Source organism: Dendropsophus ebraccatus, chromosome 13 (assembly GCF_027789765.1).
Source record: "Dendropsophus ebraccatus isolate aDenEbr1 chromosome 13, aDenEbr1.pat, whole genome shotgun sequence".
Lineage (NCBI taxonomy): Eukaryota > Metazoa > Chordata > Amphibia > Anura > Hylidae > Dendropsophus > Dendropsophus ebraccatus.
Window position 1 is genome coordinate 36,778,787 of NC_091466.1, and position 288,358 is coordinate 37,067,144.

At 44.8% G+C, this 288,358-nt stretch overlaps 3 protein-coding genes and 1 pseudogene across 8 annotated transcripts; 3 read left to right on the top strand and 1 right to left on the bottom strand.

Moving 5' to 3' along the window:
- The first annotated feature begins 5,400 nt into the window (after window positions 1–5,400).
- HDGF (heparin binding growth factor) lies at window positions 5,401–21,676 on the top strand. Its single transcript, XM_069949794.1, has 7 exons — window positions 5,401–5,866; window positions 13,781–13,857; window positions 13,974–14,112; window positions 14,245–14,310; window positions 14,637–14,843; window positions 15,616–15,818; window positions 17,896–21,676. Exons 1-7 carry the CDS (start codon window positions 5,780–5,782, stop codon window positions 17,897–17,899), a joined length of 783 nt encoding a protein of 260 aa, XP_069805895.1. The 5' UTR covers window positions 5,401–5,779; the 3' UTR covers window positions 17,900–21,676.
- A 17,458-nt stretch (window positions 21,677–39,134) lies between these two features.
- MRPL24 (mitochondrial ribosomal protein L24) lies at window positions 39,135–60,150 on the top strand. Of its 3 annotated transcripts, none has more exons than XM_069949332.1 (6): window positions 39,135–39,298; window positions 40,679–40,866; window positions 45,162–45,257; window positions 48,536–48,639; window positions 58,007–58,137; window positions 59,281–60,150. In XM_069949332.1, exons 2-6 carry the CDS (start codon window positions 40,681–40,683, stop codon window positions 59,415–59,417), a joined length of 654 nt encoding a protein of 217 aa, XP_069805433.1. In that variant the 5' UTR covers window positions 39,135–39,298; window positions 40,679–40,680; the 3' UTR covers window positions 59,418–60,150. The 3 variants fall into 3 exon arrangements, with proteins under 3 accessions (XP_069805433.1, XP_069805432.1, XP_069805434.1); XM_069949331.1 differs by lacking the exon at window positions 39,135–39,298 and adding an exon at window positions 39,307–39,646; XM_069949333.1 differs by lacking the exon at window positions 39,135–39,298 and adding an exon at window positions 39,584–39,675.
- A 14,300-nt stretch (window positions 60,151–74,450) lies between these two features.
- On the top strand, window positions 74,451–217,476 carry NTRK1 (neurotrophic receptor tyrosine kinase 1). 4 transcript variants are annotated; one of them, XM_069951318.1, is made up of 17 exons: window positions 74,451–74,540; window positions 128,084–128,158; window positions 132,310–132,381; window positions 147,201–147,269; window positions 149,532–149,686; window positions 149,802–149,944; window positions 153,916–154,051; window positions 171,509–171,838; window positions 173,013–173,030; window positions 174,063–174,121; window positions 175,767–175,869; window positions 182,729–182,875; window positions 183,332–183,462; window positions 183,856–184,028; window positions 188,405–188,645; window positions 198,390–198,548; window positions 215,986–217,476. In XM_069951318.1, the coding sequence occupies exons 2-17, from the start codon at window positions 128,124–128,126 to the stop codon at window positions 216,169–216,171; spliced, it is 2,157 nt and encodes a 718-aa protein (XP_069807419.1). In that variant the 5' UTR covers window positions 74,451–74,540; window positions 128,084–128,123; the 3' UTR covers window positions 216,172–217,476. The 4 variants fall into 4 exon arrangements, with proteins under 4 accessions (XP_069807419.1, XP_069807417.1, XP_069807416.1 ...); XM_069951316.1 differs by lacking the exon at window positions 74,451–74,540 and adding an exon at window positions 84,413–84,633; XM_069951315.1 differs by lacking the exon at window positions 74,451–74,540 and adding an exon at window positions 102,398–102,750.
- Window positions 111,290–111,421, bottom strand: LOC138771599 (U2 spliceosomal RNA; annotated as a pseudogene).
- Window positions 217,477–288,358: the final 70,882 nt, after the last annotated feature.

Genomic DNA, 288,358 nt, shown 5'->3' on the forward strand with positions numbered 1-288,358 from the left:
ATCTGTAAAGGACAATGGCAGAAAATTCCAAAATCCTGATGCAAGATTTTAGATTTCCCCCTTCAATCACTGTGCCATTATGGGGTATGGAGTGCTTTGCACCCCACTGAACTTATACCAAAATATACCACAACACCATGACCATATGCTGACTATGTTTCATTACTATATTGTTACTGAATAAAAAATTTAAATATAAAAAAAAAAAAAAAAAACAGTACAGTGGTACTTTGGTTTAAGAGTAACTTTGTTTAAGAGCTCACAGTTTTTCAAAATTGTGACTTGGTTTAAGAGCATTGCTTTGGTTTAAGAGCTCCCTGTACTGGGTGGGAGCGGGAGTAGGGGAGGGTCATGGCCTGCACAGGGTGGTCTACAGCCTTGTACTCTGACCCAGGAAGTCCCTTTTACCTTCCAAATCATAGGAGATCCACCTCAGGCTGGGGCTTACATCAGGGGACAGGACTGTGGAGGTAATCCATAGCTGTAACCCCTCTCTCTCCAGACATAGATTAATTTATGTGCCCACATCTGCCCTGCTTATTCTTTCATGCTCCCTGTAGTCTCTGTCAGCCCATGTGTTTCCCATCCTCACCATTATAGGGATCTGCAGTTCCATCCTGTATCTACAAACTGCTGCTGTGTTATCAGGTTTATGCACTTACTATACATTATACACCACATGCTGTTTGCTATACTGTACAGTAACTTATAATATCACATATTTTGCTGTTTCTAAATGTTTGTTTCATTTGTTTTACATGTTATTCAGAATAATAAATCATTATTTTTGGGGGTGTGGAACCAATTGTCTGCATTTCTATGATTTCTTATGGGAAGTTTTTTTTTTTATTGTATTTTTATTGAAAGGATTTTTTCTTTTCTATACAACAGTCAACATGTCATACAACGTGTGCATCAACCAGTAGGCTACATACAAGCTTACACAACCCAATACAAAGAAACAGTCAAAGCCTACGATCAGGCGCATGTGCAGGTAAAAACGTTGCCCACGTCACATCAAATAGTAAAATAAAATAAAAAAGAGAAAGAGAAAAAGAAAAACCAAACCCAAAATAAGGCATAATAAATGAACAGCCTCATACCAAACAATCCCAGGGGGAAAGGGAGGGGGTAGACAAGACAAAAGACACAGGGGAAAGGCTACAGGGAGGGATTCCCGTCATTCGGGGGACAAGCATTACGGTGGGGTCTGGTACTTGCGGACTCCTTTTCGGCCCAAAAAACATCCCACAGGTTCCAGACCTGCTTAAGATGATCTAAACTATTGTTAAGCATGGCTGTTAACTGTTCCATGTTCCTCAAATCAAGGATACGGGCATATAGGTCGTCTCGTGTAGGGAAGACCGTCCGCTTCCAAAACCTCGCTATGAGGCAGCGTGCGGCTGTAAGGATGTGAAAAAGCAATTTCATGGTCCTGCGCCCCAATTTCACAGACGGTACATTAAAAAGATAGAAAACTGGGTCAGGCGCGATCTCAACACCCACAACTTCCTTGATCAGATCTTTCACCATCGCCCAGAAAGAGGTAATTAGGGGGCAGGACCAGTAAATGTGCTGAAGGGAGCCTACACCCCCCTGGCATCTCCAGCAAACATTAGGTAGCGTGGGATTTATAGCATGAAGGAATTCGGGTGTGTAATACCAGAACAACATCAGTTTGTATTGATTCTCTTTATAGGTTGTGCATATAGAGGTTTTAGCAGCTCTATCCCATATCACATGCCATACAGATTGCGGTAGCTGTCTACCAAACAATGCTTCCCAGCGCGCCATATAGGGGTATCTCATTTCCTCGTCTGGAGGGGGACTCTTTAAAATACGATATATATCAGAGATAAGGCCCTTAGTGGACACTCCTGCCTTGCACAGCCTCTCAAAATCCGTGGGAGAGGAAACCGTAGTAGTAGAAAAAAGGGTAAGCATGAAGTGCTTTATCTGGAGATATTGATACCGCGCTATGGGAGGTAGACCATACTCGGCAGCCAAAGAAGAGTAAGATAGAAGGGACCTATTGTCACGGCCGCGGCGGCTTCCCGCGTTCCGGGTCGCCGCCGCGACCGCCTCCTGTCCCATGCAGCCGCTGGGGTCCTTGTGTAGGGACCCGGCGCTGCTGCTAGTTCGGCCCCTGGGGCGCCTCACCTCTCCTCCGTTCCTGTCTCGGTCTGTGCCGGCCGGCGCGCGCGTCCCCGCCTCCTAGGGCGCGCGCGCGCTGGCTGTCTCAGATTTAAAGGGCCAGTCCGCCCTTAATTGGTTAGTTGCACCAATCACTCCCCTATAAATCCCAGCATGCCCTGTCCCTTGGGTTGGAGCCTCTACATGCTTCCCATAGCGTTTGGCCCAGCTCCCTGTTGTTCCTGATTCCTGTCCGCTACCTGGTCCCTAGTCCTTGTTCCTGATTCCTGTCCGCTACCTGGTCCCCACTCCTTGTTCCTGGTTCCTGCTTCCCCGTTACACCTTGGTTCCTGTGTTCAGCCTGTCACGTGCGGTCTCACCTACAGACCATTGCCAGTACCATCTCCTGCCTACTGCTCCTGCCACGCCTCGCCTGCCGTCACTAGCAACCAAGCCAGGGGTAGCGACCTGGGGGTCGCCTGCCGCAGCAAGTCCATCCCGCCTTGCGGCGGGCTCTGGTGAAAACCAGCGGCCCCTTAGACTCCGCTCCCTGGTGAGGTTAGTGCCATCGCTAGTGACGGTCCAGTGGATCCACTACTCCAGGCGTTACACCTATCAATGTCAGCAAAACAAAATAGTTTATTGGGGTGCCACACTCTAGACATACCACTCGTCAAGCTATCCGGAAGGCCTGGGTGGAAGAGAAAGAAGGTCATTGGGGAGCATTTGGAAACTAAGGAGAATTTTTTGATGCAGGTACGCCAGATTTGTCTCGTGTGAATCATAGGGCCTAAGGCCGGTCTCTGAAGGGGGGTATCAGAGGTGGACCACAAGAAGGAGTTGGGGTGTACAGGCGCCATCCACAGTTTCTCAAGTAGCATCCATTTCGTGTAGGCTAAATGCGCCGACCAGGCAGGAATGTGGCGGAGATGTGCCGCCCAGTAATAACAAACCAAGTCAGGGAGGGCTAACCCCCCTAAGGACTTGGGGGCTTGCAGGATACTTTTTGCTATTCTGTGGCGTTTATGAGCCCACACGAAACGTAAGATGGAGGCCTGCATTGCTTTAAGGGCACTCATAGGGACTTGGATCGGAAGAGTCTTAAAGTAATACAGAATTTTAGGCAGAACCGTCATCTTGACTGCGGCTATCCTCCCTAGTAGAGAAATGGGCAGTGAATTCCATTTATCCAGCAGGGTTCGGATTTCTGCAAATAGTTTTGGAAAATTGTGGGTATAGAGGGAGGAGTAAGAGTTTGTGATTTGAACCCCCAGGTATTTGAGCGAGTCGGTTCTCCAATTATAAGTGAAATTACTCTTCAAGGTAGTAAGTAACGGGCTGGGGATATTAATAGGCAGGGCTTCTGTTTTGGATGCGTTCACCTTATACCCCGATAAGTGACCGAAGTGAGTCAAGAGAGTATGGAGGTTGGGGAGGGAGATATGTGGTCGAGTCAGGGTAAGCATGAATATCCGGGTGGTTCCTAATGGCAGCCGCCAGGGGCTCAATACACATTACAAAAATGAGCGGTGAGAGCGGGCAACCCTGGCGGGTGCCATTGTGGATCGAGATCGTCCCGGACATAGCATGTGGAAATTTTATGGAGGCCGTGGGAGAGGAGTACAGGCCGTCGACCGTTCTGAGAAAGGCTCCACATATGCCAAACGTTTCCAAGACCCGTGTCATAAATGGCCAACTCAGGCGGTCGAAGGCCTTCTCTGCATCAAGGCCTAAAAGCAAGGCCGATCCATCTTCCCTATTGACCGCGTCTATCAGGTTGAAGACTCTCCTGGTGTTGTCACCCCCCCTGTCGACATGGAACGAACCCAACCTGGTCCTTGTCAATGAGCTGTGGCAGCCAAGTCGACAGGCGGGTAGCAAGAACCTTAGTGAACAACTTGAGATCAGCATTTAGAAGGGCAATTGGGCGGTAGCTAGCGCAATCAGCGGGATCTTTGCCCGGTTTGGGGATTAGAGATATGTAAGCATGAGTCAGTGTCGTGGGAAGGGGAGTCCCTGACAGGAACGCATTGAAGAGGTTTAGCAAGTGGGGAGTCAGAATCGGAGCAAAGGTGCGGTAGTATAGGTATGTGAGACCATCAGGTCCAGAAGATTTACCGGTGGGAAGTTCTTTCATTATGTCTCCCAGTTCCTCCGCGGACACCTCTGCGTTTAGGGCTTCCTGAGCCTCTGGTGGCAGCCTGGGCAGGCGACACCCCGCAAGAAACTCATCAAAAAGCCTTATGCGCTCTGCGGAGTCCCCAGACAGCGCGGAAGGCAAGTGATAAAGGCGGGCAAAGTAGTCCCGGAACTTTTCAGCTATGGCTGAGGGGTCCTTATGGGAAGTTTTGCTTTGGATTACAAGCACAGTCCCAGAACGAATTATGCTCGTAATCCAAGGCACCACTGTATATGAAACTTAATTTTACCGCTGATACTCCTATACAAGAGACACATAACATTGCCACATCCTGAATGCATATTACCACAGCCTAAAACCCACCGCATACAGTGCAGTTACATGCAGTGACTATAACTGGGGATACCATCGCCATCAGCCCCAGACCATCATGATGATTTCTCCACTCTACTCTGTAGAATCTGACAGAAAATGTTAGGTTCCACACTTTTCTAACATCATCCTCAACTACAGTGTCCCAACAGTAATAATGTCCCCCTTGGTAGTTGCTCCCCAGTAGGTAGATGCCCCCCAGCAGGTAGGTAGTTGTCCCCCTATTAAGTAGAGTGTTGTTCCCCTCTTGATAGTTGCCCTCACTACCCCTCCAAGATTGAAAGCCGGACTGGGAGTGAGTGGCCGGCAGACTGAATGCAATGTCCCAGTCCCACACAAAGGATTCCTATAATAATATGGCCATGGGGATGAGACCTCCATTTAGATGATTCTGAAAAATTAACTCTGAAGGACACACTCACTTACACACTCACACACAAACTATGACACTAGTACTGATGGGGCCTCTGGCTAAAACCTATTGGCGCTCCTAATGCAGAGCATAGGAGAAATCATGGCGAACAGAAATTAGCACGGAGTCTCCACTACAATGCCATAGGCGCATGCGCGGGCTAGCGGCGCCAGGTTTGCACGTACATTTCAATTAGTTTTATCTTACGTCAGTGAATTCAAGTGTGGAGCATTAAGTACTGCGCATGCGCAAGCACGCCTCCGTACGCCATTATTTCCTACTAACCCGTTTCCGAGGCAACAATCCATGCCTTCTGCGCTCCTAGTGGTCGCCTGAGGACGACGTCACGAGTGGGCGAGAACTAGAGTTCCAGCCCCGGATTTTTCAAAAGGGGCCAGGCGTAAGTAGTCGATTACTACATGAAAGAAAGAGGAGGAGAGTGAAGGGGGTGGGCAGCGGAGGAGGGAGCAAATCAACGCCAGAGAGGAGAGATTCAAACACAAACAACTGGATGGGCACCTACCCATCGGCTCCGGACACCGACTCTTCGCCCGCCCAACACTAGGTCCAGGTCGCAGCGCCGCGTCCTTGAGTAGGCTCAGCAGCCGCCGTCAGCGCTTCTACCTTGGGCCTGCTCCGTGCTCCGGCCCGCCTCACCTCTGGGTGTCTCCTGCGTTTCCCGCTCTTTCCTGTGACTCTTCACTAAGGCCTGAACCCTCGCCATGTCCCGCTCCAACCGGCAGAAGGAGTACAAGTGCGGGGACCTGGTCTTCGCCAAAATGAAGGGCTACCCCCACTGGCCTGCCCGGGTAAGTCGTCCTCCGTGTGTCTGCTGTGACTTATGTAATGGCTGGAACGCGTCCTGAGCAACTGGTGTGTGTGGGCCCGCCTCAGCCGCCCGCACCAGGCCTGTGCACGGCCCGCGTGGCTCTAGTCAGGCTTATTTATACCCAGAATCACGTCATGGGCCGCCATTAGGAGGGCGCTGCTGCTCCGTGTCTGCACGAATAATCCACTCCGTCAGTCCCGGGGCAGGCACTAGCTGCGGGTTATGGCACATGGCAGCCTCTGTGCGCCTCAGGTAGTCACCCTGGACCACGGCCGCCATCTTTATTCCCTCTATTCAGAGTTAGTAGGGGGCTGTGGGACTTAACCATCCTATTGCTGAGAAAGTAAGGGGTTTTCCCTGTAGTCTCCTAAATAAGTTTGTGTAAGCTGTGCTAAACCTTAAAGGGGTGATCCAGTATTAGAAAAGCACCTGCCTTCCAGCACCAATAGCGTCCCTCTTGTTGTCAGGCCATGTGTGGTATTGCAGCTCAGTGCCATAAACGTTGATAGGGCCGGGTTGTATTATGACCTGAACCAAAGTGATGTTGTAACCCTGGATGATCCCCTGTATAACTAGGTTGGGAAGATGTTAGCTATAGTCTATTGTTTCCATGTGATGTATACTCTTGAAGATAGGAAACAAAGTATACATTAACACTTAGTAGAATTGCTTGCTGCGGTATATCATAGAGCAGGAACATGTATCTTTGCGTGTTTTTATGTAATCGTATTGTTACAGAAATATGGAGTGAACATAGCCCAAGGCCGGCTTCACACTGTGTTTTTGCGGTTCGTTTTAACGTATCCGTTTTATGGAGAGAAAAAGTCGGATGCAGTTGTGTGAGTCGTTTTTGTGTTGATTTTCATTTTATAAAAAAAAAACGTACACAAAAACATTGACCACATTTTTCTGTATGTTAAATGGTTACATTTAAGAGTGGATCTGTTAAATGGACTGCAAAAATGCAGTGTGAACCCAGCCTAAGTCACAGCACAAATATAGCATTAAGTCTGGCTTTTTAGGCACATGGGGGGAGATGTATCAAACATGGTGTACAGTAAAACTGTCTCAGTTGCCCCTAGCAACCAATCAGATTCCACGTTTCATTTTCCAGTCTATGAGGAATGAAAGGTGGAATCTGATTGGTTGCTAGGGGCTACTGAGCCAGTTTCACTTTACACCATGTTAGATAAATCTCCCCCATTGTGGTTAAAAGGTTCCTCCATAATGTAGCAGCCATGTTTCAATTGGTTTGAAGCAATTTTTTTTGTGTGTGTACACAGTGCAGCATAGGATATTAAGAGATGACGGGCTTTTGGATATGCCACAAGCATGCCCATCTGAGTTGATGGGGAATGCATGGGCTTCTTTGTCCTTCTGATACAGTTGTCCTAATGCAGCCCACATTTCCCATGATAGCTTTGACTTCATGTGAGTGGTAATCACAGGGTTAGAGAACGTGTTTTTTTTTTTCCTTTACAATAATTATGGCTATGGTGCGTTTACACAGACAGATTTATCTGGCAGATTTTGGAAGACAAAGCCAGGAATGGATTAAAGAAGAGGAGAAATCTCAGTCTTTCCTGTATGACCTGATCTCTGTTTTGCTGTTTTGGCTTCAAAAATCCGTCAGATGGATCTCTGTGTAAACGCACCATTATCCAGTGGAAATCTTTCTTTCAAATCAACTGGTTTCAGAAAGTCCCATACTTATCAGCTGCTGCATGTCCTGCAGGAAATGTTTTCTTTTCAGTCTGACACAGTGCTCTCTGCTGCCACCCCTGTCCAAGACAGGAACTGTCCAGAGCAGTAGCAAATTCACATAGAAAACCTCTCCAGCAGAGAGCGCTGTGTCAGACTGAAAAGAATACACCACTTCCTGCAGGACATGCCACAGCTAATAGTTACTGGAAGACTGGAAACTTTTAAATAGAAGTAAATTCCAAATCTATAGAACTTTCTAAAACCAGATTTAAAAGAAAAAGATTTTTGCTGGATAACTCCTTTTTAAGGGTCTGTTCACACGTAGAGACTCGCTGCGTATTTATCGCTGTGAGTTTCTTGCACATAAATCCACAGCGATACTGATTACTATCAAGCCAATGTATGTGTATTCTCGCTGCGTGTTTGGTGCGATTTTTACAGGCAAGTTCAACACCACAAAAAAACGCAGCTACTTTCATGCGAGTTTGATGCGAGTTCTGTGCAAGTTTTACGCAGCGAGTCTGTACGTGTGAACAGACCCTAAATAATATTAATAGTCAATGAACTTTTTGATACAACTTCACCACCATGCAATAAAATCTAATACAGAATAGTTTGTAATCCCCATGAGGCTGGCCAATAACTATTACCTACATTGATTATTGTACGTTTTGGGCATCCTCACATGGATTTTTACAACACTCAACATGTTGGTAAATTTGTCAGTCACAACTCAGGCTGATGGCATCATGTGATGGAAGGAAGGTGGGCGCTGTGGGCGGGCGAAGACCTGTGATGTGTGGGCAGTACTAGATGTATCGGTTATAAAACCTGGGGCAGATGCTTGGCCATTGGCATATATAAGTGATAGATGCCCTGAAAACCTTTCATCATAGCAGATCCTACCGTACTGTTCAGCGTCTTGTGATGAGCGGCTTGTACTGGCATTAGAAGCGCCCTGTTTGCTCCCTTGTGTTTGCATGTGTGAGTATTTTACATACCCTCATGACATTGAGGGTACAAACACACACACCGTATATGCAGCGTATTTACTGCTGCGATACGCAGCAGATTAGATCTACATAACTGAACACAGCATCAAATCTGCAGCATATACGGTGTGTGTGTTTGCACCCTGAGGCACAGGGGTTAGACTTCCTCAGTATTGTGTAGCTGTGCTTTAAAACATGAAAGGTAAGAAATAGTGACGATCGGCTTTAAATTAAAGGTGCTAATTTGTACCTAATTTTAAAGGCCGCATGGTATGTATTCTGGGGTGTAGGAGTGCATGCTGGGCAATCCACACTACTGGCCTATTGTTGGCAGAGCAGACTGTTGATCCATATACACCCTAAGTATCTCCTTTGCAGCAACTTCATTTCTTGTTAGTTGTGTTCCATGACTGCTTGCTATGGACGGGATATCCCAGCATGCCCTGGTAGCTGCTTATGTTGCCAATAGAATGAGACCTGTTCATTATGGGAAGATAAATAAATGTCACCACATATTGATATAAATGGGAGTGTGTGCTGTGCATTAGGTCTAAACTGGTGTTCATGTTAATTATCTATTACGGTAAAGAACATCCCACACCCTTTTGTGCCCCTGCCACGCCAATTACATTTAAAATAATTGATTATGCAGTAAAATAGGCCACACCCTATCACACCTAGGCCACACCCCTTCACTGATGCAACCCAATGTATCCGCTGGTATAAGCAGTATTCTGCAGAGGTTTTTGCTGTCTTTCAGGGCTCCGTCATGAAACTGCTCCATTCTAAACTGGGCATTGTGTAAACTTAGGAAAACACGCCTGTCTTTACCAGTATGCAGCAATTCTACTTAGTGACTTCTCATTCCAAACAAACATTGTACCTTTTAGAAGAAAAGACTTATAAAAAATCCCTCCCCCCCTCACCCGCCTCAGTGAGGTACAAAGTTCTGTAGCTTTTTGCTCTATTTGGAAAGGGTCATTAAGCTGCCGGCTGTAGTAAAACAGGGCAGTGTGTGTTGGTGTGGCACTAATTTGTACGCTTCCCTGGCAGGTTATGTGGCACGCCCCCATGTTCTAACAAGCAGCTTTATTCGCATCCGCCTCATGGTTAGGCCCCTTCTTGGAGTAGTATTTCTTCATATAATCATGAGCTTACTCCTTCCAGGTGAAGCAGCAATTCCCAGCACCTATATTAATCTTAGGACTGGGAGATATGGCCAAACATTTTTTTTAACATTATTTAAAGAGGTTGTCCAGAAAAGTGGTGATAAATTCCCCCCCATGCTCTGTGTAGTTCCTAGAGGTGCTTCTCAGGTCATCATTATGCAGTGGCCGATTAGTCATGTCCCCCACCCCCCTGCTTACTGATAGAAAGTAACCCAGCCTGTGATAGTGAGGGTCACGTTCCTGGCCTGGCTGGGTTATGTTTTGTGGATGTAAAAAGCTTAGAGGATTCCCAGGAATGCACAATGGAGCTGCTCTCCGGAGCTGTTCTCTGTGACCCCTGATGCATATACAGCCAGACTGACAGCTCACTATGGTGTATGTGCAGTGTGTCAGAATAACATGTATTGAGCACAGTCATCCTGGATTATCTGCTCCTGGCTGCTCTCAACTCTTATCTCTATGGAAGCACAACTTTAGTCTGTTGTATAATGGCTGCAACCCGAGCTCTGGGAAAGCAGACATGTCGTATCCACTTGTAAAAATGCTCTAATCCGCCAAGTAACACGCCACAGTTGAGCCCTTAAAATAACTTTGCTATTTGTCTGACTTCTGGGGAATACAGTGTACAGGACTACAGGCCAGTACATGTCCGTTTACTTTTTCTGCTTTCATTTTGTCACATCAGCAATAATCCCACTTTGTCATTATGTAAATCTACCACTGGACATTTTGGAAACACAAATCTTATAGGTTGCGAATAAATTTCTGTTCACCATGATCTACTTTAGTCAGTTTAATTCCAGCTCACAGGATATTGACTGTAGGTGCACCAGTGTCTGACATAAGGTGCCAGTCTGTTGTAAATCTGTGTCAGATATGTGTAAAAGGACCAAAAAGTATTGCATCATGCTGTGGCCGTTAATGACTCCTCACTATGCTGTGTTCCTCTTCCTGCATGTGGTTTTTATTGTTCCTTTATATTAGGTTCTTTTTTATTATAATGTGCAGTCCTCTCTCTGTGTCATATAAGTTCGGCTCATAATGTAAGTCTATGGAGTGCGATCCTCTCCAGCTCGTTTTGGCGACTAGTATAGGTCTGAACACTCACACTGAACATTCTGACATGTAGAAAAACAAACAAAAAAAAAACATGTTTATTCTTTGAGCAGAGAAGAGGCACAAGAGAAATCCCATTGAAGAAATAGGACAGGCAGGCACCGTGTGGGCTCCACTCATAAATTCTGCCTCTTTTACTCATTGTGCAGGGACCCTAATGGTCCTTTTAGACGGAACGGTTATCGTTCGAATTTGCACGATAACTATCGCATTTGAGCGATAATTGTTCAGTGTAAACACAGCAAACGATCAACCGACGAGCGAGAAATCGTTCATTTTGATCTTTCAACATGTTCTCAAACCGTCGTTGATCGTTCGCAAAAAATTCGCAGATCGTTCAGTGTAAACATTCTTTCAACGATTTCACCTAGGTGTGTGAGAGGCTTAAGCGATCGCAAAACGATTTTTCCGTACGATGTATCGTTCCGTCTAAACGCTGATCGTTTACATCGTTCATTCAAAATCGTTGATTGGGCGAATTATTGCTCCATCTAAAAGGATCATGGAGTCAAGGATCATGGATCAAGGAGTAGGGATTGTTGACAAATGGATGTGGTTTACATGGACAAAACTTTAAGGGTAGCTTCACACGTACCTTAACGCTGCGTGTTTGGTGCGATTTTTACATGTCAGTTTTGATTTTCACATAAAAATCATGTGAAAATCAAAACTCGCATGTAAAAATCGCACCAAACACACAGCGATAAAAACGCAGCGTTAAATAGGCAGCGATACGGTACGTGTGAAGCTACCCTAAGAGGGACAGGAAGGCTTGTTGTGGTAGTGAATTTGAAGTTCAGGTTTCCATTTAAAGGGAATCTGTAATTCATGTTAAAAACTGCTGACCCTGTTTGATAGCGGTTATGTCCCCCCTCCCTAACTCTGGCCCTGTACCAGCAATGATCACTGTCTGGGCCTCCCCTGTGGCAGCAGCACATAGCTTCTTGCAGTATGGTTGCATAAGCAAGTGTGTCAATCCCTGGGGTAGAGAAGGCCATAGAAGACAGAGGCTATATGAGTCGGATGATATTAGAGTAAAAAGGTGCTTTAAAGAGATCTAAGAATGAATCTCTGTCCTCCCTAAGGTCATTATACTGTGGAGAGACCAGTCAGGATACAGGTGCGAACAGGGCCCGACATCCTAGCTTTCCAGTAATGAAACTGACAATTGACCTGAAACCTCTTTGGAGGCTTATTGCTTGGGTCTATGGTTTTTAAGTCTGCTCAGGTTACAGGTATAGGCTGGGTTCACACTATGTATATTTCAGGCAGTATTTGGTCCTCATGTCAGGTCCTCATAGCAACCAAAACCAGGAGTGGATTGAAAACACAGGATCTGTTCACACAATGTTGAAATTGAGTGGATGGCCGCCATATAACAGTAAATAACGGCCATTATTTCAATACCACAGCCGTTGTTTTAAAATAACAGCAAATATTTGCCATTAAATGATGGCCATCCACTCAATTACAACATTATGTGAACAGAGCCTTTCTGTGTTTTCAATCCACTCCTGGTTTTGGTTGCTATACAGCCTCACAAATACAGCCTCAAATATACATAGTGTGAACCCAGCTATAATCTCTGCTATGGAGAGTACACAGGACAGTGGTGGCCTTGCTTAGGTCCACATTACATTACATGACCTGCACAGTAAAGGAGCGCTGAAATCCTAGACTGGCTCTCATATTCAGAGCCTTTACACTGCTGGAGGGGAGGGCGTTCATGTGGGCCTTTGCTGCAAATATTAGAAGCAAGAGTTCTTAGACTGTACTTAAAGGTGGATCTATAAATGTGTGCACCTACCCCTTAGCAGTGCTAGTATTGCAGGATTATCGCCAACCTGACAGTAAGGTGCTTAAGAGTTTAAAACCCTGTAACATGTCAGCACTGGTTAATGAACAGGAGCGATGACACACAGATCTTTACAGCAGCCAATGTGACTGAGCACTGCTGCCTGCTGCAACGTCTACATAGAATCTGCTGTTCCTGTAAGGAAGGCAGAAGTATATTTGTTACATAACTCAGCAAATGTTGTCTTTCATTTTACTGCCTGTATTGAGTTCTGTGGTTCATAGTTCTCGGGGATCAGAGGCATGTCTGACACACTGGTTATTGGAGATTTGCTGCATAACAACTTGGCAGTCTGTGCAATGGCTGACCATGTTCCTAGTAACCAGTGTCTCAGGTCACCTGGGTTTTATGTGTGACAGTCTGTTATGCCCCCCCCCCCCCCTCCCACACACACACCCAAAAAAAAAAGAGAGAAATGTAAGTCAATGGGAAATGGATTTAGCTTTAATTATGAAGCCAGCATGGTTTTTTGTTGTCCCTTAGTTCTCTTTAAGCAGCTGTCAGTTATTTAAATGGATGGTGGTAATTTCTTCCCTGCCTATTCATATGTAGCTGGGTGGGTGGCTAGTGGCACATGTGGCCTTCATGACATGCACCCACATGCTGTTGAGGTCCTCACAGAATGAGCTTTGTGTTCTGCTTTTCCTGAAGACATTTACTTTGTGATTGTTCAGGCTTTTAGCAGATTGGTCAGGTCTGTGCAGCTGAGCTTGCAGAATCTCGCCCACAACCAGGGTACTTAGGGGTGACAATCACTGCCTTATTAACACCACCTCCCCTTCCTAGCAGTACCACTGTAGTAAAAGAGTTGGGACAGGCATGACATATCAGATGTCATTACTATGTTAAAAAGTTAAACAGGTAGGGACTGTGATTTAGGCACCTAGACTGGCTCATTGTTTGGGGCTAACAGTAATAGCTTTCAGTCAGAGTAAAGATAGTTTTAGCCCTAAATGTCTGTATAGCCAATTCGGGCACCTATAATAAGTGAATACTTATTTTTCTTTGAAAGCTGATTTTATTTTTTAGTCTTAACAGTTGGTGTCTCTATCTTCCAGATTGATGAAGTCCCAGAACCTGCTGCAAAGTCCTCTTCTAATAAGTACCAAGTCTTCTTCTTTGGGACGCATGAAACGTAAGTATTGGTGTGAGGGGGGCATGGACAGTGATGCGATCAGGGAAGAAACTTAACTACAGGCACAGCCAAGCAGTCATTTACGTGTCTTTTTTTTTTTTTTTCTCATCACACAGCGCATACCTTGGTCCTAAAGACATATTCCCATATGAAGAAACCAAGGAGAAGTTTGGAAAAGCAAACAAAAGGAAAGGCTTCAGCGAAGGTCTGTGGGAAATTGAGAATAATCCTACAGTAAAAGCTTCAGGATATCAGGTAGGTAGTAGAACTGCACGTGGGTAGTATTTGCTGACAGCTTGTCAGTAACAATTAGACCATTTCTGTCTTAGGTGGGGCTGCTATTTTTTTCCCCATTTTTGTAGTAACATACACTTTTTATTCCTTCAGCCTTCTCGGAAAAGAGGTTCCAAAGGTGCTGGACGTGGTGGTGATGCAGATAAGGATGGAGAGAAGGTAAAACCTGTAGTTCTTGTACATAAACAAGAATGTGCCTAGTGCCACTAAAAAAAAAATAAATGTTGGGGCAGAAGCGCGAAGTTTAGCACTGTGACTCTTCATTTCTGCCCAGCTCTTCTTTAGAAAGCAAAACATATGGTGTACAGCTTCAATGAAAGTCTGTCTGCTAGAGGTACATTATGACCTGTATAGTGCATAGATCTACAAACTCATCATACTCAAGTCAGTACAGCCCTCTTTTTTAAATGTACTAGGGATAGTTATAGTAACAGAATCATGTGCTAGGCTGCACCTATTCTTACATCCTTCTAACATTTTACAAGGCAACACCAAAGAAAAGCTCAGAAGACGCTGCTGCAGAAGAAGAGGAGGAGGAGGATGATGACGATGAAGAAAAGCCAGAGGGTGACGGAGAGAAAAAAGGGAATGATGGCAGCAGCGATGAAGAGGGGAAGTTAGTGATTGATGAGCAATCTAAGGAGAAAGGAGAGAAGGCAGCAGCCAAACGGAAAGCTAAGGACACTGCAGAGGTGCGTTATAAGCTTTGTTTCTGTGCATTTTGTGCACAGTAAGTGAAGACCTATTGTTTTGTATTGGAATTAGTCAGGGCTTATACATAACCTATTCTACAAGTTAGCGACCTGTTAAAGGGGTTTTCTGGGACGTGTGGCCTCTCCAGGTGTGTTTGTAGTGGTAAAAACGTCTATTTTTCGTCAGAAAACACTTCTCGATCATCTTTTCTTATAGTATTGCTCCGTACTTATTAGAAATGTACGTTTTCAACTGGGTCATACCAGTTGCGGTATCTTCCTACATTGGCTTACACTGTTTAGTCAAAACTGGCAGGTCAGGAGAGCTACAGATCTTTAACTTTTTCCGAACTTGAGTTTAGAAATTGAGTCTGCTACCTGCAGCGCACACACACACACACACGCGCGCGCGCACACACATGCACACAAGCGCGCACACACTCAGTGATTCAGTCCAATGCTGTCCATTTAACTGTTTATCCACCCATTTATCTTTGTTGAACTTGATGGACATTTGTCTTTATTCAAGGTGCAGCTTAGGGCGCATTTCCATATTGCAGTGAAAGGTGACAATTTAGCCTGTACCGATTAAATCCTTTAAAACTCCTATAAATTGCATCTAATCTGTGTTATTGGAATAGGGCATGGCTTATAAGAAAGCACAAATTATAAAATTTTCTTAAAATATCCTTCTTTCCATTCTGGACCAGTGACATGATATGCATTAGAATTCTGATTATCAATAGTGACTTTTCTGTTATTCCTTCTTCAGAGTTCTCCCAAAAGAGTCAAGGCAGATGAAGAGCAGGAAGATGAAAAATCCGAGAGCAAGGAACCTGCAAAAGAAGAGGCAGAGAAGACGTCGGAGACGAAAAAAGATGACAATAGTGAACCTGCTGCAACAGAGGATTTAAAAGTGGAGGAAAAGACAGAAGAGAAAACGCTCATAGAAGAAACCAGTAACAAGGAGACAAGGTAAAAAAAAAAAAAAAAAAGCCACGATATAGTCTGCGGTAGGCACAACATTTTTGCACCTGCCAAAAATGCCCTTTCTTTATCCTGTGCTTGCCTGAGTGGATGGAGTTGTATGTAAAGTGAGCATATCACAATGCTGTATAGGTAGCTTAAAAGTGGTTGTTGAAAGAAATATTTTCTTTCAAATCAACTGTTGCCAGAAAGTGCTAGAGATTTGTAATTGATTCTATTAAAATTTTTCCCAGTACTTATCAGCTGCTGTATGTCCTGCAGAAAGTGGTGTATTCTTAAAGGGGTAGTGCAGCGGTAAAGAATTATTGACAGAATAACACACATTGCAAAGTTATACAACTTTGTAATGTATGTTATGTCTGTGAATGGCACCCTTCCCCGTGTCCCCCCCCCCCCCACACCCGTGTACCCGGAAGTGTGGTGCGCTATACATACCTGTCACGTGCCGACTCGTCTCCGAACTTCAGTCTGTGATGTCGTCTTCGGACGGCCGGGCCAAATCCCTCCGAGCGTCCTGAGTGCCGGCCGCCCTCTTCAGCGTCATTGGCTGCTCAGCCGCGATTGGCTGAGCACAGTTATGCTTAGCCAATCACGGCTGAGCAGCCGATGACGCTGAAGGTATGTATACGTATGTATAGCGCACCACACTTCCGGGTACACGGGTGGGGGTGGTGGGACACGGGGAAGGGGACCATTCACAGACATAACATACATTACAAAGTTGTATAACTTTGTAATGTGTGTTGTTCTGTCAATAATTCTTTACCGCCGCACTACCCCTTTAACATTCTGGAGAGCAGGTGAGGTTTTTAATGGGGATTTGCAACTGCTCTGGACAGGTCCCGACATGGACTGAGGAGGCTGCAGAGAGCACTTTGTTAGATTGGAGAGAATACATCACTTCCTGCAGAACATACTGCAGCTGATAAGTACTGAAAGACTTGATTTTTTAATAGAAGTAAATTATACCTATGGACTTAAAAAGAAAAAAAAATTGGCGACAACCCCTTTGATTTATAGATAAAATGTATGCAAGTTTAGAAATAGCCTTGATTTATCTGGTGGTCATCTTCATGAGGCAGACTGGCTTAGCTTGCAGGTAGACAGGTCAGGCTTTCCCCTACTGTCCTTCACATAGCACATGTTAAACACCACCCTAACGTCTGTAAATTGTCCTAATCTAGCTCTTAATAGATTTCCCCTGAAATTGTCGCTAATTTGGCACCCTACAGCTGTGGTAAACATCTCACATGGTAAACAGCGTAAGTGCAAAAAAACAAACTAACACCAAATTGCTGTTTTGTTTTTTTTGTTTTTTTTTGCCACATCAAATCCAGAAAAATTGTTATAAGAAGTGATGAAAGTTGCATATACGCAAGCTACCTGTAGAAAGTACAGATCATGGAGCAAAAAATTTATACTTTACACAGCCCCATTGGCCAAAAACTAAAGGATCAGGATAGATTATAAAGGATCAGAATAAAGCAATTTAAACTTTTTTTTTTTTTTTTTAAAAGAGGAAATAAAATAAGTTTTATACAAGTTGCCTATCGTAATCATCTTGGCAAGTGCTATGGCCAAAATGAGTGCAAAATTAAAAATTGTCTGTTCTTAAAGGAGACCTGTCACCCCCCCCGTGCCGGAGTGACAGGCTCCCGACCCCCCCCCCCCCCCGTTACAGCCCCCTATACTCACCTGATCCCGCCAGGTCCTGCTTCCTGATCCGGTCGGGTTACGGAGATACGAGCGCCTGAAGCCCGGCGCGCCCGCTCACAGGACAGTCTGACGCTCATAGAGAATGAATGGGGAGTCCGATGCTCGGTCATTCTCTATGGGCATCGGACTCTCCTGTGAGCGCGCGCACGCCGGGCTTCGGGCGCTCATATCTCCGTGACCTGACCGGATCAGGAAGCGGGATCAGGTGAGTATAGGGGGCTGTAACGGGGGGTCGGGAGCCTGTCACAGCTCAGGGGTGACAGGTCCTCTTTAAAGGGTTAAAAAAAACTCAGAATCGACCATAAGAATAAGACTTTACTTATTATATTTTATTTCTCTTTTTTTGCAGCTAAAATGAATTTCCTGTTCCTGACTGGGCAGAATCCTAACTACCTTTTCCTATATGGGGAGATGTGGGTGCTTTAAAGAAAAATACTTTGAAAAGAGAAAAAAAATGGGGAATGAACACTTCATCATCAACATCAATTTGGTTACATCTGCAACCCGATCCAGAAAATGTCATTGATTTTATTTTAGAAGAGATCAGGCGCTTAAGTAATATTCTGCCAACTGAGAAACTATTTCTTCACATCTTAAGCCAGTAGTGCTGATTCTGTTGTGTTACATACTGTTATATGGTGCCAGCTTCAAGGAGCTAATGTCTCTAAAAGGTTCCATCTTCATTATGGCTGGGCAGATCGCTTTAGATATATATTTTTTCCTGCTATTTCACACGATCAGATCATTAATATTTTGTATTAATCTCAACTGAATGACTGTTTAATACAGTCCATTGATGCATTTATACTTTTTACCCCAGGTCCATGTTAACATCTAGATGGTGTCCCCATTGGCCTAGACAAAAATTCAAATACCAGTAATTGCCCCAACAGTGGCCTATGTGAGACATAACTTTTTGATTTGACACCTCCTTCCTACTGGCTGCACCAAAGATGTCTCATCCAATTAAAGGGGTCCTCTAATTTCTTATATTGATGTCCTTCTGTCAGTATGGGCTAGGTGCCAATAACAGGCGTCCTCACTGTTCAGCTGTGACTGCCGGATTCACTCACACAGAGCTGGAAGCCTTGGCTCCATGTACTGTGTAGTGGTTGTGTTGGTCTACTGCAGCGTAGCTCCGATTGATAGGTCATCAATATGCGCAACTGGAGAACCCATTTGAGCGGTAGCCTGTAAAGTGCTTCTGACAATTCATTTAGAGTTAAAAAAAATTTTTATGTATATTAGAGTGGACAGTACCACTATTTTATCCTCCCTCCTCCACTGTAGAAGATGCTTTTCTCTACTTTTTGCTAGATTTGCGCTAGATCCCACAGTGTAAAAAGGAGACCCTTTTAACCTATGTGTTTTTCTTTTCTCTTTTTTTTATTGTTTGAATCTTATAACTGGATATTTGTCTGTACTCTATTTGCTTTTTATGTTTTTCTCTCATTTCCCATCTTATTGCAACATTGGGAATGCAGAGGAAATTATGAAAAAATGTCAAATCTGGGCTTGCATAGTATAATGTGTACACTGTGTGTATATATTTACTTTCCTGTTGGCATTTGTCGGATTTATAAAAAAAAAAAAGTCCTGTTTCAATTTAATTGCTGTAGCATAATAAACACTAAATGTAGACTGTTCCTTAGGCTTTGCTTGAAACCTGTAGTAGCCAGTGGCATAATGTTAGGATTAGTCACCACAGCCTTTGACCTTAAGGGCCCTGTTGCCTTTGCCTCTTTGGCTCATTACTGCTGCTTCGATTATAGGGATGTACAGGGACTTTTTTTTGTGTGTGTGTGTGTAAATTTAGCCAAGCTGTGCTTCAGACTAAATTGTGTCTCCCAGTCCCTGCTGATCTAACGGAGCCTGATCCTGCTGCTAAGCTGTTCCTGGTCTTAACACACAGAAGTGTCCACTTAGTAACTGTCCACTTCCTTCCATTACGACAGTGCTATGCGGTTTGGCTGGGCACCATTGTGGTGGTGTGGGATCAGGGCAGGTTATTTCTGTAGACCAGCCAGGCCACATTTACATATAACATACATATGTTAGTCCCCAGGCAACCCTTTTACCTTTTAGGTTACTTTGCTCATTAAAGGGGTTATCAAGCATTAGAAAAACATGGGCACTTTCTGCAGAGACAACACAGCTCTTGTCTCCAGCTTGGGGTTTGCAGCACGGTTCCATTGAAGTGAAGGAGCTTTATTGCAATCCACACCTGAACTTGGAGCCGAGTTGTGTTGTCTCTAGGAAGAAGTGGCCATGGTGTTCTAACGCTCGATAAGCCCTTTAAGAAATGATCTGGGTCTTGTAACACTGAAACTAAAGTCTGCAATGAAAGCAAATGTTGCATATGTCTAGTATGCTTGAATTATGTGTTGTTGTGTTGTGAGAGTTCTTAACAGGTATTTGCATTTCAAAGACTTGTGGCATATTTACAGGATACCCATGTCAAGAATGTGGGTCCTGTGACGAGTGAAGAATGGAGAGGTGGCTGTACTTAGGGTGACTGTCTCCAGTCTGCTCTATGGAAGTTATGGAAACACCCATGCAAGTATGGAGTGTGTCTTAAAAGTCACAGCAAAGCTCACAATCTTGTCGCTTTTTCATGGCCATGTAGAGTTGACATGTCACTTTCTAACACAACCCCCATGTAACACTGTGTCACTGTTACAGCTGCAGCCACTGATCTAAGCTAGTGGTTTCCTTTCTAGCAGTGCATTGCCTTACTCCTTACCTAGTCTGCTAGGTGATATATTTATCCTGTCCTGGCCTATTACAGCAATAATTTCAGCTTGACAATGAGTTAAAAACTCAGATCCATGGCATGACTGTCAGGGTGCTCCTACAGCAACTTCAGTTTATGTATGACTGTACTTGCGTAGCTGCAGTATTAGCCTTGCTATCAAAATATTCTCTTTGAATAATAAAAAAAAATACTCCCTTCCAAAAACGACACCGTTCTAGTCCATGTACTGTGTCTTTTATTGCAACTTCACTAGGGCTGACTTATTGACTGCTGCCCTGTTTAAGTAAGCAGCCATGTTTGTTTCTCTCCTACAATCTGTTTATGCTCTGTGTTCTGTCCTTTTAGCTTGTATATAGCTGTCCAGTGATGTCAAAATTGTGTGTGGCCTGTTTGGTACATGCCCTGTGTATCTGATACAGCCGCCTTCTCAAAGTCCTTTCTCTTCTGCTGTGACAGTGGAAGCCACTTTTTAAGGCTGAATAAAGGGTTGGCCACTTTCTTATCAGAAATGAGATGGATGAAAAGTCATTAGTTTTAAAGTGCATACTGTAGTCCTGCTCTGCCCCACTGCCCAGATAGGTGTCCTGCCCCCTTATCACTGCCATCCAGTCCATAAGTTAATAGAGCATAGAGGAGCATGACATACATGTAACTGTTCTTATTAGAAATACACTGCACAAACTAGCTAGACCCAATGAAAGACTCCAAGCAAAGTCACATGCTCCTTCATGCCCTGCCATCTAATAGACATGATCGCAGTCTATAGGACTTATGCTTAAATAATATAATTCATGCTTTTTCATTCATTTCTTATGTTTAATAAGAGTGGCCAACTCTTTTATATTTGGTTTAGTTGATAAGGTCACTGAGCCCAAAACATTTGCAGTAAGTCAGCGGCATCTCTCATCCCATCCTTATTTTATAAAGGGTTGCAACCCACAATCCGACTTGTCACATGACTGCTTGTGTTACGGAATTGAAAAGTAATTTTCTACCTAATGTTTGTAATAAAATAAAAAGTGGCAAAAAAATTCCAAATTACTATTTACCTGAAAGAGTAATTTCTAGTTCATTTTATAGGTAGTTTTATATTTTCTCCCCCTCCCCCTTGCCCATGTCAGTATCCTCCTTCCTTCCCATTCTCATCTTGCTTATGTCATGTAATCATTAAATTTGTAACATATGCAGAGAAATACTTTTTCCTCAGCTTTTATTTTTTATTTTCCTATGTTTTTTTCCCCCTTCCTGGTTTTGCGGTTGTGATGGAAGCGATTGTTGAAATTTAGCTTTTGGTATAGTTCTAAAAAAAAAAATGTAGACTGCAGATCTTTTGGACAAACAGATTATTATTAAAGAATAAAAAAGCGAAACCTGTCATTGATGTATTTATTTTCTTGTGTGAGTCTTGTAAGGAGTTGGAATGTCAATGATATTTTGAAAGAAACCAATACAAGCGTGAGAATCATGTTCTGAGTAGAGATCAGCGAACCTGGAGCATGCTCGAGTCCATCCGAGCCCGAACTTTCGGCATTTGATTAGCAGTGGCTGCTGAAGTTGGATAAAGCCCTAAGGCTATGAGGAAAACATGGATATAATCATTGGCTGTATCCATGTTTTCCAGACAACCTTGCGGCTTTATCAAAGTTCAGCAGCCCCCGCTAATCAAATGCCGAACGTTCGGGTTTGGATGGACTCTAACCCGGTTCGCTCATCTCTAGTTCTGAGGACTTGTGGCCATTACAAAGCATCTCTGACCCCAATACAAGTATGTGAACCATGATCATGGAATAAAATCAGGCTGGCAAAGCTATTTACATAGTACATGTGCGGACTGTTTAATTGAGGATAATATAATATAATATCTACCTGGAGCAAAGCTGAGATCCAACACTGGTTTATCCAGAATAAATCCACAAACATTGCTGATGGCCACAGTAATAATAGTCAGCACCAGCAGACAGACTGAACATCTTTACTGTGTGGTATTGGATAAAAATCTGTCCAAAGCAGCTCATGATGGGGCTATATCTGGGCACGCTGCTAAAAGGAGCATAGCCGCTCTACAGCAAGCCCAAAAGTGCTGCGGAATCTGCGCTATACAAATAAAAGCATTATTAGTACTAACATAGACATAAGCAACAACTTTGTCATTGTCACCTTTTATTGTAATTCTGTACAGATTCCTTCCCAGTAGCCACCACCTCCTCACAAATGAAACATGAAGTGTTAGTTTTAGGCCTTTTATGAAAAGGGGTCCTCCAGCATTATAAAGTATTTTAAATCCACTGGTGTTAGTTTTAATTTACTTCTGTTTAAAAAAAATCTCAAGTCTTCCAGTACTTATCAGCTGCTGAGCATTGTTATATACTAATGACTGAAATGGACAGTGAGCACCACTTCATTACTGGCTGATGCCTTTATGTATTCTATGAAGGACTCTGACACACATGCAATAGTAACAGGTTATATCACTTGGTGGAGATTGCTGGATATTTAATAAAGGACTAAATTTGATTCTGCAAGCTTCTACTGACATAATAGTGGAACTGTTCTGCCGTATCCAGGACGGTTGAGATATATGTAAGCCCCTGGGGTCACATACAGGGGACCACACGTGGGGTTAGTGATGTCATAAAGATGCTAGACATGGGAGTGGAGATAGGTAACTACTGAGTTTCCTTACCTCTGGATGCACTGATTGGCGCTATTTAAGGGGAACTCCAGGTAGAGGTTAAAAAAAAATGAAACTTCTGCAGAAGTTCCAGTTTTGAAACAACAAAAAAATCCATTTGTTTTTTTTTTTTTTTTTTGGGGGGGGGGGGGGGGGGGGTTCTGTTTTTTGCACTTCCTGGTTGAGCAATTGTACACAGTACTACAGGTTCCAGAGTGCAATGCTTTCCCTCAGCTGTTCCATTACAGTCCCTCACCCTGCGCATTCCCCGCCCAAATCTGTTGCGGAACATCTAGGCTGTGTTCACACATTGCAGTTTCATTGTGTTGCTGAATTATTTGCAGTACTTTATCATTTTATTGTTGTCCCACCCACCCACACAGAACGCTGTATTCTCTACCTGTGACACCACACAGCATGCTGTATTCTCTACCTGTAACACTGATATTGGAATAAAGTAAATAACTTTTTGAATTTTGTTTTCATTTCCACGCACATATTATGATCAAATATCTTTTATCTTTGAAAATAAGGCTCTGATCCTCTCTGCCGTTTAGCATCATTTACTTGTGTTACTGCATCATTTTTTGTGAATACGCTGCAGTACTGCAATGACACTCCAACATGTGTGAACACAGCCCTAATTTCACTGCACCCTTCTGCACAATCAGCATAATCTGTGCAACACCTGCTTCCCTATCGTCCCATTGGCATCACAACATATGGGGTATTATCGCCCCTGCGAGCCCCTGGGACGAAGGAATATTTTAATGAAATGATAAAAGTAAACTTTTATTCCCCTCCTCCAGGAAGTATAAATAAGCCCCACCTCCCCACACACCTCAAGTCTTTTTTTCTTCGTTTCCTTGCAGCCCCATGGGACCCTGTCCCTCCTTAGGCTGCAGACAGATCATTGCTGGAGCCTTTCTCAGGCCAGTATTCGGAGGCATTAACCCCTTAGCGACCCATGACGTATCTAATACGTCATGGCGCCACGGGGGGTGTTCAGAGCGGGGTCCCGCCGGGACCCCGCTCTGAACGGCGCTGATCCCGGCTGACACGTGCAGCCGGGCAGTGCCTCTGTTAGCCGGCGCGGGTCCCGTTGCCGCGCCGGCTAATTAAGCACTTCAATGCAGCTGTCAAACCTGACAGCTGCATTGAAGTGCTTTGTATTGCACATCCCTGGTGTCTAGTGGGTCGGATCTCCCCCCCCACGATGCGATCACGGGGGGGAGATCCGTTCTTCTGGCCGTGCCGGGCCTCAGCGTCGGAATGACGCTGATCCCGGCTCGGCAGTAGATTGCTATGGCCTGCAGCAGGCCATAGCAATCTATGACTGATCTCATGGATCTTTGCTGTGTATATACACAGCATTGATCTCTATGAGAGATCATTGCTGTGTATATACAAGCCCCCCAGGGGGGCTTCTAGTCCATGTAAAAAAAAAAGTAAAAAAGTGTTTTTATTAATAAAAAATCCCCTCCCCTAATAAAAGTCCAAATCACCCCCCTTTTCCCATTTTATAAATATAAATTAATAAATAAATAAACATATTTAGTATCGCCGCGCGCGTAATCGCCCGAACTATTAATTAATCACATTCCTGATCTCGCACGGTAAACGGCGTAAGCGCAAAAAAATTCCAAAGTGCTAAATTGCGCATTTTTGGTCGCATCAAATCCAGAAAAAATGTAATAAAAAGCAATCAAAAAGTCGTATATGCGCAATCAAGGTACCGGTAGAAAGAACGCATCATGGCGCAAAAACTGACACCTCACACAGCCCCATAGACCAAAGGATAAAAGCGCTATAAGCCTGGGAATGGAGCGATTTTAAGTGACATATATTTGTTAACAATGGTTTGAATTTTTTACAGGCCATCCGATACAATATAAGTTATACATGTTATATATCATAGTAATCGTAACGACTTGAGGAACATGCATAACAAGTCAGTTTTACCATAGGGCGAACGGCGTAAATGCAAATCTCCCCGAAATCAAAACAAATTCGTTTTTTTTTTCAATTTGACAGCGCAAATGATTTTTTTCCGGTTTCACAACATATTTTATGGAAAAATTATGCCTGTAATTGCAAAGTACAATTGGTTTCGCAAAAAATAAGCACTCATATAAGTCTCTAGGTGAAAAAATGCAAGCGCTATGGACTTTTAAACATAAAATGGAAAAAGCAAAAGCGCAAAAACGAAAATTGGCTTGGACCTTAAGGGGTTAACTTGTGCCTCAGCCTCTTTAGACGTGGAGCACTGTTCCACGTCTATTTTAACATTTAAAGACCGCATCCCGGCTCGGCCGGGCGGTGGAGCGCAGATGCGTTCCACCAAGCTGAACGTCACTTCCGGTCGCGGCCCTCTGGGCGGAGGTGACGCGCCGTGGAGCGCAGATGCGTTCCACGGCATTCTGACGTGTTTCCGGCGGCGTGGGGGCGCATGCTTGCCTCCAGCAGTTTAAAAAGGTCTGCTGTACTGGCAGCATGTAGGTCTCTCAGCTTGGGAGATCTAGGATTGCTGCCTTCTGTGTTGGAATCCTGCATTTGCCTTGATTAGCAAACCTGTGTATACAGACCTGTTAAAAGCATTACCAAAGTAAGTGGAACTTCGCTGCCATCTAGTGGTGTATTAACACACTGCATTCCTATAGACTAGGTCTATTGGATTAATGGAAAATTTTATTTCAGATGTCTGAAATGGATACTAGCCCTGCTAGCAAAAAATCTACAAAGAGGAAACACTTCATCTGCGCTGAATGTGAAACTCCTCTTCCAGATGGATATGAATATCTTACGTGGAACGTCTGAATCAGATAATCTAAATTTTCCCTATTTTTACATATTTGTGTAAATATGTGTTACAGTTCTCATGTCGCCCTAAACCTAATGAGGGGGAGCCTGACGTACAGGACGTAGTAATTTGGGTAAAGGACTATGTCCAAAAGACCCTTGCTGAAAAAGAGAGCCGCCATGTTAGCAAGAAAAAGTGTAAACGAAGTATCTCTCCTTCCACTTCTCAGCCTGTAAGTAAAACTCCTATAGTGGAAAGAGCACTATAAAGCAGTGGTTAAATAAACTATTTATATTAAACCCTAGGGGTCTGAATTGAAGATAGTCAGTGGAAGAAAGTCTTCATCATCATCCTCTGAGTCATCTTCCACCTCGGAAGATGAAAAGGAGTTATTTAAGGGTTATTTCACTCAGGATAGAATTTACAAACTCCGTAAGGCGGTACAGGCGGAGATTCATCCAAGCCTAGGGCTTTTTATGTTGGAGAGACTTCTATGGAGATGTTACATACAGAATGGAAAAAAACGGAAAAGGCTCCGGTTTTAAGTAAGAGGTTCAAAACCTTATATATTCTTAATGAGGAACAATGTAAGGATTTGATAGAACCTCCCAAGGTGGACACTGCCATAGCCAAGTTGTCCAAGCGCACGGTTTTACCTGCGGAGGATGGGTCAAATCTTAAGGACCCTATGGACAGGAGAGTTGAGGTTGCCCTTAAAAGAGCATATACTGCGGGCGCTGCCCAGGGGGCAGTTTCAATCTTCTAATTCGAGGTTTCTAGAAGCCTCAGGCGATGGCTGGCCAAAGTCCAGGAAAACCTGGAATCTGGAGTGAGCAGGGACAAGGTCCTTCGCTCCTTCAAAAAGGTGAACATGGCAATCTATTTCCTCTGTGATGCAGCATCCCAGGAAACTAGATTGGCGTCCAAAACTATGGCCCTCTCTACCGCTGGTAGAAGGGCTTTGTGGCTGAAGCCTTGGTTTGGCAACGCAAACTCAAAATTCCAGTTATGCAACATGGAGTTCCAACCTGGGAGGCTGTTCGGACCAGAATTAGATAAATTGATTGAAGAATTATCGGACAAAAAAGGGAAATCCTTGCCACTGTCACATAAGTCCCGTGAGTCCTTTCGGAAGACCAGATCGCCTCAGCGTGGTAGAGGCAGATACCAATATAGGGGGAAAGGAAGAGGTTATAATAGAAGAACATCCAGCAAGCAGAAAAAAGATACAAAAAAGCCTGACTTCTGACGCCAGAAGTGTCCCGGTAGGGGGGAGACTAAGTCTGTTTCTTCCAGCCTGGGAAAATCTAATAAAAGATCTCTGGATTGTAAATATTATTCGCCAGGGTTATGCGCTTCATTTTTCTTCTCTTCCTCCCCCAAGGTTTCTCCAATCAAGAAGTGTAAAACCAGAAAAACAAATCATTCTAGAAAGAGAAATTCTTCACCTTCTGTCCATAGAGGCTCTGGAGGAGGTTCCTCTGGCAGAGAGAGGGCTGGGAGTGTACTTATATATAGTATTTATCGTGCCCAAGCCATCAGGAAAGTGGAGGCTTATTATAGATCTGCGGTATCTAAACAGATATATAATAAAGACAAAATTTCGCATGGAGAATATAAGAGCGGTAAGGTCTGTCCTTCAAGAGAAGGATTTCATGGCATCCATAGACTTGCAGGATGCATATCTCCATGTCCCGATCCTTCAAGGTCACAGAAAATACCTAAGGATCTCTATACACCTCCAAGGGAGAGTAAGACACTTACAATTCAAGGTGCTCCCGTTCGGAGTAACCTCTGCTCCCTTTATCTTCACGAAGATAGTGTCCTCCATGATGGTGTTATTCCGTTTACAGGGAATAAAAATCATTCCGTACCTCGACGACTGGTTGATTATGGCTCAGACTCAGAATCTTCTGAGCCTGCAGTTGAGTTATGTCCAGGACATACTTCAACAGCTGGGATGGCTCATCAACCACGAGAAGTCGGACCTAGTTCCTTCCAGGACCAAGGTTTTTCTAGGATTTCTCATAGACTTCACACAAATGAAACTGTTTCTGTTGTCCCCCAGAGTTGAACGTATCCAGGCAGGAGCACAATTCCTTATTCCTCCTCGACAGGTCACAATAAGAACTTTGATGAGATTCCTGGGCCTTCTGACCTCAACAGCAGAAGCCGTTCCATGGGCACTATGGCACATGAGATTCCTCCATACGGAAGTTTTGGCAGCCTGGAATCGGAGGTTAGAAGATCTAGATGCAACACATGTCCTGTCTACTCAAACAAGACAGTCCCTAATGTGGTGGAGACAAGTGAATCATGGAGCATCAATTTCAGAGCCGCAATGGGTGACCATTACGACAGACGCCTCAGGTACAGGATGGGGGGCTCACCTTTTAGACAATACAGTCTCAGGAGTGTGGAGTCCACAAGAATGTCACCTTCCTTCAAATCTCCGAGAGCTCAGAGCAATCTATCTAGCTCTGCTACATTTCACCCCTGTGTTAATTCACAGAGCGGTGAGAATCAGAACAGACAATATGGCATGTGTAGCCTACCTGAACAAGCAGGGAGGTACCAGATCTCCTTTGCTTCTTAAAGAGGTGGAGAAGATATTCAGATGGGCAGAAACCAGGATTTCCAGGTTGTCTGCAATTCATATCCGAGGTATACACAACACTCTAGCGGATCGACTGAGTCGAGGTCTTACAGTCCCGGGAGAATGGTCACTCTCAAGGAGAGTGTTCACTCAGATAACATTCAGGTGGGGACTTCCTCAGATAGATCTCATGGCGTCAGCAAGCAATGCCAAACTGAGGCAGTTTTGCTCCCTGTATACGTCGGACAACCCGACGGTGGTAGACGCTATGACAATTCAGTGGAATTTTCAACTAGCGTACATTTTTCCTCCAATCACCATGATTCCCAGAGTTCTGACGAAGATCCGGATGGATCAATCTTCAGTAATCATGATAGCGCCATTCTGGCCCAAGAGGTCATGGTTTGCCCTGCTCATGAACATGAGCAGGGGGAACCTTTGGAAGCTTCCGCAGGAGGTGGATCTAATATCCCAGGGCCATCATCTCTGCAGGGACTTAGCCAGTCTCAACCTAACAGCCTGGAGACTGGAGGGCCCTTATTAGAATCCGAACTGTCAGAAAAAGTATTACAAACTCTTTCCCATGCACGCAGTTCTGCCACAAATAAATCATATTTGAGAATATGGAGGATTTTTTGTGCTTGGTGTTCCTCAAAGCAAATTAATCCATCTAAACCATCTACTCCACAGATCCTGGATTTTCTTTAGGAGGGGTTTGATAGGGGTCTCAAACCTGCTTCTTTAAAGGTGCAAATAGCTGCCCTTTCGGCACACCTAAATTGGCGCCTTTTTCAGGTGATGGAAATCAAGAATTTTGTTAAAGCAGTAACCAGGTTAAAACCCAACTTGGTTAGACAAGTAGATACTTGGGACCTGTCTTTGGTGTTGAGACGCCTATGCCTCCCTCCATTTGAACCTCTGGAAGAAGTAGATTATAAATACCTTTCTTTTAAGGTTGCCTTTTTATTGGCAATTACATCTGCCAAGAGGGTGGGGGAGCTTCAAGCATTAGGATCCTCCCCCCCTTATGTGATTTTCACTCAAGATAGGGTTATTTTACGGTTTCTTCCAGGGTTCCTTCCTAAAGTAGCAACCTTTGCTAATATGAATCAGCAGATCATATTACCTGTTTTTTCTCCTGTCGGAGCAGATGAAGAAAATCTGGATCTTTCCAGCCTGGACGTGTCAAGATCTATCAGGATCTATCTGAACAGAGTGGCTGCCTTCCGCAAGCAGGAAAACTTTTTTGTTCTCTTCGCAGGACAGAACAAAGGGAAGAGGGCTTCCAAACCAACCATATCAAGATGGATCTGTGATACCATCGATTTATGTTACTCTTTGGCCAACCTAACTCCTCCGGAGTTCACTAAGGCCCATTCAACTAGGGCAGTAGCTTCTAGTTGGGCCGAGCGTGCCTCGGTACCTTTAGAGGATATATGCCAGGCGGCAACCTGGTCGTCTCTCTCAACGTTTGTAAACCATTACAGATTGGAATCTATACTGTCAACCAGAACAGCTTTCGCAAGATCAGTGCTATCTGCAGCTATGATTGAAAACCCACCCAATGAGGAGCATTCGTGCTAATTCCCCATAAGTTGTGATGCCAATGGGACGATAGGGAAGCAAAAATTATTATGTTAATTTGTTTTCCCTGAGACCCATTGGCATCACAAGACACCCTCCCTGTTTATGTTCGTTATAACTGACTGAGGTGTGTGGGGAGGTGGGGCTTATTTATACTTCCTGGAGGAGGGGAATAAAAGTTTACTTTTATCATTTCATTAAAATATTCCTTCGTCGCAGGGGCGATAATACCCCATATGTTGTGATGCCAATGGGTCTCAGGGAAAACAAATTAACATAATAATTTTTGCTTCTGGCTGGTTAGGTGAATCACTCGGGGGATTGGGGGATCCAGCCCTGCCTCCTGTAAGATCACGCCCTTTCCCCTGTCTGCATCATCAGCCTGATCTCAGCAAACACACACAATGTGAGACAAGCATGGAAGATTTGTCTCCTAAGGGGGGAAAGCAGAAGGAGCAGGAGACAATGTGAATTGGCACAGGGGCCATTTTTTTCACTTCCTGGATTTCTATCAGCTACCAGTGGGGCAGAACCGCACAGATACGGTAACACATTGTATAGACACATCTATATAACTTTTAACCCCTAGACGACCCTGGACGTACAGTTACGCCATGGAAAACTGTCACCAGACGACCCTGGACGTAACTACGTCCTGGGTGTTTCTCCTGCTACGAAACGCGCTCCGGAGTGGAGCGCGCTTCATAGCAGGTGGGGGCCGGCTGCAGTGAACAGCCGGAACCTCACCGTTAAGTGTAAGTGACAGGGGGAGTTCCCTGTCACTTACCGATCGGGAAAAAAGTTAAAAACACCAATACATTACCCCAAAGCCCCTCCCCCAATAAAAGTTTAAATGACCCCCCTTTTCCATTATATAAATAAAACATATAAATAAATAAACATATAATATACTGTAGCGTGCGTAATTGTCCGATCTATTAAAATATAACAAGCGTCATTGCGAACGGCGTACACGAAAAAAAAGAGGGAAAAAGTGCGCGGATTACCCACTTGATGTTAAATTATATATTAAAAAAAGTTATCAAAACGTCCGATCTTCACAAATATGGTATTAATAAAAACTAGAGATCATGGTGGAAAAAATTACACCCCATACAGCTCTGTAGGTGAAAAAATAAAACCGTTATAAGCGTCACAATAGGCCCATTTTATTAATAACTAATTGCCATAAAAAAGGATTTCATAAAAAAAATATATAACATTAGAGAATCTGTGTAAACCTGCATATGGTTGTCTTTGGACTGACCTATAGAATAGTGATATCACGTCGCTTTTACCATATAGTGCATTAGGTAGACACAGGGACCCCCCAAACTTTACAATATTGCATTCTTTTTTACGATTTCACCTATTTATATCTCCATTAATAATCATTTTGGAATTCTGTCATACATGTTATGGTAAAATGAAAGACGCAATTCCAAAGTACAACTATTCCTGTAAAAAAACAAGCACTTACATGGCCCTGTAGATAGAAAACTGAAAGTCTAGAGCTCTTAGAAGGGGAGGAGGAAAAAACGAAAACACTAAGATGAAAATTTGCGCGGTCTACTGGGTCATTTTGGGCCTGGTCCTCAAAGGGTTAATGTACTTTTAATAGAAAACAAGTTTTCCTTATCCAGAGTTCCCCTTTAACCCTTAGGCGACCCTGGATGTACCCGTACGTCCAGGGCCGCCTCCCCGCGTTCAGAGCGGGGGCCGCGTGGCGGCCACGCTCTGAACCGCCGCAGTCCCGGGTGTCGCTCGTAGCCCCGGACCGTGGGTATTAGCGGGCATGGTCCAATCGCCGTGCCCGCTAATACAGTAATCGGATGCAGCTGCCAGAGTTGACAGCTGCATCCAATTACTGAATGCAGCCGTTCCCTGGTGTCTAGTAGGGAGCGATCCTTACATCTTACCCCGTCCGGGGTCAGTGCCGTAATGGTGCTGGTCCCAGCTCGGCAATCGACTGCAGCCTATCTCATCGATCTGTGCTGCATATAGAGAGATCAGTGCACTTATGCTAGAAGTCCCCCAGGGGGGCTTGTAGTATAAGTGTAAAAGTTAAAATAAAAGTGTTGTAAAAAATTTGTAAAAACACCCCTACCCTAATAAAAGTCAGAATCACCCCACTTTTCCCATGTTATAAATAAAAATAAAATAAACAAACATGTTTGGTATCACCATGTGCATAATCGCCAGAACTATTAATTTATCCCATTCCCGATCTCGCACAGTAAATGGCGCAAGCGCCCAAAAATCCCAAAGTGCAAAATTGCGCATATTTGGTCGCATCAAATCCAGAAAAATTGTAATAAAAAGCAATCAAAAAGTCGCATATGCGCAATCAAGGTACCGATAGAACACATCATTGCGTAAAAAATGACACCTGACACAGCCCCATAGACCAAAGGATAAAATTGCTATAAGCCTGGGAATGGAGCAATTTTAAGGAACATATTTATGTTAAAAATGGTTTGAATTTTTTACAGGCCAACAGATACAATTAAAGTTATACATGTTACATATCATTGTAATCGTAACAACTTGAGGAACATATATAACAAGTCAGTTTTACCCCAGGGCGAACGGCGTAAAAACGAAAAAAACCCAAATAAAAGAAATGCGTTTTTGGTTTTTTTTCAATTTCACCACACTTTGAATTTTTTTTTTTGGTTTCAGTGTACTTTATGCAAAAATTCAGCCTGTCATTGCAAAGTACAATTAGTGGCGCAAAAAATAAGGGCTCATGTGGGTCTCTAGGTGGAAAAATGCAAGTGCTATGCCCTTTTAAGCACAAGGAGGAAAAAACGAAAACGCAAAAATTGAAATTGGCCGGGTCCTCTAAGGGTTAATGTGTGAGGGACACCAGGGGAAAACTGAGAAAGTTAATTCATGGGCAAAGGATTACTATGGGGGACAATGAGGATGTTATTTAAAGAAGTGTTCCCAATATCTTGTCCCAGCAATTGTCTACACATCGAGGACCCCCCAGTGGACTGAAAACGGTGTAATCCTTTACCTCAGGAGTTATGGACACACACGGGGTATCAACACTACTACACAGGTGGGCACATAGGTGGTGATCAGTTTGGGGGAAGTATGGATATTTGTACCTTCAGTCCTGATACTTTAAAGTGACACTGTCACCCCCTATTTGCATTTTGACTGCTCTCTACAGGTGTAAAGGGTAAATGTTACAGCTTTCATTACTTATTTTATATCACACCTCATGGTGCTTGTTCTGGTAAAAAGTTGTTTTTATCACCTGTGGATTGGTATATGTGGGCGGGGATTTGCAACCTTTGTGCCACATCGTCGCCATCACCCCATAGGCTTCGCCACTTCAGCAGCCATTGGAAGGGCCAGCCTAAAGCTCTAGGCCTCACCCCCCTAGATTGTCCCACACCAATGGCCACTGAGGGGGCAGGGCTTATGCGGCGATGACGTCAGGGATGGGGCAGGGCTAAATTGCACAAAGGCTGCGATGCCCCGCCCACATATACCAATCCACAGGTGATAAAAACGACTTTTCACCAGAACAAGCACCATGAGGTGTGATATAAAATAAGCTGTAACATTTACCCTTTACACCTGTGGAGAGCAGTCAAAATGCAAATAGGGGGTGACAGTGTCACTTTAATAGCTTCTCACACTGCAGAATTTGTCACACTGCAGCGGATTTCACACCGCGAGTTTCACAGCGAAGTGCGCTGCGATTCCTAGCACTGTCATTTTGAATAGGTTTACATACTGTGTAAGGTGCCATCCCCCTTAACCCGCCGCAACCCAGTGAATACTTACCTTACTTGCTTCTGTGGCTCCTTGTTCCCTGGCGTCCTGCTCAGCCTCATCTGGCTGCAGGGGGACAGCGCACTGATTGGCTGAGTGGGATGTCAGTTAGCTGGGAGCCCCAGAGGCAAGCCGGAATGTGGACGGCTAAAGCATTCACTGGGCTGCAGCGTGTTAAGTGGGGCTGGGTTTACATACATGCAGCGGAATTGAAATTCCCCTGCGAGTATGTAAACCTTTTCAAAATGCCTGCTGGGAGTCGCAGCGAATATGCAGACAGTCAGGAGATAGACACATCGCCTTCTGGGACTTGTAGTTCCCAATGACAAAGAGGCAGCTAAGTATCTTATCTACAAAGTGCAGCATCACAGCCTGAACCATAAAATGAGGGCACTGAGGTATCGTTGTTGATGACGCCGCTGTTCTGTGAGTGGTTTCTGTTAAAGGAGAAGTCCGGCAAAAATTTTTATTATAGTATTGTATTGCCCCCAAAAGTTATACAAATCACAAATATATACTTATTATGGGAAATGCTTATAAAGTGTTTTTTTCCCTGCACTTATTACTGCATCAAGGCTTCATTTCCTGGATAAAATGGTGATGTCACGACCTGACTCCCAGAGCTGCGCGGACTGTGGCTGCTGGAGAGGATGATGGTGAAGGGATGCTTAGTGTCCCTCCAGTGCCCTGTGTCCCTCAGTGTCCCCCTGCCATCATCCTCCCCAGCAGCCACAGCCCACACAGCACTGGGAGTTGGGTCGTGACTAGAGATGAGCAAACCGGGTTCGAGTCGATCCGAACCCGAACGTTCGGTATTTGATTAGCTGGGGCTGCTGAACTTGCATAAAGCTCTAAGGTTGTCTGGAAAACATAGATACAGCCAATGACTATATCCATGTTTTCCACATAGCCTTAGGGCTTTATCCAACTTCAGCAGCCACCGCTAATCAAATGCCAAAAGTTCGGGCTCGGATGGACTCGAGCATGCTCGAAGTTCGCTCATCTCTAGTCGTGACATCACCATATTATCCAGGAAGTGAAGCCTTGATGCAGTATAATGCTTTATAAGCTTTTCCCGTAATAAGTGTATATTGGTGATTTGTTTAACTTTTTTTTGGGGGGGGGGGGGCAGTACAATACTTTAATACATTTTTTTGCTGGACTTCTCCTTTAAAGCGCCACTATCAGCGGGTTCTTCCCAGAAAACCTGCTGATATGCCGCATTACCAGAGGAGTAGATAGTAGATTGCTGTTAATTACATTCCTTTGCTCCCCTGCATTGTTTCTTAAATCGCTAATTGCCCCTCTGGCGGCCCAGAGGAATCATGCATGCGACGGGACATCTTCCCTGCGGTACATAGAGCAGGTACAAATATGAATATGCATAGTGTGCGGAATGAGAGGGGGTCTGCCGGCAATGCCCCAAATGCTCCTAAGCAGCGAATTAGCGTAGGGGCAATTAGCGATTTAATAAACAATCCGGGGGAGACGAGGAATGTAATTAACAGCAATCTACTACTGAGGTCCTCTGCTAATGCGGCATATCAGCAGGTTATCTGGGAAGAACCTGCTAATAGTGGTGCTTTAAAGGGAACCTGTCACCCGGCATTACAGCGCAGACCCCCCCCCCCCCCGAGCCCCTGGTGGAGCCCTGGATACTTACCCTTTCCTGCAAGTCCCAGAGACTCATCTCTGGTAATTATAATAGAGCGCGCACTCACCTTCCGGCACCCATATCTCCGTCCGGGGCCCGGGTCCAGGAGCGGGACTTGCAGGAAAGGGTAAGTATCTAGGGCTCCACCGGGGGCTCGGGCAGGCTCTGCGCCATAATGCCGGGTGACAGGTTTCCTTTAAGGCCCATGGTGTCTCTGGTAATGCAGCTGCTGTGATCAGACTCCCCTGAATTGATGAGGAAGTCGGCAGAGTATTGGCAGAGCAGGTAGCCTCTGGCTCTTGCTCTGTTACTGTGTGTGTGTGATGGGGGATTAGTGGGACACATGGCAGCCGTCCCAGAATGGCGGGACATCACCCCAAAATTGGGACTGTCTTGCCGTATCTGGGACGGTTGGGAGGTATGCTTATACAATATATACTGTATAACACAAAGTATATATAGCCATCGCTTCCATATGTTTGCCAGTATAATGTGTTGGCAGGAACACAAAATCCTTACAGTTCCATAAATAGCCAGCAGCATATGTCTTCAGCAAAGAAGCCAGGGAAGTAGGCAGCATCAGAGCACACCCACAGCCCCCCACCATAAATTAAAAAATAACTCCATCTTTTCCACTGCCATACAGACCAGCATGTCATTATGTATAGCTGCACTTGTGACAGGGCAAAGACTGTGCTGTCTATCACTCCCATAGACTGCAGGCAGCTGTCAGACCTGTGGCCTACAAGAGGCTAGAAGCAGGTTGTAACCTTTAGGCCTGTAGCTCAGGTGTATGAAATGACGCTACTCATCGTATATACCCGTCGCATTAAAATGAAGGAGGAATAGGACATGCCAAGCAATGACCAAGAAAACAAAAACTGCTGTAATCTGCCCATAGCAGCCAATCAAAGGTCAGCTTTTATATCCTAGCGAGCCCTGGTAAAATAAAACCTGAGCTGTAGTTTACAGTGATTTTCCATAACACTCAACCTCAGTAGGGAAAGCCCCATAGACTTAAAACGGTGGCTGAACCCGCCACAAGTGGTATGAAGCCAACAATAGTAGGGAGACCTTTAGGCTTTGCCCTACCCTCAGTGCCCCAAATAATGCCACAGGTAGTTAATTTTACCCCTATTTCCAGAAAGATGCCCCCAGTAGGTATCTTTGCCCCTTCAAATAACCTACAGTAATGGGTACCACAACACCAAGTTTCCATTTGCCAAGCACCTGCTGTGAACGGGCCATAAAACTGAATGATATTTTATTCTCTAGGTCAGACTAAATAAAATTATATCCATGTTTTACAAATAATTAATATCAAAATGGCCCTATTGTGACTGTTATAATATTTTTCTCATTTATGGTCCTGGTTTTTATTAGTATTGGAGATTTTTTTTATGTTTTTTGTTTATGCCGCTCACAGCGAGGGACTTCAAAGCCCACAGCCTGATGAACAGAATGCAGATAGGAAGTTTGGGGCTTTGCTCCATTTCTACTGTAAATTTGCTCATCTCTAGTCAGTACCTTAAAGTGATTGTACCACCAGGCCCAGGCTGAAGCACTGGAGGCGGGCCGACCCACCCTTAGTGGGAAGAAACCCCAGCCCCTCCATGACATGACTCCATTAGAATCAATGGAACCCTATCATAGAGGGGCAGGGGTTTCCTCCCACTGTGGGGGGGGTCGGCCCGCCTCCAGTGCTTCTGCCTGGACCTGGTGGTACAATCACTTTAATATGAAAGCTAATGTAGCATAGAAAATTAAATATAGTAGAACAGTGTATTTTAATGGTGACAACCTCCCTTTAAATTTTTGGTTTGCCCAACTTTGCTTGAACATTGCTCTTGTCAGTGGCGGAGGTTCTAAGGGAACATTAGGGTAGAGGAGGATACATATGGGAGAACATACAAGGAAAGGATAGAACAGGATACATATAGGAAGAGGGCACGTATGGGGGCAAAACCAGGATACATATAAGAAGAAGGCACGTAAGGGAGAAAACCAGGATACATATGAGGTGGGCACATAAGGGGGAAACCAGGATACATATGAGGTGGGCACATAAGGGGGAAACCAGGATACATGAGGTGGGCACATAAGGGGGAAACCAGGATACATATAAGAGGAGGGCACATATGGGGTAAACCAGGAAACATAAGAGGAGGGCACATATGGGGGAAACCAGGAAACATATTAGAGGAGGGCACATATGGGGGAAACCAGGATACATATAAGAGGAGGGCACATATGGGGGAAACCAGGATACATATAAGAGGAGGGCACATATAAGGGGAACCAGGATACATATAAGATGAGGGCACATATAAGGGGAATCAGGATACATATAAGAAGAGGGCACATATGGGGTAAACCAGGATACATATAAGAGGAGGGCACATAAGGGGGAAACCAGGATACATATGAGGTGGGCACATAAGGGGGAAACCAGGATACATATAAGAGGAGGGCACATATAAGGGGAACCAGGATACATATAAGATGAGGGCACATATAAGGGGAATCAGGATACATATAAGAAGAGGGCACATATGGGGTAAACCAGGATACATATAAGAGGAGGGCACATAAGGGGGAAACCAGGATACATATGAGGTGGGCACATATGGGGTAAACCAGGATACATATAAGAGGAAGGCACATATGGGGGGAACCAAGATACATATAAGAAGAGGGCACATATGGGGGGAACCAGGATACATATAAGAAGAGGGCACATATGGGGGGAACCAGGATACATATAAGAAGAGGGCACATATGGGGTAAACCAGGATACATATAAGAGGGGGCACATATAAGGGGAACCAGGATACATATAAGAGGAGGGCATATATGGGGGGAACCAGGATACATATAAGAAGAGGGCACATATGGGGGGAACCAGGATACATATAAGAGGAGGGCACATATGGGGGAAACCAGGATACATATAAGAGGAGGGCACATATGGGGGGAACCAGGATACATATAAGAATAAGGCACATATGGGGGGAACCAAGATACATATAAGAAGAGGGCACATATGGGGGGAACCAGGATACATATAAGAGGAGGGCACATATGGGGGGAACCAGGATACATATAAGAGGAGGGCACATATGGGGGGAACCAGGATACATATAAGAGGAGGGCACATATGGGGGGAACCAGGATACATATGAGGTGGGCACATATGGGGGGAACCAGGATACATATGAGGTGGGCACATATGGGGGGAACCAGGATACATATAAGAAGAGGGCACATATGGGGTAGAGCAAGTCACATTTGAGGGGAGGGAACCTATATGGGGGAGGACACATGGAGTGGTAAGGCAGGTCACATATACGGAATGACATATACAGGAGGACACATATAGGGAATAACAAAGCAGGTGGAAGTGGCACACAACACAAGCATACAGGACCACCCTACCCCTCCTCCTTGAAGAGCTCTCAGGCTGGTCGCTGATTGGCTGCAGTGACCTGCAGGATTCCCGCCTTTCCCTGTTACACAGGCTGATTATGTAGGAGAGGAGCTGCTGCTGTACTGCACACAGGACGACTCCCAGTATTCTACTCTATGGATAACAGTATTTGTTTTGCAGTTTCGAAAATAATTTGCGAATAAAATAAATGCATGATTCTTACACGGAGGAATAGTGTTCATTTACCGGTTTTAAAAATAAAGTTTTGAAAAAAAAAAAAAAAAAAAAAAGGCGGTCTTAAAACTACAACTCCCATGATGCTTTGCGGCACTGACAATTTACCCTAAAGTCAGCATTTGCGAGCGTTAAACGTGTGGGATTTGATAGGGGTCCGGCCTTAGAGGAAGGCGGGGGGATTAGTACCATTGTGTGCAGGGACGCTTCCTGTTCCCGGCGGAGCATCCGCACCCGAGGTGAGAGCCGGGGATAATGTCATATCTGGGAGCGAAGAGACCCGTAGTCAAGGTCACAGCCACATGGCGGCCTAGCGACCACTATATATGGGATATATATATACACATGTGATCAGGGAGGTTACTGTTCTCATCACCAGCACGTGGTGGAGGGCAGGGAGCACGGCTTATACCTCTGAGAAGGGTCCAGAGGGACTGCACATACTACTGCTCTCCATCTGTACCTGAGGACCCCAGAAAAAGGGGGGACCCCCAAGACTACAGAGGCTTCCACAATATGGCAGGCCATGGCATTGCCTCCAGTTGTCGGTGTCTGGACTTTCCCATTTAAAGGGAAACTATCAGCAGGTTGGATGAATGTACACTGTTTTAAACTAGTGAGTTATTTACCATTAAATGGCGACCATTCAATTTCAGCCGTGTATAAACATTAGTCTTTCTGTGTTTTCAATCCACTCCTGTTTGCAGAATACTGAGCAAAAAAACTGTGTGTGTGTGAACATAGCCTAGAATTGTATCGCAGCTTTTTTCCAGTGAATAGGGCTGTATTGTAGCAGATTTAGTTGGGGGGGGGGGGGGGTCCCCCTACAGTTGGGCCCCCCTACAGTTGGGCCCCCACCAGTAAGTAACTGCTAGCATATTCTGCTGAAACACCATCACACACTATATCAATAAGGCCATTTAAAGTGACTGTACCACCAGGCCCAGGCTGAAGCACTGGAGGCGGGTTGACCCACCCTTATTGGGAGGAAACCCCAGCCCCTCTATAATGTGACTCCATAAGCATCAATGGAACCCTGTCATGGAGGGGCTTCGGTTTCTACCCACTAAGGGTGGGTCGGCCGGCCTCTAATGCTTCAGCCTGGGCCTGGTGGTACAGTCACTTTAATCGCAAAATTAAAACTTTTAATTTATCACCACTTTAAAAAGTGACAAGTTGCAGTCATGTCATAAATGTTGGTTGAACACTCAGACCCCCACCAAACATTAGAAGTCCCTGTATGACTTATCAGTCTCACTGCAAACATAAGCTACATTAAAAGCCAATGAAGCTTGTCTTGTCCAGCGAGCCGGGGAATGAAACGCATAACCTTGTCAGCATTTCTGTTCACTGACAACAAGCTAGCATCTTTCATTTGATAAGGAATATGTAAAATGAGGGCGTGTTCACACTATGGAATCTGCACGGATTCCGTGTGCGCTCCCGCTTGAACATCTGACCAACCCATAGGCTCCATTCTATGGTTGGGTGGACAGCGGAATCTGCCCGAATAGAATGGAGCCTATGGGACGGGCAGGTTATCCGCACGGATTCTGTAGTTTGAACGCCTCTAACACTGCAGACCCCGTTTACTTTTTTGTAAATTTGTTCTTTTCCAGAAATGCGTCTGACAGCCCTCCTTGCCTTGCCCTCCAAGGTGATTAAGTTACCCAGGGATTACCGCTTTGGCACCAGCCGACCGCCTACTGTGGCCGCTCAGAGGAGAAACCCTCCCGGAAAGAGAAGGTCTATTATATTTGTAGAGCCTATTACTAATGCGGAATGGTCGTATTTCCGGGGTGACACAGTAAGTACAGGGTGGTTTTCATGTGGCTCAAGTACTACTCAGAGACATGTCATATAATAGGTAGTTGACGTCTCTAGGCTGTGTTCACACATGGCATTTCTGATGCTTTTTTAGGGTAGCTTCAAATGTACCGTATCGTAGCGGATTTTCTGCTATGGATCCGCAGCAGATTTGACTAAATGAATGAACACAGCATCAAATCTACTGCGGATCCGCAGCAGATTTGACAGTGCGGATTTAATGTTGTGTTCATTCATACGTGTGAAGCTGCCCTAAGGCCCTTGCTCCCCATCAGCCAATCCGTTCACGGCAGCACTGATTCGCTGATGGGGAGCGAGGGCAGCAAGGAACCCCACACACAGCTGCGGCACCAAGCAGGTAATGTATGCTGCGGGCCGGAAGCTGATTACTGTGGGATGCGGGGGATTAAAGGGGCCGGGTAACATACTGGCAACCGAATGAAAATTCCGCTGCGGGTATGTGACCTTTTCACTTAACACTACCAGGATCCGCAGTGGATTTTGCTGCAAATTCGCAGCGTGAAATCCACTGCAGATCTGGTACGTGTGAACACTGATTTTTGTGCAGCCTGCACTTAGGGTACGTTCACACTGAGTAAACAGGGGATGCCGCACAGATTCCGCGCGGAATCCTGTCTGCCTCAGTGTCTCAATGTAATCTATTGCCCTCTGCTGCTCTCCATTTAAAGGATTGACTTAAAGGAGAAGTCTGGCAAAAATTTTTACTAAAGATTTGTATTGCCCCCCAAAAGTTATACAAATTACCAATATACACTTATTATGGGAAATGCTTATAAAGTGCTTTTCTCCCTGCACTTACTACTGCATCAAGGCTTCACTTCCTGGATCAAAATGGTGATGTCACGACCCGACTCCCATAGCTTTGCGGGCTCTGGCTGCTGGAGAGGATGATGGCGGAGGAAAGCTCAGTGTCCCTCCCATGCCCTGTGTCCCTCAGTGTCCCCCTGCCATCTCCTTTAATTCTTTGAGTGGAGAGGCATGTAACAGATTACATTGAGACACTGAGGCAGGGGTTCCGCCTGGAATTTCTGCCTATTTTACTCAGTGTGAACGTACCCTAATGCAGTAAAATAGTGCTATTTTTTGCTGCGATTTTACAGCATATATGCAACTTTTTGAAAATAACGGCAGAGTTTCAATAATTTTGACACTTCAACATATCCTGGATCGTACAAGAAAATGGAGGGCCACAATTATTAAAGTGAAGCTATCGGCAGGTTAAAAGTGACCTGTGGTTACCAATTCTCAAGAGTAAAGATAAATGTAAACAGGTATTTATTTACAGGTATACTTACAAGGCATATTGCATAAACCAATAAACAATAATAACAGGAACCTTTTGTTAAAGGTAAATGCATCTGGGTTAAATAGAATGAGAGCGCTCAGCCCAGTTATGAATCCTCTGACTTTTCTGTTAGACAATGCACAATGTTACAATCTGTGTGAAACAAGTCCCTGCTGAGATCTCAAAACGTATATGGAGAATGTCACCACTCTCCAACTCTGTGTTAGGGTGTTCATCAACAAAATATGTAGTTAGTCTCCTGGTGTTTCTCCTTGTTACATGAATTGATAGCAAGATAGAATGAATATTTGGTGCACTGCTCTCTTTTGGATCTACCTCAGGCAACTGGTGGCAGTCCCTGATCGCTGGACTCGGCGATGCACTGCAGTGTGTCCGCGCTTACTGGAGTTGGCAGGTGATTCTTTTTGCGGGCAAATCCAGGTGTAATGTCCAGTAGGTGGCTTTGCCCAGCTCTTGTGCTTTTACTGGTAGAGTAAGGGTGCCTTTACACAGAGAGATTTATATGACAGGTTTTTGAAGCCAAAGCCTGGAACAGACTATAAACAGAGAAAAGGTCATAAAGGAAAGACTGAGATTCCTCCTCTTTTCAAATCCATTCCTAGCTTTGGCTTAAAAAATCTGCCAGATAAATCTCTGTGTAAAGGCACCCTTAGGGTTCCGATCCTCTGCTGAGTGGGATATTGGGAGATGTGCACGTCAAAGTAATTAATATGGAGACAAATTAGGAGTGGTATATGGTCACAGATGCTAGATATCCAAAAAGGATCACCCGCCAATTCCAGTACACGTTGCCACACTGCAGTGCATTACTAGGTGCAGCGATCGGAGACAGCGACTAGCAGCCTGAGGGCGACCCAAAAGAAGGGGTACCCCGCATGGTGAGAGCAGTGCACCAAATATTCATTCTATCTTGCTATTCATTTAACAACAAAGAGAAGAAATTTCAGAAGACTAACTGCATATTCTGTATATGAACACCCTAACATAGAGTTGGAGAGAGGTTACATTCTCCATATACTGTGTTTTGAGATCTCAGCAGGGACTAGTTAAACAGATTGTAACACTGTGCATTATTTAACAAAGAAGTCTAGGGAAAGTTTTTTTTATTAAAGTATTGTATTGCCCCCCAAAAGTTATACAAATCACCAATATACATTATTATGGGAAATGCACATGAAGTGTTTTCACTGGACTTCTCTTTTAGGGTATCTTCACACATACCGTATCGCAGCTGATTTTCTGCTGCGGATCCACAGCAGATTTGACTAAATGAATGAACGCAGCATTAAATCCGCACTGTAAAATCTGCTGCAGATCCGGATTTAATGCTGTGTTCATTAATTTAGTCAAATCTGCTGCGGATCCGCAGCAGAAAATCAGCTGCGGTCCGGTGCATGTGAAGCTACCCTCAAAGTGATATTGCCCCCCCTTTCCATAGAAAGAGTTCTCAGCACCATTCTTAAGCTTCCTATGGGCGGGGCTTCACAGCTGTCATGCCCCATATCGCAGCCTATGTCCGCGCTGTATGCCCCACCCCTCCGTAATGTTGATACTTATAAGGGGTAAACCTAAGGGCTGATGACTTAACGTAGGGGGTAGGGCCTATGGCGCCTATGTAAGCGGGGATATGGGGCATGATGGTGTGAAGCCCCACCCATACTGCACTGTCCACCAACAATAACATAAACTTTTGAGGGGAGAGACCACGAAGAAAATGGTGAGATATGAAATTTCCAAGACATAAGCCTGAGAACGGGGGTGACAATACTAACCCCGGCCAGGCCATCCCTCCTAATAAATATCAGCACAATGGATCGGCAAGGGGCTGATCTGTGCACTAGAACGCCTAATTAGCATAAGATAAACTGCTAAACAGCGCAGAGGATGAAGGTAAGAATCTTACACTCATCTTCGGCGCCCCATGCACTATAGGGAGTTACCAGCAGGTTAGGTACTGCCCTTAAACTCACTCAGGCCATTCTATATATTTATACAGTTTCTGAGCTCCTAGCATTAGGAATCATAATGCTGCAACCTCCACATTCTGCTAGGTAGTACATTTTCAATGCACAGACTGTAATCACGGAACCTGTTAAATATATAATTTTTTTTTTTTTCATATCAGCTGGTATAATAGTGCATATACGATGTATGTTCGCTACACCCTACTATGGATATTGGAAGATGTTGGGGGATGTGTACTCCGAGTGCACTACTATTCTGACGCCCAGGAATAATGCAAAATGTAAATAGTACGTAGGCTCTCTAGGAGTAAGTCAGATATATAGGACTTACTCCTAGAGAGCCTATGTACTATTGACATGGTTTAATAGTGCATTTACACAGAGAGCTTTATCTGACAGATTTTTTAAGCCAAAACCAGGAATGTATTTGAAAAGAGCATAGGTCCCAGTCTTTCCTTTGTGACATGTTCCCTGTTTATAGTCTGTTCCTGGCTTTGGCTTCAAAGATCTGTCAGATAAATCTGTCTGGGAACACGCACCATTAGAAAGTTATGCACGTTTGTAAATTACTTCTAATTAAAAATCAGCTGCTATATGTTCTGCAGGAAGTGGTGTATTCTTTTCAGTATGACACAGTGCTCTCAGCTGCCACTTCTGCCTTTGACAGCAACTGTCCAGAGCAGTAGCAAATCCCCATAAAAAAACCTCTCCTGTCCTGGAGAGTTCCTATATGTGTCAGACTGTAAAGGATACATCACTTCCTGCAGAACATACAGCAGCTGATAAGTACAGGAAGACTGGAAATTTTAAATAAAAGTAATTTACTATCAGTATAACTTTCTGACACCAGATGATTTGAAAACCATTTTGATTTTTCACCGGAGTACCCCTTTTAAATATCTGCAGTTTCCTTGCTTGGGACATAGTTTTATCTAAAGCATTGCTGTTTCAGGTTTTTATTGAGTTATCTTCTCTATTTTCCAGGTTGAAGTACTTGCTGGTAAAGACAAAGGAAAACAGGGGAAGGTATCACAGGTTATAAGAGCCCGCAACTGGGTGGTGGTAGAGAATCTGAACACGGTGAGAGTTATTAAGAAAACAATGGCTATGTTGTATATGTGGGTGTTTAATATGATGTGTACACCACAAGGCCTCCATACTTGAATCTAGCAGTTGTCGGATGCTTAAAGTGACACTGTCACCCCCTTTTTGCATTATGACTTCTCTACACAGGTGTAAAGGGTAAATTTTGCAGTTTTTAAAACTTATTTTATATGTTGCATCATGGTGCTTGTTCCAGTAAAAAGTGATTTTATCATCTGCGGATTGTGCTACCTGGGCGGTGCTTCACGGTCAAAGCGCCACTTAGCCACGCCCACATTGACACTGTAGGCCCTGTCCCCTGATGTCATTGGTGCATAGGCCCCTGCCTATGTACATTGCTGGGCTGTGCGCGCTATCGCTAATGTCTGTATTAATAAGTGATATAGGACAATATCACTCAACATACCAAGGATCAGTCTTACAAAAAACAGAAGGTGCAGCAGCAACCCACAGGTGCAAGGGCTTATATATACTCCTCCCAGCATACACACGGTAAACACCTGCTCTGTAGATATTAAAAAGTGAGGATCTTAGCAAACTATTTGATCAAACAGTGTACCATGTTGCCAACGTTAAGTCGTCCCTACTCTAGCATTTTCACGCTAGCAATGGCCTCTCCTGGGCTGAATAAGCCTACAACTGGGTAGATAGGAGCCAAATGATCTCTTTTATAGCACCCTTAGGACATGGGTGGAGTGCAGGCCAACAGGAGGTAGCCACACCCCCCACATACAACAGAAAAAAAGGAAAAATTGGCCGCACATCTATGACTCTATTCACACTGCAGGTTGCACGCTGCTCGTGGCTTAAGTACAGACAAAAACCAGAAGGTGCAGCAGCAACCCACAGGTGCAAGGGCTTACCGTATATACTCCTCCCAGGGTACACACTGTAAACACCTGCTCTGTACATATTAAAAAATGAGGATCTTAGCAAACTATTTGATCAAACGTTTTTTTAATATGTACAGAGCAGGTGTTTACCGTGTGTATGCTGGGAGGAGTATATACGGTAAGCCCTTGCACCTGTGGGTTGCTGCTGCACCTTCTGTTTTTTGTCTGTACTTAAGCCACGAGCAGCGTGCAACCTGCAGTGTGAATAGAGTCTTAGATGTGCGGCCAATTTTTCCTTTTTTTAAGGATCAGTATTACTTTTTATTATCAGTATAATCACTGCTTCTCTGGTAAACTTATGCCATCCCCCAATGTTGCTTTTTATATGCTTACTATCTCCCCTCCTCTGAATTATCTGTAGCCCTTAAAAGTTAACCTATACATAACTTCCCAAGCACAGATGCAGCCAAAGCCCTTTCCTACTCCAGAAAACATAGGGAATTCATCTCTTTCCTTTGTTCTCTTGTCAGTCTAAGCAGGTGCAGTATGTCTTGTACTTAGTCCTCTTCAACTTCGATTTATACACATTTTGATAATAAAAGCTTATTGCAATGCCTATGTGATATCAGCAACCACTTTCCCCTCCAGGGAATTTATTGCTGTTAGGGTAAATTCACACGGGCGGATCCGCTGGGAGTCTCACGCATGAAATCAGCAGCTAATCCGCAATACATGTATTCTTATTATTATTAATACGTGTATTGCGGAAAAGCTGCGGATTTCGTGCGTGAGACTCCCGGCGGATCCGCCCGTGTGAATTTACCCTTATGCCGTTTTTATACACATGATTGTACCTTTATCATGCTATATCCTCCTAATAGGGGTATCTGTAATTTACCACTTGCTGCTGTTTTAGGCCTGAAAAGAGTATTCCCATCTCAGCTTGTAGATATATGGTATGGTGAATATCAAAAAAGCTGTAAAAATGCAATGTGGCATCCATATTAAGCATCTTATTAAAGTTAAATGAAAACTTATGTTATGGTCACTATTGCTTAGGTGACCCCCTCCCACTCTATTTTTATATCCTGCCTGGCCTACTGGTTAAAATCCGACCTCAACGATCCCGCGCAGATGCAAGAACTTTAATAGTAGAGAATCCTGCAGTGTACATGATCAAAGACTTAGTCCCTAATTCACAGCGCACTAAATCTAAGGTGCGCATGTCTACAGACTGAGGCTGGGGCCACACTACGTTTTTCCTATCCGTTCAACATATCTGTTTAACATATCCGTTTTTATTTGGTTACTTTTAACGGACAGAAAAACGTAGTCAACCTTATTTTTGTGTACGTTAAAAAAACGCATCCATGTTTTGTTTTGTTTTTTATAATGCAAGTCAGTGGAAAAACGGATACAAACGGATGGCATACAATTGCATCCGTTTTTTTCATAAAACGTATACGTAAAACGGATAGGAAAAACGTGTGGATCCAGCCATAGTCCTGAAGTCACATTGTTGGGGCCTGATCAATGCATGACTCAGGACTTGGTTGTAAAGAATAAAGTTCTATGTATAACAAAGGTTACCATCATCAGTGTCCTCAGATTAGTAAGCAGATATTGGTTGTCTCCCATTGTGTAGCTGTACATACTTTTCCGGCATGATTTCTTTTGTTTTTTTTTCCCTTTTTCTTTTAATGTAGATTACTAATGGTCTCATGTTTATACATAAAGTAGTTTGATTTAAGTATTTTACAGCTGTCCTCTAATATCGCTGTTCAGAACTACAATCTAGGGATACAGTCAGAAGAGTACAATCAAACCATGAAACAATAAACATGTTTTTTTAAGAGTTTTTATTTACATTAGCAGCATTATAGTGGCTCTGACTACAAGGGGGTAAATGCGGCTGCTGGTTTTTTTTTTCTGATTTGCTCTCTGAGAACTGTTAACTCATTAAAAGGAGAAGTCCGCCGAAAAATTTTATTTAGGTATAGCCCCCCCCAAAAGATATACAAATCACCAATATACACTTATTACAGGAAATGCTTATAAAGTGCTTTATTCCCTGCACTTACTACTGCATCAATACTTCAGCTGTGGCTGCTGGAGAGGATGATGGCAGAGGGATGCTCAGTGTCCCTCCAGTGCCCTGTGTCCCCCAGTGTCCCCCTGCCATCATCCTCTTCAGCAGCCACAGCCCACACAGCTCAGGGAGTTGGGTCGAGACATCACTATTTTATCCAGGAATTGAAGCCTTGATGCAGTAGTAAGTGCAGGGAAAAAATCACTTTATAAGAATTTCCCATAAAAAGTGTATAATGGAGATCTGTATAACTTATGGGGAGCTATACAATACTTCAATAAAAAGTTTTGCCGCACTTCTCCTTTAACACATTTTGTTTTCTAAATATTCAGCATTTTCGCTATGTTGGAAAGTCTGGTGATTACAGAGGGACCTATGTGGCCAGTGAAGGTCCTCTTCTGGTTAACCACGTAGCCCTTGTGGATCCTGAAGACAGGTGAGTAGCCTGTTCTACTTCCCAATAGCCTCTTGTATTTTCTGCCTCTACAAGCAGAACTTGTCTAATAAGAAATGTGGTAGTGATCTGATTGATACAAGCTGGTAAAGATGCGTATGGCGGATCCTCTCCTCTTTCTGAAACATTGTAGTTCTTTACAGTAATTAGTGAAAAAAATGTGCACACATTAAGAATTTTACCCCCAAATCTATATTTTCCGACTATGAAGACCGAGAAAGTAAAGTACTATGCTGTATGATACTTTGCACTTTAGCGTTGTTTAAATCTGTGTCCTAAAGAATATTGGTAAACCTGGTGACCAGGGCTATAATTGTAGATAAATCAGCACTCTCCATGACATTTAAAGGAGTTGTCTACATACATCCCCTATATTTTCTTAAATCCATGTATGTAACTCCTATGTGACAGGCACCCATGGGGTTAGAGCAATTTTCCAAGTATTCTTAGCATTGTGATAGCATAGACTCAGCTGACACTGTGCTGTTCCTAAATATGTATGGAGTAGCTTAGCCAACACTACTGCAACAGCTGAGATCAGAAATATTTCCAATCCCGACCATTTAACATTAGATGCCGCAGTCGATACGTCTGTGGCATCCAAGTTCTTACCTCTTTTAGTATAGAGCAGGGTACTGTCTGGTAGAAAAAGCCTTTGGCACCGGACACATTGGCCTCTTTTGTGAGGTTATCCATTATTAATGTTGTGTGTTATTTTTTTTTTTTTATACCATCTTCCCTAAAAACAATAACAATTAATCAAAAAGTCGTATGTACCCCATAATGATACCACATCATTGTCTACTAAAACTCATAGCTATTATGGATGAAAAAAGACACAAATCCATCACGTTCAACCAAGGGACGGGAGAAGATGTAGTTAAAAGGGTATGGAAAACCTTAGATGAATTCTATATTTCTATATATGCATTAAAGGACAAGTCCGGCGAAAAATTTTATTATTGTATTGCCCCCCCAAAAGTTTAACAAATTACCAATATACACTTATTACAGGAAATGTACATAAATGTTTTTTTTTTCCCTGCAGTTACTACTGCATCAAGGCTTCACTTCCTGGATAACATGGTGATGTCACGACCCAACTCCCAGAGCTGTGTGGGCTTTGGCTGCTGGAGAGGATGATGGCAGGGGGACACTATAGGACACAGGGCACTGGAGGGACACTGAGCATCCCTCTGCCATCATCCTCTCCAGCAGCCACAGCCCACACAACTCTGGGAGTCGGGTCGTGACATCACCATTTTATCCAGGAAGTGAAGCCTTGATACAGTAGTAAGAGCAGGGAAAAAAGCACTTTATAAGCATTTCCCGTAATAAGTGTATATTGGTAATTTGTATAACTTTTGGGGGACAATACAATACTTTTAATAAAAATTTTCACCGGACTTCTCCTTTAGCATTATTTTGCTCCAAGAACTTGTCTAAGCCTTTTTTTTTAAATGTTTGTGTTGTGATCAGCTCCCAAGGTAAACGGTCCACTGATTCACAGTTCTCAGATAAAAGCTTGTCTCCTCTGGAGACTGAACCTTTCTTTCTTGTGCCTCAGTGCTTTATTTACACAATTTTTTTTTTTTTTTGTGTCCCCACAATTCAGTTACAATACAAAATGTTGGTTGGCGCTCCGTGGCCTGGTGATCACCAGGTCCCGAAATGGAAACACAAGTAGAACATCTTGTGAAGTCACAATTACATTAGGCTCTTTTGTGCCCGTACACTTTAGTTAGGCCTTCATATTGTCCTTACCACATTGTAGTCAGGCCTCCATATTGTCCTTCCCACATTGTATTTAGGCCGTCTTGTGCACCCTCACATTGTAGGTTAATTAATCTAGACCAGGGGTGGGGAACCTTTTCCATGTCGAGGGCCGGTCGGGCATTAATAAAATCATTCGAGGGCCGCATATCATGTGCGGCAGTTAGTAGCGGGGGTTTGCAGCACATGGGGCAAGGCAAAGTATTGTTCCCCTAGTTCCCCTGCTATTGTAGTTAACCCCCAGTGATGCCCCTTGTAGTCTAGTTAACCCCCATGTCATGTCCCTGGTAGCCTAGTTAACCCCCCCCAGTGATGCCTCTGGTAGGCCTAGTTAACCCCCAAGTCATGTCCCAGGTAGCCTAGTTAACCCCCATCAGTCATGTCCCTGGTAGCCTAGTTAACCCCCATCAGTCATGTCCCAGGTGGCCTAGTTAACCCCCATCAGTCATGTCCCAGGTGGCCTAGTTAACCCCCATCAGGCATGTCCCTGGTGGCCTAGTTAACCCCCATCAGGCATGTCCCTGGTGGCCTAGTTAACCCTCATCAGTCATGTCCCTGGTGGCCTAGTAAACCCCCATCAGTCATGTCCCTGGTAGCCTAGTTAACCCCCCCAGTGATGCCTCTGGTAGGCCTAGTTAACCCCCAAGTCATGTCCCAGGTAGCCTAGTTAACCCCCATCAGTCATGTCCCTGGTAGCCTAGTTAACCCCCATCAGGCATGTCCCAGGTGGCCTAGTTAACCCCCATCAGGCATGTCCCAGGTGGCCTAGTTAACCCCCATCAGGCATGTCCCTGGTGGCCTAGTTAACCCCCATCAGGCATATCCCTGGTGGCCTAGTTAACCCCCATCAGGCATGTCCCTGGTGGCCTAGTTAACCCCCATCAGGCATGTCCCTGGTGGCCTATTTAACCCCCATCAGGCATGTCCCAGGTGGCCTAGTTAACCCCCATCAGGCATGTCCCTGGTGGCCTAGTTAACCCCCATCAGGCATGTCCCTGGTGGCCTATTTAACCCCCATCAGGCATGTCCCTGGTGGCCTAGTTAACCCCCATCAGGCATGTCCCTGGTGGCCTAGTTAACCCCCATCAGGCATGTCCCTGGTGGCCTAGTTAACCCCCATCAGGCATGTCCCTGGTGGCCTAGTTAACCCCCATCAGGCATGTCCCTGGTGGCCTAGTTAACCCCCATCAGGCATGTCCCTGGTGGCCTAGTTAACCCCCATCAGGCATGTCCCTGGTGGCCTAGTTAACCCCCATCAGGCATGTCCCTGGTGGCCTAGTTAACCCCCATCAGGCATGTCCCTGGTGGCCTAGTTAACCCCCATCAGGCATGTCCCTGGTGGCCTAGTTAACCCCCATCAGGCATGTCCCTGGTGGCCTAGTTAACCCCCATTAGGCATGTCCCTGGTGGCCTAGTTAACCCCCATCAGGCATATCCCTGGTGGCCTAGTTAACCCCCATCAGGCATATCCCTGGTGGCCTAGTTAACCCCCATCAGGCATATCCCTGGTGGCCTAGTTAACCCCCATCAGGCATGTCCCTGGTGGCCTAGTTAACCCCCATCAGGCATGTCCCTGGTGGCTTATTTAATCCTCCATCAGGCATGTCCCTGGTGGCTTATTTAATCCTCCATCAGGCATGTCCCTGGTGGCCTAGTTAACCCCCATCAGGCATGTCCCTGGTGGCCTAGTTAACCCCCATCAGGCATGTCCCTGGTGGCCTATTTAACCCTCCATCAGGCATGTCCCTGGTGGCCTAGTTAACCCACAAATAAAAATAAATAAATATCCCACTCACCTTACCTCCGCTCCCACGCTGCCCAGGTCCTCTTCTATCCCAGGTCCTCTGTGCCGATCTTCTCCTGCAGGCGGCGCGCGATGAAATGACGTCATCGCGCGCGGCCCGCAGGAGACTGAAGACAGCATCCTCCTGTATCCGGCAGCTGTCACAGACACCGGAGGATGCTGTGTATGCCGGCTCCTTCCTCCTCCAGAGCGGCGCACATCACAGGGGAGCCGCGGGCCGCATCGGGAGGTCTCAGGGGCCGGATGCGGCCCGCGGGCCGGAGGTTCCCCACCCCTGATCTAGACTGTTCCAACAGAAGAGCTACTGTAGGTGATGGCTGTGATGGAAATGTGTCAGTGTACCAGGTGCTTATGAGGCAAAATAGAGACCAGTCAGAATCTCTGTGCCACAGAGAGGTGGATGGCTAAGTGCATGTGTGTCACTTGTCTTTTGGACAATGTTTTGCTGTAGAAGCATTGGGTCCTGCCATTCATAAGGATCTTACTTTTACACAAGCACTTGAACATAATTGCATATCCTGCTTCATGGCAGCAGTACTTCTCAATGTCATGGTATCTTTCAGAAGGATGATGCACTTTGTCACACTACAAAACTATTTGGGAATGTTTTTAAGGAGTATTACAAAGAATTGAAGGTGTGGACTAGGCATCCAAAGTTCTAGCAATTTAGCACAATGCATGGTGGCTGCACCTCACAACTGACAGGGATTTATGTGGTTAGCCACTGCTGTTATTATATTTGATGACTTATATTCAGTCTCCCCCAGTCTCATATGGAAATTCCTATATCTCGGGAATGGAGTATTGATGCCAGATACCACAGGGCACAGAAAATAATTATCTGACCATAAATATTGCTGTCTTTTTAACCCTTAGGGGACACAGCCAGTTTACACTTTAATTTTTTTCCTTCTTGTGTATATAAGGCCATAGCGCGTGCATTTTTCCACCTAGAGGTCCAGATGAGCCCTTATTTTTCGTGCCACTAATTGTACTTTGGAATGGCAGATGTAATTTTTGCCTAAAATATGTTATGAAACCAGAAAAAAAATTTGTGGTGAAATTTTACGCAGTTTGCCCTGGGGTAAAACTGACTGTTATACATGTTCCTGAAGTTGTTATGCTTATCACAATATGTAACTTGTATAACTTTTATTTTATTTGATGGCTTTTAAAAAATTAAAACCTTTTTAAAAAAATATGTTCCTTAAAATTGCTCTATTACCATGCTTATAACGCTTTTATCCTTTAGCCTATGGGTCTGTGTGAGGTGTCATTTTTTGCGCCATGATGCGTTCTTTCCATCGGTACCTTGATTGCACATATGCGACTTTTTGATCGCTGTTTATTACAATATTTCGAGATTTGATGCGACCAAAAATGCGCAATTTTTGCACTTTGGAATTTCATCACGCTTACGCCGTTTACCGTGAGAGATCGGTATTGTTATCATTTAATAGTTCAGGCAATTATGCATGCGGCGATACCAAACGTTTGTTTGTTTTTATTTATAAAATGGGGAAAGGGGGGTGATTCGAACTTTTATTAGGGGAGGGGATTTTGTATTAATAAAAAAACATTTTTTTTTTTTTTTTTTTATAAACTTACTAGAAGCCCCCCTGGGGGACTTCTAGTATGACTGCTCTGATTAGGGATGAGCGAACTTTTCAAAAGTTCGGTTCGATCCAGCGAACTTTCATGAAGTTCAGATTGGTCTGAACCGAAAACGAACCTTGCTCTAACTGAATAATTGCAGCTACAATAGTGGGAGTGTGATAGGGTATAGTTTCGTTTAGTTTTAGTTGATATTACAATGAAAAAAGTGGGGGGAAAAAAAGTGCAAAAATAATGAGAAAATAAATAAATAATAATAATACTAATAGGAATAATTTTAATAAAATATAGTGAATAAAAGTGCCAAAATAGTGACAAAAAATATTGAAAGAAAAAGTTTACAAGGAGGATGCGGCAGCACTTGATTGCACCCAGGCCAGTATTGTTGAGAAGAGACAAGTTGAGCAGCAGGAGGAGGCAGCAGTTGATTGCTCGCCTCTCAGGCCAGTATTGTTGAGAAGAGACAAGTCGAGGAACAGGAGGAGGCAGCAGTAGATTGCTTGCCTCTCAGGCCAGTATTATTGAGGAGAGGCTACTTGAGGAGGCAGCAGTTGATCGATTCAAGGCCAGTATTATCGAGGAGAGGGTACTTGAGGAGCATGAGGCAGCAGTTGATTGATTCAAGGCCAGTATTATCGAGGAGAGGCTACTTGAGGAGGATGAGGCAGCAGTTGATTGATTCAAGGCCAGTATTATCGAGGAGAGGCTAATTGAGGAGGATGAGGCAGCAGTTGATTGATTCAAGGCCAGTATTATCGAGGAGAGGCTAATTGAGGAGGAGGAGGCAGCAGTTGATTGATTCAATGTCAGTATTATTAAAAACAGACTAGTTGAGGAGCAGAAGAAGGCCGCAGTTGATGGCTCTCAGGCCAGTATTGTTAAAAACAGACAAGTTGAGATGGCAGCTTCCGCAGCTCTTGATTCCACCCAGTATGTTTCTAAATAGACAATTGACGGTGGGGGCATTAGTAGGATTAGTATTCTTTTGGACCCAGAAGGACCTAGTAAACTGAAGTTTGAAGCTAAGGATATGCACGTTTGTAAAAATCATTCTTTAACCCCTTAGCGACCCATGAAGTATCTGATACGTCATGGTGCCGCGGGGGGTGTTCAGAGCGGGGTCCCGCCGGGACCCCGCTTTGAACGGCGCTGATCCCGGCTGACACGTGCAGCCGGGCAGTGCCTCTGTTAGCCGGCGCGGGTCCCGTTGCCGCTCCGGCTAATTAAGCACTTCAATGCAGCTGTCAAACCTGACAGCTGCATTGAAGTGCTTTATGCACACTATCCCTGGTGTCTAGTGGGTCGGATCTCCCCCCCGCGATGCGATCGCGGGGGGGGGGGGGGGGGGGAGATCCGTTCTTCTGCCCGTGCCGGGCCTCAGCGTCGGAATGACGCTGATCCCGGCTCGGCAATAGATTGCTATGGCCATAGCAATCTATGACCGATCTGATGGATCTTTGCTGTGTATATACACAGCATTGATCTCTATGAGAGATCAGTGCTATGTATATACAAGCCCCCCAGGGGGGCTTCTAGTCCATGTAAAAAAAAAAGTTAAAAAGTGTTTTTATTAATAAAAAATCCCCTCCCCTAATAAAAGTCCAAATCACCCCCCTTTTCCCATTTTATAAATATAAATTAATAAATAAACAAATAAATAAACATATTTAGTATCGCCGCACACGTAATCGCCCGAACTATTCATTAATTACATTCCTGATCTCGCACGGTAAACTGCGTCAGCGAAAAAAAATTCCAAAGTGCAAAATTGCGCATTTTTGGTCGCATCAAATCCAGAAAAAATGTAATAAAAAGTGATCAAAGCCCCATAGACCAAAGGATAAAAGCGCTATAAGCCTGGGAATGGAGCGATTTTAAGGAACGTATATTTGTTAACAACGGTTTGAATTTTTTACAAGCCATCCGATACAATATAAGTTATACATGTTATATATCATAGTAATCGTAACGACTTGAGGAACATGCATAACAAGTCAGTTTTACCATGGGACGAACGGCGTAAATGCAAAACTCCCCGAAATCAAAACAAATTCGTTTTTTTTTTCAATTTGACAGCGCAAATGATTTTTTTCCGGTTTCGCAGCATATGTTATGGAAAAATAATGCCTGTCATTACAAAGTACAATTGGTTTCGCAAAAAATAAGCGCTCATATACGTCTCTAGGTGAAAAAAATGCAAGCGCTGTTGACTTTTAAACTTAAAATGGAATAAGCAAAAGCGCAAAAACGAAAATTGGCTTTGACCTTAAGGGGTTAAACATGACAACATGTTGATGTAGAGTTCAGCACAGGACAGTCAATGTTAAAAAAAAAAAAAAAAAAAAAACCCTCTAACATTACACCTAGTCTAGCAGGCTACGGATACGGCAAAATAGACAGAGAACCTCACCCACAGAATCCATGAGGTGAAGAAAGGACACTTAAAAAGGCACAGATTCAAGAAGGCTTTACCCCACTTCCATTATCCAAAAATACGTGTCCAATTTTCATTAAATTGACACCTCACTGGCACTTGCTTTACAAATTGACGCAACTACTCTCGTGTCAAACCTGTTGAATCTGGGCTTATGGCTGTTGGCGATACACACACACACACATATATATATATATATATATATATATATATATATATATATATATATATATATATATTATATACACACACACACACACACACACACACATATATATATATATATATATATATATATATATATATATATATATATATGAGAGATAGAGATTTTTACGTTGGGCACATATTTAGGATATTAAGGTCAATTTCTTGGACACACTCTCTCTACCTAACTTTTGATTTCTCAGCCTCTTTCACTATGTATGGGCTTATCAAGCTTTCCCTGGATCTTGCGATTTATTTATTTTTTATTTTTTTTTAATCTTCCTCTCTCCTGCTTCTCTCACAAACAATATATACTCCTTCTCTATCTCCCCCTGTACTTATCCAGTTGTTTGGATATGTAATCTGTGTTTTCCCTCTCTGCCTAACGTACACCTCCTCTCTCTCTCTGCAGTCTAGACACTGACAATGAGAGCATGGACGCTCAGGCACTTCCTGTTCCTGTAGTGACGTCACACACCTTGATATTCACATAATAACAGGATAAAAGGAATTTTAGGAGTAATTCCGTATATACTCTTCCATTCTGTGAAAACAATACAGTTTTGCGATGCTGTTGCGATTTTAACGAACTTTTTGAAAGTTCGGTTCGGAACCGAACTTTTTGCAAAGTTCGTAACAAATCTGGTTCGTTTCGGTTCGCTCATCCCTAGCTCTGATCTCTCATGGAGAGCTATGCAGTATAGTTATACTGCTTCAATCAATGAGATCTGTACTCTATTGCTTTCGGCCAAGCGGGGATCAGCGCCATTATGGCACAGACCACGGCCCGGGACAGATGCAGGGATTGCCCCTCCGCGATTGCGTCGCGGGGGGGGGGGATGTTCCGCCCATTAGACCACCAGGTATGGGGAACAACAAGTATTTAGATGCAGCTGTCAACTTTGACGATCGGACCATGCCCGCTAATAGCCGTGGTAACGGGCTGCATATAACACCCGGGACCGTGGCAGTTCAGAACTGGGTCATCACGTGACCCATCTCTGAACTCCCCCAGTGACTAGGGGTTAAAGATACTCTAGCAGTAGGTTTATGCTGTTCTATCTAAGATTAGCATAAGGTAGTGACAGAGAAGCTGAAAAGAATGATGTATCATGCAAGTGATTCAAGAATATCCTCCTGAATAACTAGGAAATAACTAGTCTTCTCCATTATGCACGTGTGCTTAGTAGTCCTGGATATTCATGAGCACCTGTGCACTCTGCCCAACAATCACTTATTGGCAGTTCTCGATCTATCCTGTTTATAGGCAGACAGCTCTCAATCAGCTAGATGGTGGAGGGAGTTGCCCATTTCCCTGCATATCAGGAGAAAAGCTGAACAGAATGATGTGTAAGTAATACACTGTTCTGTTCAGTATTTTTGTCACTAGTTTATGCTGCTTTAATTTAGGGATGCATAAACCTACTGACTCCCTTTTGTTAAATATAGGCCAGTATACATTAAGGTTTTTACATATACTGCAGAGTTTACGGTTTGATATGTTTTCTGCTCTCTAGGAAGCCAACAGAGGTGGAATGGCGATACACAGAAGAAGGCGAGCGTGTAAGAGTGTCCTTACGAACTGGACGAATCATTCCTAAGCCTGTCTTCCAGAGAAGAGATGGGATTATCCCTGAGCAGTGGACAGGTGAGAACATGAATCTTCTGTATAAAGTATACAGTATAGTAAACTTATATATATTGTAATGAAAGCATGGCTGTCTATGCTTTAAAGCATCATGCTATAACTGTACAGCATGCTTTTACAATTGTACTATGAAGCAATCGCAGGAGTAAAGCTTGTCTCAAAGACAGTGAGTGCCGGGTGCCATCCTGTTAATGTCCACCATTAAACACTGTTATCGGTAGCATTAAAGTGATGGCTCCTGTCATTTACTGATCAGAAACCCCTAATAGGTTTGCCTGGCGGTCAGGAGTCTCTTACTTGCCTCCATGCTGTCCAATCTCTGATCTGTTGATAGTCTACCTTAGGCAGACTGTAGTAGCAGAGCGTCGATTTCACAGATCAATGCTATGCAATATAAGTCTAAGCAATCTATTTGGTGGTTGTAATAGTTTTCTAGAGGGACTTTAAAACGTGTGGGGGAAAAAATGGTACATTTTGCATAAAAAAAAAAAAGCTCAAAAAGCCCCATTGATGGAAAAATAAAGTTTTTGGCATCTTAATTGGACAATTTAATGCATACCTTTCAAGATGTACACTGATCCATTCCACCGGCGGAAGTTCATGTACGAATGGATATAACTATGCTGGGTGGGTTCCGTGCACAATCCCTATTGGATCACAACGGGGGTTGTGCACAGTACCGACCCGTGTGGTCATACCACCAATCGGGCTAGCCCACTCCTTTTCACAAATATAGAAGTGGTTCTCTATATTCCCAATAAATATTCATAAGAAGGGCCGGCCAGTAGTGTTCACCCCCGGTGCGTCGAATCACCTAATTTATATATTGATTACAGTAAAGATTAAGCGACAGCGACGCAGAAGAAAATTGCCATTATATGAGCAGGTTACAGTCCTCTAACCTGCTGATAGTTTCCCTTTTAAAGCAGTGTGTTCAGTTAGACTATCTGAACCAGTGGGAGATAATATGGCTCCTGCAGCTCTTAGTGACATCTCAGGAACCACCCCAAGTCATGTTGGAGGTCACCTTAGGGTCAGCATGAGTAAGCTGGAACTTTAGGGGGAAAAATGTATGCAACATTTGGCAGACTGACGTATAGCTCTGAAGTCTTGTTTCATATTTCTGCTTTTCTCTTGCATTAGATGGTCCAAAGGATACCTCTGTAGAAGACTCTTTGGAGAGAACCTATGTCCCATCTTTGAAAACCTTTCAGGAGGAAGTCATGGAAGCCATGGGCATTGTTGAAAACAGAAGACACCGGAAATCCTTCTGGTATTAAGTGGTTACAGCTGTAGAGACTCACACATTATGTTAACAGCAGTGAGATGCTGAACTACATACTAGGGGTTTACGAGTCATATGCAGGCTCTGTCTTGTTCTCTGAACGGACTGAGTTTGGGGTGAGTTTCATCACTTGGATTCTTTTTATCATTGACCACACAATGACTGATAATCTTTCTTCTGCCTCGGTATACATGACCTGATATTTTAGAACTGGGTTTCTGCATTATATTTCTACATCCCAATAAAACTTAAATGTGTTTAGTTAATGTGTTGACATTCTCTACTTCTAGGTCCGGCAGCACTGCCAAAGACCAAAGTCTCTGATACGAATAAATGTGAGCAACACTGCAGCAATAGACTACAAATAATGAGCTTCACACACCAGTCTTTAGTAAATCCACCCTGCTGTTCAATACAGCAGATTGTATTAACTATTAAGTCACTGCCCATGTAAATATGTAGAAATCTTCATTAGCTTCCAGCTGGCTCAGACTTCCACTTCCAATCCCCAGTGTCATCTTCTTAGCCTCATATGAATGCTTTTATCTTTATCTATATGTTGAGACAAAATAGTAAATAATGCAGAGCGCCTCGTACAGTAGTATAATTCTTTAGAATGGATAACCTAGTGGTAATAAGAAACTTGCCCACCTTTTCGGGGTTGTGGGTTGTGGAAAATACTTTGAAACGCGTTATACCTGGACAAAATAAAGATTTCTGACTCCTCATTATGTTTCCCATTTTCCTAAATGCTGAGAGCGCTATCTCAGAATCATTTATCCTATTTATACTTCTATTTATCTTTATCTAGTCTCCCATCGTTTTCCAGTGTGCTAGGGAAATGGCATATCTAGGCTGGGTTTTTGGTCCCTCATGAGTATAATAACCAGTGTTTTGGTTTGCTAAGATTATGAAGTACTTTTTTTTTTTTTTTCTTTTTCTAAAACTCAAATTTTCATTGTGTATATATTTTTTTTACTACTTTTACTTATCTACATTAGACTCTTCTGTTGTAGTATTTTTTACTGTTAAATTTATTACTGGGGTAAGCGCCCATTGTATTGTCAGTGCTTCCCATCTTTTGTATAAATGTTTTACAAGTGTTACACAACCAGAAAGTGATGAAAAAAATCTCAATGTGGATTTAATAAAGATTTTCTTAGAACAGACTGTGAACACCACAGTGAACTATGATTCAGCATTTCTTCTTGCTGACCAGGGGCGGAACTACCGCCATAGTGGCTGGTACGGGGTCCACCATGTCAAGGGGGCCCAGTGGCCCAGTCAGTCTGTGCGATGTCCTGACTCCCGACCCCTGATTAGTCATTCAGTCAGCTAACCAGGGAGAATGGTGTGCGGTGTACTGTAGCTGGGCGCCACCCACCCACTGTAAGGGCCCAGACCAACATTTTAGTCCCTATCTCTTGATAACTGCTGTTCAGCATGGCAGGGCTGTGTTCCTCCTTGCTTCTGCCCGTAGGCCAGGCCACACTGTAAGTGTACATAGGCAGGTCCCCTCTGTTCTACTTGCGTGTACACTTACGGGGGCGGAGCTGCCGAGTGAGCACTGCAGAGACTCCATTTGTAAGAACTGACACCGGGCATTTCAGCTGCAGCAACTGCACATGTGCCATACCAGAGAGTCCAGAAGAGCTGCTGCAGAGTGATGCCGGTCCACAGATAGTTAAGAAATGTTACCTGCTGCCTTGCAGGTGAGGTGCTGCTGGAGACTAATAGGCAGGCAGGAACTTAGCAGGACTCACAGCTGGAACCAGGATTGTAGTCACAGCCAGGAACCACAGATAGCAGGAACCAAGAGTGGCAGGAATCACTGCGAGCTCTGACCACACACTATGGAAGCATGCAGAGGCTTCAACAAAGGGATTAGGGCAGGGTTTGAATTTATAGGGAGGTGTAAGGTACAAAAAACTATCGGATGCAGTCCCTTTTTAAATCTGAGACACCGATCTGTGAGCCGGGGCTGGTGAGGCCCCCGAGAGGGCTGCAGAGATGATGGCGCCAGGCCCCTGTACGTGGGGTCTGGCGAGGAGAGTGGCAGCCCGGGACTCCGACTGCCGGCAGTGGCCTTGACACCTGATAAATACCTTATCACGAAACAATACTATGAGTAGAAAAGTAGTAGCATGATGGGGAGATGTGTTAGATCCGTCACGTTAATCCCAGGTTATCTTTTGCAGGGAAGTGGTTCCACTTGATCCCCAATGGGGCCCTCCAAAATGTAATCAGGTAGCTGCACAGTTAAGGGATTCTAGCTTTGCAAATGGGGCAGCCGATCCTTGACTCGCCATTCGAGTAGTGGAGTTTCTCTTTTAAGGGCGGGGGCTCTGTATGGAAGGACAAATGGTGTATCAGGGTAGGGTCAGGGATCAGCTGCCCTGCTTGTAAAGCTATAATCCCTTACTAAACAGTAATTTATACATGTATAAAGTTTATCATTTTTGTTTTCAGCGTTATTGCTAGATTGGTCTCTAACATTTAACTTATTTTTATGTTGCATGTTAAAGGAGAAGTCCGGTGAAAATTTTTATGAAAGTATTGTATTGCCCCTCAAACGTTATACAAATCCCCAATATACACTTATTATGGGAAATGCATATAAAGTTTTTTTTTTCCTGCACTTACTACTGCATCAAGGCTTCACTTCCTGGATAACATGGTGATGTCACGACCTGACTCCCAGAGCTGTGCGGGCTGTGGCTGCTGGAGAGGATGATGGCAGGGGGACACTGAGGGACACAGGGCCCTGGAGGGACACTGAGCATCCCCCTGCCATCATCCTCTCCAGCAGCCACAGCCCTGCTTTTTACTTTATGTTCCCTATAAAAATAAAGCTAATATTATGTTTTTTGTTAGTTTTAAAAATAGTTTATTCGTATTACCACACTTTATATCAACATTTTGTTTCATTATTAGGGCGGGTTCACACTACGGAATTCTCGCGGATAATGTCCGCGCAATTCCGTCAGCTGTCCGCCCGCACGGGCACGCGCTTTTCCGCCGGCTCCATAGACACCATTCTATGGGCCGGCGTATTCCGCGATCCGCTAAAAGGGACATGACACTTCTTTCAGCGTATAGCGGAATACACCGGCCCATAGAATGGTGTCTATGGGGCCGGCGGAAAGGCGCCCAGATGTGCGGGCGGACAGCTGACGGAATTCCGCGGACATTGTCCGAGAATTCCGTAGTGCGAACCCGCCCTTACATAGAAATTTTACCTCCCTGCTGGCATGGTATCATTACAGAGCAAGCAGGCTATATCAATAAACCAGACAAGTGTAAAACAACACAAGGCCTTGGGCTTTTGTAGAAATGCTTTTCTATTACTTGAGCGTCACTGGAGCGCTTTCTATGGTTCAGGCTGCTTACATACACTACCTTGAGTGCCCTACTGCTCCTCAGTGTGGTCAGCGGCTACCGGAGCCTGTTTGGGCAGCTGCATGAGGACAAAGAGGCAGGTCCCAGGGTAGCAGTGAAGCGCCAGAAGCAGCTGTCAGGAGACCCGTCTGTCTGTATGAGCTGCCTGCCTAAGTGTACATTACAGTAGTAGCGAAGTGCCTCGCTACACTCTTCTCCAGGTGTCTGGAAAAGTTGGATACAGTCCTGGGTGAAGTTTCGCAGGACTGTATCCAGATTTTCTAGACACCCAGAGCAGAGCTCAAATGCAGTCGTCTGACAGGTCGACGGCTGGGTGTAGTAAAGCACTTTGCTACTACTGTAAATTTGCTCATCCCTAATGTACAGGCATAAGCTGGCTGTATGAGTGTAAGCAGGGGCGTAGCTAGGATTCATGCCCCCCCCCCCCCTCCCCTACACACAAGTACTGCATATATATAAATCGGTGATGTGGCCAAAAACTTACATTTCTTGTGACCAGAGGCATAAGCAGCTACAAAAGTGCTTGCTCTGTCAGTCCACTGTATTTAATTACTAGGGCCCATCCGGAGCCCTTATGGTTAAATACATAGATGCAGGAGACTACCTTCTGCTTAACCCCTCATGTACTGCAGTGTATGAGTGACCTCAATGTTCTCTTACATGCTGCAACTCAAAAAAAATGAAAAAGGAAGTCAAAGAGATCTCTGCCTCACTGCTCGTGCACTGATAACCTCTGACCTCTAGAGGTCAGAGTTTATAAGAGGAGTGAAGCAGAGATTTCCCTGTCCTCTGTATATTAACCTTGGCAGCACGGTGGCTCAGTTGTTAGCACTGTGCTGGGTTCAAATCCCACCAAGGGCAACATATGCAAAGAGTTTGTATGTTCTTTCCGTGTTTGCGTGGGTTTCCTCCCACACCCAAAACATACAGATAGGTGAATTTAGATTGTGAGCCCTAGACAGGGAGCAATAATTGGCAAACTATGTTAAGTTCTGCAAAATCTGTGTGCGCTATACAAATAAAAGCATTATTATTTTATGTTGCGGCATGTAAATGAACACTGGGTCAATTACACATTACAGTACCTAAGGGTTTGAGCAGAAGGACACAGGAGACTCATATCTTCCCTGTGCATCCCCAGGCTCCCTACTGCACGGCCCCTAGCCTGCCTTTATGGTAGCTACGCCACTGAGTGTAACAACAGTAACAGTGATATTCTGCAGCAGGTTGAGGTGTATTATGAGGTTCTGCAGCAGCTGAGGTCTGTTATGAAGTTGTATGGGGACACATTTGTTGTATGTCTACTGCTGTGCAGACACCAACAAAATGGTGCTGCACAGCAATACACATTACCTTTCCTCCCTTTGTTTCCCTGTGAAAATCTGAAATGCACAAGGAAAGAAAAAACAATAAAATAAAATAATCGGGAGCGGAACTGTTCTCCCAGTAGGAATCTCAGAAGTCAGCAATCACAACTTACACTTGGTGAGTGGTGAAAATGTTCACCACTCACTAGATGTATACGCCCAAAACAGTTTCCACATGCAGATCCGCTCCAATCCTCCTGGACAGGCTCAAGGTCTCCCGGTAGATATTTGCACAAAAGAGAAGAAAAACGGAGAGCGGATACTAGTTTCATAAATAACAATAAACGGCCTTAGCTTCTCAGATATATGAGTTTACTCACTGTTCGGAGGGGAGTAGTAGCCAGACTCCACCCCCTCCACCCCCCACCCCCCATGCCAGGAACATCATCCTTTTCCTATATCCCCTTATGACATTAGAGGAAGCACATAGGATAATCAGAGATGAAAAGTATTATCATAAATTGGAGAAAGACCCCAGTGATATTTTTCAGATACAATTGGCTACCCTGATAGAGGAGGGAAGTAAAAATGGTATCCTAACAAAGGAAGAAAAAGAATATCTGAAAGTTAGCAATCCCTCCACTCCATATTTATTTATTTTTCTGCCAAAATTACAAAAAAAAAATCAAGAGCGTCCTCCTGGAAGGCCTATTATTGTGGGAGTAGGTTCCCTCACAAGTCACTTAGGAGAGTACTTGGATAGAATTTTACAGAAATATGTTTTATCTCTTCCGTCATATATAAGAGATTCAGGGCATCTCCTAACTCAACTAGAGACATTGAACTGGGAAAATGGTGATTTACTGGTATCTTTAAACGTAGCAGCATTGTACTCCAACATCCCCCATGATAGGAGGTATTAGAGCGGTAGGGAAGGTCTTGGAGGAAGATATTTTAATGCCGGATGCACAAAAGCACTTTATTTTGGAGTCTTAAGTCTTGAATTTATTTTAAAACATAATTTTTTTATTTTTGAGGAAGATTTTTATGTACAGCACCTTGGTACCGAAATGGGCGCGAAATGCGCACCGGTTTTTGCAAATATCTACATGGGGGTATTCGAGCAGGAGTTTTTTTTTGTAAAAGTAATTTTATGAAAAATATAAAATTTTATGGGCGTTCTATTGATGACCTGTTTTTTTATCTGAAATGGTACAAGGGAGGAATTAAAAAAGTTTTTGGAATTTTTTTTGGCGGGTGGGGGGGAGTGACGGCGATCGGAGCAGCAAGGGTGGCGATCGGAGCGGCGGCGGGGGTGGTGATCGAGCCGGCGCAGGGGGCTGCGGATGAGCGGGGGGCCGGGCGGCCGGACTATCGCGCGACGACTGTTTACACGGAACGATCGGCGAATTTTTTGCGAACTATGAACGACGATTTATGAACATGTTAAAAGATCAAAATGAACGTTTTTTCAATCGTTCGCCGCGTTTACATGTACGATTATCGTTCGAATTCGATCGTTATCACGAAAATCCGCCCGATAATCGCTCCGTGTAAACTTAGCATAAGAAGAAACTGTTTAGAAGATTTGGCATTCAACAAACAAGTAAAAGTGAAAGAAAAAAGACTGAAGCAAAAAATTTCCCAAGCGAGGTGATAGAAGGAGCAAGAAAAAGAGCAGAAAAAATAGATAGGAAAAAACAACTAGAGCATGGAAAAAAGAGTGAAAAATCTGAAGAGAAAAAGGAGGAAGTTCTATTTATTACAAAGTACTCATCTAACCATAATGACATCAAACAAATTTTAAAGAAAAACTGGAGTATTTTATTGGAAGATCTGTTTTTAAAAAAATATGTGAAAAAAAGGACCCAAGATGGTCTTCAGAAGATCAAGGGCACTAGGACAAATAATTGCCCCTTCTTTTCCAGATTTAAATAAAAATAAAAAAAAGAAAGGGAGGATGAATGAAAATGAGAAGGGAATATATAGATGTGGTAAAAAGATGTGCAAAACCTGCCCTTAAATACAGAATAATACAAAAAAAGGGATAAATAATACTTAAGGAGAGGAATTTGAGATAAAAAGTCACCTAACTTGTGGTAGCGAGTACGTTATCTATATGCGGGAGTGCCCATGTGGCCTCCAGTATATAGGGAGAACAAGCCAGACCCTAAGGCGTAGAATAAATACTCATCGTTTTAACATTAGTCACCGTTTTAATAAACATAGTGTCTCTAGACATTTCTCGCAATATCATAAAGCTAATGCAGATGATCTTAAAGTGTATCCGATAGAGAAAATAGACACACAACTGCACAGATTCAGTAAACTTTGCCGCAGGGAGAGTTACTGGATTTTTTGAATGAACACTCTGGTGCCTAATGGGTTAAATGAAATGCTAGAGAAAGTCTGATGGACAGGTCTGATAAGGATTCTGGTCGCACATGGCAGTAGGGAGGAGAGGAAAGGAGCCTATATGTGGTTTTAAAAGTCTTGTATTGTCATTCATTCTGTTTATCCCCGAGGAGAGGGGGGAAAAGTGTGCCTCCGATATGCGTTGGATTGTGTTTAAGTAAATGTTTTCTACTTACCTTAAGTGCCAATAATATATAGTTAGTGAATGGTGAAACTCAAGGAGGTTTGAAGTGTCTGAAGCATTCCCTGTGCAATAAGGTGTGTGCTACTGCTGAGCTGGACAAGTTGGAGTTTCCAATGTCATAAGGAGATATAAGAAAAGGATGTTCCTGGCCTGTGGGGGAGTCTGGCTACTACTCCCCTCCGAACAGTGAGTAAACTCATATATCTGAGAAGCTAAGGCCGTTGTTTGTTATTTACGAAGCTAGTATCCACTCTCCATTTTTCTTCTCTTTTGAGCAAATATTTTCCCTGTGAAAAGAGAAGCCGATCACTGATCTTAGAGAGACCAGCCAAACAATAACACTGCCAGCTCCTAGAGAAAGCGCTCAATGCAGTGAAATCCTAGATGCATTACCCCCTGGGAAACATGAATATGCAAAAGAAGAGCCCGTGGACCCTCATTAAAGAGTCTTGAAACACAGGACTAGCCAGCTATCCCTCCAAGAAGGACCTCCTGTGAAAATAGGAGGGAGGTGATGATGTCACAGTAGTTGAGCAGGGACAGCCTCTCTTTTCAGCAGCCCTATTTCATGTTGCTATTACAGCAGTATTCCTGCTGGAGCTCTCCCAGTGGCAATCTGGGAAATGTGAAAAATTAGATGATTATTTTTCATATTTCCTTACATTGGAAAAAAAGCCCACAAAAATTAACAAAAAAAAAACTATTACATTATTTTTTTTTTTTTTTTTTTTTACTTTATGACACATTCCTTTTAAAGGGGTTATCCAGGGAAAATATTCTTTCAAATCAACTGGTTTCAGAAAGTTATATATAGAATTGTAATTTACTTCTATTTAAAAATCTCAAGTCTTTCCATACTTATCAGTTGCTGTATGTCCTGATGGAAATGTTTTATTTTCAGCCTGACACAGTGCTCTCTGCTGACATCTCTGTCCGAGACAGGAACCTCTTTTTCTCTGGACAGTTCCTGGTTTGGACAGAGGGGGCAGCAGAGAGCACTGTGTCTCACTGAAAAGAAGACGTTTCCTGCAGGACATAAAGCAGCTGATAAGTACTAGAAGACGAGATTTTTTAAATAGAAGTAAATTACAAATTTATATAACTTTCTGAAACCAGGGGAGAGTGACCAGTGATTTTAAGACACAATGTCATCTTCTATCATTTTGAAGCAAAAAAAAGTCTGTAATATACCAATTATGGTCCAAAAACAGCCAAATAATGACATTGTTTCAATATAACCTAAGGAAGAAGGAAACAAGGAAGAAACCCAAAGTTCCCTGAAGAGTCTAAAAAATTCCAGTCCTTTCAAACTACTCCATCCCTACACTCACTGATAAAGGGAATTTGTTTTTATTACCCAACAGCTCAGTAAAAAAAAATACCCCGTCAAAGTTATATAGGTATATGTTAATGCTTAATTCATATGTTACAAAATATATCTTGAGTTCTACGCTGTGAATACTCTCTACATATATCACATATATACATATTTAAATCGCCACTAGATGTCAGTGTTGTATCACTATATTTCGTATATTAGTATAGGATATCACCACTAGATGTCAGTGTTGTACCATTGTATTTAGTAAATCAGTATAAGAAATCGCCACTAGATGTCAGTGTTGTATCAATGTGTTTAGTATATCAATTATTGGATACTAAGTTTGGTATTTTGTATCTAAGTGACAATTTGTATCAGGAGAGTATTACTGCAGAACTATTAACTGATATATCAGAGCTCTATGAATGAGATTGTAGTTTTTATGAAGCTGTTACTTGCAATTATGTTAGTCCAGTATAGAGCATTGCAGGTGCCAGCATATCCAGAGTGGTCTCACTGGCACTTAGCTGTCTACTGACCCTCTCGCTATTCAACTTCTAATATGTCTTACTGCTTCTTAATAATACACCAAAAACTAAGACCCCACTACCCCAATGTTTCACCACTTTATTGTGTTTTTCTCAAGGGGAACAAGCAAAGAGTGAGCTGGCAGTGTGCACGCTATGTTTTTATTAACTCTGTTGATGATGTGGTGTCTCCAACAGTGGACTGAGTTTCCAATCAGGGGAAGGGTAAGGAGTTATTGACATGTTTAACACCCAATCACTGTATGAGAATAGCGAACACTTTTGTGGACCAATCACCAGTTTTATGCATGTTTTACATCACTATATCGTGGGATTTCAATGATCCCACGCATATGCAAACAGTTTGCGAGTGGAGAAACCCAGCATGCGCATGATCGGAGACTTAGGCTGCATTCACACGTCCTGTGTTCTGTCCGTGAAACACGGACAAAATGGACGTAGAGTGTAAGCCCCTCTCCCCTCACATATAAACATTGTCCCCTGGTAGTACGCCCCTCTCCCCTCACATATAAACATTGTCCCCTGGTAGTAAGCCCCTCTCCCTTCACATATAAACATTGTCCCCTGGTAGTAACAGGCATTGTTCCCTGGTAGTAAGCCCCTCTCCCCTCACATATAGGCATTGTCCCGTGGTAGTAAGCCCCTCTCCCTTCACATATAGCCATTATCCCCTGTTAGTAAGCCCCTCTCCCCTCACGCATAAACATTGTCCCCTGGTAGTAAGCTCCTTGCCCCTCACATATAGACATTGTCCCCTGGTAGTAAGCCCCTCTCCCCTCACATATAGGCATTGTCCCCTGGTAGTAAGCCCCTCTCCCCTCACATATAGCCATTGTCCCCTGTAGTAAGCCCCTCTCCACTTACATATAGGCATTGTCTCCTGTTAGTAAGCCCCTCTCCCCTCACGCATAAACATTGTCCCCTGGTAGTAAGCTCCTTGCCCCTCACATATAGACATTGTCCCCTGGTAGTAAGCCCCTCTCCCCTCACATATAGGCATTGTCCCCTGGTAGTAAGCCCCTCTCCCCTCACATATAGGCATTGTCCCCTGGTAGTAAGCCCCTCTCCCCTCACATATAGCCATTTTCCCCTGTAGTAAGCCCCTCTCCCCTTACATATAGGCACTGTCCCCTGGTAGTAAGCCTCTTTCCCTTCACTTATAGGCATTGTCTCCTGGTAGTAAGCTCATCCCCCCTCACATATAGGCATTGTCCCCTGGTAGTAAGCTCATCTCCCCTCACATATAAACATTGCAAGCCTCTTTCCCTTCACTTATAGGCATTGTCCCCTGGTAGTAAGCCCCTTGCCCCTCACATATAGGCATTGTCCCCTGGTAGTAAGCCCCTCTCCCCTTACATATAGGCATTGTCCCCTGTAGTAAGCCCCTTTCCCCTCACATATAGCCGCTGGCATAGCTACCTTGAAGGCAGGTGAGGCAGCTGCTATGGGGCCCGCACAGTAAGAAGCCTGGTCTGCCTCCATGGTATGCCATTGACAGCGTGGTGTCCTAAGGGATCTCCTCCCAGACCTGGACTAAAGCATCTGTCAACTCCTGGACAATGTGAGTGAGACATGATGTCCCAGATGTGCTCAATCAGATTTAGGTCTGGGGAACGGGCGGGCCAGTCCATTGCTTCAATGCCTCTAATTTGCTGGAACTGCTGACACACTCCAGCTACATAAGGTCTAGCATTGTCCTGCATTAGGAGGAGCCCAGGACCAACCACACCAGCATATGGTCTCACAAGGGGTCTGAGGATCTCATCTCGGTACCTAATGGCAGTCAGGCTACCTCTGGTAAGCATATGGAGGGCTGTACTGCCAAACTGGTGATGCTGAAGGATGCTACAGGCAGCAGATCACTCTCCATGACATCTCCAGACTCCGTTACGTCTGTCATGTGTGCTCAGCGTGAACCTGCTCTCATCAGGGCGCAAGTGGTGAATTTGCCAATCCTGGTGTTCTCTGGTAAATGCCAAGCTTCCTGCACAGTGTTGGGCTGTGAGCACAACCCCCATCTGTGGACGTCGGCCCTTATACCATCCTCATGGAGTTGATTTCTAACCGTTTGTGCAGACACATGCACATTTGTGGCCTGCTGAAGATCATGTTGCAGGGCTCTGACAGTGCTCCTCCCATTCCTCCTTGCACAAAGTCAGAGGTAGCGGTCCCGCTGCTGGGTTGTTGGCCTCCTCCATGTCTCCTGGTGTATTGGCCTGTCTCTTGGTAGCGCCTCCAGCCTCTGGACACTACGCTGACAGACACAGCAAACCTTCTTGCCACAGTTTGCATTGATGTACCATCCTGGATGAACTGCACTACCTGAGCCACTTGTGTGGTTTGTAGAGGGCATCTCAAGCTACCACAAGTGTAAAAGCACCACCAACATTCAAAAGTGACCAAAACATCAGCCAGAAAGCATAGGTACTGAGAAGTGGTCCCCACCTGCAGGACCACTCTTTTATTGAGTATGTCTTGCTAATTGCCAATAGTTTCCACCTGTTGTCTATTCCATTAGTACAACAGCATGAAGTTTGATTTACTTGGAGTTATGTTGTGTTATTTAAGTGTTCACTTGATTTTTTTGAGCAGTGTATATATATATATATATATATATATATATATATATATATATATATATATATATATGTGTGTGTGTATATGTATGTGTGTGTATGTATACACACAAACACACACACACACACACACACACAGAACTTCTACACAAATAGACACACATATATAGATACACAAACATGCAGGCAGACACACAGAAATTACAGAGATACAAAGACAAAGATTAGATAATGTGCATACATGTATAGCACTAACACTCACATGAACAGACACATGACAGGGATGCAAAAACACACACAGATAGGCACAATATACATATGCACACAATCACTTTTTATGCAGGACAGGAAGCTGCATAGGGATCCACATGTGAGGTCCCTCCTTCTTCTGCTCCAGGCTGGATTGTGCAGCCTTCAGCCCCTCCTCCTCTGTACCAACTGCAGAGCTGTACAGGTGCAATTCCAATGCACCGCTATCAACCCAACAAAGTGTATGAAGTGCATGGTTAAGCTCATTTTCCACCTCCTCAACCACCGGCTTAGTGGGCCATAAATAAAAGTTGACCTAAAGAGACTCAAATGCGATTTTTCCCAGGCCTCAACCCAGTGCGGTCAACTCAAGTTTTTACAGAGTTGACTTAAAGGGACTCAATTTCTATTTATGGAAGGGCTCATCCCAGGGTTATAATTTGTTGTTTAAAAATCAAATATGCCGAAACACCATTGGTGAAGACCGGTAGGAGAGGATGGAGCAGAAGGGGGCAGTGACTTAATCCTGTGAGCTGCAGATAACGCAATAACTTGTGTCCTTTCAAGTTACTAGACTGAGCAGGACCGTGGCATGAAACCCCCTCTACTTTATGAATTTGGGTAACATTCCCGGCATCATGTGACTCACCGCTTTTCAAAAAACCACTTGTTATGCGGTTTGTTCTAGCTAACTTGGATACAGTATTTTCCTTCCCTGGAAATTTCTGCATTTAATCTGCCCCATGTGAATTCCCACTTAGCCCAGCCCTGTCACACACCATATTACTAGCCTGGCCCTGTCACACACCATATCACTAGCCCAGCCCTGTCACACACCATATCACTTTTTTATGGCACTTTTATAACAGATTTGACTGAAGTTTTGTGTATTGCACTACAGTTTTGGTCACTGTTAAAGAGGACCTGTCACCCCCCGTGCCGGGGTGACAGGCTCCTGACCCCCTGCTAGATCCCCCTATACTCACCTAATCGCGCCGGGTCCCGCTTCCTGATGCGGTCGGGTGGCTGAGATATCGGCTCCCGAAGCCCGGCGCGCGCACACAGCAGAGTCCGACGCTCATAGAGAATGAATGGGGAGTCCGATGCTCCGTCATTCTCTATGGGCATCGGACTCTCCTGTCAGCTCATGCGCCGGGCTTCGGGAGCTGAAATCTCAGTCACCCGACCGCATCAGGAAGCGGGACCTGGCGCGATTAGGTAAGTATAGGGCGCTCTAACAGGGGATCGGGAGCCTGTCACCCCCGGCACTTATAGAAGTTATGCAAATACCCCCCCCCCCCCCCCAAAAAAAAGAAAAAAAAAAAAAAAGATAAACTATGGCAATCCAGCAGGATACACTGTATTAAAAACTTTTACCTATGCCAGCAGGCGACAGCGGCAACTATGGCAAGAGAGGCATAAACACTGTTGGGGAGATTTATCAAACATGGTGTAAAGTGAAACTGGCCCCTAGCAACCAATCAGATTCCATTTTTCATTTTCCAAAGAGACTGTGAGGAATAAAAGGTGGAATCTGATTGGTTGCTAGGGGCAACTGATCCAGTTTTGCTTTACACCATGTTTGATAAATCTCCCCCTGAATGTCAATTTTTACATATGGCGACAGGCATTCAACTGTTTTCAATCACACAGAGAAGGCAAACAAAGTTCTGCGATATCTTTTTTTTTGTTTTTTTTGCAACAAGCTGCGTACAGGTGAATACACTATATCTCAACTTTGATTTCTGTCAACAGGTCCCATGCATTTCACACTTTTCAGTCAATGCGCAGAACGACAAACAATAGTGAGCCACTTGTAGGGTTTTTTTTTTGGGGGGGGGGGGGGGGGGGGAAGTAGCCGTATACAGATGTTTACACTATAACCCAATTTTTCTTTATATACTCTATATATTTTAGCACAGAATGAGCACAATCCGAAAAGTGGACGTATAATGCTAGCAGATATGTAGCCTTTCTTTTTTTGTTTGTATTAACTGTGCGCAGAGCGCTATGCACGGCTCTGTGTCAATTTTTAACTAACAGTGGCTAAGCAAACACTGTCGTATACAATATACGTAGAAAGGTGGATGTAAAATGCTTGCAGATACGTGCCTTTTTTGTTGTTCTTTTGTTTCTTTTACTCTGTGCAAAGCTCTATATACTGCACTGCGACAATTTTTAGCTAACCGCAGCTGAGCAAACACTGCTAGAGTATAGGTAGAAAAGTGAACGTATACCACTAGCAGATACCTTGGCTTTTTTTTCCTTTTTTTTAACTGTGCACAGACTGCTATGTACTGCTCTGCGACAATTTTTAGCTTACAGCAGGTAAACAAGCAGTGGCATATACTGTATATTTTTTTTTAAAAAAGGCTTTGTATTTGCTGGCGGCATATGTCAATTTTTCTTTCTTTTTTAGATATGCTCAGAGCACTATGTACTGCCCTGCGACAATTTTTAGCTAACAGCAACTAAACAAGCAGTGGCGTATACAGTATTGCTGGCGGAATACGTCGTCTTCTTTCTTTTTTTTAAATATGCGTAGAGTGCAATGAACTGCGCTGTGACAATTCGGATGTTACATGTAATAGGCCAACACAGGTGTATACAGGAAAATTATACACTGCCTGCCTGTCTAAGTAGCTGATGCCTGGTAGTCTGTGCCCTGTATGAATATAGGTATATGCTGTAGCCCTAACAAAGGGTTTTAGGGTCTTCCCTGTCAATGTCTGACAATCCTCACTGTCCCAATTAGAAAGTGCAACAGTTAGACTGTAGGGGCAACTAAATCCAGTGCAGCTCATTTAGAATACACACCAGCTGCCTGCCTGTCTGAATAAAGCAGCTGCTGTACAAGTAGCCAGACGATTCTCTGAAACTATAAACGGACTATACTGTGCCCTAACAAGGGCTTTTGTGGTCTTTCCTGCCTAAAATCTTCTAAAACCTCCTTTTTCCTGCAGCAACCTTTCTCCCTGTCTAGGTCCAACATGGCATCTGACAACGAGCAGGAAGTCCCAAGTTTTTATACTCTGGAGGTCACATGAGTAAACCAGCCAATGAATGTTGACGCTGTTCTCGTGATGCCAGTGTGCTCCTAGGGCCTGATCTCATCTCTAGTAAGTATTACTTTCCACCTTTCATTTTTTTAAATCAATTATTATTTTTTATTTATTTGTTAAACTTTTTCTCTTTTGGAACGATTTAAATTATTTTGTCAGGTCCAGTACATAAAATCTCAAATAAAATCCATTTTAATGCCAGGGCATAATGCATCACATGAGGAAGAACACAAATGGTATAAGTACATTTGCAAGGCATCGTATCTCCAGGAACAATTAAAAGGTTTTTCATCATGCTAATCCAGTATTATGGTGTCCTATCACACACAAAAAAATTCTACTACGCTATTGCTATTAGCCAATAGTAATCCCCATATGTTATTAATGCTTATATCATATTCCTTTCAGATTGGGAGAATGAGTTTGTCAGGTTACTAGGACAAGACCTGGCATCCTCTGACTGCCCTTCTAAAAAGTCAGAATGCCCAATCAATATTTAGTAACTTAACACAGTCAGAATGATTTAATAATAATGAGTGATTTACAGTATGTAATCTGACAAACCAGGCAATGAAGAGAGAGAAACACAACCCATGTCCATCCACTCAAGATGCCGACAAATTGGATTTGATAGATCACTCAGGTCTGAGAGACACCCCTTCACTGCCAATATCTATGGTGTTTCTATACGTGACCCGGCAGCAGGGCTGGACTGGAACTGAAAACCAGCCCTGGGACTCAAACCCCACCTGCCCACATAGCATATCATCCCCAAATATCATGGCTATAATCCTGGATATCGCCTATAACCTGAATATCGCTGCCTACCAAATAAAAGCAGTATAGGTAATAAGCTTTTAATCATTGATAGCTGTCAGCTGGTTGTGTTTTCGTGTTGGGATCATACATGTATGTGCAATCCAACGTACACGATGAGCTGCTAGATATCTATTTTATACTGGAACAATCTAGCTACCTCATATCTTATCTTTATCTTATCTTTATAACTATCGCTTTATTATCTATCTGTCTGTCTATCTATCTATCTATCTATCTATCTATCATAGAAGCATAGAAGATTGTTGGCAGAAAAAGACCACTTGGTCCATCTAGTCTGCCCTTTTAGTATTAGTTATACTGGTTATATCTCTAGCTCTACTGCCCAGCATACAATTAGCTTTCCTTACTACCTGGTTGCACTAGTGACTCTTTTTAAGGCTGTCAGAAGTCACTACCCCCAAATGCTTCTCTTCTGAAGGCTTTGCCAACACAGAACTGCTGATATGATACTCGGATAGAGGATTCTTCCTCCCTAAGTGCATTATTTTACATTTGGAAACACTGAACTGCAGTTTCCATTGTTTGGACCACATATCTAGTAATGCTAAATCATTTTCCATATTACCGGCACCTCCAGAAATATCAACCCTATTGCACACTTTCGTGTCATCAGCAAACTGACAAACTTTACCTACCAAAGTTTGTCTGTTTGCTGATCACAGTGTGGGTTAATATTCCTATGTATCTATCTACAACAAGAATGTCAGCAGCACAGCTTGGAGCTTGGTAGTATGGTGGGTGCCAGACGGAGAATCCAGACCACAGATCAAAAATATAGCCAAAGTATTCCAACGGCGCTCCAAATAGTGTAACAAAAGTGCAATTTATTCCATCTTCAGGTGATATTCAGCACAGCAAATAATAGCAAACAACGTTTCAGCCGTCTCACATGGGCATTTTCAAGCTTGAAAATGGCTGTGTGAGATGGCTGAAACGTTGTTTGCTATTGTTTGCTGTGCTGCATATTATACATACCTGATTCGTGTCGACCCCTGTCCGCCGTCTTCTGACAGTGATGTAATCTTCGGTAGGCCGGCCGACCCGCTCCTGCCGTCCTTCATGCTGGCCCCCCTCTGCCGCGTCATAACTATGCTCAGCTGCGATTGGCTGAGCACAGTTATGCTCAGCCAATCGCGGCTGAGCAGTTATGACGTGGCTCAGCGATTGGCTGAGCACAGCTATGAAAACTTCTTCCGCCATCACTTGTCTCCACAGAATCTGTAAGACAAACATTTTAGGCTCCTCGCTCCACAATTATCCTCATCTCTAAACAAACTCTCCATCTGCTACACACAGTAACAGTATTCTCTCTCTCTGCTCCCATATAAGCAGTTAGCAGTGGCGAATTATAATATGGGCGGTTTGGGCGGCCGCCCGGGGCCTGAGGCTCTGGGGGGGGGCCCACGCCACGCCGCCCACATTATAATCCGCCACGGCTGATAAGGACCAGCTATAAGGCGGGGGGAAGGGGGACCTGCTATAAGGAGGGGGGAAGGGGGACCAGCTATAAGGGAGGGGGAAGGGGGACCATCTATAAGGGGGGAAAGGGGGACCAGCTATAAGGGGGGAGGGGGACCAGCTATAAGGGGGGGGAGGGGGATCAGCTATAAGGGGAGGGGGAAGGGGGACCATCTATGAGGGGGGGGGGTAGGGGGACCAGCTATAAGGGGGGGAAAGGGGGACCATCTATAAGGAGGGAAGAGGGTGACCATCTATAATGGGGGAAGAGGGGGACCATCTCCTATAGGATTAGCACCCTCCTCTCCTGACATCCTCTGTGCTGCTGTGACCTCCCCTATAAGATCAGCCCCTTCCTCTCCTGACATCCTCTGTGCTGCTGGGACACTGTGACCTCCCCTATGAGATCAGCACCCTCCTCTACTGACATCCTCTGTGCTGCTGTGACTTCTCCTATAAGATCAGCACCCTCCTCTCCTGACATCCTGTGCTGCTGTGACCTCCCCTATAAAATCAGTACCCTCCTCTCCTGACATCCTCTGTGCTGCTGTGGCCCTGCGACCTCCCCTATAAGATCAGCACCCTCCTCCCCTGACATCCTCTGTGCAGCAAGGGCCCAAACATTATGTTTATTGGGGCCAGCAGGGAGGGGGGGGCAGTAGTGGATTATAATGTGGGCGGATTGACCAGGGGGGGGGGGCAGGTTGGGTGGACAGCCCGGGGCCCAGGGTACATTAAACCCGCCACTGGCAGTTAGGCCCTATTTGTGTCTCCAAAAAACAGGCTCAACTCTGTGCTTCCATATATTAGTTTGGCTCTATTTGTTCCCAATATAGGCCTCCTCTCTCCCCTGAGGGAGAGGACACTGTGTGCTGTGTGTTGCTAGTTTGTACACCCCTCGCAAAAGCCTGTACTCTAAGTAAAGTGGTACTGAAGTTATGCCTAAGTTTTGCCACTAGATGTCGCTACTATTTATCTATTGTACTTGTATATTGCACAGCTGTAGTAAGTAAGGGGTTTACTGTTTATTTGTGATCTCAGCACCAAGAGAGCTCTTCCTCTTCTCCACCGATCTCTATCCTTTTCTTCTCTTTGCACTTTCTTCTCCATCACTCACAGCAGTAACTACATACCCTGTAGGAAGTTGTCACATGGGGAGAGGAAGTACGCACCCACACTTAGTGAGTCTTATCCAAGTCTTGGTAGAGAAAGGACGCAACACGAAACGGTCCCTGGCTCGGCTAGGTCCCCTGTCAGGAACAAGTCCAGTGTAGTCTAGTCTGGAGTGTGGTAGTGAACGGACACACATGGGAGAAGGAGAGACAGTGTCACCTTGTTAGGACGGGTCACCTGACACTGCAGGGCAATAGGTGGTATCACGACAGAGGTCGGAACACGGGCACAAGTATTGTTCTGTTCTCAAGTACTCTCAAGGATTCTACTACTACTTCTTCTTCTAAAAGTTCAGAGCACAGTAATAAACTGGGCTGGGACTCTCGAGACTCCTCTGAACCCTTACGACCTACTCTACTCCACTATTCTGAACTTACTCTACTCCTCAGTTCTCAACCAGTTCAGCTCTATTATTCTACCTCTGAAGCTCTCAGCACAGATTCTGTCCAGTCAAGTCAGCAGTCTATTGTCAGCTTTTGTATTAAGTGTTCCTTCAGTAAATAAGATCTTATTTATGGTAACAGGACTCAGTGGTTATTACTTAAGTACCTACACAGTCATTACACCGTCCTTGGGTCATCTCCCCTTTCTGTGGGTGGCAGTACCGATAGTCCGGGTGGGTAACAACTCCACTCTAGACCACCGTGATAAGTACCCAAGGGACCCCCTCGCAGCCCGGCAGGTCACTGACCACAGGGGAAAGAGTATAGCCAACCAACCTAAAATAAAAGCAGGTGTGCCCCTGTACCTGTGTGCCCAAGTGGCACTGGCGTCTCAACAACCTACCATCCGGCTGAGCTATATTACGACCAAACACCCAGGGCAGTTTCTAGATCATTTTGGCAACAGGGCGAATCTTGATAAAAGTGCCCCCCCCCCCCCCCCACGGCCTCACTCAATTCAGCCCTGGAGAAGGAAGGGGGGCTTAGGAAGAAGCAGTGTGTGTATTATGGCATAGATTGGTGTTGCACCCCTAAGAGATGTTCAACCGAATACAAAGTCATCAGACAGGGACTCACAGGTGATGTTTTCTTTGATCTGCGGCGCCATTTTCCTTTTCCTCTCCAACCGGACCACCATGATGATTTCTCGCAGCTACAATTTGTCTCTTCAGAACCTGCCAGACAAACATCTCAGGCTCTGCACTTATCCAGCAACTTCCGTCCCTTTTCCCTCCTATAGGCCTATAGTAATTCTTTTGCTTGGTGCAGTAAAGTCTGCAAGGTGTGACCTCCATTACACTGACATACAGGATACTGGGAGAGCTGGGTGACCTCCATTACACTGACATACAGGATACTGGGGGAGCTTGGTGACGTCCATTACACTGACATACAGGATACTGGGAGAGCCGGGTGACCTCCATTACACTGACATACAGGATACTGGGAAAGCTGGGTGACCTCCATTACACACTGACATACAGGATACTGGGAAAGCTGGGTGACCTCCATTACACACTGACATACAGGATTCTGGGAAAGCTGTGTGACCTCCATTACACTGACATACAGGATGCTGGGAAAGCTGGGTGACCTCCATTATACTGACATACAGGATGCTGGGGAAGCTGGGTGACTTCTATTATACTGACATACAGGATGCTGGGAAAGCTGGGTGACCTTCTCCTGTAATCCCCCCTGTGCTGTCTCCATTGTAATAATTCCTCCTCTGCTGTCCCCATTGTCATACCCCTCCCCTTCCTGTGCTGTCCCTCCCCCCAATCGTTCATGTCGGCTGATCGTTGCAGTCCCTTGTTTTTCAACATGTTTAAAAACAAGTGACTGATACAGCAACGATCTGCTGCCATTGCTCCGTTGAATAGGAGCATCGGCAGCAGACGCTGCTGTATCCTATAGGCTGCCTGGACGATCAGCGATCACCCGGGCAGCCCCCCCCCCCCACAGCTCCCCGCCGGCCCTCCCGCACTCACCCACTCGCTGCTGCCGCGGGAGTGAGCGGTGAACGAGGAGCAGACAAGCGCTGAGAGCGCTCGTTTGCTCCTCTAAACGACCTGTGAAATAGGGCCATTATAAAGCAATCAACGATTTCTCGTTCGGTTGTTATTCGTTAACTGCATTTCAACCGAACGATTATCGTTTAGATTCAAACGATTTAACGATAATCTGAACGATAATCGTCCGGTGGCATAGGGCCCTTACTATGTGTGATACATTCCTAGTGGGAGTTAAAGGGGCAACAAAAAAAAAAATTAAATCAACTGGTGTCTGAAAGTTTCAAAGATTTGCACATTCTTTTCTATTTTAAAATCTCAAGTCTTCCAGTGCTTATCAGCTGCTGTATGTCCTGCAGGAAGTGGAGTTTTCTTTCAAGCCTGACACAGTGCTCACTGTTGCCACCTCTGTCTGTGACAGGAACTTTCCAGAGCAGTAACAAAGCCCCATAGAAAATCTCTCCTACTTTGTACAGTTCCTGACAAAGACAGGGGTGGCAGCAGAGAGCACTGTGTGAGACTGGAAAGAATACACCACTTCTTGCAGGACATACAGCAGCTGATAAGATGAAAGACTTGAGATTTTTAAACAGAAGTAACTTCTGGATAACTTTCTAACACCACTTGGTTTGAAGAAAAAAATTTTCACTGGAGTTCTGGAAAGCCCCCCTACAAAATGATATGAATAAATAAAATGGGTCCAAAGACGGGCTACAAAAATGGTGGAAGCAAGCATAATATGTAACAGGAAAGTTTTAAAGAAAAACCTCAGGCTCAGTCTTGCCTATTGGGGAACCAAGGAAATTCCCTGTTGGCCTCAAGCACTAGAATAGGCCCCAGGGTCAACCTGGGCAATTTCCAGGAACCGCAGCTGCTGTGTGCGCCTCACAGTGCAGTTCTGTTGCATATAGGCTGTCTATGGACCATATATACGGAACATAGGAATGCAGTCTAAGCATTAGACTAGTGTTGGTAGAGGGCCCATGATAGTTGAGGGGCCCTGATAGGGTATAAAATCCATTCCCTTGACACCCTTTATCTGACCCTGAGCAGATGCCCCAGCAGTGTAAGTCTATATCAATGGGCAAAGCATAAGGAATATGGAAAAATGTTGCTTGACACTTGCATGTTGCTAAAGCTTTGTCTGTCCAGGCATGATGGGACTTGTAGTTTTACAACAGCTGGAGGGCCTGAGTTTAACATACCTGCTCTAGAGGCTCTAGTTCTTATTATCCTACATATTTTGATGACTCTTCTCAAATGTAAGTTTTTAGTTGCAGTTTTTCAATACGAAGCCAGGAATAGATTTAAAGGAGAAGTCCAACTGTTTCGAAAATCTTGCTGCCGGCAAGGACAGGGGAGAATTTGATCAGCAGTCCTAACTTACCTCTCCACATGCCTGTGGTGAGTGGCCGCGAGATCCCCACCGGAAGTAATTTTCCCCTGCATTGTGATGATGTCACAACTCGGGGGGGAAATGCCTGTCCCGGCTGATGGACTGGCCACTCAGCCAATCATATGCAACCTTCATTTAGAATTTGTTTCTGACTATATTATTAAAGTGTAGTTAAATACCTGAGGGTGTAAACACACCCTTGGGTTATGTTCACAGACAGCGATTAATTAGCGATTTAATGGAATCGCAGGAAAAATTTTGATATTTTACCGCACTTGTACAATTCACAGAAAAATAGCGCTAATTAGAGCTAACTAAATCCTAATATTTGAACATAGCCTTGATTTGTCACTTCCAGCTGATGATCACCCAATAATCCACCTCATCTAATAATTGCCACTTTTCAATATTTTCCTTGGCATTTACCAAACTGGAAATAATTGCAGCCCCACCTCCTGTCTAGAGTTTCTCCCAAAAGCAATGGCTGAAGACGACATATTATCTAATTAAACATAATTGAGTCTTGATGAGACAGTAAAGAGCAGTAATGCACTAAGCAGCAGATCTCGGTGTCCAATTCCCATTTCTGTCTGTGTCATGAGAAACCAAATGATGTCTAAGGAGACCATCCCCATCCTCATGCTCTATAAACCTGCCACTCCTGGCCAATGACAAATGGGACATCAGCACCTGGTTTAAAGCTACAGAGGAGGGGTGATAGGGCATAAATCTATGACCAATTTAGCAGGAATTAATGGTAATGTAAGTGCCACTAAGCATTAAGGGGGCAGAAAAGTAAGGTGAGTGCCATTCATCTGCTGCCAGCACAGTTATTAAGCAATGATTTGTGGCAGGATTGAAGGTTGGAGGATGGTGGGGTGGATGGATCTCTGGGGTGCCATTGACATCCCTTACACAGACCAGAAATTGAAGGGGACCTGTTCTATGATTTATGAGCAGGAAAGAAGGACACAGCTGCAGTTTAGCTGAGCGACGTTCCTCTTCCTCTAGTGACTCTTGGTTCTTTTCGGCAGTCGTTAGCGGTCACTCAGGGAATAAAGTACATAATGGGAATAAATGAGAGTTCAATGAACTGTATTTAGAGTTTGCAGACACAAGGAGATCTTTTCCTGAAACGCCAGCAGTCTGCAGGTTCAGTGCTGATCACATAGATTGAGTAAAGAAAGTTTGCAGGAACTTTTTGGTGCACTTTTACGAGTATACCTTATGTTCTGCAAACTAGGAATGTGCCGGAGTGTAGGATTAGACCAGTGATTCCATGAGTGCCCTCCCCCAAAATTGTAATCTAATTAGAGGCAATTTTCTAGACAAATGTGCTACATAGTGTTTTCTAAACCATTTTTAAATAAAAGAGTTTTGAAACATTTCACAAAAACATTTGTGCGCCTTGAAAATTGGAGGTGAGCAAACTTTTCAATAGTTCGATTTGGTAGGTTTGCTAAGCTTTGATGACAAATTTGGATTCAACCAAACAAAAAATCATGCTCAGCCAATCACAGCGTTTTGTGTACACTAAAAAAAACAATGAGTTTTGATCCTTTTTTTTTAAAATAATGGATGTCAATGGCAAAACAGATCAAAACGGATGTATACAAATGCATCAATTTTTTCATTCATATTTCCATTAAATACATCCTTTAACACATTCCGAACCCAGTCTTAGTGAGTTTGTGCTCCTTTCACAGCTTCTACTGAACATAATGGGGGGGGGGAGATTTATCAAGACCAACATACTCATAAGCCAGTCTTAAATTAGGCCCTGCCCCCTTTCCCCCAGCCGGATTCACTAAAGAGGGGCACGCCTCTTAGTAAATCCGGCCGAGCATCCAAACCTGCGCCCAACGTACCAGTAGGTGTAGATTTGGATCATTATTTACGCCGTATAAATGCGCCGCGTGAGGAAGCAACACTTTTCTGCCTTGCCGCAACCGCCACCCCCCAGTCCCACCTGCCCGCCAATCAGGCGAGCAGCGGAAATGGCAGGCATACGTCAGGGAGAAGGGACAAATCTGTCCCAATGTCTCTTTATGAGGGACACAGGCAGCAAATCCTGAAGCAGAGGGGAATGATAGACCTTATCAGGACTCTGGATGTTGGAGAGGGGGTAATCGGCTCCTTAGTTCTCTGGGTGTCTGGATGCCCCCTTATTTCTGTATTTTGTTTATTTCAGCAATTGGAAGAATGAACCCTTAGATTGCTTCCTTGTAGATACAACAGTAATTCAATCCACTCCATTTTCATTCACATGATGGAATGATTTCTTATCTTGTGCCATGTGAACTGCAGCCTTCTAGGGACATCCTGGCACAGCACAGCGACAGCTATCAGGGTGACAGGTTCTAAGGCTCATTTTCTTTTACTTGGATCTTTTACTTGCTTTTCTGTACCTGGGAAAGTTAAGTCATGGTTGCTGTTGTAGCAGTTAAGAAAAATACAGCCTAGCTTTCCCAGGCGCCTGAATTCCTATAAAGCGCTATAAAGGAGGCCATTCAGGGGCTGGGGTTGCATCCAGCACTCCCAGATTTTCAAAAAGTTTGCGTATACTGTATGTATATATATATATATATATATATATATATATATATATATATATGTGTGTATATATGTATGTGTGTATATATATATACAGACTTTTTCCCAATCCCAGCCCCCGAATGGCCTCCTTTATAGTGCTGCAGTGCAGTGCAAGCAGGGGCAGACTTGCCACTCAGAAGTAATGCAGTGATACATATCATATATGTAAGAGGCAGACTTGCCATTCAGGGGTTTGATAAGGCTGGGTAATGGATTCCATTAAACAACAGTAGTACTGCCTAGCTTTCCCAGGCCCCTGAATGAGCGTATGTATGTAAGAATTGGCTTTAGAGAACAGCTTGTCAGCTTGAAGCCTTATACCCACCTTTCCCATGACCCTAATGGTGATCTGTCGCATTCCTGTCTAAATTTTGCACTTCTGGACTCTTTAGGGTGCGTCACACCTACAGGATCTGCAGCTGATTTTCTGCAGCAGATTTCAGTTAAATAACTGAACACAGCATCAAATCTGATGCTGTGTTCAGTTATTTAACTGAAATCTGCTGCAGAAAATCAGCTGCAGATCCTGTAGGTGTGAACGCACCATTAAGGGGTTTCAGTAATATTTCTGCTTTAAAGTGGAGTCTGTTCACAGATAGCAAACACTTTAGGAAGTTGAGCCTCTGGAGGACGCTATGCCTCAGTGTAACAACAGCACTGCTGTCTCTGGGGATGGAGGAGGGCTCCGTCCTGGTCACAGAGAAATGTCGGGATGAGAGATGAGCCAGTTACTGGTAAGGACCTTAATCCTGTACAGACCCTGGCATACAGGAGAGTGCAGCCCTTAAAGGGGATGTCTGCTTCATATACCTTGAAGGGCTTATCCTGTCTGCTGTAAATAAAACATAAAAAAGAGTGCAGCTCTTCGCACAGCCTCGATAGTGAACAGCGGTAGAATTCTCTCTCACATTGCTCTCTCACATTGATCGCAGCATCTATAGGGTTAACTGCCGTGATCCGAGCTCAGCCTGGGTCTCGGCAGTTGTCTGGTTATTACTGATAGCCGGGACCTGGAGTGAATGGAAGCAGCATTTGAGCCTTTTTTATCCAAGGAAGTAACTGTATGTCCATTCTCCTTGGTCGGGAATAGGTTAACACTTACTGTGTATTTTACCATAGTCAGAGGTCAGGTGCCATTATTTGAGCATCGCATGATGGATGTGCCCTAATTGTGAATATTTATGATGAGCCTGGCTTGGGAGCAATAAAGCTCACCAGCCAGATGGTAGCTATGATGCAGTCATACATACTTACTGTTCACATTGTTATATATAAATGTGTCTTATCATGACTATGAATATTTCTAGTGGTTTAACCAATTATGGCAAAAGAGATTACTGGATAGCATAGCCCAATTACCATGTAGTGATAGGTGATTGAGATCGGTCCTAATAGAGAACATCTGTATATCTACTTTATGCTCTAGGTCCACTATGTACAAATACAGTATGGGGCTATGTTCACACTGCGTATGAGTCCGGCCGCATTTCATACGCCGCCGTACATGTGCGGCTGAAACTAGGGGCGTGGGAAAAGTAGACATGCGGCCGGATGCGTACGAACCGCGAACATACACCCGTAGTACAGTTATGCTTCCCTAGCTTGTTTCGAAGCGATCTGAGGCAGGTCATTTACTTGGAAATCTTCGCCCAGCCCCGTAAACCACACAGAACCTTTTAGATCGAAAAATCAAGTTCAATTTGGCTGAAATAAATACTTCGTACGGGACCGCATGGAAATCCACGGTCGTGAGTTTCAACGTTTCCGTCCTCAAACAATGGTCTTGTTCATTTTTCACGGCGCCCTATACGATCCGGCCGTAAGCTCATACGTAGTGTGCACATATCGTATACTTTCAAGCGAACACATCAACCTCAAAACTACGTGCGTATATTCGCGGTTCGCACTACGGCCGGAAACATACGCAGTGTGAACATAGCCTGGTAATGTATAACACACAACAAGAATACAACAAAACATTCTGTGGTGCACTGCTGTGAGGCTCCACCGGTCACTAGGGGGTCATGTGTGACGCTACTACAGTGGTGGTTGGTCGGAGTATAGCTCAGCCAGATCTTGTACTGTTGTGACGCCAGTGCCAGATGGGCACACATGTATGGAGGCCCACCTGCTTTTAGTTTAGAGTGGTGAGCTATACCCTTTCCCCTGTGGTCGCTGACCTGCCAGGCTTTGAGAGGGTCCCTTGGGTGCTTATCACGGTGGTCCGGAGTGGAGTTGTGACCCACCCAGACTATCGCTACCGCCACCCACAGAAAGGGGAGATGACCCAAGGAAGGTGCAATTATTGTGTTGGTGTTTAAGTAATAATCACTGAGTCCTGTTACCATAAATAAAGTCCTCTTTACTTTAGAAATACTTGATACAGTAGACTTGTGACTTGACAATATACTTTGGAATTGACTGACAAGACTTGTGCTGAGAGCTTGAGAGGTAGTATAGCTGTGCTGGCTTGGTTGCGCGCTGAGTAGTGAATGAGAGGGCGGGCGCTCAAAGAAATGACAAAGAAGTGAGCGGAGAGCGGCGGGTGCAGAGGCGCACGCGCCCACTCACTCAAAGCAGGACACTGAGCACGGCGGGAATTCCATCATTTTTACTCAGTGTGAACTGGGCCTTTGGGCAGAAGGCGGATCTGCGGCAGAAAATTCTGCTTGGAAACTCTGCAGTGTGAACACCAGAGTAGAAATGCCATTAAACATAATAGGACATTGCTCTGTACATATTTTACAAGAAATTTTAGGCAGAAATTAGGAACGGATTCCTCTTTAATTCCTCGTCTATTGCTAAGTGTGCATGAGCCCTTATTAAGTATTACATTCAAAGATCTAATATAGGTCTTATATTCTTAGTCAAGGAGCATGCCCCAAGCGAAGAAGATAATCTCCAGTAGAGCATTGATGAGATATAATGCGATATGGGATAAATGGACTAGAAGGCAGGTGATCAGTACGGGTATGAACACTCAGACCTGGACCGATCAACACTTTTGACATTTCTCTGACATGTCAAAAGTGTTTGTTACAGGTACACTTTAAGAATTATAGGTTTCCCAGAGCGGGAGAAACAAAAGACTTGGATGTATTTTCTACAGAAATGACTAAGAGAGTCAGCAAAGAAAATCTGACCACTCAATTTGCAATCAATAGAACTCATAGAATCCCAGCAAAACAGCTTCCCCCAGGAAATTTTCCAAGATCAACTTTAATTAAACTCCTTTGTTTTAGAGACAGTGACATAATTCTTATGAAGTATAGGGAACTGGGAGATGTTCTATATAATAATAATAATAATAATAATAATAATAATAATAATATATCTATATATCCACACTTTTCTGAAGAAAATCCAAATAAAAGAAGTGTCTTTCAAGTGAAAAAAAAATTGCAGTAAACAATATGAAAAACTCACTCATGTATCCAGCAAAACTAAAGGGGTTGTCTGGGAGCCACCCTCTCTCTGTTGCTGACATCTTTTTCATAGCATAGAATATTTTTTATAGACCAGACAGTATAGAATTTATGCTGAGTGGCCATTTCCGGTGGGAGGGGCAAGTCACTGAATCTTGTGTGGGATTTTTCCACATAACCCCTTTAACGATTATCCATACACAAAAACCCCTGAAGAAACAAATGGGAAAAAACTAGGACTGAGTTTCGTCTGTGAGGGTGGGTTCAAACTACGGAATCCATGTGGATCCGCCGGATTCCATTGCTTGTATCCGCTCGTGGCGGCGCGCATCTCCGCCTGTCTCAGACTGAATTCTATGGGTGGGCGAATTCTGCATTCCGCCGAAATAATTGAGAAGTCCCTTCTTTCGGCGGAATGCGGAATCCGTCCGTCCATAAAATGGTGTCTATGTCTATGCGCGCCGCCGTGAACGGGTACAAGTGACGGAATCTGTCAACACTTATTCGCGTGGATTCCTTAGTCTGAACCCAGCCTCAAACGGAAGGAGCCATCATAGGGAAAGAAGGGAGGTGGTGGATGGAGAAGCAGGAATGATGGATTTGAGCACTGTTGTTTTGTTTTTTTCCTATTTTTTTGGGCTCCCATTCTCCTAGTACTCAGAAACATTCAGCATGGCGGAGTGTTCCTGTGTTCTCAATGGGGAGGGAAAAACCACTGTTCTGGCTGTGGCTTATATATCCCAGAAAAAAGGTCGGGAGATGATTTTCAACCACACCCCTATCTTCACCAACATCTGTTGACAATCAGGAGAGCTCTATATACCTTATATTTAAAGCTGAAACCTGCTGCAAGCTTAAATATAAGGTGTATGGGGACCTTTGGTGCAGACTATTAGGGGGTTGGGGGGATAGGAAAAAGAGAATGGCTATTATGGAGAAAGAATTAAACAGCAGGAACATTAAGTTTATTAGAAACTTGTTTAAAGAGACAGTTCACGTGGTGTACAAAAAATGATCTAATCCACTCATTTTACACATTATATTCAAGGAGTGTTACAGTTTTGATACCTAACAAAATTAAATGGGAAATATATGTTACTGAAATAGACATGGGAGGAGGATATTATGGTTAGACATGAGCAAGTACTAAAATGCTTGTTATTTAAGTCGAGCATTTTCAAATGTTCGAGTGCTCAATTTGGGTAATGAACCCTATCAAAGTCAATGGAAGACTTGAGCATTTTTTCAGGGGCCTTCTATTGGGCAGAAGAGAGGGTGTCTGGTGCACCTTAAAACCTTAGAAAGTGATGGAAACACCACAGAAATTGAGCTAGCACAGCGAGCAGGGGGCAATATTGTGGACCAGCCTGTGACGCAGGGATTCATAAGAGCTGTGCCTAAAATCAATCAAACTATAAGTGTCATGTCAGGAGCCTCAAATCTACTCCCAAAGCAACTCCTGGAATTACTCTTACAACACCTCCTGGCAATACTTCTGCATCACACTCCTAGAATTACGTCCTACAACACCTCCTGGAAACAGTGTAAGAAATGAAAGCGGCACAGAAATTAAAAAATAAAAAAGCAAGAAACAAAGTTTTCTTTATGGGAACTCAAAAATTCGGTAAAGAAAGCAAATTAAATAGATGGTTAGGGCTTTCTCTGGGTGTTATCATGGAGAATGGGATTGGGAATCAAATTTATAGAGCTGGTACAATTACTGTACTCTAATGCTAAAGTATTGATTCTGAGAGTTTCTTGATCACTTGTGGTACCACACAGGGCTGTGTCCTCTCCCTTATTATTTGCTTTGACAATAGAGCCTCTAGCAGTGGTCAGGAGACATTCTGTTATATCTGAAAATCCTGCCAGTAAATTTATGGAAATAATCAAGAAATTCGAGTCCCGGGAAACTCTGAGAAGTTTCCCAGGACTGGGTCCAGCTTACCCGAGGAGGAGTGGCTAATGCATCCTGATCGATCCCACAGGTTGTACTCTAGTCCTAGTGTCTTCATATAATAGTTGAAGACTTCAAATCAGTGCCCATATAACACATCACACTAGTACCTAGGCCTTGTGTTTATTGTATTGTCTCTAGAATTCTTTAACTAGTAGGGAAGGGGGGGAGGCACTAAAGTATTTTCTCTAATCGCTCAGTCTCCCGGCTTGATAATAATACTTTATTCAGAATCTAAAGAGGATCTAAATTTTAGATGCTATTAAATATATTGTCACCATTGTGCTAGGCAGAACCTCACATGAGCCCTATGTAAACAAATGAAGCCCACCGTTGCCCCAGAGATTTTGCATTGCATTTGTCATTCCTTTATACCATTATTCATACCTTTTATATAGATACTTACAATATTCAGAAAAACCAAGAGTCTGGACCTTAAAAGCACAAAGAGGACATATAAATGGCCATGTGCTTTTCATCAGTTCTCTTCTTAGGACTATAAATCATTAGCAGGCCAGAGATAGGACATTTCACTGTGGAAGGAGCTTCTGGTACTTTTTACATTAAATTAAAGCAGATGAAGCTGCTGGGTGGAAGCCCCTGTACTATGGAGCTGCACCACTTCTCTGCAGGGTCCTGTCTTATCAATACTGAGGGAAGAGGAGGGATGAGCCGTCTTCATCTATTACACTAGGTCAAGGTGAGTCTGAGCAGTCTGCCTTGATAACATAGCTTATCAGAGAATTGTTTCATTATAAACCTTTTAAGGTGAAGAGAATGAGAGCAAAAGACCTGAGCCTGTTTTCTGGAGATGTGTACCTCCAGGGACCTCGAGATGGCTTAGATATGTAAGAATTGGCCAGAAGCCATAGCCTGAGTTATGACTGATGTTTCTGTAGCTATAGACCAAGCAGAGAGGGTAGGATCTGGATTAAACATAGTAGGATGAGGCCCTTATATCAAGTTACAGTTTCTGAGGAGTGAGATGAACTTGCCATGTTTTATGGTTCTAGCATATCTAACCTGAAAGATGGATGTTAGGAAAAGCAAAAAGTGTATGCATGTAGGGGTCATGTATTTAATTTGAAGCTTAGCTGACTCTGTAACAATGTGATGTCTCTAAATGGCTGCTACACCTACTGCCTATACCAATGATGGCTAACCTTGACACTCCAGCTGTTGTAAAACTACAATTCCCATGATGCCTGGGCAGCCAAAGCCATATCTTAGGTTGTTCAGGCATGATGGGAATTGTAGTTTTGCAACAGCTGGAGTGTCGAGGTTAGCCATCACTGGCCTATACCAATGAAAAAATATGCCTGACATTTTTGTGTACATCTATGTGAATTTCCTGACAGTGTCTTCCACTGTCTAATGATCTTACCATTTCCGGGCTCTTTTAAAACTCTCTGTATTATCTGCGCAGTGTATGGTGGTATTGGCACAGGTGGGGAGGCTGCAGACTGCTTCCAGCTGTTCTCCTGACAAGGGTTACAATTAAAGTTGGGTTTACTGTATTATAACAATATTCTGCTTTCTTCCAGAAACAGCGCCACAGCAGTCCAATGGTTGCCTGGCCTGGGGTATGACAGCTTAGCCCCATTTACTTCAATATTCAATATATATATATATATATATATATATATATATATATATACACACACACACATCTTACAGAAAAATAGTCTTATGCCCCTCTGTAGTATAAAACCAGTATAAGACCATTCTGTGCCCCCATATAGTAGAATGCCCCCTCTGTGCTCTAGTATGAGGTCCCTCTCTGTAGAACAAAGCCTCCCCAATATACTCTTCTAATATAGGACTCCCCAATATAAGGACCCTCTGTGCGCCCTGTATAGTACTGGGTTGGGAAAAAAACTACTTACTTTTCTTAGTTCCTCTGTATCAACTAAATGTTGTGAACTGCGTCATGCATCCCAGCATGAAGACATCAGTCTGTGTGCCAGGCTCCAGGTTTTCATTGGCCCTTGGGTGACAGCCTCAGCGGGCCCCTCATCCATCCACCCATTCATCCACTATACACCATCATTCACACACTATGCACAATCACTTGAGACACCACTAACCTACAAATACACACAGGGGTGTAACTAGAAATGGCTGGGCCCCATAGCCACCTTTTGATTGGCCCCCCCTCCCAGATGACCACTAAGCTATCAAGTGTAGTCATAACTGCAAAACTGCAAGCACTCATCAAGAGTGCTTGCAGTGAAAGGGACATTAGCAGAACCTGGGAGGCCCAGGAGGCCACCTGCTGAAAATGATGACAGCTCAGGAGGCCCAGTGTATTGCAGGAGTGGGCAACTGGGGCCCCCTGATGCAGTGGGTTCCATAGCAGCCACTATGGCTGCTACAGTGGTAGTTACGCCCCTGAAAACACACTTTACTGACTGACACATTACTGACACAGACACTATTGACTGACACATACACACACACATAGCACTTACAGCTCAATCTTCTCCTTCCTCTCTGTCCGGCTGATCCCCACACTAATGACCTGCTGGTCATGTGATCAAGTCCTTTATCCCTCTCTCTCTCTCTGCAGGACGCTGGCAGGTCCATCTCTTTCTCTGTCTTCTGATGTTCAGGGCCCACCCTGCACTACAGTGAGGGGGCCGAACATCAGAACACCGGGCCCCTCTCCCACTCTGGACCCCTAGAGGCGCTGTGGGCCCCGACACTTGCCCAGGTAAGCGCTGTGCTGACGCCGGCTCTGGTGCCAGGCTATATGAAGCAGTGATGTTGGTGGCAGCCTGTTGGGAGGTAAACAGCATGGATGGGTAAGTAGCATTTCCATCCTGCTGTCCCCTCTAATGGTCTGGTGGGCCACCCCTTATCTGTCCATGTCTCTGAATGTGCCATGGCGCTGTCACCATGACACAGTAAAGGTCAGTGCGTAGTTGTCAAGGCCCACTGGAGGACCCTCCATTCCTCAGGTGGGACAGTCTGACACTGATATCACCGGATCAAAGACTCTACAGACCGTACAGGTGATTAAACTAGATGATTAACTACAGGTTGTGCCTTTTCTGATTAGTCATTAATGCTGCATTTGCACAAAACGATAATTGGCCCGATCGTACGATTAACTATGTCTGAGTAACGATTTTTTTTTTTTCATAACGATCAGCGTTTAGACGGTACAATATATGGTACGGAAATTTTTTTTGCGATCATTTTGCAATTGCGCACCCGCAGTGCATTGATTGGCTGAAGAGGTGAGCCGGGAATTTTAAACGGCTCCTCTTCAGCCAATCAGTGCTCCTCTTCAGCACTGATTGGCTGAAGAGAAGCCGTTTGAAATTCCCGGCTCACCTCTTCAGCCAATCAATGCACTGAAGAGGGGAGCTGGGGATTTCGAAGACCTGCTACGCGGAACAGGTAACGTATGCTCGTGGCCGGGGCGGCGGGGGTGATCGGAGCGGAGGCGGCAGTGGGGGGGGGCATCGGAGCGGTGGGAGTGGCGATCGAGCCGGCGCTGCGGGCTGCGGATGAGCGGGGGGCCTGGCTGCGGATGAGCGGGGGGGGGGGGGGGCCGGGCTGCGGATGAGCAGGGGGCCGGGCGGCCGGACTTTCGCGCGACGACTGTTTACACGGAACGATTGGGGAATTTTTTGTGAACGACGAACGACAATTTAAGAACATGTTGTAAGATCAAAATGAACGATTTCTCATTCGTCGTATGATCGTTCGCTGCGTTTAAACAGAACGATTATCGTTCAAATTCGATCGTTATCGTGAGAATTTGCACGATAATCGTTCCGTGCAAACGCAGCATAACTTTTAGTCTTCTTTTCCATGTGGATCCAGACCAGTATTATACCTACTTCCAGCTACAACTTGTCTTTGTAGAATCTGCGTAATATCTTAGGGTCCTCATTTTTCCAGCACGTCCCCACTTCTGAAAAGAAGACTGAATGACCCACATAGTAATTGTGCCTTCTAAATAATAACTGTGCGCAATAAAGGAATGAAGGATGAGGCACTCGTAAGTCCATAAAACATTCAGAACTTTATTCCACCACTTGTAACATCAGGTGCTGATGGACGCGCACAGTTTGAAGTAAGTTCTTTATCTTTTTGGATGATTGAGCACCGTGAGAGTACAAGGGCCAATCAGTAGCAGGACACATCATACGCGCCGAGGCATCTTTTGCATATATGACTTCTAAATAATAATATTGCTCCATTTAGGCCTATATTGTAATTGTTTCCTTCTGTGCCCCTACACTTTAATTAAACCCCAACTCTGTGCCCTCACACTTTTTAGGCTCACTTTTGTGCACCCACACTATTATTTCCCTTTCTACACCCCCATACTATTATTGTGTCCCCTTCTGTGCTTCCATACTGTTATTATGTCCCCTTCTGTCCTCACACTATTGTGTCCCCTTCTGTGCTCTCATACTATTACGCCCCCTTCTGTTCAACCACATTATTATGTATGCTTCTGTGTCCCCACATTATTACATTATATCCTCTTCTGTACCCCCACAATATTGTTATGCTACTTTCTGAGCTTCCACAGTATTTTACCTCCTTCTGTGGGACATAATTGTTTGCGGGCACAGATGGGGACACAAGAATGGAATTACTTCTCCTCCACTGCCCCTACAGTAATATGCCCCTTCTATGTCCATAAACTATTATTATGCCACTTCTGTGCCACCTCAATATTATGCCCACTTTTGTACCTCCCACTATTATGCTCTTTTTGTGCCCCCCAACACTAAAATTCTCTCTTTGTTACCCCCCCCCCCCCCAGTATGCCCCTCTCTGTCCTTTCTGCAGTTTAAGGGACATTGTAATTTTAACCCTTTTAGGACAGTATAACACATGGTAGACTTATATACTGACTGAGTAGACAGTATTATACATTAGATATATAGATCAGCAGATCACAAAGATCACAGACAGTATGAACTGATCGGAAAACATGGCTTAGGGCCCTATTACATTTAGCGATAATTGAACGAATCAGTCCGATCCGGCCAATTATCACTTGTAATAGAGACAATGATCAGGCGATGACACGATCATCGACCGATCGTATTTTTAGCTCCAGACCTAAACTCATCATCCGCCGACAGCGCATCAATACGTGTAATAGCAATGCGCAGCCAACAGCTGGCGATTGAATAAACAGTTAATACTTTACGTGCCCTTGTTCCCGGTATTCTCCTGAGCTCTGCATGCGTCCCAGTCCTGTAGCTGCAGCTTCAGAGCTGCTCAGCCAATCACTGGCCGCGTCAATTCTGGAGCGCAGGAGAAGACCGGGAGCATGGAGAGGTAATGAATTAACTGTTTGGGCAAGGGCTGCATGGACATCGCTAATGATGTCCATGCAGCCCTTGCTAAACTATAATCGGGCAGTGTAATAGGCGCAGTAAACGAGGTCCAATCTAGCAGACCGGCGCTCATTTACAATATAGATTGGGCCTTCATTGGCCCATGTAATAGTACCCTTGACCAACTGACAGTATCACACAACATAGGCTTACATACATTAACAAAGTGGAAGTTTTGGTGTCCTCGCTGCCTGCGAAAGCCATCTAACAGTGAAGTTTACACCTTAATAAAGTTTACGGGGGGCGTGGCGAGCCGCTGAGGAGAATGGACGTGCAGTGAGGGAGCTCCTCAGCCACACAGCCACAATACAGGGACTCAGACCCGCTATATCCGACCCAGCACCCCCAGCATATGTGGAGGGGCAAGAGGGGGACCCCCAGACATCGGCCGCCTCCAGCGGGACCGGATTCCGGGGCTCCGTCGGCGTCCCCGTACCTAACACGGGGCGCCGCTGCTAACACGCCGCGACCGCGGCCATCTTTTCCCGCCGCTCCGGAGGCCCGAGAATCACCTGGGAACCGGGGGCCTGGAGATCCGCTCCCATCTGCCGGCCTCTCCGCTGAGCTGCAGCCGCAGGCGTTGTCTGCCCGGATCCTGGAGCCGAGCTGCCCTGCAGAGTCCTCTGTGCAGCCTGAGGAGGCCGCAGCGCCATCTTGTTTTCCGGAGCGCGCCTCCGGCCTCGTGGGTGAGTTAACCCCTTCCCTGGAGCCTGCCAGCAGCCAGAGGTTATCCCTGCCTCATCCCATCCCTGGCACTCTCCATCCCAGTGCCTTAGACCCCCATCATCCTCCATCTCCTCCCAGTGACCTTACAGCCAAATCTCACGGGCTCTTAAAGGGCCAGCAGCGCATTTCTGCTTACATGATGGCGACCTCAAAACCGCCAAAAAAAGACAAAACTAAGGCTAGCAATAATAACCAAGAGGCCACCCTGCCCAGAACCTCTCAATCTGTTGCCCGATCTGGGGTCCCGCGTAATCCGGGGGGACGGCACTCTGACTCGGACTCTGAAGCTTCCCTACTGGGGCCTGCGTCCCCCCAGGATGTTCGGGATATGCTTTCACAATTGCCTACGAAGAGTGACCTGCTCACCCTAATCACTGAAGTGAAAGATGCGTTCAGGGTTGAGATCGCTGCTGTCCGGAAGGACATTCAACACATTGCACTAAGGGTTGAAACCTTGGAGGATGACCACGACTCTACTCGGGCATACATTTCTAGCCTACACTCCACTGCCTCCTCACAAGCCTCTGCTTTGGATGATATGCAGCGCCACATTGAGGACCTCGACAACAGAGGCAGACGCAATAACATCAGGGTCAGGGGTCTCCCAGAGGCGACACAGGACAATGACCTTGAATCTACCCTGGAAGGCCTCTTCAATATGCTTCTGGGCGAGCCATCTACCCACAAAATTAAGTTCGATAGAGCTCACCGGGCCCTACGACCCAGGAACTCTTCCGGTCCACCCAGAGATGTCATCTGCTGCTTGCATGATTATACCTTGAAGAAAAGCATCATGGCCAAGGCCCGTTCCCTCCGTGAGCTGGATTTCTATGGTGCCCAAATACAGCTCTTTCCGGATCTCTCCTGGATTACCCTCCAAAAGCGACGACTTCTGCGGCCTCTGCTGACTACCCTCAAGGACCATGACGCTTCCTACAGATGGAACTTTCCGTTTGGCCTTACGGCAAGACGGGATGGACGCTCTGCTGTTCTCCGCAGTCTGGCTGATTTGCCTGTGTTTTGCAACACCTTGGACCTTCCAGTCCCCAAAATCTCTGACTGGACGGTGGCTCCCCCCCCCCCTCCCCCACCATCCATCTGGCACTCGGCTAGCCAGAAGAGGCGACGTCCCAGATCTGAGAGCTCCCGCTCCCCACCTGGTCCTACTGGTTGAGGGAGACCCCCCCCCCCTCCCTCCCTCCCCTCCATGATCTGTTACAGTGATTTACATTATTGCTGATATTCTGGGTCCCTTTTTTCCGTTACTCATGTGTTATATGTGGCTGTGTGGTCACATTCAGCCCTCCTCTTTGGAGTATTCTCGCGTTCTTTGTTCCCCTCAGGTGGCGCCCTCTTCCCCCGTGGGGCTGCCAGTTGACAGCCATGGTGCTGTTTTGGCATTTTTTTCTGCCTCGTTGCAGGCCGCTTAGGCTTGTTTTTTGGGCCATGCGCCCTTCCTTTTCTTGGTTTCTCGTTTCTGTTTTTTGTTGTGTCTATGTGTTTATGTGTTTTCCCTCTTGTTCCCTCCCCCCCCTTTTTTCTCCCTTACCCCCTAGGATTCCATGTTGGCCGATGCTGCTCTGGAGACTGCTCCCTTCCACCCACTGGGACAGAGTGAGTATCCCCATCTTCGTTAGTATTCTCTTATCCCTTCCCAATGGCTAAGTGTATATCTCTCAATGTCAAGGGCCTAAACTCTAACACCAAAAGACGCCTTCTCCTGAGGGAACTCCGCAACCTGCATGCAGATGTTGCCTTCCTTCAGGAGACGCACTTTGATCTGGAGGCAACTTTTAGGTTCGCACGCCATTCTTATCCCACTGTTGCTTCGGCCTCTAGAGGCAACAAGACGGCGGGAGTGGCTATCCTATTCTCTCACAGGTGCCCCATACAGATCTCCTCCTCATATTCGGACCCAGGGGGGAGATACGTTATTGTAGACGGCACCCTACAGGGCCGCCAATTTATTTTCTGCAACGTTTATGCCCCTAACCGCTCCCAGATACCCTTCCTCCGTAGGGTCCTCAACCGATTGGCGAAATATCCTCCGGCTCCACGGATCCTTGGGGGAGATTTCAATTTACCGTTCTCTGAGATCATGGATAGGCACTCAGTAGACGGCCGGCCTGCCCCTACGGAGCAGGCCAAACTATCTACAGTTTCCGCAAGCTCATACGTGCTCATAAGCTCTATGACCTTTGGCGACTTGACCACCCTACGGAGCGGGGGTATACTTTCTTTTCCCATCCCCACAAACTCCACTCTCGCATTGACTACCTCTTTGGCAACATTCCTACTGTTCGACTGCTCCAGAGTGCGACCATTGACCCCATTTCATGGTCTGATCATGGCCCCGTGATAGTTCACCTCAAGGCCATTCTCTCCCCTACACGACACTGTCACTGGCGTATGAATGACACCCTTTTAAAAAATCAGATCACCAGAGACTCTATCAAGACTAGTATCTCTAATTACTTCTCGGAAAACGAGGGGTCTGTTACCTCTGAAGGGGTTCTATGGGAGGCCCACAAAGCAGTTGTACGGGGTCATTGCATAGCACTAGGTTCCCGACAGAAAAAGGACTCCATGATAGCCATTCAGAATGCTAAATCCGCCATAGCTTCCCTGGAACAGCGTCTGGCCCGTCGCCCCTCTTTGGGGGTCCTGCGGAGGCTTGTGGCGGCTCGTGAAAAACTCAAAGACCTCTTGCTGCTAAAAGTGGAGAAGCTTCTCCTTTACTCTAGGCAACGCTTCTATGAAAAGGGCAATAAAGCTCATACCCTCCTGGCAAGGATGCTCAACGACCGGGATGCTGCACGGTCTCCGCAGGCCCTCAGGGATGAAACGGGGACTCTACATTATCATCCTAAAGACATCTCCTCCATTTTCCATCGATTCTATTCTAAACTGTATTCCCTCCCCTCAACCTTACCGTCGGACCCGGAGGCCCGAACCCGATGCCTTTCTGATTTACTTAGCGAATGTAATCTGCCTTCCCTGACCGCTAGTGCGCTCGAGGAACTGAATGCGCCGATTACCGTGGAGGAACTTGCTGAGGTTATTAAGGCCCTTCCATCGGGGCGGGCACCCGGGCCGGATGGCTTTTCCTACCTCTACTACAAAACCTTTTCTTCTGAACTGTCCCCTAAACTACTTTCTCTCTACAACTCCTTTCTCCAGGGTTCTCCTATCCCTACTTCTATGTCTCACTCTTTCATCACTCTTATCCCCAAACCTGGCAAGGACCCTCTGGATTGCTCCAACTACCGGCCGATTGCCCTCCTAAACTCGGACTTCAAAATATTCACCAAATTGCTGGCTACTCGATTGGGGTATTGGCTTCCTTCCCTTGTCAATGCAGACCAGGTGGGCTTTGTGCCGGGGAGACAGGGTGGGGACAACACGAGGAGGGCTATTGACCTCATTGATGTTGTTAATCAACAAGAAGAGAGTGCCCTTGTGCTGAGTTTAGATGCTGAAAAGGCCTTTGACCGCCTTGGGTGGCCTTTTATGTTTGAGGCATTGCAATGCTATGGCTTCTCTGGGCCTTTCCTAACAGCGGTCAGGGCCTTATACTCCAATCCCACAGCGGCCCTTAAATTTCCTCATATGTTGTCTGGGACTTTTTCCCTTTCGAATGGCACCCGCCAGGGCTGCCCTTTGTCACCCCTGCTTTTTGTTCTCTGCATTGAGCCCCTGGCGGCGGCGATTCGAAACTGCCCAGACATCAGAGGTGTGTCGGTTAGAGGTAAGGAGTTTAAAATCATGTTATTCGCAGATGATGTCCTCCTCACCCTGTCAGACCCGCTCATCTCCCTCCCGAACCTACATTCCCTCTTGGGTACGTATGGTCGTCTATCAGGGTACAAAGTCAATACCTCTAAATCTGAAGCTATGCCCCTAAATCTCCCGGCCTCCTTGATTGCCCAGCTTAGCTCAAATTTTAAATTTAAATGGACCTCTGCCTCCATTAAATATTTGGGTATCCGTCTTACTCCCTCCTATCCGTCCCTATACTCAGCTAACTACCCAGCCCTCTTCCGAGATATACGGAACCTCCTGACTAAATGGTCCCCCCACTACATCTCGCTCCTAGGCCGTGTGGCGGCGGTAAAAATGACCATTTTGCCTAAACTTCTATACTACTTTGAGACGCTCCCAGTTCGTATCCCCCTTTCAGAGCTGCGAAGTGTTCAAAGAGCAGCATTCAAGTTTATCTGGGCGTCCAAGGGGCACCGCATCCCCAACTCGGTTATGATGAGTAGCAGATCTCGAGGAGGGCTGGGGGTCCCTAACTTTCTCCACTACTACTGGGCGGCGCACCTCCGCCAAATTACGGCGTGGTCCAAATATCTGGCGTACAAGAAGTGGGCGGAGATTGAAAAAATATGGCTAGCCCCCTTCCATCCTAACTCCTTCCTGTGGCACTCTTCACCGCCTAGCTTCTCACATCTCTCACTCCTGGGACCTATCCGTTTTACCTTCCACATATGGTCCTCGTGCTCTGCCAGGTTTGGGCTCACCTCTTCTGCCTCCCCCCTGAACTCTTTCCTGCTCTTCCCAAATTTCCCTCCTGGTCTTCAGTCCCATACTGTCAAGCTCTGGGGATCTAAGGCACTCTTTCAGTTCGCAGACATTGTTGACCCCATATCTCGTACACTCCTTCCATATGATAAATTGACTGACAAATATGCTCTCCCTCCCTCGGCGCACTTTATGTACCTCCAACTCCGACATTTTATGATGTCGCGCCTGGGAGCCCTCACAGTCTCTAAGCCTTCAGCTTTCGAGCAACTAGTCAGGATGGGGACCTCCACTTCGGGCCTTATCTCTGACATTTATCGCATCCTTGGCTCCCCTGCTGAGGGAACCCAGGTGCAGCACACCTATATGATTAAATGGGAAACGCTATTAGGGAGGACTCTGCCTCCGGAGTGCTGGGCCACTATATGGGACAGGGCTGCCACCTCCTCCATATGTACTACCTATAAGGAATCCCATTATAAAGTCCTGATGTTCTGGTACCGCACCCCGGAGGTGCTACATAAGTTCAATGCCTCAATATCCCCTCTATGTTGGAGATGTACTAGGGAATTAGGCTCCCAGTTCCATATCTTCTGGGAATGTGAGCTTATTCGACCCTTCTGGAGGGAGGTGTGCGAGATATCCTCAGCTATCCTCAGTGTCACAATCCATAGGGACCCAGGCCTCTGCCTCCTCAACCTTTTCCCTAAAACTATCAGGAAAAAACAAGCCAAACTGTTATTGGTCCTCCTAACTGCAGCCAAGTCCCTAATTGCCAAATGTTGGAGGCAATCGTCCTCCCCTTCCATCCCACATTTTAAGGCCAGAATCAGGGAGTTACGCTCCCTCGAGCGCCTTACGGCATCCCTGAACAACCGACTGGAGGCATTTGACTCTATCTGGGCTCCTTGGGACTTGTATTCCTCCCCGGCGGCACCTGCCTCTGGTCCATCCTAGGTTCCCCTCCTTGTCCGTCTCTTCCCGTCGTCGTCTTCCCCTGTCCTTGTCTTCCCCCCCCTCTCCCTCCCTCCCCCCCCCCCCATCATTTCTTGCTCCCTTCTTGTCCCACGTCTCTGTCTTGTCCTGTGTTGTTTTGTTACTGGCTTAGTATGGTCTCCGGACCCCATCCATACAGACGTTGTTCTCTCTCAACCCTGACCGGGACCTGGCAACTGCTGTTCTGTTACGGTATATTATTCTGAATTTCCTGCCTGCTCCTGTCGAGGGGTTAAGTTCTCTTCTTGACATCTATGGTATGTTATGTGTTATAACAATGTTCTGCTGCCTTTACATATACCTCACCCAGTTTGTACAATTTTTTTGTCTTTCCTTTTTTGAAAAATAATAAAAATTACAATTGAAAAAAAAAAATAAAATAAAGTTTACAGTACGGAATGGTGAGTGCCCTTGCATCTTTCTTTTTCTATGATTAAATACCTATACTCAGCGGACAATAATGCTCAATAAATACACCAGTGCAGCATACAGTATCACACATGTTAGGTATAGCAGACAGTATTACACAAATTTGGCTTAGATTTATAGGCTCCGCTGCCAGTATAACATGATCACCTTGCCAGGTAGAATCACACATGATAGGTTAGACACCCTGGCACAGCATCACAAAAGAAAGGCTTAGCAGACAGTACCGCAAATAACATGATTAGATACTTAGCACCTAATATCACACAACAATATTACACAAAATTAATACATTGTATTAGTTGACAGTGGCACACATATTGGTCTTAGATACACTAGCAGATAGTATCACACATAAAAAGCTTAGATACACCTAGGTTTGAGCTGCTGCTGTTGCTGTAGATTATATTTAACAGGGTGGACAAATGGAAAGCCAGCACTGGGCACTGTCCACCTTGCAAATGATCATCTGGAGCGCCAATCCACATTCACAAATAGAGTAAAATTCATGACCATAGGAGAGTCAGAGGTCCAGTCTAAATGAAAGCAGTTTCTTTATTGCAACCACTTAAAAGTGTCATGTAAATTACCTTTTTCAAGAAAAAAAAAAGTCACAACTTTGAGTGGTCACAATAAAAAAAGATACTTTAATTGAGACTGGACCTCCAACTGTGGTTATGACTTGTACTTTAATATTTGGCAGGTATATACTTAAATGGTTAACTCTGTTTTGCTCTCCACCTTTGCTCCCTCTTTTCTTTTCAGTCCTCCTCACTGCACGCTGCTCTTCTCTCTGCCTCTCTTCCTCTCTCATGTTTTGCAGTCTCCGTTAATTGCTGCCTAATCCTGCAAAAAAGTTTCACCCTCCACCTTCCCCATGCTAAGCATAAATGAAAAAGATTCGCCTGGTTGTGTAGACATTTTTATTGGTGTATTTAAGCGTTTCTTAATGTGGCCATTAGCATGCGGTGTGTCCAGTGGGAAGCTGATAGCTTCACAGCCCCTCCCTATCCCAGACTGATGCACTCTGGTTTACACTGGGGTTGATACCTTCAGAGCATAGATGAGAGCAGCCTAAGGGTTGGAGAGAAGCACAAGGAGGGGCAGTAGCATTACTCAGTGGTGGTAGATGAGCTCACAGCAATGATCATCCAGGATCAGCAGTAAAGTAGTGGTGGGGATCTCCTGGAAAATGGGGGTTTTGCTTAGATGTAAGCAGCAGAGATCCCATATGGATTCTACGATGAAGGTAGAGATGTGTCCCACCTCCTGGATCCTGGCTGGCCTCATGGTCTTCCTTATGTCGGGAACAGTGACCTCTTGCCCTGAGTACTGCAGGTGTTATGGGACCTTGATGCAGTGCTTGGAACCCAATACCATTAGCAACATCTCGCTCCTAAGAGACGTGGAAAACATCACAGAAGCGTAAGTGTAGCTTTTCTATGTCTTGCTCTATTAAACCTGTAGAGTTAGCGGATGCTCTATAGAAGTTTTACACTTAAACTTTGTTCTTGAGTATAAGAACGAGTATGATCGGGGGACCTCTGATGTATCTGATCTCTCAATTCTGTGTTATTGGAGCTGCTGATTTCCTGTTTATCTATCTATCTATCTATCTATCTATCTATCTATCTATCTATCTATCTATCTATCTATCTATCTAGTTTAGTTTTAAAGGCAAAAAAATACATACAAAGGTTGCAATACGTAAAACATCATATAAATTAGAAAAAAAAAATCTGCTTTTTTTTATCATATAGACAGAACAATGCAATATAGTAACCTGTCTAAATAGAAAGGAAATTGTTGTTGATGATGAAGAAGAGGAATTTTTATACATTGCAAACATAGTCCCCAGCGCTATACCATTGGGGGAGTAATACAGAAATAAAATGACAGATAAAACCAAATGATAGATACTGTATATAACAAATATGTGGATAGACACAGATAGATAACAAATATACAGATAAAGGATAGATAGGTGAATAGATGAGAGGTAGATATGACATAATATAGATAGACGACAGATAACAAATAGTAGCTAGTGGGAGAACAGCTAATACAAAACAAACGAGTAGGTAGATAATGATATAAATAACAAAAATAAGGATAACAAATAGGTAGGTATGATAGATAGATAGAAAAAACAAAGTTTATTCCATAAATCAGCCTTAAATGGTGCAATGTTTCTGCTCCAGTGGGAAACCGAAACGTTGCACCTTGTAAGGCTGATATATGGAATAAACTTTGTCTGACTTGGCTGTAGTCTGGGAATGCTACAAGATTTTGTTTCTGATATTTACTATGGAGAGGTAAATCTCCAGCTTGTCAGCACCCACTTTTTTAGAGTTGTTCACCTGTGAACGTTAGATTGATCATAGATATTATATAGATAGATTATTTCATAGATATTATATAGATGGATTGTTTCATAGACAGATCATAGATAGATGGATGAATGAGGACTAAAGTGGATAAATAAACATGAAAGATATATAATAGAGAGAGAGAGAGAGAAAATAGATGAAATAAATAGATAATAGATGTGATATAGATAGATAACACACAAATAAATGATAGGTGGATATGACATGATATAGGTGACAGAATATAGATACCAGGTAACAAACAGGTAGATCATATATAGATATAGATAAATAGTTTGATATATAGACAGATCATAGTTGAATAGACACAAGATAAACAGATGGATATGAAATTGTTAAATAACAGATAGGCTATGTTCACACAACGTCAAAAATATTGAAAAGGCGGACGATTTTTGTTTTTGCCGCAATTTAACTGACTACAATGGCAATGCATTGAAGTCAATGAGAAGACGGACGTCCAATGCACACAGTGTATTGAATAACGGACGTTTTGCGGGGGTAGTCAAAATAATGAACATGATCATTATTTTCGGACGTCTTTTGCAAACAGCGGACGTTTTTTTATTAGTATTTCACACAAAGTTTTCCTTTTTCCACCGTTCTTTCTCCGTCTTTACTATTAAATTCAATGGACTTTTCAATTAAGACACACCCAAAGTTCAATTAGTAACCCCGAACTAGAATAATTTACAAACACCAAGGGAGGCCAGGCTGCTTAATAACTTCTGTTATTTTAGCCTCAAAATAACGGACCTAATTTTAAACGGAGCTGAAAAAAACGTTGTGTGAACATAACCATAGATAGATGAGAAGTAGATATGACATCACATAGATACCTGACATAGATAGCAAATAGTAGATAGTGGGAAGATAGATTATAGGTAACAAACCTATGTAGGTAGATAGATAGATAAATAAATAGATGGATGACAAATGTATTGCAAATACATCACTACTAAGAAGCCACAAATACTATACATCTTATCAGCATAGAATAACTATTCAAAGTGAGATGTTATAGTGAGGCTTAAAACATTTGGCTGATAACAGGTAACAATAGTTTGCTTTCAGCTGCCCAGAAATATTGAAAAAAATTCATATCTAGTTTGAAGGTAAATGTCTTTATTAATATCTACAGAAATTAGACTTGGTAATATAAGTTGTTGGTACTATTGCACTTCTGGTCATAATCTGTACATGTATGGGGTGTGGAAGGATTTATACATATTATGTGTTTTCATTTAAATGGCATTTTCTTTTTCAAAAACAGATACCACTTAAGTTAAAAGTAGTGACTATGAATGCAGAGGTGTTAGAGGGAGGAGATAAAAACATATTGCAATTATGTTCCAAAAAAAAGTTAAACTAAAAATAATTATGTAATTATAAAAATCAGATAATGCCGGTCAATGTTTATTATTATGGCTAGCTGAGAGAACTGCTACTGTGGATTTAATGGCACCATCCACTCTAATGACAGTCCTTCCCTGCTGGGTTACTTATTAATGGTATGTCTTGAGAGGGAGTTCCGGCACTTGCCTGGTCTGATGGATTGCCCCCCAAGGTGTAGTATTTGTGTACTTCAGGAACACTTGGAGGGTCGCTCCATAACAGTTGGGAATTGAATAGAAGCTGAAACACTGGACTTAATATATAGGTCTAATGACCCAGTTTTACGTTCCAAGAATATCCAGGGAAATGATGTTTGCTAAACATACATGTTGTTCTTAAAGGACATTGGATGTTTAATGTGGTTGTGGTGTCCATGACCATGCCAAGGTCTAAAAGATTAGAGTGCTTTTTATATTTCTTTCGACATGTCATAGAGTTGTATCAGAAAATGCCAACATTAGTCAGGGTTTGTGTCCTGTTGTCTCCTAGGTTAGTCAGAACGACAGGGCCCAGGAGAAGTCCTGTGAAATTTTTGTTAAAGTATTGTATTGCCGCCTCAAAGTTATACAAATCACCAAAATGCACTTATTATGGGAAATGCTTATAAAGTCGTTTTTTCCCTGCACTTACTACTGCATCAAGGCTTCACTTCCTGGATAAAATGGTGATGTCACGACCCGACTCCCAGAGCTGTGCGGGCTGTGGGTGCTGGAAAGGATAATGGCAGGGGGGCACTGAGGAACACAGGGCACTGGAGGGACACTGAGCATCCGTCTGTCATCATCCTCTCCAGCAGCCACAGCCCGAACTGCTCTGGGAGTCGGGTCGTGACATCACCATTTTATCCAGGAAGTGAAGCCTTGATGCAGTAGTAAATGCAGGGAAAAAGCCCTTTATAAGCATTTCCTGTAATAAGTGTATATTGGTGATTTGTATAACTTTTGGGGGATTAATACAATACTTGAACAAAAATTTTCGTTGGACTTCTCCTTTAAGTTCCGTAATGCACAAATCACCCTAGTGAGGATCTCTATACTCTATACTATCATTTGGAAACCCTGATACAGTTCTTCTTATACTTTCAAAATCCCTGGTGGGATTATAAAATCTCTGGTAGTCTAAGGTAATGAGTCAAAGGGTATTTAAAATCAAAGTGTATTCAAAATCCTTTTCCCACAAGACATGAAATAGGTGTTAGATCACAGGGTATATGACTGCTGGGACTCTCTGTGATTTCTAAAATGGTCCCCAACTCACTATTATAAACACAGCAGTGACTTGCGATTGCATGCTGCCGCTCCCTTCAATGTCTATAGAGCTGCTGAAAGTAACTGAGCATTGTACTTGGCAATCTTTGACAGCTCCATAGACTACAAATCGAGCAGTGAGTTGGCAATCTATTTATAAAAACTTGGGGCTCTATTTTGGAGATTTTGGGGACCTTAAGTGATCATTCCTTACTTGGGGTTCCTGTACTCAAACTGAATGAGGGGTGCTTCTAGGGAACCAAGTCATGGGGGGACCTAGGCAATTGCATAGTTTGCCATCACCAAATTGTAATGTGACTTTCAAAAGTGTTGTTTTTAATGGATCAATGGTGTCACCCAGACGGGTGTGGCGAGAGCTAGAGCGACTCTACAATGCAAGGACCCTTAAGTAACTGCTCATATCTCATCTCCCTGCAGAAATGGGATAACCTGTAGAGACGCATAAAAGACTACAACAGAACAGCAGGAAAGAGGAGAAATGCTGACCCAAAAAATGATCAGGGTCTAAAATTCATAGATCCGATTCACTCATCTGCATATTGTGTCCGCAATTACGAACCTGTTCATTGCTATGAACCCATACTTACATCGGTAGGCTTTATGGATCTGTGTCGGGGCTGTGATCCATGCCGCATAAAAAGAGGCAAACCATTGTGTATCCCATAGTGCAAATGTAGCCAGTTGCAGATGCACATCCGTAGTCCTGTCCGTAGTTGCAGGTCCGCAGGACGGAAGCTGTTATTTGGTCACTGTATTTTGGTATTACTTCAGCGCGGTAAGGTAGTCGTGGTTCCTTATAGCATTGTTGCTTAGGTGATTGTATGGAAGTGTTATTTGGACACTAGTTTTTGGGTGTAAAAAAGTTAAACATTCCAGTTCAAGTCCAATAAAAAATTTAGCATTCCAGTGTTTTTGCACACAAAACAATTGTTAATGAAAGTCCAGCTTATATGATACTATCTGTTTAACTGGTATGTCTAATATATATGTTATGTCGGATACTGTCTGCTGAGCTAATGCATTCAAACTCATCATGTTGGCTACTCTATGCCAAGCTGGTATATCTAAGCTTGTTAGGATGTGTGAGCAGAATTGTAAGAAACAGCAGCAGCAATGAAGGGCTTATACTAAGGCCCAGTTCACACTGAGCAAATTTGGCGGACATTTGAATTCTTTCAGCAGAGGAGAGTGGAGGTGCGCGAGCCCTCCCATAGACATGCTGTTTGACACTGTGGCAGGCGGCGTTCCGCGACAGAGAGCTCCGTCGCAGAATTCTGCCGAATTTGCTCAATGTGAACAGCCCCTTAGTACTGAGTTGCGGATGTTGAAGAGAGGGGAAATGACACGGCAGCACCATGGACATACAACAGTAGATATACTGTCCTTTACACAATGGACAGCTGTCATGAATTTATAGGTGATGAGAGATGAGCAAAGTTTTTACAGGGTTCACACTGGCTCATCTTCTTTCTTGTATGTATGTATAAAGCACATACTCCGACATTAGAGATACACATTTAGGCCACGTTCACACAACGTAAAACAATGGCCATTGTTGCAGATTGCAGCAACAGCCGTTTTATATTGACCACGGCCATCTGCGTTGTTTTCTATTGAACCACGGCTGCACTGTATACACTGTATAAACTCTGTAGTACCTGCCGGGATAAACTTCATAGACAGTGGCTGTTCTGTGACACGGCCATGTCAGAACGGCCACTATCATACATTGTGTGAACCTGGCCTAAGTCATTGAGTCAACCATGGTTAATGAGGGCCCAGCTCACAAAAGCTTACAATCTATAAGGAAATGGATCAAGACAAAAGGGCTAAAGTGCTTCATTTGTACAATGGTCTGGCCATCTTTTATATATCATATAGTGCAAGTGAAGGTGGGTTAATCCGCCACTGTCCTCTGTTCATACAGGTTAAAAGGGTACTCCGGGGACTTATAATTTTTATTTTGCTGATACATTGCTGTATTAAATATATGTATTTGATGTATAACTTTATTAAAATAAATGTGTGTATATATATATTTTTTTTATTAGCTGTTTAACTTGAGTAGCAGCAGTAAGGGGAGATACGGGCCCCTCTGCTGCAACCAACATTTGTGTTGGGAATCGCAGGGTTTTTGTTATCATTGCTTAACGTACGAAAACCACTAGCAGAATGAGCATTGTTAGCAATTACTGCTCGTTGTACAATGGCTGCTGCACACAGTGATTATTTCGGGCAGTCTCCCCTCGGGTACTGTATAGAGCAGGGAATTAGGAACTGCAGGGCTTAGACAGCCCTGTGGTTCCTGACACAAACGGTGGTGGCACCTGAGGCACCCCATCTGATGCCACTCAACAGCAGTTAAATGGTAAATAAATAAAAAAAACTATACATTTATATTAATGACATTATATAACGAAGTAATTAATTAATAAGCCAAAATTTTTCTTTACGTATTTGTAGAGTACCCCTTATCACCATGTTCCCTTTAAAACCCCTTTAAATTAAAAATTATTCAGGCGTATAGAAATGGATGTAAAAAAAACTTCATACTGTGAACCATAAATGTCCCTCCTTGGCCATTCAAAAAGATGGGAGGTATTCATCATGTAATATCACTGAATTCCATTATAAAACTGGGATACATACTAGAAGACCAATTCTCTGTGGTTTTTACAAGGATGTTCTGCACATTTTCAGCCTGGTTATTCGTAAGATGAAAAAATTTCTAAGATACTCAGACCCAGGTGTTTACTGTACCCACAGGGAGTGGCAAAAGGTTAAATTCTGAGCCCGACCGACCATTTCATAGCAGGATTACGGTGTGATAATGATTGAGGGCTTTTAACAGGACCACAAAGCAACACAGGAGTTTGGTTACCTCTCCCTCGGGGGCCCCTGTGATTGGCACCAAAAAGTCCAGTCCAGGAAAGAGGAATGTCCATCACGCTGAGCTGGTGGTCTCTAGCAAGGCCTTTAGATAGTGGAGAAAGGGTTAATTCTATGTAATAAATGGAGCCAGTTTCTGTGTATGGAGAATGAAGGCAGTGGTGGTTGGGGGCAGGGGGATGACACAACACACAACTGCTGCATTGCATATTGGGAGATATCACCTTACATGGCTTTTAAGTTGAGTGTGGTGTTTATACATCTCAATGTTGCAAGATTAATCTCTCTGATGGGAGATTCTACAGTAGACCAAATCTACATGTACAGTATGTAACCTGTCCGAAAAGGTTATGATGGTGGATGATGATGATGGCGATGTTTGGTTGGAAGGACCTCCATAGATTATATGTGTACAAACAGAGACTATGGATCTTAATGTATAAGTGTCCTGTGCAGTATTCCCCTTCAACCTGTGCAGTAGTTCAGTTCTGTGGAGTCCTTTGTTGGTGAATTGCCGACAGCTCCACTTTCCACCATTACAGGCCCTAGTCTCAAGAGAGCACTGTATTGATTTTCCATACACAGCCACATTTCTCCAACATCATATTATTTAATGGATGTCCCCAGGGTTGAAGCTCATTAATGTCCCGCTTAGCATCCTCCCCTCTCCTGTTTTGCACGCATTATAAGCCCATCAGATGAACCCTGCAGTGGAGGGGAATGAGGTGCACTGACTGACCCCTCGGGCTGTTAACGTGCAGCTGTCACATAACATTTCATGGGTGTCCATATAATTACGCATAAGAATATATTTGTTGTTCAGCCACAGCCCTGGGATCATAAACAGGCCAATGGAATAATGGATGGGACATAAGGGCGGGCAGGCACATACTTACTCTACTCTATGTTCATATGGGGTTCCTGTTTTATTGGGGACTATGGCCAGGGTCTCCTGTCAGCATTGGTAAATTCTCCTACTTTGAGCCCAGAAATAACATTTTTCTGGTTAGATGCAGTGTTTCATATAACACCCTCTATTGTTAGATCAGATCAAAGGGAACATTTATGACTAAATTGCCACAAATGGTTAAAGGTTTAACCTTAACAGATCCATTATAAGCTGTCAAAGTTAGAATTATCAATGTGCATGGTACAATGATGAGCTCTAGTTACATATTAAGCAATGCTAATGAAATTTTCTATCATGTATTGATTCTTTGTCTCTTGATGCATGTATTTTACCCAGCTTTGTCACGGGACAGAGAAATTTTTGGTAATTCAACAAATCTTTGATTAATCATAAGCCGCAAGATTATTCATAACCTATGAGTGCATACTAGTTAAGGCTATGTTCACACAACGTAAGTTTTGTATTAATCATGGCTGGCCGATTTGCAACAGTGGCCATGATTAATACAAAGCTTACATTGTGCTGCAGTCAGAGGGAATCCTAGCCGGAGTGTATACACATAGGGGGAGATTTATAAAACATGGTGTAAAGTGAAACTGGTTCAGTTGCCCCTAGTAACCAATCAGATTACACTTTTGATTCCTTACAGACTCTGGAAAATTAAAGCTGGAATTTGATTGGTTGCTAGGGGCGACTAAGCCAGTTTCACTTTACACCATGTTTGATAAATCTCCCCCTTAGTATACACTCCGGCCAGGATCCTTAGCGGCTGCACGAAAAACTGACATGTCACTTTTTTGCCGCTGCTATTCATTGAATAGCGTCCGCCCAAGCCTTTTTCTATCTTCCTGTTCTAAAAATCCATTAACTATATGGTCCCCAGATGGTACCAGTAACCAGTAGCCCAGGTCCCTGATCTCCTGGAGGGCCCATGGCCACCTAAAAAGACTTATACTTTCAGTGGTGTATTGTCTCCTGGCTACAGTTCTGCCATGATTTGCAAAAAATTGATGCTTTTTTCCGCAACTTTGCACAAATCAGGGCATTATGACATTATCTATCCTGTACTATAAACCCCACGCTAGTGCTGCCACAGCAAGAGTGGGGTGGGGTGGGGGTGCCCAGGATTTGGAACAGCCTGGGGCCTACGGTAAAGTTAATCCACCCCTGCAGGAACGTATCTGATATTAAACTGATAAGAACAGATACTACTCTTAATCTTAGCCACAAGGCTGGGAAGCAGTCTGGCCCCCTCTCTTCAGTGACAGGCCACTGAACCAATCACTGGCCAAGATGGGACAGCCCCGTGGCCAGTGGGGCTGAATGGCTGTATCCCGGAATTCCAGGCGGTCCCCGGGATGTCTCCTCCTTCCGAACGGACCATGAATACATCAGCAATTAAATGCGGCAGGTCAGGCTAGGTTCGAGTTTGATCGAACCTAGCTTTTCCTGATGTTCGATCAAGCCTAATTATAACTATAAATATAAATCAACAGAGGATGTGAAATAAAGCATTACTGCAATTTACATTCATTTTTTTTTAGTTATTATGCTTTATAACAAAGCTATACTTCCTTGTACCCAGGCCCAGTCTCAAAGGCAGCTTTTTAGTCTTCTGCTCAATGCGTCTATCAATCAAGTGACTGACTTCTCTGTGAGCACACAGATGACCAGGACTTGTCACGTGTTTGTGTTCAGTCTCTTTTTTTCAACCAGAACAAAAACCTGCCTTCAGGAGACTGGACCTGGATACAAGGCAGTTTAGGTTTGTACAATCATATAGCAGGATTACTAATAAATAAATAAAATAATGAATGTAAATTACATACATGCCTTATATCATATTCCCTGCTGATTTAGATTTTGAAAGTTATAACGACAGGGACACTTTAAGCACATTCTCTTTAAGATGGTTCCAAGAAAGTACAAGCTATTTGGTACCTTGTGTCCCTGGCCTATCATGTCAAGGACAGTACATTAGGTTGTCATCTGTCCTCTTTATGGTCTGTAAATGAAAAGATTTCTCTGTTAACAGGTCTGGTACCATATTTCTTTATTAATTACATGAAGGATGCCAGCTCTTTGATCTTTCATGAGTCAGAAGAGAGAGACTGCAAGGTCTTTAACCAATTACTTTTGCAGAAGAACACCACAGCTTCCATTACTTACTGCTTTACAGCTTGTGCAGAAAACGCATCATTAAAGAGTCAGTCACAGATCATAATCTCAGTTAATTTATAGGTTGGGGGTAATGGAGTTTTAAAACCTCTTTAATCTCATGGACCTTTATTGACTGGCAGGTTGATGATATCAAACAAGGCTACAATGCAGGACTAAATAAAAATGACTAATTAATTACGTACATTATCATCACTGTCATAAGCACTGATTACATCTGACCGAGGCCGCTGTCTGGCAGAGAGAGCAGTGGCTGCCTTATAGAGGGAAGTAATCCAAGTCCTGTTAGTGAGGTACATTGATGCCCCATTACAAAGATCACAATGGGCACCCTATTATAATACCGGGTAGTGCCTCATAGGAAGTTCCTAGTGTTTGTCCGTGTCCCATTAAATAACCTATGCGCTAATTCCACCCATGAAAGGCACTAGCTGTTCACCCCTTCTAGAAAGGTGGGTGGACCAACCTGAGCTCAGCCTTTTCTCTTTCAAAGGGCCTGATAACATTATCTGTCTCTATAATATTTACACCCTTCTGTCTCATAATCCAAAAATGACATTATTTTGGGACAGATAGTTGGTTTATACTGTAAAAAAAAACAACTTGTTACAAAAAGTTACAGCACAAGATATCACAAGCTAACCAGGCCTGATCCTAGGCCCAAGTATATCCAATAAAAGTTTTCTAAGTAATAAAGGCTATTTAATAAAAGTTATTTAGATGAAAGACACAGTGCTGCCTTCGATTACTTTTATATGGTTAATACTGTTCAGTTTTCTGGACTATCACATTCCTTTTTGATTCTCTATGGGCTGTGCTAGTTGGCTTAAGTTGGCCAAAGCAAGTGCCTACTATGAACATATATGCCCAACCATTCAGACTTGGCCTTTATTTTCGGATTGCCATATCTACCTGGATTTATACACTTTTTGAGGGTCCTAAACTGTGAGTGTTTCAACCAAATCAGGGGAATTGGAGGGCTTGAGATTGTGTATATGATACAGTGTTGGCTTTTTTTTATAATTTAGTAATTAATTTCAGGAACATATCCTGGAGATTTTTTCATGAGTACAGAGATTATCATTTCTATCTCTGGTTTCCTTCCTGCCCCTTTGGATATCTCCACATTGTGATGTAGAGAAAGTATTTCCCTTGACCAAGCGTCTGATCTTTCATGATTATAGGCTTCTCCGAATCAGAAAAATAAAGCAGCAAGGTACAAAATATAGGGACCTTTATAATGGTGGGCGTTCACTTTAAGTGGCAAGAGAAATTTCAAGAGTTTCTTTATAGTAGAAAGTTGGAAATCACTACTGTAACAAGTTACTTTTCATGATACAACAATCCATATGCCTTCTGGCTGCAGTTATGATCATATATCACATTAACGATGATTTATACACCGGGGGGAGAAGGCAGCAAAAATATAACATCATATATCTCCTGTAACCGAGAGGGGGGGCACATTTAAAGCTCCGTGCAGGGAGTTCTCTGCATGTATAATGTAGTTATTTTGTTATACAATCTTATATTACTGGAATCCACAGTGAATTACTTCTGGGGCAGGAATTATGAATAGTGAGGAGGCTGTGAAGTTTAGAGTTACATCCGTACTGTGGGAATGTAGAGTCTGATCCTAGAGATGTGATCAGACACATAGAACATGTGTTGTACAAGGTATACAATGAAATATTCTATTTACACCAGGAAGCTCGGGGAGTTGGGAGCGCAATCGAATAAGGACGGCCAAGTTTAATCACTGCTCCTAATCGAATCCCAGCTGCATTACAGGCTATTAGTGATAATCTTTTCAGTCCTAAAAGGGTTTTATCCCAGGAAGAGCCTGTAACTATCAACCAAACTCCTGGCCTTCAATGTGAGGCTCTTTTATAGTAGTAGTAATATTACTTATTATTATTATGTGTTTAGCTTGTTATAAATATTTATTAACTGCTTTTAAGTCAGCATTCTTATATCTCATACTATTAAAGGGGGTTTCCCATTTAATAAAGTGATGGCATCTCACTTTGGAAATACAATCACTAATTATTTTAATTATGAAGAAAAGGCATTGCTGCAGAAACAAGCCCTTCTGGATTTTTTTTTCCTGCACAATGATGCACCCATCCACCTAGCTATGCCCAAGGTGATGGCTATTGAGAGCCTTGAAAATGACAATGTCATCTAGGCCCTGGAGTGTTATGCTCTGCCGCAGAGATCTATGATACATCAGGTTAATTATCAAATATCTAAGCAGAAGCCTCAATGCAAAGAAAGTTATCAACATCAATGTAACATATTTAAGGTGATGTGTCCACTTAACATCATTTTGCCCCAGGGTTTAGTTGGACCTGTCCTATTTTTCCCTCAAAGGAAGAACAGTAATATAACTGAAGCCCAAAACTTTTGGGATACATTAACGGTAAAAAAAAATAATATATATATATATATATATATATATATATATATATATATATATATACAATTACTTGGGCTGCGGAGTCGGAGTCAGAGCTAGTTTTGGCTGGAGTCAGTCAGAGTCGGAAGAAATGTACTGACTCCTACTCCAGCTTTAAAATAAACTTTCTAAACTTTATAATTGAGTTTTCATATGAATTTTATAAATGTTCATCATCAATACATTTTATACACTATCAATCTAAGGACCTTATTTATTAAAACCAGACAAAACACTTTCTCACATACATTTAGTTAGAAAGAGTGAAGCATTTCCTCAATATATCAGTAATAAAGCACTGGCCCTATTATATAAAGATGGTAAGGGAAAAGTTGGTGGTCACTATTGTTCTCTTCCTGGATGATTGTATATGAGCAGCAGTGTAATATGAACATATCCTGTGTAATATAGAGAAGAAGGAGGAGGAGCAGGAAAAGCCTATTTACCTGTCCCCGGGCCCCCACAGTGCAGTGTCACGGCTCCTGTGATAAAAAAAAAGAAAAAAAAAAAAAGAAGCAAAAATTGGCCGCACCTCTATAGTTTGCTAAGATCCTCATTTTTTAATATCTATAGAGCAAGTTTTTATTGTGTGTGTGCTGGAAGGAGTATTTACATGGAAGGGACTTGCACCTGTAGGTTGCTGTTGCTTTTTCTGTTTTTTTCTTGTCTGTACTTAAGCCACATGCAGCGTGGAACTTAAAATGTGAAAAGAGGCATAGTGGTACAACTAATTTTTTCTTTTTGTCTGTTGTATGTGGGGGTGTACCTCCTGTTGGCTTGCTCTCCATCCATATCTTGTAAGTGGTATATTTAGAGATTTGGCTCTTCTATGCCCAGTTGTAGGCTTATTTAGCACAGGAGAGGCCATTGCTAGTGTGAGAATGCTAGAGTAGGACCATGTTTCTGAGGACACCTTAACATGGTGACATGGTACTCTCTGTTTGATCTAATAGTTTTTTTTAAATCCTCATTTTTAAATATCTATAGAACAGGTTTTTATTGTGTGTTTGCCTGGGGGAGTATATATAGTAGGCACTTGCACCTGTAGGTTGCTGTTGCACTTTCAATTTTTTTCTTGTCTAATCCTGTGATGTCATGGCCACACTCAGATATGCCCATTCATCCAATCAGTGAGTGAGGCGGGACACAGCTGAGGTCACTGATTGGCAGAGCAGGAAGTTCCTGTGGGGCCACGATGATTCAGCAGCGATGAATAACAGAGAGCTGACCCCTATATCACAGGGATCTGCCATTGTTAGCAGTGTTTCTGTGTGTATGGTGATTATTTAGTTAGAAACATAGAAGATTGTCAGCAGAAAAAGACCACCTGGTCCATTTAGTCTAGTTTTGATTTCTTCAGGACATGGTAGCTGGAGCCTAGCTGCATCCACACACACAGAGGAGAATTTGATTTATATCTTTCCTTCTTTACTCAGACGTCGCCCTAGGATCATGTTGGACATTAGGAAGAAGCCGAGACAGTTCTACTTTACTCCAGTGTGATAATTAACTGACTGGCCATTTATGAAAGACCTGGGTGGAGATATATGAAAGGGTGTAAACCTGGTGTAAACTGCCCACAGCGACCAATCACAGCTCCCCTTATATTTTACCAGAGCTGAAAGCTGAGCTGTGATTGGTTGCTGTGGGCAGTTTACACCAGGTGTATATTTACACCCTTTCATAAATCTCCCCCCTGGAGTCAGGGTTGGTCCCTGATAAAATTTAGAAGTTGGAGCTGTGGCTTACTCCACAGCACTGCTTGTAATATATACAGTATATGTACATCCATAATAAAAAGTGCCTTCCCTGATGGGGGGAACGGAGCCTGTAAACCATGGCTACTTCATCTTTTAATTATTTTATGTGTGTCCTGATGGGGGGTAGGCAATTTGTATTGACTGATATGATCACCCAAGTTTATCCCATTCATCATTGCTGTGGACATTGTGTATCTGGACTTTTCAAAGGTATTTGATACTGTGTCACATGTTAGGTTGGTCCATAAAGTGAGAATGCTGGGACTAGGGGAAAATATATGTAAGGGTGCATGCGTTCACACCTACAGGATCTGCAGCTGATTTTCTGCAGCAGATTTCAATTAAATAACTGAACACAGCATCAAATCTGATGCTGTGTTCAGTTATTTAACTGAAATCTGCTGCAGAAAATCAGCTGCAGATCCTGTAGGTGTGAACGCACCATAAATGGGTAAATAACTGACTGACTGATAGAAAACAGAGAGCAGTCATTCATGCAACATACTCTGATTGGGTCACCATTACTAGTTGGGTGCGGCAGGGGTCAGTATTGAATCCACTTTTTATATTTATTATATATATTTATTAATTTCCTTGTAAAGGGGCTACAGAGTAGAATCTCCATCTCATCAGTAGCACTTGCAGTTAAAGTGCTGGATCCCGTACATCTTGAGCCTTTTTGCAGCACCCAGGAGGCCCACTCAGGCTGCCGGGTGCTGCAAGTACTGTAAGCTCAGGGGACCCAGTCTATTAAGAATCGGACTACCGGGCAGGTGGCCGCAGTTATCGCTTCATGAATTGAGATCAGGTATGGATTATAGACAGGGAAAAAGGGGCGGTTGCTCATGGACTTCCACAATGTGGTGGCTTTCAGTACCTAATCACCTCCAGTACTTCCTATGTACTCCCAGCATCCATACATAAGGGTTTTATCACCATAACTGTTATAGACTATGTCATGCATCCTATTATTTAATCAGTAGCTCCTCAGATTTAACTATTGAGATTTTATCTAGTATACAAAGTGTATACCGTCGCTTTAAATGGTAGTGATCAAACCACCAAAATCTTTGCCAAGGGTCCTCCCCCATTTTTGCTCTAGCCCCAATTGGCAAAAAATACCCCCCCCCCCCTGTGATAATTCTATGTTGAGTTGCCTGTAGTGTGCAGATATCCCAATAATTGCACATAACCTTAGGGAGCATATGGGGTGAGATGATAGAAGTGACATTAACTTACATTAGATGATCTGGTTTGAACCCAGTCCCCGCTTTTTGCATCAGTTGGTAAATTAACATTATCAATGAATTCTCCAGAGATGGACAGCTCCACTTGAGCATAACGAATATTACTTTCCTTCATGGGCTGAATAAATCCTCCCGAGACTTGGAAACAGTTCAACAACAAGTACTATATAGGCAATGCCAAGGACACTGCAAACAACCAGTGTGAGTTTAATGTATGAATATTTTATTGGCCATCACTTATAATAAGACAATTGTATGCTGCAACTCAACTTTATTAGCATGGCTTGGACTTATTTCATGACTGCTGTGTGCTAAAGAAAATGTATAACTTAAGTTTAGAATATAATAATTTGTTCTTTTTAAATAGTGTCAAAACCCAATGGGACACAATTATGCCAATGTTTATTAGGAGAAGGTCACAGATGCTGCCAGACTGGGGCACATACTGTGCCCCAGTCATACGTGCAACCCCCTTTTGTATCTCATTGAACAAATGTGCCTCTGCAATCTCAGCTCAACCCAGAAGGGATGACAGCTGGGGGATGTAGCCTGGGCAGGCTGGGTCTTGCAGTGCCACAGCTGGTCACATCAATATGAAAAAAATTCTGCAGAGGCTCAGTTACAAGTCTCAATACACTGGACTAGCCAGATATCCCTCCAGGGAAGTACCTAGCAAAGGGATGGCTTGGAGGCCCAGGATGGTTTCAGAGGTGTAGTGCTAGTCTGTGTATGTAAACAGCTCTACAGATTTGTGAATGTAGGCTAAGACTATGATTCCACTATGGGAACGTGCAATAAATTATCGGGAAAAGGCAGCCTTCTATTGATAATGACAACTGCAAATAATGATCATGATTATTATTTGCGGATAGCATTATCAATAAATGGCCGCCCTATCTCGATAATTACGGCACATTCCCATAGTGGGGACATAGGTTAATAGTGTTAACTAAAAGAGGTGACTCATCAGGTTGCAGGACTCACCATTGAGCTTACCCCACCATTTTTCCTTCTTCATCACAGTGAGATTTCAGTTAACAAGTTCAGTCGCTCATTGCTGTGTTTCCAAGTGTTGGCGGCAAGAGTCTGTGTACCCCTCTTGGAAGTGCACAGATCCACCACCAATTTTACTCTGGTTCAATAAGGTTAATGATTTGATAAGAATGCAAGACCTGACGTCCTCGCTACATGACACCAATTTTCTTTAACACAAACCTGGTAATGCCTGGGGATGGTTCTGGGACAGTGCTGATCATACATCTTTGCTTTAATCTGACCCTACGGCTGATGAATAATGTAAAAAGTACACACACCTCAGCAACCATCTGCCCATTCATTTCAATTCACCATCCCCTCTTCATGCCCCTTCCTTCCCAACCTGGGCACAGTATTACACATACTGTACAGGTGCTTGTGGTGTGGGAACAGTGTATTATTTTGAAAAGCAACCCATTTCGGTTCTACAAACAAATGTAGACAAAATACTTTAACAAAAATTTCTTCTTACATCATCTGCCTTGTAAAGAGTTGTCTGTAACGATTATGCCCAGATGTCTGAATACATTCCTATTAAAGTATACCTCAAATACAGGAGTCCAACAGCACCAAAAAAGTGTCCGTAAGGCAATACTAGAGGGAGGATTCATGCCAGAAGGCCAACAATTCCAGGTGAAGTCTTTGTAAAGTCACAAAAGTAAAGTCCAACAGCACCCAAAAATAGTGCAAATCTTCAAGTGGCCAAGTACATAACAGCAAAATTTCAACTCAGTAGGATCTTTTTCAAGCATGCTTGAAAAAGACCTTGCTTGATCGAAACATTGCTATTAAAGAGATTCTTTCAGCAGGTGTATGCTGTCCTATCTAATAGTCTATCTAAGCTGAACAGAATGATGTATCACTTATATTGTTCTGTTCAGCTGATTCGCAGATATCCTTCTGAATAACATGCACAATAAGTAAGTAGTCCTCTCCACTATGAGCGTGAACCCAGTAGTTCTGGATATTTATAAAAAGCAGCTGCTGATTGGCAGTTATCTATCCATGCTGTGTATAGGCAGTAAACTGTCAATCAGCAGCTGGAGGGCGGGGGGGAAGGGTGTGGCAACAATCCTATCCTGCATATTAGGAGAACAGCTGAACAGAATGATGGAAGTAATACACGGATCTGTTCAGCATTTGTGTTTTTAGTTAATACTGCCCACATTTAAGGCAGCATAAAAGTGACAGATTCCCTTTCAGGTATACTGTTATTGGTTAGGGTCTGAGTGTTCAGACCCCAATCTATCAGTAGAAGTAATAGCTTCTCTCCCCACTCTGTGTCTGTGTGAGCAAGACGGCCTCACAGACTTATATTATGCAGCCATCTCGTAACCTGGATGTGGAAGAGAATGCAGTAAATGTGCCCGTCTCCTAACTTGTTCTCCCGATTGGACATCTCAAAAGTTTTTTTACTGGTGACCGTGCCCATTAAAGAACCCACACAGATATTATTATGCAATTCATATATTGGCTGATGACTGGTTTAACCATCTTTATGTGCACTACTATTTATAAAAGATGGCCAAACCATTGTACAGATCAAGCACTTTTTAGCTTATTGTCAAAGACTGTTAATTGTATGAATAATGGAGCCAGATAAAGAAAGACTGGTCCAGAATTATCAATGTCTAACAATTGACAGATGGCAACCAATCACAGCTCAGCTTTGTTTTTCAAAATGAGGAGATGTGATTGGCTAGTTTCTGTCTGAGACCAGGGCAGTTTCTAGGACATTTTAGCTACAGGGCGAATGTGAAAAAAAGCGCGCCCCCCCCCCCCCAAAAAAAAAAAAGGTTCGGATACATATACATTTTGTAAACGTCCCTATTTCCAAATACTACAATTTAGCAAATAATAATCTGAAAGGCAAATAATGTGCCAATAAGATAAATTATAAATAAAATAAATACTGACACACAGGCTCCATACAGGAACAATACAGGAGCACTTAGGCTTTGAACAGCAGCAATACAGGAGCACACAGGCTTCAAACAGTAGTAATTCAGGAGCACACAGGGGTCTATATACTACTTGGGGAGCGCACAGGGGTCTATATACTACTAGGGGAGTGACGGGGTCTATATACTACTGGGGAAGTAACAAGGGGCTATATACTACCGGGGGAGTAACAGGGGGACTATATACTACTGGGGGAGCGCACAGAGGTCTATATACTACTGGGGGAGTAACAGGGGGTCTATATACTACTGGGGGAGTAACAGGGGGGCTATATACTACCGGGGGAGTAACAGGGGGACTATATACTACTGGGGGAGCGCACAGGGGTCTATATACTACTGGGGGAGTAACAGGGGTCTATATACTACTGAGGGAGTAACGGGGCTATATACTACTGGGGGAGTAACAGGGGGTCTATATACTACTGGGAGAGTAACAGGGGGGCTATATACTACTTGGGAAGCGCAACACGTTTACTACTGATGTTCAGCTCAGACCTTCACCTGACAATAGACCCCAGTAAGTGGCTCCTCACTAAAAGTTGTTGAATACCCCTGCCATAGATTGTGAACTATAACTCCTAGCATGCCCTGACAGCTATATACCTTCAGTAACTGCTGGGAGTTATAGATCTCCCTACAACATCCTTTTTTATTTTCATTTAATTGGGAGAACTACAACTCCCAGCAGTTTCTAAAGGTTTCTAGCTGCTAGGGCATGAAGGGAGTTGTAGTTCCCAATCTATGGGGTTGGGTGTTACATAGTTCTGGAAAATTCATTTACATGATTAAAAAATGTAACACCCAACCCCATAGATTGGGAACTGCAACTCCTAGCATGCCCTGACAGCTATATACCTTCAGTAACTGCTGGGAGTTATAGTTCTCCCTACAAAATACATCTATTTTTATTTTGTTGGGAGAACTACCACTCCCAGCAGTTCCTGAAGGTTTATAAATGACAGTGTCAGGGCATGCTGGGAGGTATAGTTCACAATTTTTCATTATAATCTATTTTTTTTTTTAATTCTAGGGGCCCAGCTTCCACACTTAAAGCTTACGTTACAGTTTTCTTCATTTATACTTATTTTTACTACCTGCTGCTGCTCCTGTGCAGCCTTTCTCTGCTCCTCACTACAGGCCAGGCAGGAATCTGCAAATGGCGGCCAAGAACAAGATCAGGGGCGGGGGCGGCGCTGGAGAGAAGAGGGGGGCCCTGGGAACGTGAGGGCGGCGTCTGAGTAGTAAGGGCAGCGCTAGGGATGTGAGCCGGGAACCGTGGAGGTGAAGTAGGCACGTCACAGTGGGCGGGGGATGTAGCCAGGCATAGAGGGGGCCGGGACCGGCCCAGGAGGCCAGCAACTTCACCTCACAGCACCCTCCGCGGCACACCTGATCGCCGCAACCCCCCCCCCCCCCCATTAGTGCTTTCGGCTGAGGTCGGCGGCCGCCCGGCGCGCACGGTGGTAGAAACGGCCCTGTCTGAGACAGATACCATATCTGTGTTTGGGAATTTGACTGCCAAACTGTCTCTACTTGGAGAATATATGTATATATTTATAACTGGGTAGACTGAATTTATAAAGCTGTTTCATATATTGCACCTGTAATTGAATTTTTTGTCCATGGAAATTCTCTATCACATAAAACATCCTTCAGATCTGGCAGGGACTCAGCATAAAGGACATCTATAGAGGACCCCTGGATATAAATCCACAGGGTACCACCTCTTTGGCAACTGACCCTGATTGTTTAGACAGATGAAGAAATAATTCAGTGTTTGCACTGATTACGTGTGTCATACATTCTCCGTCTTCATGTGATACACTGGTAGAGGCCATTTATGGAAGGTGATAATAGGATAAGCCCATTCTGTAGATGAAGAGCGATGACCTCATGTTGTAAGAGGACACCCACTTCATTAAAAGCACGCTCTTTACTAGTGGGTGTTATTGGTGGGATGGATGGAGAAGGGGGGATAGAGAAATTTAATACCTGTCTGAAAGAGATGTCATCTGTCTACTTTCTCAGTCTTTCGATATACACAAACAGTGAGGTCAAGGCAGGCCATGCTGGTAAATATGGTACAACATGTCCTCTGATTAACATCAGTGCTCTAGATCTCATTTAATTAACCGAATTGTTAGTTGATGTCTTTATGTGATTTTACAAATATTTTTAACATTTTGTATTATTTTTATATGATATTTAATATTTAAGCACTGTGCAAAAATTTTAGGCAGGTGTGGAAAACATGCTGGAAAGTAAGGATGCTTTCAGAACCAGATGGGTTAATAGTTTACAGTAAGTGAAGGAACAGAAGAAAAGAAATTTAAATCTAATCAATATTTGGTGTGTCTTCCTTTTGTCTTCAGCACCATCATTTCTTCTAGTTTACTTGCACACAGTGTATGAAGGAACTCGACAGGGGGGTTGTTCCAGACATCTTGGAGAACTAAGCAAATATCTTATGTGGATGCAGCTGCTCAATGCTCTTCTGTCTCTTCTGTAATCCTAGACAGACTCCATGATGTTGAGGCACTGTGGGGTCCATAGCATGACTTTCAGGAATCCTTGTTCTGTATGTTTGGGTTGTTCTATTGCAGAATTAATATAAATGGCCCTGGAGATTCCAACTAAACGGTGGCAGCATAGGGGTCATGTTGCTCCTTATTGCTGCCACTTCATGCTGCCACTTAATGGAAGTTGAATGGTAGATAAAAACTAGTTGTCTGTCCTGTCTGTGCACTGGTCTGATCACCTGAGCTTCCTCCAGACCAGATGTGACTACCACTGCTTTAGCTGAGCAGGATTATTTACTTCCTGTTCTGATTATTTATTAATGTCATTGCACAATATGCCTCTTGGGAACCTTCAAAGGATTTTAGATTTGACTGGCCAATGATTTTGCAGCTGTGAAATCTCAAAGGGTAAAGCAAAGTTCAGGTGGTCTTAACTGGAGCTCTTGACAAGTAAGGAGTTTTGTAGGTGGGTGGCCCTGTTTTATGACACAGTACTTCATCTTTATAATTCCAAAAACAGTTATTACATCAGAGTACTAGATTTACAGGTCTCTTTTATGAGCCAGTTTTTATTTTTTTTTAAATTAATCAAATACATTTATATATAGCCGAGTCAGAGGCCAAATCCACTTAATGGGAGTTGGATGTTTGGCTCCATGTTGTCGGAGAATGAGAGGCCCTGGATAAGAGAGACTGTAGAAGAGACACGAGAGGCCTCAGGCTCAATAGTACTAATAAGGGTGGGCAGAGACACATGAAAACAGTTACAGTTTGCAATAACTTAAGACCTATCACCTTGGTAACAAATCCAGACAGGGGAGGCAGAACACTTTACTAGTTGCAAACAGACTCAAGGCCCTTGGGCTGATGGGCTCCTAATAAGAAGCATTGATCCCTGTGATCAGTGTTGTCCTACAGAGCCTTCAGATGGCTTGACTAAAGTGGCCCCTTAGGGCCGTATTACATGGCACGATCTTAAGTAAGGCTGGGCTCACACTACGTTTTTGCAATACGTTTTTTTTCATCCGCTTTTTGCAAAAAAAACGGATGGAAAAATGGATGCGTGTGTGCATCAGTTTTGATCCGTTTTTCCATTGAATTTCATTATATAAAAAAAAACAAACAGATCAAATAATGGAATTCAATGGGCGCCAACCTGGCAGATGAGCGTTCACTTCCCCCTCGTTCTCTGGTCACTGCTTGTGCTATTACATGCACAGACAGCGAGCGGGAAAGAGCGGGGGGGGGGGGGGGGGGCTGCAGGGAACTGCAGGAGGGGCTGCCTGGATAATTTGTACATCATTTGGGTGGCCTATTGAAGAGAACAGCGGTCTGCTGCCGCCACTCCTATTGTGGCCAGCAGACCATTACACCAAACAATCGTCTGGAATGGCTGGTATTCGGCCATGTACGTCCGATAATCATTAGGTGTAATAGGGCCCCTAGGGTGCTTTATTAAATCGTTAACAGTGTCACCTAGGCGGGGCTTCACTGCAGGTGAGCCCCGTCTCCTAGGTGGGGATGGTGGGGAGAACTGCACATAAAGTAAAAGGTATCAAGCATCCAGGCTACTGTGTAAACTCATCATTATCGTATGCACATCCCCTGTTTATACAGGACATTGTACAGCCAATAATGATGATTTTATCAGCTGAAGAAAAGTTGCATGGAGCTAACAAAGGGTCAGCAGATCACTGCCCTTTTACATGGGCCGATTATTGGGAATGTGCAATTCTACAAACATTCATTCACCTTTGGTTTCATATACAACATTTCTGACTGCTTTAACACAGACCACTTAAATTTATCCCTACTCTTCCTATCCATGCTCAGTTGCATGGATAACTTGTTGCAGCCTCTTTTACTAGGCCATTATCCACAAGTAGGATAGTCCTTACAAAGTTTCAGTAAAAATAAATGTATTGTTTTTTTAATCTACCATTATCTACCAAGTACTTTCTTATCAACACAATAAGCATAAAGTCACTTAACCCAATGCAGCCTGGTCTTGTCCTCTCCAGGATCCCTCACGTGGTGGAAAGATACTCTGCACATGTGCCAAGGTATTGAGATTTCTTACATCTTTTGCAATAGCACACAAACTTCCCTTAATTACGGCCACACAGCAGGGCCTGGGAGGAATTTCCCAGCATCATCACTACTACTAATTGGTAATGAGAAACACAAATGCAAACCTGGACCACAAGTTACCAGAATGTAATACATACACATGCTCTAGGATAATAGCAGCAAGCACAGGAACCAAGAAATTACAAGCCCAATTAACAAAGAGAAATAGTGAGAACATATTGATAAAGGGTTGCACATGGAGTCTTTATAGGCTTACATGAAGAAATGCTTAAGAAATACTTAATACAGGGGTATTACCATTTAAGCTAACTTATGTGAGATCATGCGGTGTCCAGCCAATGAACCCCTCCCTTGCAATCTCCAGAATTGGGGCCTGACTTGTTTGTATTAATGGAGCGATGGGTCACAGCTGCCCCTATTTGTACTCTGCTACCTCCAGCTGTTGTGCTGCCTTATGGTGATCGACCGGTCACTTGTCAGTCTCTGTGCACACAGAGAAAAAGTGGAAGAATTCCGCGGCGGAGTTCTCCACCACAGAACGCCGCCAGCCTCCCTGTTATATTGACAGTCTATGGGAGGCTCGCTCGCCTCCTCTCTCCGTGCTGAAGAATTGTTAATTCTTCAGCGCAGAGAGAGGAGACGCGCGAGCCTCCTATAGACTGTCATTATGACAGGGACGCTGGCGGCATTCTCTGTTGCGGAATTCCGCCACTTTTGCACTGTGTGCACGTAGCCTTTGGTGGTAACGAGGGACGCCACTGCTCTGGTGGTTGGTCGAGAAATAGCTCAGCCAGATGGTAAAGTGTTGTGGTGCCAGTGCCAGGTGGGCACATAGGTATGGGAGCACACCTGCTTTTAGTTTGGAGTGGCAAGCTATACCCTTTCCCATGTGGTCGGTGATCTGCCAGGCTGTGAAGGGGTCCCTTGGGTACTTATCACGGTGGTCCAGAGTGGAGTTGTAACCCACCCGGATTATTGGTACCGCCACCCACAGAAAGGGCCCAAGGATGTGGTATCTACTGTGTAGGTGCTTGAGAAATAACCAGTCCCGTTAGCATAAATAAATCTTCTTTACTATACAAATACTTTGTACAATAGCTGATAGCGGACTGTAGACTTGACAAGACAGGAGCTGTACTGAGGATCTATAGAGTAGTAGCGCTGAGAGTAGTTGAGAGGAGTCTGTGCTGAGAGTCCAGAACAGTGAAGAAGAGTTTGTACTGCAGCTTCAAAGTGTGTCTTGAGAATCCCACCCAAGTAGTAATGTGGTCTGCCGGGACTTTTAGAAGAAGAAGTACAATACTGAAGACTTGAAAATAGATGTTTCATTTTGCCCATGTTGCGACCTTTGTCGTTATACCACCTTTTTCCCCACTAATGTCGAGTGACCCGTCCTATGAGGGGGACACTAGCCGCAGACCTCGTTACCTGGGTTAAGCAGAGTTGCCAAGATTTCCTGGTTACACCCGTGCTGCGAGATACATAGGCTTCTAGCAACTTTGCTCTATCCAGATCAGTTCCTCTGTTATAGGATACCGTCCTGCACCTTTAGACTTGTTATCGGTGTGGGTCAGGGTTTCTCTGACTTATGCTCTCCCTTGAGTAGCTTAACACTGCATAGAGTGTAAAAGTGCTACTTTCAAGAAACTGGTGTCTGGATCTCCCATGTGCATCTGCTCTACACAGGAACCTGACTAAGACTACTCAGTGTAGCTCTGGAGTGGGGACCTGGCAAAACAACCAAACCAAAACTACTGACTAAAGTCGGTGTATGCTTCCTCTTCCCATGTGACAACCTCCTACAGGTGGTGTAATATCCCCTGTGAGTGGTGGAGAAGAAAAGAATAGAAGAAAGGCGCTCAGAGATAGGTAGAGAAGAGAAGGTCCTCATTGGTGTACAGATCACAATAAACAATAACCCTTTGGTTACCTGCAGTCATGCAAAACATAATTATAGTTACATACAATAGTGACATCTTGCTTCATTACCACAGTTTACTGTGGTGTAACAATAAGGGTGTAACAATAGGGTGTAACAATAAGCAAAACCCGTGGTGAGACACCACTCAGCAGCTCCATAGACATGCATTGATCTCACATGTATGCTTTGAATAGGGGGTGGCTTTAAAGAAGACCTGCCAGCGTAGTGTTAAATGGTCACTACTAAACCTAGTACAACTATTCAAGAATAAGATTTCTATGAATTTCAAAAATTCTTAATTTAAGGGTACAAACATACGCAGCAGATACGCAGCAGATTTGGTGGTGCAGATTTGATGTTGTGTTCAGTTATTTAGATCTAATCTGCTGCGTATTTGCTGCGTATCGCAGCAGTAAATACACAGCGTATATGCGTGTGTGTTTGTACCCTTAACCACCTCTGTATCTGACTGCAGGGTTTCCTGATTTAAAACTGACCAGAATGTAAGTGCAAAATATTTAGTGAGGACATCTTTCTAACTCCATTAAAGATACTAATTATTGTCAGTGAGAATGCAGAGGTCAAACAGAGGCAGAGAACTTTGCCCAGTGAAGCATTGTAATATAATGACCCAATCTATGTATCTTTAGTGACATTGTAAAGCAGACATTGGAGTCTCTTGTTCCTCAGGGAATCCTTACTTCATGATTGACATTTGTGTTCTATTTAACAGTGTGATCGAGAACCAGAAGGACTTGTTGAACCTAACTCAGATGGACATGAAGAACTTCAGAGAGCTGAAAAATCTGTGAGTACTTGACTCTGTGCACTGTCTTGAACTTGTCTTTGGGTGGGGAGACATTAATTCTCCTTGTCATCGTGTTCATTGGTGTCATAAGGGGAAAGTAAGACAAATGATTCAGGAAATGTGAGGAGAAAAGACGTGACCTTGAGCCTGGGGTGGAATGAAACAAGCATAATTAGGGCCAGAACTGAGAAAAACTTTTCTCCAACTTCCCTTGTTTCCTTAAACTGATGTGGGACAGCCCTGAAGGCCCACATTTCATTATTAAATAGTCCTACATTACTTAATAGAAACATAAAATATTGCTATTATTTTCCTTTTTATTTCCATTTCAGGATAGATACATGTGTATCCCAGACAGAATTACTTTCACTTACTAAAGCTTTACTAAGTTCCAAGCTTCTACTACTCTTTCAGTAAAGTAATATTTTCTGACACTGTTTCTGCCCTCCCCCCATGTTTTTGTGTTAAGCATCTTACGCTTCCCTCCCGAACCTTATTTAGTCCTTTAAATATGTTAAAGGACTAAATAAGATTCAGAAGGGGAAGATTTTTTAGAAAAAAAACTGATCACAAGAACAAGAGGACAGAGTTGGAGATTAGTTGGGGGAAAGATCAGAAGCAACGTGAGAAAATTTAACTTTACTGAAAGAGTAAAGTAGTAGTCAAAGTCGACAGCTGCATCTGAACACTTATTGCAGCCCTAACCTGGTGTCTAGTGGGTGGATTCCCCCCCCCCCCCCGCAACGTGATGGCGGAGGGGCGATCCCTACTTCCGGCACCGGCCGGGGTCTGCACCTTAATGGCACTGATCCCGGCTCGGCAATCTATTGCTCCCGGCTGCAGCAGACGAAAGCAATCAAGTGCCGATCTCATTGCATAGATCTCAATGAGAGATCAGTGTGTATATAAGTGTAAATTTTTTTTTTAATTTTTATTTAAAAAAAACCCCTCCCCTAATAAAAGTTTGAATCACCCCCCTTTTCCCATGGTATAAATAAAAATAAATAAATAAGTAAACATGTTTGGTATTGCCATGTTGGTAATCGCCCAAACTATTAAATTATTTCATTCCTGATCTCGCACCGCAAACGGCGTAAGCGCAAAACAATCCCAAAGTGCAAAATTGTGCATTTTTGGTAGCATCTAATACAGATAAATTGTAATAAAAAGCGATCAAAAAGTTGCATATGCGCAATCAAGGTACCAATAGAAAGTACAGATCATGGTGCAAAAAAATGACACCTCACACACCCCCATAGACCAAAGGATAAAAGCGCTATAAGCATGGGAATAGAGCGATTTTAACCCTTTGAGTACCGGACCCAAAATTACCCAGTGGGCAAATTTTGATCTTTGCTCTTTTCCCTCCACTCCTTCTAAGAGCTCTAGCACTTTCAGTTTTTTATCTACAAGGCCATGTAATGGCTTGTTTGTTACAGGAATAGTTGTGTTTTGTAATGGCGCCTTTCATTTTACCATAACATGTATGACGGAATCCCAAATATATTATTTATGAATATATAAATAGGTGAAATCGTAAAAAAGAATGCAATATGGTAACGTTTGGGGGGTTCCTGTGTCTACGTAATGCACTATATGGTAAAAGTGACATGATACTATTACTCTATAGGTCAGTCCGAACACAACCATATGCAGGTTTACACAGATTCTCTAATGTTATATATGTTTTTTTAATGAAATCGTTTTTTTTGGCAATTAATTATGAATAAAATGGGCCTATTGTGATGCTTATAACAGTTTTTATTTTTTCACCTACGGGGCTGTATGGAGTGTCATTTTTTCTGCCATGATCTCTAGTTTTTACTAATACCATATTTGTGAAGATCGGACGTTTTGATCACTTTTTATTAATTTTTTTTATATGTAATGTAACATAAAATCGGTAATCCGTGCACTTTTTTCCCTCTTTTCGTCTACACTGTTCACCATTCGCAATGACGCTTGTTATATTTTAATAGATCGGACAATTACGCACGCTATGGTATATTATATGTTTATTTATTTATTTTTATATGTTTTATGTATATAATTGGAAAGGGGGGGATTTAAACTTTTATTGGGGGAGGGGTTTTGGGGTAGTGTGTTAGGGTCCATTTACACAGAAAGATTATCTGACAGATTATCTGACAAAGATTTGAAGCCAAAGCCAGGAATGGATTTAAAAAGAGGAGGAATCTCAGGCTTTCCTTTATGACCTGATCTCTGTTTATAGTCTGTTTTTGGCTTTTAACTTCAAATCTTTGGCAGATAATCTGTCAGATAATCTTTCTGTGTAAATGGACCCTTAGTGATTTTAACTTTTTTTTTTCTTAATACATTTTGAGTCCCTTTGGGGGACTTGTACATTGATTACTCTCTTTTTATACACTGATCATTGCTATGCCATGACCAGAGTGCCGATCGGACCGCACAGAGGAAGGAGAGAGACATCCGGCGGTCCGTTTTAACAATCGGGACTCCCGCAGTCACACTGCGGGGGTCCCGATCGGTAAGTGACAGGGGACTCCCCCTGTCACTTACACTTAAACGCCACGGCGTGTCATTAACGGTGAGGTGCTGGCTGCTGACTGCTGATTGCGCAGAGCGCGCTTCATAGCTCAGTACGTACCGGTACGTCCAGGGTCGTCTGGGCACAGACTTCCAGGATGTACCGGCACATCCTAGGTCCTCTAGGGGTTAAGGAACATATATTTGTTAAAAATGATTTGAATTTTTTAAAAGCCATCAAATAAAATAAAAGTTATACATGTTACAAATAATTGTAATCGTAACGACTTGAGGAATATATATAACAAGACAGTTTTACCCCAGGGCGAATGGGGTAAAAACAAAAAAAAAAAACAAATAAAAAAAATTGGTTATTTTTTTTCAATCTCACCACACATTGAATTTTTTTCTGGTTACAGTGTACTTTATGCAAAATACAGCCTGTCGTTGCAAAGTACAATTAGTGTCGCAAAAAATAAGGGCCCATGTGGGTTTCTAATTGAAAAAATGCAAGTGCTATGGCCTTTTAAGCACAAGGAGGAAAAAAACGAAAACGCAAAAATTGAAATTGGCCCAGTCCTCTAAGGGTTAATATCTTTTTGTAGGTGAGGTCTTCAAACCTGGACACAGTATTCCAGTCTCACTAGAGCTCTGTACAGCAGGATCCTACTACTGTACTGGTTAAATCTTTAGCTATTATTCAATACTTAGACAAAAGATTCCCCAAGTGCACCATTTTACATATGGAAGCTTTACACTGTGGTTTTCATTGTTTTGACCACTTATTAACAATTGTAAACCTAAATCAGTTTCTATATTACTGACACCTCTGTGAATATCAACCCTATTGGGCACTTCTGTTTCAATGACAAACATGCAAATCTTGGCTACCAAAGCTTCTCCTGTTTTACATACAAACATATCGAAAGGACAGGACCCAGAACCGACCCTTGTGGCCACCAAGTGTAATCTGTTTATAGTCTCTGTTCAGAATACATTATTGTAACCGTTCCAAATACTTTATATTTATTTAGAGTGTTAAAGATGTCATATTTTGTATATTTAGTAAAGCCATTACAATATGGCGCTGAACTTCTAAACACTAGAGATGAGCGAACCGGGTTCGGGTTCGAGTCGATCCGAACCCGAACGTTTGGTATTTGATTAGCTGGGGCTGCTGAACTTGGATAAAGCTCTAAGTTTGTCTGGAAAACATGGATACAGCCAATGACTATATCCATGTTTTCCACATAGCCTTAGGGCTTTATCCAAGTTTAGCAGCCACCGCTAATAAAATGCTGAACGCTCGGGTTTGGATCGACTCAAACATGCTCAAGGTTCGCTCATCTCTACTAAGCACGTAGAAATGTTTACATTCCTGAAAGCTTACATACTGTAAATAAACACTAGTGGTATGCAAGTAACTCTTTTTGTACCTTGGAATTTGGAACAGACAGTCGCTTTTGGGGTGCATCTATTTCAATAGTGCCCTGATTTGTTATAGTGCCTCCTCCTAGCCCCAGTACTATTACTCATTGGGAAGACTAATTGGGTTAAGCTACAAAACCATATACAGCACATAAACTGTTTTTAAGACTCAAAATTTCTGATAATGTATGCTTCTATGTCTTTTCTCAATGCAGGACCATTTCTAACACTGGGCTGAAGTATATTTCTGAAGATGCTTTTCACATGAACCCTCGAATGACTCACATGTAAGTGAATATTGTATATTGTGTGTATACATTTTATAAGGCATTTGTGTCTTCCAAACATAGAATGATACAATGGCCTCTGACAATGTTTTTCTTTCTCTACATGATTTAAAGGGTAATTATCACTTCGGGACTGCTGCAGAATACACTGGAAAAATTCTGCCAGTGGGCCATGAGCGTGGTATGAACTCTCAAAAGAGCTGTTGACTGCGATGTAATACACTTAAAATGCATTCTATGACACTTGCTTGAATTCCACCCTTCGCCTGCAACAAAGGAAGTCTGCATACCTGCAGTGTATCCTGCCACAGTCCCGAAGTGATAGGTACACTTTCAACAGCCAAAAACTATACATCTCTTATGCTCTATGCTAACTACTGGTATCCAATGATGGAGGGAGTGTCCGCTTCCAGTCAAGTTCACCAAATCCTGCTTCCTCGCAGACCAGCTTGATAGGGATGGGCTGATTGGTAATGTAAACGATTGCCAATCTGCTAGATCAGCGCTCCTTCCTGTCTTCCTGGCTTCTCTCCGCAGCTGCCGGGAAAACTGCAAAGCCAGTCTCTGAAGTGGCAGGCCGCTTAGCCAATCACTGGCCACAGCAGTCCAGTCCAGGGCAGTGATTGGTTGAGCAGCTTTTATTATTATACTTTATTATTTTCTTTACAAAGTCATCAGCCATTAGCATTATTACACATAGTGATGCATGGTCGGCGGCCATTGATTTTAGGTCAGCACCAAAAGACACGATCAGCTGATGATCGTTGCCATCAGCTGATCGATGTCTTTATTACACAGAAAGATAATCTGCTGAATCTGCCTGATTCGGCAGATTATCGTGCCATTAAATAGGGCCCTAACACAGTCTAAATTCCAAACCAGAAGAGACCGAGACAAGGAGAACTTACAAACCTTATTCAGATGTTTGCCATGGACAGATTTGGATCCAGGACCCCAGAACTGTGAAGCAACAGTGCAAACCACTATATTCATTGCCCATAAGATACGTTAAAACTTAAATTTTATTTTTGTATTTAAATCTAGTACTTTTAAAAGTAATAACTTCGATGTGCTGTGCATGGCTTATTCGGTGTACAGTCTTTGATCAGCTTAACCCACTAACATTTGTGCTTGAGCTGTGCTATACAGTTTAGCCCATCGATACATGTGAGGACAAATGTCCAAGTATTCCTGTTCTTCCCAGTGGCTAAAATGTAACTTTTAATTATTAGAATATAAAACAAGAAAAGTTATTGGACTATATACAAGTGAATGAGTGCTCAGACTGTGATTTTAAAAGGACGCTGAGGTTAAGCAGTAGTAGTCAAAGGCTAATTATCTAGTTTTGTAGTGTGGACACTGACCGTAGAATGTTTGTGAGATAGGAGAAAGCCTGGCCGAGGGTGCTAAGCTAGTGAACTACTGTTCAAGTGGACATTACCAGACTGTCAGCGATAAAGCTCAAGACACGCTGCAATGCCGACCCCTCTCACAGTTTCCTTTTTCACTCGCAGCAATAGGATGCAATGGGTCATGGCTGAGGCATGGACACATTTTAATTGTTTCTTGGAGGTCTATCATCATAGGGACAGTATATGGCGAATAAAACAGCTAGATAAGATGTGCGTATTGACAAGTCACATTCCTCGACTATCGAGCATAGCTAGAGGAGATACCCAGCACAGAGACAGATAGCATACTGATCCGTTGCACCCTATTGCTGCGAATGACCGTCACAGGAAACTGTGAGAGGAGTTGGGATTGCAGCGTGTCTTGAGCTTTATCGCTGACAGTCCAGTAATATCTACTTGAAATAGAACAGTAGTTCACTAGCTTAGCACCCTCGACCTAGCTTGCTCCTATTTGGCCTCCTAGCTCACAAACATTCTACGGTCAGTGTCCTCACTACAAAACTAGCTAATTAGCCTTTGACTACTCCTACTTAACCTCAAATTAAAAGTTACATTTTAGCATCTGGAAAGAAAAGGCATTCTTGGACATTTATCCTCCCATGTACAATGGTAACAATAAGTGCCTCCCAGATAAGACTTGGATCTACTGTATCAGATACAGTTTAGCCCAGGCACATCTTCACACACCTTGCCTGGATACTGTCACTGTTCCCATGATATAAGCAGCGGAATGCGGCTCTAATACACAACTAGGACCCTGCTTGCTGGGATTAGAGGTAACTCAGATCCCAGCAGCTTAACCCTTAAGATATCTATAGCCATAGCTGCATCTAAGTGATGTGAGAGAAGGAGACTTTATAGACTGTGTAAGGCCAGGTTCACACTACGTAAAAACAATGGCCGTATTTCATAACAACGGCTGTAGTTGTAGTGGGAACCTAGCCTAACAGTGTATAGCCTTCGTAATATGGAACCCATAGGAGTGAACCTTTCCCAAGAGAGATCTTGCAGTTGAAAGCAATATTAGTAAAATCATTTTTAAGACCTCCACATACCCATTTTTCCATATGACTTCCTATCAATGATGATTTCCTAGAGAGCTCTCAGAGGATTTGTGCTTCGTTAGGCTGATTTTACCTCACCATTAATGATATGGCTTATTGAGCACTTGTTTTGTTGTTCTGTAAAGTTATTAAGTGTTCTCCTGGAGCGTTCCTAATTGCAGGAGAGCGCTGCTGGCACACTTTGTGCCACTAATGGAGTTCTCACCGATGAGGTGATTTGAATAAGTAATCAAATAAAATAAAGGCCCTTTATTTTTTAAAGTTTGATGGGAATATGTTTTTCATAGGTAAGCACTTTTACATCCCTTGGCACCATTGATCCTTCAGTGAATTTACCAGATCTTTCCTGGTATAGATGGAACTCTTTTCCATCATGGGTTTAAATAGGGACGACACAGCATACATACTTATAGTTCATACAAAATACAAATATTTCGTAATTTCTTCTATTATGTTGTTTTTAAAACCTACTTTTAAATACATTTTAAGAAGTTAATGAATTAATAGATAAAAGTCTTCCATTTAGAATCCTTATTGATTGGCCAGAGCAAAGTGGCACCAAGAATAGGGTATTTCTCTCTGGAAGTCCAGACATGTCATACATGGACATGGACACAAACAGGTCACTGATTGAATGAGAACAGTCATACTTTATGTAGGAGAATCTGTTCCCCCCACAGATAGCTACTGTAGTTACTGGGGTCTATGTCTGCCAACCTTCATTTAAGCCTTCATGTAAGCCTTCATTTCCTATGCAAATGGAAAGTGGTATTTGATTGACAGATATTAAACAACCAACTGATGGATTCATTTTTATTGTGCCATTTATACAATATTTTAGACCCTAATGATGCAATATGCTCCAAAACATGATACCACAATTCACAAACGTTGGGCTCAATTTCAGTAAAATAAGTTAAGGAAAATATGTTAGGAACTCCCGTGAATATGGAAGTGTTTAGTTTTAGTATATTTAGTTTAGTATTATTCAGTATTTTTTAAGTTTAGTATTATTTTTGAATTAAGCTGCCTCTACAAATCAATATAAAGCTTAAACATCTGGTTTCCTAAGGGCATGCTACATGGAAAAAGAAGACCTTTTGGACTTTGATGGAAATTGTATGGCTCGAACAAGGACTCATTACATATGGGGAGACAAGTTTGAATGAAGGCTTAATACTACAAGTCATTTCCAAGGGAGGCCATCAAATTAAACACTCTCTTAAAATCTTTACAACCCTTTCATTTATGAATCATCACGTCAATTGCAAATGACAAAACATAAACACTCATAAACAAAACCAACGTCAACTATCTCAAGGGCCTGTCCCTGTAAAAAGGGGGAGATAAAGGTTCCTGATGATTTACAAAGGTCCATCATCTGTGGCTCATTATAACCTATGTTTAGATCTTGCAGTTGTTATTTTTTATTTGTGTTTTTGCCTTCTTTGTGTGCATCATTGTTTTGCTTTGTTTGGGTTTTCAGTTCCCGTTTGCAATGTTTTTGGCTGCAGGCCACTAAACAGAGGACCTGGGGTCAAAGCAGCTCTGTATTGAAGATGTCATGGTCCTCTCTTCCTACATATACAACACATTGTCATTTCTTCATATTTAATTTGCTTAGATATTGTCCACATTGGAAAATCAAAGGTCTTTCCAAAAGACAAACTCTGAGAAAACCAAAACTGATTTGGAGCAGACTTTTGTTTCACTCATCTGATATGTATACTAGCCCTCTTCTTTGATACGGGACTTCCTCTGCGACACACTCAAGATATCTTTTGTTAGTCATCAGGAAAAGGAACTAGTCATCTTCAAGTTAAACTACTATGTTTTTCCTGTATATTCAGATGCAACAGAAATGCGAAAAATGGTTTATGGACATATGGTTACTATTAGCAATTGAAAACATAAGTACTAGGAAAGGTATTATAGCAAGGTATAAACCAAAGCAAAGTCAGCATGTAGACAGGCAGTACCAGGTAATGGTATACAGTACCAAATGGGTAGTACAGAAAAGTATTCAGCTGAGTAAAGGATTTATTACCAGTGTTCTAATACAGCCAGGTACTTGGTACAGTTGATTACCCCCTTAACGGCTTCCACACCTAGATATTGCATTCCCCTCACTTGTCTCCCCTCACAGATCACGCTTGCTTTTCGTAGGCAAAACTCACCTAAAATGAACCCATTAACCCATGATGGTCCATTAACACCAATAACTCTACATCTAGATTTCCCCCCAGGCACAGCGGGTAACCTATTTCTGCCATTTCTTGAACACAAGCCTCTCAGATTTTACCATGTAATTTCCTCCTCCTCCTCCCTCCTCACTTATAAAGCTTTGGTTCCTGAAACTGCTCTCTCCTCCAGCACCACTCTGCACTACCTTCAGCTTAAACATTTTTGTAACTCTGTCAAACAGAAAGGAAACCTTCTTATATCTCTCACTTCTCTTGAAACATTATGTGTCACATCTGAACCACCTCAACACATTGTTTCCTTAATACATAATCTGCTCTTATATGAGACAAAGGAGGGTAAATTATCATTCTAAGTGTGAGTGTGAACCCAATAAAAAATATGCTTATAGTGATTGGGAGAAGTCATTTAACTTTTGCCTTATATGCTCGATTTCATGCAAAGCCCAGAAAACTAGTTTTAAGTTTTCAAGGTGGTACAGAGTCCTGGCACTCTAAGGGCCCTATTCCACGGGCCGAGCAACGATGTTAACAAGCGCCGATCTGCTAGATCGGCGCTCGTTTACTGGGCCTATTCCATGGCCCCGATGATCATTTAGCGAGGGCTGCAGGGACATAGTTACCAATGTCCTTGCAGCCCTTGCAACATACATTACCTAGCAGGGCTTCTCCTGCGCTCCGTCTTCCTCGCCCGGGACCCGTGGCGCAGCATCAGCTTTGGTGTGGCCTGACTGAGCTGTCAGACCGCTCAGCCAATCACTGGCCACGGCGGTCCCGGCCTGTGATTGGCTGAGCATTTTGACAGCTCAGTCAGGCTGCTTCAGAGTTGATGCTGCGCGCGGGACTCGGGGAGGAAGACGGAGCGCAGGAGAAGCCCTGCTAGGTAATGTATGTATTACACAGTAGCAATGTGCGGGTGGCGAACAACGATTTTAGGTTTGAACCTAAAGGAACGATCAGCAGATGACACAATCATCGGCTGATCGTTCTCTCTATTCTACCGAGCGATAATCGGCAGTACCGGGCCAATTCGGCCGATTATCGCTCCCGTGGAATAGGCCCCTTACATAAGCTTTATCCTACTGTGTCAGATGTTTTCTGGAGATGCGAGCAGAAAAGGGCTACTATGTGTGGTTGGGTTGCAGGATGACACAGCAGTCCTTTTATTGCTAATGCTTCCAGGCCAAATTAACCGACAGAAAAAATGTTTGCGCTTCTTACAAGTAGCCCCACATACAGTACGGGTATGTGCACGCTACGGAACATGCATGGAGGATTCCGCCATGCGACCTGTCCCAGAGACAGACATGTCAATTCTTTAGATGGACAGCGGAACTTGCCGGCAAATATCATTGAGTCTATGGAAGGGGCGGGACTTCAAGCGGAGGCGATGAATGGAGATCTGATCGATTTGGGTTTCAGATTATACATACGGTTCCAAATATGTTCTGTTATAGAGTTTATATGAATAAATACATTTCACGTCTGGGAAAGTAGAACAATAAAGTAATATTATGAAAACATAAACACCATGTTCACAGGCTACATCTCTACTGAGTACTGCACTAAGTATTCAACTTTAGTTCCTTTCATCTCATGATGTAAAACAAAGGGCTTCTGTGAGGCAGATCTTCTGCCAAGCAAAATGTTATTGTAGCTATCGAATCCATCATAGAAGAGGAGTTTCAATATTTTACTATCATCAATCAATGGGATCTCCCATCCTAAAAAGAAAAATACTGTCTTTTTATTATCAAAGTCAGCAGCAAAAGACCACCTGGTCCATCTAGTCCTCCCTTATATTATTTCCCTCCTTATTATCTTAGGATAGATATATGTTTAACCCAGGCAATATAAATTCAGATATGGTTACTGCTTTGTTTGTTATCTGCTACTCTCTCAGTTCATTAATATTTTCTCATGTTGCTCCTAACCTTTCCAATTATCCTCAGATTGTGTAATCTTGTTTTTGTGATCAGTTTTTGTTATTAAAACTAGAGATGAGCGAACCGGGTTCGAGTCGATCCGAACCCGAACGTTCGGCATTTGATTAGCAGTGGCTGCTGAACTTGGATAAAGCTCTAAGGTTGACTGGAAAACGTGGATGCAGCCAATGACTATATCCATGTTTTCCACATAGCCTTAGGGCTTTATCCAAGTTCAGCAGCCATCGCTAATAAAATACCGAAGGTTCGGCCAAGATTCAGCAGGTCTGGTGACACCCTTGCATCACAGGCTGCCAAAGAACTACTATTCCCAGCATCCCTCACAGCCCTTCCTACAGGCCCCCTCCGCATAGCCCCTGCTCATGGCCCTCTCTGTCCCTGTATGTTTGCATAGTAAATATAAATGGTTGCGGTCTACCAATGGATAAGGTCTGCCAAAGGCAGAAAGAAGGCATAGAGCACGGTTTTGGAGCCCGGCATGGGACACAGTCCACATACCATCCCACAGCCGTGACGTCATTGGTGGACTGGGTTTGAGATTCCATTCCAGAGCAAACCTAGCCTATTGCAGAGAACAGAAGACACGTGATCCCCAACTCCGATGGGAGGGGGAAATCAAGGAGCGTCTCAGAGTAGAATGGCTTCAGCCCCTTTTTTCGTTTTGGGGGGGAAAGTGACATATAAAAGCATGGAAATGGCGCAAAAGCCTTTCTTACACAATATAAGAAAGCTGACAAACTGGCATTGTACAATTTAATGGCCAAATAACAATTTTCTGTGGAATACCCCTTTAACATAGCTTAAGGTAATGATCATAATGATCACAATTTAATTTAATTCCTCCAACTACTGTGTTTTTTTTAATATGTGTATTGGTATTAAGTTAGTATTTAAAGGAGAGAAGTTTATAAAATACTCTATATTCTATATTTAAAAAGTCTCATATTTGTGTAGATGGGACATATTGATCACTTTTTAAATTTTTTTTTTTTTATCTACAAATTATAATAAAAAATTAGAAACTTTTTGTTTAGGCCATTCACCATGCGGGAACAATATTGTTTCATTTTAATAGATGGAACAATTACTCAGATTACGATGTGTAATATGTTTATTTATTTTATTATTTTATGTGTTTTATTTATACAATGGGAAAGGGGGTGTTTTCAAATTTTATTGGGGGAGGTGCTATGTCATGTTTTTTTAAACTTTTTAAATTAACTACCTCCGGCAGTCATTTAGAACAGTCGGAACCCCCGCAGTCACACTGCACGGGGCATCAGCAGTAGGAATGTATATAGCAGTTTGGCTGACGTGAAGTTTGACTGTTGTTTGGAGTAACTTTTGACATGTCAGCATACTGATCGCACCAGATCTCACTCCTGAGACCGACTGTGATTTTGAGACAATCTGACTGTATTATAGCCTATAGAGCATGGATAAGTAGCTCTTTAAGATTTCAAAATGGCTTGAAATATTACTCTTAAAAGCATAAAACTGAAACATACTATCATTGAACAAAATAGGATCAGTTCAAAATTAATAAATAAATAAATGAAAACGTGAAATCAATAAAAAAAAATCAGGTTTTTAAATATTTTTATTAAAGTGATTTTATTTAATATTTAAAATACCATCCAGTTAAAAGGCACAAGAATATAAAAAAATTATTAATTCCTAGGAAGTCTATATAAAAAATAAGATGCACAAGTAATGATTCCTCCTCCTCCTCCTCCTCCTCCTCCTTCTACTACTACTACTTATTATTATTATTAGTGTTATAATGTTAGTTATGTTACAAAAAATATTTATCACTGCCATTGTAAGAATAAATGATAAAAATTGAAGTGTCTACTGATGACGTCACATTTGTCTTTTTCTAGTTAACTGCTGTCATATCTTCGAAGTTATTTTTCCAGGTGTTACGTCTCATCTTAGGTTCGAGAGTAATAAGTGACAGTGAAAAGTGATTCCAGTCAGATGTCTTGTTTCAAAAAATCAATGCTTACAGCAAAATACAATCTCTCAGCAGCTGGGTACAGCGGGGATGCAGTGTGGGGACTGACAGTGAGCGCTCATTTTTACTCCCCTGTGGACAATCATTGACCTGACAAGAGCTGAAATGTATCCCTCCTCACCACCCCTCACCACCCAGGGCTGTGTAAAAATGGAGGCAGATGCAATGTTATTAAAAGCTCTTTAGATTTATCGTCTTGTAGCTGAAAGCAGGTAAAATATTAAGTATAAAAATTAAATAAAAAATATATATATATATATAAGAAATAGATTCAGAGACCAGCAGGTTTCTTAGGTAGTAGTTAATGGGGAACTGTGGTGATTTTTTTTTTCTTTCATATCAACTGGTGTCAGAAAGTTATACAGATTTGTCTATTTACAAATCAAAAGGCTTCCAGTACTCATCAGTTGATGTATGTCCTCCAAGAAGTGGTGTATTCTTTCCAGTCAGACACAGTGATCTCTGCTACCGCCTCTGTCCATGTCAGGAACTGTCCAGAAAAGGAGAAGTTTTCTATGCTCCGGACAGTTCCTGTAACAGAGAGAGGTGGCAGCACTGTGTCAGACTGGAAAGAATAAACCACTTCCTGCAGGACATACAGCAGCTGATAAGTACTGTAAGACTTTTTTTTTAATAGATGTAAATTACAAACCTAAATAACTTTCTGACACTAGTTGTTTTAAAAAAAAAAATTACCTTTAAAGTTCCCCTTTAGTGATGTTAAATGTACCGTATAATCCTTTGGACTGCAAACTACAGAGCCACAGGAACTTCATGTGGCACCATGGGTACCTGATGTGACAATATGTTAAAAATGCTTGTCAAATTTGGTTGCGTGTATATTATTAGGAAGATTTTTTTATGAGACTTTTTATTAAACTTTTTTGTTTTAATAATGAACAGAGAATAAAAGAAGAGTGCCTATTCTGTAAGATTGTACAGTGCGTGAGATATTGCTGAATCAGCCAGGAAATGCTGCTGACCTGAAGCAAGCTGTGGTATAAGGCATGTAGTACACACCAGAATCATTCAACGATGCTGGTTACAACTATGGATAGATGAGCCTGGGAGGTGTCATCTCCTAGCAGGTTAGAAAGGAGTGGGGCCTTTGGCACTAAGCCGGCATAGATCAAATAACATTTATACTGGCTCCTGCATCCCTTTATAAAAAGTCACAATTTATAAACCTTGCATAAATGTTAAATTATAATTAAAAGTGAGTACCTTTAAAGAGCATTCGTAAGGCGTGCACTGAAGACAAAAGTTGTACGTTTTGAAGCAATCTACACAGTTGTGCAAAAAGGCATTTTGTTATAAAATACGAGCAGGGCAGTTATTTAATCTATGCAGATATATATATATATATATATATATATATATATATATATATATATATATATTTATTTATGTGACAATTAGCTGATTGCAAAGTGTTTTCATTGCTGGAGCCCCTGGTGATCAGATGTAATCAATAAGTGATCATCTGCCGAATCAGGCCTATTTAGGCCGATATCGCTCTGAGTAATAAAGACAACGATCAGCCATTGAGCCGATCATATCTTTCAACATGTTTAAAAATCATCATCTGTCACTATGGACAGGGCCGCCATCAGAAATTTCGGGGCCCCATACAGCCGAAGTGTCTGGGCCCCCCCTTAACAAAAAAAAACATGGGACATATTTTTGACTGATGTCTTTGAAGAAACTGGGGGCTGTGGGATAATTCTGGAAAGCTGGGTCTCTTTGGATACATCCCACGCCAGCCAAGTTCCGTGCACTATTAATTAAAATAAAAACAATGGAACCCAAGGGCCTGGGCACAATTTAAAAGTGGGGTCCCAAGTGCTTAGACATTAAACCACTACACAGTCATAGTTAAATAAAGAAGGTGGTCCGAGAGGAGTGTTGCTGGGGTCTTAAAAGATCAGGAGCACAAACCCCCTACACATGGCCACAAAATATGTCTACGCATTGGTACCAAATAATACTGCTGGGATGTGGGGTCAGACAGGGTGCAGGGATGCGGGGGCAGACAGGGTGCAGGGATGCGGGGGCAGACAGGGTGCAGGGATGCGGGGGCAGACAGGGTGCAGGGATGCGGGGGCAGACAGGGTGCAGGGATCAGGGATGAGGGGGCAGACAGGGTGCAGGGATCAGGGATGAGGGGGCAGACAGGGTGCAGGGATGCGGGGGCAGACAGGGTGCAGGGATGCGGGGGCAGACAGGGTGCAGGGATGCGGGGGCAGACAGGGTGCAGGGATCAGGGATGCGGGGGCAGACAGGGTGCAGGGATCAGGGATGAGGGGGCAGACAGGGTGCAGGGATGCGGGGGCAGACAGGGTGCAGGGATGCGGGGGCAGACAGGGTGCAGGGATCAGGGATGAGGGGGCAGACAGGGTGCAGGGATCAGGGATGTGGGGGCAGACAGGGAGCAGGGATCAGGGATGGGGGGGCAGACAGGGTGCAGGGATCAGGGATGTGGGGGCAGACAGGGTGCAGGGATGCGGGGGCAGACAGGGTGCAGGGATGCGGGGGCAGACAGGGTGCAGGGATCAGGGATGAGGGGGCAGACAGGGTGCAGGGATCAGGGATGTGGGGGCAGACAGGGTGCAGGGATGCGGGGGCAGACAGGGTGCAGGGATGCGGGGGCAGACAGGGTGCAGGGATCAGGGATGAGGGGGCAGACAGGGTGCAGGGATCAGGGATGTGGGGGCAGACAGGGTGCAGGGATGCGGGGGCAGACAGGGTGCAGGGATGCGGGGGCAGACAGGGTGCAGGGATCAGGGATGTGGGGGCTGACAAGGTGCAATATACCCCAGCACACATCATCCCCCCCAGCACACATCATCCCCCCCAGCACACATCATCCCCCCCAGCACACATCATCCCCCCCAGCACACATCATCCCCCCCAGCACACATCATCCCCCCCAGCACACATCATCCCCCCAGCACACATCATCCCCCCCAGCACACATCATCCCCCCCAGCACACATCATCCCCCCCAGCACACATCATCCCCCCAGCACACATCATCCCCCCCAGCACACATCATCCCCCCAGCACACATCATCCCCCCCAGCACACATCATCCCCCCCCAGCACACATCATCCCCCCCAGCACACATCATCCCCCCAGCACACATCATCCCCCCAGCACACATCATCCCCCCCAGCACACATCCCCCCCCAGCACACATCCCCCCCAGCACACATCCCCCCCAGCACACATCATCCCCCCAGCACACATCATCCCCCCCAGCACACATCCCCCCCAGCACACATCCCCCCCCAGCACACATCATCCCCCCCAGCACACATCATCCCCCCCAGCACACATCATCCCCCCAGCACACATCATCCCCCCAGCACACATCATCCCCCCCAGCACACATCCCCCCCCAGCACACATCCCCCCCCAGCACACATCCCCCCCCAGCACACATCATCCCCCCCAGCACACATCATCCCCCCCAGCACACATGATTACACACACATCTACACTTACTTGCTGGGAAGCTCCAGGACCCACGTGCTTCCTGTTTTCCTCCTGCTCCTCACACAGCGGCTCCGGCCCCTCCCCCTTCTCCTCCGAGGGGCCCGGGGGAGTGAGGAAGAGGAAGGGCCCGGGGGAGTGAGGAAGAGGAAGGGCCCGGGGGAGTGAGGAGGAGGCCCTGTGTCTTCCTGCCTGTGCGGTACAGCTGTCAGGCTTACACACAGGTAGGCTGGGCTGCCGGGCCCCCCTGGATGCTAGTTTTAGCCCGGGCCCCTGACAGCTGTACCGCCAATACTGCCCTGATGGCGGCCCTGACTATGGAGCATCATAGAGGGGCGGGAATTACTTCCACTGGGGGCAGGCCGGCCTCCAGTGCTTCACCCATGGCCCCTTGGTGTATATTTGTTGTGCAGGGCCAGCTGGGTTTACTAAGAGGTATCTGCCTCTTAGTAAATCCAGCTGGGAGACAGGGCCGAATTTAAGACCTCTGTACGAGTCTTCATAAACGTCCCCATGTGTCTATTTAAGTCCACAGTATGATGGCATTTGGTGTATAGCACAGGGTGTAACAATGGGCGTTGTGGATCTGCTGTGCCACCACTAGCGATGACGTAAGCCGCACCAGGAAGTGAAGTCTAAGGGGCTGCTGGTCTTCACTAGTGGGCTTGCTGCAGCAGGCGACCCCCAGGTCGCTACCCCTGGCTTGGCTTACTAGTGGTGGTGGCGAGGTGCAGCTGGAGACAAGTAGGCAGATAGGCTGGAACTCAGCTGGAGGCTTGGCTGGAATGAAGACAGCAGTCAGATGGCAGAAACCAGGAATAGGAATGGCTGGAACCACTGGGCAGGATACATGGACAGGAATATATGGACAGGATACACAAGAGCTGGGCCACACACTAATGGGAAGCATGTAGAGGCTCCAACAGGGAATGTGAGCACAGGTGCAGCTTTATAGGCAGATGATTATGTGCACACCTAATTAAGGATGCACTGGCCCTTTAAGTTTAAGCAGAGCCAGCGCACACGCTCCCTAGGAGACTGGGACGCACACGCCACTCCATGCGGGAGGAGGAGCAGACTGGGGACGTCCAGGACCATGTGCAGTTAGGGTAATGAGCCTGGCTGCCGTCAGGGAAGATGTCGTGGCTACGCGGCTGTTACACAGGGCAATTTTAAGGGTGTCCAAGCACTTTCAATAGCTGTCAGCTGATCATTTGATTGAGCAACATCTATCTACACCATTTACCCTATACAAATAAATGTTCAGCTTAAAGGGAACCTGTCACCCCCCGTGCCGGGGTGACAGGCTCCCGACCCCCCGTTAGAGCCCCCTATACTCACCTGATCCCGCCGGGTCCCGCTTCTGGATCCGGTCGGGTGACAGAGATATCAGCCGCTGCAGCCCGGCGCGCGTGCTGAGAGATGAGTCCAACGCTCATAGAGAATGACAGAGCGCTGGACTCTCCTGTCATTCTCTATGGGTGTTGGACCCATCTCTCAGCGCGCGCGCCGGGCTGCAGCTGCTGAGATCTTCATCACCCGACCGGATCCAGAAGCGAGACCCGGCGGGATTAGGTGAGTATAGGGGGCTCTAACGGGGGGTCGGGAGCCTGTCACCCCGGCACGGGGGGTGACAGGTTCCCTTTAAGGATCCATTTACACAGAAAGATTATCTGACAGATTATCTGCCAAAAAATTGAAGCCAAAGCCAGGAATGGATTTGAAAAGAGGAAAAATCTCAGGCTTTCCTTTATGACCTGATCTCTGTTTATAGTCTGTTTCATGCTTTGGCTTCAAATCTGGAGTGGCTACTGCAAAATAGCCCTGGTGTCAGTCAATATCTGTTGGGGAGAGTCAGAAGGCCATCATACACATCAGGAGGCAGCTGGTTTTGCTGAAATCTGTGGGGTCTATTGACTTTTTTTTTTACTATTGTGTATGGGACCTTGGGCAGCAGAGTGGTTTAATTTACCCCTGCCTCTCACTATTGCTGTATGCAGCAGCCTCTGCACAGCAAGCAGTGGTTACTACCACTATTACTAGAGCTTAGAGCGACCAGCAAAGTGAACAGTGACAGTAATCTCTGCCCGCAGCTGCAGACAGCAAAACTGACAAGCAGCTATCCCCCTGTATTGTATATTTTATTAAGAATATACTGTACAGTATGGAAGAGTGCTGTGAGGGGGCTTAGACAGCCCTGGCCTGTACTACCCCTTACTGCTGAAACTCAAGGTAAATTGATGTATTAACAAAAAAATATATAACTTTTATAAATATATAACAAAGTAATATAACTTTATTAAGATGTATTGAAAAAAATATATTTTACTTAATATTTACTTTTTTCAATGAAATATAGCTGAAAATAAAAAGAAGTGAAAATGCTATTGCATAAGTACTTAACCCCATGTGCTGTTGAAGCTCCAGATTTACACGCAGGACTCTTGTATTGATTAGTTTCTCTTCCTATCTTGAGGAGGGGTTTATATAGTGGATGCTATAGCATCTGTCAAGAGGTCATGGGGCAGTTTTGAATGCAACAAAAGCAGACATATATTTTGATGAACCTAACTCCTTGACCTTTCACCTTTCCCTTCCTTTGGTCACTGAAGTCTGTCTTGTCACAGTAGAACACATGTGCTTGCAATCTTGTCTGATCTGATTTTTCTTCTTCTTTCAACAGTAACTTATCTTCTAATTCACTGGTCTCGCTGTCTTGGAGGACATTTCATGGTCTACCTCTACAGGAGCTGTAGGTCATCTTTCCTTTTTACCATAGTATTGACTTATATATGTATACATGACTGTTTCTATGAAAACACAGGAGTTAATTTAGAATAGCTTTTCTTTAGAAGAAATAATTCTGTGTCTCTTGTGCCATCTATGGCTCACACATAGTATTCCCATCAGTCTTTCTTCAACCAGAAGTGTATTGAAAACACAGAAGCTACGCTAATTTTTTCATTAAAATTTTGCCCTATCAGTTCCATTCCTGATTTTGGTTTAAAAAAGACTGATGGAAATACAATGTGTGAACATAGCCTCTAGGTGAATATCCTATTAGGTAATTAATCCACTTACATTTTTCTTTCAAATTTCTCAAAATGTTATAAAATTTAAATAAAAAATAAAACTTTCATTCATCTTACCTATCCCGGGTCACAATTCTTCCCGGGTCTCTCCAGTCCTTGTACTTTGTGACCACTGCAGCCAACTAATGGATGTAGTGTGCCACTATGGTAGGATATCGGAAGCAAGGAAAATGGAATGAGGGGCTTAGTTATTACTTCTTTTATTATTTTACACCATTCTGGTCCATTTTCAACACACTGATTTAACCCCTTCACATCCATAATACGGCTATAAATGTTCCTACTGCACATGCCCTGTGCAGTAGGAATATATATATGTGTTTAAAATGTATGTGTATATATATATATATATATAAAAATAGTCGAATGAGGCGGCACTCCAGTATAAGTGATAAAATAGTGGTTTTTATTCACCCATTTTTATTGGGTGAATAAAAACCACTATTTTATCACTTATACTGGAGTGCCGCCTCATTCGACTATTTGGAAATTCGGAAGCCTGGGTCTGGCTACCTGAGTTCGTGCACCCACCTGAGCCGCAGAGCCTACACAGTGCCGTCTAGCAACCTTTGTCAGTATATATATATATATATATATATATGTATATGCGTTAAATGTGTGCGGGACTGCTTCTATGCGGGCGGCTTTAGAGCAGTGTGGCCAGCTTTAGAGCTAATGACAGGCAGTCCTGCAGCTGCCTGTCATTAATGCTTAGGGGGTCCCAAACAATCAGTGACAGGTCCTTGTCCTGTCACTGGCTACCTTAACCTGCGATCGCTGTGCATCGTGGCGTTTAAGGTAGCCAGTGATAGGACAAGGACCTGTCACTGATTGATCAGGACCACCGCAGCATGGCATTGCTGCGGGGCCCGATCCCTTGTAACAACAGGCGGGGGGGGGGGGGGGGTAAGCCACTTATCTCCGTCCTGTTGGATCTTCGATCTTCAATCCGCTCATACAGTCTGCTCTCAGGCAGACTCTATATACACATCGATGATAATACTGATGAATACAAATAAAAATATTAAAAATAAATAAACACATTACATTGTAGAATGTGGAATTGTCCGATCTATTAAAATTTAACAATAACAAAACACCAGAATTGCTGATTTTTTAAAATTCTATATGTTAGAAAAAAAAAAATTGTAAAAAACAAATCAATCATTCAAAATTTTTCTGTTAAACCAATATAATACCAATAAAAACTAGAGATCATGGTGCAAAAAATGACACCCCAACCAGCCCTGTAGGTAGAAGAATAAAAGCACTATGGTTCTTAGAAGGCGAGGAGGAACATTGCTTCAATTTGACCCTGTCATCCGGGCACCAATGACCTCTGTCATGAAGGGGTTAAAGAGCCTTCCAATATAAGATTATCGACCATACCTATTGGTTAAAATTTTTTCAAAGTTGTTACTCCTGGATAGTACAGTGTAAGGTTTTCCTATAGGAGTGCTAGAGAAATTATTTTTTTTTGTGTGACTATCATGTGCATTCGGAAATGGAAATTATAGAGTTGAGCGAACCTCGGGCATGCTCGAGTCCATCCGAACCCGATTGTTCGGCATTTGATTAGCGGTGGCTGCTGAAGTTGGATAAAGCTCTAAGGTTGTCTGGAAAACATGCATACAGCCAATGACTATATCCATGTTTTCCACATAGCCTTAGGGCTTTATCCAACTTCACCAGCCACCGCTAATCAAATGCCGAACAATCAGGTACGGATGGACTCGAGCATGCTCGAGGTTCGCTCATCTCTAGAAATGAACCATGATCTATGGTCAAATCTACTTGTCTATCATTCAGTTCCCAACATGTTTTGTTTGAAGAATTTGAAAACTAATTAGTTTAAGAGGCTAATAGTGTCTTCTGAGTAGGTAGACCCGTGTAGTTGCCTTAACTTCATTGTTTCTCTACAGAGTTCTAACTGAAAACCCATTTCAATGCTCCTGTGAAGTGAGATGGATTCAGATCCGTAGAGAAGAAGGCTGGGCAGATCTTGGTAACCAATCCTTAAGTTGCTGGAAACAGGGTGTGGAGATTTTCATAGAAGATGACAACATCACCCTCTGTGGTAGGCATCTCATGATTCCCACATGGTTTTGTTGCCATTGTTAACTGGTAGATAGATGAGATCAGAAACTGCTATGTGTTATGTTATTTTTGCATATTGTATGTTTCTCTTTTAGATCGTCCAGATGTCTTCATTGCAGAACAAAATCTAACTGTCCTTCATGGGGACAACCTGACCCTGCAGTGTAATGTAGCTGGTCAGCCCACACCGAAAGCTAAATGGATTGTACCAGACATACACGCGCAATATGAGACTGAGGTACATGTAGAAAATAATTTCTGATTAACACTTATGGCATATCCAAGGGCAGGGCTTCCATCAGGAATTCGGGGTCCCTATACAGCCGAAGTGACTGGGCCCCTCCATTAACAAAAAAATTGGCACATATCTCATGTCACACATGCTATATGACTGATGACTCAAGAGAGGTGTGCGGCGCAGATGCTGTGGGAAGATCGGGTTGCTTTGGTTACGCCCAACACCATCTGAGTTCCATGCTTAAAAGACAAGTCCGGCCAAAAGTATTTTTAATATGTTATTACTTATGGAAAGTTATACAAATTTCTAATGTACATTAATTCTGGGAAATGCACATATACTGTTATTTCCCTTAGTTTATTAGATCATGGAGTGTTAGAATCCTCTCAGAAACCGTGATGTCACGACGAAGGGTGTACTTCCTATGGAGTGTCCAGCAGGGGGCGCACTATACCATTGACTTCTATATATAGTGCACCCCTGCTGGACACTCTATTGAATCAATGGATGTGTATGTAAAAATGTTATGTACAGTACATTTGATTGAATACATTTATAGAATACTTTGGGGAGCAAGTGTACACATTTGGAGGGCACCAAGCAGGGAGGGAGAGAGGTGCCTGTGAATCTACCTCCCCCCTCCCTCCCTGCTCGGTGCTGGGCACATATACACAGTACTACTCATAGTATGAGCAGAGGATGGGGGAGTAGTACCTGTGCTATCCCCATTACGCCGCAGCTGCACCGCTGCTTATCACAAAGGCTTCATCATGCCCCCTCCTCCGCTCCCCCTCCTCCCAGCTTCCAACTATCCCGGCACTCACCGCCGCCGCCAGCCGCCAATGGCCGCCGCTCTCTGCTCCCACATACTGGCTACCGGTCCACACTGCATGGTGTCAGCCCTCCCCCACCCCGCAGGGAGCATAGTGCTTCCTGTGCTTCCTGTCCCCGGCTGGCATGCAGTGCGGACCGGGAGCCGGTATGTGGGAGCAGAGTGCGGTGGCCAGCGGCGGCGGCGGGATAGTTAGAATTTGGGAGGAGGGGGAGCGGCGGAGGGGGCATGATGAAGCCCTTTTGATGAGCAGCTGTGCGGCGGCATAATGGGGATAGCACATGTACTACTCCCCATCTACTCCCCCAGGTACTACTTATCTACTCATACTATGAGCAGAGGATAGGAGGAGTAGTACTGTGTATATGTGCCCAGCACCGAGCAGAGAGAGAGGGGGGAGGTAGAGGCATAGGCACCTCTCTCTCTCCCTGCTCTGTGCCCTCCAAATGTATTCATTGAATACATTTATGGGATACTTTGGGGAGCAAGTATCCTTGCTCCCCAAAGTATTCCATATATGTATTTAATCAAAACATACTGTACATACCATTTTTACATACACATCCATTGATTCAATAGCGTGTCCAGCAGTGGCGCACTATATATAGAAGTCAATGAGTACCATTGACTTCTATATATAGTGCGCCCCCTGCTGGACACTCCATAGGAATTACACCCTTCGTGGTGACGTCACAGTTTCTGAGAGAATTCTAACACTCCATGATCTAATAAATTAAGGGAAATAGGTAGCAGTATTTGTGGATTTCCCATAATTAATGTACATTAGAAATTTGTCTAGCTTTTCATAAATAATAACATATTAAAAAATACTTTTGGCCGGACTTCTTCTTTAAGCTTTAATAATTAAATTAAAAACAAACACAGCCTCCCAGCAGCAGTCTGCATGCCGCTGCAGAGACCTCAACTTTGTGACAGGTAGCCTTTAGCTATCAGCAGGTTCATGTGGACGTACCTGTAGTTGCAGAGTTTTGGCATAGGTCTTCTTAAATTCATCCGTGGGGCCATTTTTGGAGTAGTTAGAGTCAAAGCCAATATGTAAATTAGTCTGTTTGGTGCACTAGGGGAGTTCCTCAGCCCCGCAGTGCCCTGTCCCGCTTACCTGCCAGCTCATACGTTCCCTCCTACTTATGCACATTCATCTATGCATAAGTAGCCATGTCTTCCTCCTTGGCCTAGACCTGTATGGTCACTGTTACTGTGCAACCGTGACATTGTACAAGGAGAGAGATAATGAATATACATAAGTAGGAAGGCATGTAGGAGCAGGCAGATAGGGGAGGGGGACAGTTCACTGAGGTGCCGAAAAATGTGCCCCCCCCCCAGTGCACTAAATGGGCTAATTTACATATTTGCTTTGGATCTAACTACTCTAATATGACACCACAGAGGGAAGACGGAGAGAAGACCCATGCTGGAATCAGCATCTCTCCCTCTACAGGTACATATCAGCAGGTTCGTATGCACCTGCTTGTATCATCGTTCTGTGATCCGACATGTTTGTAAAAATATCTTAAAAGGGGTATTCCGCTTAGGCTAAATACATGTTAAATGATCCCCCCTCCTGGATACTAACAATTCGTTTCATACTTGTCATTACCTTTTCAATCTTCTTTCCTCAATTCTGGGCTACTACTTTCTGCTGAACACACAAAAAACTGTGTGTGAGCTGCTCTCTCCACCCCCTTCTGAAAAGGTTAATGTAAACACATCTAATTATTGTCCCTGGCCAGTTATATCTGCACTCTGTAATGCATGAGCCTTCTCAGAAGGGTGGGAGAGGAGGGGGAAACAGCTCACACGCCTTCAGCACAAAACAGCAGGCGCAGAACTGGGGAAGGAGACTGAAAAGTTAATGACAAGTATGGAACCAATTGTTAGCCTCCAGGAGGCAGATTATGCCCCCACCCCATTCTAGTTCAGGCTCAGCCCCCTGACAGCTATACTACCAGTATTGCCCTGGTGGCAGGACCCTAACCTATTTTCAAATTGCGGGCTTCCCGACAACCTCCAACCTGTTTGCGGCTGTTGGGTGTGTTCAGGAAGCAGAAGACTGTTGACTGTTTCTATAACTTACTGGATTTGGCAGTTTTTGTTTTCCCAACCACCTTCAGCAGCCACACACAGGGCTGGGGAGCCCTCAATCTGAAGACAGGTATGGGTCTCAGGAGTGGGGCACACATCTAGTGACATTTATGGCCTATCCTGTGAATATACCATAAGTTTTTTTACATGGGTATGCCCCATAAAGGAGTTTTGCAGTGTTTTGTTCTATCTTTCTTTTACACGCATAAGAGTACAAAAAGGAGATGACAGAAAAACTGTTTCCACCCTCAGCTTGCCATCACTCGAGCATCACAACCTCTTCAGTTTCTCCCTGTTGAAGTAATGCAATGACATCCTCATGAATTGACCATGTGCATTAAGGCAGAAAAAACCCTGATTGGCTGCCTAATGTGAGACATCAACACAGAATTTCTAACAGGGAAAACCTGCTGGAGTAAAGTGAGCTGAGGAGTGAGAATGGTTTTCTTCTTTGTCACCCCATTTGAAGTTACCTTGCAATGTTTTAAAAAGTTCCTTTAAAGCGAATCTTTCCCCACCGCCCCCAACCACCTGGTACCGTTTGTTAGCTTTTCTCAGTCCATGTCTGGTCTATCAGTCTCCTGGGGCTGGTGTCCGGATCAAAAACTTCTTTTATTCACACTGTGCAGTGTTGTGTCAAAGGGGCAGGGCCTAGAGCATCCATGCCCTGGTCCTGCAGAACAGGAAGATCTAGTCCAGGGACGGAGAGAGGCGTTGCAGGCCTAGGGCATGGATGCTCTAGGCCCTGCCCCTTTGGCACGGTGCTGCACCACACTACCTGAATAAAAGTAGTTTTTCACCTCAACACTGGCCCCAGGAGACAGATAGACCCCTAGACCAGTCATGGACTGAGAAGAGCTAATGAATGGTACCGGGGTTTGGGGGTGTTGTTCGGTGCAATACAGATTTGCTTTAAGCTGTCTATAAATGGTCTTAGATTGGACCTGTTCAGAAATGTGGCTTGACTACTTATCATAAGAATTGCAGACCACATTTTTCTCAATACTCTTGTGCACTCACTTTTGTTCCTCTGCAGCAGTCTGTTGGCCCTGATATTGAGATCTTCTTGCACCTTTTCAACATCTCTTCTGGCTTTAACAAGCGTGACGTCACCTGCTGGGCTGAGAACATGGCTGGTCCCACCAAAAAGTCCATCCAGATAGATGTCCATTGTAAGTTTATGCTAACGTTTAGCTTTAAATTTACAACGTAACATAAAAGAAGCTGTAGGAATGCAGCAGTTTTTGATTTGAAAAATATTAGGAATAGAGATGAGCGAACCTCTAGCATGCTCGAGTCCATCCGAACCCGAACTTTCGGCATTCGGCTGCTGAAAATGGATAAAGCCCTAAGGCTATGTAGAAAACATGGATATAGTCATTGGCTGTATCCATGTTTTCCAGACAACCTTAGAGCTTTATCCAACTTCAGCAGCCACCGCTAATCAAATGCCGATCGTTTGGGTTCGGATGGACTCGAACCCGGTTCGCTCATCTCTGATTAGGAACCCTCATTCTTTTTGGTATCAATTACATACATTCTTATTTTTAACCTTTATGGAAGATAAAATTACAGTATAATCTCTTGGAGACACAAAACTGTAAAAAAAAAAGGAAATTTTTCTAAAAGAGGGTTTCTCTCAAAGAAGATAGCCAGGCTGTTTTTACAAATGCAGTAATGCAGTAAAAATGCAATGTGAATGCATTTTGTAATTGCAGTATTTAATCATTTCATTGTCGTGCTGCATGTCCTCATTGCATTACTACATAACTTCATTGCTGTAAGTAATCATTTCTTTGCTGCTCAGCCGTCCTTTACTGCGCCTAACCCATGATTGAGTGCAAGACCCTAAAAAGTGTATCTAAAAAAATTCTAAATAGACAAACCATCTGGTGTAGTTGGCGTTCACTCCTGTGTTTTAAGGGAGTTAAAGGGAACCAATAAGCCCAATCGGGCTGATATGGTTTCCTGAACCGCTGTATACAGCTCCTGCAGCTGCCTGTCACGCGCCTGGGGGATTAAACTGCTTTTTTCGGGTATACAGGTCCTGCTGCAGCCGCAGCCAGTAGCAGGAGCAGCTGCAGGAGAAGTGGTCATCTGGGCAGCTCCCCCGTCTTTATCTAGTCACCGCTTTCTGCCTGGCAACGTGCTCTGAGGGGATGATTGACAGGCAGAGAGGTCAGTAAAGGACCTCTCTGCCTGTCAATCATCCCCTCCAAGCACGCTGACACAGAAACTACACAGAAAAGGATTTTTTTAAGAGCAGTGAGAGTATGGAACTCTCTGTCAGAGGAAGTTGTAATGGTGAACTCAGTGTCGGACTGGGATATCTGGGGCCCACCAGAGGAAATGATCCTGGGGGCCCACCAATGAAGAACCAGTGAGAAATGACATGTCAGTCAGTGTTTGTGCAGGTTCTAAAGTTGGTGGCCCACTGGAGGATCCTGCGGTCCTCTGCTGGGCCAGTTCAACACTTTGTGAACTCAATAAAAGAGGTCTGATTTCTGGAGTGTTATAATATTACAGGTTATACAGTAGTTATATTTGGGTCAAGAGTTGTTAATAGAAGGATTTATTCTGATTTGGAGTTGGGAAACTTTCTCCCTAGGAAATTGGCGTTTTTGGAGGTTTTTTTAGTTGTTGTCTTTTTGCAGATGAATACTATAGGGTAATATGCTGAACTGGATGGATGGATGTAATTTTTAAAATAAATCTGTGACCCCCTGACCACCTCCTGAGCTGACAGCACCGTTGTATAGATATTAATAAAAACATACAGAACATACCTTTATTGCCTGAGTATGTGTTTTTATTTCAATATAAAACACCTTTATTTAGACTGGGAATGGTATCAAAGAGGCAGAGCCTATTATTCCCTGGGCCCTAGCGCCACCATGCCTTACTATGCTGTATGCTCACCCCATGCATAATCTGCTACAGACACTCTGTGACACCATTTACAGCCCAAATAAAGGTGTTTTTAATTAAAGAAAAACACAGACAGGCAACAAAGGTATATTCTGAATGTTTTCATTGATATCTATCCAGTAGTGCATCCAACTTGGTAAGAGGTTACAGATTCACTTGAAGCCTTGCAAACTATGTAAGAATGTTTAGATAAAGCATCAAGCGCTTCTTAAAGAGGTGTTCTTTTGGGGATGTTTAGAGGTAGCATCAAATAAGTATATAACCTACAAAGATTTCCATCCCACAATTCACAAAAAAATGTTTTGGAAATGTCAGTTAATCTTTATTTATAAATGATAAGAAAGGTACCCATAAAAACATAAATACAAAGAGATGATAAAATACGACACAGGTGGAGGACGTTGTGGTCATATAGTTCATATTATTTTAACACAGATCATGGTTGCAACATTTTGAGTATAGAGAGTAATGAGATAATGCACAATGACTAGATAAAGGTTCTTAATAAATGGAGGAGAAATATGAGGATGGGGCAAGTAATAAAGTTGAACGTACATAATAAATTAACATAATTATACTGAAGCATGTTAACAAAACCTATAAAACATAATGTATGTGTATTTGCATTAAAAGTGCTATGTAATGTAATATGTATGTAATATAAATAATAATATACACATAGCTTCAAATTATACCAGTATGTATCAATAATGAAATGTAAAAAAAAAAAGATAACAAAACAGAAAAAATATATAACACGGACATGGAGAGAAAGGAGCTGCTGCACCTCACACCCATGGCTGACACTAATGCCTCTTGGCTACATTTAAAAACCAACGCCAGGATGTTAGTATATAATTTGATCAAACCATATTGCCTCATGTACCACGTGCAGGTCCCGTGGCCCACATGAGTCCCTACACTACACTAAATCAACACTGTGTCGCACAGCGACCGCCAACCCTGCAAAGCGTGCGCAAGCAGGAAAGGGAGGCCACAGAATGGCCCTGCAACCCCACTGTTACAGGACCAGTAATGGCCCCCCCCAAACCCAGCAGGCGTTGCCGGTGGAGAAAGCAGCCACCAAGCAACACAAGTGGGAACAAGGTCTTACCACACACCACTGCACTGGAGGTAGAATGGGAGAAATAGGAGGTACTTTCCATGTGTGCACAGATGCTTCCTGCTAATTGGGGTCACATGGGTCTTGAGGTGCAGCAGCTCCATTCTCTCGAAGTTCATAAATATATATAATATGAAATAAAGTATGTGTAAAGATGCGTATGTGTCCATGATGATAAATTCACAGTAAATGAATGATGGAATACAGATGAAATAATAGTATGGGAAAACTACCTAATTATAAAAATATATAAAGTGCATATACATACTTTATATGTACATGATACAATATATAGTACAGATAAAATACATAGTGTGACCAAAAGCAAAACAAACAAAAAAAAAACATGCAAAAAAGGTGAGAAAAACATAAAAAATGTGCTAAGATAAAAATGTGAATAGTACGACAATTATATGCAATATAATTATCATAATTAAAGAAAGAAAGAAAAGGTTTTTGAAATGGAATAAATAGATAATAAATTCAGTGCAATACTCAACTTGAGATGTGAGGATGATAAAAAGTCTACTGGCCACAACATTAACAAAGGTAACATGTAAATATAAAGTGGGTAAATAGTCCACTGGTCAGGTGCACATCCATCATCTGAAAATCCTTTTTTTCTTCTTCCTCTAATTTATAGTATCAAATTAGTGTTAGAAGTAGATAAATGGGCTGGTCTTATGGGCGGAAAAAAATATTTTGCTGACAATCAGCAATATTTTTAGGCCTTTTAATCAATTGGCCAACCTGAGACTTTTTCTTCTTAAAACTATCAGTATTATGTTGCTTGATTTGCATTAGGCTGGACCAGCCGCAATAGTAGAAAAATCTGAATTCTCCCAAATAAGCCATTTTGGTCCATCAATGTCCAAGAAGTGAAATATTTATCTACCCAACTGTAAATATAAAGTAAACAATCAGACAATGTGCATTTCCATTAATTTTTAAAAGGTGTCTGAGTTGAGAGACCACCCTTTGGCGCCCTAATCCAAACCAAACATTCTAATATTCAGACAGTACTCCTGGGGAAGGACACAGTGGAACAAAGTATCCGTTTCTGGCATACCCTTCTTAATCTGACTTATGGGAAGAAAATCTTACTCACTGGAAAAACCTTCTATTAATTGAGAGAACCAATACCCACACAAAACCTAATGGAATCATAGTAGGAAATATTCAAAGGAGCCTTTTAACCCTAACATCACCATCTAATTGAGCCTGTCTGGACTTTCAACTCATGCACAATGCTAAGAAAATCTTTCAGCTCGATATCATGGTTAGAGTTGCAAATATCTGAAAAAAAAAGCAAATTATACCTTTTTTTAAGTGCCCTTTACACAGACCAATAAACGGCATAATTAGTGTTTGTAAGAACGCTCATAAGCTTGTAAAAAGACTAGTGTTCAGTTAATCAGACCATTTAAGTCATCATACAAGGGATCTCCGTCTGACATTGATAAATTTATAGGGCCACACGAACAATCCAGCAATTGTTCATGTGGCCTGGTCTCAAACCTTGTGAAGGCTCTTTGATCAGGTGCAGAACAGTCAGCCATTGACAGCAAATAGCTATCAGCTAAAGGTGGCCATACCCTGAACAGCTGAACGATGGTCTGGCCGTCAGTTATGTCTCCTGTCCGCAGGCTGTCCTCCTATTACACAGGAATGTTTGGCGTGGCTGAATGTTCCTGTATTCTCTAAGGGGAAGGGTAGGTTCTCTGGCTGTGACTTATCTCTCTCTGAACAAAGGGCTCGGCTGTCGGGAGTAGTGTTGATCGAACTGTTCGAGAAAAGTTAAGTTTGAGTCGAACATCTCGATTTTCTCGAACTCAAACTGAACTTTTCTGTTAGTTCGAGTTTAAAGAGTCACTGTCGTATTTTTTTTTTTTGCAGAAATCAATAGTCCAGGCGATTTTAAGAAACTTTGTAATTGGGTTTATTAGCCAAATCTGCCATTATCTGCATGTAAAAAGCCTTTTCCCAGGTCCCCCCCTCCTTCCTCTTTTTCATCCACTCTGAAAAATCTGAAAATTGTGACTTGTTGCAGGAGACGTACCCTGTCTGTTCTAGGGAGAGGGGAGGGGGGAGGAGGAAGGAGGGAGTTAGCCGGCAGCAGAAAACAGATAACAGAGGATTACAGGCACGGAGCTGGGTGACAGCTGTAATCCGAGCTCAGACAGGTCACTGGTGACTGTCACAGGAGATATCCCGTGAGGGATTTGTAGATTAACTCTTTGTTGTCCTGTTTTGGTCTTTTCTTTAGCTCTCTCCATAGGAGAACAATGAAGACAGGGGGGAGAGCTTCAAACTGATTTTTCATGATAAAAATGCATTTTTCGGATAATAAACCCAATTACAAAGTTTCTTAAAATCGCCTAGACTATTGATTTCTGCAAAAAAAAATTTCACGACAGTGACACTTTAAGTTTGTGCTCCTTTTTGCCAGCCAATCAGTGCAGAGCACATAGAAGTGTCAGAAACGTCATTGCTGAGGTGTAGGGGTCTCATTGGCTGCTAAAATCACATGACCATCTCCTATATATATATATATATATATATATATCACTGTGATGTGTTCTGGGCGCCAATTTCTGCTCAATTACCGTGCTGTACAGACTCATCTCCCCTGCCCCCCAGCCTCTCCCCCTACCCCCAGCCTCTCCCCTGCCCCCCCAGCCTCTTCCCCTACCCTCAGCCTCTCCCCTGCCCCCCCAGCCTCTCCCCCTACCCTCAGCCTCTCCCCTACCCCCCAGCCTCTCCACCTAACCCTCAGCCTCTCCCCTGCCTCCCAGCCTCTCCGCCTCTCCCCTACCCCCCAGCCTCTCCACCTAACCCTCAGCCTCTCAACAGACCCCAGCGTCTCCCCCTGACCCCAGCGTCTCCCCCTGACCCCAGCCTCTCCCCCTACCCTCAGCCTCTCCCCTACCCCCCAGCCTCTTCCCTGCCCCCCAGCATCTCCCCCTGCCCCCAGCCTCTTCCCCTGCCCCCCCCAGCCTCTCCCCTGCCCCCCAGCCTCTCCGCCTCTCCCCTACCCCCAGCCTCTTTACCTAACCCTCAGCCTCTCCCCTGACCCCCAGCCTCTGCCATGACCTTCCAGCCATTCCCCCTGCCCCCCAGCCTCTCCCCCTGACCCCCAGCCTCTCCCCCCTGCATTCTCAGCCTCTCCCCCTGCCCCCCAGCCTCTCCACTGCCCCCCAGCCTCTCCCCCCCCAGCCTCTCCCCCTGCCCCCCCAGCCACTCCCCTTCCCCCTCAGCCTCTCCCCCTGCCCCCCCAGCCTCTTCCCCTGCCCCCCCAGCCTCTCCCCTGCCCCCCCAGCCTCTCCCCTGCCCCCCCAGCCTCTCCCCTGCCCCCCCAGCCTCTCCGCCTCTCCCCTACCCCCAGCCTCTCCCCCTGCCCCCCAGCCTCTCCCCCCTGCATTCTCAGCCTCTCCCCCTGCCCCCCAGCCTCTCCCCCTGCCCCCCAGCCTCTCCACTGCCCCCCAGCCTCTCCCCTGCCCCCCAGCCTCTCCCCTCCCCCCCCCCAGCCTCTCCCCTTCCCCCTCAGCCTCTCCCCCTGCCCCCCCAGCCTCTCCCCTTCTCCCAGCCCAGCCTCTCCCCTGCCCCCCAGCCTCTCCGCCTCTCCCCTACCCCCAGCCTCTCCACCTAACTCTCAGCCTCTCCCCTGACCCCCAGCCTCTCCCCTGACCCCCAGCCTCTCCCCCTGACCCCCAGCCTCTCCCCCCTACATTCTCAGCCTCTCCCCCTGCCCCCAGCCTCTCCCTTGCCCCCCCAGCCTCTCCCCTTCCCCCCCAGCCTCTCCCCCTGCCCCCAGCCTCTCCCCTGCCCCCCCAGCCTCTCCCCTTCCCCCCAGCCTCTCCCCTTCCCCCAGCCTCTTCCCCTGCCCCCCAGCCTCTTCTCCTGCCCCCCAGCCTCTTCCCCTGCCCCCCAGCCTCTCCCCTGCCCCCCCAGCCTCTCCGCCTCTCCCCTGCCCCCCCAGCCTCTCCGCCTCTCCCCTACCCCCCAGCCTCTCCACCTAACCCCCAGCCTCTCCCCTGACCCCCAGCCTCTCCCCCCTGCCCCCCAGCCTCTCCCCCCTGCCCCCCAGCCTCTCCCCCTGCCCCCCAGCCTCTACCCCCAGCCTCTCCCCCCTGCATTCTCAGCCTCTCCCCTGGCCCCCCAGCCTCTCCTCCTTCCCCCCAGCCTCTCCCCTGCCCCCCCCCAGCCTCTCCCCCTGCCCCCCCAGCCTCTCCCCCTGCCCCCCCAGCCCAGCAGAGTCTGTGTACCATTGGGGTCTCAATGGGTCAGTGTATTGTTTGCGGTAGTGTACTGACAGTACACTAGCGCAAACTTTTAAACTAGGACCCAACTACAAGAGCTGCAGGCACTACAACTCCCAGCATATCCTGAGGGCTGTAGATTGTCAGTAAATGCTGGGAGTTGTAGTGCCTGCAGCTGTTGTAGTTGGGTCCTAGGTGCATTATACACTGGAGGCTTTGTGGGAGATCAGAATACAGAGACCTGTGGGGGCTCAGTGTGTGGAAGTGACCCCAGAACATCACTAATAGGGGATAGAACAAAAACATCTCCCCCTATTCCTATTAGTGATGTTCTGGGGTCACGTCCCTGCACTGAGCCCCCACAGATCTATGTATTCTGATCTCCCACAATGCCTCCAGGACCCAACAACAGCAGCTGTAGGCACTACAACTCCCAGAACAGTCTGCAGGCCTCAGGATATGCTGGGAGTTGTAGTGCCTGCAGCTGCTGTTGTTGGGTCCTAGGTGCATCATACACTGGATGCTTTGTGGCATAAGAATACATAGATCTGTGGGGGCTCAGTGCAGGAAAGTGACCCCAGAACATCACTAATAGAGGATAGGGGGAGATGTTTTTGTTCTATCCCCTATTAGTGGTGTTCTGGGGTCACTTCCCTGCACTGAGCCCCCACAGATCTATGTATTCTTATGCCACAAAGCATCCAGTGTATGATGCACCTAGGACCCAACAACAGCAGCTGCAGGCACTACAACTCCCAGCATATCCTGAGGCCTGCAGACTGTTCTGGGAGTTGTAGTGCCTACAGCTGCTGTAGTGCCTACAGATCTGCCCCCACAGATCTATGTATTCTTATATGCCACAAAGCATTCAGTGTATAGGACCCAACTACAACAGCTGCAGGCACTACAACTCCCAGCATGTACTGACAGTCTGCAGCCCTCAGGATATGCTGGTAGTTGTAGTAAAGTAGTACAATCCTCTGATAGCTGCCGCTGTGGACAGATGTATTACTGGACCTTCAGGGCTGATGGTTTTCACCCACAGATTGCAGCCACCAGGACACTCTGCACACAGTGATTTATTACAGGGTTGTCCTCTCAGAGACTACAACTCCCAGCATACCCTGAGAGCTGTATAAATGGAGGGTGTTCTGAGATTTGTCACAGATACAGATAAATTCAGGAAAGGAGCGGGTCAGCATGTCGTGTCTCACTGGTTCTATATTGGTGGGCTCCAGGTACCCCAGTCCAACACTGGACAGGACCAGTCCCCAAACTAAGACGTCCCCGGCCTCCTTCCTTCCTCCATCACGTCTGTTTGATGAAAACTGCGGGCATCAAGCAGAGCAGCACCCAAGTGCCAGGGTATATACCATGCATGTACAGTAACGGTGGTGGTGGTGGGGGGGTGCCTCTGCGTGCAAAGTGCCTAGGGCAGCATGAACTCTAAATACAGGCCTGCCTCCATTATACTGACTACTATACAACATGCTAGGAAAGCTGAGTGACCTACAACTGGCATCACTGCCACCTCAACTCTGCTACATCACTACTGCCAAAACTGTGCTACGCCTCTGCCGCCTCAACTCTGCTACGTCACTGCCACCTCAACTCTGCTACATCACTGTCTTACTACCTCAACTCTGCTATATCAATACCTTACTACCTCAACTGTGCTACGTCACTGCTGCCTCAACTCTGCTACATCACTGCTGACTCAACTATGATACGTCAACTCTGCTACATCACTACCTTAGTACCTCGACTCTGCTACGTCAATACCTTACTACCTCATCTGTGCTACGTCACTGCCTCCTCAACTCTGCTACATCACTACCGCCTCAACTCTGCTACATCATTACCTTACTACCTCGACTCTGCTATGTCAATACCTTACTACCTCAACTTTGCTACGTCACTGCCGCCTCAACTCTGCAACATCACTACCGACACAACTCTGCTACATCACTACCTTACTATTTTAACTCTGCTATGTCAATACGTTACTACCTCATCTGTGCTTACATCACTGCTGCCTCAACTCTTCTACATCCCTGCCGCCTCAACTCTGCTACATCACTACCTTACTACCTCGACTCTGCTATGTCAATATCTTACTACCTCAACTGTGCTACATCACTGCGGCCTCAACTCTGCTACATCACTGCCGACTCAACTCTGTTACGTCAACTCTGCTAAATCACTACCTTACTACCTCGACTGTGCTATGTCAATACCTTACTTCCTTAACTGTGCTATGACACTGCTGCCTCAACTCTGCTACATCACTACCTTACTACCTCAACTGTGCTATGTCAATACCTTACTACCTTAACTGTGCTACGTCACTGCTGTCTCAACTCTGCTACCTCAGTTATCCATTGAAAAGAATGAAGTATTTTACCCTCCATTTTTTTTTCTGTCATTCTTAGAGCCAAATATTCTTCACTAAGTTGTTCCATGTATATAGTTTACTCTTCTGGATTGTAATTCCAGCTTCTCATTGCCTGTATTGGTATAAAAATTAACCCAAAACATCTCCCATTGACTTTAATAGGGTTCGAGTTCGAGTCAACCTCGAACCGAACACCACTACGGTTCGAGGTTCGACTTGAACTCGAACATTTTACTGTTCGCTCATCACTAGTCGGGAGGGCCCCATACACCTTAGACTGATGGCCAAATCCACTGCAAGTGGCAGGTTCGGCTGTCTAAATTCTGAGGTGTATGGGGACCATAAGAGTCAGGTATCAGCAGTTCAAGTAGCCAAAATGATATTAAATGATATTTAAGCCTCCCTTGATGCCACTATAACATCCTATACAGGGAGACATAACTAACAAAAGCTAAACTACAGCAAAATATGTGTGTTACATCTTCATTGCAAACTAAGACTGATGACCTAGAGCAGTGGTGTCAAACTCAAATACACAGTGGGCCAAAATTAAAAAATTGGACAAAGTCTCGGGCCAGCTTTCATAATTATTGAAGCGCAAATGGGGCAGTCCTGTCACTGTCAGTGGTGTGCATCTCCCAGCACTGTGCACTACGATAAATGACATGGTAAATTGCTATGATATGATTAAACCCAAACCCATGTAATAGCCAGCCCTCCCCTGTAGTCTCATGTAGTAGCAAGCCCTCCCAGTAGTGGATTATAATAGGGGCGTTTCGGGCGGCAGCCGGGGGCTCTAAGCTCCTGGGGGGCCCATGAACACCCAAAAAGACTTATACTTTCAGTGGTGTACTGTCTCCTGGCTACAGTTCCGCCATGATTTGCAAAAAAATCACCGTTTTTTATGGCAATTTTGCACAAATCAGGACATCATGACATTATCTGTCCTGTACTATGAACGCCAGGCTAGTGCTGCCATAGTTACAGTGGGGTGGGGGGGGGGCCCAGGCTTGGTGAACAGCCCGGGGCCTATGGTAAAGTTTATCCGCCCCTGAGCCCTCCCCATAGTCTCATATAGTAGCCAGCCCTCCCCATAGTCTCATATAGTAGCCAGCCCTCCCCATAGTCTCATATAGTTTTTTTATAGTAGCCATGGTGGGCCAGATGTTATCAAACTCTGAATTGCCTGGCGGGCCAAAAACTATGGCACCGCGGGCCAGAGTTTGAGATGACTGACCTAGAGAATTGCTCTAGACAGAGTAATTTACGTATTATTGGTCTGCCTGAATCTATCTCTGCCATGCAACTACATGCTATCTGCTCGCTGGAAATACCACAGGCACTAGGTATCCAAGGCCCTATTATTGTGGAAAGAGCTAACCGTGGGAGTCCCAGACAAATCATTGTTAAATACCTGAATTACAATGACAAAAATCTACAGCTAATGTCGCTATACGTGACTATAAGATCCTTATGTTTAATGACTACTCCGCAGCAGTTGTCAAAAACGAAAGGCTTTTGCGCATATTTGCTCAGCATTATTGAAAAACAAAATATAATTTGCTCTTCTCTTCCCAGCCATACTAAAAGTCTTTAAAGCCTATGGCTCAGCCTCCATATATCACTCTCCTGAGGAAGCCATTTCTTCTCTTAAAGAGGCAAAGGGTCTTGTTCCACTCCCACAAGACAAAAACAAGAGGCGACGCTTGGATAGCCCCACTGAGACAGTGGAAAACATGGAAGAAACCTGAGATTGTCCACTTATATTCTGGATGCTTTGCTGTTCATCTGATTTGAGTACCTTTTTTGTCTTTCATGGGTTCAATAATTAAGGGATTCCGCCTGTAAAGGAGTACCCCTCCTCATATTGTGCTAATTATTTTAGGAAAATTCTGCTTAATACTGTATGTGTACTTTAACCTTATACATATCTTCCCACAGATCCTTTTTTTTTTTTTGGCCTTTTTCTCCTTCTTACCCATCCCCATACCTATACCTGTTACCCTGTACCTATTACTAGACCTTTTAGGAGGAAGGGGGATGTGCATAGATTAAGTTTTACTGTTTAGAAATTTTGTGAGCAGAGGTTGTTGTGACCGTATTTCAGTTTATTTTTAGCCTTCTCAACAAAGCGGAGTCTGCAAACGCTCCGTTCATTGGAAGATACAAAAAAAGTGAAGTCCATATATATTCTTTCTATTGCTCCCAGGGTCCTTTTTCTACGCCTCCTCTCCTATTAATACTTTATGAAATAAATTACTTGGAATGTTAAGGGGCTTCGTTGTCCTTCTAAGAGGACGTCTGTCTTAAAGCATCTTAAAATGTTTAGAGACGATATAGTATTGTTACAAGAAACTTTTCTTCAAATAATGCACAACATACAAAATCCCCCTTGCTTTTCTGGGAGACTGCTAAAGCAGTCCTCCGAGGCCACATAATTTTGTTTATGGCTGCCCAGAAATGTGAGGCAAGGAAAACATACCTATCTCTTACCCAAACACTACGCTCTTCCTATACTTTCTTTTTATCTTCCCCTACTGATGATAATAAATCTCAATAGGTGGCAGCCAGACAAGCTTTTGAAATGGCTCAGAAAAAGCTTAACTCTCTATATACATGTCTCGCCTATTTAGATATGGAAATAAATTGGCGGAAGATATTAGCAAATCTCGCTAAAGGCCGCAAATCTATCTCTAATATCACTGCTCTTAAAGATAAAGCGGGTAATGTACAAAATGATCCTAAAGTTATCATCTCCCGACTGCTAAAACAATATTACCATTCACTTTACTCAAAAGATGTCCTTGATCTGGCTGCTGGTAAAACTTTCCTTGACTCATTGTCTTTACCTTCTCTTGACACCTCTTCTCTTCTTGATCTAAATGCCCCAATGACCTTGGAGGAACTCACTAAAACAATTTCTGCACTTAAAAATAACAAAGCTCCGGGTCCTGATGGTTATAGTGTAGAATTTTACAAATCTATGTCTTATGATATCTCTCCCATTCTCCTTTCCAAACTATTCTAACTGAGCATCCCATGTTACATTCAGGGGACACGGCATATATAAAAGTTTTACATAAACAAGGTAAAGATCTGATATCCCCAAGTTCTTACCGACCAATTTTGTTGATAAATCTAGTTCTAAAATTATTGGCGAAAATTATGAGGTTAACGGAGATTATGCCTTCGTTGATCGGTAATCCTCAGGTCGGCTTTATAAAGGGACGCTCAGGTGTCACCAATATACGAACCATTCTGGCGGCTCAAGCAAGCGTACAATTTGGGGGTCGTTGCAGTAATTCTCCAGGCCTATTAGCTATTGATGCCGAGAAGGCCTTTGATAATATCAGTTGGGAATGGCTGGATATGACTCTAACTGAATTTGGTAAATTCAGGGATTTGATCTCTACGATGTATACATCTCCTAAGGCCAGGATCCACACTCCAGGCTTCCTCTCAGATAGTTTCCCTCTCCAGAAAGGCACAAGACAGGGATGCCCCCTGTCCCCTTTACTATTTAATTTGGCGATGGAACCTCTCGCTAGGCATTTTATTTCTTCAGACATCTTCTCAGGAGTAAAGGTTGGTTCCCAGATCATTAAATTGACGTGTTTTGCCGATGACACCTTAATATATTTAGAAGATCCAGATTTACATGTCCTAGCTGTCTAAGATACTCAGAAATTTTTGGGTTCTTTTTCTGGTTACAAAATGAATGTACAAATAAGTCAACTTCTTTACCTTGCCTTACATGCAAGGACATCCATAGGCCCGTGAGTTTCTTTAGCCAGATCTAGTCTTACCTATCTTGGTATTTAAATTGGTTTGAATTGTCACCCACTATTCAAAAAAATTAAACATGATTTACAGAGATGGGAATCTCTGCCCCCCTCGATATTGGGTCGTACCCATTTATTTAAAATTATGTGTTTTGAAAAATTATTGTATTCAGTGCAAACAATTCCGCTTTTGCTTAAACACTCTGATGTCTCCCTACTCCAGTCCTATTTACTAAATTTATTTGGCAATCAAAAAGGCCGCGTATTGCTTATTCTACTCTTTGTCTTCCTTCACTAAAAGGTGGTGCTCAATGTTCAGACATTAGACTATACAATCTTTCTGCTCTCTTTCGGCATACCAAGGATTGGATTATAGACACATCACATTTCTCTTACATTTCCATTCAATCTACTTTAGCAGACCCTTGGCCTCTTTCCACCTTCTTACACGCCAAATTGCCAGAACTTCCCCCTGCTATTAAGAGAAATGTGATTTTTAAAGACCCAATTGCCACATGGAAGGCAGTTAGAAAGTTAAATGAGCTACCTTTTTGTCTTTCAAAAAGATTTCCGTTGTGGGACTTCCCACTTTTTCCACCTAATTCCAACAACCTAGACTATGCAGAGTGGCGGAGTGCACATATCTCCTCTATGGGTGCGTTCACACGTAATGGATCCGCAGTGGATTTCTCGCTTTGAGTTTGTCTGCCCATAAAGTCTACAGGGCAGGGTTTTGCTGCAAATTCGCAGTGAGAAATCCGCTGCGGATCCATTACGTGTTATAGATGGTCCCCCTCTTCCCCCCTCTATAGATGGTCCCCCTCTTTCCCCCCTTATAGATGGTCCCCCTCTTTCCCCCCTTATAGATGGTCCCCCTCTTTCCCTCTTTATAGCTGGTCCCCCTCTATAGATGGCCCCCCTCTTTCCCCCTCTGTAGATGGTCCCCCTCTTTCCCCCCTTATAGATGGTCCTCCTTTCCCCCCTTCCCTCTCCCCCCTTATAGCTGGTCCTCCTTTCCCCCCTTATAGATGGTCCCCCTCTTTCCCCCCTTATAGATGGTCTCCCTCTTTCCCCCTTTATAGATGCTCTCCCTCTTCCCCCCTTATAGATGGTCCCCCTCTTCCCCCCTTATAGATGGTCCCCCTCTTCCCCCCCTTATAGATGGTCCCCCTCTCCCCCCTTATGGATAGTCCCCCTCTCCCCCCTCCCTTATAGATGGTCCCCCTCTCCCCCCTCCCTTTATAGATGGTCCCCCTCTCCCCCTCCCTTTATAGATGGTCGCCCTCTCCCCCCTCCCTTTATAGATGGTCCCCCTCTTTCCCCCCCCTTTATAGCTGCCCCCCCTTTCCCCCCCTTTATAGCTGCCCCCCAGTGAGTAAATAACACAAAAATAACAAAATATAACTCGCCTACCCTGCGTTCCCCCGTCGATCCTCTCTCCGGCTGCCTCCGTCTGATGCGCGGCTGCCGGGGGTGTCCGGTCCTCTCCCCGGCAGCGCGCGCATCACACAGCTCCTAGTGCCGCCTGGGCCCTGACTTCCGGTACGTGCGCTCCCAGTACCGGAAGACAGGGCCCCAGGCGGCACTAGGAGCTGTGTGATGCGCGCGCTGCCGGGGAGAGGACCGGACACCCCCGGCAGCCGCGCATCAGACGGAGGCAGCCGGAGACTCTTGTGACCGCAAGCGAAACAATGCTTGTGGTCACAAGAGTGCAGTGGCGAGGGGGCCTCCCGGGCGGCATTATAATGTGGGCGGCAAGGCATGGGCCCCCCCGGAGCCTCGGGCCCCGGGCGGCCGCCCAAACCGCCTACATTATAATCCGCCATTGACTTCACCTGCTCATTACCTGAAAAGTTGCCCAAAATGTGCACTTCCTAAGGCAGATTTGTATCATTGTGCTTGGTCCTGTGTACGTGTTCAGGAATTTTGGGATTCAGTACGGCTCTATCTTTTATCCACATGGGGTCATGCAATACCTCTTCTCTCTCTTAGCTATCTTTTTCATTTCATTAAAGACAATTCTGCTACTTCTATGAACCATTTAAACTCTTCAAAAGGGTTTCACCTAACATTATTGGTTTCTCTAAAATGTTTACTAAGACACTGGTTTCTAGACACTATACCTTCTATATCCGAAATAATATCTATCTTAAAGGAAATATTTCATTAGGAACTCTTAGATATACTACGCACTAAAGAAAAATCAACAAAAATGTTTATGACTAAATGGAAACAATTCCTAATTCATGACTTCACTACTGAAGAGAGAGAACCTATTGTGAATCAGTTTAAAGACACTGACTGGTATTGCATGGCCGCTCAAAGAGGTACCCTGGGAGTACTCCAACTTACGTAATCTTTGTGTTTCTTCTATTACAAGATACCTTGTTATGCTTTATTGATAGTATTAGTATATATCTGCCACAGAAACTATGTTTGAGGTGATACTGTGTGTTAGAACTGTTTTTTTAAGGTTTTCCAATGATTCTTTATTGTATTCTATGTGATTATATAACTGTACAGATTGTTAAATAGCTCTTATTATTGCAATGAAATGCAAACATACTGCTTTTGTCACCTGCACGCAACTTTTTTGTCAACTTTCTATTGATAAATATCACTATGTATGTTCCATACTTTAAAAATGCCACTAATAAAACATCTTTGAAAAAAAAGAGAAGTTTTTTAATCTCCATATCAGCTTTTTACCTATGAGTGCAGCTCTGACCATGGTATAGGGCTGGTCGCATTTTGTTTAAACTGTTTTTCCCCCCATTTGTATATGTTATGTTAAAAAAAATGGTGGTGTTTTTATTAATAAAAAACTATGTATTAAAAAAAAATCATGCAGTTTTCCATCTATCTATTAAGGCTGGTTTCACAATGGCTAAAATTTTTAAACGTCAAAAAAAGAAAAAGCCAAGTTTTTTTTATTTTTATTTTTTTTTAGCAAAAACGCTGCTACTAGCTCGAGTCAGCTCTCTGCCTTTTTTTGAGGAATGAAAGGTGGAATCTGATTGGTTGCTAGGGGCAACTAAGACAATTCTATTTTTCATCAGTTTGAAAAATTTCCCCCCTAGAGGCCCTTGGAGGCCATAAAAATGTCACAAATAAGCAGTGTCTAGAGGCACCCTAAGCCTGATAATCTGTTAACCCTTCCTGTTCTGCATCAATCACTTTTCGTTATTCTCCTCTTTATCATCACAGACAAAATTACAATAACAGGTAAAGGGACTTTTAGATCAGGCAGTTATCAGCTAAATAAGCCATTAATTGTCCCGTGTAAAAGACTGTGTGATCAGCCAATGAACAAGTAAATGATCCTCTCCGATGTGTGGTTGATATAAGTGAAGGGCTGTGTAAATGATCCAGCAATCATTTGTGCGCGTATGCCTGCAGAGTAATTAACCAGCCTCAATCTAAAAGATTATAATTCGTCGGCATACACTTTCAATAATTGTCAGCCGAACAGTTATGTCTCCCCTTCCCCTGTCCTCTCCATACACAGGAACTTTCACATTGCTGAGCACTCCTATGCTTACTATGGGGAGGGGTAGGCCGCTTGCAGACAGCTCTGGTGGTGGCATATCTCTCTAAGAACAAATGAGTCGAGCACTAATATTTCATCACACCCAAACCAAGCAGGGGGTGCAACTGACAAAATTATAGAGCATTGGGGGACCTTTAGAGGAGGCTAACATTTAGACATATACATACGGCAGGATCCACCATTCACAATAGGTGGTGAAAAGAGCTCACCATCGCCCACTGTACAGTGACTTTTTCACAAGACACAGAGCATAAATGCAACCAATTCCATAGAAGTCAGCTTCAGACTACATATCTAGATGCTATTAAAGCAGCTCATGGCTGCCTCTATATTAACATACAAAAATGGAATAAATAATCTAGAATTAGTCTGAAAGCCCACAACATCTGTAATTCTGATCTTAGTCAGCCTCTTGTTCAATGCTCATTGTTGGGTTTTGATAACAGCCAATGTATAATGTATAATGTAGTCTTAGGGAACACCCTTTATTTCCTGTCCCAGATTATTGTCCCTATTGAGAACATTCAGTTTTTGTTTTTATTTATGCTATATTTCTTACTCCACTTATCCCTGTTCTTTTCCTTTTTCCCAGTCCCGGCAGTAATAATTGACTTGGGCGAGGTGATTCATCAGCATCACTCCTGCATTCCCTATACCATAGATGGGAACCCTGCCCCAGAGGTTAGCTGGCAATTAAATGGAGAAACTCTGCTCATGAATACCTACATATTCACAAGGCCGCTTGAGTACAGAGAAAATGGGACCCTTATCCATGGTTGCTTGTATTTTAATAATCCAACACACGTCAATAATGGTAATTACACATTACTGGTGAGGAACCGCCTTGGCGAGGACAGCAAGAGTGTCTACAGTATCTTTATGAATAATCCATTTGACTTTAACCCAGAGGAACCCATTCCAGGTGAGCAATGAAAGTGCATGGCAGATAGATTTTCTACTCTAAGAGTAGCTTCACACGTACCCGATTCGCAGCAGTTTGCAGTGCCAGTATATGACCTGGCCCCTTTAACCATTTAACCCCTGCGCGGCAGCGCAGCTGCATGTGAGGCTCCTGGCTCCCGTCGGTCCCCATCGGTTGCTGCCTTTGCACTGATTGGCTGATTGAGACCGACGGGAGGCGGGGGCCTCACTTGCAGCCGTGCCGGCGGTAGTGTATGCTCCGGGCGGCGGGGGTTAAAGGGGCCGGGTCACATACTGACAGCGGAATGAAATTGCTGCGGGTATGTGACTCATTCAACTTCACTGAACCAGGACTCGCATCGGATTTCGCTGCAAACTCGGTACGTGTGAAGGCACCCTTAAAAGGCTTTTCTAAAATCTATACTGTAGCCTCATGTATACTGCAGTCTCAGCTCCAAAGTAAATATAAACAGAGGCTGCAGTACACCGGCGCTACCACACAGTGAACATAGTCAACTGCTTTCAGCTCTGTACTCACTGTAGTGGGGTGTTAAACAGCTCATCGGCAGTCGGCAGGGAAGTTGGATGTCCACACCCTGCTGATCAACTATTGGTAGTTTGTCTTGTAGATAGGCTATTAATTGCTTTATCTTATGCTGCGTTTACATGGAACGATTATCGTGCGAATTTGTACGTGTTAATCGTACGTGTAAACGCAGCGAACGATCAAACGTTGAGCGAGAAATCGTTCATTTTGATCTTTGAACAAGTTCTCAAATGATCTTTCCGTGTGAACAGTCGTTCGCCGATTTAACAAATGTGTGAGATACGCTTAAGCATTCGCAAAACGATCGCAAAACAAATTTTCCGTACAATATATCGTACCGTCTAAACGCTGATCGTTATGAAAAAAAATCGTTACTCCGACATCGTTAATCGTACGATCGGGCCAATTATCGTTTCGTGTAAACGCAGCATTAGACAACCTCATTTAGTCATATATCCTTGACTGGAGGTCTCCATTCCCTTAATAAATGGTCAGTCTTTATAGGAATGAATGGTAGTCGCTATCTATGTTATACTATAAGCACCTGTAGATGTAGGGTGTCCTCATAATTGTATAGTTCTGCTATCTATGTTATTGTTAATTAATGTTATTTCTTTTTTATTTGCAGTGTCGTTGTCCCCATCTGGTAAGTCATTCTACTATTCAGTTACATCAAAAAAAATTTTTGACTCGACATGCCTTTCGTGGTTTATTGCAACTGGCAGGACTTGCTAATATAGTAAGATGTCTTTTACACACTTTATCCAACAGATTATATACCACCACAAATGCAAAACAAAAAAGTCTAGCTGATGGATCATAACTACCTAGAGGCTAGGTAGATGACAAGAAACTGGTACCAGCACCCTATACAGTGTCATCCCGCTGCGAGTATGTAAAAGGCAGCCCCCTTAACCCTCCATGGCCCACTACATACATTACCGGTCTGCGCTCTGGCTTGCCTCGGGGGTTCCCGGCTCAGCCAATTAGAAGCAAACCAGAACGCGGACTAGTAATGTATATACCGGACTGTGGGTGGTTAATGGGTCTGCCTTTTACATACTGGCAGCGGGATGAAAATCCTCCTGCAAGTATGTAATCTCATTGAAAGTGACTGGGAAGGATCTGCAGCGGAGTTCACTTCAAACTTTAGCGTGAAATCCGCTGCACATCCATTTTGCATGAACCCACCCTTAAAGTATAATACAGGTTATAACTAATCAGTATATGTAAAATATGTGTACATAAGTTAATGAAAAGTCAGCATAGTCAGAATAAAATCCAACCATATTCAAGAGTAAGGGTCATGGAACGCGTTGATTCTTCTCTCCATTACGTAAACTACCTGGAATCATGCCTGTCTATTCCATGAGATTGACTTTTTGTATGGCTGTCCTAAATGGATTGGCTGTCCTTTTAAGGCTGTCCTAATCCATGCCTAAAACGCATGGATTCTTACTTATTTGCTGCTGGGAGTTGGTGCCTGTCTGAATGAGCTATTTTATGATACTAATGTGTGTACATAGGGACCCCACCAGCAGAATAGTGATTGCAGTTCTAAAGTTTTACACAGCCTAAAACTCTGATCAGTACAAGCTAAGTCACTGTTTTTCTTTTAAAAATGTATAATGAAAACTAAATTGAATTTGACTAATTAATTTATAAAAAACTACAACAGGTGGAGGCAACAGCACATACGTGAACCCAGTGGAGACGGTGGAGGACAACACATTTGGGGTACGTTTGTTACCTGACAACTATTGATGTTGCTGCACATACACATTGACCTCCCATTACCAGCACATAGAACCACAAAACACTTACACAGCAGCATAATTACAGGGGCAGAGGTAATTGAAGATGTAATTGATGCTCCTTTGACAGTGTTAATTTGTTGGTAATTTATAAAGGAAAGATTCTGGTCTGAGGCAAAAACACAAACCACTAAGTAATAAATATGGCTTATTGTAGCTTTATAGAATGTTTTTTTTAACTTACCATAAGAGTCTAGGTCAAACTGTGGTTCTGGAAACACACACTTAGTAAAATCAGTACAAAGTGGCTTGTTGGAGTAAGCCTTCACACTACGTTTTTTCATTCGTTTAAAATAAGGATGGTAAAACGGATGTATTTGTGTACATCCGTTTTGATAAATTTTTTCATTGATTTCCGTTAAAAAAAAAAAGATAAAAAAAATACGGATCAAAATGCATCCGTTTTTTTATTGTACACAAAAAAGGTGGTCAACCACGTTTTTTGTGTATGCTAAAAAAAAATGCATTTTGATCCTTTTTTTTAATTTTTTTTTATAATAAATGTCAATGGAAAAACTTATCAAAACTGATGCACACAAAGACATCAGGTTTTATTTTTTTTTGCATAAAACGGATGAAAACAAAAAACAAAAAAACAGAAACAAAAATGCAGTGTAAACCCAGCCTAAGGCCACGTGCACATGGTCTGTATATGTATGTACGTACAACAGAACGGATTTTCAGAACTCTGCAGGCTAATTCATACCACTCCAGAAAAAGGCTAGCGTCTTTATAAGTTAATCTGGTTAAGATGGCTTTGAGTTGTGACACTTCAGGCTCTTTATTGGGTGTTTTTAAGGCAAATGTAAGATGACGCTACACCACTAATTTTAATGAAAACAAGAATATATGAATACATAAATAATCAATTCATAAATACATTATTGATATTGTCTTAAGGTTAGAATGTGAGTAGCAAATTCTACAATTATTTCTCCAAGGCCATATTCTGCGAGGAAGTCAAATAACAAAGAGTTATCTAAAGGCCAAAAAAGCATAATTTAGAAAAGGGAAAATGGGGGGTGCATACCATTCTTCCACTGTACGTTGTCTATACAAAACTGCACCTAGCTTGTTAAAAAAAAGCAATGTGTAGAAAGACAAAACAGTTCTCAGTTTATCTATCTGCTGCCCCTAAGCTGTTGTTAGACTGTTTTCAGTTATAACTATGAGTAAAGTGAGTGCTGCTCTGGAGTATAGAATATGTTGTGTAAGGTGGCATTCACATTGCAATTTCCCCATACATTTGGTGTACACATCCATAGCTGTTCAAATGGCAATGCCAATGTATACAGTGGCAGCAGCTCCTATTTACTTTAATAGCCCTAACATTGCATTGGCCCTAAATTACAATGTGAACATCCCTTAAAAGGGTTGTCCAGGAAAACACATTTAATAGCCTATCCACATGATAGTCTATTAACAGCTTATTGTGGGAGTGCCGGGTGCCGTATCCTGTGGATAGGCTATCAGTTATTTTATCCCGGACAACCGCCTCAACTAATCAGTACAATATAAGTAATGCACTCCCTTATAGTTTGACTGTGATTTCTGTTTTTTTCTGTCAGGTCTCTGTGGCTGTGGGCCTAGCTGTCTTTGCCTGCCTCTTCCTTCTTGTTATGCTGATTGTACTTAATAAGTGTGGAAGACATTCTAAGTTTGGAATCAACCGTAAGTGCCACCTTATTGATTGACATGTCATATATGACCCATGGAAACATATGTGATGTAAAATCAATGGTCATATTTCCTTAGCTTTGCACTAATGAATATGTAACTTACCAAAGAGAGACTCGTTTCTCTGAAATGTGGGGAATAGGTGTGTAAACTGGAGCCTCTCATTGTGACATAGTAATAATCTTCATTTGCTATATAAACAAAGGTGAGTTCTTCATGTCATTAAAGACATTCAATAATAGCATGAATGAAAATGACTAAATAGAATGTGCAGGGTAATTCATTATCCCACAAGAAATGGCTTACCACCACATAAACAAGACCCTCCTGGTACCATGTTTTACAAGAAAGTGTAAAATCCAATATAGGACGAAAACAAGGATACGAATACTCCGTGCAAACCAGATGTCTATAGGCTATTTAGCATTTATTACTCCAACGGTAACGTGTTTTTGGAGCACTGGGCTCCCTTTGTCAAACCACTATTGGCAATAGGCTTTCCTTCCCTGGAGGGATATCTGGCTATTCCTGTGTTTTGAGACTCAAGGCTCCACAGACCCCTCTTTTGCATTTGTGGTTTGACAAAGGGAGCCCAGTGCTCCATAAATGCGTTACCATTGGATTAATAAATGCTGAATAGCCTATAGACATCTGATCTACGTGGAGTATTCGTATCCTTGTTTTCGTCCTATATTGGATTTTGCATTTGCTTGTCCGTACCCATAGTGGAACACGGTGGATCGAGACATATAACATCTACACAACCTGATCAGGTGAGCCTAACCTGTATCTGTGGCATTTTCAGTTATGGCTATACGGAGTCACCCTATGAGGCGCTCTGCCCTTTCGTTTTCTCTTTTCTCACTTTATTACAAGAAAGTGAGGTACTTGGCCAGTAGTTGGGCTAACTGTGATGCCAATACTGTAAAAGTAAGGCAGCTCACTGATCCTCTGCTGGGAAACCTGGATGGTGCATGGGACAGCTGTATGGCACACAGCAAATGCAGAGACGAGGAAAGAAGAATGTCCGGCTCTAGATATCCAGAAACAAAAAAGCAGACTTTATTTGAAGATGAAACAGATAATCCTAGTCCAAAGGATCTTCAAATAAAGTTTCCTGCTTTGGCGGGAAAATGTACAGTTCGTGAAAACGCACTAAAGACACACAAAATTTGCACCACACCCATTTTTTTCCAAAAATAGGCAGCAACAAGGTTGGAATCCTGCCCGTGAACACCACTTCTGTGGTACTCGGCCAGTAGTTGGGCTAACCGTGAAGCAAATTCTGTGGTGTACGGCTAGTGATGGTCATTGTCGTGGTGCCAGTGCTTGTCCAGCACACAGTTGTGATGTTAGTACCTGCTTTGTAGATGGCCGGTTTGTGTTCCCAACATGGTCTGTGACCTGCCGGGTTGTAGTGTATCCCTTGAGCTCGTGTTACGGTAGTTCTGACTGGCAACTGACCCACCCAGACTATCAGTACTGCCACCCACAGAAAGAGGAAAAATAACCCAAGGTGTACAGTTGGTGTGTGTATGGGTGCTAGTGTGTACGAAAGATGACAGTCCCAGTCTTATCAAAAATTGAACAGCTTTACTGTAGAACTGTTCAGTAGCACAATACACTTTCATAGAATAGATAAATCTTCACATAGACTTTAGTGCTTAGATTGTTGTGCTTGAGGAGGTGCTTAGAGAAGGCGAGTAGAAGAGAGGTAGTTGTAGTAGTACTTGGAGAGTTGAGTAGAGTAGAGGAGAAGAGTTTGTTGAAGGAGCCCTGACCCAGTGTAGCAATGTACTCTGCCGTAACTTTAGAGAAGACTTTGTAGTGAGACATTTACTTGTATCTGTGTATAGACTATGTCTGACCACCTTGCGCCCTACAGTGTCGAGTGACCTGTCCTAATAGGGTGATACAAGCCCCAGTTGGGGTTATCTGGGTGAAGCTAAGTTCCCGGGGGTGTCCTAGTTACCTCCACTGTGAGATATATACGTAGAGTATACGTAGACCTCTTTCGGTAGCTTTGTCTTATCCAGGCTAGTTCCTCTTGTTTCAGGATACTGCCCTGCACTTTTTAGACTGGTTCTCAGCGTAGCTTCGGGTGTTCCTGAACTCTTCTCTCTTTAAGCACTTAGCACTGCATAGTAGGTATTTTAGAAGTAGTAGTAGAAGAACTAGTTGTCTCTGGCTGCATCTGAACACACTCATATCTTAGACTAGACTGCCTCTTTGTCCCGGACAAGGGTCCTGCAATAAGCCAGGCCCTGGCTTGGCTACAGCAGGGACGTTTGCTCTCTGTGTCTTTCTCCTATGAGAATCTGGATAAGACTAAACTGCACTTCCTCCACCAAGTAACTAACTTCTTACAGGGGCTTTTGTATGCCTCGCTGCGAGTTGTGGGGATGAATGTGAGCATAAGAAAGAAGCACACACACACAACATGCAATGCGCGTACAAACACACAACTCTGCACATATGATTTGGAGGTTGTACCCTTGGATCTTCAAAGGCACTGGGTCTATTAGGGTCCTTTTAAATGGCCCAATATGCAAGATATCAGCAAGATCGGCACTCACTTGAAGTGCCTTTACAAGGCACAATTAATAAAGATACAACAAATCACCTCCTCTCCATGCAGGGGAGTTATCGGGGCGCAGGTCCAAGGAGCATGCAGTATCAGGAGAAAAATTATTTATTAAAAATTCCCATGTAAAAACATTAAAAGCGACACAACGCGTTTCCAAACCGGACTGTGTTGATTGACACTTGAAAAAGAAAAAGAAATGTTTTTACATGGGAATTTTTAATAAATAATTTTTCTCCTGATACTGCATGCTCCTTATACCTGCGCCCCGATAACTCCCCTGCATGGAGAGGAGGTGATATGTTGTATCGTTTAGGATCCTAGTCGGATCCACTTGGGGAGAGGCTGCGGTTCTAATACAAGCCATTTCGAGTGTTGTGCCTCCCTTTGCACAACCTACTCAGGTGAGAGCTTCTAAGATTGTGCTCACACCTATTCTACCATCTGACCTGTGCTATGGAGCGCTGCTCTTTTTCTTTGTTTCAATTAATAAAGAGGCTGGGCCACACGAATGATTGCTGAATTGTTTGTGCAGCCATTGAAATACACTGTTATTGGTGGCACATATCCTTTCTAGCCATGTTTGGCCAATAAAGATGATTGTACCAGTTGCACAAAAGATCAAATGAGCGGTCATTTGCAACTGATCCTGGACCATTTCCGGTCTTAATGACTTGAACCTGAGCTATTTATTCATAAAAGTAACTACAGCATTGGTCACTTCATTATCTGCACTTACTTACGGGGCCCTTCTGGCTCATGAAAGGTTAATAGAAGTTGAGAATCCATGTTCTTGAGATTGTTTTTGTACAATATGCATAACTGCATTTTCTCAACTTTAACTAAGGCAAGAAAAGAGTGTTTGGAAGAGCCGCATTTCATTAGAGCTTGTTCCCTGCGCCAGGCAGTAAGACGCGGCTAATTCATTTTTGAAATTGATTCAAGCCTTAAATGGGTTTGATGCGTTTGTTTCCCAAGGGTCTGCAGACTGAGAAAAGCTGTGAGAGTGTAAGATGGAAAAGTAGCTTCAGCAGTACAGCCTATAGACATTGAGCAGTATGTGTAACCCTTTATATTGCAGCTACATATTTTCCAGTGAAATTAGTGTGTCATAATTTCAGGTCCAATCTCCAGTACTCCCATATTTAGTGCAGCCCTTTACAGCAATAGTACAGCTGCAATCTGACTGCACAGGGACAACACATCCAGTGTTAAACAGGGGTATCTGGGGCCCACCAGAGAAAATGATCCAGGGGCCCACCAATGAAGAGCCAGTGAGAAACAACATATAAGTCAGTGTTTGTGCAGGTTCTAAAGCTGGGAACCCACCCGAGGATCCTCTGGTGGGCCAGTACCGACACTGAACACAACTTTCTTAAATAGGTGTAGTCTGTGACACTGCCATGTGGGGAAGAGTGCTGTGTTTATCACTGAAGTGGCAGGACTTCAAAGCTCCAGCAAATGCATGACCCAATTTTGTGCTGATCATCTGATTAGGGGGATGGGGGATGAGACACTGGGGAATAGATCCCTATATCAAGGTGGGGTTATCAATAAGTGAAGTAAGGTAACCACCTATATATTGTACAGACAGTAGGCAAAATTGACACCATAGAAAATAGTACAGATGAGCTTTTTATTAACTACCATAGATTCTTTTATGTAGAAACAGTGCCACACCTAACCTATCCCCCTTACCCAGCAATCTTTTTGCCATCAAAATACCATAAATAAGTTTTTTTTAACCAAGCTATAGATAACCTGTTCATCTTTACTTCTCAAACTTGAACCCTAACTACTCTTATATTAAAGGGGTTGTCCAGAAAGCAGAAGACGTCTGAAGCCTTCTGCTCTCCGGTGCTTATATTCGTAGATCCCACGTCTCGGAAGTAAGCCCTCTAAGACTACTCCTGCATACAATGTCAAATAGAAAATTTCCGACTGGGTCTCTTACCTATGGGGGGGGAAAGGTAGTTAGTAAAGCGGGATAAAACACTTCAGATAGGTGGCTCATAAGAAAAAGGATATGAGAATAAGAGCCAACAAACATAGGCAGGCATGCCCAACTAGCAGGCTGGAGTATAGTGTGGCAACTTTTTGAATGATTGGCTAGCCACAGCTGAATCCTGTAAATGAGAAATCATAGCCAGCAGTATTAAATGAGGTAACACGATCAGGTAGTTGGAGGCTGTGCTTCTGCTTCTGAGGGCGGTCATTATTATGCCTTCTAGGGCCTCTAGGCTAGAGACCTATCTTGGGGGGTTGGAGATTTTCTGCAGTTGTCACTGCTGTGGTTTTTTGGTTGAGAATGAGGACATCATTGGCCAGTCCAATCCACTTCCCAGGAAACGTTCCGAGGAACGTTCGGACCTGACATCCGCAATGTAGTGGTCCACCATCTTGCTAAAATAACTCAGGGAATGTGCCAGCTTCAGTGCACAGCAAGGGAAACACATCATCATGTAGCAAATGCAGATACTCCGTGGAATTTAGATTTCCATTGATGAAGAGTGGCCCCACTATCTTCGTACCCCATATACCACACCATCATATTTTGTGTTCCAACACATTTGGAGGGATCTGTCCAGTGTGGGTTACTGTTGGACCAGTAGCGGTGGTTTCGATTGTTAACTTCACCATTCACATAAAAGTTTTCCTCAGCACTGAATAGAACCTTATGTGTATACTGTGGGTCCTGTTCCAGTTGTTGTGTCGCCCACTCTCCAAATTTAACCTGTCGGTCCGGATCATCTTTAGAGAGATGTTGTAGCAGCTGGATCTTTTAAGGGTGCCATCTGTGTGTAGCCAGCATCCGTCAAATGGACGTTCGACTGATGCCACACTCCAGGGAGATACGTTGAGTGCTACCCTGTGAGCTCTTGGTAAATGCTGCTAGGACAGCCATAGATGGGGCTGTCCCATCACTGCACAGTTGTGTAGAAAAATGTTGATGACTCATTGGGATTCTTGGTGTCCAAGATCGTGCACCCCAGTGCTGATGTCTGGTCCTTTAATTATGGGCAAGGGCTGTACATGTCTGTTACTGCCCATTGGGTCAACATCCTCCCAGAGGACCATGAGAAAGGTCAACTAACGGTGGGAAGAGTTGTAGCCCACAAAGGGACAAACATTGTCTCTGCAGTGCAGCAGGGAGGGCTAAAGGCCCTATTCCACCAACAGATCTGACGACAGATTATCTGCCAAAGATTTGAAGCCAAACCCAGGAACAGACTGTAATCAGAGAACAGGTCATAAAGGAAAGACTGGATCTCTCCTCTTTTCAAATCCACTCCTGGGTTTGGCTTCAAATCTTTGGCAGATAATCTGTCGTCAGATCTGTTGGTGGAATAGGGCCTTTAGTCATACACCTTGTATAGTTCATGTGATAAACCTCATAGTGTACAGGTTTCTTCTAACATGTCCTGCCAATTGTTGATCCCTTTTGAGGACACGACTCTGTTTGTGAGCAGGCATGACTATGGGATCAATGACATCATCCCACTCGTCTGTGTTCTGGAAAGTGCGCTGAACAACATCATCAGTGAGGATTCCCAGGCCACCACTCCAAGGTTGAACATCCTCCTCCTGCTCTGTCAATTGTCTGTTCTCAACCATACTGGCCTGGGTACAATCAGGTGTTGCCTCCTCCTCAAATAGTCTGTTCTCAACCATACTGGCCTGGGTGCAATCAAGTGGTGCCACCTCCACCTATAGTCTCTTTTCAACCATACTGGGCTGGGTGCAATCAAGTGCCTCCTCCTCCTCCGCCAATTGTCTGTTCTCAACCATACTGGGTCAAATACAGTACTATTACTGCTGCTGGTTCCACTGTCAAATGTCTGTTTTCCACCCTACTGGGTCCAAGGAACTTTGTGCCCTATGTCCCGTGTAATCACTTACACCTTGGCTAAATTTTTTCACAATTTTTTCCACTTTTTTCATTGTAATAGCAACTGCAACTAATAGAAACTATACCCTATCAGACTCCCACTATTGTAGCTGCAATTATTCAGCCGTTATAGCAAGGTTCATTTTAGGTACAAATCTGAACTTCGAAGTTTGCCGGATCGAACCGAACCAAACCGAACTTTTCAAAAGTTCGCTCATCCCTAGTCTTAGCATCTCTACATTTTTTTTAAATGATATGTTATAACTACAATGTTCCTTGCAGTGTGATTTATTTTCATTAATTTAAGTGCAGCATCCTAGCATACCTAGTGATCCAGTGATGCATCTTGTAGTTCTCATCAGTTCGTCTCTTTCTTTCAGGGGCAGCAGTGTTGGCACAGGAGGATGACTTAGCCATGTCTCTACACTTCATGAATTTCGGTAGCAGCCCACTTACCTCGGCAGAAGGAAAGCTGGATGGAAATAAGCACAATTTCATTGAGAACCCACAATACTTCTGCGATGCCTGTAAGATAGTATAAATAGCTTTATACATACATCAATCATTTTTGTCACACTTGGGGAAGAGACACTGATACATGGGTCACAGAAAAATGACATGGGTAAAGGACAATGAATCACTAATGCTTTGGTGCAGGAAAAGGACACGTTTGAAATAACAATGAGACAGTGGTGTTTGGGTTGCAGGAGAATAAACACTTAGGTTTGTCCTAAAGGACAAGGACACTGACACTTGACAAGATGCACTGACAGTTGGTGTAAAGGTGTAAGGTACAGTAAGGTAAAAAATGATACACTAACACCTGGGAAACAAGAAAAGGACATTATGACGCATGGGGTACAGACTGTATGATACTTATGAAACAAAGACACATTGATACTTGGGTATCAATGTATCTTTGATATACTGACACTTACATGATGATGTCAATTGATGTACAGAAAAATGTCTTCAATTTTCAGGTGTTCAACACATCAAGAGGAGAGACATTGTGCCCAAATGGGAGCTGGGAGAGGGAGCCTTTGGGAAGGTTTATTTGGCTGAGTGCTACAACCTGACCCCAGATGAAGAAAAGACTCTAGTAGCTGTAAAGGTAATGGCGACATATGCATAGAGCTGGGCCACATTAGGGACCCTGTCGAATAAGGCAATGTTGCTCATCTCATCGATCAAAACTTTTAAAATGTCGGTATGGCATGTCAATCATTTTTAAATGACAAACTGAAATCAATGAGCATCACTGGAATTCATTGGTACTATTGCTTCTCTAGAACGAGGGTCATTGATTGTTATTAATTTTATTATTATTTATTTATAAAGCGCTCTTGTTATCCTCAGCTCTGGGTAATAGGGTAATAATGGGGGCTTGAAAAAAGTTGCCACCAAGAACAACCTCTCGACAACCTCTCTTTAAAAATGCCTATGAGTGACTGCATGTAAATTTATGCGTGTTAACGCTGGTAAATTATCTTTTGACTGGATGCAGGCTCTTAAAGAAGCAACCGAGGCAGCCCGCCAGGACTTCCAGCGTGAAGCTGAACTTCTTACAGTCCTACAACATGAACACATTGTCAAGTTTTATGGGGTCTGTACTGATGGGGAGCCGCTCATCATGGTATTTGAGTACATGAAACATGGAGATCTCAACCGTTTCCTCAGGTAACCTTCAAGTCTATGACTCGCACCTAGACTCTTTTCTGATGCTTTTTATGTAGTGCTCAGTTTATTGGGGAAAAGGGTTAATTCAGGACCATAACACTATTAGGATAGGTGCACACTGAGGAAAATATGAACAGCGCAATGTCCCCTAGTGTTCAATGGGATTTCCACTCTGTTGTTCACACTGCAGAATTTCTGAGCAGAATTTTTTGCCGCTGATCTGCTTTCTGCCCTAAGAATTGACATGTCCATCACTCAATACAATGTGCAAAAAAGACATCCGTTATTTTACTCAAGTCACTAAGACTGATGCGATAACGGACAAAAAACAGTAGGGGCAGGGCTGGTGCATGCTCGAATCTTCCTTGGATAATCTCTGCTTAGTCTTCAGCTTCTGGTGACAATTAGTGCAGATTACAAAACGATTATACACTACTTTCAGTAGTGTTAAGTATCATGTGAACTTATTCAATACATAACAGCAAAAACAATACAATATAATAGGCAGCAGTCTACTTTGGCATGAAACAGATTACTGTGCCACAAAAATATATTTATCTAGTGACATTTTTGGTCACTGTTAAAAGGGTAGTTCACAAAAAAAAATTTCTTTCTAATCAACTGGTCTCAGTAAGTGCCAAAGATTTGTAATTTACTTCTATTAAAAAAATCTAATTTTATGTCTATTGGACTCCATACTTATTACAGATGTAAAATCAAGGGCAAGGGACTTCTTCTTGGGCTATTTATAGCTCAAAAATGGTTTAAGTGCAAACTGCTTTTAAGAATCTGCTCTATACAAGAACATTGCTAAAAAAACAGCTGGAAAAAAATGGTATATAAAGTAAAAAAAATTCTCTCAAAATGTGTCCATAAAAACCCAGATGTTTTTGAGGCTGAAAATAAGCTTCAAAATAAAAATACTACATGTGCCTTTTCCATGTGTATGTCTATCTATCTATCTATCTATCTATCTATCTATCTATCTATCTAAATCAAAAGATAATTCAGCAGCACTGGTACGTGGTACCAGCAGATCTTGCCTCGACCAAAGGCTGTAGTAAATATAAAGAAGATAATCCACAGCATTCGGAAATTAAGGGTGAACAAAAATTTACAAATTTATTCCATGTGAAAAAAACGTGTCAATCCTTACAAAACAATTTCACAACAAGGTGCAGCATACATAAAATACCGGAGCAACGTTTCAGCGAACAGTCTTTGCTTGAAAATGGCGAAGACTGTTCGCTGAAATGTTGCTCTGGTATTTTTTGTATGCTGCATCTTGTTGTGAAATCACTCCAAACATTGCGGAGTGACGTTCCTTAAACAATGTATGGAGTGCTGGCTGCACATTTTACTTTTGTTCTAATGATCGTCTAGTTAATAGAGATGAGCGAACCTTGAGCACGCTCGGGTTAGTCCAAGCCCAACCTCTCAGCATTTGATTACTGGTGATTGAAGGAGTTGGATGCAGCCTATGGCTGTATCCATATTTTCCAGACAGACTAAGGGTCCTATTACACAAAGTGAACGATTAACAACTAACGATTAACGATTGTAAACAAGATTGTTTATCGTTAACCTGAAATCGTTCACCATATTACACAGAACGATAGTCGTTAGTTAGGATCGTTACTGCCATTGTTACTAACATTGTTTACTCCATCTGATCCCAGCAAAACAATGAACAAAGTGCAATTACACTGAATGATTAGTGAACAAATGTGACCCTTGAGCGAATGAATGTGGAATTACAGCGAACGATTAGCAAATGATTAACGATGATTTTAGGATCAGATTTAAATCAACGATCAACGACGTGAACATTTTTTCAAACGTTGCCTGCAATTACAAAGAACGATCATCGTTTAAATTTGAACGATATCACGATTTTTCGCACAATAATCGTCCCATGTAATAGGGCCCTTAGGGCTACATCCAACTTATTCAGCCACCTGTACACAAATGCTGAGAGCTTGGACTCAGACAAACCCGAGCGTGCTCAAGCTTCACTCGTCTCTACTAGATAACGCATGTATATAGATAGATAGAGAGAGAGCATAACTTGAATTGTGGGATTGCCCCTTTAACTTAACTATTCAGTTTTTTAAACTCCCCCATCAATTCTTGCAGCTTGACAACTTGTGGATAAATGCTGAGAACCCTATTTCCATTGTCATCTTTACAGCTTCCCTTCAGCCAACACTTTGCTCCCCCACCCTGGTTATGGAACTGCCATTATAACTGTGGATCTGCCTCTCTCAGCCTGCCATCTCTCCAGCTAATGCACTCCTCTTTGCAATATTGATTAGATTATCTGTCTGAGAGGCTTAAATAGAAGGAGATTGCCCATCAGTTGAAATAAACAGAGACTTTTTGATTGGTCCCGTAGGTATTAGACATAGACGATGGGCTGCCAGTGGCATTGTACAGTGTCCGGGTACTGATGGGGAGATTGCAGAGACACCGTATTTTATGGTTATTGTTACACAGGGACTGAAAAGTGTATCTTGTCAGGGGCCTGCTGCTCTCTTATCACATCTCTCTGTCACAAAGAATATTTCTAATAAGGGCAGGAACTTTGTCTTCCCATAGTGCATTGTAACTTTTGATGTCATACTCTGTCATTCTCTGATTGACCCCATAGACTTAGGGCCCTATTACACTAACAGATTATCTGACAGATTTTTTTGAGCCAAAGCCAGGAATGGATTATAAACAGAGAACAGGTAATAAAGGAAAAACTAAGATTTCTCCTCATCCCTGGCTTTGGCTTAAATAAAATCTGTCAGATAATCTGTTGGTGTAATAGGGCCCTTACATTATGCATCTCTGTCACATGACACAGAGTTGCATTTCGTGTAAAGGGCATTTCACCGCTGAGACACACCTTGTACTTGTAATTCCATTTAGTGTGACGTTCCGTATACAGGCTGGGACTTTTTAAACCCTTGTACAAGATAGGCTGGGTTGGTGACATTATAGCATCATGTGACCCAAAAAAATACAAAAATCATCTTGAATTGGCAATAGAAGCCAATTGCTAATTATAAGGGCCTGGCAGAGCAAGTACATTAGACAAATAAAATAAGGATTCAATCAATTGCATCTAGTCATGATCAACAATACCATCTCTGTTTTCATCTGATGTTTGCTACAATGATGTTTGCAGGTAAAATGTAGCAGTGTGAAGTCCAGACTGTGCAGATCATAGTATTAGGCTTGCATACTTTTTTAGCCTCTTAAAATCAAATTTAACGGCAGAGATTTCTAAGTGGTGAAAAAATCATAACTGTATATTACAGAGAGTTAGGGTGACTTACACACAGAGATTTATCTGACAGATTTTTGAAGCCAAAGCCGGGAACAGACTATAAACAGAGAACAGGTCATAAAGAAAAGACTGAGATTTCTCCTCTCTTCAAATCCATTCCTGGCTTTGGCTTCAAAAATCTGTCAGATAATCTCTCCCTTAGGCTATGTTCACACAACGTTTTTTAGCTCAGTTTAAAATAATGTCCGTCATTTTGAGTCTAAAATAACGGACGCCATTTAGCAGCCTGGCCTCCTCTTAGTGCAATGACTGGTGTTTGTACATTATACTTGTTTAGGTGGACTAATTGGACTTTGGGTGCGGCTTACTTGAAAAGTCCATTTGATTTAATAGTAAAAACGGAAAAAGAATGGTTATGGAACCATCATACAACATTTAGGGGGGAATTTACTGGTGTCTCATATGCTGATCTTAAAGGGTACCCAAAGAAAAATCTCTGTGCAGATTAACGTGCAGCTAGAAAAGTTCTGTGCTTGAGCCTTATTTATTAGAATAGGGGTCATGAATGGAATTCAGCCGGCTTGGGACGCATTCACGGTAACGTGATCTTACGCCATCAAGTGTGGCTGCATGATAATCTGCCCTTTAATCCAAACTACACTGTAGTAAGATGCACTAAAAGAGAAACACACCTCTTGACATGACATAACTTTCTATGTCTGTGCACCACACACTAAAATATATGCCAGAATTGTCACCTATAGATTCCTACTATAATTAGTAATTTTAAGTAAGCCTGACAAAATGTAAATATGTTGCTAATTTGAATGAATGTACCAAAATCTGCAATTAAGGCCAAGATCATTCTCAAACAATATAGGAAGAGCTAGTGAGCACTTTCAAAGCCTAGTACATGTTATATTCTCTGTAATAAAAATCAATTATGACTTCCCCACTCCTGCACTAACTTAGGTCAATTATAAACCCATAGATCACCAGATATGTTGGAATCACCGAAATCAATCAGTATTGTATGAATTGTTCACATAACTGACGTAGAAAATGTCTCCAAAATGTAATTCCTTCATTTTTTGCACAGATCCCATGGACCAGACGCCAAGATACTGGATAATGGTAATGGGCAACCGTTTGGCCAGCTCAACCTGACTCAGATGTTACAAATTGCCTCCCAGATCGCCTCGGGCATGGTTTACCTGGCATCTCTCCACTTTGTCCACCGGGATCTTGCTACAAGGAACTGCCTTGTGGGGAACAATCTAATTGTTAAAATTGGTGACTTTGGGATGTCCAGAGATATCTATAGCACTGACTACTACCGGGTAAGGACATGGGAATATTTCAGAAGGTGCGGAGTTTATTTATAGACCCACAGGGGGAGATTTATGAAAGGGTGTAAATATACACCTGGTGTAAACTGCCCATAGCAACCAATCACATCTCAGCTTTCAGCTCTGATAACATATAAAAGGAGCTGTGATTGGTTGCTGTGGGCAGTTTACACCAGGTGTATATTTACACCCTTTCATAAATCTCCCCCACAGTGTCCACTATTAAACAAGTTTTTTCCAGTATTAAAAACAGAAACAAAAAAAACAACGCAGTGTGAGTACTGTATTTGGCTCTCTTTGGCTGGTGGGTCGAAAGTTAAAGGGGTTGTCCAGCGTGGGGGCTATTTTTTCATATGGCCGGGGGGGGGGGGGTGGCTGAAAGAAAAGACGTCCACTCACCTCCCCGGTTCCAGCGGCGGGTCCCGCATCGCGTCGCTCCGGTGCCCGGTTCCCGGCCGCTTCCGGGTGTCAGCCACTCAGTGAAGGAGCCGGGATCCCGCATCAGACACCCGGAAGCGGCCGGGCACCAGAGCGACGCGATGCAGGACCCGCCGCTGGAACCGGGGAGGTTAGTGGACGTCTTTTCTTTCAGCCACCTCCTCCCCGGCCATATGAAAAAATAGCCCCCATGCTGGACAACCCCTTTAATAGAGCAGCAGTGCATGTGAGTAAGTCTCTGTTCTTTTTACTACAAAGAAACTGAGACCCCATTCTTGGGCCCCAGAGATGAGCTTGCTGTAAAATACCTGAATGCTCGTTGTTCGTGTTATATGCACCAAGGTCACCTGATGTGGCCGGCCAATCACTGCTAGACCTGCAGCCAGCATTGCTGTGGCATAGCAGAATGTGCCAGCCCCTTTCCTGCATGTTTATTGGCTATTTTAAGCCGCCAAACATTCAGGGAGGAGACTTGCTATTTAAATGAGTACTTTCAAGCGTGAATTTTTTTTGCAGAAATCAATAGTCCAGGCGATTTTAAGAAACTTTGTAATTGGGTTTATTAGCCAAATATGCCATTATCTGCATTTAAAAAGCCTTTTCCCAGGTCCCCCCACTCCTCTCCTTTCTGTCATCCACTGTTCAGAATCAGGACATCTCAATCAGACACATCCTGTTTGTTCTATGAAGAGGGGAGGGGGGAAAAGAGACGGAGCAGAAATGTCAACAGCAGAAAACAGAGAACAAAGGATTCCTCATCAGGGGAGCTATTCAGAGTGCAATTCAGAGGTCAAATAGCTCAGTGGTGACTGTCAGAGGAGAAAGCTTGTGTTGTAGCTTTTAATTAACTCTTTGTTGTCCTGTTTTGGTTTCTTATTTTTCTCTCTCCATAGGAAAACAATGAAGACAGAGGGAGAGCTTCACACTGCTTTTTCATGATAAAAATTAATTTTTCGGCTAATAAACCCATTTACAAAGTTTCTTAAAATTGCCTGTACTATTGATTTCTGCAAAAAAAAAAAAAAAAATCACAACAGTGAAGCAAATATTATACCCGAATATGTATACTCATCTCTAATAATTTAGCTTGAAATACCCCTTAAATAAGTGCCATCTGACTTGAAAATAATTGATTGGCACTTGAAATACCCAGTCTTTATAAAAGGACCTTCGATAAAATTTGACCTCTCTAAACATCATCTTGAATATGGGCCTATGTTAATGTCAGAAGGGTGGGACGTTTAAAATATCTTGTTTGAAGTTATTCTTGTATGAAGCAATTACCTGAGGAAGAGGTCCATGTCCGGTGAGCAGCACTCCACCAGGCATATAAGTATCTGTATTTGGATTTATCTGGTGAAAGGTCTCTCTATCTGTACATGAGCGCTTTTGTTCCCTTCAACACAGGAGACCTGGAGAGAGTTTACTACTGGAAAGTCAGATGGGATGGATTTAATAATGAAAGGCAAGAAGTCTCTCAAAATGTAGAAATTAGGGAGCACCAAACTGCACAACAACCTGCACACCTAGGATATTAGAGAGAATGAAGCACCAAATGTCTCACCACCTGTGCACACATAGCAGTAAATCTCTCATTACACGGGAAAACCCTATTAAATTAGGATTTCTGTTTAGATCCTAATAAAAAGCCATTGCATTCGATTGTACGGAACAGATACTGTCAAGCCTTTTATCTGTCTTGCCATAGTGATGGCAATGGTCCAGATCGAGATTTTATTGCCCAAGTGAACCTTAAGCACCTGCCAAGTCTTCATTGCAGTCAGAAGATCCTATCCATCTTCATATTGTTCAAGGGCTCTAGAGGGATTTGAACTTGTGACATCCTGAATTGCCTGAGCCTCTTTCTTTCCCTTTTAGTGCTCTGAAGTTGTCTCTTTGTCAGCCTTGTATTCATTTTTAATGCAGGCCTATGATGGAATACAAGAAAATCACTTAGTGAATGGAAAATTCCAAGGAAAGAAACAAGGGGAAAATTAGGGGTGTTAGTGACGGGGTTCTGAGATGTGCATTACCACTTTCAATGGGATCAATAGATGACTAGAAGGGTGTGTTCCCATAATTAAAGGAGAAGTCCGACCAAAATTATTTTTTGATATATTATTACAATTATTATTATGGAAAGTTAGACAAATTTCTAATGTACATTAATTATTGGAAATGCAAATATAGGGCTATTTCCCTTAATTTAGTAGATCATGTAGTGTTAGAATTCTCTCAGATACAGTGACGTCACGAACCAGGCTGTAATTCCTATGAAGTGTCCAGCAGGGCGCGCTCTATATGTAGAAGTCTATGGGACTTTATTGATTCTATGAATGTCTATGTAAAGTAGTGTACAGTGTGCTTTATTGAATGAATACATCTATGGAATACTTTGGGGAGCAAGTGTCCTTGCTCCCCAAAGTATTCCATAAATGTATTCAATCAGTACATTAGTAGGGCACCTAGAAGGAAGGGAGAGAGGTGCCTATGCATCTACCTCCCCCCTCCCTCCCTGCTCGGTGCTGCTGCCACATATACACAGTACTACTTCTCCCATCATCTGCTCATAGTATGAGCAGATGATGGGGAAGTAGTACCAGGGCCGATCTCCATCACCCGCCAAACCGCCACTGCCGCCCGCCTGCCGCAGCACTGGACTATATACACTGAATTACTACTCCCATCACCTGCTTATAGTATGAGCAGGTGATGGGAGTAGTAGCTGGGTTATGCAGGGGGGAGCCGCTCATCACAGTGCAGCCACCATGCCCCCTCCACTCCCCCCTCCTCCTTCTTCCGGGATCCGGCCAAACTTCGCCCTATCCCATGGCTGACTCCCCGCTCAGCCGCCGCTCTCCCCACATACCAGCTCCGGGTATGCACTGGGAGCCGGTATGTGTGAGGGGAGAGCGGCGGCCGGGCGGGAAGTCAGGGGGAAGTTTGGCCGGATCCCGGAAGAAGGAGGAGGGGGGAACGTAGGGGGCATGATGGCTGCACTGTGGTGAGCGGCTCCCCCCAGTGGCATCAGCGGCGGCATCAGCAGCGGCAGGCATGTCATAGGGAAAACCCAGCTACTGCTCCCATCACCTGCTCATACTATGAGCAGGTGATGGGAGTAGTAGTTCAGTGTATATAGTCCAGTGCGTGGGTGACGGTTCAGCAAGTGATGGAGATCGGCCCTGGTACTACTTTCCCATCATCTGCTCATACTATGAGCAGATGATGGGAGAAGTAGTACTGTATATATGTGGCAGCAACTTTCATTTAAGTTTTTTTTATGCACATTTTGACGTCAAAGCTAGAAATACATTTAAAGGGTACCTGTCATTATTACTTACAAAATCTAAATCAACAGGGGATGCATGTTTACAATTTACATTCTTAATTTTTTTTTTTGGTTATTAGGCTTTAAAAGAAAGCTATACTTACTTTAAATCCAGGTCCAGTCTCCTTAAGGCAGCTTTTTGGTCTTTTGCTGGTTTGGTGTTGTGCTAGTTCCAAAAAAAAAGAAACTCCTGAGTTGGAACCACACCCCTCTGCTGAGCTTTCTGGATTTTAAAGCAAAGGGAAAACCCGGCCTGGAATACATGGGAGCTGAGTATTCCACCCAGTTCTTAGACTGCTCCAGTGAAAGACTGGCCCATATCTGCTGTAAAACAGCCAAACTGATAAATTATATAAACAAAGGTGTCAGTAACTTAGGGTTACTGACATAAAGCTACCAGCTCACTTCACCGAGGCCAGGCACTTCAGTGACACATCTCTCATCAACAATGGCACCTTGTACCTTGTCACACTGTTAACCCCTTGCCGCAAAATGACGAGCCATCTTGTCATGGAGTGCAGGTAGTTCCTGCATTATCACGAGCCAACTCGTCATTGATTCCCTCCCACCCTCCGCTATCCCTGACGGTGATCGGGCGATAGGAGGTGGCTGCCACACATTACCTCCTCCCACCACCACTTAATTTCACAGATACCACGGTCTGCACAACCGCCGCCTTCTATGGGGAGTACAAAGGGAGACTGGCTCCCTCTGTCACTGCTCGGAGCCATGCAAGCAATTGCACAAGTGCTGAGGTAGCCATGGCAGCCCAGAAGCCAGACGGTGCTTCTGGATTCCTTGCTTAGGTGGTGATCAGGTGCCTGCACAGAGGCAGGCACCTGATCTCATATATAATACATTACAGCACAAATTGTGTGCTGTAATATATTATTTATAAGGTATGTGATCAGCTGATCACAAGGACTTGTACCCTAATGAAACAAAAAATAAAAGTAAAAAAAAAAAAAAACACCACCCAAATACACATTGACCCCTTAGTGAGCACCGATGAAGCTTTTTACAACAGTCACTACTTGGCCTTATTCTGACCCAGTCAACTTACTACAGCGGGGTCAGAATAAGTGTTTGCCGTGAAAACAAAGATACATATTTGATATCGTCACCTCCGTAATGACACAAGATGTAAAACTATACGATTATTTGTACTGCAGGATGATAAAAAAAATAAAATGAATAAAAACAGCACCAGAATTGCAGTATTTTGTTACAGATGCTGTGGAAGGAAAACACATGGGGAGAGGAAGTTTAGTCACACCTTTAGTCTTACTTTGAGTCTTACTTTGGCTTTGGTAGAGGAAGGTTGCAAGCCAGAACAGTCCCTGTCATAGCCAAGTAGGGCCCTGGCTTATGCCAGGTCCCCTGTGGAGTGTTTTTCATTTTTCTGTGTAGAGAACGGATGCACATGAGACATCTTATCACTTGTTTCTTGAAAGCAGCACTTCTACACACTAGGCAGTGCTGAACGCACACTTAGAGAGGACAAGTCAGGGATCACCCCAACCCACGCCGAGAACCATTCTAACAGTGCAGGACAGTATCTTGAAGGAAGAGGAACTGATTCGGATAGAGCAAAGTTGCTAGAAGCCTATGTACTCTATCTCGCAGCGCGGGTGTCATCAGAGAACTCTGACCACTCTGCTTATCCCAGGTAACAAGGTCTGGGGTGTGTCACCCTCTAGGACTGGTTGCCCGACACTGGTGGGCAATAGGTGATGCAAAGACCAAACAGTCAAAACATGGGCACAAGTATTCTCTTTACTTTCAAGTGCTCTATGTATTCTCCTTCTAAAGTTCTGGCAGAGCACAGTACTACATTGTGTTGGGACTCTCTCAACATCCTCCTCTTTGCTTCTCTGAACCTCTTCTACCTCTCAGCACACAACTCAGTCAGCACAACTGTACCTCTCTTTAAGCTCTCACTACAGGTCATGTCACAAAATATTAAAGTAAATTATCAAGTCAAGATCCTACTGTATATTATTGTATTAAGCCTTCCTGCAGTGGTTATTCGCGAAGCACCTACATAGCCATTGCATCTTACTTGGGTCATCTCCCCTTTCTGTGGGTGGCGGTACCAATAGTTCGGGTGGGTCATAACTCCACTCCGGACCACTGTGATAAGAGCCCAAGGGACCCCCAAACAGCCCGACAGGTCACCCATCACAGGGGAAAGCGTATAGCCAGCCTACCAAAAATAAAAGCAGGTGTGCCACTATACCTGTGTGCCCAACTGGCACTGGCGTCACGACAACCACAGATGGATCCTGCAATATGGTGGCAGTTTTTGCTGTCTTTTTCAGTAAGATAGTTTTATTGTGCCAAAGTGGTAATAGTTTAAAAAAAAAAAAAAACTATACAAATTTGGTAACGTTGAGGCCTGTGGTCTGCTGATGCACTACGGCCACATATGGGGTATTTCTTGAAACAATGGAATAAGAGGAATAAATATTGAGTTGCATTTCTCAGTTAGTATTTGCTATGTTAAGGGAAAAAATGGAATAAAATAAAAAATTCCACCTGCAACTTGCCTAAATTTCGGTATAACAATTAAAGGCTTAGTAAACCTATAAAATGTTACTTTGAATACTTTGAGGAGTCCAGTTTTTACAAAGTAGGGATTTATGGGCGTAAGTAACATACAGGCCTCACAAATCCACTTCAGGACTAAACTGGTCCTGAATTTGAAAATTGCATCACCACGGAGCAGAAAAGCACAGCCTGGAGGAAGGGAGTCTGATTTTTGCTCTATGAAGTACACACTGAGCTGCTGTCAGTAAGTGCAGTGAGTAGACTTTTACTACAAAGTGGCCAACCTCTTTAACTCCTTAAAGGGGTAGTTAACAAAAAAAAAAACTGGTGCTAGAAAGTGTCAGAAGTTTGTAACTTAAATCTAATAAAAAATCTCAAGTCTTCCAGTACTTATCAATACTTTCCAGTCTGGAGAGCATGAGAGGTTTTCTATGGGGATTTGCTGCTGCTCTGAACCTTTCCTGACATGGAAAGAGGTGGCATCAGAGAGCTCTGTGTCAGACTGGAGAGAATACACCACTTCCTGCAGGACATACAGCAGCTGATAAGTACTGGAATACTTGAAGTTTTTTAATAGAAGTAAATTAAAAATCTCTAGCACCAGTTGATTTGAAATAATTTTTTTTTTGGGTAAATAACCCCTTTAAGGCCAGATGATGTTCCCGTACGCATCCTTAAGGGAGTTCAGAGAGTGGTCCCCGATATGAACCACGCGGCTCCCAATTGCCACACCCAGCTAATTAGCCATTTAAATGCAGCTGTCAAAACTGACAGCTGCTTTTAAATAGCTTTTATTCTTTACCTGTGGTGATCTAGCACAGTGACCTCACCTGGTGTTTCAGAGGTACAAAAATACCCGCTCCTTAACAATGTTCCACTATAGACAGGCACAATGCTGGTAAAGGCAAAAAGACCGGAGGGGATCCGGGGTTTGGCCGCTGCAGCTCACTGCTGCTCCACACAAGATACAATGCAAGCTTCTAGATTTGACTTCCACAGGTTGTCTTTTTTTTTTTTTTTTTGCGCGCTGATCCGACAGATGGAATGAAGAGTATGGTACAGTGGACAAAACTTTTATTTGTTATTTAATTTATTACATTTTGCACATGCAACGCGTTTCATTAAAGGACTTTAAACTTCATCAGACAAGAATACAGATATTGTGCAATGTGGTGACTTAAATAGATACAATAATACAAAGGGGAAGGGAAAGGGAGAAGAATGGTGCACCAGAAATGACGTAAGATAGACGTGCCGTGCACTTATTGGCTGATGGGGAGCGAGGGGAGCCGGGAGCCTCACACAGCTGTGGCGCCGACCAGATAATATATGCTGCGGGCTTTGGGATGCTGTGGGTTAAAGGGGCCGGGTCACATATCCGCTGGGGGCATGTGACCCCATAGACTTTCACTATACCAGGATCCGCAGTACGTGTGAAACTATCTTAAAGGGGTTGTCCAGCAAAAATCTTTTCCTTTAAATCAACTGGTTTTAGAAAGTTTTATAGATTTGTAATTTACTTCTATTAAAAAAATCCCAAGTCTTCCCATACTTATTAGCTACTGTATGTCCTGCAGGAAATGTTTTACTTTCAGTCTGACACAGTGCTCTCTGCTGACATCTCCAGCCGAGACAGGAACTGTCTAGAGCAGGAGAGGTTTTCTATGGGGATTCATAGAAAACCAAGAGTTCCTGTCTCGGCCAGAGATGTCAGCAGAGAGCACTGTGTCAGACTGAAAATAAAACATTTCTTGCAGGACATATAGTAGCTAATAAGTATGGGATTTGAGATTTTTTAATAGAAGTAAATTACAAATCTATACAACTTTCTAATATCAGTTGATTTAAAGAAAGAAAGAAAAAAAAAAAGATTTTCGTTGGATAACCCCTTTAAAGGTATTTACTTTCTATTCACAAACGTTTGGTAATTAAAGGGTCCTTTTGGGACATGATTAGTGTCCTTATTGTATGAGATTTATTAATGTGGCACAGTCTTTTTGATGAATCTGTCGCACCTACTGTTAATTTATTTTGCTTTAAGTGCACCAGAAATTTCAGCCAAATTTTGGCCCAAAGGTTTAGGTGATCTCCGTAGTTCCCAAATGTAATAGAAATGGTGCGGCACTCCTAGTAGTCTCACAGGTAAATATTCTCTGCGGCTAGCGAATATTTAAGAATATTTGCAGATATCCACTTTCGCAAAAATTTGTGATTATCTTCAAGTATACACCTGCCACAACATTAATAAATGTAGACTTTTATTACTTTCAGAAAAACATTACTGTTCATGATAAAAAAAAGAGTCATAACGTCCTAAAACTTCAACTTATAAAGGTTACTTTACATAGGGTGATTATCGTCAAGTCCTTGCTATGATATAAATGTTTACAGGTAAACACTGATAACAACATTAAAATGATCATGCTTATTTTTAAGACAAAGTGCATGTTCTGTTGTTGACTTTAGATTGAAGCTTGCATAATATGTCAACCAATCCATGGATTGATTTGCTGTGGCCATGATCTTTGCAACAGTTGATCATACTCCATCTCAGGAGATTCCAGAGATGTTCAGATATTCATTTACATTTTGGTTCAAGTGGTCCTGTAGTTTTTTTGTTTTTACCTGTCAGGATGTAGCTGATGGCCCGAAAGTAGCAGTTTCCATCACCTTTGGGTTTATATGTAAATGCTGGTTTTCCAAGGGCCCTTGTGCATGCATAGTATAGAACCCTACCAAGCGTAAGGACAAGAGAGGTGCTAAGATGCCTCCTTTCTGACTTGGTATTTGGTAGTGGGTTGCAGGTTTTTAAAGGGCAAATGTATCAACACCTTTGTGCCGGTTATTTTGCTAATACTGAGTTTTTGCGCTTTGTGTATTTTTGAACATTTATTGAGGCAAATTAGTTAAGATTTTTCTAGTTCATGCCACATTCACCATTCCTCACTTTCTGACCAGAAGAGGGCATGGTTTCAGATTAGTTCCCTAAATTTTTGTGCAAAATATTGTGCAGCAATACTCCACTCCTACCCTAGAGTAGTCTTTTTTAGCCAATTGTGCAGATGATACATTGTGCCCTTAGCTTGCTTGTGTTCCTGTATGGCAGAGTCACTGGGACAATTATTTTGGGACTGGGGTGGTGGAGAGGTCTCTTCATCCTGGTAAATCTTAAGGTTGCTGGCATGGTAGGTGTTGCTCATTATTGCCAGTTTTATTGTTCTTAAGTTTTATTTGTCACTTGGTCAAGGATTCCACAGGGGTCCAATCCAGTGCAGTTCCATCTTTAAACCCAGAGAAACCATGCTGTCAAGCTAAACCAGGGGTACTTGTAGACTAGTAAATAAAATGAACCAATAACCTAAACTGTTCATTTTTTCATAATACAGTTATCTTTTGGGTGTCTTCTTATCTATTCACAGGTCGGGGGTCGGACAATGCTGCCCATACGCTGGATGCCCCCTGAGAGCATCTTGTATCGTAAATTTACCACCGAGAGTGACATATGGAGTTTTGGTGTGGTCCTTTGGGAGATCTTTACATATGGGAAGCAACCTTGGTACCAGCTTTCCAATACAGAGGTAAAATTACATTTTGCTTCTTGTTTTTTTTTTTTTTTTGTAGTGTAGAAACAACACACCAGTTTTCTTTCCTAGTTTTACTATATAAGGCCGGGTTCACGCTATTTAAAAAACATGGCCGTATTTCATAACAATGGCCGTATTTGCGCAAATACGGCCGCTGTTATGAAATATGGACTTTTTTTTACGTAGTGTGAACATAGCCTAATACTGATTGTGATTCTGTCCCTGCAGCAGTTTAATATATCTATTATATTGAACAAGTTATTGTGCCTTGTGAAGGCTCTGTAAATGAGCACTGTTCAGAGGCAGCAGTCTCAAGCTGTGTAAAAGGGCCCTTAAAATAGTGTCAATGTGCATGCTCGAGCAACACTCCCTTCAAATAGAGCAGGGGTTCCCAACCTTTTTTGCCAGGGACTAGTTTCGGACAAAACAAATATCCCAGGGCCCGGCGGGGTGGGGCTTTGGCCATATGGGGAGTTATGGAAGGGAGGGATATGGACAAGCAGCGTACCTGCCACTTGTCCAGACCATCATTGACTGAACAGCAGTGGAGGACCCTTAGAGTCCCCATATTTCCCACAGCTTCCCCTGGCTAGTGTGGGTAAGATCCATCAGCTCTAAGGGTTTAGTGCCGGTCCGCACATAGCAGAGCAGAATACATAGCGGGGCAGAGCATGTACTGTACAGACCCACCATGGGGTTTGGGTTGTGGGAGCATAGTTATTGACAATCTAACTGACCAACAATGAATCTTGCAGGTTGTCAGACTGGGCAAGACTCTTAGCCAATCTGTGTATGCTCCTTCAATGACCACCCTCTGTTTCCTATCACTCAGCCAGTTGCTAAACGATTTACATATATTTTCCCTTAGTCCCAGTAGCCTAATTTTATGAAGCAAAATTTTATGCGGCACAGTATCAAATGCCAGAAAAATCCAGACATAAAACCTCTACAGCCTCACCAAGGACCAGTCTACAACTGAGATTTCCTCTATAAATACATTATACTGTTAGGCTATGTTCACACGTTTATTGAGCTCCGTTTAAAATGACGTCTGTCATTTTGAGTCTAAAATAACGGAAATCATTTAGTTGTCTGGCCTCCCCTTGGTCCATTATTCTAGTCTGGGTTTACTAATTGACCTTTGGATGCGGCTTAATTGAAAAGTCAACTGAATTTAATAGTAAAAATGGAGAAAAAAAGGTGACAAAAGAAAAACTGTGTGTGAACAACTAATAAAAAACGTCCGCTGTTTGCAAAAGACGTCCAGAAATAGTGATCATGTTCATTATTTTGATGTCCGCTGTAAAAACGTCCGTTATTCAATACATTGTGTGCATTGGACATCCGTCTTTCCATTTAACTGCAATGCATTGCCATAGCAGTCTTAAATCATGGCAATAATGGACATTATTTTAAATTTCAAAATCGGACTCCTTTTCTCTATTTTTGACGTTGTGTGAACATAGCCTTACACAGATTTATTTTTTGTTTTATGGGTTTTTAAGGTTGGATTAAGCAGGTGATTAGGTTACCAACCACAACTCTGCTCTAAAAGCAATGGTCTGGCTGGTGTATATGTAGCTATAATATATACTGTATAAAATATAGAAATATGTTAAGGAAAGTACAGCATATCAGGAGAAGGAGGCAAGTTTGCTAAATGAATGCTTAGCAAAGCTTGAAAAAGCCTGGCAAGTATAACTATATTAGTTGTAATGGGAATACACTTTAACCCTTAGGGGACACAGCCAGTTTTCATTTTCGGCTTTCGTTTTTCCCTCCTCGTGTATATAAGGCCATAGCGCCTGCATTTTTCCACCTAGAGACCCAAATGAGCCCTTATTTATTGCGCAACTGATTGTACTTTGCTATGGCAGATGTAATTTTTACCTAAAATGTGCCGGGAAACCAGAAAAAAATTATATGTGTGGTGAAATTATATGTGTGTTTTTTTTTTCTATTTGGGGGGGGTGAAGGGGGGGGGTTGTTTTTACTCAGTTCACCCTAGGGTAAAACTGACTTGTTATATATGTTCCTTAAGTTGTTACGATTACAACGATATCTAACATGTATAACTTTTATTTGATTTGATGGCTTGTAAAAAATTAAAACCTTTTAAAGAAAATATATGTTCCTTAAAATCGCTCCATTCCCAGGCTTATAGCGCTTTTATCCTTTGGTCTATGGGGCTGTGTCAGGTGTCATTTTTTGCGCCATGATGTGATCTTTCTATCGGTACCTTGATTGTGCATATACGACTTTTTGATCGCTTTTTATTATAATTATTCTGGATTTGATGGGACCAAAAATGCGCAATTTTGCACTTTGGGATTTTTTTGCGCTTACGCCATTTACCGTGTGAGATCAGGAATGTGATTAATTAATAGTTCGGGCGATTATGCACGCAGCGATAGCAAACATGTTTGTTTGTTTATTTATTTTTATTTATAAAATGGGGAAAGGGGGGTGATTCAGACTTTTATTAGGGGAGGGAATTTTGTGTTATTAAAAATACATTTTTCTTTTACTTTACACATATACTAGAAGCCCCCCTGGGGGACTTCTAGTATATGCACTCTGATCTCTCATAGAGATCCATGCAGTATAGTTATACTGCATGAATCCATGAGATCGGTGTTCTATTGCTTTTGGCTGCTGCAGCCGAAAACAATAGAATGCCGAGGCGGAATCAGCACCATTACGGCGCAGACCCCGGCCCGGGATGGATGCGGGGATCGCCCCCCCCCACACAATCGCGCCGCGGGGGGGTGGGCAATCCCCCCGCTAGACCACCAGGGATGGAGATGAGCAAGTATTTAGAAGCAGCTGTCAACTTTGACAGCTGCTTCTAAGTACTTAATTAGCAGGCACGGCGATTGAACTGTGCCCGCTAATAGCCGCGATCCCGGGCTACATGCGGCACCCGGGATCGCGGAAATTCAGAGGGGGGTCGCCGTGCGACCCTTCTTTGAACTCCCATAGCGGCACGAGGACGTTCAGTAACGTCCTGGTAGAGCTATGGGTTTAGGCTATGTTCACACAACCTCAAAAATAAAGAAAAGGCGGCCGATTTTGATATTTCAAATTTAACTGACTGCAATGGCAATACATTGATATCAATTTGAAGACAGATGTCCAATGCACACAATGCATTGAATAACGGACGTTTTTACCGCGGACATCAAAATAATGAACATGATCATTATTTTCGGACGTCTTTTGCAAACAGCGGACGTTTTTAGTAGTTGCTCACTCACAGTTTTTCTTTTGTCACCGTTCTTTCTCCGTTTTTACTATTAGATTCAATAGTTTTTCGAATAAGCCGCATCCAAAGTCCAATTAGTAATTCCAAACTAGAATAATGTACCAAGAGCTGTCATTGCACTAAGGGGAGGCCAAACAGCTAAATGACGTCTGTTATTTTAGACTCAAAATAATAGACGTAATTTTAAATGGGGCTGAAAAAACGTTTCGTGAACATAGACTAAATGTCAGTAGAGAAGAAAGTGTTTAGTAGATTGGCCTTTTCCTCATCCTTTTTCACCATTACACCCAGTTTATTTTAAAGGGGCCAACAAGTTTCATCTTTTTTATCTAGGTGAATAATATTTTGGGATTCTTTTACTTTCTGTTGTAATCATTTTGTGGCAATTTTTGCTACTTTTATTAGTTTGTTTACTAGTTCTTTTGCTACTTTTATTTGGTTAGACTGCTTGTACTGCTTTATATGCTACGCCAACATCTAAGGGGTAGAAAAGTAGGACTCACTGTTTTGTACGTGTATATTGTGTATGGAAACTATCATACAGGCTGGCCTGCTACCACTCAAATACCATATTCAAGTGATACAAGTGTACAAGTGTACAGATGCTCATGTACACACAGGTATAATCACGACGTACATGGACCACTGTAGGACAATTAATACATAACTTTTAATAATACTCCCAGAGGAGTCCATGATCCCCCCACGATGAGAAGGAGATGGCAAATGGCAAGGTAACTAGTCTTATATACTAGCAGTGTGTACTGCTTCCGGGTGCCGTGATACAACAGGTCACGTGACCACCCATGTTGATAATAGAACACATTTAGATTGTTTATAGAGGCACTAGGGACTATATGGGACATAGGGGGCAGTCTGTAGCATCCCTCCGTCTAGAGTAGAATAATATCTACGCACTGTAAGCCTCAAACCGAGAGCGGAGACGATGCCCTGGCCACTTCCGGTCCACCTGCGTTCCATTGGTAGATACCTGATATCCTAATACTAAACGAATACAATACTAAAAAGATGGTTTATGATAGGAGTATGAATAATATCAGAAAGAAAAATAAATAAATAAATAGTACAGGTATTATGTAAGATAATAATAATGACTTGTGTACCGGACAGTTAAGGATGTAGCCATTGTCAATTGAGATATTGCCCCTTGGGTATCCCCCGGCGCAAGGGAAAAGGGTAAAGGATGTAGCCATTGTCATAGCATATGAAATGACTAAGGATGGTCCGAACCCGCCGAGGTTCGGGTTTGGCTGAACCCGAACGCTCGGCATCGGATTCCCGATGTCTGCCCTCTCCGTGCAGCGGGCGGATACAGCGGGAGGAATGCCTGGAAAACTTGGATACAGCCTATGGCTATGGCTGTATCCCAGTTTTACAGGCGTTCCTCCCGCTGGTTCCGCCCCGCTGGTTCCACCCCGTCTGTAGGTGATGGCTGGTTTGTCATTAACTAATTTGGAAACGAGGGGATTTGATTTGAGGATCGGCCAAAACCGGTTCAGGATCTCCCTGATGGGAGATACCGACGAATCATAGGTCCCTATGATTCTTGTTTTGGACAGATTATCCGTAACCCTGTCCTTAGGCACCAAAAGGGTGCGTCGATCCCGTTTTTTGGCTTCCTTATAGGCAGTTTCTAGAGTTGGGGTACCCACGATCACGAAACCGTTTTCGCAAAGTGGCAGCTTCCTGATTAAAGGCTTCCAGGGTGTAGCAGTTCCGGCGGGCCCTGAGATATTGCCCCTTGGGTATCCCCCGGCGCAAGGGTAGCGGGTGGTAGCTATCCCAACGTATCAGACTATTGCCTGCTGTGGGCTTGCGGTATATGGTGGTATTAAGGCAACCATTCACCCCTCTTTCCAGGGCTACATCCAGGAAACACAGTTTTTCTTCCTGGACCTCAGACATCCCTATGTCGTTAGTATTAAGGCACTGCATAAACCCCTCGAACTGATCACGTGTGCCGACCAGATCACTGCGACATCATCGATGTACTGTACCTGGCCCATAGTTGGATATGCTGTTGGTACTCTGATAGCTGGTCACCGAAAACCATGACCTTCTCCCACCAGCCCAGGAACAGATTGGCATAGGTGGGCGCCACTGGGGCGCCCATTGCCGTGCCCCTGAGCTGGTGGAAGATGTGGGAGGAGAACAGAAAATAGTTTTTAGTAAGTACAAATTCCAGAAGGCACAAAATAAACTCATTGTGTGGTCTGTCATAGATGCTGCAACTGCTTAGGAAGTGTCCTACTGCCCGTAGTCCCAATTCATAATGGATGGAGCTATATAAAGCTTCTACATCTATAGAACATAGTAGGTGATGTTTTTCTAGGACAACATCCTGGGTGCGTAGCAAGAGATCGGTCGTGTCGCGTAGGTAAGATGGTAAGGATAGGACAAAAGGTCTAAGGATCCTGTCCAGGTACACTCCCACATTCTGGGTTAAGTTGTTTATGCCTGATACAATCGGGCGGCACTTAAGTGGTGACAGTCCCTTATGGACTTTAGGAAGTCCATAATAGGTAGCCAGCTGAGGATGTGTGGGGTACATGAAATTGTATTCGTTTTGGTCTATTAATTTATTGGTCTTGGCACGGTCGAGAATACCCTTGAGTTCCTTCTGGAATAAGGGGGTAGGGTCAGAATGTAGTAATGCATAGTTGGACCTATCCTTGAGGACATGTTGACACATAGTCACATACTGAGTATGGTCCATAATGACCAGGTTCCCGCCCTTATCCGAAGGTTTGATGACCAGTGCCCTATCCTTCTCCAGGGTCACTAGTGCTTTCCTCTCCTCAAAGGACAGGTTATAACCTTCTATTGGGGGGCATGTGTCGAGTTGTTCAATGGCATGTGTAACCACCTGTATAAAAGAATCGATCGCATCATGATCGCCGACCGGTGGCATTCTAGTACTTTTCGGTCTAAGGTCTGTGAAAGGACCAGAGCCAGGTGTCCTACCTTGTTCATTTAGCAGAGATGTCAATGTGTCAATACCAGCAAAATCTGCCATATCCAAAGTGGGGTCCTGATGGATGCGTTAATTTTTTCCATTTTAGGGTTCTACTAAAAAGGTGGAGGTCTTTGACCCAACCAAATGTGTCCCTCCTGTTCGTGGGAATAAATGATAATCCCTTCGACAAGAGAGAGACCTCCGCCTGAGACATAGAGTGTTGGGACAGATTGATAATTTGATTGTTGGATGGAGTGTCTATGTCGTTTATCCCTGTGTGGGTAAAATGGGACCCCTGTCGGCGCATCGTCTCCGCTCCCGGTTTGAGGCTTACAGTGCGTAGATATTATTCTACCCTATGTGGAGGGATGCTACAGACTGCTCCCTATGTCCCATATAGCCCCTAGTGCCTCTATAAACAAGCTAAATGTGTTCTATTAGCAACATGGGTGGTACTGCTTCCGTCACCCGGAAGCAGTACCCACTGCACTGGCGTAGCTACCATGGGGGCAGGGTACGCCGTCGCTATGGGGCCCGGGGGTTCAGGGGGCCCGGGCCCCCGCGTTAAAACATGCCCCCGCCCTCTGTATTGCCGCTCACTATGCATATGCATAGTGAGCGGCCCTGAGCCATCCCCCCCCACCTGCCCCGCCCGCCCTTTCTATCGCCGCTCAGCTGAGCCGATCAGAAGCCCGGGAAAGTGCAATGAGCAGCATTTTCCTGGGCTCCTGATCGGCTAAGCGGCGATGGAGGGGGCGGGCTGGGCAGGCGGAGGGGATCGCTGTCCTACTCACCTGTCCGCCGGCCCCAGCAGCTCCTCTCCCGACACTCCGGTCTCCCGTCATCCTCCGGCACAGGCAGCGGGGTACAGAGACGCTGCCTGTGTCCCGGAAGTGTTCTGCAGCGGCAGATGAGGATGACGGGAGACCGGAGTGTCGGGAGAGGAGCTGCTGGGGCCGGCGGACAGGTGAGTAGCCTGTTTGTTGTTTTTCTGGTCGCAGGGGGGCTACTATGGGGGCACTATATGGGGCATTGGCTACTGTCTGGGGGCATTGGCTACTATGGGGGCACTGTCTTCTATGGGGGCACTGTATGGGGGCATTGTCTTCTATGGGGGCACTTTATGGGGGCATTGGCTACTATGGCGGGCACTGTCTTCTATGGGGGCACTGTATGGGGGCATTGGCTACTATATGGCGGCATTGGCTACTGTATGGGGGCATTGGCTACTATATGGGGGGCACTATATGGGGGCATTGGCTACTATGTGGGGGTATTGGCTACTATATGGGGGCATTGGCTACTATATGGGGGGCACTATATGGGGGCATTGGCTACTATATGGGGGGCACTATATGGGGGCATTGGCTACTATATGGGGGGCACTATATGGGGGCATTGGCTACTATGTGGGGGTATTGGCTACTATATGGGGGCATTGGCTACTATGTAGGGGCATTATGTGGGGGCATTGGCTACTATATGGGGAGCACTATATTATGGGGGCATTGGCTACTATGTGGGGCACTATATGGGGGGATTGGCACCAATTACACTGCTGCTATCTCCAAACTGTGACAATAAGCAAAATATTTTTTTTCTATTTTCCCCCCTAAAATCAGGGGTTCGTCTTATCAAAAGGCGCGTCCTATAAAGCGAAAAATATGGGGGGGGGGCCTTAAAAAATTTTGCTATGGGGCCCCGTGAATTCTAGCTACGCCCCTGACCCACTGCTAGTATATAAGACTGGTTACCTTGCCATTTGCCATCTCCTTCTCATCGTGGGGGATCATGGACTCCTCTGGGACTCTGTGAGCGGGCGGTTACCATCTCCTGATTCAGCGTAACTAAAGCTAAGTAATAGGCTGGGCATATGTATACTCTGGTTTTCTTTTGACTATATCTGACATTGTGTCATGGGTGTTGGCCTATTTACATCTGGCAGTGCTGCAACCTATACTCCCCACCACCCTAGATCACGAGTAACCCATTCTATCATGTATTATTGTATTTCATTATAAGAGGTCCATGTTATTGAGAGGAGATCTTAACAGCAGCTAATAACTGGGGCACATCCACGTTGGAGTGCTAAGACTGTTCTCTGATGAACTCGTCACACACTGGGACGGTAGAAACGCATCAGAACGAGTGCTGTTTATTCTACATGCACTCCTAGCATATCTTTGTATGTATTGTGCTGCTGCAATTACATGTCTTTTAGGTGATTGTGAGTTGTCACATTTTTTGCACTTTTTTTGCTTTCTGTCTCTTTGTTTGTTTTTTTCTCCTGAGCACTTACAACAGGAGAGGGACTGTCACCGTGGTTGGGGCCACCCTGCTAGGGAGGTGGGCACCCCAAAAGGCAGGGCTTGAGGATATCAAGGGATAGCTGAGGGCGCATTTTACCCCACCCCCCACCCCATTTCCTATGCTTCTGCCACTTTTTGTGACAGCCCTTATCATTATTCCCAGTCGTAAGTACTGGTCATCTGTTCCCCCTATTTGCTAGTGCTCTTGAGGAAACCACACTGTATATATAGTGCACTATTGGGTGTTAATGTGTGTTTATGTTGTATGGACCGTGTTTTTAATGTATTATTAAAAGTTATGTATTAATTGTCCTACAGTGGTCCATGTACATGGGTAATTATATATAGATTGTTTGACCACTGGGTCTTACTCCAATAGTGGGAGGCGGTACCCTGATTTCTTTTGGATTTTTCATGTACACACAGGGCACCGTATTCTAAAAATGACTTCAGACATTTCCATTAATAAAGTTTACTTTATAATGATTCCAGTGATTGCTATTACTGCTCACTCAGATAGAACCACTAGAAGAGCAATCACTGCTCGCTGTGCAGAAGCCGCCACAAACAGTAATCAGTATGGCCAGCCTCCCCAGGTACTGTATATAAGAATATATGTATACTGTAGTACACTGGAGGAACAGGACCTTGCTCTGTAGAGTGATGTGTGTCAATGCTTGATCAGAGCAGGGGATTGGGATCTGCAGAGACACCAACATTGGTGGCAACAGAGAGGCCTGCGTTGCCACTTACTACTGCCAAACTATACATTTATTTTAAAAGAATGATGAACTATAAAACAAAGCATATTAGAAAATTGCAGAATGTTTCATTATATCATGATTACATTTAATTTACATAAAACTGCAAATCCCCGTTCAGACGTAATGATAATCTGGGATAATAAAACATCTAGAACTCAGGCTCTCTCTGGGCACTGGAAAGTTCCTCTTGGCCCATGTGATTCTTTCTTACTGATGCCAAGAAAGCTTTCTCAAGAAATAAATTAATATTAAGAAAGAAGAATCTGATTTTAATTTTTTCCAGTGCTCAATCAGGATAATTTAATTCTGATGCCCTTTGGGTCCTGTAAGTGACCTCCTCAGGAACTGGAGAAGTTAATGAACTCAGGAGACACTCAGATAAGTGGCTCTTTACTACATCAAGAGGGATTAGGTTACTTGAAGCCCAAGGCGTCTTGGCAGGGAGATGGGGAACATTTACAAACACAACATTATTTATTTTTGACAAGTAATTGTATTTACAGGTACTTGTGACTGTTACGTGGTATTCCGATGGAAGCAGCTAGTTTCCATACAGACACACTGCATCTAGACCAGGGGTACTCAACAACTTTTAGTGAAGGTCCACTTACCGGGGTCTATTGTCAGGTGAAGGTCCGAGCTGAACATCAGTAGGAAACGTGTTTTGTTACTTTGTCACAAACGTTCAACTATTTATACACAGAATTGCTGCTTATTAGCGGGAAAATTGGCATTTTTTTCTCTCTCACCAGGCCTTTGATATTAGGTACAAAGGGGGTGACTGCCCTGGTAGTATATAGCCCCCCTGTTGCTCCCCCAGTAGTGTATAGCCCCCCCCTGTGCGCTCTTCTTCAGTAGTATATAGCCCCCTGTTGCTCCCCCAGTAGTATATAGCCCCCCTGTGCGCTCTCCCCCTGTAGTATATAGCCCCCTGTGAGCTCCCCCCAGTAGTATATAGCCTCCCCGTGCGCTCTCCCCCTGTAGAATATAGCCCCCTGTGAGCTCCCCCCAGTAGTATATAGCCCCCCTGTGCGCTCTCCCCCTGTAGTATATAGCCCCCTGTGCGCTGTCCCCCAGTAGTATATAGCCCCCTGTGAGCTCCCCCCAGTAGTATATAGCCCCCTTGTGCTCTCCCCCGGTAGTATATAGCCCCCTGTGAGCTCCCCCAGTAGTATATAGCCCCCGTGAGCTCCCCCCTGTAGTATATAGCCCCCTGTGAGCTCCCCCTGTAGTATATAGCCCCCCCATGTGCTGTCCCCCTGTAGTATATAGCCCCCTGTGAGCTCCCCCAGTAGTATATAGCGCCCCTGTGCTCTCCCCCCAGTAGTATAAAGCCCCCCTTGTGCTTTCCCCCTGTAGTATATAGCCCCTGTGAGGTCCCCCCTGTAGTATATAACCCCCTGTGCGCTCCCCCCAGTAGTATATAGCCCCCTCAGTAGTATATAGCCCCCTGTGAGGTCCCCCCTGTAGTATATAGCCCTATATAGCCCCCTGTGCGCTCCCCCCAGTAGTATATAGCCCACTCAGTAGTATATAGCCCCCTGTGAAGTCCCCCCTGTGGTATATAGTCCACCTGTGCGCTCCCCCCAGTAGTATATAGCCCCCTCAGTAGTATATAGCCCCTGTGAGGTCCCCCCTGTGGTATATAGCCCCCTGTGCGCTCCCCCCAGTAGTATATAGCCCCCTCAGTAGTATATATCCCCCTGTGAGGTCCCCCCTGTAGTATATAGCCCCCTGTACGCTCCCCCCAGTAGTATATAGCCCCCTCAGTAGTATATAGCCCCCTGTGAGGTCCCCCCTGTAGTATATAGTCCACCTGTGCGCTCTCCCCTTGTAGATGCCCCCCAGACAGAAAAAAAAAATAACAAAAACAACTCACCTAGCACCTCGTTCCCCGCTGCGGCTGTCTTCTTCTCTTCCCGTCGGTCCGGCCCCCGGCTGATACGCGCTCTGTAGGGACGTCCCGGGGATTCCCCAGCAGAGCGCGCATCAGTGACCTCAGCGTACGCCGCCGGCCTGCACTTCCGGGAAGGACAGGCCGGCGGCGTACACTGAGGTCTGTGGTGCGCGCTCTGCTGGGGAATCCCCGGGACATCCCCAGAGAGCGCGTATCAGCCGGGGGCCGGACCGACACTGCCCCAAGCCCCACAGGCGTACTGACATCTAAGGACAGTACGCCTATGGGGCGGGAGGCAGTGCGGTGGGGAGCGGGACGGACCGGATCCGGGGCGGTTAGGAGGTCTGACCAGGGGTCCGGACAGCTGGCCTCCGCGGTCCGGGATCGGACCGCGGTCCGCCAGTTGAGGACCCCTGATCTAGACCATAGTTGGTGAAATATAAATATACAGATAAAGAAATAATATTATGATAGATAGATAGATAGATAGATAGATAGATAGATAGATAGATGACATTGTCAACAGACCAGAAGTAGGTTGGATGGCATATACCCTGAAGCCTGAAGGAAAGATAAAGTCAGGCAATGAAAATCAATCTGGTATAAACAGCAATTCTCATCTGAACAGACTTTCAGGTACAACAAGCTAGATGGTTTCACAAGTCGCGGAACTTTTCTTGGTTACAACAGATTTCTGTGCAGTTGACTGACTCTGCCATGCTGGGTTTTTCTTACAGCACACAAGTGGGAATTCCTCCACCCAAGGAAGACAAAGAGTCTTGCTCTTTTTTGCCCTTAAAGTGATATTGTCACCCTAGTTTTCCTGTGTGCTTTTATCATTGTTGAACATGGTCACTCTCATTGCCTCAGCCCAGTGCTGGTATCCATGCTCCCCTGTGATGAGGCAGGGAGAGGGGGTTCAATGGATGCTAAGCCCCATCTTAGTGATACTGCTATCAATGATAAAAGCACTTAGGAATACTGGGGTGACAGTATCACATTAAGCAACACAGCTGCTCTAAGAACTTGTGGCCTGTAAGGGTATGTTCACAACGAGCAAATGTGGGGGAATTCCGTGGTGTAGCTCTCTGGCGCGGAATCCTGCCTGCCTCATGGTGACACTGTTTCTCTATGGGAGGGCTTGCGCACCTCCGCTCTCCTCTGCTCTCCTCCGCTCTCCTCCCATCTCTCTGCGCAAGTCCCCCATAGAGAAACAATGTCACACTGAGGCCGGAGGGATTCTGCAGCGAAGAGCAAGGCTAGCCAGAATGCTTTCCCCTCCTGCACTTAATCTCAGAGAGTATCAGGTCAAAGGGTATTCTCACCCTTGTATGTTGGAGAGTCAGAAAGATTGAGCTGCCAATGAAAATAATAAAGAGAAGTGGTCAAGAAAATGGCATGAACCTCTAAAGAGGAGAATGAAAGAAGAGGATACAGGATAACTGACCTGGAAAGTGTAGTGTAGGGAGACTCTCCAACTCCTCCACCATGCCTGTTCTCAGGTATACGAATATGGGTAGGTCAGAGCAGCAGGTGAAGCCTTGGCTGACTCATGTAGCCATTAGTGATGAGCAAATAGTGAAATATTCGATATTCGTACGAATATCTCCCGAATATTGAATCGAATATTCAATCCCATTAAAGTCTATTCGATAATATTTGATAGATCGAATACCTTACTATTCGATCGAATATCTATTCGATCGAACAGTATTCACTCATCACTAGTAGCCATGTTTCCCCAAGAGCCAGCAGGTTGAATGATTTAGTGATAAGAAAGTCACAAATTTCTTTACTTTTGTTACAAACAGACAAAGGGGGGGGATTTATCAAACTGATGTAAAGTAAAATTATCTTAGTTGCCCCTAGCAACCATTCAGATTCCACTTTTCATTCCTTACAGATGCTTTGAAAAATGAAAGGTGGAATCTGATTGGTTAATAGGGGCAACTTAGCCAATTTTACTTTACACCAGTTTGATATATCTCCCCCTAAGAGTTCTAAACAAGTGTGGTTAAAGGAGTATTCCAGTATCACAAAATTGTATTCAAGATTATATATATATATATATATATATATATATATATATATATATATATATATATTATATATAAATATATATATATATATATATATATATTTATGTATATAACTTGTTTATATAGTGTTATCACTAATAATACTGGCTTCTGTGTTCTTTTGCGTTATTCACCTCTGACAGGAAATTAAAAATAGGGGAACTACAAAATTTGTATTTTTTTTACCTGTCTTTACACCTCTCTCAAAAGCCTTTACTTTAAAGTGTTAGTGGTGGTGAGGTATTACTTAAATTTTGCCACTAGATGTTGCTAGTATATGTACTATATGCCTAAGTATTGCACAGCTGTGGTGTCAAAAGGGTTTTTGTTTCTGTGATCTGTGCACCAATGAGAGCTCTTTCTCTTTTCTACCTATCTCTATCCTTCTCTTTGCACTCTCTTCTCATCCACTCACAGCACACTTTACAGATGCTGTAGGAAGTTGTCACATGGGGAGAGGAAGTGTAACCACACCTTGGGCAGTCTTGCTTTGTATTCTGTAGAGGACAGACGCAAACAAGAACTCTCCATACAGCGGTCAAGCTGGGCCCTGGCCCCCTGTTACGGGACTCACACAACTAGTCCAGTGTAGTTTAGTCTGAGGTGTGGTATTGAACACACGCACATGGGACCAGAGAGCACTTCTTTCTTGAAAGCAGCACTTCTAAACACTATGCCCTGCTGAACGCACACTTAGAAAGGACAAGTCAGGGATCATCCCAGCCCACGCCGAGAACATGTCTAAAAGTGCAGGACAGTATCCTAAAGAAATAGGAACTGATCCGGATAGAGCAAAGTTGCTAGAAGTCTTCATACTCTATCTTGCAGCGCAGGTGTAACCACAAAATTCTGACCACTCTGCTCATCCCATGTAACGAGGTCTGGGGCTTGTGTCACCCTCTAGGACGGGTCACCCGACACTGGTGGGCAATAGGTGGTGCAAAGACCAAAGAATAAAAAAAAGGGCACAAGCATTCTCTCTGCTCTCAAGTATTCTACTCATTCTACTGCTCAAGTTCCGGCAGAGCACAGTACTACTTTGGGTTGGGACTCTATCGACATCCTCCTAACCTACATCTCTGCACTCTTTCTAACTCTCAGCACACAACTCTGAACTGAACTCAGCTGAAACTCACTGTGTATCACTGTATCGAGTATTCTGGCAGTAAAGAAGTGTCTGTGACTATGTGATTCTTATCCAAGCACTTACTGTGGGTGGCAGTGCGGATAGTCCAAATGGGTCACAGCTCCATGCCGGACCACCGTGATAGGTACCCAAAGGACCCCCAAACAGCCCAGCAGGTTAATGATCACACGGGAAAGGGTATAGCCAGCCTCACTAAAATAAAAGCAGGTGTGCCCTCATACCTGTGTGCCCATCGGCACTGGCGTCACCACAGCATAACACCTGGCTGAGCTATATCGCGACCACCCACTACACTAGTGGAGTCACACAGCACCATCTGGCAAATGACCGGTCGCGCCTCCCAGCGGGGTCACACCACAGTCTCGAGCTCCTCCCTCTCACACAAGATAACACATCATTCTGTGATGTTCCAGGAGTCTTGGATGGATCTTCTCTCCGAACTCTAGCCCCATCCCTGAGTGATGTTAACACCTCTGACCAGCCCCTCTAGGCTACATCACCATCCACCATATTTATTGGGACATTTAGGAAGAGTAAGGAGTGTTTACAGCATACTGTTTGTGCTGAGTCAAGGTAGAAGGGCAGACAATAAAAGCAGCAGCTGCTGCAACCTCATTGTTTGTGCCAATAGTCTGCAGTGAGATGAAATGTTCTGCATCAATTTTAGACTGGGAACTGAAAACCCCAAAACAAATGGATTGTGCAATGTTATATGCTTCTGCAGCATGTTTATTTGTTACCTGATTTTGGATACCCTTTTAATGGAGACAGGAGTAGGGTTTCTATAAGAGGCAGGTAAGGAAAAGAAGGGAGGACCAGGATTAGAAGAAATGTCCACCACTGAAGGAGGATTGAAAGACAGAGCAGATAATTACTTATGAGGTAACTTATAAGGATGGTTTATGTGCTGCACCTTGGAAAGAAAGTTGATCAGGGTTCAGTCAAAGTGGTAAAAATTCAATGTGAACAATTCATGGAAGTTTATGGAAGGAAAGAGGGGCTGATGTGGACAGATTCCAGTAGGATGGATGGGGGTAGGTCTGGAAACAGAAATACTGAGCATGGTGAAAGTTAAAAGTTAGTAGTTAAAAGGCCTGGGAAATAGAGGTCACCCTCTTATTCCATGGCCCCCTGTGTAGTCACCCCTCAGTCCATGGTCCCCTGTGCAGTTCCCCCCTAAAGTTGATAAATAGAAAGAAGACAAAAAAACCCCCTCACCTCCCACATGCCTCCCCATTGCTGCAGCTCTCCTGGCTCACACCTACTCTTCTGTCTTCTGACACAGGCAGCATGTTACAGGCGCTGCCTGCGCTGAAAGTCCCAGATGCCTGCTAGTGCTCCATCAATTGACCTTTGACCAATTGAATAGTATATTCCCCTGGGGACCCACCCTGCATGCTTAAAACTTTGGGTGTTGGGAATGAGTATAAGGGGGACATTTATTAAGACCAGAGCACACGCCTCTTCCAGTGGGGCCTTAATCTACAGCTGCACCAGGCATAAATCATGGTAAATCAGGCGCAGGAGAAGGCGCCACCTCCTCTACGCCTTGCCGCTATCACCCACCAAGCACCCCCTGCTCCCCCGTCTCCCCATCAGGTGAGGGGTGGTTATGGCTGATGAACGCAGTGGCGGATTATAATATGGGCGGTTTATAATCCACCACTGTACTTTCCCTGGCTGATGCGCGGCTGCCAGAGGTGTCCCGTCCTATCCCCAGCAGCGAGCGCATCAGAGAGCTCCCCGTGCGCCTGTGGCTGTGACTTCCGACGCATGGGGAGATCTCTGATGCGCTCGCTGACGAGGATAGGACGGGACACCCCCGGCAGCCGCACATCAGCTGGAGGCTGCAGAAGGAGAGAGGCTCGACGGGGGAACGGACGGCAGGTGAGTTGTGTTGTGGTGTTTTTTTTTTTGTGTGTTATCTGCACAGGGAGGAGGGGGGGGGCAGAGGGGGACCATCTATAAGGGGGGATAGGGAAGAGGGGGACCATCTATGAGGGGGGAAGAGGGGGACCATCTATAAGAGGGGGGGAGGGAAGAGGAGGGCTATCTATGAGGGGGCCAGATATAAGGGTGGAAGAGGGGGCCAGCTGACATCCTCTGTGCTGCTGTGACCTACCCTATAGATCAGCACCCTCCTCTCCTGACATCCTCTGTGCTGCTGGGACCCTGAAACTTCCCCTATAAGATCAGCACCCTCCTTTCCTGACATCCTCTGTGCTGCTGTGACCCTGTGACCTCCTTTATAAGATCAGCACCCTCCTCTCCTGACATCCTCTGTGCTGCTTGGACCTCTCCTATAGATCAGCACCCTCATCTCCTGACATCCTCTGTGCTGCTTTGACCTCCCCTATAAGATCAGCGCCCCCCTCTCCTGACATCCTCTGTGCTGCTCGGACCTCTCCTATAGATCAGCACCCTCCTCTCCTGACATCCTCTGTGCTGCTGGGACCTCTCCTATAGGATTACCACTCTCCTCCCTGAAATCCTCTGTGCTGCTGTGACCTCCCCTATAAGATCAGCACCCTCCTCTCCTGACATCCTATGTGCTGCTGGGACCCTGCGACCTCCCCTATAAGATCAGCCCCCTCCTCTCCTGACATCCTCTGTGCTGCTGTGACCCTGTGACCTCCCCTATAAGATCAGCACCCTCCTCTCCTGACATCCTCTGTGCTGCTGTGACCCTGTGACCTCCCCTATAAGATCAGCCCCCTCCTCTCCTGACAACCTCTGTGCAGCTGTGACCTTGGAGGGGGGCGCAACAGCAGGAAACCAGACGGCAATATGTTTATTGGGGGCAACAGCGGGTGAACAAGTGTTTATTGGGGCCAGCAGGGAGGGGAGGCAGGCATTGTTTATTGGGGACAGCGTGGGGGGGGGGGGGGGCAGTAGCGGATTATAATGTGGGCGGATTGACCGCCTCCTCTGAAATCAATTTGCCTCATTCTTTTGTTATTTCATGTCAGCTTATTTGACTTATTTCTACTCTAGGCAATCGAATGCATTACCCAAGGACGAGAACTTGAAAGACCGAGGACCTGTCCCACTGAAGTCTACACCATTATGCAAGGCTGCTGGCAGAGAGAACCGCAACAGAGGCTCAACATTAAAGAGATCCACCGTAAGCTTCAAGCTCTTGTCAAGGCCCCACCGGTATATTTAGACATTCTGCAGTAGTGTATGCAGCAACAGAGTCTAAAGCCAGCCATAAAAGCGTTAATTCCTTCTGCAATTCCATTACTGTTTACACACCGCAGAAGAAGCTTTGCTAATGCTTCACCCCAGTTTTGTGACTGATCTCAAGAACACCACCTTTCAATCTTCTGAATTCTTCCGGAAAGAGGGGTGGGTGGCTTAGGAACTTCATAGCCAAGAAAGCTCCTAGTAGAAGAAGAATACGGAATGTTATGTCTGTTATGGGCACAGATTACAGGGGCCATATGGCAAAGACTATAAGAGCACAAAGAAGACCACAACATAATATCTTATTATTTCCTGGTCAATTGGAGTTGAAGATCTGGACATAAAATTTACATTGAGTGAGACAACAGTCAATGCTAATGACCTTTACATCAAATTTAATAATATTCTAACCTATTCCAGGTCCATCTAGATGCACCTCCTAGATGCAGACATAGCCAGTCTTCTACGCCACCTTCTTTAACCTCCTGCCTTGATCTGCACTGTAGACACTTGTGTTAATAGAAGACATAACTAAGTCAACTATAACATGGCTGTCAGTAATGAATGTTGTGTCCTGGTGGACGTTTCTTGGACTCTGTATGACTCAAATTTCAATATCTTCTATGATTATTGAGGTTTACTTGAATATAGCTTTCTCCTGTCCTCTGAGACAATGGACTGCATCACATATTTGTTAATTTATTAAAATTCTATACTCTGTAATGCAGATGTACCCTTCCATAAATGTACTGACTGTGATTTATATGTTGCTGCTTTAAAATGTTTCAGTTGTAATTAAAATTTGCATTGTATAATTTACAGAATCGACCTAGGAATAGGTAAAGTTAACCTTTAAAGAAAGCTAAGGCAAAAGTGTATATACACTACATGATTTATCCTGTAGTAATGATGGGTTATATCTTCTATTATGCCCCAGAGCTGCAATCACTATTCAGCTGGTGGAGTCAATGTGTACTACATTATATTACTTATTTCTTCTGATCTTGAGTAGTTAAGGCGTAACTATAAAATATTTTGACCATTCAGTTTTAGTTAGCTTAGGTCATGTTAAGACTTTTTGCAATATACATTAATAATCTAAAATTAACAGTTTTTTTAATACATAAAGCCAAAAGTCCCCTCAGAGCTCTGTCTGCCTCTGACTTATTTCTGCATTCCTGCTGGACACGCCCCCTCCCTGCAGATCCATACTTAGTGTACAGACTCTGACAGCATTATCAGATAATAACCCTGACACACACATAAACAAAACCTCCTCCCCTCCTCCCCTCACCTCCTGGCAGCACGTTCTCCCCCCTCCCCTCACAGAGGTGACTAAGCAGAGCTGAGGGTGTTGTGTGAGGAGCAGCGCAGGGGAAGAGCTGGATGGAGGGACAAGTGTATCCAGTGCCACCATCACTCCAATGTACTGCATGAGGGTGAGTGACTAAGGGGAGGACTACAAGTCCCAGTACAACACAGCTGTAGTCCTTCCATAGTATATATAACATTCACTATCAGATATCTGCAGCAGGTGCCCCCACCTCCATGGCTGACATTATCCTACAGTGTTATGAGAGCAGATGACTGTATCTAATCCCACTGTGTGTGATACCATCTACTGGGGCTCTGTATCTAATCTTACATTGTGATACTGTAGTCTGGGGCTGTATCTAATCCCACTGTGTGTGATGCATCTCCTAATGTGCTGGTCAGTAAATGGAGGGAGCCAGCCAGGGAGATGATGGGAGAGGCCACGCCCACTTTCTCTCAGCCAGGAGAAAAATTAATTTATTCTTCTGAGCCAAACAACTGGGGATATCTCAGTGAGCATACACGCTATCAACGCAGTTTAGGGCTCTTTTTAAAGGGTAACACATGGGCTTTTTATTTGAGGAATTTAATTTTTTGGCTACTGAAATTATAGTTACGCTTTAAGTATTATACTTCAGAGCTAGGCTTACTGTTCAGCTGGTTGAGCCACTGTGTATTTAAAGAGTATTCCATAATTTATATTTTATTTATCCAGTGTTAGAGCCTTCAATATGCTTCAATAGCCTTCAGCATGCTTCAGTGCTACAATTCCACAGCACACCCAGCCTGTTCAGTTTCTAAAAGTGTAGTCATTTCACCTGTCCGCTATAATCTCATGTCTTTCTGTACCTATGTGTCTGTTGTTTATTTCTATTAGTAACCTGCAGAATAGTGAGTGTATCTCTGGTTTATATTATAGCCTATAACTCAAGATTAGCAGACAATACATAATGTAATGTAATAATTGCTTATTGGTCAGAGTTTGCCGGTCACTTTCTGCCGAACCAAGCATTTTCTAAAGCAACTCAATGTCTTAAAAAAAGTTTTAGAGATTTAGGTGGGATAATTAGAGCTATTAAGAGATGCAAGCAAATCAAGGAATGGTTGACAGGTATTCCATCTATAGGAAAAAGTGAAGACTCTCCCTATAGAACCGTATGACAGTTGATAGGTATACCTAGCTGTAGTTGTTAGCTAATCTAGAACCGTGGTGTTTCCCCAGCAGCAGCAATAAAGCAATAAAAGCTATCACTTTCACAAGAGGCAAGGTAAAGTTACTTTTGTCTGCCTGAAAGAAGAAAAATGTGAGTAAATCTTGATTATCCCTGTTAAAAATGCCTTTTCTGTTCCCTCACCAAACCTATAAAGCAGAGGTTCCACAGGGTGGAAAACATTTGATAAAGGTTTCCTCATTGTTAAAAGGTTGGGGATTACCAGAGAAACAATTAGAAAATTGGGTCCTCAAACCAATAATGGTAAGGTGCACCCGCAGGTTTGCAGTCCATTACTGCTACTACTCCGAATGATGAAATCATGAAATTATTTCCAAATTATTTAGCAAGACATAACAGTTTTGTGTCAGAATAAATCATGGCAACGTAATAAATTGTATAATGCGCAGAGAATAGGTTCCTCTTCCTCGCCACATGATGTACCATCCAACACGGGATGTGGAATACCTGATGGAGCATTCTGTGGCTTATCAACACCCATTTTGGCTATGGACTCCTCTGTACCTATAGGCCCACATTTAGAACAAGAGCGGCGATATGTTTCTTGTGCCAAAGTTATCCAGAACTTGACATGTCCCTCAGCATTGCCATCCTTCCTTTTGTTTTGCTTGGATATATCATATGTATTATAATATTAAAATGTAAGCTCTCAGGACAAGGAACTAGAGTCGTTCATTATCTCCACCTGTCCTTCTCCTATATATGTAAAATGGTTATGATGTTGTTCTTATTATTTAAGCTAGAATGTATGCTCTTTAGGCAGGGTCTCCTAACACCTTTTCCCTAGTACTCTGTCTTGCACTTATCCTTTTCTTGCATTTGTATATTACGCTTTCCACAGTATTTGTTTTGTAAATGAACTTAGTCAGAATAAATAATCAGAATATTGCACTGCCATAGCAATTTATGACTATAAAGAGTTATTTTCCCTATTCTTGTCTTCTTGATGCCCAAATAAAGGGGGTCTCACCCATCATGGTGTTTGTAAGAACAAGGCCCTTATTTGACAAGGGTAATGAAGACAAATGAAAGATCATAGGGAGGTGGGGAAGTTTTCAAATATTCACGAGCCCTGGTAAAAGCTGTGATTGGTTATTGTGGGTGGCAAAGAACATTTCTTTCCTTAGATTTTTTAGGCAATATATAGTAACAGTATAATGGACAGCTCTGGGTTACTTAAAAAGAACACAGTCAAGGCCAAGGGGAAATGTAGTATGGGGAAGACAAAGGATCCTGCCTGGTCCCATTCTCTTTGCTGCTAGGTCATGGTAACCTGTGTGGGACTCGCCCTGAAAGAAAGTACACTGCTATCAAATAAGTGGGTGAATAGTTAGCCCTGGGTAGCAAACCATAATGGAGACCAACCTTGGTATTTCCTATGTATGCTGCTTACCTAAGGTCAATTAAAGGGTACAGGTGTCCAAGAGCTATACTAAAGATATAGGTGTGCAAATGAAGTGACTTCATCTAGCTTGCAATTTGCATGAATATCCCAAGGTAGGAAAAAGCTACAATATACCTTGATACATCAATCAGCACATGATACCTTATAGAGTCTGTACATAGATTTGAATCAGTGTCTTATTCTGCAAGGTGCCCTTTTGGCTTCGATATTCCGTCAGGATTGCAGAATGAATTAATTCACTCTGCAGTGAATTAGTGTCCCTGTATTGAGTGTGACAGCCATTCTTACCTATAGGACACACAACTGCCCCCATGGGAGAAATAGCCCATAACCAGCAGTAACATTGTCAGAGCTGATTGCCTTGGCATGGCTACTTTATGCACGCACTCTTCTGACTGTCACTAAGATTTTCAGTGGGAAGATGTATAGTACTGGGGGCAAGAGGGGGTCATAAAACCAATGAAAAAGAGTAAAACAACCATGCTAACTGGACTGTATGATATTGTGAGGATCCAAGTCTGCATATAGCAAATTTAAAGAAACAGTTCAGGCAAAATTGCAAGGCTGTGGGGCATAACACAGGGGTTTCCCTTTGGTGTCCTTGAAATTACTATGTTATGCTTTGCTTTGTCAAGGACATCCCATACACGTTAGTCAAAAGTTGACTTCATCCTGTCAACTTTCTAATGTATATGGGGGCCTCCCAATTATAATCAGGCATGTGGGATTTCAATTGCCTGCCGCTTATATTCTTTATTTCATGTGTATGTGGGAAACAGGAGATATAGCTGTCAGACAGATTATTTTGCTGTTTTGTGTCAGAAAAGGCTGAACATTGCCACAGGCTGAAAAGAATTTGACTGAACTTTAGTTAAAGCAACTCTGTACCCACAATCTGAGACCCCACATCAAATGGCTTGTACCTTTGGATAGCTGCTTTAAATCCAAGATCTGTCCTGGGGTCCATTCAGCAGGTGATGCAGTTATTGTGCTAAAAAACTACTTTTAAACTGGCAGCCCCGTGCCCTACCGGAGTATCCTATCCCTAGCCGGCGCATGCTGTGGAGATAGGTCCGGCATCCATAGAGAATGAATGGAGCCGTGCGCACGCTGCAGAGATGAGTCTGGCTTTATTAATTCTCTATGGAGGCCGGACCTATCTCCACAGCGCGCGGACCAGGATATCTCTGTCCCAGGACCGGCTTCGGGAGCGGGACTCGGCGAGATGAGGTCAGTATAAGGGGATCTAGCTGGGGGTTGGGAGCCTGTCACCCAGGCACAGGGGGTGACAGGTCCTCTTTAAGGCCCCTTTAGAAAGACCGACTATTGGGCAAACAATCATTCCCAATAATCTGCATGTGTAAAAGTTTGTGTAGCTAACAAAATAATTGTTATTGACTGCACATTGCTCTGGTGCACAATTGTTTGAATTCTGTGGAACCACATCACACAAGGGCCATTCACTAGATCTGCACTTATTTCCAGCTACCTATTGGTCCATGTAAAATCGCTGTAACGTACCATATTATATCACCAAAAATAAAAAAATATTGGTTTTGACTTGCTAAAACAGAGTGCAAACTTATAAAATATTATGTTACTGCCAGATTACCTCAACTGATATTGACCACTTAGAGAGACCTGTCAGATATGAACAACCAAAATGCCTCTCATAAATACAGCCACATGTTGCTTCATGGATATTTAAAAGTGACAACCAGAGTTCCCCAACAATAACAGTTAGAGTGCCCTCATTAAGAACAACCAGGGGGTCGCTAATGTCCCTTGGGCCCTGGTGCAAAAGTTCAACTTCCTTGACCAAGCGATGCGATAGATAGATAGAGACCGATATTACCAATAATACCAGTATATAAGAGATATTATCACCATATATATTACCGCCAAAATGTTACTGACCAAATCTTGTATACTGAGACCAATATTACCAATAATACCAGTAAACAAGGGGGAAATATTACCTCCACACCACAACCATCACCACCATATGGTTACTGACCAAATCCTGTATACTAAATCCAATAAAACACAGTACCAGATTACAATAAACAAATAATACCACCACATACTGACTAACACCGCAACATACTGACTAACACCACCACTGCTACTGAATAACATCCACTGTACACAGATCACTATCACCTCATCCAGTCATATAGAGGTCGCCCCAGCTCTACACAGGTTCTATACTCTATATAGTTCTTCCGTTTTCATTTTCTGGGCCTTATGAGAACTTCTCCGAGCCACGGATCCACAGAATCTGCCAGACAAACATATTAGGCTCCTCACTCTGGCACCATCCTCATCTCTATACTTACTGCACATCTGTATTGGCCATTTTACACCCTCATTTAGTGGGTAGGCTGACTCTGTGATCCTCATGATGTATATGCCCCCCTCTGTGTAGATGGTCCCTTGCTCAGTCTTCCATATAGATGGCACCATGTGCATCTCCTTGAGAGCCCCTCTCTGTGTAGTCCCCCTATAATAGATGCCCCCTGTGTAGTCCCCCTTATAGATGGCCCCTTTAATGTCCCCCTTATAGGTGGTCCCCTCTGTGTATCCCCTATAGTATACAGTCCCCACTGTGTACAGTCCCCCATTTCTGTGTATTCCCTTTTATAGATAGCTCCTCTGTGTATTTCCCCTTATAGATGGCTTCTCTGTGTAGTCCCCCTTACAAATGCCTCCTGTGTTGTCCTCTTATAGATGGCCTCCCTTATAGATGCCCCCCTTACGTTGCCTCCCCTTACAGATGGCCCCCTTATATTGCTACCTCTTATAGATGGCCCCCTTATGTTGCCCCCCCTCCCTTTTAGATGTCCACCTGTGTTGTCCCCCTTATGTTGCCCCCCTTGTAGATGGCCCACTTATGTTGCCCCCCCCTTATAGATGGCCCCCTGAGTTGCCCCCCTTGTAGATGCCCCCCCTGTGTTTTCCCCTCTTATAGATGGCCTCTCTGTCTTGCCACTCTTATAGATGGCTCCTCTGTGTTGCCCCCCTTATAGATGGCCCCTCTGTGTTGCCCCCTTATGTTGTCCCCCATATTGATGCCCCCCTTATAGATGGGCCCCTATGTGTTGTCCCTTTTATACTGCCCCCCATGTAAATGCCCCCTTATACATGCCCCCCCGTGCATCAGGGCTGAGCAAGCTGGAAGCCAATAAAAAGGCTGCTGGTGCGCAAGAGCACCAGAAGCCTTTTCACCAATAGCCCTTTCTCTCCCATTCAGTTTTACAGGAGGACGCAAAGGAGGAGGAAGATCAGGCCCGCCCCCCTGCTCTGATGACACCGACACAAAATGGTGGCGGGAGAAGAGGACATGGTCGACGGTCATAAGGTATATATGCTTTCTTTCACCTAGGGCAGACCCATATACTCACCACTTCCAAGAAGTCCCGCTCCTGGACCCGCTCCCGCTGCTGAAATATCTCCGTCCGAAGCCGTGCGTGCGCTCCCAGAGATGAATCTGACGCCCATAGAGAATGACAGCTCGGAGGTGGGATCAGGTCCAGGAGCGGGATTTCTTGGAAGCGGTGAGTATATGGGTCTGCACCAGGGGGTCAGCCGGGCTCTGTCCTGGCACGGGGGGTGACAGGTTCCCTTTAATTAAGGAAAAAACATAAAACAGTCAAAGCTCAGGCCAGATCCACTGAGTAAATTCAGACCTTAGATCAGATAAAAAAAAAAAAATCTTTCCTCCCCACTTTTTCATAAACTGATCTCCATATCTCCCAGTTTCTTTCACATGGTTTCTAATTGTTCCCCCCATCTACCACATTGACTAGTGTCCCTGCTCCTTTTCTTACAGACACCCCCCATGGTTCCCCCATCCTTTCTTTCCTGCAAACTTGTATGCTAAATCATAGCAAAGCTATCCTATGATTTGAGGTGATTTTGTACAAATTACAGCAAAACAGCTAAATTTTGAAATTTACCTACAGATGTAGAGACCCAGTGGGGCATTCATCTGCTCCCTGTTGGGCCAGGATATGTAGCAGAGGTGTATAGGTGCTGGTGCAAGGAAGACTGAGTCCCAGTAGAATAAATAAAACAGCCTAAGGGCCCTATTCCACGGGCCGAGCAACGATGTAAACGAGCGCCGATCTGCTAGACCGGGGCTCGTTTACTAGGCCTATTCCACGGCCCCAATGATCGTGAATTGTCCTCTCACACTTAGGCGCAGGTGATCAGTGACGGCAGTCTGTAGCTGTACCGCATATGGTATAAACGCAGTGCTAAATGATACAATGCCATACCATGGTAGATATACTATAAGGTGCAACAAGTTTATTTGTGGCAACGCGTTTCTGCCCTCTAATCTGGGAGGGCTTTTCTCAAGCTCTTAAGAGACGGCATTGTATCATTTAGCACCGCGTTTATACCATATGCGGTACAGCTACAGACTGCCGTCACTGATCACCTGCGCCTAAGTGTGAGGGAACAATCTGTCTACTGCCGGGTCCTGGCAGTGAACTACCCCTTAGCTATTTGCACTCAACATTTGTTGTGGTCCCTCCAGTGTGCTGCGGTGATTCTCCCTATGCGTTAACTAGCGTTGTGCCTACTTGCACAACCCTAGTAGGTGAGCGTACAGTCTACCCTACTTGGGTGTCTTTACTGCTCTTTTTCAATTTAATTTGATCATATTGCACCAGGAAGCGCCCTTCTGTTTGTGTTTTGTTTTAGCACATAAGCTACACAGACCCCCCTCTCCTCTCTCTCTCAGCCATGAGGTCAGTCAGTGAGTGACTTTGTTTGTTTATCTTTTCCCTCCATGACTGTCAGCTACAGGACCCCCCTCTGAAACCCGGGAGTCAGTGAGTGAAGGAGTCTTATCTGCTTCTCTTTCCTCCTCTCCCTGCATCTTATCAGCTGCAGGAGACCTCCATCTCTCCTCTCTCCCCCAGCCCTACAGCCCTAACTCGGTCAGGGACAACCATCCTTGACTCTGGTATTGTAGAGCACGGTCCACCCATACCCCACCTCACCAAAACCAATGAAACGCCCCCCACCCCACCAGGTACTTAACCCCCTCTAAATGAAACACAGAGTCACTGTTTGCAAAAATTGTGGCCACAGCAGCCAATATTTATTGACAAACAACAAAATTAGAATTATTCAATAAAGTGCAATACCATCAACCATCTTAACCCCTTAATGACAAAGGGCATATATTTACACCCTATTGCTGGTAAGGGCGTTCAGAACGGGGTCGCACAGCGACCTCACTCTGAACCGCCGCGATCCCGGGTGCCGCGTAAAGCCCGGGACCGCGGCTATTAGCGGGCATGGTCCGATCGCTGTCAAAGTTGACATCTGCATCCGATTACCGGATGCAGCACTTCCCTGGTGTCTAGTGGCGGAGATCGCTCCCCCAGGACGTTGTCCCGGAGGAGCGATCTCCGTATCTTTAGCCGGCCGTGGTCTCCGCCAGGATGGCGCTGATCCCGGCTCGGCACTCGTTTGTTTTTGGCTGCAGCAGCCGAAAGCAAACGAGTGCCGATCTCATTGATCTTTGCTGTATAAGTATACAGCAAAGATCTCAATGAGAGATCAGAGTGTATATACTACAAGTCCCCCAGGGGGGCTTCTAGTATAAGTGTAAAAAAAAAAAAAAAAAAGTGTTGCTGTCAATAAAAAGCCCCCTCCCCTAATAAAAGTTTGACTCACCCCCCTTTTCCCAGGTTATAAAAAATAAATAAATAAATAAATAAACATGTTTGCTATCGCCGCACATTACTGATCTCACACGGTGTAATGGCGTAAGCGCCAAAAAATCCCAAAGTGCAAAATTGCGCATTTTTGGTCGCATCAAATCCAGAAAAATTGTGGTTAGAAAGAACACATCATGGCGCAAAAAATGACACCTCACACAGCCCCATAGACCAAAGGATAAAAGCTTATAAGGCTATGTTCACACTACGTATATCTACGGCCGTAGTTCTCGCCGCAGAACTACAGCCGTAGATTTACGGGGTGGAACATAGCATTATTTGCTATGGGATCCCGGCCGGAGCGTACACACATCGTGTGCGCTCCGGCCGGTTCCCATACGGTGCCGCAAACAACTGACAGGTCCATTATTTGCGGCCGGAATTCAATGAATTCCGCCCGCAAAAGGACCTGTCAGTTCACACAGTGAAGCGAGCGGCTCCGGCCGCTTGCTTCACTCTGTGCTATGATAAGCTCTGATGCGGGCGTGCGCTGATGCGCCCGCATCACAGCTCCACGGAGGAAAGATCATCCGGCCGGTACTTAAGTACCGGTCGTGATGATCCGGGCTGAGACCGGCCTTTCCGTGACCCGCCCGGAGTCACGGAATGGCCGCTCAAATACACAGTGTGAACATAGCCTGAGCTTGGGAATGGAGCGACTATAAGGAACATATATTTGTTAATAGTGATGAGCGAATAGTGAGATATTCGAATGAATATCCCGCGAATATTCGATCCCATTAAAGTCTATGGGAACAAGTATTCGATTAGTGAAAAAACATCTATTCGACTACTTGGAGGGTGAAACCGGAAGCTGGGGGATTTGAACGCTTATCAAATATATATCGAACATTCGCGGGATATACGTACGAATATCGAATATTCGAATATCTCACTATTCGATCGAATATCTATTCGAACGAACAGTATTCGCTCATCACTGTTTGTTAACAATGGTTTGAATTTTTTACTGGCTATCTTGTATTATAAAAGTTATACATGTTACATATCGTTTTAATCATAACGACTTGAGGAACATATATAACAAGTTTTACCCCAGGGTACTTTATGAAAAAATTCAGCCTGTCATTGCAAAGTACAATTAGTGGCGCAAAAAATAAGGGCTCATGTGGGTTTCTAGGTTAAAAAATGGAAGTGCTATGGCCTTTTAAGCACAAGGAGGAAAAAATGAAAACGCAAGGGGTTAAAATTCTCAGTTACTAACAACAACCCTGGAGGAGGTCCGTGTAGCTACAGAAAAGATCTGACGCCCACTTAACTATCAATAATAATTTTCTTCTTGCTATTGCCTCCAGTTGCCCAGCCTAACTCGGAGACACCATCCCACCGTGGCTACCATGTCATACCCCACTATGGTCCCCCAGTCCCCCCCCACCAATTTGACTTCCAACCACAAGGACCCCCCCCACCGCGGCTGCACTGACATTCTAAACTCCCAAACATCACCACCAACAACCCGCTGTGACCCCCCCCTTTTTGCAAACAACCCCTCCCCCCGGAGCCAAGACCCAAAAAATCTGCCACTACTAGGGAGGGAGCGTGGGACAGCTCGCGGGTCTGGCGCCGAATGACTTCCTGCCCTCGCTTACCCGCCTAAGTTAGCTCCTCTCCCTAACGGCTTACGTGCAGGACCGCCTACAAACCCAGTCATGCGGGCCTGCACGTAAGCCTGCGGCTTCGCTGCGGCCCTCCTTTACACTACTTACATTGCAAAGTGAAACTGTGTGTGTGCAGCTGCTGTGCAGACCCTGTGTATTTTGGGGCATGATTGAATAAAGAGAGAGAGGGGAGTTTTTATTGTACCAGGGGAAATGAATAGAGAGGGAAAGGTACTTACAAGAGGGGCGGGACTTGGAGGTCACAGGAGCCAAAGTGCATCATGGGGGGGGAAGCCTAAACCAGGAAGTAAGGAAGATTCAGACCTGAAGTCATTGAGGCTATGAACGGTGGGAAATTCAAACAGAGACAATCTTAGGAAGAAACTATGAAAACTGTGTTTATACCAGTTCTTTTTTTTTTTTTTTTACTAAGCGAGGGAGTTGTCCTTTAAAGTATATTACAAGATTGTCAGTAAGCCCAGGATCTGTTGCTTACAAAAAAAAATAAAAATAACAATGACAAATAATCTTCAAAACTATAGCAAATGTACCATCAGGTACATTCACTTTAAGTATTGCCCATGTATAGAACGGCGCCGTTGCGGTCCGGTGCCACGTCCTGGGGTGAAGCACTGGAGGTGGACCGGCCCGCCCCCAGTGGGAGGAAACCCCCGCCGCTCTATGACACAGCTCTATTAGAATCAATGGATCAATGATCGTTGTTGTTGGCTAATCGTCTTTATGACACAAAGTGATGATCTGCTAAATCACCCTGATTCAGCAGATAATCATGCCGCGTAATAGGGCCCTAAAAGAGGCAGTGCCAAGCTACTGAATTGCCAAAGCAAAGATTACAAAGTTGTTGAGTAAATACAACAGCTCTGCTCAGGGGCATAGCTAGGATTCATGGGGCCCCATAGCAAAAAACTGTATGGGGTCCCCCTCCCCTACACACTAATATATATATATATATATATATATATATATATATATATATATATATATATATACTCGGTGATGGGGCCAAATGAAAAAATTGAGGCCAGAGGCAGAATCCTATGGTTATATACAGGAGCAGACTACCTTTTGCTTAACCCTTTATTTACTGCAGTGTGTAAGTGACCCAGTGTTCTCTTACATGCTGCAACAGAAAAAGGGTTAATACAGAAGACAAATAGCTCTGCTACTCCTGCACTGATAACCCCTGACCTCTGCAGGAACTCAGAGAACAGAGGTCAGAGGTTATCAGAGTAGTCAGGCAGAGAGCTAATTGTCTTTATGTATTAACCCTTTTTTTTGTTTTGCAGCATGTTAGAGAACACTGGGTCACTTATACACTGCAGTAAATAAAGGGTTAAGCAAAAGGACACAGGAGGCTCTTATCTTCCCTGGGCCCCCTCCCTCCATGGGCCCCATAGCAACCGCCTTTTTCTGCCTCTATGGTAGCTACGCCACTGGCTCTGCTGCCCAGCAAGTGGCACAATGTATATCAGCTAACTATCCAATTGTTATTCAGTATTCAAGGCACACCAAATATACAGCATATGGATTACAATTATAGCACATACAAATTCATTTGAGATACTTACATTAGAATATGCCTAAACAGTTCTATTAAAGGGAATCTGTTAGGAGATTTATCAAAACAGTTTTTGTCTGAGGCCCTAAAACTGCAGCTGTGGTAAAACTTGTAATGATGAACAGTTTACTATCCTACTGGCCATAAATGATCAATTATTAGTCATTTACACACGTGGTGAGTGCTTTCTTCCAAATCTCTGGTGAGAAGTCAAAAAATGGAAATTCTGATGGTTACTATTACTGGTATCTCTAGTTGGTCTCCCACAGCCAAAAACCATTTCCATTTAAGAAAAATAAAAAGGCAATATATCAGGGGAGGAAATATTAATGTGGAAAGACTATTAACCTCTATGACACCAGAGCATATTGATCTATGTGCAGTAAAGTGCAAGGTCAGCCATAATAACACTAACCATCCCAGCCCTTCACAGATTTATTTGGCATTTTACATGAAAATACTATAGAATATATTCCTGTCTTGTGGTCACAGTATGCAGCTTATTAAAGAACTATAAGATTTAAATATATACATTTAATTAATAAATGGTAAGTATTTAATCGAATAAATAATGTGTAAATTACTCCTAACAAAAATATAATAAAAACACAATAAATGTAATAATTATATATTTAATAATAATAATAATAATAATAATAATAATAATAATAATCATCATCTAGTATTTAGACTGGCACTGCAAACAAATAATAATGATAAGTTGTGGCACACCAAACATAGTAATAGATAGACACAGTGGGGGAGATTTATCAAACATGGTGTAAAGTGAAACTGGTTCAGTTGCCCCTAGCAACCAATCAAATTCCACCTTTCATTTTCCAGGAGTCTGTGAGGAATGAAAGGTGGAATCTGATTGGTTACTAGGGACAACTGAGCCAGTTTCACTTTGCACCATGTTTGCAAAGAAATGTGCAAAGTTACAATCAAACATTTAACAATCCAATTTGTATATACAGAATATAATGTTTCTTACTTGCAATACTACATGAAAATTAGGTGCCATTATGTTGAAAACAATAAAAAAAACTCCCACAAACTGACATATTACTAAACGAAATAACTGGAGTTCAAATCCCTGACATAATGGCAGCTAGAGTACCCCCATTATGTCTCCATAATACAATATCACATAACAAATGCTATACAGTAGCAGCAGAGATGGTGTAGGTGTATGCTGCTGGCAGGGTCGGACTGGCTATAGGGCACTTCTGGCAAATGCCAGAAGGGCTGATGGCCTCCGGAGGCCGGTCCCGTGCTCCTCCTGACCCGGCGACTCCTTTCCCCTACCCTAGGGAAAAGGAGTCACCGGGCCAGGAGGAAGACGGGACGGGCCCACAGCGCTCCGTCTCTCCACCGTATGATGCGTGGCTGCCGGGGGTGTCACGTCCTATCCCCGGCAGCGCGAGCATCATAGAGCTCCCTGTGTGCCTATAACTTCCGGTACGTGCCGGAAGTCCCAGGGAGCTCTATGATGCACGCGCTGCCGGGGTTAGGACGTGACACCCCCGGCAGCCGCGCATCATACGGGGAGGACCAGGAGGACAGAGGATTGACGGGGGAGCGAGTTGTTAGGTGAGTTATTTTTTTTTTTACTTTATTTCTTTCTATCTGCTTTTTGGGGGGAGAGAGGGGGGGCCATCTATAAAAGGGGGGAGAGAGGGGGGGCCATCTATAAAAGGGGGAGAGAGGGGGGCCATCTATAAAAGGGTAGGGGAGAGGGGGCCATCTATAAAAGGGGGGAGAGAGGGGGCCATCTATAAAAGGGGAGAGAGAGGGGGCAATCTATAAAAGGGGGAGAGAGGGGGGCCAACTATAAAAGTGGGGAAAGATGGGAGCATCTATAAAAGGGGGAGGAGAGAGGGGGGCCATCTATAAGGGGGAGGTGAGAGGGGGGCCATCTACAAGGGGAGGGGGAGAGGGGGTCATCTATAAGGGCAGAGGGAGAGGGGGGCCATCTATGGAGGGTCATACACTATAGGGGATGCACAGAGTGTGTCATCTACTATAGGAGGACTACACAGAGGGGGGCTCTCGAGTAGATGCACATGGAGCCATTTATATGGAAGGCTGAACAAGGGGCCACCTATAAGGTGGCTACATAGAGGGGGGGCATATACTATAGGGGATACACAGAGGGGGACCATCTATAAGGAGGCTACATAGAGGGAGGCATAGACTATAAGGGGGTCACATAGAGTCAGCCTACCCACTAAATGAGAGTGTAAAGCAGCCAATACAGATGTGCAGTTTGTAGAGAGATGAGGATGGTGCCAGAGTGTGGAGCCTAATACGTTTGTCTGGCAGATTCTGTGGATTTGTGGCATGGAGAATTTCTAATGGCCCGGGGCAGATGGAGAAGAAAATGAAAAGGGAAGAACTCTGCACTGCACTGTAATGTATATGGTGTACAGAACCTGTGTGGAGCTGGATCTACCTCTATATAATTGTATGAGGTAATATTGGTCTTTTTTAAAGTGGATTTTATTCAATAGCATTGGCGACATTAGTCAGCATGCGGTGGTATTAGTCAGTATGCAGGGGTATTAGTCAGTATGCAGTGTTATAAGTCAGTATGCGGTGGTATAAGTCTGTTTGCGGTGGTATTAGTCAGTATGCGGTGACATTGGTCAGTATGCCGTGGTATTAGTCAGTATATGTGATGGTATTAGTCAGTATGCGGTGGTATTAGTCAGTATGCGGTGGTGGTGTTAAACTCAGCATGGTGATCGGGGCCGGAAGCAGTCTGTCTCTATACACTGTGTAGTGGTGAGGACCTGTAACTGCAGCTCAGCTACACAGTACAGAGACAGAAGCTTCTGACCCCATTTACTGTGTTATTATCTGTAATTCCAGTCATGGCCGTGATAATACAACATGTAACCATGCTGCACTCACAACATCGTCTCATAACTTATCACCGCGCGATGAGTGGGCCTGTGTGCTCTGAAATGCCAGGGCTGATTTTCAGTCCCAGTCTGGCCCTGGCTGCTGGGCAATGGCTTTAATTTAATTTAACTAAATCTTTATCTCTGTATAATAAAAAGATCTGTAAGTTTATAATGTATTTTGTAATCTATTCTTTCCCATTTTCAGGATCTCTCATTCTATCTGTAAATAGGACCATTCTTATTTACATCTAGAAGCTACAAACCTGTATAAACCCCAAACTTCTCCTAGGTGATATGGGTATGACTGGTATATGGCAATGCTGTTATATGGTTATAAATGGTGGCTTCTATTTTTCAGCCCCGAACTCATTGTTTCCTTATTCTTCAGTCTGAGGATCAATACTTAGTTGCATGTGCACATTAATCCTGTTCCATCTCTGTAAGTAGAGTGCATTACCTCTGACCACAAAATCACTGGACATAGGACCCTGCTCAGGAGGGAAGAGAAATGTCTGACTCTCTCCTGCTCTACCACTCATTAACAACATTTAAAAGGGAAAGGCCTGGAATCAGATCCCACGGGAGTGTGTGTTTGTGTGGGGGGGGGGGGGGGGGGGGGGGGAGTCGTAATAAAATATAGTGTAATTTCCACGATCCATTCATTTACCTTATTCAGCTATAAAAACCAGATGGGAGTCAGCTAAGTAGCCAGATAAGGTAGGGTTCATGTGGCCTTAAATTGTCATTTCTAAAAATTACTATATGCATTGGTCTGATATAGATATTGTGGTATAACCTTGATATATTTTCTATAGAATTCAAGGACAGAAAAAAGCATATGCATATAAGGGCTGCATATCCAAACAATGATTTATTTAGTCAAAGTAGAAGAAGAAGACAAAAGGAGACAAGCCCCCTCCCAAGACCATGACAGGGTTAAAAACGCTTAGGCTAACTTCACACAACGTATATTTTCAATTAATCACAGCCGTTGTTGCAAATTGCAAAACCGGCTGTGATAAATTGAAAATATAAATTGCATAGTATACACTTTGTACGTGATTCCTTGTGGCCGCACAAAAATCTGACATATCAGTTTTGTGCAGCAGCTATTCATTGAATAGCGGCCGCACAAATCTGACTGCGCAGACAATGTAAAGTACAGCTCCGGCCGCACTCTCTTTTGTTTGCTATGGGTAATTGAAATGCGGGCACACCGGAATGCGCCCACACCTCAATTCAAAAGAAATAAAGTTCATTCGTCCGGTACTGCAGTACTGGCCATGATGAACTTTACTGACATCGGCTGTTATGTGACACGGCCATGCCACAGAATGGCCGATGTATTACGTTGTGTGAAGTCGGCCTTAAAATGCATAAATCAATACCCCACTTGCGCCCAAGACACTCCTGATGAAGCTGTGTTGAAGGTGGAACACATGGGTTGCTTCTCCTACCTGAACCCTCCCCTTTATCCTTCACACACAGATGACTTTTTAATTTATTTATTTTTCATAGTTTTTTGGTTTGATATTATTACTGCATTATTTTCCACTATTGAACTTATTTTTTCATTACTCTTGATCCATGTTGTGTTTAGGGGTTAGGCTAGGTTCACACTGCGTTTTCAGCATCCGTTTAACGCATCCGTTTTTTGCAAAAAACGCATGAAAAACGGATTGCAAAAAACGGATTCATTTGTGTGCATCCGTTTTTCCATTGACTTCCATTATAAAAAAAAAAAACGGATCCGTTTTTTTTGACGGTCCAAAACGGACAAAAAAACGTTGCTGACCCTATTTTTCTGGACGTTAAAAAAAACTCATCCGTTAAACGGATGCTGAAAAAACGCAGTGTGAACCTAGCCTTAGTTGTTAGTGTATCCCATTTTGGATGCAAGCTGGCTATTGATTTATGCATATTAAGTGTTTTTAACCTCTTGTCTCCTTTTGTCTGCTTCTTTTAATAATTTTGTCTACTTTGACTAAATAAAATATTGTCCGGATGTGTAGCGCTTGTGTGCATATGCTTTTTTCTGTCTTTGAATTTATATTCATAGCTGCACTCTGTTATATAGTGTGGTGCCCACCTTCTTGCTTGTTTGATATTTGTTATAGACACATTGTGAAGACATATCAAATATTTTGATTGGACGCCATTTGAATGTTTCCTAAACGCATTCTCTCCAAGGTTTGTACCGCACAACCAGGACAGACGAACAGTTAAAGTCTATGGGACATAAGAGAGCAGGGAGAGAAGTGCCTAGCCACGTGCCTTTTCTAGCAGTCGGTCAGGGTCAAAGTCCAACTAATCAAAACTTTTGACATGTCTCTAGGGCACATTCACTTTAAGGTATATACATATACCATGCTGGTATAACCCTTATGCCTTCTTGTATACAAATATAAATGAACAGCACCTTACATTTACCTGTATATAGTAATATAAGTGGAGCTCCCAAAGGTAGGGCCATATAATCACTTCCAGGAGTCCTTGTTCTTCTTTATGCTGAAGATAGTTGGATGTATGCTTGGGTTTTTTGTCCTGCTACAGGATAAATTTGGATTCCTGCTGATGGTATTGAATTATGCACATGTATCAACCTGTATTTCTCAGCATTGAAGATCATGACCAAATTCCTAACTCAATTTGTTGAAATTGAGCCCCAAACTTGCAAGGAGCCTCCACCATGTTTCAAAATTGCCTGCAGGCACTCGTTATTGTGCCGCTCTCCAGCCCTTCAATGACCACACATTGCCATCTGTTACAAATATTTCACATATTGACTCATGCTTTCAGAGCACCTGCTGCCATCTTTCTGTGCCCCAGTTCCTAGGTTTTCATGCAGAGCCGGACTGGGGTTGAAAAGCAGCCCGGGCACAAAACCCCCACCAGCCCCCATATATATCGTTGCCCCCCCCCCCCCCACACACCCATTTTGCCAACTATTTCCAACAGAAGAATTTTTAGCTCTACTTAGTCACATTACTTTCTTACATGTGTGAAGCCCAGAATTATCACAGAAGAAAAATAAGTGTACACTACCAATATAATTAATAATACCGCCATACACTGACCATATAGTCACCAGATACAAGGTGTACACAGATGCAGCAGACTATTACACCCTCAAGACTACAGAATAGAATACAGCAGTGATATTACATACCAGGTGTACACAGATGCAGCAGAGTATTACACCCTCAAGACTACAGAATAGAATATAGCAGTGATATCAGCTACCAGGTGTACACAGATGTTGCAGAGTATTACACCCTGCAGACTATAGAAGAGTATACAGCAGTTATCAAACGCAGTCACAGGTAGAATACAGAACAGTTACAGAGGCTCTGTCCGCTCTCCTGTCATTGTGCTGTTCCCCTATCAGACTCCCAAATATATTATCCCTCGCACAGTAAACACTTGCTGTTATTATTACTATGTCACACACTATTAGTACTATTATATAGTGTGTGAGCAGCAGGACTGTCCTCAGAAGATGCAATATTAGCTGTCAGCAGGGGTGGACACAGACAGCAGAGGATCCCTGTGCAAGGATGTGCCTGAGCCCCCCATAACCTAAGTATCCCCCCACTCTTGCCCCTACATAAGTGATTACACTGGACTCACAGGTGGCGTCTTCTGTGATCAGAGTCGCTCACTTTCTTTTTTCTTTCCCATCAGGCCCGACCATCATGACTATTCTCCCGAGCACAATTCATCTCCACAGAATCTGCCAGACAAAGAATTTAGGCTCCTGGCATTAGCACCATCCTCACTTCTATACACAGTCCCCATGAATTGCCACACACTGTAATAGTGCCCACTCTGTGCCCATATAATAGCCCTCTCTGCACCCCCATATAGTATACATAGCCCCCTTTGTGACCTCATATAGGGTATATATATCCCCACTGTGCCCCCATATAGTATATATATATATCCCCACTGTGCCCCCATATAGTGTATATATCCCCACTGTGCCCCCATATAGTGTATATATCCCCACTGTGCCCCCATATAGTGTGTATATATACATATATATATATCCCCACTGTGCCCCCATATAGTGTATATATATATCCCCACTGTGTCCCCATATAGTGTGTATATACATATATATTATATATATCCCCACTGTGCCCCCATATAGTGTGTGTAAATATATATATATATATATATATATATATATATATATATCCCCACTGTGCCCATATATAGTGTGTGTAAATATATATATATATATATATATATATATATATATATATATATATATATACATATCCCCACTGTGCCCCCATATAGTATATATATATCCCCACTGTGCCCCCATATAGTATATATATCCCCACTGTGCCCCCATATAGTATATATATATCCCCACTGTGCCCCCATATAGTGTATATATATCCCCACTGTGCCCCCATATAGTGTATATATATCCCCACTGTGCCCCCATATAGTATATATATATATCCCCACTGTGCCCCCATATAGTGTATATATATATCCCCACTGTGCCCCCATATAGTGTATATATATATCCCCACTGTGCCCCCATATAGTATATATATATATCCCCACTGTGCCCCCATATAGTGTATATATATCCCCACTGTGCCCCCATATAGTATATATATCCCCACTGTGCCCCCATATAGTATATATATATCCTCACTGTGCCCCCATATAGTATATATATATCCTCACTGTGCCCCCATATGGTATATATATATATATATATCCCCACTGTGCCCCCATATAGTGTATATATATCCCCACTGTGCCCCATATAGTGTATATATCCCCACTGTGCCCCCATATAGTGTGTATATATCCCCACTGTGCCCCCATATAGTATATATATATCCTCACTGTGCCCCCATATAGTATATATATATATATCCCCACTGTGCCCCCATATAGTGTATATATATCCCCACTGTGCCCCCATATAGTGTATATATATCCTCACTGTGCCCCCATATAGTATATATATATATCCCCACTGTGCCCCCATATAGTATATATATATATCCCCACTGTGCCCCCATATAGTGTATATATATCCCAACTGTGCCCCCATATAGTGTATATATATCCCCACTGTGCCCCCATATAGTATATATATATATATCCCCACTGTGCCCCCATATAGTGTATATATATCCCCACTGTGCCCCCATATAGTGTATATATATCCCCACTGTGCCCCCATATAGTATATATATCCCCACTGTGCTCCCATATAGTGTATATATATCCCCACTGTGCCCCCATATAGTGTATATATATATCCCCACTGTGCCCCCATATAGTATATATATATATCCCCACTGTGCTCCCATATAGTGTATATATATCCCCACTGTGCCCCCATGTTCGTATGCCCCCTCTACGCCCCATATAGTTTTTAAATTCCCCCTTTGTGCCCCATAGTGTTCTATGCCCCCTCTTGCCCCCTACAATGTATAAAGTACTTCTGTGTGCCCCCTTAGTTTTATATGCCCCATATGGTTTTTAAATATCCCCTCTGTGCCCATATATAGCTTTTTCCATGCCCCCTCTTTGCCCCAAATACTTTTCTATGTCCTCTGTGTATATATATATCCCCACTGTGCCCCCATATAGTATATATATATATCCCCACTGTGCCCCCATATAGTGTATATATATATCCCCACTGTGCCCCCATATAGTGTATATATATATCCCCACTGTGCCCCCATATAGTATATATATATATCCCCACTGTGCCCCCATATAGTGTATATATATCCCCACTGTGCCCCCATATAGTATATATATCCCCACTGTGCCCCCATATAGTATATATATATCCTCACTGTGCCCCCATATAGTATATATATATCCTCACTGTGCCCCCATATGGTATATATATATATATATATCCCCACTGTGCCCCCATATAGTGTATATATATCCCCACTGTGCCCCATATAGTGTATATATCCCCACTGTGCCCCCATATAGTGTGTATATATCCCCACTGTGCCCCCATATAGTATATATATATCCTCACTGTGCCCCCATATAGTATATATATATATATCCCCACTGTGCCCCCATATAGTGTATATATATCCCCACTGTGCCCCCATATAGTGTATATATATCCTCACTGTGCCCCCATATAGTATATATATATATCCCCACTGTGCCCCCATATAGTATATATATATATCCCCACTGTGCCCCCATATAGTGTATATATATCCCAACTGTGCCCCCATATAGTGTATATATATCCCCACTGTGCCCCCATATAGTATATATATATATATCCCCACTGTGCCCCCATATAGTGTATATATATCCCCACTGTGCCCCCATATAGTGTATATATATCCCCACTGTGCCCCCATATAGTATATATATCCCCACTGTGCTCCCATATAGTGTATATATATCCCCACTGTGCCCCCATATAGTGTATATATATATCCCCACTGTGCCCCCATATAGTATATATATATATCCCCACTGTGCTCCCATATAGTGTATATATATCCCCACTGTGCCCCCATGTTCGTATGCCCCCTCTACGCCCCATATAGTTTTTAAATTCCCCCTTTGTGCCCCATAGTGTTCTATGCCCCCTCTTGCCCCCTACAATGTATAAAGTACTTCTGTGTGCCCCCTTAGTTTTATATGCCCCATATGGTTTTTAAATATCCCCTCTGTGCCCATATATAGCTTTTTCCATGCCCCCTCTTTGCCCCAAATACTTTTCTATGTCCTCTGTGTCCCCTTGTTATGCTATGCCTCCTCTGTGCCCCGTATTTTGCCACCACCCACAGTGCCCCACCAGCAGTGACCCATCCATAGTGCCCTACCCCCGAAAAAAAACAAACATCATCTTACCTGTCACCCGTTCCTGCGGCTCCTCCCCCGGCAGCGCGCGTCTTCTCGCTCATCTTCCGGCGCAGGCAGCATAGTACAGGAGACTCTGCCTGGGCCGGACGTCGCAGCCCCTATCAGACGTCAGCGTGTGCGTGTGTCTTTAAGACGCACACGCTGACGTCACACGCTGACGTCTGATAGAGGCTGCGACGTCCGGCCCAGGCAGAGTCTCCTGTACTATGCTGCCTGCGCCGAAGATGAGCGAGAAGACGCGCGCTGCCGGGGGAGGAGCGGCAGGAACGGGTGACAGGTGAGATGTTGTTGTTTGTTTTTTTGCCCACCACGCAGTCTTCAGCCCGGCAGCGGCCCTCTGCTACTGATTAAGCAGCACAGCAGCAGAGGGCCGCGGCGTGGCTGTTTATTTATAATGTCTTTTTTTTTTTTTTTCTTTGCAGTCTGGGCGGCCCCCGGACTGGTAATCCGGCCAGCCCAGCGGGCATTTGCCCGGTTTGCCAGATTACCAGTCCGGGCCTGTTTTCATGCATAGTTGAGTTGTTTGGCTTTGTTTCTTTGTTTCTCCAATTCTTCCAAGCAGACTACATCTGTTGCTCATGTCACTATGAGCAGTCTCCATGGTCTAACCATGCTACCATGGCCTGCAGCATCTCCAGACTTGTCTTTTAACAAGTACATCTGGGACAACATTGGGCAATTGCAAAGGGAGCTGCCAGCAGTGAATCTGGATGATTTGCGTGTCCAAGTGCATTCCACGTGGCAGAACTAATAATCTCATTAAATACATGGCGTGTATTTCTGCTTGTGGCACCCATACTCAAAGCTGAATATTTAGATGTTTTTCAAATATTGTGTTCCATGTTTTCTATCATTTGCATATGTCCCCTTCTGTATCCCCACACTTATATTACTAAAACAAAGCACAAACAGAAGGGCGCTTCCTGGTGCAATATAGTCACAATAACTATATTAAGATGAATGAGCAGTAGAAACACCCAAGGAAGGCAGACTGTACACTCACCTACTAGGGTTGTAGGCACAACGCTAGTTAACGCATAGGGGGAATCACCGCAGCACGCTGGAGGGACCACAACAAACGTTGAGTAGAAATAACCAGAAGGTAATTCACTGCCAGGACCCGGCAGAAGATGGATTGTCCTCTCACGATAGGGCGCAGGTGATCAGTAACGGCAATCTATAGTTGTACCGCATCCAGTGTGAACGCAGTGCTAAGTGAATGAATGCCATCTGTGGTATACCATAAAGTGCAAAAAGTAGTTTATTTGTAGCAACGCGTTTCTGCCCTCAAATGTGGGAGGGCCTTTCTCAAGCTCTAACAGACATATTACACTAATATTATGCTCCCTTCTGTGCTCCCTGCACTATTTTCTCTCCCATTCACTCTCAATGAAGACGCCAAAGAGGAAGAAGACCTGGACCGCCCCCCAGCTCTGACGTCACCCGACACCAGAGAAGAGGACCGTGACGACCGTAATAGGTAATGTATACATTCTTTAACTTCCGGGGTGGGGGGGTTGGGGGTCGGAAAGTGGGGGAAGGGGGCCAGACCGGGTATTTAACCACATTACAAAGTTATATAACTTTGTAATGTGTGTTAAATAAGCCAAAAAAATTTTTCGCCGGAGTTGTCCTTTAAATAATCTTCAGTACAATACAGGTTAACATATGGCTGTAGAAAAGTGCCCCAAAAAACAATCACAGAGGTATACAATCCTATCTTTTGAGCAACCACACAGAACTTTAGGTGCTCGGAGTGCTTGAGGTGGAGCGTGAAGAACAGCAGAGTCAAGCAAGCGGAAGAAGGTGCAGTTAAGTCGAGCAGGTATAGGGACTGTCCAGGGGACTTTGCGTAATTAGAAGAGTGCTCTGTCGGGATGGTAAGCAGTGACTTTTGTGAAGAAGAAGAAGAAGAAGAAGAAGAAGAAGACTCCCGCACTCACGGTTAAGTATCAGATTTGGTAGCAGGAGTTCCAGGCTTGAACTATTGGGCGAAATTAACCTCTCAAGATTTCCAGGGAAGGCTGAGCAAGTTTCAGTGGAGTACTTCAGCTTAGGCTCTTTGTTCCACTGCGGTTAAATCTCTGACTGTATAGATTTCTGGACGTTTTAGAGGGATTTCAGGCATAGTCAAGGTGAAACCCAGGTGACAGAACATAACATGTCACAGAACAACACAATAGCGACACAAAATGTCTTAGCTTCACAGACATAAAAAGGATAGTAAGTATTGCAGGATGTGACACAAATAGGTCACTACTGCAACATGAAGCTAGACTAATCATGGCAACACAAGCGCAAGGAAAAAGTGGTTTGAACGATAAAATAGAATTGCAAATGTTTTTGTGAAACACATGGTGAAATAAGCACTTTTTCTACAGTTTTTAACTTGTGGTTTTAATATTTGTAGTATATATCTACCGACAGTAGGCGACACCCCTTCTATGCCCGTCATAGAAGGTATTTTACCTGAGACCTGCAGGAGGAGCGTCATCTGATGAAGCACGCATGCATGTGAAACGGCTGTTATAGCTCATGTAAAATGGTGGTTGGCGTCCTATCCCGCTACAAATGTACCTGCTAAATTTGAATTTCATGTGAAATAAAGTCTATGCATCTGAACGGTGAGTGCCCCCTCAACTTTTTTACTTACTGAATGAACCCAGGTGACAGTTACCCCACCGTTGGGCTTAGCTGTCACTGCATCATATCTCTTTCAAGCTTTGGAAAGCTGTGTCTCTCTGTGTCTCACCATGTCTCACCAACTCTACTAAAGAAGACAAAAGAACATACCAGGGCCTGGCTGTAGACTGCAGCAACAACTCCCCCCCCCCCCCTCTCTCTCTCTCTCTCTCTCTCTCTCTCTCTCTCTCTCTCTTTTCTACAAGCCAACAGCCTGCAGGGGGACTGTGGAAATTGATTTCAAGTACCTCTCCCCGTGCCCGTAGGGAGTGGCTGAAGCAGCTGCAGCACCCCTGCCGGAAGTCATTTTCCCCCAAGTGGTGATGATGTCACTAGTCACTGACTCATTATAATGTGGACACCCCGGAGATCCCAGACGGGGGTCCCGTGGTCACTCCCGCCGCTCACCGTGAGCACAGGGAGAGGTAAGTTGTTACTTGAAAACTATTTCCCCCCTCCCCCTGCAGACAGTTGGCTTTTGTCTCCTTAAAAAAAAAAGCAGTTAACCCTTACACCTTCAGCTGTGCACAGAATAGGGGAGAGTAAGACACCAAGTGGTAATAGTGCGGAAAGGCACTCATCATCCCAGAGTGTGACACCCGAAAGAGTTACCTTTAGACAGGTGGTATACAAGACGTAGTGGCACACCTGCAGGGCCGGACTGGGACTGAAAAGCAGCCCTGGCACACACACCCCACCAGCCCACATACAAGTCTCCCTGCACCCATTGCACCAACTGTGCCACGTAGTTTTTCAGATATAATCAGATACCAGGTGTGCGCAGTATTATCACCCTGCAGACTATATAAGAGTATACAGATGTGATCAGAAACAAAATACTGAACAATTATAGATTATCTGTTTGCTCTCCTGTCATCTGTCTTATGATTCATACTAATAAAAGCCACAGTATTCTGCCCTGTAAACTATTCTTCAGGAAAAGCAGAGCCCCAGGAGAGCTTCATCTTATGGCCATGTTCACGCAACGTATGTTTAGCATAAATCACAAATTGCAACAACGGCCGTGATTTATGCGAAAACATACTTTGTGTTGGAATGAATAGAATGCTGGCCGGAGCATATACACACATTGAATAGCGGCCACATGCCAGTTCACACAATGGAGCGTGCGGCTCTGGCTGCATGCTTTATTGTGTGCAGCGGTGAATTGGGATGTGGGGCACATGGGTGCCCCCGCATCTGAATTCACCAGAAATGAAGATCAGCAGTAACACCGGCCGTTCTGTGACCCGCCCAGGTCACAGAATGGCAGGTGTTATACCATGTGTGAACATGGCCTAAAGTTACACTACTGAAATAATTCAGGGGCATCTTTCCTCCCTACCTTTGTATTGTGCAGTTCCCCTGTTTTTCTTCCTGGAAATTGTTCCCTGGTCCCTATACACTGACCCATCCAATCATCACTGACAGTATCAGACTGTGGGGACGCATCCTATTAAACAGAGGATGGGTAACAACCAGATGTCAGTCAGGCCTGGGATACATAGAGTGTTATAGAATGTTCTATTCTTGTGTCACTCTCCATGTAGACCCGGCCTGAGAGAACAACACCAAGCTCTAATGTAGGATTCTCCAGAATTGTTACCTCATGGGGGGCACAGATATTCCCTATAACAGAGGTCAGGAGAGCGGATAGTGACGGCCGGGGACTCACAGGTGACGCCTTCTCTCATCCGAGTCACTCTCCTATCCCAGATCATTAAGGAATGACCCCAGACCCCTAAAAAAATGAATATTGGCTGGTGTAAACTGCCCACAGCAACCAATCACAGCTCCTCTTACATTGTACCAGAGTTGAAAGCTGAGCTGTGATTGGCTGTTATGGGCAGTTTACACCAGTTGTATATTTACACCCTTTCATAAATCTTCCCCAATAACTACACAGTTTAACACCTCTTAACCCTATTCTTTATAGTGCACCAACTCCCTACCTGAGGTTGAAATGCACTATAAAGGATGGGGGGGAGCAAATAACACCGCCATACCATGACCTCATATTACCACCACCTAATGACTAACACCATCATACTGTATACAGTACACTATATGCAGACCATGTATACCTCCATACAGTCAGCATATTACAGCACAGTTACAGTACACTCAGTGACTCACATGTGAAGTCTTCTCTGATTGGCGTCTTCCTCTTTGGTTGTTTTCCCCACTTGGCCCCGGCTGTCATGATGACGTCTTCTGGTCACCACTCATCTCCACAGAATCTGTCAGACACATTAGGCTCTGTTCATGACACCACCTACCACCTCTATACAAGCTGCCCATCCATAGTGCCCCAAATGGTTATAACACCCCCTTCTGTTGCCCATGCAGTATTAAATCAACCTTAATTCCAGAGTGCTACTATAATAGTGTCCCAAATAGTATATCCCCCAATAGTGCCCCCTATAGTAGGTAATCCCCCCATATACTAGTTAAAGCCTCTTACCTGATGCTTGTACATCACATTGCTAAAGAAATCTGTACATTAGTATGTTAGGAGCCCTGTGGGCGTTCCTGGGCCCCACTGCACCATTTGCCCCTGCATGTTGCCTCCTACACTCATACGTAAAACTAATTTACAGATTAGGATTAAAGTTCACAAAAACATCGTGATTTATCCAAGCATCGGAGGAGCGAAGCTGGGAAGAGGAGGTAAGGGGCTACCAGGAGCCATCAGCAACTTCAATTAAAGCAGTTTTCCTTTAATTTCAACTGGGCCTCTTATAATAGTTTCCCCAATAGTAGGTAACTCCTCCTTGTACTGCCAGATATACTATTTACTCCCCCCAATAGTGCCCCTATAGTAGGTAACTTCCTCCCATCCTCTCTGACAGGGGCGTAACTAGGATTCATGGGGCCCCATAGCAAAAAAAAATATATGGGGGCCCCCCCAACATGCTCACCAGTCCCGGCAATATGGTGCTGTCCCTCTTCGGGCAGCTCTGAGACGCTATCCCCTAGGATGGGGCTGGGTGAGGAGTAGCAGGTTAGGGTGAGTCCCTGCAGGTGTGGGGACCACTTTGAGTCCGGCGGGGGTGGGGGGTGTTTGACACTGGGGGCCGCTCATTATACCAACTACTATACAGGATGCTAGGAAAACTGAGAGACCCCATTATACAGGATGCCAGGGAAGCTGAGTGACCCCATTATACAGGATGCCAGGGAAGCTGAGTGACCCCATTATACAGGATGCCAGGGAAGCTGAGTGACCCCATTATACAGGATGCCAGGGAGGCTGAGTGACCCCATTATACAGGATGCCAGGGAGGCTGAGTGACCCCATTATACAGGATGCCAGGGAGGCTGAGAGAACCCATTATACAGGATGCTGGGAAAGCTGGGTGACCCCATTATATAGGATGCCAGGGGAGCTGAGTGACCCCATTATACAGGATGCAAGGGAAGCTGGTGACCCCCATTATACAGGATGCCAGGGAAGCTGAGTGACCTCATTATACAGGATGCTAGAGAAGCTGAGTGACCCCATTATACAGGATGCCAGGGAAGCTGGTGACCCCCATTATACAGGATGCCAGGGAAGCTGAGTGACCCCATTATACAGGATGCTAGGGAAGCTGAGTGACCACATTATACAGAATGCCTGGGAAGCTGAGTGACCCCACTATACAGGATGCCAGGGAAGCTGAGTGACCCCATTATACAGGATGCCAGGGAGGCTGAGAGACCCCATTATACAGGATGCCAGGGAAGCAGGGTGACCCCATTATACAGGATGCTGGGAAGCTGAGTGACCCCCATTATACAGGGTGCCAGGGAAGCTGGTGACCCCATTATACAGGATGCTGGGAAAGCTGAGTGACCCCATTATACAGGATGCTGGGAAAGCTGAGTGACCCCATTATACAGGATGCCAGGGAAGCTGGTGACCCCCATTATACAGGATGCTGGGAAAGCTGAGTGACCCCATTATACAGGATGCTGGGAAAGCTGAGTGACCCCATTATACAGGATGCAGGGAGGCTGAGTGACCCCATTATACATCATACTAGGGAAGCTGAGTGACCCCCATTATACAGGATGCTGGGAAGCTGAGTGACCCCCATTATACATCATACTAGGGAAGCTGGTGACCCCATTATACATCATACTAGGGAGGCTGGTGACCCCATTATACATCATACTAGGGAGGCTGGTGACCCCATTATACATCATACTAGGGAGGCTGGTGACCCCATTATACATCATACTAGGAAGGCTGGTGACCCCATTATACATCATACTAGGGAGGCTGGTGACTCCATTATACATCATACTAGGGAGGCTGGTGACCCCATTATACATCATACTAGGGAGGCTGGTGACCTCATTATACATCATACTAGGGAGGCTGGTGACCCCATTATACATCATACTAGGGAGGCTGGTGACCTCATTATACATCATACTAGGGAGGCTGGTGACCTCATTATACATCATACTAGGGAGGCTGGTGACCCCATTATACATCATACTAGGGAGGCTGGTGACCTCATTATACATCATACTAGGGAGGCTGGTGACCCCGTGACCCCATTATACTTACCACCCTTCCAGTTGTCCATGGCATCTTTCCTCCTCTGGCTCTGTGTACTCTGCTGGTGGGCATCGGGGGCGGAGCTTACCGCGGAGGGGGCGGGGCTTACCGGACATACCCGGGAGTCGGTACTATTGGCAACTATGGAGAGGGGTCGGGGACATGGCTCCCAGGCTGTCGCTCTCCTCTGGCTTAAATATGCGCCCGATGCATGACGTCACTTGCCTGTGCCGGCCCGGGATGCTACTTTTCTCTCAGCACAGGGGGCCCTGTATGTATTCCCAGAGCGAGGCTGGGCCCAGCAGACAGCGCCACCCACTGCACACACAGAAGTGCAGTGATAAGTGTGTGACAGTTTGGTGTCCGGCAGCGGCCCTGACTCCGGCAACAGCCCGAAGAAGCTACTTAAGCAGCACCATTGCGGCGGCTTAATCAGCTGCTTTGGGCCGCTGTCGGACACCAAACTGTCACACACTGTCACAGCCCCGCGGCCCACAGACTGACAATCTGGGCAGCCCAGCGGGCATTTGCCCGATCTGCCAGATTGCCAGTCCGGGCCTGCACACCTGTACAGGGACACTACACTGTGATTCCACTATAAAGAATGATGTATTCAGAATACCCCCTTAAGCTTAAATGCCAGAGTGCAGATATACTGAGATACTACAGGACCTATACACATACTGTCATTACCTTCCAAGGCAGCCTACAGTACTGATATTATATTTACATGTATGTAGTGGCAGTAATATAATTGCTATATTATTCAACATAGGGAGCGGAACTATAGTTGTTATATTTTCCCCAGGGAGCAGTATTTTAGTGGATACACTGTTGTACTTAAGGGCTGCTGCTATTATAGTCCTAACATTCTTGTATGTAGGGAGTAGCATTGCAGCAATGATTTATTTGTATATACAGTAGGGGCAGTATTATAGTAGTTATAATACTATAAATATAAGAAAACATTACAAATCCCTTCCACTATGACTGAATGGGAATCTACAATCTTTTTAGTCATAATGGGAGTGACAAAGAAAATAAAATCAAGTAATAAGTAAAATGCTGCAGTGACTGTACATCCTCTTTAATAGCTATGACTGCATTGTGTATTATAGGCTCTTATATCTTTTAAATATTTTACACCATAATATAAGCTTTGATAGTGGTCAGATGGTCTTTACTGGCATCAATGCATGGATGGGTAAATCAGTTAAGTGATATCTCCTCTCCTGGTGGTGAGCTGTATCCATCTGAAACCACTGAAGAGCAGAACTTGGTGAGATGTAATTAACGCTTGGCTCCATCTCGAGACCCAAAAGGTCGAATCTCCTCCCTTCTTTACCACAAAACAGAGTTTTCTATCCATATACGGTACTTAAGATGTGAAGGGAATTAGGGCCTGAAGTAACCTAGGTCGATATATTAGATTTTCCTGTCAATTTCCTCAATGAGAAAAAAGATTCATTTAAGTTTGAAGGTGCGGTAAACTGGAAATGTAAATAACAGGTTCACGAAGACTGTAAAGTGCAGAGTCAGCTATTATACTTGTCTGCATCTGAACAGTGATTTAGACGCTGTTTATTCAGACTGGAAACATTATAACCACTTTATATATTCCAGTCATACTGGGTACAATATTAGTGTTTATAGTGTAAATATGCTGATCACAGGTCGTCCTGCACTGGGTTCCCCATCAGTAACCCATAAAGTGTGGAGAAATGGGCAGCAACTGTTGTTGCGGTCCCACTACTGCCTGTCTATCTATGTATTTCCCATTTAACTTTTCCATGTAATGATAGTAATAGAGTAACATAATTTGTACTTTGTCCAATGAGGTAGATTCAATTCTATTCCATTGATTTCTATCAGCAAATTGCAAATTTTTAGTTTTTTAGATGAACAGACCGGCACCAGCGCGGGGATGCTGGTGCCGCGGTCCTTTTTTTAAACCGCTGGCCGGTTCCTGCACAAGGCGCAAGTCTATCACTAAGCACTGGCTGGAAATGAAGCGCTGGAGCCTGGCCAGCCGGTCCCCATTGTGCCGGTCTACCTTCTGTGACATGGCTCCATTAATTCTAATGGAGCTGCATCACAGAGGGTAGGGGGTTTCATCAAATTGGGGTATATTCTACCTCTACCTCATTGGATCAACAGCTGGGTAACAGACAGACACTGTGAAGGGGTGTAGATAGTTCAGTCTGGAGGGGGGCAAGTGAGTCTGAGGGCCCTATTACACGGAGCAAATTTTAACGACTAACGATAAACGATCGCAAATGAGATTGTTTATCGTTAACCTGAAATCATACACCATATTACACAGAACGATAATCGTTAGATACGATCGTTATTGCGATCGTTCTTGCGATCGTTTATTCCTTCTCATCTCAGGAAAACAATGGGCAATGTGCTATTACACTGAACGATTAGTGAAAAAATGCAAACGAGCGAACAAACGTGGAATTATAGCGAACGATTAGCAAACGATTAATAATAATTTTAGGTTGAGATCTAAATCAACGATCAACGGCATACGAACGATTTTTCAATGGTTGCGTGCAATTACACAGAACGATTATTGTTTAAATTCGAACAATATAAAGATTTTTCACACGATAATCGTCCCGTGTAATAGGGCCCTGAGTGAGCCCTTAACTGATTATGTTACCCATAGGGAACCTCAGCAAATAACAAGGCTTTCCGCAGTGGCGGAACTACCGCCGTAGCAGCAGTAGCCGTTGCTATGGGGCCCGGCTCTTCAAGGGGCCCGGCGGGCAGGTCAGCCTGGGTGATGTTCCCTGGTTAGCCGTTCAGGACGTTTGTCTTGAAACCAGCTAACCAGGGGAGAATAGTTTGCGCACAGAAGCCGGCCCACAGCCACCCACACAGGGCCCGGCATCACTGACACCTGCACAGAGCTTAGAGAGAGGGAGATAACCATCCGCGCTCCCCCTCCCTCTCTCCCCCTGGTCACTGTGCGGCAGTGCTGATTGGAGGAGAGACTCCTCTTGTCCTGCAGCAGCAGCTTCTGCTATCTGCCTGCACGGAGGATCCTCTGGCCGGAGGGATGACTTCTGACCCTTTCCTGCCGGACCTCAGACTGAAAACTCCTTGTGTAAGTAAACTCTGTCACTGATAAGGGGGGGGGGGGGGAGGGGGCATGGTGGCTACTGCCTTACATACAACTTTTGTCAGAAGCATAAGTGTGGGGGTTTACTTGTACAGGAGTTGTGAGGCACAGACTGCATAGAGAAACCACACTGGGAGTTGTAGTCCCACACATATATACAAAGCCTCCATGTGACTGCAGCTCCTGCAGAACTGAAAAGCTCACCCCTATGCATAATACCAGTCATGTATATGAATTTGAATTGTCCCATTTTACTTATTTTTTGTAAATAAGGGGGGGGGGGGGGGGATCAAAACAGTAAAAGATAAATAATCTTTTTTGTGATCACCACATGTGGAAACCTCCAATGTATGGAAATAGATCCGTATGGATCCTGTGTGATCATCGTACTCAGGACGAGAATTATTATATTTTTTTGATGGCCATATTAAATCCTATAAAATAAGAAGAGACTAATCATTTTCATCTACCCCAAAATGGTACTATGCCGGTGTTATCCAGTCACAGTATGGGGGTATCAGGTCTGGTATGTTAGTGTTATCCAGTCACAGTATGGCGGTATCAGGTCTGGTATGTTAGTGTTATCCAGTCACAGTATGGCGGTATCAGGTCTGGTATGGCGGTGTTATCCAATCACAGTGTGGCAGTATCACGTCTGGTATGGTAGTGTTATCCAGTCACAGTATGGCGGTATCAGGTCTGGTATGGCGGTGTTATCCAATCACAGTGTGGCAGTATCAGGTCTGGTATGGCAGGGTTATCCAATCACAGTATGGCGGTATCAGGTCTGGTATGGCGGTGTTATCCAATCACAGTATGGCGGTATCAGGTCTGGTATGGTGGTGTTATATAGTCACAGTATGTTGGTATCAAGTCTGGTATAGCAGTGTTATTCAGTCACAGTATGGTGGTATCAGGTCTGGTGTGGTGGTGTTAAATGTGCATTGTCTGAAGCTATTACCTACCAATCCTGTGATGAGAATGGTCTCAGACAATATGCAGATCATGTAGAAAAAAAAGATTCAGACAATGCATGTGGCAAAAATCATGCATCCATTTCTTCCCCAGAAGTCGTGTGCTGTTACCAGGATTATTGGCCATACCGCTATTGGGTACTTCATGGGGGTTTGGTTGGAGTTGCATATGGTGACGCAAATGTGTGAACATAGCCAAAGACTAATCAATTATCAATGTGATTGTTTGTAAAGTAGTAAATCATGATGATAATTGGTGAGTGAAAAGGGAACATCTTCAGGTTTAGTGCAGGAGCTATAAATACGGCCCTAGACATAGGTGTACATGTGCAGGTGCCCTCTGCTCTGCCGTACTTGCATGTACACTTGAAGGGAGGGGGGTCAGAGTCAGAGCTCCAGGCACCATTATAGAGGACTGACCGGGGGGTGTGGGGGGCCCCATTGGAAAGTTTGCTATGGGGCCCAGCTATTTCTAGTTACGCCCCTGGCTTTCCGAATAGTAAAAGGGATATTTTGCTCCATTACTCATAGTGAATAGGGATAGGGATAGTGAACAGAATAAAATAATATTTCACATATATAATAACTGTGTAAAAATGAAAAGGGGTATTCAGGATTAGAAAAACATAGTTGCCTTTTTCAAGAAACAGCGCCACTTTCCTCCTCAGCTTGTGTCTGGTAGGGCAGCTACCGCAAACTAAATAACATGACTTACAAAGACCCTTACCGTCTCCTGTGCATAGAGTAATCCCGCACAGCATTGGGCTCCGCCTCTTACTTCTCCACCCTCAATTTAACCAGCAAGGCCCTGCTGGCAAGTCCTTGTAGCTCCAGGAAACCGTGAGAAGACAGCATTTACTACCCCCATGGCACTTTTTGAATCCACGGGTATGCCACAATCAGGCTGTGCAACGCCCCTGCAACCCAGAGGTGTAGCTAGGCTCTCCTGCACCCGGGGCAAAGATTCAATTTGGCGCCCCCCTGTGTGCGCAGTAAGCACAGGGGGGCCCATGTTGTCCCTTCACTGATGGTATATAACAACTGCTGTCTGTACCTGTGAATTAGGAGGCGAAGCTTCCTGATCTATCTCCAGTGTGACACCCAGTGTAATATGATTCTATGGTGCCATCTCCTAATGCACAGGTACGCTCAGCAGTAGACTTGATCGAACCTCGGGAAATCCTAGGTTCGATCGAACTCGAACATTCACGAACCTGCCGCATTTGATTGCTGATGCCTTCCTGGACCGTGGGGAAGGAGGAGAGTGCCCGGGTACCGCCTGGAATTCTGGGATTCAGCCTATTACCTAGGCTGAATCCAAGAATTCCAGGCGGTACCAGGGCAGTCTCCTCCGTCCCCATGGAACGGGTTTGATCAAACCTAGGATTTCCCGAGGTTCGAGCCCATCGCCACGAGTAACAGGGATGCGCAGCCAACAGCTGGCGATTGCCCAAACAGTTAGTACTTTACCTGTCCACGCTTCCAGTCTTCTCCTGCGCTCTGTATGTGTCCTGGCACCACACGCTGCAGCTTTAGTGTGGCCTGTCTGAGTTGACAGGCCGCTCAGCCAATCACTGGACGGGACCAGACAGGCCACACTGAATCTGTAGCATGCGGCGCGGGGACACATACAGAGCACCGGAGAAGACCGGGAGCATAGACAGGTAAAATGTTAACTGTTTGGGCAAGGGCAGCACTGACATTGCTAACAATGTCCATGCAGCCCTTGCTAAATGGTTATCGGGCTGTGTAATAGGCTCAGTAAACGAGTGCTAATCTGGAAGATTAGAGCTTGTTTACAATATTCATTAATCCATCATCGGCCTGTGTAATAGGACCCTTAGATGTCTACTTCTGTTCCTGCAACTACCTGCAACACCTGGTGAAAGTATTCAGAGTGCTGATACACCATGGCCTGAAGATCAAGCCCTCCAAGTGACATATCCTAAAGCCCGTGTTAACTACTTGGGCCACATCGTCAGTGCTGCAGGCGTCCAGCCTGACCCAGAGAAGACCACAGTTGTGGAAAACTGGCCGAAAAACAAGACTGTCAAGGATGTCAGAAGTTTCCTGGGGTTCGTGGATTACTACTGCCGGTTCCTCCCGCTGATTCAGTTGTTGTGTAAATGCCCCAAGGTAATCGCAGGGGGGTAAGCTACCGATTGATTGGCGAGAAGAGTGCTTTTAAGCACTTAAGTTGTTGCTCACTCAACCCCCGCCTGTTTACAGGTGAAGAACCACCCTACAAAGCCCAGTGGGAAGAGATGCCACCTTTCTATAATTACTTTGCCCACCAAGGTGGCTGAGTAAAGTCCTAAAGAGGATCCTTATCATTACTTGTCCAGGTGGAAGACCCTTCAAAGGTATAGTCGCATCTTTGGAGAATTCCAGGACTACCTGCTCTCTGGCAAAGTTCCACTCAGGCTGCACAGACATCGAGCTGCACCATCTGTGGCGTTAGAGGAAGCGTTTATTCCTGTACCAAGGCTTGTTGGTTAGAAACAAGGCGAAATGCTAAGCTGATCCTGGATCCACGATCAATCTGGCCACTTCAGAGTCCACAATACAGAGGTGAATATCAGAAGAAGATTCTATTGGGTTGTAATTCGAGCTGACATAGAGAATTGGTGTCAGAACTGTCCAGTGTACAACCAGGCTAAGGTTGGCAAGAAAGATGCCCGTGAACTTTGAGGCTGAATGAGCTTGTGGCCCGTGACCACGTGAAGTTAGCTCTAATGCAATCTGACTATGCCTATGCCTTAACCGTGGTAGACTACTACAGCAAGTGGACCGGGGTAGTGCAGTGATGTTTTACCACCACTATGTGAAGCTCTACAGGTGCTTACCGCGTGCGCTGTTCTGTCAGATCAAGGTCAAGCTTTTAAATTACAGCTTTTCCAAGAACTTTGATGGTTCCATGAGTTTAAGAAGCTGGGGACTACAGCGTATCGCCCGCAAGGAAATGGATTATGTGAGAATATGAATCAGGAGTTTATCAACATGCTTAGAACTGCAACAGTTTCCAAGCGAGGAGAATGGCCTGAAATACTGGGAGAAATGATGGAAATCTACAACAAGACCACTTACTGTTCCACTGCTATTTACCTGATGTTTGGGGGACAGTGCCAACTGCCTAAGGACCATGCCTTAGGAATCCAGGTAGCAGACTCCTTTGATCCACTGCCCCAAGTTGACTGTACATAACACCAGCGAAGGATTCCTGAAGCACAAGATTCAGAAAGGCCACAGAAGGCAAGAGGAGGAGTACAATCGTAAAGCCAACGCTCAACCTTTGCAGGTTAGAGATCAAGTGTGGCTCAAAAAAAAACACTGCTCCATCAAGCTAGACTTTCTGTGGGAAGAAGAGCCATATCTGATTACTGCTGTTCCATACACAACTGCTGGTGTCTACCAGATTCAGAAGCCCAGTAATATTCCAGTAAATCTCCACCATAGTCTTGTTTGTCATCTGCGCACCAATAAGAGCTCTTTTCTGTTCTCTACCTATCCTTACTCTCCTTTCTCTTCTCTGCACTTTCTTCTCCACCACTCACAGGAGGTATTACACACCCTATAGGAAGTTGTCACATGGGGAGAGGAAGTTCATGCCCACACTTATTCAGTCCAGAGTAGTCTAGTAAGAAGTGTTGTAGTGGACAGACATTTGGAAAACACAGGGACTTTTCTTTTCTTCTTTAAAGCAACACATATTCTTATTATGCAGTGCTAAACCAATCAGGTCAGGAGAGGACAAGTCAGAGATCACCCCAACCCACTCCATTAAACGTCTCTAAAAGTGCAGGACAGTATCCTGAAACAAGAGGAACTGATCCAGTTCCGGCACAGCACACTTCTACCCTGGGTTGTGACTCTCAGCACAAACTCCTCTGTACTACTCTGAACTCTCAGCACAAACTCCTCTCTACTGCTCTAAACTCACTCTACCTCTCAGCAGACAACCAAGTCAGGTCAGAGGTCCATTATCAGCGACTTTATTAAGTATTCCTAAAGTAAAGCAGATTTTATTTATGCTACCAGGACTTTTTGTTTATTGTAACAGGAATTTTTTGATTATTGTTCCGGCACCTACACAGTCTTTACACCATCCATGGGTCATCTTCCCTTTCTGTGGGTGGCGGTAGCGATAGTCTGGGTGGGTCATAACTCCACTCTGGACCACTGTGATAAGGACCCAAGGAACCCCCTCGCAGCCTGACAGGTCACCGACCACAGGGAAAAGGGTATAACCAGCCTTCCTAAAAATAAAAGCAGGTGAAATGATAGAATCAAGGATTTAATCAAATCACTAAGGGATTTGATCAGATCCTGGGAAATGATGAAATGGCCAAGCCGTTCCATCATTTCCTTGAAGAAAGTCAGGGAATTCTAATAATTCCCTGGCAACATACCTCCTGCTCCCCGCTTGCTGTGTGATGCTGCTGAGGCCTCCAGCTCCCCGTTCTGCTCCCCTGTCCGCCTACGGTCCCGTGTGCTGTGGGATGATTCCTCCTGCTCCAGGCTCTCCTTCCCTGTCCGCCTCCAGTCCCGTGTGCTGTGTGATGATGCCTCCTGCTCCCGGCTCTGCTCCCCTGTCTGCCTCCGGTCCCGTGTGCTGTGTGATGATGCTTCCTGCTCCCTGCTAATCTCCCCTGTCTGCCTCCGGTCTTGTGTGTTGTGTGATGCTGCCTCCTGCTCCCTGCTCATCTCCCCTGTCCGCCTCCGGTCCCGTGTGCTGTGTGATGCTGCCTCCTACTCCCCGCTCTGCTCCCCTTTCCGCCTACGGTCCCGTGTGCTGTGTGATTATGCCTCCTGCTCCCGGCTCTGCTCCCTGTCCGCCTCCGACCCTGTGTTTTGTGTGATGATGCCTCCTGCTCCCTGCTCTGCTTCCCTGTCCGCCTCCAGTCCCTTGTGCTGTGTGATGCTTCCTCCTGCTCCCGGCTCTGCTCCCCTGTCTGCCTCCGGTCCCGTGTGCTGTGTGATGATGCTTCCTGCTCCCTGCTAATCTCCCCTGTCTGCCTCCGGTCCTGTGTGTTGTGTGATGCTGCCTCCTGCTCTCTGCTCATCTCCTCTGTCCGCCTCCGGTCCCGTGTGCTGTGTGATGCTGCCTCCTACTCCCGGCTCTGCTCCCCTTTCCGCCTACGGTCCCGTGTGCTGTGTGATTATGCCTCCTGCTCCCGGCTCTGCTTCCTGTCCACCTCCGACCCTGTGTTCTGTGTGATGATGCCTCCTACTCCCGGCTCTGCTTCCTTGTCTGGCTCCAGTCCCGTGTGCTGTGTCATGATGCCCCCTGCTCCCGGCTCTGCTCCCATCCGCCTCTGGTCTCGTGTGCTGTGTGATGATGCCTCCTGCTTATGACTCTGCTCCCCTGTCCGCCTCTGGTCCTGTGTGCTGTGTGATGATGCCTCCTGCTGATGACTCTGCTTCCCTGTCCAGCTCCTGTCCCGTGTGTTGTGTGATGATGCCTCCTGCTCCCGACTCTGCTTCCCTGTCTGCCTCTGGTCCAGTGTGCTGTGTGATGATGCCTTCCGCTCCCGGCTATACTCCCCTTTTCGCCTCAGGTTCTGTGTGCAGTGTGATGATGCCTGCTGCTCCATGCTCTGCTTTCATGTCTGCTTCTGTTCCTGTGTGCTGCGTGATGATGCCTTCTGCTCTTGGCTCTGCTCCCCTGTCCGCCTGCGGTCCCGTGTGCTGTGTGATGCGGCCTCCTGCTTCCCGCTCTGCTCACCTTTCCGCCTCCGGTCTTGTGTGCTGTGCAATTATGCCTCCTGCTCCCGGCTCTGCTCCCCTGTCCTCCTCCAGTCCCGTGTGCTGTGTGATTAGTCCTCCTGCTTCCGGCTCTGCTCCCCTGTCCGCCTCCGGCCCTGTGTGCTGTGGGATGATGCCTCCAGCCCCCCCCCCCCCCCCCCCCCCGCTTATCTTCCTTGTCCTCCTCCAGTCCCGTGTTCTGTGTGATGCCTCCTGCTCCTGGCTCTGCCCCACCTTCCACCTGCGGTCCTGTAAGCTGTGTGATTATGCCTCCTGCTCCCGGCTCTGCTCCCGTCCGCCTTCGGTCCCATGTGCTGTGTGATGATGCCTCCTGCTCCCCGCTCTGCTCCCCTGTCCGCCTCTGGTCCCGTGTGCTGTGTGATGATGCCTCCTGCTGCTGACTCTGCTACCCTGTCCTCCTCCAGTCCCGTGTGCTGTGTGATGATGCCTCCTGCTCCCGACTCTGCTCCCCTGTCCACCTCCGGTCCTGTGTGCTGTGTGATGATGCCTCCTGCTCCCTGCTAATCTCCCTTGTCTGCCTCCGGTCCTGCGTGTTGTGTGATGCTGCCTCCTGCTCCCTGCTCATCTCCCCTGTCCGCCTCCGGTCCCGTGTGCTGTGTGATGCTGCCTCCTGCTCCCGGCTCTGCTCCCCTTTCCGCCTACGGTCCCGTGTGCTGTGTGATTATGCCTCCTGCTCCCAGCTCTGCTCCCTGTCCGCCTCTGACCCTGTGTGCTGTGGGATGATGCCTCCTGCCCCCCCCCTCCGCTTATCTCCCCTGTCCGCCTCCAGTCCCGTGTGCTGTGTGATTATGCCTCCTGCTCCCGACTCTGCTCCCCTGTCCGCCTCCAGTCCCGTGTGCTGTGTGATTATGCCTCCTGCTCCCGACTCTGCTCCCCTGTCCACCTCCGTTCCCGTGTGCTGTGTGATTATGCCACCTGCTCCCGACTTTGCTCCCTGTCCGCCTCCGGCCTTGTGTGCTGTGGGATGATGCCACCTGCCCCCGCCCCCCACTTAGGGGGGGATTTCCGCCTGCGGTCCCGTGTGCTATGTGATGATGCCTTCTGCCTTCTGCTCCCTGCTCCCCTCCCTTATCTGGCTCCAGTCCCGTGTTCTGTGTGATGATGCCTCCTGCTCCCGGCTCTGCTCCCCTGTCCGCCTGCGGTCCCGTGTGCTATGCGATGATGCCTCCTTCCCCCGGCTCTGCTCCCCTCTCCGCCTCTGGTCCTGTGTGCTGTGTGATGATGCCTCCTGCTGCTGATTCTGCTACCCTGTCTGCCTCCGTTCCCGTGTACTGTGTGATGATGCCTCCCACTGCCAGCTCTGCTCCCCTGTCCGGCTCCGATCCCGTGTGCTGTGGGATGATGATTGCTGCTCCCGACTCTGCTTCCCTGTCCGCCTCCGGTCCCGTGTGCTGTGGGATGATGCCTCCTGCTCCCGACTCTGCTCCCCTGTCCTCCTCCCGTCCCGTGTGCTGTGTGATTATTCCTCCTGCTTCCTGCTCTGCTTTCATGTCTGCTTCTGTTCCCGTGTGCTGCGTGATGACGCCTCCTGCTCTCAGCTCTGCTCCCCTGTCCGCCTCTGGTCCTCTGAGCTGTGTGATGATGCCTCCTGCTCCCTGCTCATCTCCCCTGTCCGCCCCCGGTCCTGTGTGTTAAGTGATGCTGCCTCCTGCTCCCTGCTCATCTCCCCTGTCCGTCTCTGGTCCCGTGTGCTGTGTGATTATGCCTCCTGCTTCCGGCTCTGCTCCCCTGTCCGCCTCCGCCCCTGTAAGCTGTGGGATGATGCCTCCTGCCCCCCCCTCGCTTATCTCCCCTGTCCTCCTCCCGTGCCGTGTGCTGTGTGATGATGCCTACTGCTACCTGCTCTGCATTCATGTCTGCTTCTGTTCCCGTGTGCTTTGTCATGATGCCTCCTGCTCTCGGCTCTGCTCCCCTGTCTGCCTCCGGTCCCGTGTGCTGTGTGATGATGCCTCCTGCTCCCTGATCATTTCCCCTCTCCGCCTCCAATCCTGTGTGCTGTGTGATGCTGCCTCCTGCTCCCGCCTCTGCTCCCCTTTCCGCCTCCGGTCCCGTCTGCTGTGTGATTATGCCTTCTGCTTCCGGCTCTGCTCCCCTGTCCGCCTCCGACCCTGTGTGCTGTGGGATGATGCCTCAAGCCCCCCCCGCTTATCTCCCCTGTCCTCCTCTAGTCCCGTGTTCTGTGTCATGATGCCTCCTGCTCCCGGCTCTGCTCCCGTCCGCCTCCGGTCTTGTGTGCTGTGTGATGATGCCTCCTGCTTATGACTCTGCTCCCCTGTCCGCCTCTGGTCCTGTGTGCTGATGCCTCCTGCTGATGATTCTGCTACCCTGTCCAGCTCCTGTCCCGTGTGCTGTGTGATGATGCCTCCTGCTCCCGGCTCTGCTTCCCTGTCCGCCTCTCGTCCCGTGTGCTGTGTGATGATGCCTTCCGCTCCCGGCTATACTCCCCTTTTCGCCTCAGGTTCTGTGTGCAGTGTGATGATGCCTCCTGCTCCATGCTCTGCTTTCATGTCTGCTTCTGTTACCGTGTGCTGCGTGATGATGCCTTCTGCTCTTGGCTCTGCTCCCCTGTCCGCCTGCGGTCCCGTGTGCTGTGTGATGCGGCCTCCTGCTCCCGGCTCTGCTCCCCTGTCCTCCTCCAGTCCCGTGTGCTGTGTGATTATTCCTCCTGCTTCCGGCTCTGCTCCCCTGTCCGCCTCCGGCCCTGTGTGCTGTAGGATGATGCCTCCAGCCCCCCCCCCCGCTTATCTTCCTTGTCCTCCTCCAGTCCCGTGTTCTGTGTGATGATGCCTCCTGCTCCCGGCTCTTCCCCCCCTTCCCCCCTTCCACCTGCGGTCCTGTGAGCTGTGTGATTATGCCTCCTGCTCCCGGCTCTGCTCCCGTCCGCCTCCAGTCCCATGTGCTGTGTGATGATGCCTTCTGCTCCCCGCTATGCTCCCCTGTCCGCCTCTGGTGCTGTGTGATGATGCCTCCTGCTGCTGACTCTGCTACCCTGTCCTCCTCCAGTCCCGTGTGCTGTGTGATGATGCCTCCTGCTCCCAGCTCTGCTCCCCTGTCCACCTCCGGTCCTGTGTGCTGTGTGATGATGCCTCCTTTTCCCAGCTCTGCTCCCCTGTCCACCTCCAGTCCTGTGTGTTGTGTCATGCTGCCTCCTTCTCCCTGCTCATCTCCCCTGTCCGCCTCCGGTCCCGTGTGCTGTGTGATGCTGCCTCCTGCTCCCGGCTCTGCTCCCCTTTCCGCCTACGGTCCTGTGTGCTGTGTGATTATGCCTCCTGCTTTCGGCTCTGCTCCCATGTCCGCCTCCGCCCCTGTGTGCTGTGGGATGATGCCTCCTGCCCCCCCCCCCGCTTATCTCCCCTGTCCTCCTCCAGTCCTGTGTTCTGTGTGATGATGCCTCCTGCTCCCTGCTCTGCTTCCTTGTCTGGCTCCAGTCCCGTGTGCTGTGTCATGATGCCCCCTGCTCCCGGCTCTGCTCCCCTGTCCGCCTCTGGTCCTGTGTGCTGTGTGATGATGCCTCCTGCTGATGACTCTGCTACCCTGTCCAGCTCCTGTCCCGTGTGCTGTGTGATGATGCCTCCTGCTCCCGGCTCTGCTTCCCTGTCCGCCTCTGGTCCCGTGTGCTGTGTGATGATGCCTTCCGCTCCCGGCTATACTCCCCTTTTCGCCTCAGGTTCTGTGTGCTGTGTGATGATGCCTCCTGCTCCATGCTCTGCTTTCATGTCTGCTTCTGTTCCCGTGTGCTGCTTGATGATGCCTTCTGCTCTTGGCTCTGCTCCCCTGTCCGCCTGCGGTCCCGTGTGCTGTGTGATGCGGCCTCCTGCTCCCGGCTCTGCTCCCCTGTCCTCCTCCAGTCCCGTGTGCTGTGTGATTATTCCTCCTGCTTCCGGCTCTGCTCCCCTGTCCGCTTCCGGCCCTGTGTGCTGTGGGATGATGCCTCCAGCCCCCCCCCCCCCCCCCCCCCGCTTATCTTCCTTGTCCTCCTCCAGTCCCGTGTTCTGTGTGATGATGCCTCCTGCTCCCGGCTCTGCCCCCCCTTCCCCCCTTCCACCTGCGGTCCTGTGAGCTGTGTGATTATGCCTCCTGCTCCCGGCTCTGCTCCCGTCCGCCTCCGGTCCCATGTGCTGAGTGATGATGCCTCCTGCTTCCCGCTCTGCTCCGCTGTCCGCCTCTGGTCCCGTGTGCTGTGTGATGATGCCTCCTGCTGCTGACTCTGCTACTCTGTCCTCCTCCAGTCCCGTGTGCTGTGTGATGATGCCTCCTGCTCCCAGCGCTGCTCCCCTGTCCGCCTCCGGTCCTGTGTGTTGTGTGATGCTGCCTCCTGCTCCCTGCTCTGCTCCCCTTTCCGCCTACGGTCCCGTGTGCTGTGTGATTATGCCTCCTGCTCCCGGCTCTGCTCCCTGTCCGCCTCCGACTCTGTGTGCTGTGGGATGATGCCTTCTGCCCCCCCCCCCCTTCCGCTTATCTCCACTGTCCGCCTCCAGTCCCGTGTGCTGTGTGATTATGCCTCCTGCTCCCGGCTCTGCTCCCCTGTCCACCTCCGGTCCCGTGTGCTGTGTGATTATGCCACCTGCTCCCGACTTTGCTCCCTGTCCGCCTCCGGCCTTGTGTGCTGTGGGATGATACCACCTGCCCCCCCCCCCCACTTAGGGGGGGGGATTTCCGCCTGCGGTCCCGTGTGCTATGTGATGATGCCTTCTGCTCCCTGCTCCCCTCCCTTATCTGGCTCCAGTCCCGTGTTCTGTGTGATGATGCTTCCTGCTCCCGGCTCTGCTCCCCTGTCCACCTGCGGTCCCGTGTGCTATGCGATGATGCCTCCTGCCCCCGGCTCTGCTCCCCTGTCCGCCTCTGGTCCTGTGTGCTGTGTGATGATGCCTCCTGCTGCTGATTCTGCTCCCCTGTCTGCCTCCGTTCCCGTGTACTGTGTGATGATGCCTCCCACTGCCGACTCTGCTCCCCTGTCCGGCTCCGGTCCCGTGTGCTGTGGGATGATGATTGCTGTTCCCGACTCTGCTTCCCTGTCCGCCTCCGGTCCCGTGTGCTGTGTGATGATGCCTCCTGCTCCCTGCTCTGCTTTCATGTCTGCTTCTGTTCCCGTGTGCTGCGTGATGACGCCTCCTGCTCTCAGCTCTGCTCCCCTGTCCGCCTCTGGTCCTCTGAGCTGTGTGATGATGCCTCCTGCTCCCTGCTCATCTCCCCTGTCCGCCCCCGGTCCTGTGTGTTAAGTGATGCTGCCTCCTGCTCCCTACTCATCTCCCCTGTCCGTCTCTGGTCCCGTGTGCTGTGTGATTATGCCTCCTGCTTCCGGCTCTGCTCCCCTGTCCGCCTCCGCCCCTGTAAGCTGTGGGATGATGCCTCCTGCCCCCCCTCGCTTATCTCCCCTGTCCTCTTCCCGTCCCGTGTGCTGTGTGATGATGCCCCCTGCTCCCGGCTCTTCTCCCGTCCGCCTCCGGTCTCGTGTGCTGTGTGATGATGCCTCCTGCTTATGACTCTGCTCCCCTGTCCGCCTCTGGTCCTGTGTGCTGTGTGATGATGCCTCCTGCTGATGACTCTGCTACCCTGTCCAGCTCCTGTCCAGTGTGCAGTGTGATGATGCCTCCTGCTCCCGGCTCTGCTTCCCTGTCCGCCTCTGGTCCCGTGTGCTGTGTGATGATGCCTTCCGCTCCCGGCTATACTCCCCTTTTCGCCTCAGGTTCTGTGTGCAGTGTGATGATGCCTCCTGCTCCATGCTCTGCTTTCATGTCTGCTTCTGTTCCCGTGTGCTGTGTGATGCGGCCTCCTGCTCCCCGCTCTGCTCACCTTTCTGCCTCCGGTCCCGTGTGCTGTGCAATTATGCCTCCTGCTCCCGTCTCTGCTCCCCTGTCCTCCTCCAGTCCTGTGTGCTGTGTGATTATTCCTCCTGCTTCCGGCTCTGCTCCCCAGTCCGCCTCCGGCCCTGTGTGCTGTGGGATGATGCCTCCAGCCTCCCCCCCCCCCCCCCCGCTTATCTTCCTTGTCCTCCTCCAGTCCCGTGTTCTGTGTGATGATGCCTCCTGCTCCCGGCTCTGCTCCCGTCCGCCTCCGGTCCCATGTGCTGTGTGATGATGCCTCCTGCTCCCCGCTCTGCTCCCGTCCGCCTCCGGTCCCATGTGCTGAGTGATGATGCCTCCTGCTCCCCGCTCTGCTCCCCTGTCCGCCTCTGGTCTCGTGTGCTGTGTGATGATGCCTCCTGCTGCTGACTCTGCTACCCTGTCCACCTCCAGTCCCGTGTGCTGTGTGATGATGCCTCCTGCTCCCGGCTCTGCTCCCCTGTCCGCCTCAGGTCCTGTGTGCTATGTGATGATGCCTTCTGCTCCTGGCTCTGCTCCCCTGTCCGCCTCTGGTCCTGTGTGCTGTGTGACGATACCTCCTGCTCCCGGCTCTGCTCCCGTCCGCCTCCGGTCTCGTGTGCTGTGTGATGATGCCTCCTGCTCCTGATTCTGCTCCCCTGTCCGCCTCTGGTCCCGTGTGCTGTGTGATAATGCCTCCTGCTGATGACTCTGCTACCCTGTCCAGCTCCTGTCCCGTGTGCTGTGTGATGATGCCTTCCGCTCCCGGCTATACTCCCCTTTTCGCCTCAGGTTCTGTGTGCAGTGTGATGATGCCTCCTGCTCCATGCTCTGCTTTCATGTCTGCTTCTGTTCCCGTGTGCTGTGTGATGATGCCTTCTGCTCTCGGCTCTGCTCCCCTGTCCGCCTCCAGTCCCGTGTGCTGTGTGATTAGTCCTCCTGCTTCCGTCTCTGCTCCTCTGTCCGCCTCCGGCCCTGTGTACTGTGGGATGATGCCTCCAGCCCCCCCCCCCCCCGCTTCCTTGTCCTCCTCAAGTCCCGTGTTCTGTGTGATGATGCCTCCTGCTCCCGGCTCTGCTCCCCTGTCCACCTCTGGTCCCGTGTGCTGTGTGATGATGCCTCCTGCTGCTGACTCTGCTACCCTGTCCTCCTCCAGTCCTGTGTGCTGTGTGATTATTCCTCCTGCTTCCGGCTCTGCTCCCCAGTCCGCCTCCGGCCCTGTGTGCTGTGGGATGATGCCTCCAGCCTCCCCCCCCCCCCCCCCCCCGCTTATCTTCCTTGTCCTCCTCCAGTCCCGTGTTCTGTGTGATGATGCCTCCTGCTCCCGGCTCTGCTCCCGTCCGCCTCCGGTCCCATGTGCTGAGTGATGATGCCTCCTGCTCCCCGCTCTGCTCCCGTCCGCCTCCGGTCCCATGTGCTGAGTGATGATGCCTCCTGCTCCCCGCTCTGCTCCCCTGTCCGCCTCTGGTCTCGTGTGCTGTGTGATGATGCCTCCTGCTGCTGACTCTGCTACCCTGTCCACCTCCAGTCCCGTGTTCTGTGTGATGATGCCTCCTGCTCCCGGCTCTGCTCCCCTGTCCACCTCTGGTCCCGTGTGCTGTGTGATGATGCCTCCTGCTGCTGACTCTGCTACCCTGTCCTCCTCCAGTCCTGTGTGCTGTGTGATTATTCCTCCTGCTTCCGGCTCTGCTCCCCAGTCCGCCTCCGGCCCTGTGTGCTGTGGGATGATGCCTCCAGCCTCCCCCCCCCCCCCCCCCCCCCCGCTTATCTTCCTTGTCCTCCTCCAGTCCCGTGTTCTGTGTGATGATGCCTCCTGCTCCCGGCTCTGCTCCCGTCCGCCTCCGGTCCCATGTGCTGAGTGATGATGCCTCCTGCTCCCCGCTCTGCTCCCGTCCGCCTCCGGTCCCATGTGCTGAGTGATGATGCCTCCTGCTCCCCGCTCTGCTCCCCTGTCCGCCTCTGGTCTCGTGTGCTGTGTGATGATGCCTCCTGCTGCTGACTCTGCTACCCTGTCCACCTCCAGTCCCGTGTGCTGTGTGATGATGCCTCCTGCTCCCGGCTCTGCTCCCCTGTCCGCCTCAGGTCCTGTGTGCTATGTGATGATGCCTTCTGCTCCTGGCTCTGCTCCCCTGTCCGCCTCTGGTCCTGTGTGCTGTGTGACGATACCTCCTGCTCCCGGCTCTGCTCCCGTCCGCCTCCGGTCTCGTGTGCTGTGTGATGATGCCTCCTGCTCCTGATTCTGCTCCCCTGTCCGCCTCTGGTCCCGTGTGCTGTGTGATAATGCCTCCTGCTGATGACTCTGCTACCCTGTCCAGCTCCTGTCCCGTGTGCTGTGTGATGATGCCTTCCGCTCCCGGCTATACTCCCCTTTTCGCCTCAGGTTCTGTGTGCAGTGTGATGATGCCTCCTGCTCCATGCTCTGCTTTCATGTCTGCTTCTGTTCCCGTGTGCTGTGTGATGATGCCTTCTGCTCTCGGCTCTGCTCCCCTGTCCGCCTCCAGTCCCGTGTGCTGTGTGATTAGTCCTCCTGCTTCCGTCTCTGCTCCTCTGTCCGCCTCCGGCCCTGTGTACTGTGGGATGATGCCTCCAGCCCCCCCCCCCCCCCCCCCCCGCTTCCTTGTCCTCCTCAAGTCCCGTGTTCTGTGTGATGATGCCTCCTGCTCCCGGCTCTGCTCCCCTGTCCACCTCTGGTCCCGTGTGCTGTGTGATGATGCCTCCTGCTGCTGACTCTGCTACCCTGTCCTCCTCCAGTCCCGTGTGCTGTGTGATGATGCCTCCTGCTCCCGGCTCTGCTCCCCTGTCCGCCTCTGGTCCTGTGTACTGTGTGATGATGCCTCCTGCTCCCAGTTCTGCTTCCCTGTCCGCCTCCAGTCCTGTTTGCTGTGTGATGATGCCTCCTGCTCCCGGCTCTGCTCCCCTGTCCGCCTCAGGTCCTGTGTGCTGTGTGATGATGCCTTCTGCTCCTGGCTCTGCTCCCCTGCCCCGCGGCACCCTAACATCTTTCCTCTCCTGCTCAGCTGCGGACGTAAGACGTGCACCGCACTGATGACATCACAGGTCCGTAGTCGAGCAGCAGAAGAGAGATGTTCGGGCGCCACAGGGCTGGGGCAGTGAACTTCTGGGGCTTGTGTGTAGAAGACTGCATGGGCCGGAAGCTCAGGGAACTTGTAAGAGCTAAGAATGGCTACCAGAGCTCCTGGATACAGGAAAGGTGAGTATATATATTTTTTTATTTTGTGTGTATGTGTGTGTATGTGTGTGTGTGTGGGGGGGCTATACTATAAGATAGGGGGGGGTTATAGTATGTGGTGTTACATGGTGGGGGCTACATAGCAGGACCTACGCTATGTGGGGGCTACGAAGGGGGGGCTACAGTATGTGGGGGCTACATGGGGCTTTACTATGTGGAGCTACAAGGGGAGACTATATGTGGGTGCTACACAGGGGGCTTATAGTATGTGGTGCTACATGGAGGGGCTATACTATATACTATAACACAGGGGGCCTTATAGTATGTGGTGCTACATGGGGAGGCTATACTATGTGGGAGCTACATAGGGGGCTATAATATGTGGGGACTACACAGGTGTTGCCTATGCTATGTGTGGGCTACTCTGGGGGGCCTGTACTATTTAAGGGCCACATAGGGGGACAACAAAGCGTCCTATACTATGAGGGGGCTTCGAAGGGAGGGTTATACTATAACACAGGGGGACTTATAGTATGTGGTGATACATGGGGGGGGGCTATAGTGGGTAGGGATTACACAGGTGTTGCCTATACTATGTGGGGGCTACTCTGGGGGGGCTGCTGCACAGGACAAGGGGGCTATACTACACTACAGAGGGAGCCTACTATATTGGTTCTGTTGCACAGTGGGGACCTATAGGAAAAGGGGATTGCTACACAGCAGGGAACTATACTATATGGGGACAGCTGCAAAGAAGGGGTCTATACTTCATGGAGACACTAGGGACCTATAGTATATACAGGCACAGAGGAGGCCTATATTATATGGGAGCACATAGAGGGCATATGGGGCACAGAGGGGTTCAAAGTGGTATATTACGCATATAGGGACCTGACTATTATAGGGGAACATAAAAGAGTGGCTTAATACTGTATGGGGGCAGAGCACACAGGAGGCCTATTACTATATGGAATCACAGTACTATATAGGGAACAAAGGGGGCCTAGTAATATATGGGGACATAGAGGGGCCTGGCTACTATTTGAAAGCTAAAACTGGGCCTGTGTTTATAGGGGCACAGAGGAGCACTGTAACTGTGTGAAAAATACACATGAGGATTTTGTATAAAAATTAGCATGATGCTGGAATGAGGAGCCTAAAATGTTTGTCTAGTAGATTCTATGGAGACAACTGGAGAAGTCTTCATGATAGCTGGGCCAGATATAGAAGAAAAGGAAAAACGAGAGAGTGTAGAGAAGACGTCCACTGTGAGTCACTGCATGTAGCTGCACTTTAATCACTTATAATGGCTGTAGAACTTGTCGGCTTGATCTACCTCTATATGGACACTGCATGGGGAGAACATTGGTCTTTTTATAGTGAATTTTATTCAGTACAGTTCAGTAACAGTACAATTGTTTTATCCAGTTAATGTGTCATGAATAGAGATGAGCGAACCTCGAGCATGCTCGAGTCCATACGAACCCGAACGTTCGGCATTTGATTAGCTGTGGCTGCTGAACTTGGATAAAGCCCTAAGGCTATGCAGGGGCTGTCTTGGCATTTCTGGGGCCCCAAGCGAAGTTATGTCTGCCCCCCCCCCCTCGACATGCGCTCCACAACAATAGACCGCTGTGTGCTGCCCCCAGTAGTATATACCCCTTGTGCGCTACCGCCAGTAGTATATACCCCTTGTGTGCTGCCCCCAATAGTATATACCCCTTGTGTCCTTGTGTAGTATATAGACCCCTGTGTGTTCCTCCAGTTATATATAGCCCCCCATGTGCTCCCCCAGAAGTATATAGACCTCCTGTGTGCTGCCCTAGTTGTATATAGACCCCCTGTGTGCTGCCCCCAGTCGTATATACCCACGGTGTGCTGCCCCAGTTGTATATACCCCCTGTGTGCTCCCCCACTAGTATATAGCCCCCCTGTGTGCTCCCTCAGTGGTATTTAGCCCCTCTGTGTGCTCTCCCACTTGTATATAGACCTCCTGTGTGCTCCCCCACTTGGATAAAGACCCCTGTTTGCTCTTCCAGTAGTATATAAACCCCCTGTGTGGTTCCTCCAGTAGTATATAGACCCCCTGTGGGCCCCACCAGTATTATATAGACTCCTGTGTGCTCTCCCAGTAGTATATAGACTCCTGTGTGCTCCTCCAGCAGTATATAGACCCCTTGTGTGCTGCCCCCAGTAGTATACAGACCCCTGTGTGCTCCCCCAGTTATATATAGACCCCCTGTGTGCTGCCCCCAGCAGTATATAGACCCCCTGTGTGCTGCCCCCAGCAGTATATAGACCCCCTGTGTGCCTCACCAGTAGTATATAGACCCCCTGTATATTCCCCCAGCTGTATATAGACCCCCTGTGTGCCCCACCAGTAGTATATAGACCCCTGTGTGCTCCCCCAGTAGTATATAGACCCCCTGTGTGCTCCCCCAGTAGTATATAGCACCCCTGTGTGCTCCCCCACTTGAATATAGACCTCCTGTGTGCTCCCCCAGTTGTATATAGACCCCATTCTGCTGCCCCAAGTAGTATATAGACCCCCTGTGTGCTGCCCCCAGTTATATATAACCCCCCTGTGTGCTCCCCCTGTTATATAGCCCCCCTGTGTGCTCCCCCCATTTATATAGACCCCCCTGTGTGCTCCACCCATTTATATATTCCCCCGCTGTGCTCTCCCCCAGTTAAACAGACCCCTGTGTGCCCCCCCACTTCCATATAGTATATAGCACAATAAAACAAACACTTATACTCACCTGGGTCCGGGTGTCTCCTCTTCTCTTCACTCTTGTGGCCGCAGGAAGGGTTTTCCCTGCGATCACAAGAGACTGCATTCCCCTTGTCCTGGTGCTGATGCTCCAGTGATGTCACTGGAGCGCCGGCACCACAAGGACAAAGTGGCCACTTGTGACCGCAGGGAAAACACTTTCTGTGGCCACAAGAGTGACTGACAGGAAGGTAGCCAATGGCTCCCACCCTGTAAGTGCTGCTGCTGCATGTAACTGTGAGCGATCATTACGAGTGCTCATAGTTACAGTCCAGATCGCAGCAGTGAGCGGGGCAGCAGCCCTGTACAGCGGTCTTGAGCACAAAAGCAGGACGTGGGGGCCCCCCTGGATGTTGGGGGCCCCAAGCGATTGCTTGGGGTGCTTGGTGCCAAAGACCGCTACTGAGGATATGTGGAAAACATGGATATAGTCATTGGCTGTATCCATGTTTTCCAGACAACCTTAGAGCTTTATCCAAGTTCAGCAGCCCCCGCTAATCAAATGCCGAACGTTCAGGTTCGGATGGACTCGAACCAGAACCCAGTTCGCTCATCGCTAGTCATGAAGATGGTCATGGTGTATTATTTGCGCTGTGTATACTGGTATCATTAGTAATATTTGTATTTATATAGTAAATTTTATTGAGTATCAGTATAGTAAGATTAGACATTATGTGGTGGTATTGGTAGTAGTCATGGTGTGGTTGTGTTTATGTACTGATATTATTGGTAATATCCATCTCAGTATACTGGTTATACAGTATTATGATACATGCAAAAATATTTTACTTATGTTAACTTTATGCAGTATCTGTGTTTTTTTATTTTTTATATACACTAGAGTTTTCCTTGGGGCCTTTTTATGCCTGAGCACTGCTGTAGCCAGTGGCTAGCAGATGGGGCCCATACCATTATTTGATTATGATTATTATATGATTATTTGAGGCAGATCTATAGTGTAGGGTACATCCTGGCGAGGTCATCTTATCATGGTGAGGTGGTACACACTGTTAGATCACTTGGTATACTAAGACCTTCATTATTTTCTACACTCACCGGCCACTTTATTAGGTACACCTGTCCAACTGCACGTTACCACTTAATTTCTAATCAGCCAATCACATGGCGCAACTCAGTGCATTTAGGCATGTAGACATGGTCAAGACAATCTCCTGCAGTTCAAACCGAGCATCAGTATGGGGAAGAAAGGTGATTTGAGGGCCTTTGAACGTGGCATGGTTGTTGGTGCCAGAAGGGCTGGTCTGAGTATTTCAGAAACTGCTGATCTACTTGGATTTTCACGCACAACCATCTCTAGGGTTTACAGAGAATGGTCCGAAAAAGAAAAAACATCCAGTGAGCGGCAGTTCTGTGGGCGGAAATGCCTTGTTGATGCCAGAGGTCAGAGGAGAATGGGCAGACTGGTTCGAGCTGATAGAAAGGCAACAGTGACTCAAATAGCCAACTGTTACAACCAAGGTAGGCAGAAGAGCATCTCTGAATGCACAGTACGTCGAACTTTGAGGCAGATGGGCTACAGCAGCAGAAGAGCACCCGTTACTAGCACGGTGTACCTAATAAAGTGGCCGGTGAGTGTATAGCGGTATTGAAGTTCAAAAATATCTATAGAATGCATATATAATACAGATAGGAAATTATATAGGTAGATAGATGATACACAGATAAAGCTGCGATATGAGGTAGGTAAATAGTATTACCCAGTATTAGTTTTCTTCCAGCTTACCATGTACAATCCCAACACGAGAACAAAAAAAACTTAAAAGCTTATTACCTATACGGCTATTATATGTAGGCAGAGATAGTCAGGTTATAGGAGTTAGCCAGGATTAAAAAAAACAACAGTTTTTTTTTCCAAAAACAGCACCATACCTACCATTAGGTTGTGCGTTATATTACAATCAAGATTTGTTTACTTCAATGGAACTGAGATGCAAAACCCACACTCAAACTAAGGGAAAGAGTGGCACTGTTTTTGGAAAAAGCAGCCATATTTTTTTGAATCCTGGATAACTCCTTAGAGGGAATCTGTCAGATACACAGCTGCAGATCCCACCAAACAGGTATTAGGGAGATATAAGTGACAGGATAATTGCCATTTGTAATTTTTTTTAAATTGTCCTTTTCATAACCAGCTGAAATGCCACAGCGATGGCAGGGGCAGCACTGCCCCCATATGACAGTCAGTCAGAGCAGGAAGGAGCCGGATAGGAAGATGCTGCTGTTGCTCAGCTCCTCCTTTATGACACTTCAGCTGTTAACGGATGATGTCACCCCTGCACCTGTCTGCGGTGATCTGCAGCTCTGTACCTCATACAGACCTCACAGATTCTCTTTAAATAGGTAATCCAGGCTTTGAAAAACATGGCTGTTTTCTTCCAGAAACAGCACCACTTCTGTCTCAGTTTGAGTGTGGGTTTTTCAACTCAGTTCCATTGATGTGAATAAAGCCTAATTGTGATACTACACACAACCTGAGAACAAGGGTGGCGCTTTTTTCCCAAGAAAGTAGTTGTGTTTTTTTGTAATCTTCGATAACCCCTTTAGGAGTCTGTTCACACTTACTTAATCCATTGCAGGTTTTATGCTAACAATTTCATCAATATAAAAGCGGATTAAGTACATGTAAATGTACCCTGACGGATAGTCGCTACTCATGGGCCAGTGCTGTGTTCTTGCCCCCCAGGCTAAAATTTGCCAGCCAGCCCCTGTGCTCCCCTGTCTGCCTCCAGTCCCATGTGCTGTGTGATGATGCCTCCTGCTCCCCACTCTGCTCCCCTGTCCGCCTCTGGTCCCGTATGCTGTGTGATGATGCCTCCTGCTCCCAGCTCTGCTCCCCTGTCTGCCTCCAGTCCCATGTGCTGTGTGATGATGCCTCCTGCTCCCCACTCTGCTCCCCTGTCCGCCTCCAGTCCTGTGTGCTGTGTGATGATGCCTCCTGCTCCCAGCTCTGCTCCCCTGTCTGCCTCCAGTCCAATGTGCTGTGTGATGATGCCTCCTGCTCCCCACTCTGCTCCCCTGTCCGCCTCCGGTCCCGTGTGCTGTGTGATGATGCCTCCTGCTCCCAGCTCTGATACCCTGTCCGCCTCCAGTCCCGTGTGCTGTGTGATGATGCCTCCTGCTCCCAGCTCTGATACCCTGTCCGCCTCTGATCCCATGTGCTGTGTGATGATGCCTCCTGCTCCCGGCTCTGCTCCCCTGTGAGCCTCCCGTCACGTGTGCTGATGCCTTCTGCTCCCCGCTCTGCTCCCCTGTCCATCTCCGGTCCCGTGTGCTGTGTGATGATGCCTCTTTCTGCCCGATCATCTCCCCTGTCCGCCTCCAGTCCTGTGTGCTTTGTGATGATGCCTCCTGCTCCCGGCTCTGGTCTGAACATTGTCTAATTCCAGCCCTTGCTGGGTGGTGATTAATAGGGTTCCACCACACCCATGTCTTCCTGTTTAGGTCACTGGCAGGTTGTTGCATTGGTTTCTCTGTGACTTAGGGATCTTCCATCCAGTCAGTTTCCTTGTTGTCAGCTGTGTATGCTCTGCAGTCAGGGGGCTGCTCCAATGGAATTCTGGACTGGGCTCTGGTTCACTATAAGTAGTTCTCAGGATCACAGTTCATTGATGGTTTATCAGTATAGCTTCCCTGTCCTGCATTCCAGCTCTACCTGCATTTATCTGTGTGTTGCCTCTGGTTTTCTGTCCTTATTGCTTTGTATTCTGACCATCCCTGCTTGCTGCCTGCCCCTGACCTTTTTGCCTGTTATTTGACTACACCTTTGTATCTGATTTCATACTTTTGCTGCCCAACCGTTGGGACCTGGATTGCTTTTTATTCTTATTGTGTTTGTTTGTTTGTCTTGTGTTTTGTTTCACGTATACAGGCCAAGGACCGCTGCCCAGTTGCCCACTGCCACTTTAGGGCAGATATCGGCAAGTAGGCAGGGACAGTGGGCGGGGTTAGGGTATACTGTCTGTGTCTGTCCTGCATCTCTCTGTGACAGGGTCAGTGATTTGATCAAATCACTGACTTTCTACAGGGAAATGATGGAAGGGCTTGGCCATATCATCATTTCCCAGGATTTGATCAAATTACTAGTGATTTGAACAAATCCCTGAATTCTATCATTTCACTGGAACACACACACACACACACACACACACACACACACACATATATATATATATATATATATATATATATATATATATATATACACAGTACACACATAGATAGATTGATAGATAGATATCCACCCATATGGCCTTGTTCACATATTAGCATCTGACAGTCATATTTAGATTATTATGTGACCAGAAGCTATTGCAGGGATTTCCATACTTTTATGTAACTAAATAGCCTAATTAGTCCCCTTCAGGCTAAGGACAGAGTTCAATAACATCAATAGGTACACTTTATGGTAATTGTGACTAATTTACAGGGGGCTGAGCAGACGTACTATGTTCTGATGACTATAGGCAGAAAGAAAAGGCATGGGGGAATGTTCTGGATTGTAAAGATCGTTACGAGTAATTAAAATTATTAGTACAAAGCTCATGAACAATTAGTTGGATGTCCCTGTGTGCTGTGTTTAGGATCTACAGGCAGGAGAACTGGGGCTCATATATAATTAGTGACAAAAAAAACACTTTTGTTCTTCATGTAGTTCATATAGGTAGGTAGTTATAGGTAGTTAGTTGTAAGTAGGTAGTTGCCCCCCTCCCCTCTCCCCATGTAGGTAGTTGAAGGTAGGTAGTTCCCCCCTCCTTTCTCCCCATGTAGGTAGTTGCCCCTTCCCCTCTCCCCATGTAGGTAGTTGTATTCTAAAAATTTACAAACTATACAAATATATGCAAAGTGGTTTAAAAGGCAATAATAGTTAAAATATCTAATAGGCTATGTTCACACAACGTTTTTTTCAGCTCCGATTAAAATGACGTGCGTCATTTTGAATCTACAATAACGGATGTCATTTAGCAGCCTGGTCTCCCCTTAGTGCTATGACAGCTGTTGGTACATTATTCTAGTTTGGGTTACTTATTGGACTTTGGGTGTAGCTTAATTGAAAAGTCCATTTAATTTAATAGTAAAAACGGAGAAAGAACAGTGACAAACTTAAAACTATGTGTAAACAACTAATAAAAAATGTCTGCTGTTTGCAAAATGAGTCTGAAAATAATGATCATGTTCATTATTTTGACGTCCATGTGGGTGCATTGGACTTTCGTCTTTCCATTAACTTCAATGCATTCAATTGCCAATGCATTGAAGTTAAATTGCGGCAATAACAGACGTTATTTAAAATATCAAAATCGTCTGCCTTTTCTCTATTTTTGACGTTGTGTGAACATAGCCATACACATTCCAACCAATATGACAGGCAGGGCTAACTCCTGTACGACAGGCAAGAAACTTCAGACACCAAATGTATCGTGACAGATCTACTGCAGTGTAGATCACCTTGCATTGTAGGGCCCTGTCCCTGAGCCAGAGAGGGGCCTCCCGTTTAGATGCTACCTAGTATCGGGAGCTCAAGGGGCCCCCTGCTGGCTCCCACACTGCTGGGGTGAGTAAAGAACACCATCAGGACCCGTTCTTTCTGTAAACTAATCATGGGCCCTCCCCCTGCTCACCTGGCTCCCTTACATCATCTCCGGGCCTCAGTCTGCTCTCTTCCTGCCTGTCACCAGGAAGATGCGGAGAGAAGCAGCAGCAGGGCCCCATCCATCCCCCCTCCCCTGCAATCATGTGGCTCTCTCCTGCTGCTGTGTGCGCAGTCGGTGCACAGGAGAAGGGGGAGAGGCTGCAAGCTGCGGGGCCTGGCACGAGGCTGAAGTTGGTTTCTTATTCGGCCAGTTTCTTATTCGGGGCTGAAGTTGGTTTCTTATTCAGCAGTTTCTTATTCAGAGGATTATTCTCTTTCCTGTTTTAGCTATTATTCTTACAGAAAATAGATAATATTCATAACCTACCGTAAGTTAGGGTGCCCTGAAGGGATTGGTGATAAAAAAAAAAGCCCAAAAGGACCCTACAGTTGGCATAACAATGGGCATCAAAGTACAAACACAAAATTATGATTTAAAAATAAAATTGACTTTGAGTCACTGATCTCACACTGCATACACACAGAGAGGGATGCCCCGCATCACATCCAACAGAGTCCAGCCTGGCCCAAAGTGGTTCTGGGTATAAAAACTGGAATCAAAGTGGGCAGACGGGCATTTTTTCCTAATTTGAATAAGTAACAGGTGTTTTCAAAGGGTTAAATAAGTTCGGGCCACTGATCTCACACTGATAATACGGAGAAAGGGATTCTCCGCATCACATCCAATAGAGTCCAGCCTGGCCCAAAGTGGTTCTGGGTATAAAAACTGGCATCAAAGTGGGCACATAGGCATTTTTCATGATTTGAATAAGTAACAGGTGTTTTCAAAGGGTTAAATGAGTTCGGGCCACTGATCTCACACTGATAATACAATCTCTGCTGGAGATTGTAATAGAAGAGCAGACTAGATGGTCATTTTTTCTTCATCTTCTGAGGCTGTGTTCTCACATGACATTTTTGATGTGTTTTTAGGGTACAAACACACACGGCATATACGCTGCGTATTTACTGCTGCGATACGCTGAAGATACGCAGCAGATTAGATCTAAATAACTGAACACAGTATCAAATCTGCTGTATGTGTTTGTACCCTTACAGCAATATTGTTGGAATTTCATTGAAGTTTCTACATAAATGGTGCTGTTTAACCACAACTGCATAAACCAGTAACAACTGTATAAGTGACTGGCAGTGCACTAGCATTGCTGGTCACATACACAGCTCTATGCTAATTCGCTGTACTAACATGAAAGGTTTGGCGCTGATTATGTCTTTGTATGTTGGGTGGGCCCCAAGAATCAATTTCCCTGGTGGGCCAAGGTACCCCAGTCCGACACTGTCCACTACTATATACTAAGCGCAGTGTTACCAATAATACCAGTATACAAGAAACAAATATTCCACGACACCATGACCACTGCCATTATGAGTATCAAAGTCACTGATTAAAATTATATTCTATTCTAAAACCAATATCCCCCTGTACAGTGAGAATATTCTACATAGGCTCTATAGACTGTACAAATGATGACATTGACTTTTATCCATGTAGGAATCTCCTCTGGTAGTTAAACACCAGTCAAATAAGGAGTACCCACCATGCAAGTAATCCCACTGTAGGTAGCACTGCATCCTGGGTATGACTATTTCTCATAAGAAAGATCTGTGGCTTGCTTGCTTGTGTCCCTGTCAGAGGACCCGGCTTCTTCCTCACACTCTGTCTATAGAATGAACTGAACAACTTCTCCCACCTGGAGCTAACTCCTTCCTACAGGGGTCTGTCTAAACCTGTGTTCAGAGAGAGCAGAGGATAGGATAGAATAAGGAGGGAAAGCACTTGCACCTGTGAATGGATAAAGAACATGTGACATTTGGACACTTAACCTTTCAACCATGCATAAAAGCAATAAGTGCTTTAGTAACGCCTAGTTGGAAAAACACTAACTGCAGTGGACCCTTTATCCCACCTGTGTGTACCCGAGGGAGTTACCTTACTCAGGTGCAATGAGGACTTAGGGGCCCATATTGGGTGACTACACAATGATTAGCCAACATTGGGCATGTCAACTGATCGTTGCCTTTTAAAACGTTCGGTTCGGTTCGATCGGGCGAACTTTCGTGAAGTTCGGATTCGTACAAACCGAACCTAAAACGAACCTTGCTATAACGGCTGAATAATTGCAGCTACAATAGTGGGAGTCTGATAGGGTATAGTTTCGTTTAGTTGCAGTTGCTATTACAATGAAAAAAGTGGAAAAAATCAAAGTGCAAAAAAAATGAAAAAAATTAGCCAAGGTGTAAGGGATTACACGGGACATAGGACACAAAGTTCCTTGGACCCAGTAGGGTGGAAAAAAGACATTTGACAGTGGAACCAGCAGCAATAATAGTACTGTATTGGACCCAGTGTGGAGGAGGGGGAGGAGGAGGCAGTAGCTCTTGATTGCAAACAGCCCAGTATGGTTGAAAAGAGAGGAGGCTGCACCAATTTATTGCACCAAGCCCAGTATGATTGGGAACAGACTATTTGAGGAGGAGGAGGCAGTACCTGATTGCACCCAGGCCAGTATGATTGCAAACAAACTATTCATGGAGGAGGATGGTCAGCCTTGGAGTGGTAGCCTGGGATTCCTGGCTGATGATGTTGGTTTCCGCACTTTCCAGAATACAGACGAGTTGGATGATGTCCTTGATGCCTGCTCACAGAGTCGCGTCCTCAAAAGGGATTAACAATTGGCACGACATGTTCGATGAAACCTGTGCACTATGAGGTTTATCACATGTGCCATACAAGGTGTATGATGCAGCCCTCCCTGCTGCACTGCAGAGAAAAGGTTCCTCCCTTTGTGGGCTACAACACTTCCCACCGTTAGTTGACCTTGGCTCAGCCATTCATATATCTCCTACTTGTTGGTCCAGAGGAGCTCCTGCCCACTGTGGCTTTGTTCACCCAGGCTCACAAAATGGAGGACAGCCTGAGAGCGCCGGGCCTGACATAGTTGGCAAGACACCGGGGCAGATTGGACTGCAGTCAAAGCGGTGGATGGTTGCAAGCTTGTGGAGGCAGAACTTGTGCAGAACTGGCCCCCTAAAGCACCGGGGAGGTGACAGTGGCAAGAATGTGCTAACTGGTGGTCTTCTGGGGGAATGTTGACCCAGTGGGCAGTAACAGACATGTACTGCGCTTGCCCATAATTAAAGGACCAGACATCAGCACTGGGGTGCACGGTCTTGGAGACCAAGAATCCCAATAAGTCGCCAACATTTTTCTTCAAAACTGTGCAGTGATGGGACAGCTGATGGGACTTTTTTTTCTGGGACAGTTTTTCTTTTTTTTTACTTTTTTTGTTGCGGCTAAACGGGGTTCTCCTATTTTTTGAACCTTTATTGTAAAGATATGAACTGAGATTTTCCCTTAATAAATTCTATAAGCTTGAACACTGAAGTTGCTTTCATGTGTCTTGGTTGATACTCACAGACAGCTCTCACATTACATTTTTGATTAGGCAGCACCCAGGTATATCTGAGGAGACTAATTTAAGGTGTCTCCCTAACAGGGGTGACAGCACACATCTTGATATTCACAGAAAACCAGGATACAAGGCATTATAGGAGTAATAATCCCTTGTATCCTGGTCTATTCTGTGAAAAAAGTATAATTTTGGGTCGCCGTTGTTATTTTTACCAGATTTGTAAGAACTTTCTTTTTGAAAAGTTCGTAATGAATCTGGTTCGTAACGGTTCGGTTCGCTCATCCCTATCCGGAAGGGTCAATTGCCACTCAGGACTACTGTGACAAGAGCCCAAGGGACCCATTACAACCCGGCAGGTCACCGACCATTTGGGGAACAGTACAGCCAGCCACAACACAAAGCAGGTGGCAAAACCATACCTTTGTGCTGGACAAGCACTGGCGTCACGACAATACCATCCCTGGTTGAGCTGTACTACAAAAGCGACCAACCACCACAGAAGTGGCGTGACCAGTAACATCTTACTACGTCACCGGTTGAGTACACCACAATTGTACTGTATTGCTTACTATTAGGTAATGTTTTTTCCTATGCCTGGCAAGCAACTGCCTTTTTCACCATTATGAGTTAAAGGCCACTCCTATGACTCTTCTCTAGTCACATCAAAGTTACCATATGGTCCTCTAATATCTTATATCCCCTCTGAGACAAACAGACATATGAGCAGGAACAAATTTCTTGTTCATTCACAGCCATCTCTCAAATTATGACTAAGCATCTGGTTCAATAACTATTATGCCTTCTGCACAAAACAAGGGAAAACCCAATAAGACCATAAGAAGCTGACAGTGTGCTGTAGCTGGCAGTCCCTTAGTGAGCATGGTACCTGGTACCATGGTACCTAGTAATTTGTCCGAGCAGTGGATTACGCACAATTCTACTGTAATGAAGTGTCAAAGTGTTGTTGGTGCCACCTTACCACTCTCTCCTCTTCCTAAATAATCAATGCTGCCCAGCCTCCTGCTCCCTCAGCTGTCAGCCAGTGTCTCTGATTGCAGATCAGTCCTCTGTAGTGTCTGAAAGATACACTCCAGGCATAGTTGAATCAGGGACTTCAAATGTGTTGGAGCTGTGGTCTAGGGGTTACTCACTTGTCTAGAAACTTGCCAGCAGTTCGTCCTTTGGTTCAAATCCCCTGATGAAAATAAAATATAGGTCTTTATTGTTATTTTTCTCAATTTTGTATCATTTTTAAGACTATGTTCACACACAGTATTTTTCTCAGTATTTTGGTCAGTATTTTGCAACCAAAACCAGAAGTGGATTTAAAACACAGAAAGGCTATGCTCACACACTGTTGTAATTAAGTGGATGGCTGTCATTTAATGGCAAATAACGGCCATTATTTTTTAAAACAACAGCCATTGTTTTAAAATAATGTCAATTATTTGCCATTAAATGGCATCCATCTACTCAATTTCAACAGGGATTTGAACCAAAGGATGAACTGCTAGGCATCTCTCTAGACAGGTGAGTTACCTCTAGACCATAGCTTTAACACATTTAGGGTCAGAGATTAAACTATATCTCAGTGTTTCTTTCAGACATCACCTGCCTACAGAGGACTGATCTGCAATCAGAGACACTGGCTGAGAGCTGAGTGAGCAGGAATCAAATACTAACACTTTTTGTTTTATTCTAATCTGTTTCTGTTTTAATTTTTTACATTTAACTTTTTGTACATTGTTATGGGAGTGGCCATCTTGCCTGATCTGTTTTCACCAGCAATTAGTGATATGCTTTACAGCATGGGTCTCCAAACTGCACCCCTCCAGCTGTTGCGAAATCACAACTCCCATCATGCCAGGACAGCTTAAGCTTTGGATTTGGCTGTCCAGGCATGATGGGAAATGTAGTTTTGCAACAGCTGGAGGGCCGCAGTTTGGAGACCCATGCTTTACAGCAAGACTCATGGACATAGACAACAACAAACAGAGTTCGTCTCCTTGAGATGAATGTAAAACATTACTAAGCACGCTTTGTGATCTTTTGAAGAGGTCATCGCCCTGCTGACGTTTAACGCACTTATGCTCCTGCCCAGGTTCTGGGAAAGGCAGTATCAAGTCCTTGGATACTGGGAGAAGTTTCCCAGGACTGGATCCAGCCTTTCCCAGCTCCCGGGGAGCAGCGGCACGGAGCAGCAGTAAATTAAATGGCAGCAGGGTGATGAGCGGATTGCACTTTGCTTCATTATTACTATAAATTTGCTCCCAGTGGATCACTAGCACCCTGCGTTCTTACAGATGGCTGATGGGGATACACTAATTTGGCAAAGGACAATGGGTCAAATTGTGCTCTGCGGCTGCGTGCACCAGGTAGCACTAAAACACAATGACTCGCTCACTAATACTAGGGATTAGCGAACTTTTTAAAAGTTCGGTTCGGTTCGATCCGGCGAACTTTCGTGAAGTTCGGATTCGTACAAACCGAACCTAAAACGAACCTTGCTATAACAGCTAAATAATTGCAGCTACAATAGTGGGAGTCTGATAGGGTATAGTTACATTTAGTTGCAGTTGCTATTACAATGAAAAAAGTGGAAAAAATCAAAGTGCAAAAATAGTGAAAAAAAAATTGCCGGCGATAATACCGCACCCTATAATAGTTAATATTTAATTAATAAAACAAAGTTTTGTTCTAAAAAAGCTATTTTCGTTGTTCAGTAGCATAATTAAAATGAATCGATGCTTTTGCAATTAAATATACTGTTAATAAAAAAATAGATAGATAAATGTATATATATTTATTTATTTACAGTATATTTAATTGAAAAAAACGGAGTTACTCACCGGTAATGTAGTTTCCCCGAGTACATGACAGCACCACCAGAGAGAGAGGGACTCCGCCCCCCAGGGACAGGAAACCTAGAGAATAAAAGGAAAGGCCCTCCTCTCCACCCTCAGTGAATATCCGAGACTGAAGAGAGCCTTAAAAAGTTTAATCACGCATTTGTACAGAATATAACACAACAAAATCATGTAATCATTCAATATACATATTACTCTATTCGAGCTATATATATATATATATATATATATATATATATACACTATATAAGAATGTTCCTAACACGCCAAGTGATCACCCAGTGAGAAACAGAATATTAAAGGGTGGGAATGTAGCGGTGCTGTCATGTACTCGGGGAAACTACATTACCGGTGAGTAACTCCGGTTTTCCCCATCGACATGACAGTACCACCAGAGAGAATACCAGAGAGGAATTCAGGGTGGGACTACAGCTTGTAAGACCTTCCTTTCAAAGGATACGTCAGAAGAAGAGGAAAGATCCAAACGATAGTGCCGGAAGAAAGTGTGAGGAGAAGACCAGATGGCAGCCTTACAAATCTGCTCTATGGAGGCATCCCCTTTTTCTGCCCAAGATGCTGACACCGCACATGTGGAGTGAGCTTTGAGAGAGAGAGGAGGAGAGAGACCCAAGGAAGTATAGCAAAGACTAATAGCCTGTCTAATCCACCTTGCTAGAGTACCTCTAGATATTTTGTTTCCTTTATTTGGACCAGAAAATTGTACAAATAGGCTCTTAGACTTCCTGAAGGGTTTAGTAACTTCTAGATAAGAAAGGACCGCTCTCCTAACATCTAAATAACTATACTCTCTCTCTTTCTCATTTTTGGGATTGTCACAAAAAGAAGGCAGTATCACTTCCTGCAACCTGTGAAATGCTGAAGATACCTTTGGTAAAAAAGCAGGATCTGGCCTAAGTATAATTCTGTCCGCCAGAATTTTTGTATAAGGTTCCGAGGCCGAGAAATGAATCATTTCACTCACCTTTCTAGCTGAAGTAATTGCTACCAACAATGCAGTTTTAAGCGTTACTAATTTTAGTGATGCCTCTGCCAAAGGCTCAAAGGGGGCTTTAATTAAGGCGGAGAGTACTGTATTAAGATCCTAAGGAGCTACTTTGTTATGTACTCTAGGACACAATTTAGCTATGGCCTTAAAAAACCTAATAATCCAAGGATGTTTGGCTAGGGGATGACCATATAACGCTCCTAGAGCCGAAACCTGTACCTGGGCCCAAGGTACTGCTGGGATGGCTGCCGTGAACAACCCCAATAAAGACATACCCTTTCTGATGGAAATTCTGGGGTTTCTTATCACTGCGGTTACCGCCTCCTTTAGCTTGAGGATCTTTTCTTCTGAGTTTAAGTTTATCCCTAGAAACCTTTTTTCCTGAGCTGGGGATAAAAAAGATTTCTCATTATTCACAATCCATCCTAGCTTATCTAGTATACCTAAAGTTCTTGTTATATGCATATTGAGTTCTTGCTGTGAGTCAGCTACAAGTAAAAAATCATCTAGGTATGGAATGAACAGACCTGGCCCTTCCCGAATATGTGCTGCCATCTCTGCCACAATTGTAGTGAATACTCTTGGGGCAATCGCAATTCCAAAAGGAAGAGCCTGGAATTGAAGGTGACACAGGTTGTTATTTATTCTTATAGCAATTCTCAAATATTTTTGATATTCTTTATGGATAGGTACATGAAGATATGCGTCCTTTAAATCAATAGAAGCCATAAAACAATTTCTTTGCAATAGATTTATTGTGGACCTATTGGTTTCCATCTTAAATTTTTGGTATTTCAAGAATTTATTAAGGAGTTTTAAATTAATAATCACCCTAAAAGAAAAATCGGGTTTCTCAACTAAAAAAAGTGTAGAATAGAACCCCTGTTCGATCTCACTCTGCGGTACTGGAATAAGGACGTTTTTGTCTATTAGAGAAATTACTTCTTTCTCTAAAGTCCTTTCGCCAACATCTCCTATTTGACTTTTTGTAATTACAAATCTAGTGGGGGGCCGGGAGATAAATTCAAAGTCCACACCGTCCTGGATATATCTCAGGACCCAGGAGCTGCCACAAATTTTTTTTTCACTCCTGGGCAAAAAACCTTAGTCTACCCCCCACTTTAAACCCAGGATTACTGGGTGGCTGGTTTTTTTATATGAATCGGACTTCTGATTGAAGAGGTAGCCTCTTGTTTTAGCAGATCCTCTACCTCTTCCTCCTCTGTCCGACCCTCTTCTGTTGCATTCCCCCCTTCCTTGGGGACGAAAGGATCTATAATGGCTGGGTTGGTAGGAGGATGGGAATTTCTTCAATCCTGTCTCCTGCCTTTTCTAGTAATTTGTCCAATTCTTAACCCGAACAGAAACTCCCCTTCACATGGGAAGCTACATATTTTAGCTTTGGAGGCTACATCCCCTGACCAGTTCTTAAGCCAAATCGCTCTTCTGGCCGAGTTGGATGATGCTGCTGATCTGGCTGAGAACTGTAGTGCATCTGCCGAGGCGTCTGCTAAGAAGGAAGTAGACTTTTTTAGTTGGGACAGGGAGGACAGAATATTTTCTTCCGATTCTTTAGCTTTAACTGCATTCTCCAACTGGGCTATCCAGACCAACATGGTGTATGCAGTGTCCCAGAACAGCCCTTCTTATGCTCATATTTTTATTATAACCAGTTCTGTTCTGCGTGTATTGTGTCACCCCTGCAGTATTCAGGTCTGCCATTTCAGTCATTTATTGCATGTGTATTCAGGTATCAGTGTCTAATGGTATTATGTCGCCTCCTAGTGTTCAAGGATGGTACTTCTCATGTATATTCCTCTGCATATGCCTAATGGTGTGATGATGCAATGGCTGGCTGTCACGTGACTGTGCCCTGCTTCCATGGTAACACCAATGGTCATCGAGCTTTTGGCTGGGGTTACCATGTGACTTCCTGTGCTACCTCAGTCTTGTCCTCCACCTTCAGGAGACAAGTTGTGTTTGTCCTCTCTCCCTGCTAAGAGAGAGGCCTGCGTTTTGCTCTGCTGCTCCAGTCCACTGGCTGTGTTCCTGTCTCAAGTCTCAAGATTCTCATCTGGGTGTCGATTCTTCAGTCATTCTTCAGCTCCTCTCATCATCATCTTCTCAAATCAACAACAGCAAGTATTTTATTCAAGTCTCATTCCACCCAGCATCTCATCTTCAGTATCACTACTACTCCCATCATTCAGCACGCTACTCTCACAGCCTATTGCAGCATCACCCATTACTCTGCTTTGTTCAAGATTGCCTTATTCCCGGTTGCATCCGGAGAGACTGTTACTACTAGTTACCACCGTTACAATAAATATACAACTACCGTTGTTTCTGAACCTTGGCATTGGTGTGATCATTGGTGCCCTGACTAAGGACAACGAAGAATCGCACGCCCAGTATTCCCGCATGGTCAGGAGGCCGGTTTCCAGCTGTATCACCCTCGTGCCTACACGTGACCACATTATCCTACAGCTGCCCCGGTTCCTGCACCCTCACAACCATCTACACTGCGGAGTGGCCCCCACGGGTCAGGGTGCTGCATTTTAACGTCACGAACAGGATAACGGTCGCATTGTGTGCCCCCAAGAGTGTGCCGCAACCCCAAAGAGACTTTTCCATATCACCATGGGGGTAATCGAGGTGCTCAGGGCCCTAGACTGTACACAAGATGGCCGCTGTCTTCTTCAATTTCTAACTGCGCCATACCCCGGAGAGGAGGGGGTTAACCGCCATGTTGCCAAAGCGCGGGAATCGCCCGGCGCAATAGACTTTGCATTGACTGCTCCTCATTGGCTGCCTGTGCCAGATGACGTCACTGTTGCCGGGCAGATTGCTGGACCGGAATTTCAGCCTCTGCGCTCCGCCTCCTCCCAGGTCCTCAAGACCACGCCAGTGCGCAGCAAGATGGCGTCCTGCAAGGAGTGCACACCTGCTACCGCTGTACCCGTGCTACCAGAGCCTCCCGCCTCTCTGCCAGCGTTCGATCCGGCATGCCTGCTGGCTCCGCTGCCCTCGGATAGTGACAGCAGCTGGGGATCCGTCCGTTCCGAAGATGGGGTTCTACTCCGACCTCCGCTGAATTAGGTAAGGAGACTACGTCTGATATCAGTATCTCCCTGGGTCCTAATCACTCCGGCTCCTCGAATTTCATTTTCTCCACGGGGCCATCCGTCTCCTCCGAGGACGACCGGATCATAGACAAGTCACCTCCATCGCCCCCAGATCCTGAACCGGGGGGAAAGACTCTCGTTAAGGGCCCCATATCTCCGGGCCTATGGCAGCCTCCCGGGTGTGATTCGCCACCCCTGCCACAATGGATGCTCGGGCGTGGGCCTAAGATTATGCAGCTGATCAAGGACATTCAGCAGGCCCTTGCTGCCCTGCCGCCTGTCACTAAAGCTGCTACTGCCATGCCCACCGCTGCACCTGCAGCTTCCACTATAGCAGGGCAATCCACAGCAGCTAACACTGCCTCTTCCACAGCTGTGGCTAAAGCCACCAACACTTCTACTACCGTCACCTATAATGTGGCCCCTGTCATTTCACCTATAACTACTGTGACCCCCAGCATTATGGTCACCACTGCATCCAGCGATGCTTCTGCTCCAGGCCCTCCATGCTTCTACTACCCGTGGCAAAAGAAGAAGAAGAAGCCTACTCAGGGTCCTCCTGCATCCTTTCATTAAGCTTCGCTATAGAGACCAAAGTCCTTAAACTGTTTTCCTTTTCAGTTTTGTTTTGTACTATTTTGCAACGTTCAAGGTTCGTGCCTGGTCCTCCTGACCAAGTTTCCTTATTATCATCCAGCTATGTGCTGAAGGACACTCATTGACTCAAACTGTTCTCTAGTGCCTGTCCCAGAGCCTTTACATGGACGATGGTGTATATTGCCTAAAGAGACTCTACCACACAGAGACACTTACCCAGTTCTTCCTAAAGCACTTTTCATGATTATGTGATTGTCAGAGGTTTATTATTGTATTTCATTATTGCACTTCAGTATTGCACTTCAGTAGTCAAAAGTCTATTTTCTTGTCAGAGTCATATATTTTTTTTTTTTCTTTTCCTACCCCTGAGTAAGCAGAAAAGTCATTTAGATAGTCTCAGAGTAAAGTGTGTCTTTTGAAAAAGCATTTTTTTTCTCACAGTGTATATTTCATGTCAGAGTCAGACAGTTTCCTCCTCCTCTCAGTAAAGAAGTCAGTATACATATTTATATCTATAGCCTCAGAGAAAGCGTATTTTCTAAAAAGTGTATTTTTCAGAAGGATCTTCTATTTTCTCCATGCATGATATTATTGTGTCTATTGTATCTACAGCTGGAAAGATTTTTGGGGCCAGTTTTCTTCAGATGTCTTCAGAGTTATGTGAGCCAATCCTCCTCCAGACCTCGAAGTATTTGTTGTCTTCTGTGTTTCCCTTCCTTGTGTTTCTAGTGTTTGTTCGCCTCTGTCTTGTCCCAACATAGTAGTTGCTACACATAGTCATACTCAACCTTTACACTTGTCCATACACATTGCACCTTGGATACCTTTTCGTGTGTTCGGCCTATGGAGTGCTTGTGTGGTATGATTGAGTGGTGTGTATGAGGGTACCCAGATGTATGTTTGCTTTTGTTATTTTATTCTTTCTCTTCCAGGTGTCCAAGACACTTCACCCAGACAAGCCATGGTAGTACACAGGTCTTCACAGGTTTCTTTCCAGTAGGGTAACTCATTTTCATTGGAAACCTACTGTCAAACTGGCTGGAATATTGAGGGTCGCCCGCCAGCAGTTGAGTAGTCCTGACTTCCATGTCAGATGGTCCACGCACTAACTACCTGTAACCAGAGTACGTTAGGCACCCCTAGGTGAAGTCCTGCCACTAGGGTTTTCATTCTTCATATCTCTTGTCACCTGTGCCTTGAGCGTGGGAAACACACATCTACACATTCACTCACACTAACATTCCTTCCTCTTGTCTTGTTGTCCTGGTACTCTATGTTCCTTCGGCTACATCTACCTCAGCTTGTGGTTCGCCGAGGTCGGCTCATTTCTAGTAGGGAGGTATGCAGTGTCCCAGAACAGCCCTTCTTATGCTCATATTTTTATTATAACCAGTTCTGTTCTGGAAAGCTATGGTCCACTGCAAACTGCGTGTATTGTGTCACCCCTGCAGTATTCAGGTCTGCCATTTCAGTCATTTATTGCATGTGTATTCAGGTATCAGTGTCTAATGGTATTATGTCGCCTCCTAGTGTTCAAGGATGGTACTTCTCATGTATATTCCTCTGCATATGCCTAATGGTGTGATGATGCAATGGCTGGCTGTCACGTGACTATGCCTTGCTTTCATGGTAACACCAATGGTCATCGAGCTTTTGGCTGGGGTTACCATGTGACTTCCTGTGCTACCTCAGTCTTGTCCTCCACCTTCAGGAGACAAGTTGTGTTTGTCCTCTCTCCCTGCTAAGAGAGAGGCGTGCGTTTTGCTCTGCTGCTTCAGTCCACTGGCTGTGTTCATGTCTCAAGTCTCAAGATTCTCATCTGGGTGTCGATTCTTCAGTCATTCTTCAGCTCCTCTCATCATCATCTTCTCAAATCAACAACAGCAAGTATTTTATTCAAGTCTCATTCGACCCAGCATCTCATCTTCGGTATCACTACTACTCCCATCATTCAGCACGCTACTCTCACAGCCTATTGCAGCATCACCCATTACTCTGCTTTGTTCAAGATTGCCTTATTCCCGGTTGCATCCGGAGAGACTGTTGCTATTAGTTACCACCGTTACAATAAATATACAACTACCGTTGTTTCTGAACCTTGGCATTGGTGTGATCATTGGTGCCCTGACTAAGGACAACGAAGAATCGCACGCCCAGTATTTCCGCATGGTCAGGAGCCCGGTTTCCAGCTGTATCACCCTCGTGCCTACACCGTGACCACATTATCCTACAGCTGCCCCGGTTCCTGCACCCTCACAACCATCTACACTGCGGAGTGGCCCCCACGGGTCAGGGTGCTGCACGGGCAACACAAATACTGCCTATATTAGGCTTAAATGTTGCCGTAGACGCTTCCCAGGACTTTTTCAGGTAGGCATCAGCTTTCTTGTCCATGGGATCATTAAGTGTACCCAAATCCTCAAAGGGTAAAGCTGCCTTTTTGGATTCTTTAGCAATTGCCGCGTCTATTTTAGGAGGGCAATCCCAGGATGGATTCTCTACTTCATCAAACGGATACTTCCGCTTAACGGCTCGAGGGATAAAGCCTTTCCGATCTGGCTTGGTCCACTCTCTATTAATCAGAGATGACACTGATTTATGCACAGGAAATACCCTCCTTTTCTTACACTCTAGGCCACTGAACATGAAGTCCTGTACGGACTTAGGTTCTTTCTGCTCCTCAATTTCTATAGTGGTACGCACTTCCTTAACTAAAGTGTCCACATCTTCTACTGCAAACAAAGGTTTGCCAGTAGCTTCATCATCAGAACAATCCACTTCTCCTTCATTAATTGCCCCCTCCTCTGACTCATTATCTGGAATGGCTACTGCTTCCTGAGAGGTACTCTGAGCAGTGGAGATAGTAGCTGGAGCAGGTGTAGCCACCGGAGGTGTATACTTAAGGGATTTTTTTATTTCCTCTCTGATCAAATCCCTAAGGGGAGATAGAAAGAAATGCCCTGAGAGTACTGTTTCATTTTTAACAGACCATCATGTATATATATATATATATATATATATATATATATATGTAATAAAGAAAGGGCTGTCTCACTTCATAGAAGATAAAAAAAGAGGACATATTAGGTGTCTATGCTGCGACCATTTTATTGACACAAGATTCACATGTTGGTCGTTCATAGTCAGCCGGCAGCCTCCCTCTGCAAATCCTACAATCCCTCCTTGCAGACTTAGATTTTCTAGCTTCCTCCTCCTAGAACAACATAATCTATCAGTATAAAATACAATTTAGGAGAGATACAGCTCACCGGTTGCTGGCTGGTTACCCTGGGTTTCTCTGGGCCAGGAGCCTCCCTTCTCCCCTCAGTGCTCATGATGCTGGTCCCAGAACTCTGGATGCTGGCCACCGCTCACCCCTGCACGCTGTCTCTTATGAATGTTGCCGGGCCGCCCTGCACTGCCGAGCGCCTGGCGTCTGACGTCACTTCCGGACGTGTGCGCGCTCCGAGAATCCCGTGGCGCGTCACTTCCGGGATTCACCTGCCATCCGGAAACATGCTCCTGCCGCGTTCACCGGCGCGCGTGAGCCTCCGGACGGTATCTCCAGGCCTGCTCCATGAACCGGATTGTCTGGAGGGGTGAGTGTGGTCTTCTGGACCCAACCAGGGCCCGTTTGAGTCTCCCCCTCGGCCGTACAGCGCCACCAGGGAATAGAGGGAGCTCCAGCATGCTTCATCTCTAGGCTTCCTGCAGGGACAGGAAACCACTGAGGGTGGAGAGGAGGGCCTTTCCTTTTATTCTCTAGGTTTACTGTCCCTGGGGGGCGGAGTCCCTCTATCTTTGGTGGTGCTGTCATGTCGCTGGGGAAAGCATTGATTCATTTTAATTATGCTATTGAACAACGAAAATAGCTTTATTAGAATGAAAATGTGCTTTATTAATTAAATATTAACAATTACAGGAAGTTGTATTAATGCCGG

Coding starts and splice junctions, on each gene's coding strand:
- HDGF (XM_069949794.1), top strand. CDS start 5,780: ATGTCCCGCTCCAACCGGCAGAAGGAGTACAAGTGCGGGGACCTGGTC. Junction 5,867..13,780: donor ACCCCCACTGGCCTGCCCGG/GTAAGTCGTCCT, acceptor TCTATCTTCCAG/ATTGATGAAGTCCCAGAACC. Junction 14,311..14,636: donor CAGATAAGGATGGAGAGAAG/GTAAAACCTGTA, acceptor ACATTTTACAAG/GCAACACCAAAGAAAAGCTC.
- MRPL24 (XM_069949331.1), top strand. CDS start 39,586: ATGGCATTGCCTCCAGTTGTCGGTGTCTGGACTTTCCCATTTAAAGGG. Junction 39,647..40,678: donor TAAAGGGAAACTATCAGCAG/GTTGGATGAATG, acceptor GTTCTTTTCCAG/AAATGCGTCTGACAGCCCTC. Junction 45,258..48,535: donor TGGTAGAGAATCTGAACACG/GTGAGAGTTATT, acceptor CTAAATATTCAG/CATTTTCGCTATGTTGGAAA.
- NTRK1 (XM_069951315.1), top strand. CDS start 102,518: ATGGGGGTTTTGCTTAGATGTAAGCAGCAGAGATCCCATATGGATTCT. Junction 175,870..182,728: donor TTCTAAGTTTGGAATCAACC/GTAAGTGCCACC, acceptor TCTTTCTTTCAG/GGGCAGCAGTGTTGGCACAG. Junction 184,029..188,404: donor GATCTCAACCGTTTCCTCAG/GTAACCTTCAAG, acceptor TTTTTTGCACAG/ATCCCATGGACCAGACGCCA.